Raw genomic sequence first — 239182 nt, 5'->3', positions numbered from 1 at the left:
GTTTACTTTGAACATCTCTACCTCTCTTCTGACCTGCAAATAAATACAGAATCCTCATCAATATCCAAGTAGTTACTCTATCCACCCAGAATTGAAAAGTCCCCCAACTAATACTGCAATCATTATAACTTCCTTCTTGTCTCCCTTCCTTCCTTTCTTATTTTTTGGTGGAAAATATTAAGGAGGCAATAAAGATTTAAGTAATAATATTAATTGATTTATTATTAATGTATATACTAATGATGGCTTTCAGGACATGCTACCCCAAAACATGGCACCTTGGCACTTGAGAAAACAGCAGAAGCAGGAAGGCCACTCTTACTTTCCCTCCTTCTGCCCTGAAGCAGGTCATAAAATCTAGCAAGAATTTTTTTTTAACTTTCCCCTATATGACCCTCATTCAAGAGGTGTCCTCCTTATACCCACCGGAAAGGAATATCCTTATCTTGGAAGACACAGGGACACAGAGAAGAATCTGAGCAAACAGGCCTTGCTAATTTCCTCCGACTTTGTTAACATTAGCTCATACTCCTTTTCTCCAATATACTTCTTTACAACTATCCACATCTTCATCAAAACTAGCATTTAAAAAACACAGCTTTACCCATCTCTTCAGGTCTTAATTTTTTTATAAGGCTCCTATGCTACATACAACTTAAATAGATTTGTATATTGGTCTCTTATTAATCTATCTTTCCTTATAGGAGCTTCAGCCATGAAACTAAGATGGGAAAGAAATATATTTATTTTCCCCTACACAAAAAAATTGTTTAAAGTTGTGGTAGAATTATGGAAAATTGGGATTTATCCTAGGCATGTAAAGTTGGTTTATCACTAGAAAACCAACTAATGTAATTCACCATATACACATAATAAAGGAGAGTAATTATATGGTAATTTTAGTACATGAAAAAATCACTTTACAAAATTCAGCACCTTTTCATGATAAAAACATTAAGCAAACTGGGAATCATAGAAAACTTCATCATTTCTGATAATGAGCATTTATGAAAAGCTTTCAGTTGATATAATTAATGGTGAAAGACTAATGCTTTCCCTACTGATAGTGGGAAAAAGGCAAGGATGCCTGCTTTTGTTACCACTTGTCTTAAACATTGTGCTGCAGGTCCTAGTCATTGGAATATGGCAAGAAAAAGAAAAGAAAGAAAATGAAAAGAAAAATAAAAGAAAATGAAAAGAAAATAGAAAGGAAGAAGAAAAAGAGAAAGAAAGAAAAGAAAGAGAAAGAAAGTGAAAGAAGAAACGAAGAAGAAGAGGAAGAAGAAGGAAGGAAGGAAGGAAAGGGCATACAGATTGGAAAGGAAAAAGTAAAACTATTCACTTTTTGCGTTTCATATAATTATTGATATAGAGAACTCTAATAAAACTACAAAACTACCAGATATTGTATACTTGAACTTTGCTAAGGGTATAGTTCTTAAATATTTTCACCCCACCCCCCCCACACAGAAGGTAACTATGTGAAGTGATAGATATGCTTATTAGCTTGATTATAGTAATCACAATGTTTATGTATATCAAAATGTTATATATCCTAAATATTTATAATTTTTATTTGTTAATTATATCTCAATAAAGCTAGGAAAAAAACTGGAAAAAGTGAAGTTAACAAGGTCACAGAGTACAAGATTAACATAAAAGAATCAACATATTAGCAGTTGGTGAAAAGACATATCAATGGTTGGAAAAAAGAATGCATAAGTAGATCCATCTAGATGATTGATTTTTGAAAAAGATGTCAAGGCTATCCAATGGGGGAAGGAAAGTCTTCCCAATGGTACCAGAAATACTGGAAATGTCTGCATGGGGTGGGGGGAACAAATAAACATTGATCCTTACTTAATACCATACACAATAATTAACCTGAAATGGGCAATATGCCTAGATGTAAAGCTAAAACTACAAAATTTCTAGGAGAAAACCTAGTAGATTTTCTTTGCAATATTAAGGCAGGCAAGATTCTAAAATAGCACACAAAGGACATAAGCCAAAAAAGAAAAATAAATTATAAATCGAATTTTATTAAAATTCATCTCTTCCTTTTTGAAAGACACCACTAGAGAAACAAAAAGTAAGCCATAGAATTAGAGAAAATACTCACAACAAATATAGGGTTTGAATCCTGAATACATAAAGACTCTTAAAACATAAAAATAATAATACAATAAAAATGGGCAAAAATGATTGAACCATTGCTTTACAAGACAAGATATACAAATGCCAAATACACACCTGAAAAATGCTTAATACATTAGCTGTATTAATACATTAATACAGTCAAATGCAAATTAAAACCACTAAGAGATACCACATTAGTGGTGTCTAACACTCTAACCCATTAGAACAACTAAAATTAAAAGGACTTGCCATTACTGAGGATGTGGAAAAACTGGACTTTTCATTTAGTACAAGTGGAAATTCAAAAATAGTACAACCACTTGGAAAACAGGCTGTTTCTTAAAAATTTAAATATGAACTTGCCATCTGATCTAGTCACTCAATTCCTCATTATTTTGCCCAAGGGAAACAAAAGATTCTTTCCACAGAAAGAATTGTATGTGAATTTTCATAGCACTTTATTTGTAAGAGCCTCAAACTAAAAACAAATGTCCATTAACAGATAGATAAACAAAATGTGGTACACTTATATATTGGAATATAACTCAACAATATAAAAGGACCAAATCACAAACAAATATATACAATGGATAAATCTCAAATCCTTATGCTAAGTGAAAGAAGCCAGAGGGAAAAAGAAGATATACTATATGACATCATAATGACAGCAAATTAGTAGAGTTGACCTTGAACAACATGGCATTGAACTGCAAGGGTTCACTTACATGTAAATGTTCTTCCACCTCTGCCACCCCTAAGACAGCAAGACCAACCCTCCTCTTCCTCCTCTTCCTCAGTCTATTCAGTGTGAAGACAAAGATGAAGACTCTTATGATGATCCACTTTCACATAATGAATAGTAAGGATATCTTCTCTTCCTTAGGATTGTCTTAATAACATTTTCTTTTCTCTAGCTTACTTTATTGTAAGAATATAGTATATAATACATATACCAAATATGTGTTAATTGAATGTTTATGTTATCAGTGAGGCTTCTGGTCAACAGCAGACTATTAGTAGTTAAGTTTTAGGGGAATCAGAAGTTATATGCCAATTTTTGACTTCCTGGTTAGGGGATGGTCTGTGTTTGCAACCCCCACATTGTTCCAGGGTCCTGGGGACAGGAGTAGAAGGAGGAAGAGACTACAAAAGGGCACAGGGAAACATTGGAGGCCATAGCAATGTTCAGTGTCTTCAAAATGATGATTTTTTCATGGGAACATTCCATGACAATAGTCATTATTTTATACAGCTTAAATATGTGCAATGTATTGTATATAATATTTGCTTCAATAAAGTAGTAAAAGACATGAGCACTGTTATTCTACAGTCCACCCAATCAGGTTCTCTGGCAGGATTCACTCATTTTTCTTTCAACGAATATTTATTGATCACATCCTATTTGCCAGGCACTGTTCTAGATGCCAGGGCTACAGTAGTGGGCAGTTTGGGGGTGGGGTAGATGGGGAGGGGCAGGGAAGAAAGAAAAAGTCTTTACCTTCATGGGAATATATTCAGTGAGGAGAGACAGATAATACAGTCAGAGGTGTCTGAAGAATTGAAGAAAAGTAAAGCTGAACCCACAAATAGGAAGTTTTAGGGATGACAGTGTGGTTGCAATTTTAAATTGGGTGATAATTTAACAAATGTTAACTATAGATTTGCAATTTAAATAGGAGAGGAAGACTCAATATCATCTAAATCCTTACCTATGCATACATTTTGTCATATTTCCTTTGTATAAATCATTCCTTTTATTTGATTAGTAAGTTATCCTTCCAATTCTTTGAATGCTGAGCAGTAATTAGCCAACAAGTTTTTGGAATCTGTATCTCAATCCCCTCCTGGGTCTAGTTTCCCTAATATACTGAGAAAGCCCATGTTCTCTGCAAAAAGCATCAAAAGAAAAACTGAGCCTAGATGGTTCAGTTAAGTGGTCTTGCTTTGACTTCCCCTCTTGGCTAGAGGAAATGCCCTTGGAAGTAAGGGCAGGAGAAACGTCCCAAGGTTGCTCAGAGTGGGAGTACTCATAATTCAATGTTCTAACCAGCACAACTCCTAATCACTCCTTCTGGTTCACTTTCTCATGAGAGTGAACGAGCTCATGATGTAACTTTCTTGGGGGTATCAATTGAACAGATGAAATCCTCTCTTGTAATCTTGCTGGTTTTAATTTTTATCCTTTTGGTAATGGACAGTCTTTTGTCTTTCTCAGCGAAATGGTCCAAAACTATGGTAATTGCAAAAGTCAGATTACCATCACAAAACATTGAGTACCTATAATATAGCTTTAGTTAAATCTTAATTAGTGTATAGGCTTCCTAAGCTGTAATGCAAGTCACCTAAATGAGTTTCTAAGAGAACAGCCATGCTCACACTATTGTGGCTATTCTTTCCCCACAAGTAGCAATCCATATTAGAAATGAAATTCTCCTTGGCATGGAGAAATGTGAATAATACACCTTATATATGGCTTTAAAAACAGAAATTCTATAATTACAGTGAATGTCCAGCAGCTCTATTTTATTTTATTTTTCCTCAATATGGGGCATGCTATGACTTTTTAAAAATTCTATAAAACCATTAAGAAAAATGAGTTCTCAATTACTTATCTTGAATTATTTAAGATGAACCCAGTGGGCAAAAGATTCTGCCTGTGAGAAACAGCATTATTGCTACTGGGGAATAAAGTTGAGAGAATGGTGCCAAGGATTTATTTGTCTGCAGTGGGAGAGCTGTTTATCTTTAAATTAAGAACTCATCATTATCTTGGCAAAGCCAATCTAAGTAACATATGGAGGGAGATCCACTCTGGGAACAAGTCAGCCTTTGCAAATGAACGTTGTAAAGGAAGCTGTACAGTTGTGGTCTGGAGTTGGCCTCGAACACCATCTTTCACCAGTGTGCCACTAAGGTAGATACCATCACCCGCTCAGCATTTTCTTATGGAGAAGAAATAGGTTATAATACGTGGAAGTGCTTATGTACTAGTGAACACTTCAACATGTTAATTGCTAAGTTTAATAAATGTTTCCTTCAAAATTATTTTAAAAATTCACTCACAAAGCCCAGTCTTTAAATAATTAATGAAAAGTTTGGAGAGGTAAGTAAAAATCACTTTGCTAAGTCCAAATCACTTATTTCCTAGTTGGGAATGGAATCCATTTTTAATGTGATACAAGTTCCATGCTAATATTGGTTTAATGTTCCCCACTCACCATACACTCAACTTCAGCACAGAAATAAAGTTGCTTTGAGTACAGAAAATAATTGATAAAAATGCATTTTTTATTTGAAAAGTGTGCAGAAACAATCACTGAATACAATTCTCAACCATAGTATTCATAGCCAGACACCAAAAAATCACTGGATGCTATGATTTCTGAAGCCACTAGAACTTTGGTACAACAAAATAATGACCTAACAGTGTGCGTCAGGAACCACAGTCTATTAAGGGGCATATAGAATAAAAACTTCATGTTTATAGTTTTAAGTTACATTCATAGCACTAGACAAAACAGATCTATATAGGAGACAGACAAAATAATCAAACGTGCTTAGCCTAAAAATAAAGATAATATTACTTGAAGGTAAACTGTTGGGATACAATGAAGCACTTCAGTGTTATATTAGAACATCGTCTACTTTTAACACACTAACTAAAGCAGGATAATTTATTTTTTTAAAAAATAATTTCAGATACAATCAGTATCTCTTACAAGGCTATGGACACAGAAGCCCTATTTGTACATGGAATATTTTGACCAACTTGTAATATACTACCTAGAATTCATTGGTTTCCTTGAAATAAATACAAGATGACATATTTTGTCAATAATGAGATGTATTAAACATTTTCAATCAAATACAATGACTTCAAGTTGCCTTCCCATTTTCAGTTTTCAATACCTCTACTGTACGAAAATTAGTGTGTTTTCCCTGCTATGATACCTCTTTTTATATCAAGCAGTTTAAATTACAACTGTGGTTTTTTATTAGATTTTAGTTTGTGAATAGTGTCTATTTATGAAATGGAACATAATTTACAAACCACTTTCTTATACATATCTCCTTTGAGCCTGACACGAACTCTGTGAAGCACATATAAACACATACAGGGTTTATAAGCCCTATATGAGGATAAATCACTAAGCTATTTAATGACCTACTAATGATCCCAAGTTGTTCTTTCTGGCCACTTTCCTTTCTACAACACTAGGTGTTTTCGCAAAGAGCATTTGAAAACAAAATCACCTGGAAAAAGAGTAAAGATAAGCATATGTTATTACTTTTCTAGGAACAGAAACCATTTTGATATGCCAACAGACATAAAGACAGAAGCCACTGATTGAATAAGGGATCCATTAAGTTAAGGTCAGACATGCTTGCTCCTACAGAATTTGCTAATAATCCTTGTAGACAAAGTCACCTGAAGGATGTTAGCCATTACTTCCACAACCAGCTGGAAAGGAACCAGGGAATCCACTTAATGAAAAGATGACTTCTTTGTATACTTTTTTCTCAAAAGATGACAAAATAGTTCCACTATTTTGGCACTAAAGTTTTTGCTTGTTTGTTAGTGATATTCTCTCTATACAGGAAATGAGAAAACATCTCAACCATAGGCTGTTGATACAAAGAACTCTGCAGGAAAGCATCTTTGTGATGGTACGCCTTGAAAAACTAATCAAGTGCTTTATGAAAATATCATAAATCTAATTTATGGAAAAATTAGATTTATATGCAATAAACAAAATGTCTCTAAGTGTACCACATTTTTATGCCAACAACGAAAGGTTTTTTGTTCAGATATTTTTACTAGTTTAGTTCTGAGGGCATAAACCTCTACTTGGTAGAAGAAAATGACAAAAAAAAAACTATCTGTTACAAGGTCTTTCTTTATTCGGACTCAAAATCGACCTTTGAAGTATGACCTTCTCCAGGTTCTGCTGTATTTAAGGGCACAACTTAAACAACTTTTAACTCTAATTATCTTTATAGTTCTTGCATGACAATGTCATTGTAGTTGGGTCTCCACCCAGAAATTCTAAGGCAATACATTTATAAAATTCTCTATATATCCAACCAAAATTTGTATCAGTTCTACTTTATGAGACAAGCAGCTTCATGGATTTATAAAGCATTGAAATGACACTCATCCCAGATAATAGCCTATATCCATTTTCATGTGTAAGAGCTCAACACCTTCCCCAGAAATAAGCTGACATCACCTTGGTCAAAGATCCAGAAGAAAATACAGCTCATGGTAAATTCTTAGACAACTTTTGCAAACGTAGGCAGCATCTTGGCATCTTAAAAAATGATAAAGCTTTCTCTAAAATATTCAAATACACTAGACTTCTTTTAATGTCTTAAAGCTTGGTAGTAGAGAGGAAAAAACAACTCTTCTATCACTTTGGCAAATATCAGCCCTTAGATCTTCTTTATAAACAGTTACTATGTATCTTAGGAAACCAGAGACTTGGAATATTATTTCTTTATTGTTGAGTTTTAGATTATAAATCCAAAATCCTTTACGAATGAGGATCTTTCCCTCAAACGTTTGGTGTAACATGCAATGAGGAAAGAATTGTGTATCCTTTTTAAATGAAGAGAGATGCAGAACAATGAACAACCTGTTTCATGAACACAAGGTTATACACTATGATTAACTCACCACTGCACCAGTTGCACAATATTGCTTCTCTTTCTAACTGCTGCACTCACTCCACTGGGGAAGAGACAGACAGGCTTCATCAAATTTGTTGATTCCCAGTGTACTCAATTTGCAGCTTAAAGAACATCATATTGTGGCTATTAAATTATTTTTAATGTACTCATGTCCTTCTCTATGGCAAGCATCTCTTTCTTACAAAGAGGACAAGAAAAGGCTGATTAAAACTCTCGCCTGGTTCATCTACCTGTATAGGTTGGCAAAGAACAATTTATAGTAGAAGGATGACAAAGACACCTATCTGGTTAAAAGTAACAGATAAAATGTTTACTTTAGAAATAGCTGGTTTTGAATATTTTACAGGGTGATAGCTGATAATATGAAAATGATAGCAAATTGGATAAAGTGGTAACTGGCAAGAGTTTTAAAACTCTTACGGAGAGACCCACAGGCTCAACTCTTGGCGTTTAGTATTTTCTCTGCCAATCCTTGACTTCTTATCATTATCAGACCAAGACAAACATTATGTTCTCTGGATTATTTTAGATACATTTTTCAAAGGATCTTTCTTTTTCTACCCTAAAAGGTAAGCTTGTACTTAATCACAGCTAAGAGTCTCAGGTAATGCCAACTTCATAAGAAGTAAGTGAGGAGACTAAGAGAAGGCGGTTAAACTCTCCAGATTCCAATAAAGTCCTTGCATCCCTTGCTGATAATATCAGAAGATCTTTAGCTGAGTTAGTGTCTCTGTGAGGGCTTCCTATGATATAACATTATAGGAAATGAGCTATGTGGTTGGAGACAAATTTGGTCACAGAGGTATCTGAGGCACCAAGTTAGAGCAATGTAAACATCAAACCAGTGTAAATACTCCAGAAATGGTTTCTATATCAGAAAGGAGCTTCATGTACATTTTCAACATTTCTCCTAAATACTTTTACTAAAGCATTGGGAGATACTTAGTAACAACAGGACATATCTTGGCTAAAATTGCATGCTGTTGTGGGGTAAATTAGGGGATTTGGAAATCTTTAAAGTAGTCTGTATACTTTATGGCACCAGAACAATTTGAAATTGTAAAATGAATTACACAGAACTACTAATCCTGAAATAATGAGAGAAGGAATTTCTAATAATGATTACATAGAATCTGGGGTCAGATGTCAAACTTTATGGAGAAATTTTTTTTTAGATCAAGCATTTATTTATAAGTAGAACAATATTTTAAATCAATTTTGTCACTTCTCATTCCTCTTGAAATTATTACCCAATAATTGTTATTTTACAGGAATAGTCTTGCAATTATGGGCATCATCAACCTCTGCTTCATGCTACAGCTATCAAATAATGATCTTAAAACAGACCCTGAAAAAACACTCATTAAATAACTGACAGTGACAGAATCTTGGCATAAGTAAATCAATCATATAACTGAAAATGAATAGAAACAAAAAGACATATCAAAACAGAATACTTTTAGAGTTTTATAAAGGCTTCACATTCCCTATTAAGGAAATGCCGGGGACATTACAATTTGAATCCAAAGAAAAAATTGATATAATGACCCCAAAAGTTCACCAAAATTTGCCACAGCAGTGGCAATATAACTTGTTCCTGCTCACTTTCCTTCCAGAAGAAACATCTTAAATGTTAGCTTACAGTTTTCTATCTTCATGGCACAGGCATTGAGATAATGAAGAGCATCCCAGAGGAAACACCATGGGAGGGAATACCCAGCCACAACCCATCTTCGAACCTGTTGCGATGCTGCAGAAATCAGAGGAGCTGGCCAGTTAATGCTGAGAATTTCATCGGGGCTAACAGCATGAAAGCTTTCAAATTATTAATATTTTGATTCATGGCACATTTATGGGTCTAGTCTATCCTAAGAACATTATAAAGAGACATTTCCTTGGATCTGTCTGTGTTTCTGAAACTGATTCAATACCAGATAGAAGTTCGCAGAGGTAAGCTGAATGATAGACTGGGATTTTTAGGGTCTTCAATGTGTAAAACTTCACAAAAAATATGCACAGAGTATGAAAAAAGTAGGTTTGATTGGAAAAAATTTATACAATGAGGAAACAGCCTGTCAAAAAATCATATGCTCATAATAAAAAAAAAGAAAATATATTGTCTTTGTTATTTGGTAAAATTGACTGAAATAAATAATATTTTGATAGGAATGGCTTGTGTTTATCAGAAACTAAGATTAAAAATTAATGTAATGTTAGTTTAGACACAAGAACGGAATAGGCCAATGAAAAATAATTTTGTTACTATTTTTTAGAAAGAAAAGGAAGCTTTACATTAACAAAAATACTGGCCAGTTTTTTGTTGAGATAAGATAGAGGTACTTCCTCACCCAATCCCCCAAATACAGCTCAACTATAGGTGTCTTGCCTTTGGCAAAATAAAATCATATTGTAATACAGAATGAGGTATTATCAATTTTTATGTGATTAATGACATGAAAATTCAGAGTGACCATAGAATTGATCCATAATTGTTCCAAAGTTATTGATCAACAAAGTAACGCACCTGCATTTCTGCAATTGATTCAAAGTAAGGAATGGGTGAAATTTGGAGGGAAGAAATATGATTTAGTTTCCAGTACTTTTGTAAACTAAAAGGAAACCTGCAATAATTGCCACTTTTTGTTTCATATCACCATCATATTTTATCTAAAAAAAATTCAAGGCTAGTTTTCCTTGACTGCATTTTAAAAGAGATTTAATAAACCGTAACTGTTAATTTCTCCTTGTGACTATTTTATCAATATGTGCTAAGAAAAAATGAAATGTGAAGCTGAACACCAAACCAATTTCTAAAATTTTTTTGAAATGGAAACCTCTGGAGTTCTCTTAATTCCAACTGATAATGTCAGCTCCTAATTGGCTTGAGTAAAATTTGGCTAAGTAACCCTTCCAGACATCTCTAACAGATACATCGAATTTCAGGTGTACAAATGCCAATTTCTCATACTTTCATTTTTTTTCCCAGGGTATTTGTCTTGTACTTTGTCATTTACAGTCCTGTTCTTGTCAAAGTGCTATTTATTAAGAATATAAAGACGGCATTATGACACTATCTCCTGCATTTTAACAGAAGTGTGACATTTACCTATTTGTAACCTTATCAGTAATTTATTCATTCTAGTACAGCTTATTGGTTGTACACAGTATATCATTCTTAATTAGCCAAATAGAATTCTTGTTTATCCATTTTTAGCTAGTACATTTTCCCCAATGCAAATCTAAAAGTATGCATCTGACTCAATATAAGAAGTAAATCCAATATTTTAGAAATTCTTCTTTCTGTGTTCTCCCTTTAGTGCCTACCCTTTTCTTCAATGTGACAGGTAACTTGTTCTGATTTAAAACTCACTGATATTTCTTCTTGTATATTGTCTTATATACTCATTTTCTCTATAAGAAAAAACAAATTGAGTATCCATGATGATGAGATCACATTGGGAAATCTTTGATCATGTTTGAAAGGGCCTCAGGGATAACTAGTCAATTCTTTTGAACACTGTTGACTATTCTGGTTTCTTAAAATAGATTTTCTGGCAGAAAAAGAAAGACATGCCATTGTGCGTGGTTTACTCAACAACAATTGTGTGGTTTGTCATTGTTTTTAAAAGTAATATTTTGGTGGGGTTCTTGATGTTCAGTTTCTATGTAGAGTCTAGCAGATACATTTCTTCTCTGGTGGCTTTTCCCCATCCAAGTTTCCAGAATTTCCACCATTGACAGTATCAGGGATTTGTGTCTTCTCCACACACTGTTCCATTCGCTTCATGATTAAGTCCAAAAGGGTTTCTACAGCTTTCTCCACATTCTGTCCAGTTGCTGCACTTGTTTCAAAATATGGTATGCTAGCATAGAAAGGATGGCAAATATTTTTGAGAGGAAGAAATCAGAACAGATACAGCAAGATGTACAAGTGAATCACACATGCAAAAATGGCTGGCTGAGAGATTGTGAAATGATTATGGTTTTGCTGGCTAAGTTGGAAAGCATCCTTGTTTTTTCCTCAGTGAGTACAAATTGGTGAGCTGCTCTTTAGTATGATTATAACCAGTTTTATGGGCAAGAAAATTGACACAAGAGGTAGTCAGGAAGTTGAAGCCAAGGCATTATCACTGTTTAAAAAAATTAGGAGGGGAAAAATACCCTCTGATCAATAAAACTACTGACCAATGTTACTATTAAAATATTACTTCCCTTCCACTCAATTATCTGGAAATCTGCTTTAAAAAATAGGTATGCATTGAATAAGGATATTTGTGTGAATACAGTCAATGTTTATTTGGATTTAAAAGTTTCAAGAAGACGTGTAAATTGTACAGCTTTCAGGGAGAATTCTTCCATAAAAAATTGGCAGATATGATAAAACTACTTTAAATTTAAAGAATAATGACAGATTCTGCCACGGAAGTCAATTTACAATTACGTGGGGTGTTGTTTCTGTTTTTTTTTTAAGCTGCCATTCAAGCTCAGCTGGGATAAAGACCACATTTTCATACCCTTGTCAGGGATTATTTCTTGGAGTTTTACATCTATTGATTGAGAGGCAGAAGAATACAGGGTTTAAGAGCATGAGCTTTGATCTCAGACTGCCTGGATTGAGTTTAAGCTCTGCCTGTCACTAACTGCGTGGCGTGGCCTTCCATCAGTTACTTAATCTCTCTGTGACTCAGTTCTTATATATAAAATGAGATAACTCTAGTTATGATGGGTTAAAATGAGTTAATGTCTAGGAACTGTTGCTAGCACATTATAGGTATACAGTAAATGTTAGGTGCTCTTATTATTAAGTAATTCATTAATACATCACATATATCTCTCTGAAAGATCTTTTTAATCCACATGCTGTTCTTGGTTAAGGGGATTTCTTCTAATATCAATCTAATGTCTCTGCTCCATTTGTTGAACAGCAGTGTGCAAGTCACATGCCATCTCAGTGTAACTGACTTACCCATATTTGTCAGCCAGTTCCCGAGCTTGCCGTTCATTGACTTCCCTCTGATCTTGTAGGTCTGCCTTGTTGCCAATTAATACTATATCTGGATTTTCACAATAAGCATTTGCTTGCAGTTGGCCTTGAAAAGAAAGCAGATGGAACCAGCAAGTTATTGATAAATAAGTGATGTCAAATGACTGCTCTTATTCCAGATTCCTGATCTAATTGCTTATCTCCAGTTTGGTTGCTTACTAGTTATATTGGCCAAGTTACTTCCTCTTCCCAGTCACAATGTGCTTATCTGTAAAACGGAGATAACACCTTACAAATTTCAGATTATGAAGGGGACTAATAATATATATGAAACACCTGTATCAATACCCAACATTTAGTAAATGTTAGGTGCTTTTATTAAGTAATTTATTAATACGTCATATGTAATCCTTTGGAAGATCTTTTTAATCCATGTGCTGTTCTTGCTTAAGGAGATTTCTTCTAATAATATATATGAAGCACCTCTGTCAATACCAAACATTTAGTAAATGTTAGGTGCTTTTATTATTAAGTAATTCATTAAAACATCACATATATTCCTCTGGAAGATCTTTTCAATCCATGTGCTATTATTGGTTAAGGGGATTTCTTCTAATAATACATAATACACATACATAATAATAAATAAAGGGATTTCTTCTAATAATACAGTATATCTTCTAATAATACATACCAAGTTGCTAGCACATAGTAAGTATTCAGTAAATATGGAATACATCTGGGGAAATGCTCCCTGAGATGGCCATAACTGCTTCACACCATTTGTTCCTCAAATGTAGACGGAGGTAAATAGAACATGATTTTTAAGTGGGTAAATTTGCTTTTTCCTTTAGGAAGTTGTTACCTTTCCTTTCTCTAACCTCCGAAGTGATGATCTATAGTGTGGAACATTTTTTAATCACTACAAATTCATGTAGAAACAATTTTAAGACCAGTAATTTGTTTTTCTCTTTTCTCCAAAAAACACTATGTGTGGGCGGAGTGGGGAGGAGAGAGAGAGAAAGAGGAGGGAGGGAGGGAGGGAGGGAAGGAAGGAAGGGAGGGAGGGAGAGCTGGCGAGGGGAGGGCAGGGCAGGGCAGGGTAGGAAGGGAATGGTAAGAAAAAAAAGGAAAAAAATATAAGAAACCTGTCAAGCTGTGTTTTTGAGGTTACAGAGGCTGCTCTAATGTCTATCATAAGGCATGCTGTGTGCTACCTTGCCAAGACTAGAGGAAGAAGACAAAGAAAGGCTAACCCTGTAACACCAATTACTTGGGTGTTAAAAATTAAAGTGTTATTAGGCATGACAATTAATTATCTTAAATCTCAGCAATATCCTTCTGGAGACATTTAAAAACAAGGGAGACTCTCATCTGCCTTGAAAAAGGATAAACAAACCATTCTCTGAAAGAATTTAATAAGCTTATTATCTCCTTGTCTCCTCGGAATCTAAAGCTACCACCAAAATTTGGGTAATGAAATACAATATCAAATGGAAATAAAGGACAGATCCTAAGATAAACGTTCATTTGGAGAAGCAATTATGAAAGTCAGAATTTGTTTCCCCATTAGTTACAAGGTTATTGAACCCACACTGAGAGTGGTTCTATATAATTATTATATATAATCATGAATTATATACAAAATACATTATCAATTTTGCATAATATGTAGTGGTAAGAAATATATCTATTTTGAGCATCTACTCTGTGCCAGGCACTCACCCAGGTATGGCATATTGCATTGAAATAAAATGGAAAAGTCTGCACTCTCATAAGAGCTTACATTCTAGTGGTAGAAAGCGTCAAAAACACAAGTAAACCAAAAATACATCACATCATGTCAGGTGATGGCTGGGACTGAATGAACTCTAAAGCGTGTTGAGGGGATACAAAGTGATGAGTACTATTTCAGATGGGGTGGTCAGTCAAGAGACAAATAAGGTTTGGGTAAAACTTGAAGTGGGTGTAGAAGTGATATGGTTTGGATCTGTGTCTCACATTGAAATGTAATCCCCAATGTGGGAGATGGGGCCTAGTGGGAGGCAACTGGATCCTGGGGGAGTATCTCTCATGAATGGTCTAGCACCATCCCCTGGTACTGTTCTCATGATAGTGAGTTCTCATGAGGTCTGGTTACTTAGAAGTGTGTGGCACGTCCCCCTTTGCTCACTTTCTGCTCCTGCTATGTCAGATGTGCCTGCTCCCCTGTCACCTTCCCCATGATTGTAAGTTTCCTGAGTCCTCCCCAAAAGCCAAGCAGATGCCAGCAACATGCTTCCCATACAGTCTGCAGAACTGTGAGCCAATTAAACCTCTTTTCTTTATAAATTACCCAGTCTCAGGAATTTCTTTACAGCAATGCAAGAATGAACTAACACAACAAGTAAACCAAAAAATACATAACACATTATCAGGTGATGGCCATGACCTATAAATTGTGTTGAGGGGATACAGAGTGATGAGTACTATTTTAGATGGAGTAGTCAGTCAAGAGATAAATAAAGTTTGGCCAGAACTTGAAGGGAATGAAGAAACTAGCACAGGGCTGTAAATGGGAGAAGAGAAAAAAGATAAAGGGAATGGCACAATTTTCATACTGGGAATAGCATGTGAGGCAGTTTGGCTGAAGGCTAGTGAGCGGGGCCCAAGTAAGAGGGAATTACGGAGGAAGCCCAGACATCATCACAGTGACCTTGTAGGTAAGTGAAGGACTCTGGATTTTATTCCGGGTAAGATGGAAAGTTACAGAAGGACTCTGAGCAGGAAAATAACATGATCTAGTTTTTAAAAAATACAACTCTAGCTACAGATGGCCCAGACAAATCTGGAAATGATAAGAGCAGCCCCATAGGACGACTCAGCTGTCCTGCTACTTGTATATCCTGCTAGGATCAAAATTCTTATTTGTAATAAAAAATACATATGAAATATGCCCTTTATTATGACATCAAGTAAAACATAAAGGAAAATTCCAATACTTCTCTCCTGTGTTTATATATGTCAATATGACTTTAGTAATTGATTAGGCAACATTTCAATTTGTACTATATCAAAGTTTCCACAGGGGCTGGAGATTTGTCTTTACATGGTTTCCTCACATTTGAACCCCTTTTTAAAAGTAAAATTCCCAAGCGAGCTGACTGACTGACACACTGTGCTATGCCTCACCTTATCATCATGCGACTGGTCTGCTCTGGTTTCACACCTAATTAACCCACTAGTGTTTAACACACCTTCAGTGCCAGTGTCCCCTCAGAAAATACTGCCAATTTTCCCTGTGATCTCTCCAGGTCAAATGTAGTCGCTCACTTAGTTTTAAGAAGTCCTTCAAGACTTACTGGAAAAGTGGAATCAATGGCCTTTCAATGACAATAATAAAGGTCTTAAATACAAGTGGTGATAAAGCTACATAGGCTTCCTCTAAAAATATCAATTTTTAGATATTTAGAAAATACAATTCCAAGCTACCTAGGGTGGTCCACATAAAGGCCACCACTTTGAAGGTGACACAGTGGCACAGGCAACACTAAACTCATGACTTTGAAAGTTAATCTGTGGTACCCAATCTGGTTTCATCTTGCAAGACCAACAAGCACTTAGGGTGGCTGGGTCCCAAAGCGGCCAATGCACATTACTCAGTCCCACTTACTCATCCAGTTTCTGACATTTAAGAAGCTCTGTTGACTGGTGAGGTCAAACATTAATAAGAAGCCCATGGCGTCTCTGAAAAATGCAGTGGTGAGACTCCGGAACCTGCCGAGGAAACACAGTGGGTAGTTCTGAAAGTTAGTCCACATATCTTTGACAACAACACAAATAACAGTTTCCCTTTCAGGTATGAATTCTCCATGACTGGCCCTTACGGAATATCTTAGGGAAATGGGAATGTGGGCAGAGAAATTGCTGAAGAACCAAGAGAGAAGATTTGGTTGCAGATTTTTTTTTTTTAAGACCACTTCCTGGCTTTCTGATCTCACAGCACTTAATACACAGTTTGTAACATTCAATCATGGATTTGCTTACACAGCTTCTTGGAATCTTTTTGGCTCGTGGGCATTTTGTGGTCCACATTTAAAATGTAAAGCACTTTAGAGTAGGGACTTTAACCTATACTTTCCATCTTTCTTGTCTGTGCCCAGAAGAAAGCTTGGCACACAGTAGCCTGAAAATGAATGCCTGTGATGATATGAAGGAAACCACAACTTGTTAGCTACAGGAATTGGAATTCTTTCGTAAGGAAGAATATTGATGACAAAACTCTTTTCAAAAAGCACTGTTTGGGGGTAAAACTGAGCTTCAGGTTGGCATCTAGGATTCACGAGGAAAAGGAAGACGATTGGAGGACTGAGTGGGGGTCAGGACAGAAAAGAGACATAGTCATTGGGGAAAGAAGGAAAGAACTCTCATTTCTAATGAGGATTTTAGAGAATTTGCTCTTTCATGTGCAATGCAAAGTTTTTCCCTGCCTGGTCAGCTTTCCATGCCCTCCCCCCCGACCCCAGCCACCACCAACCATCTTCAGTGAAGTTAAAGATGTGCTGAGATTCACTTCAATAAGAGCAATGGGCAAAACCAGAGACCACATATAGGGACCAGAGAAGGTTTTGAATTTGGCAATGGGTTTTTAGAAAGGCACATAACTTTGAACTAGAGATATCGCTTCCTATCCTAAATGTGCTTCTAATTTTTGGTCTCCTATTTTAGCCTTTTTGTAGATCCTTTGTGTTGGTTTCCTCAGAGGTCCCCTCTGACCCCTTGACCCCTCTTACTCTATATACATTGACTGGATAATCTTATCCACTTCCGTGGCTCATTTGTAGCCTGTGTGTTGAGAAGCCCAAAATTAGAGCTCCAGACGTTCCCTGCCTTTCACATTAGATGCCTAATTACTTGTTGGATACTTCCACCTGGTGGAAACTCAGGCATCTCCAACTTCATACATCCAAAACCAAACTGGCCACTCTTCCTAATTTCTTTTTCTGTTTATGACATCACCATCCTTCTGGTTGCCATGATCCCTTCCTCCTTCACCTGGTGTCTACAGTTAACATATATCTTTCGACCTTCTCATTTCTGGCCATCTACTCTGCCACTACTCTACTTCCAAACCCATTCTCTCTCACCTGGACAACTTCAACAGCTTTCTGATTAGGCTTCCCGTGTCCAGTTTTGTTTGGGCCCCTACTCCTATCACCACTCCATTTCTTCCCATAGATTATATCAATGATCTACTAACGACATTTTAATGATTAGACTTCACTCGTAAGGTAATGCACAAACTCCTTACAAAGCTGGCAAGGCTCTGCAGGAAGTGATCTTTGTTCATCTATCCAACTTCATCCCTTTGACTACCCACAGACATGCTGATCTTCTTTTAGTTCTTAGAAAGTTCACTCTGCTCCCCTGGGCTTTCACACATGCTGGTCTTTCTGTGGGTTACTTAGTCTTAGTGCTTCCTTTTCTTCCTACCCCTTCGTTGAGCCTGGATAGCACTCACTCATATATTGTGCATGAGCAAATACATAATGGTATCAGAGGAAATATCACTTCCCGAAGGGGCCTTCCCAACACTGCATGTGGGCTATGGGCTCCTCCTGGTGGGCCTGCCTATGTCTTTGTTTTCCTGTTAGTATCCTAAGGCTCCATTGCAATTGTTTATTCATCCAAATTCTACCCTAGACTGTAAGCTCTAAGGGGAAGGGAGCTGTGTTTCTAACTTGCTATCCATCATATTTTCATGGCTCAGAACCTGGTATTTGCTCACTAAATATTTGTGAAGTTAAACAGTGCAAGTGAAAGAAAGAAAAAGATATACAATTATTAAATATTTTAAATGACTGCAACAGAGAATGATACTTTTCATACCAAAAGATGGGAGAAGAGATATTTTCACTGCTATTTATTTCCAAAGTAGGATTTGTTTGTAGGGCATCATCATGATCTAAAAATGTAGAGCAGAAATACCAAAAAAATTTATTCAATTTTTTCTTGTGGATTTGTTTCTACCATTCCTTGGAAGCCCACAGAGATTATAGTGCTTTGATTGAATAGTTCTCCCTCTTTGGAAACTAGCTGTACCCACAAAATTGTCTCCTACTTGACCATAATTGTGTCATGCCAGGAAAACTGCTCTTTGTTCTCTCCTTAAGTGTCTGTGTCTCATTTGAGAACAAAACTGTGTGTTATTCCCTCTCATTGCCCAGAGCATATGACAAAGTCACTCAAAAACATGCTTGCCATAGTGATCTGTTTGGGGCAAACAATTTCTCCTCCACAGCAGCATGGATAGGACACGCTTGTTCCAGAGCAGTAACAGATATCTTGCTCTATTCTGTCCAGTATCTTTGATATCCCCCATTTCCCCCATGGGGAGACAAGTAATTCATTTCCAGCCTCCCCCACCCATCTCATTCTGTCTATTGAGTCAGCAGGGTGGAGGAACCAGTGAAACCATGTTCCAAAGAGTTACAGAAACCAATGATGAACAGAAATTGAGTTTGCAGGATGGCAGATAAAGAAGGAAATAACTTGCTGAAACACTGAAACTCCCTCTGCTTATGAGATAAGAGAACTGGCTGAAATCGACTGGAACCGATATGGCCGACTGGAATCTGTACAGAATGAGCTTGCTAATGTCACAGCCTGAATTTCTACCACATGTTTCATACTAACTCCCCTTGAATTTCCACACGTGACCCCTGAGATAGAATGCAGAGATAACTGCCCATGTCCAAGGACTTTCCAGCCCTCCCCTTTAGAACCCACCCCTGCCACAACTTTTTCTAATAAAACTACTACTTCAAAAAGCCAGAACAAAAAGACAGATTTGAGCTTGACCCTCCTGTCTCCCTGCAAGTCGATTTGCAATAAAACTTTTCTTTTTCTCAAAATCCAGTGTCATAGTATTGGCTTCTAGCGCATTGAGTGATGAGCCCCTTTTGCTCCAGAACACTAGGATCACAGAAGAAACAGACCGCAAAGCCACATTATCACTCCTCCCCCTCAATGGGAATGAAGTCTGTGCCCTGTATCCTTTAAGGTTCCTTAAGGGCCATGTGTTTTCTCTTCCTTCCCATGATGTGACTTCTATCAATACCCATTATCTTACATGGATTGCACAGCCAGATGTCCTTAGGCACAGGGCTGAGGTGTGAGGCATTGTTTATCTTGTTGCTTAGTTACACCTTATATATACACAGAATGCAAAATTCTCAAGCGATGAATAACCCAAGTGTTCTGAAGGCTGCCCTGAGTATTCCCCATTTCCCCCATACAGCAGCTGCCTTCAGGGGACAGACAGAGAAGGCTGCCATCATGCAAGGCTGACATATCATGTGCGAGGACATATGGGAACCACATTTTCTCATATTACTTCTTCAAAAATGAATTAAAGTGCTCTATAAAACATACATCTTTGTGACAACAAAACTGACATATGAACAGAGATTCTTGTGAGGAATGGCTTCAGAGGAACCAGCAGTGTTGAAGGGTGTGTGTAAATGGAATTCACAGTCAAAAAAGCTAACAGAGAGGGCCCAGCACCTCTCCTGGCGTTTACACTCGCTGAAAGTGAGAACGCTTTGGATGCATTTCAAAGACGGAAGTGTTTACAAGCATAAGCATTCTAAGACATACGATGCAGGATTTGGAGGTATGTGCCTTCTAAATATCCTCTCTGCCAATTTTTTGCCACTTTTAATTTAATCTAATATTGAAAAGCTTCATTAGCTTGGGGTCTTTTGCATTTTGAAATTTTGGATCCTTTTTGTTTTTCCATCTAACAATGGAATAGCACCCCCAGCTCTAAGGAATTAACACTACTGTCTACCGAGTATTAGCTTGGACACTGTACCAGAGACAATGCTGGAAAGCCAGGCAAGATCTCCACACCTGTAAAGATGACAATTTTGTTGGAGTGAGAAGGCCCCAAGTGAATCAGTGAACAACAGTTAAAGATACAAATAGAATGTTCATTTCATGACAAGGTGGCATATAATTATTTAGACCTTAAGGGTGAAATAACTGGTGTCTGCAGTAGTTCAGAGTAAAAGTGGGAGTTTGTTTCAGCTGGGATGTTCAGACAGGCTTCATAGAAGAGAAGAAATATGAGCTGGGCCTGGTACAAGGAGAGGATCAGAAAAAGTGGGAAGGAGTAAAATATTCTAGCTGGAGGGCAATTGTTTAAGATCAAAGTCTGAAAGGACAAAGCCAGTCGCAAGGCATGGGACAAAGAGGCTGTGCTGAAATAACAGAAAGAGACAAGGAAGATCTTAACACCCTTTCTTCAACTCCCTCTTCAAGTAGCACTTATAATGGCGTTAATTTCCCATCTTCATTCAATTAAATTCTGGAGAACCTTTTTTTCCTTCTAAGAAGTGCAAAGACAGTGCATAGCAAGAATCTTCAGAGAGATTTTTGAAAGTCTGATTTTTGAAATTCATACCAACTGCACAGTGCTACTGTGATTAATTAATTACAAATCATTTATTTTTATTTCTGGATACAAATGTCTATTTTGAAACCAGGAGAAGAGTTGAATATTATTTGTTTTTCAAGTTCACATACAGAATTCATTTTAAAGTAAGTTTTTCTAAGCTATGTGTAGCCACAAATAAAGCAATTTACTATTACCGCTCTTGTCCCGCAGTGTCCCAAAGCTGAAGATGCACTTTAAATGCTTTCCCTGAAGATCCATTCGGTCCTTGTGCATTATAAACCTGAAAGATATAACGTTCATTAGTTGAGGTTGCTTTGGATTTTGTCAGCACTCAAATTCTTTGGGTTCACTCAGCATGTTTTTTTCTCAATTACTATAATCAAAGTTCATAGTGCAGAATAAATATTTGCTTTATTTTTTTCCAGAATTATCACATGTACTCTCACTTTTAAATGTCAAGTGCAAGTATGATTTTCAACACAGTTTAGGCATATTGCAAACTTAAATTAGACACCTTCTGTCATTTCCTCATGAGGCAGCAAACATCAGATTTAGGACCCAAGTTCTAGGTTCAAATACAAACTCTTCATTTAACCTCTTTGAGTCTTATTTTCTTATCTCTAAATTGAGACCCATAACCCCTTCCTGATTTACAGAGTTACTTCAAACTGCACACTTCAGTGAAATCACAGATGTTAAAGCATTTTTTTAAAAACAGTAAAGTGCTTTACAAATACCCGAATATCTTTTACTGTGAAACGGACTTTCAAAATGACTTAGCCATGAAATATGCACAGACTTTCTCAATAAGTTGACACAGGACATTTCAAGCCTTTCTTCACTAATCATTTAGTCAAAGGCTCTTTTTAGGTAAGTTTAATTTTTTTAAAAAAATTCTGGCCTTTTTATTGTTTAAGCAAAGCCTAAAAGATGTAATATTTACTCAGTTTCCTTAAGTATAGTTTAGTGAATACGTTTTAAAGGGAAAATTCTGCCAGGACATATACCCAGATACTGGAAAGGAGAGAAGGCAGGAAAACCCTGAATGGGTTGTCAGGGAGTTTGCTAAGCCTACACAACCATGTATTGACTTTCAGATCAGGTCCAGCACATTATAAAAAAACTGTGATTCAACTTCCCAGGCAATGGCTTCCAGTTACCATTTCTTTTGTTTTCTTTCCCAATTCTCAGGGAATGAGTAGATTTGTGACATCAACTGGAAGCCACAGCCATCTTGGCAATCAAGAATACCCAGGGTGGCAGTAAATCTGGCCTAGCTTCTGTGCCTATGCTACACATCTCACATGTCACAATATCCTTATTCCTGTCAATAGCGTCTAGCATAGGAGAAGGAAATGGTTGTGATTCTCACTTAAACTCTCTTATCTTGGAAAACAGCATGATTGGTCTCACATTCTGTTCATAAGAAGCCAGTGATTGATGGCTGAGTCTACACATAAATAAAAATGCAGCAAGGGCTTACAAAGCTCATGTTCCAGATATTTGCCAATCATACTTTTAACTTCTTTCTTAAGAGTGGGGAAATGATCACTTGCTCTTATTGAGGACTTTAACTCAGATCAGAGTTAATGTTTTTAAATTCTAATAATTCAAGTTTTGAAAGATTTCTTAAGAATTTGTAGAAAACACACTATGCAAATCAGTAAAATATTGATTTGGGTTGCCTTGTACACTTTGGGAGACAAGAGAGAGTGCCACTTAATACTTTTCTAGGAAAATGTTATTTATAGTTGAAAAGTAGTAAATAATATTCTAAAATAAATTAAAATGACAGGTTATGAATTTCGTGTGACAAAAGACAGACTCCAATGCAATAAACATAGCTTCTTGATTCTTATTTTATATAGGGGGATGAGTGACAAGGTTAGAAGTACGATTAAAAACTCACCACACGTTTTTCCCGAAAGTCTATTCCTACTGTAGTGATGAATTTGGGATTGAATTTATTATCTGTGTATCTATAAAGAAATGTTGTCTTCCCCACCCCTGAATCCCCGAGGGCCAGGAGTTTGATCAGATAATCATAGTCTCCATCGGTCATAGTGATGGTCTTGGTCGGTCTGTATAGGAGAGGGAAAACAAGTATGTTTTGATTAAAGTTGATTTTCCTTTGCTTTATATCAAAATATGACATAAATTTAATTTTCAGGGCTAAAAAGTTGAATACCTCTATTCTGCCATATTTGAAATTAACTTGATCAAAGCAGCTTTAGGGGTGAAGGCACATCTAATGTTTTACTCAGTACAAATCTTTTTACCTCATATCACCTAATACGGAAAAATATGCAAAATATCAATTGCCACAGTGCATTAGTCTGTTCTCATGCTGCTGTAAAGAACTGCCTGAGACTGGATAGTTTATAAAGGAATGAGGTTTGACTCATAGTTCCACATGGCTGGGGGGGCCTCAAGAAACTTACAATCATTGCAGAAGGAATCTCTTCACAGGGTGGCAAGAGAGAGAATGAGAGCTCAGCAAAGGGGTAAGCCCCTTATAAAACCATCAGATCTTGTGAGAACTCACTATCATGAAAAAACATGAGCAGCATGAGGATAAATGCCCCCAGGATTAAATTACCTCCCACTGGGTCCCTCCCATGAAACATGGGGATTATGGGAACCACAATTCAAGATGACATTTGGGTAGGGACACAGCCAAACCATATAACACAGCAATAGTAGAACTTAAAGTAAAAAGTTATAGACTTGTGTTTTAAAACCAGTGCATTTGGGATTAGGAGGATGGTATTAGGAAGAGGAGAGAGTCACAGGGAACAGAAAACCCAGTCCAAGACGATGCAGATATCCTACAGAGAGACATCACTTATAGACAGATAATGGAATAAAAAAGCAGAGGGATAAGTTTTGCATCTATCCATGCAGGATGAGCCTTCTATATAATCTGTATACAAATTATTCCTTTTTAATTTAAAACATTTAACAACTGACATGACAAGCTTTAATCCTGTACCGGTAACACCGAGAATACCAGGACATGTATTTGAATGACACAATTACCTACTTGGTGAAATCTCCACTCCTGAGTTGAGCAAAATAATTTACTGCTCGGTACAACTTCCTGAATCACGGGCTATATTAATTGAAATGGGTTTGTCATATCTCATGTAAAGGAAGGCCTATGAAGATTTTTCTAGAATGCAAAGGTTTATCTCAGTATTATGTGACAGGGAGGAAGACTTCTCCACCTCTGAAGATCCAGAAAACACTGTATTCTTGAAGCATTCTGGGGTAATCAAAATTAAATTTCAACAACAGCCTATTCTATGGACATGATATGGTTAGGCTTTGTGTCCCCACTCAAATCTCATCTTGAATTGTAATCCCCATAATCCCCACATGTCAAGGGAGAGACCAGGTGGAGGTAATTGAATCATGGGGGTGCTTTCCCCCATGCTGTTCTCATGATAGTCAGTGAGTTCTCATGAGATCTGATGGTTTTATAAGGGGCTCTTCCCCCTTTGCTATCTCTCTCTCTCCGGCTGCCTTGTGAAGAAGGTGCCTAGCTTTCCCTTCACCTTCCACCATGATTGTAAGTTTCCTGAGGACTCCCCAGCCACACTAAACTGTGAGTCAATTAAACCTCTTTCCGTTATAAATTACCTAGTCTTGGATAGTTCTCTATAGCAGTATGAAAATGGACTAATAGAGGACATATCTAAAATCACTAGATAATTCTAATAACGTTTTATGTGTAAAAAAAATTGGTACATGTACATGTACAAAAAATTAAAACAATTTTTTTGTTTTTATATTGTTACTTTAGTCACCAATCAAAACTGAAAACTTTTACGTCTTTGGGTAAATAATAATGAAGAATAGAATGAGGTACTCATCAAATAATCCAGTATCATTATATCATTGGGAATATTTGCATTGCTTTACATTATACTTTATTATGAACGTATGTTTCTTTCATGAATTAATGCTTTTTGAGGTAGGATGTTTTTAAAGCTGCAAATTCATACTTTTGCTCTAAAGCTTTCCTGCCATATAACAACTTTCTTCACTAGTAGAGCTCTCTGGATGGATTTTTGCTGACCATGGATGTTCTCTCAAAAAAAAAAAAATCTAGACAAAGCATAATCATTTCTTAGGAAGAGATCCATAGCACCCATCAAGACCCGTCTTCCTTAATAAAAGGATACACATGTCTCAATTATTGCCATGAAGGATACACATGTCTCAATTATTCCAATACAGACATTGGAAAATGTCTATATTGTGTGACTGCCTAGAATGGACTGGTTTCTCAGATTCTCCAAAAAAAAATTTGTTTTTGGAGAAGACAGGATCTCACTCTGTCATCTAGGCTAAAGTGCAGTGGCGTGATCAGGGCTCACTGCAGCATCGACCTTCCCTGGCTTAGGTGATCCTCCCAACTCAGCCTTCCTGGTAGCTGGGACTACAAACACACACCTCCACACCTGGTTATTTTTGTGTGTATTTTTTGTATAAATGGGGTTTTGCTATGTTGCCCAGGCTGGTTTCAAACTCCTGGGCTCAAGCAATCCACCCATTTCAGCTTCCGAAAGTGCTGGGATTACAGACATGAGCCACCACGCCCAGCCTGGTAAAATATTTTACCAGGACTGTATCACTGAATATGTTGCTGCTCTTATTCTTAGTTGCTGCTCTTAGTCAACACAAATAGATAGCTAGAGAAGTTTTCTGCTGTAGTATGATTTCCCCCCACACTTAAGGTCTGTTATCACCATCACTCTACCTTTTTCCCTCTTCCCCTAAACTTGCTCATGTAAAACTATTTTGGAGGGTGATAATGTTTGTCATTTCACTAGTAGAATTGGATGAAACTGTTAATTTTCAGAAAAAAGAAAGTGCTTAAATTTATTATAAGATATTAGTAACTAAAGCCAAATTCTTCCCTTGGCAAAAGCCTTAATTTTTTGAGCAGAGTTTTTGCAGTGGGGGGTGTGAAATTGAAGACACTGGATTCCGTGGCTCCCAGAAAAAGTGAAAAGAATGGAGTCAATAAGACACATCTACATACTTTAAAATTTTGCTTAAAGCTAACTTTTTTTTTTTTATTTTTTAGCAAATGTGTGTGTATGAATGCGTGACAGTCTCAAGAAACGCTAAGTCATGAGCAAATCTAGTTAAATGTCTTCAATACATAGTGTCAGGCCCAAAGATGAAAATTTTAAAAATGGAAGTTCTAGTCTAGCTTCTGACAAGGTCTGAATTTACTTAAAAGTGAAATAAGGATCTGAGAAAATACAACGTAATTTTGCAAGGTAGAATGATTAATTGATAAATGAGTCAAATCCTGGTTGTGTTTTCAATTCAAACAAAACAGTGTCTTCATGGACTGCAGTGATCCAAGAAGACTGCAGAGGAAGGAAAATTTGCATTTAACCTTATAGCATGGAGGGGAATTAGACATGAGGAGAGGAGATACAGGACCATGGCATGGGAGATTACTTCCCACTTGTAGAATGAGACTATTACCACTTGCCAACTACATGACCTATCATGTTTTCCTGATTGGCAGCCAGACTGTTCTCTGTCTTTTGTACATAAACCTGCCTGGGGCAATACTGGTGCCACCTCCCAGTCAAAGTCTAATCCAGTGTGAACAATCCAGGCTAACACAAATCAATTCCACTGTGGCCCACATTGCCTCTTTTCTATAAGTGAAGGGTGCTGGACACTTCGTGACATTTAACACAAATTCCACCGGAAATGAATGCAAAGCTTGGCACTGTGGAAAAATCTTTATTTTTCCAATAGCCTATTTGACATATTAAGCTAGGTATGAGATAGTTCACTTCTAAGCTCCTTTCAAAAATGAATTTTATTTCTTATTTTTCATATCACTACTCTCCTCTCTCACTCTGTCTATGTCTATCTCTGTCAACACACACACACACACACACACACACACACACATACAGGATTTGGCTCAGCTCCTCTTTTTATTATTATGTGATTTTTTTGAGTCCTAAAATCATATAGCCTCAATATTCTATTGTTGGTTGTTGGCATGGCAAATACAACACCATAAAAAAAAAGCCTTGGCAAATTTTCCTAGAACTGGGCTAAAAAAAATGATGTGGGAAAGATCAAAAGGCTGACAAGTTTAACAGTATTGTTTATTCCTGTACAATGACTGATGGTCTTGCTGGTTCTTGGTTCTGTGGATATAAAAGGGAAGAAAAGGCCAGAAGACTGCAGTGTTTCAGGAAATGCATCTCACTTAGTCCTTATCGTGGTGTCACAAGCTGTACCACAAGAACCAGGAGGACTTTTAGATACAGACAAGCCCTTCATGGGAAGGCAAGGGGCTAAAAAGAGTAGGGAAAAGAACTGAAATGTATCACACCCATGAGGCTCTGTTTAATGAAGAGTCGTAAAGGTAAAAAGGAATTCAAGTAATCAGGTGGTCTAGCCCCTCAGTTTTTGGATGAGAAGTCATATACAGAGAAGGAAAATCCAAGATTATTATTATTATTTGAAATACAAATTGTGTTAGAAACAAAGTAGGAATATTTTTATTTTATATGGAAAGGGAATTTTATCCTGGATATATGCAGAAACAGAATTTCCATAGCTAGAATATCTCAAATGAAGTTGCTCATGGATTCACTCTTCCCCACTCTATCTCTCAGCTCCTGCTATTTTTGTTTAATGTAAGTTCCATTAGCACAGAAACTTGATCTCTTTTGTCTACTGCTGGATCCACAGAGCTCAGCTCAGTGGCTGCCATATAGAAGGAGCTCAATACATATTTGTTGAGTGTATAAATTTATTTAAGCTATCTGCAGCCATGCAAATGTCATGATTAATGAAATTAATCTTATGAGCCATTTGTGAAAGTGGTGTCCATCCGAGTGCAAGGACTTGGATTCTCCCTTCTTATCAATGAGGTAAGTATTTAGATTAAAGACTCACTGTATTGCTTTCCAGGTCTAGCTTCCTGAGTTCATTTTTCTTTTTTCTTTTTTTTTTTTTTAAGGCAGAGTTTCACTCTTGTTGCCCAGGCTGGAGTGCAATGGCGCCATCTCAGCTCACCGCAACCTCCGCCTCCCGAGTTAAAGCCATTCTCCTGTCTCAGCCTCCTGAGTAGCTGGGATTACAGGCATGCACCACCATGCCTGGCTAATTTTGTATTTTTGGTAGAGATGAGGTTTCTCCATTTTGGTCAGGCTTGTCTCGAACTCCCAACCACAGGTGATCCGCCCGCCTCGGCCTCCCAAAGTGCTGGGATTACGGGCATGAGCCACTGTGCCTGGCCCCTGAGCTCATTTTTCTATCTTAAGTTGCACAAGAGTACAAAACCTTCTCAAAATAGAATATATCTTCAGAGGAATAGTTTCAAACAACATGAGAAAAGGCAAAGCACAGAGATACTGCACTTGAAAGTAAAATTTGTGCTAGCAGAGAACACATGAAGCTGTCAGTTGAATAGGTCAGGGCTCAGAGAACTGGGCTCCTCCGTATAAGCATCCATTTGCCATCCAACATACCCTCATCACCACCTCTCACTTGCATGGCATTTTGCATGGCTCTGAGGATATACTCCTTGCTCGCCAGTGGGGAGCTTGGCAAATGCTACAGTTACGTGTTGATGGCTACTCCACATTTGGAATTACCCACACAAACTTTGGTGCTCTTTGCCAGTCTACTGGATAAGTCTCAAGAATGCCTTGACAAGCTATGAACCTGTGACTTTAACGTATTAAATTAACAGAAACCAACTTAATATTTCTTTCTTTTTTTTTTTTTTTTGAGATGGAGTCTTGCTCTGTTGCCCAGGCTGGAGTGCAGTGGCCCAATCAAGGCTCACTGCAGGCTCCGCCTCCCAGGTTCATGCCATTCTCCTGCCTCAGTCTCCCAAGTAGCTGGGACTACAGGTGCCCGCCACCACACCCGGCCAATTTTTTGTATTTTTTAGTAGAGACGGGGTTTCACCGCGTTAGCCAGGATGGTCTCGATCTCCTGACCTCGTGATCCTCCCGCCTCGGCAATTTAGTATTCTTAAGACACTTCGGAAAGCTCAAAATAATAGGCAGATAAGGTATCAGCGATATTTCTTTGCATTCCGTGTACAGAGTTTCAGTAAAATAAAGCTGTCAAGCACAAGATAAGCAGATGTTTAATATTTCCTCATTTATCTTTGTTGGATTGGGTTATGTCAGGCTTTAGTAGGTACATTTTCAGATCTGGAACTCTCACAGCAAGCACTTCACTGTCTGAATGATAGCCTCAGGGTGGTTCCCACTAATTGACTATGAAATATTCGTTCCCGTAACCACATTTATGTCCTGAAGGTTAGAATTAAACTATGGGTGGCTAAAGTACTCTAAGGACCTGCAGACTACCAAGAGAACAGAAGGCACGTTTCTGAGGGAAGGGGAAGTTGCTTTAGTGTATTTTTTTCAGCATTTTGTTCTATTAGGAAGGCAGTTAATTTTTATTTCAACTCTTCTTAAAGACTATTTAGAATTAATTGATGAGTGCCCATATGAAAGGTTTCAGATCAAATTGCAAATATAAATTAACATCAACCAAAAAGGACTTTTTCTCTAAATAACATTTTTCCCTTTGGCTTAGTTTAGTTGCATCTTTTGAAACTATATGAATATTCTTTCACTTTTTATTGTGGAAAATTTCAAACATATACTAAATTTGAGAGAATAGTATAATCAATCACTCAGCTTCTAAATTATCAATATATGGCCATTCTTCTTTCATCTGCCCTATAACTCTCCACCTACCAGATTATTTTGAAGCAAATGTCAGACATCATAATGTTTTTTCATAAATAATTCAATACATATCTGTAGAACAAGATCTCTCAACCTTACCACAGTTGGCATGGTGTATATCCATACAGAAGGTTGTTAAGTTGGCTTTTTAAGAATTAGGTCTGAAATCATGTGTTAATGATGTTTTAACCTATATTTCACTTACAACAAATCAAAGTATGTTTTCATATGTTTAATGGTTTTTCAATTTATTATTTTGAATTTTTTAGATGTACAATCATATCCTTTCTTAATAGAGCTTTGGGTCTTCCTCTCAAATTCTTATGCTTCTATTTGTGTTTTCTTATCCACTTTCACTGGCCAATACCTCTATTATAAAATTAAAGAGTAGCAGTGGGGATTAGACTTCTTTGTTTTTGATTTTAATTGAAAATTTTTTTAGTGTTTTCCCATTAAGCAACATGCTGGCTGCTTTTAACATGAGTAGATATTAAATTTGTCAATTGCACTTTCTTCCTCTATTGAGATGATCTTCTGATTTTTCTCCTTAGCTGGATTTTAATGGATTTCCTTATGTAGAATCATCTTTACATTTCTGAAATAAATTTTACTTGTTCATGATGTATCATTTTTAATGTGCTGTTGGGTTCTGTTTCTTATATTTTATCTAATTTTAAAAATTGGTATTCATAAGTAAAATTTGTCTTGTTTTTGAAACAATCTTTGGTTTTGACCTTTGCATTATATTAACTTCATAGAATGTAAAATGTTTCCATCATTTCTGTGCTCTGAAATAGTTCATGTATTCTTGGGATTATCTGATTTTTAAATGTTAGAAAGAAATTCTATGTAAAACCACGTTGTCCTGGTGATTTTGTCTGGGACTGTTTTCTGAATTATCTTCTGTTTTCTTTGGTAATTGGTCCATTTAATCCTGTTTTTTCTTAGGTCAGTTTTGTAAAGCTGAAATGTTATAGAATATTAACCATTTCATCTAGGAATTCAAATGTACTTATATGGAGTTGTACAAACTATTTTCATATGATTTTTAAAATTCCCTCTGTTTTGATACTTATTTCCTACTTGATATTTCTAATTCTATATATTTGAACCTATTTGTGGAAGGCTTTGGAAAACAAAGCACCAGTGTTATTTCTTCAAGAGTTTATTTTTATTAATAATATAACCTAGGTTATTAATCCTATTTTCTACCAACCATTCACTTTTCTCTTAGAATGTCCTCTTCAGCACTGCTCTATCTTCTAAATTTAATCACACTCACAATTCTGCTGTCCATGAGTTCTTGCACTTCTCCAGTTTTACTCCAGTTTCTATACACCCACTAAAAGACAAGTGCTGTGGAGTCAATTTCTAGTGAACCTTGAAAATCTGGACATGAATTTGCTAAAACCCAAATTTGCTCAAGGAACATTCTTGATGGGAACTCTGACGCTTGTCAATAATGTTTTATAATCAGTGTTGGGAAAGGACTTTTCCATGATCTAAGACATTTTGCCTGAATTGAATGTGTTTTTAAATCACTGTTTACTAGTATTGATACATTCAGATCAATGCTTGTCATGCATTTCCCTGCTACAAATGATTACAACTCAGCAGGACCCAAACCAGCACAAAGCTATTTTGATCCCAGGTGCAGAACAATATTGACAGATACTCCTAATGGATTCCATCTGAGAACAACATGAAAGCAAAGAGCTAGTATTATCCCCAAAGCTCACATATATCCATGGATAGAAAGTGAATCCCTAATTAATATATCCTTTAAAACACTGTTTTGCAGACAAGACCCAAATCTCAGGGTTAGTTAAAACAATTTAGGCTTTTGTCTTCAGATGAGAAAATGATCAGGAGGAACAAAACAGTACTAGACAAATTTGCTGTTTCAGATTCAGAGAAGCCTTTGTGAGGGCTTGTGTTTATGGGCTGTAAGTAATTGAGAAACATTTTTAAATGCTGATAGCCTAAAATACCTCTTAATAAAAACAGAGAGTTTAGTTCGTGACCAGCCTGGCCAACATGGTGAAAGCCCGTCTCTACTAAAAATGCAAAAATTAGCCAGGCGTGGTGGCACACGTCTGTAATCTCAGCTACTTGGGAGTCTGAGGCAGGAGAATCACTTGAACCCGGGAGGCAGAGGAGGTTGCAGTGAGATGAGATCACGCCATTGTACTCCAGCCTGGGCAATAAGACAGAAACTCTGTCTCAAAAAACAAACAAACAAACAACAACAACAACAACGAAACTGAGAGTTTAGAATGTCACATCCTTTTTGGAAACATAAATGATAAATGTGTGCAATGCCAAAGTGTGCCCAAGGTTATGCTGAGGGCTAGGTGTACTAGGCCTTTCTTGCATTGCTATAAAGAAATATCTGAGACTGGGTACTTTATAAAGAAAAAAGGTTTAATTCACTCACGGTTCTGCAGGCTTTACAGGAAGCATGGTGCTGGCATTTGTTTGGCTTCTGGGGAGGCCTCAGGAAGATTACAATCATAGTGGAAGGCAAAAGGGGAGCAGGTACATCATATGGCAAAAGCAGGAGCAAGTGAGATAGCTAAAGTGAGGGGGGAGGTGCCACATACTTTTAAATGACACAGCCAAGGTTCCTGACTGGACCTTAGAAGTAGAACACCACACTTTAGTAGTTCAAGCTGGTGGCCAGAATAAGAATTTAGAGGCATCTCCCCCACTTAGCATCTCTCCCACTTTTATTTTAATAAAATAAGAACTAATATTGTGTGAACACACTCACTATCACAAAGACAGCACCAAGCCATAAGGGAACCAACCCTGTGACCCAAACACCTCCCACCAGACCTCACCTCCAGCATTGGAAAACACATTTCAACATGAGATTTGGATGGGGACAAATCTCCAAACTATATCACTAGGTGTGTGTGCAGTTCCACGGGAAGCCACCAGTTTCTTTGGTAAGTCATTAGCACTACTGAGGTTTGAGGTGGTGAGAGAGGCAGGCAAGTTCTCATTTTTTCTCATGGATTCCTACTGAATCTTGCTTCCCCCACTTCATGTCCATCTTTCTTTGCTGCCCCTGGTTCTGCTAACTTCAGGTTCATAAGACATAAAAGCACCAGGTGGCCGGGCATGGTGGCTCACGCCTGTAATCCCAGCATTTTGGGAGGCTGAGGCAGGCGAATCACGAGGTCAGGAGTTTGAGACTAGCCTGACCAACATGGTGAAACCCCGTCTCTACTAAAAATACAAAAATTAGCTGGGCCTGGTGGCACGCGCCTGTAATCCCAGCTACTCAGGAGGCTGAGGCAGAAGAATCGCTTGAACCCAAGAGGCGGAAGTTGCAGTGAGCCGAGATAGCGTCACTGCACTCCATTCTGGGCAACAGAGCGAGACTCCATCTCAGAAAAAAGAAAAGAAAAGAAAAGAAAAGAAAGCACCAGGCTTACAAAGATATGCCCAGCCAGCTCCTACGATTGCATAAGGTCTAATCTGATTAATAATGCTATTGTTCAGTACCACTCTGCAATGGGAATAGCACAGCCAAGGTTGTTGACTGTACATTAGTAGTAGAACACTACACCTAATTGGCTCAATCTGGTGGTCAGAGATAAGAATTTAGAGGTACCTCTCCCACTTAGCACCTCTCCCACTTTTATTTTAATAAAACACTTATTTTAACCAAAAACTCATTTTTGGTTGTTATTTTGGTTAAAATAAGTTTTTAAACTTAAACCAAAGAAAGTGGGCTCCCCACTTCCTGCTCTTTCCTTTAAAGAGACTGTTCAGGCATTTGCCCAATACTTTGGTGTGACCCACAACCTACTCCTTATATACACTAGTTGCCACGTGCTACTTGCTCTTTTTGTTCTCTGACTCTTCATTCCTGCCTTGTGTGACTTGGGGATGAAGGACTGTTTCACTGACTCATCGCACCCTCCCTGCCCAGGATCCGTACATAAAAACCTTTGAACTTGTTTCCCGTTATGGTGGTGCCTTGAATTGGTGTCTTCCATTTAAAACACGAGGAGCTGCCCCACATCGGGTTTTCTCCAGGACAACGAGGAGAAAAAATGGTTTGGCTCCCAGTGCCAGAATGATGGTCAGTCAGGCATAAACTGGCCACAGGTCAGACAACAGCCACAAGAGTGTCTGTCAGTATAAACATTACCTGTTTGAGGGACCCCTGACCTCTCTTCCCCTCCCCGTCACAGGTAGGACAACTAGGCATCTGGCCGTCTGCCATGTAAAAGAAGGATCCCTGCCGGGCGCAGTGGGTCACGCCAGTAATCCCAGTACTTTGGGAGGCCGAAGCGGGCGGATCACCTGAGGTCAGGAGTTTGAGACCAGCCTGGGCAACATGGTGAAACCCCGTCTCTACTGGAAATACAGAAAAATTAGCCGGGTGTGGTGGCACATGCCTGTAATCCCAGCTACTAGGGAGGGTGAGGCAGGAGAGTCGCTTGAAACCAGGAAGCGGAGGTTGCAGCGAGAAGATATAGCGCCACTGCACTCCAGCCTGGGCTACAGAGCGAGACTCCATCTTGGAGCGCGGGGCGCATGGGGGCAGGGGCGGGAAGGCGGGGAGGAGAAGGATCCCACCAGGATCCCCTGAGAGTCACACTGTAAACATTCAAGTCCAGCTGCCCTTCATTTCCCTTTAGGACAGTGTTGCTAGCAGGTCTGGGATTGGAACCCTAATTTAGCTGGGGGCTCTCAAAACACACTCATAGTGATTCTGGTTTTTTTTGTTTTTGATAAAACTCTCACTGATAAAACTTTCCAGAATGTTGATAATACAGCATGAGGTATCTGTCTTTATTTTTTAAAGTTTAGAAAATTAAAGCATAGCTACTGTTACAGCTAGGATAGGGCCATGGACAGAACTGCTATTTCAAATCTGATATCTTGCATAACTTACTTCCAACTTATAAATTCCAGTTTTGAAAGACAGCCATATAATTACCATATGAAGGCATCCTGCTTATATATCCTGATAACCAGCTAAGAGGGTCTTTCAGTGAACTGGCCTATAGTTGAAGTGTTTATTGCATATTCATTTTCAGTATTTCTGTATCCACTGAAACAAAGTTATGAACATTTAACATTAGCTTATTTAACTCTAAGGTGTAGTTTTGGCATTTCCCTCCAAATTCTTCAAAAGAAGACCTGTGGATGCTAACTTGTCTTAAAATCAAATAGCAAATGGATCAAAGAACTTCTGCTTCATATCCACGTATCAACCTTCAGCTCACATTGATGACAAGGAAGGGGAAAATTTGGCTCCTTGTCCAATTTACAGCCTATTAAGCCAAAAGAAGAATAACTCTTTTATGGTTGGAATAGGGCACCTTCAGAGATCACTCTTAGGTTAAAGGCCTCATGAAATCCATAAAGGGTAACTGGAAACTTCATAGATAGTTCTTTACAACATTATGGTATAGAATTTTATGGTTATTTCCCCAGACAGGTATACCTTGGCAATTCTTATGTACCAACTAACATAGTTTCCACATACATCTAGTAAGTTTTTATCAAACAAAGCAAATTGTGACTATGAAGAGAAAAAGGCCACACACACACAGACACACACACACAAAAGGCCATTGCAGTAAAATTAACAAAAATATAAAAAATTAGGAATATTTGAGGCAACTCAAATGATAGTAGAATAATGATAAAACAGTGCCTGATGTATTTGCATGTATTTAATCATATATTTATTTAATCATATATAATACATATTTAATCAGGTACTGTTCTATCATTATTCTATTATCATCTGAGTCTATTATCATTTAGTCTAAGCACTAAACACTAATAATTAACACATTTAGTCTTTAAAACAATGCCACAACACTACACATTTAATTTAATCCCTCTCAAAAATCTAGTTGCCTTTTCACAAAAATCACGAGCTGATCCTAAAATTCATATGAAAATGAAAGGGACACAGAATAGCCAAAATGATCTTGACTGAAAAATAATAAAGTTGGAGGACTTATACTTTTCAATTTCAAAACTTACTGCAAAGTTACAGTAATCAAGAGAGTGTAGCACTGGCATAAGGATAGACAGATCAATGGAAGACAACTGGGAGTCTAGAAATAAACTCTTACATTTATGGTCAATTGTGACAAGGGTGGCAGGACAAATAAATGGGAAAAAGAATAGTCCTTTCAACAAAAAAGCTTTTATAGAAAAATTAACTTAAATGGATCATAGACATAAATATAAGAGCTAAAACTATGAAACTCTTAGAAGAAAATATAGGAGGAAGTCTTCATAACTCTGGATTAGGTAATGATTTCTTAGACTCAAAAAAAGAAAAAAAACAAATAAAAACTTTTGTGCTTCAATAGACACCATGAAAAAAAGGAAAATACAACCCCTAGGCTGGGTGAAAATACCTGCAAATCATATATCTGATAAGGAACTTATATCCAGACTACATAAAGAACTCTTATAGCTTGATAAAAAGACAAATAACCAAACTTTAAAAATGAGCAAAGGCTTTGAAGAGATATCTTCTCAAAGACTACATATAAATGGTACGTGAAAAGAAGACAAAACAGCATTAGTTATTAGAAAAGTATGGGTCAAAACTGCAATGAGATACCACTTTACACCCAGAAGGATGGGTATAAAGAGATGGACAGTAACAAGTGTTGGTGAGGATGTGGAAAGTTGCAACCCTCCTATATTGCTGGTGGGAATGTAAATGGAGCAGCCACTTTGGAAAACAGTTTGGCAATTCTCCAAAACTTTAAACATAGATTTAATGCATGATCCAATAATTCCACTTCTGGGTCTAGACACAAAAGAAATGAAAACATATATTCACTCAAAGATTTGTACATGAATGCTCATAGCAGCATTACTCATAATAGCCCCAAACTATAAACAAACCAAATGTCCATCCACTGAATGTGTAAACAAAATGCGGCATGTATGTACAATTCAATGTTATTCTCCATAGAAAGGAATGAAGTGCTTATACATACAACAATATGGATAAACCTTGAACACATTATGTTAAAGTAACAAAATCCGATGCAAAAGGCCAAATATTTTATGATTCTATTCATATGAAATACCCAGAATAGATAAATCCATATAGACATAATGCATAGGCGCTTTTGCCAGCAGCTGATGAGAGGAGGATTGGGGAATGACTGCCAATGTATATGGGTTTCTGTGGGGAAGGGTGAACGTGTTCTGGATTTAAATAGTAATGGTGGCACAACTTTGTGCATATTCTAAAAAAACACTGAACTGTACTCTTTAAAAGGGTAGATTTTATGATACATGAATTATATTTCGATAAAGCTGTTATTAAAAACCCCAACAAGATAAGAATATTATATTTTCTCTTACAATAATTATTCAGGCCTACCTCCACAATGCTTGTTTGCATTGCAGTAACTTACTAGTAAGTATCATGCATATTCAAACAATAATACCCTCCTGAAACCAAATGGAAATTGCCTATAGAATACATTTTATCTATAGGCCATAAAATACATTTCTATCAAAAATTAGAAAAGAATATTTGAGACAACTCAAATGATAATAGAAAATGATACAATAGGGCCTGATATAGTTGTATATATTCAATCATATATACCTTTAATAATCTATGTATTTAATCATATATATACTTAATCAGGTACTGTTTTATCATTATTCTATTATCATCTGAGTCTATTATCATTTAGTCTAAGCACTAAATACTAATGATTAACACATTTAATCTTTAAAACAATGCCACAACACTACACATTCAACTTATTCCTCCTCAAAATCTGGTTGCCTTTTTGCAAAAATCACTAGCTGATCTTAAAAACTCATATGGAAATGAAAGGGACACAGAATAGCCAAAACAATCTTGACTAAAAAATAATTCTCAGAAATAATTTCTCACAAATAAAGTAATTTATGATTTATAGAAATGTTTGTTATTTGACAAAGTTCCAACAGCCAATCTTCTGTGCACATGTGCTCACAGATCAGGACTGAGTAATTGAAAATCATTGAGAAACAGCAGTGCAGGTTGGTGATCCAGGCACCGCCAAGCAATCCTGGATCAGAACTGGAGTGTGTATATAATCCAGTGGGTCCCACACTGGGGATCATCAGTATTCCCTGTGAAGTTTACAAATACCAACTGGAGGGACTCTCTGGATAAGCTGAAACAGAGTGTCTTCAGGCAGGTCTTGGACAAGCGGAAGCTTAAGTATTCCAGTAGGAATCAGCAGAAGAGCAGCCAGGTCTGAAAACCATTTTTCTCCATCCTCATCAACTATTCCAGAATCTTGAGACTCTGTAAACCCCTTCAGCACCCAATTCCAGTGCAGAAAACCCATTGGTCAAGAAAGGAGCCCATTTATCTATTAATAATTTGATGCTGTGGCAGTTTAGAGTGATTTCTCCTTACTGATGTCTATCAGCAAAGCTTGGCACATAGCTTGCGGATTTCTCCTTCTGCTGAAAACTGTTATAAATGTCCTTAATATGCTTTCCCCACTACATTCGATTTTGTTCCCTCACACATTCTAAATTTCCCTGAAAATTAGAAGTAGCCCCAAAAATATTATAATTTTACTCACTCAAAACAGATGCACTGAGATGTTATATAAATGTTTGGATTAAATAAACTCACTTCAAGAATTTTTGGAAGATTTATCATTTGATTTCAAAAATTTTTCTGCTTGTCTTCTTAAGTTGGTGCATGACTCAATTTTTCTAAGGCGGTCATGCTTTTTTTTTCTTTAAATGCTTTCCTAGATCCTTTCTGCCAGGACTCCAGCTAGGGAACAAGAAAAATAAATGTAAATTGCTTGAAATTCTGTAAAGCTGTATATTGAAAGAATCTTTCACATATGTCTCTTCTAAGACTGAAAACACTTGTGATGCGATGAAGCAGAACCAATGTCCATTGAGCAGACTAGGAAATACACACAAAGAGGCCAATGCCTTCCCTGAGATCAGTCACCAAGACAGGAAAATGGGTTTTCCTAACTCAGTGGTTCTCAAACTTGGCTGCTTTAAAAACTCCCCAGTGCCCAGGCCATACACCAATTTAAGTATTGTAAATCTGAATTCTGATATGACAAAAGCATGTGTACCTTTTAACACTCTCCCTAATGATTCCAACATGTAGCCAGGGTTAAGAAGCACTGCCCTACCTCTTAGCCCAGAAACTCCTCACTGCCAATGAATGATTCCTAAGTCTCACTCTACAGCTACTAGAAGAGTAGACCACACTCATAAAGACACATCTTTTCCTAAGACAGTGCTTAGTTAGGAAGATGATTCCTTTCCCACCATAGGCGCCTGATTCAATGGGCTAAACAGCACCAGTCACAGCACGATTCATTGCCCTTATCATGAAAATGATATGCCACCCCAGTGAAGCAGATAATCCATCCCTTTTCTCTGTAGAGTTATGTGATATATGAAAGGATATTAAATGTATATATGCAAATTGAAGTTTCTACTCCTAAACAATGTCTCCATAAAGAAAAAGATTTGGTTTTAAATTAAAGATACAGCTTGTTTAATAAAATGATTTACTAAGTTTTCTGACACTGGCCTATTACTTGCAAATTGGGTTCATTTTCTAGCTGGCTGCTGCTTTGAGGAAGTCGTGCCAAAGTTCCACTGCTTTGCTTTATTATCTGAGAAAGGGCAAACTAATCAAAATATCTGCCCACAAGTTCTGCCTCCCTGAGATGTGGGGAAGTTGAATTAGATAGCATCTATGGGTTCATAGGCAAATATCTATGAAAATAAGATGTGTCATTTTATTAAAAATTTCCCACTTAAATATAATTCTAGATAACTCACAGAGCCATGTGATTCCAAGGAAAAGCCAAGATCTCTTTAGAAAAAGAATGTTGGCTATTCATTGTTTTAGCGGATATTTTACAAGAAGCATTTTATGAATTTAATAAATACTGGAAAATGGAGATTATATCTACAGAGTATGGAATTAGTCCAAAGAAGGCGTTTGTTTGTTTCACCAGGCTCTTTCTACCCTACATAGATGCCTATAGAAATAAAAATCTCTGACTTGGAACTTTCCTTCTGTGATGTGCATGATTTGAAGCTGAACAGAAAATAAGGAAGGCAATTACATATGATTCTTAACTCTTATGTGATTGGGGAAAATGTTTCTTCATCCGCTAACTTATTTGGAATGAGTTCTACCTCAGAAAATCTAGGGCTGTAAATCTGACAGAGGAGTTCAGAGGAGAGAGGAAAAACTCATAAAGGGATGTTTGGTGGGGTGGGCAGAAATAATCAGGAGGGCTTCATGGAGGAGATGAGATGAAAGCTGGAGTTTGATAGGGAAAGGAGAGAGGGAGAGCTGGAATGAGGAGAGTGGTGGTTCTGGAGGTAGAATGTGCACGAGTGTCATTGGTTACAGGAGATTCGGCTTAGATGGAAGCAGAAGCTTTAGGGGGCCGTGGCAGATGAGGTGGGATCCAAAGGGTCATTGTTGTCAATGGTATCATGGAAAGAAGCAGGCATTGGAATCCACAGCCCTGAGTTCAGAAGCTCAATTTTAGCCATTTACCAACTACAGGAAAAAGTACTTAACCCTTGATTCTTAGGATGTTTATCTGCAGTCGTGAGTATGTAACATACCTGGCTCCCTGCCTTGAAGAGGAATTCACCATGAATTCCTCTCTACTCTTGACATGCCAAATAATAGGGAGCCACAAAACCCTTCTGACAAGTACCCAATGTAACAAAAACACAAAACAATTAATCAATTATTATAGGCTACTTACTAGCCTAATTGAAGTCACCAACTTCATCAGAACAAAGGTGGTATAGAAATCCCAAGGGAAAGGCATGGCTGAGTTTTTAAAATCTGGTTTTACTTCTACTTCACAAAGCCCTAGATTATTTCACTAGATGATTTCAGCCACTTCATCCCCTACTGGAGCTCTGATTAAAAATACAATATGTCAACAATGACTAATTACACCTTTAATGAGTCTATTGTTTATTTCTTGGCAGTAACCTAATCGATTGACCATGTTTCAAACTCACCTAGTGTTTTCCGATATAAAACATTTATAATTTTGTCTTTGTCAAGTTTCACTCCCCAGCTGTTACTAGTGAGAAAAGTCATCATTAGCACAAAGACATTTACAGCTATGACCACCTTTCCTGCTGTTTGGTACATTTTAAAGTTTAATCAGAACAGAGCAGAAGGCAGATTCTTGGTGCCTCATTCAGAGCCTGCTAAGGTTCTGACAACGGAGAGTGCCATTCCCAATTCTACAATATTCTTTAGCTTTCGAATAGGTGATTTTTTTTTTGGTTAATTGAAATTTTTGGCTGACAAAAGTTATGAAATATTTGAAAGTGGATGGTTTGATGAAATTACACTTATAAAAAGGTTGCTACTTAGAATTTTGCATTATACTTTTGCTCAACTTTTCATTAAGTTGGGACAGGGACCTTCATATGGAAACATATCCTGTTGACTACTCATATTCACAGTGACTGTTCTTCCTGAAAAAGAATCACAAATTCAGCAATAAAATAAAATAAACATCAAGAATTGTAGTTCTTACAAATTAAGATTTGTTATAAGACAGTTGTTATGAAATAGCTTTGCCTGTATTTTCCAGATTTGATCTACAAGGAGTTTGTGGCACTTGGAAAGGACACAGACTGGGGTATGTTACATCTCATCTCTGCAAAGTCACCGCCCTGAAGCCTACCCCTGGCCTGGAAAAAATATGGCAATTTCCATTAAAAAGTGACATGTTAGTTTCTCATATTTTTGAACAAAAAGACACATATAACTTACTACATTAAGTCAAACACTGAAAGGTAAATGTTAACATTTTAGTGGAAAAAGGATCACAAAAAGCTGTCATTCACAAAGAATAGATTTGCTGTATCTGACACTTCCAGTTTATTGACGGTCCAGTCTCAAATTCTTGGGAATCATTCTACTCTTCCAGTGTCAAAGAATGCTCTTCCTAACTCGTTTCTGCTAATTTTTAAAAAGGAAAATCCAAATCCAAATTTTATTTTATAAGTTTCCAATAACCTAAACTGCAAGCAGTGGAGCAGAGAGAAGGGGATTTTTAATAGCTAAACTCAAGAGTTTTCCTGGCTGGGCGCAGTGGCTCACGCCTGTAATCCCAGCACTTTAGGAGGCTGAGGCGGGCGGATCACGAGGTCAGGAGATCGAGACCATCCTGGCTAACACGGTGAAACCCGTCTCTACTAAAAATATATAAAAAAAAGAAAAAATTAGCCGGGCGTAGTGGCAGGCACCTGTAGTCCCAGCTACTCGGGAGGCTGAGCAGGAGAATGGCGTGAACACGGGAGGTGGAGCTTGCAGTGAGCCGAGATCGCACCACTGCACTCCAGCCTGGGAGACAGAGCGAGACTCCGTCTCAAAAAAAAAACAAAAACAAAAAACAGTTTTCCTGCTGGAAGCTGAGCCCATTTTGGTAGGTGTTATTCTTACAACAAAAGGCATAATTATGAAAACTAAATGCTTACATATTAAATTTCAAGCATATAAATTCTAATGCCTAGGATAACAAAATAGAAATGCTTCACATTTGCTCTATGAATACATTAAATTGAATATATCATTGTATGTGACTATGAGAGAGTTTATATTTTAGGAGAATGTTAGCGCTGTCCTTCTCTGATAATATTACTCGGTAGTTAATCAACTAGTTCATATTTACACGATGACGAATACAGGCTAATACAAGGTCCATTAGCTTCCTCCTAATCAAGCAAAGGTTGGGACTATGATGTTGTAAACTTTAAAATCTTCCAACATCATCTGAAAGAGCTGATTTTCCCTGGGATCTAAAATGGAAACTAGTTTTATAAATCTAACTAAAGAGAAGATGCTCTTGTTGAATATCCTTTATCTCATGGTATATAGGTTTATATTTTCTTGAGCAATCTAAATAGGATAAAATAGGAGGAATGAGTATAAGGATGCAAGCTGCAACATTTTTTTCTGAAGCATAACTGCATTTACTGGGCTATATCAGGTTTATGGATTATAGAGGATGAGCAGGGTCATAATGAGAGCATGTGCACATGCGTCTGCTTGCCTGCCCACATGTGCACACATGAATGCACACACATGAACACGTGAGCATACACAATATACACAGTCACATCAAGCGTGCACCCATCATTAAGCTCGTGCATGCACATCTTCTATTTATATGCCAGGCTTCTATTTAACCTGATCATGTCAGAAGATAGGCCTATTTTGAATGTTTATGGAGTAAGCCAGAAATATATAGAATTTACAATACAAATTGTATAAATCATACAAATTTGAAATTTTTTAATATTCATAATTCAAAGTAGGAGAGTGAGATGCTCTTTTTTATTGATAATTTGATGAAAGTTATCCAACATGCAAAAGCTACTCTACCTCTAAAGGGTGTGGTGAATATGATGGAAATGATTCGTAGGTCTCTTTACCTGGAAGTAAGGTGGAATTATTTCCCGGATGGGCAGAAGAGAACAGAGGAGAGAGTTTTTTGTAAAAGGTGTGAGTGGGTAGGTAAGACAGCACATACCATTAGACTTGTTAAATGAACTCTGACAGAGTACCCAGGTGGAGACCTTATGAGGTTGGGCATTAAATGTGGAACAGGATGCTTCAAAAAGAAAGATCAAAAAGTTTCCTGGGAACTGTATATCGTTAATGGTCTCTCTGGTTCCTGACTTTGATAAAAATGAGTACAGCAAACACATTTATGAAACCTTTGCATGTAGATCCCTAAACCCAAGAGAGGGAAGAAAATGAGGGAAGAAAATGGAAATGCATGTACAGTAGTTTAAAAACATTTGAAAAGCAGCAATTATGACATCTTAGGTAAGAAATTAAAGAAAGAGTGTGGGTTTTATCATTGGAATTAGAGTTCACAATATGCTTGTAGCATAGTTTCTTTTACAAAACAAAGATACTAATCTTCCCCCAGATTAACTGATTTACTCATTAACTCACCCAGCAAACATTTATCAGGTGCTAATATGCATTGGGCACAGAGTTTACATGAAGATTACATGAAACGTCCTAAAAGGCTCCACAGCTCTCTCTTCAGCAAGACCACTGTAACAGCTGAAATGGCCACATGCCCTGGTCTGCTCAGCACAGGCCCAGTTGACATTCCCTGTTCTGTTAGTGGCACCCACTTTCACTCTCTGAAAGGCCCTGCTTTGGATAAACTGCATGGTCACTGCAACTAATAAGAGCCTCCTAACTTGTCTCCATGCTCCCAGTTTTGCCCCATCCATTCTCCACATAACAAGCAGAATTATTTTTTAAAAATCTAAGTCAGACCACATTACTGTTCTGCTTAATATTTTCCAGTAGCTTCCTATCAAACTGAAAATAGAACCTAAAGCCATTTGTCTGGCTTACGAAATGTTGCATGATCTGGCTCTGGCTAGTTCTCTACTAATACTCTTTGCCCTCTTTGTTATATTCCTTGAAGGAACCAAGTTTCACCCTGCCCCAGGGCCTTTGCACTGCAGTTCTCTCTACCTGAACTTTTCCTCCTCCCCAACTTTCATAAGCTGACTCCTAATTGTCATTCAGTTCTCAGCTGAAATTTTTCTTCTACAGAGAGATCTTGCAGAACCCTGAATCTAAAGAAGGCTCCCATTCATTTTCTGTGGGTTCCCCATATTTTAATTCTTTTTTATAGCCTTTCTCCCCAGCTGACGTCTGTCTTCTTGTTCATTATCACTTGCTTTTCCCACTAGGGTGCAAGCTCTAGGAAGGCAGAAGCTTTGCACGTCTTGTGTTTACTTTAGGGTCTAGCTCAAAATAAGTGTTCAACAAATGTTGCTGACAACACTAATATATGCCCTGTTGGATCTAATTCAGTGTGGTTGTATAATAAAGATGACTGGTCTTGGAGAACTTCAGGGTGTACATATTAGAAAACTGAATACTGCACTTTATATAAGAAAAATCATCTTTACTCAAAGGTACCTTGTATGTTGAATCTAAAGAGGAACCCAGTCTACAACTCACAAATATAAAGCTATAGAATTAAGGGACCCTGATGAATGAGTATATACTTTTCAATAGTATACTGAACCCTATCAATAGCTGCATTTAAGACAGTAAATTACTGAACACCTACTTTTGCTTCTGTGGTTTTCAGAACCATGCTCAGCAAAAATATGTGTTGGGGATTTTAATGAGGTACTGGAACGGGTCTTATTTAGGTGCTCAAGGGTAAGACTACTGAAGAGGGAACTCCACTCAAGAGAATCATTGGCTCAAATGCTTACTTCTACCTTGTATCCAAGGCTGCTAATGGAGCAACAGAACACCCTGGACACCACCCTTTGATGATATATATTATATAATACAAATAATTTGTACTTTAAATGAAGGCAAGAATCATGTTAAATCAGGGGTCCCCAACCCTCATGCCATGGACCCTTGGCATGGTCCCATTGGTCAGTGGCCTGTTAGGAACTGGGCTGCACAGCAGGAGGTGAGCAGCCAGTGAGGAAGCAAAGCTTCATCTGTATTTACAGGGGCTCCCCATGGCTCAAATTACCGTCTGAGCTCCGCCTCCTGTCAGATCAGCAGCAGCATTAGATTCTCACAGGAGCATGAATTCTATTGTGAACTGCACATGCAAGGGATCTGGGTTGCACGCTTCTTATAAGAATCTAATGCCTGATGATCTGTCACTATCTCCCATCACCCCCAGATGGGACAGTCCAGTTGCAGGAAAACAAGCTCAGGGCTCCCACTGATTCTACATTATAGTGAGTTGTACAATTATTTCATTATATATTACAAGGTAATAATAATAAAAATAAGGTGTACAACAAATGTAATGCATTTGAATCATCCCGAAACCATCCCCCCATCCCAGTCTGTGAAAAAATAGTCATGAAACCCGTCCCTGGTGTCAAAAGTTTGGGGACCACTGTTTTAAATGGATAAATATGGCTAGTGTTTCAGGAAAATTCAAGAGAACATTATCATTAAAGGATATAAATAACTCACATTATATGTAAACTAAAGGATGAAGCTTGTGTGGTACCATTAATTTTATTTGGACTTGATTCTTCAGCAGCTGATGAATTAATCGTTTGTAAGGGACTGGACTCTGAAAGCAGGTCTGCTTGCGGACAAATTTCAGCTATGTTGAGTTCTCAGAACCTGTATTATAGAGATCTAAATGGTGGGTTAGGAAATTTCACACTTAATAATTTTTTTAATCTCTACATGTTTTTAAAATAAAGGTTATGTTTAATCTCATTACTCCCACAACCACCTAAACTAAGCCTTTCATTGATTTGCAGAGTAGCTGGTAAAAAGAGGCACAACATATTTGTTGAATGGTTAACGGAAAAGACACAAAGAAAGAGTTGGAATGGGACATATTTCTACCAATGAAAATCCTAAATGGGAAAGTGGAGAACTAGAAGCTTACTAGAATAAAGTCAATAGGCACATGGAGAGACACTTAAGAATGAAAAAGTGTGTATGTGGATGGGTGGGAGGATCTGAAGTCAAGCCCCTGTCTTCCCTTTCTGACAATTTTGTTCCTGGCTGACTCTAAAGATATTGTAACAATTTCTAAATATCTGTATTTTAACTGGTCTCAGCCCACTTTGTTGAACTCTTGGGATTCTAAAGACGAATGTAAATAATTAACCTGGAAGAAACCTCTCTGCCCCTTACCGGTGGCATTTAATTGAATATACAATAATCTGTACTTTCACTAATCCCTAAAACTAAAGTTATGTGTTGAAACAAGATGCAGTAAATGGTGGGGAGTAAAGGAGGAATATTAAATTGTTCATCTGGAAGTTATAAAGACATATTGGCATTACTGGATTCTAGATGTAAAAGAAGCCACAGGCAAAAAGCTACACAGAAAAATACAAATGATAGAGGGTGGAAGAAAGAGGATAACGTGAGGTGAAAAAACATTAGATGTGAGATAATGAAAGGTCTAGGCTGGAAAAAAAGGAATTTTATAAACTAACAAAAGCTACACATCATTCCGAGCTTATAACAGGTAGTCCACCCAAAAGTGGATGAAGGGAATTACTAACAGTAATACCCATTAAAAAACCCCACTGTATGTAAAGCATGCATGATTGTGATACTTCCAAAAAAGACAGAATCAAGAAACTTCATACCGATTAATAGGATTAGCAAAACACTAAGTAGTTAACCTAGTTTCCATTTCTCTTCTTTCACAGTACTTAGAGAAAACTATACTTACAATTTCCTTGTTGCTGTCACAGCATTATCTTTTGAATTCTGGGCCAAGACCCAAGTCAAAACTACTGGAATCAATCAAATTGTGGTTTCATGGATTTATATATATATATATATATATACATAGCAAGTCCACAACTTGCCATAGACTTCCAGGCATCAAGTTCTCTCTGAAATTCACTGACTTTATAAACTTCTTTCTCATCTACTTATTGCTGAATATTAAGATTTCAAGTTCAATTGCTCTTCTAAAGGTGCTTCTAGATGAATTGAGATTGCCAAAATTAAAAGAATTTAAGATCCCATTGCAGTTCTATGGTCTCTGACTCATAATTGTGCCCTCACTGACACATTGCCAAGTTACTCGGAACACAGCATATCCTCAGTTTTCAAAAAGAACGTCAAGACAGTTCATCCAACCTTTATTGAACATCAGCCATATGCAAGAGACTTTCAAAATTGCTTTAAAGATGGAGACAGAGGAAAACAGCTAAGCCAGGAATAGAATTCAGTCCTACTCTCCTCCCTGAACCTATGCCTCAAATTACTGTAAGATAATATTATCAGGAAATGACCTTGAAACAGATACTCATATTGCGTTCTCCGCTGCAGAAACTAGAATGGTTTTGTGGTCTGTCTCTACATCCTGCATTTCAAAACACACATCCATAAAGGAAGAGAAACAAGATAGTTGGCATATGCAGGAACAAGATATTCACCCTTAGTGTTTTAAGTCAATTCTTTCATTTTAGTGGCACATCAAGACATGGATATGATATACACACAACTTGAGGGGAACGATAAGGTTCATTAGCAAAAGACACTACTTCCTTTCCCCTGAAATCACAACTTATAATTATATCCTTTCAACTATTTCTTTCATTAAGCCCTTCATGCTCAGGTGATCCAAGGCATGTGAACCAACAAACACAAAATCCAGAACTACCTTGTAAAGGCTTTAATACAGATCAAAGAAACTTGAGCCTGAAGAAATTTGACCTGTTTGGTTTCTCTTGATTGGTTCTCTCAAGAAGGCATTTTGGCTGAGATAAGCATCTGCTGAGAAACAGAAACAGCTGTTCTCAACCATTTTCCAAATTAAAAATAGGAGTTTCTGAATAGTGTGAAGAAAGGTGGAATTTCAAAATTATGCCATATTGAGAAGTATCCTTACTAAGAATTTGGGGTTAAACATGTGGTTTGAATCCTAGCTCCTCTCAATATTAGCTATGTGGCTTGAACAATTTCTTTAAGCTGGGCCTCAGATCCCTCCTATATAAGTAGGGATTTGTAGGGTCATCCAGTGTATGTGAAGCACCTGGCGTACCACTTAGCCAGTGGGGAGATCTTGAGTAGGTGGAAATGATCTCTTGGTACTAAGTACTGTCTGCAACTATTTCTTCGCAACCTTTGCATTTCTTTGTAACAAGTGTTGCAACTGCAAAAACTCATTAATAACATTTCTCATTTTGTGCATTAAACCTAAATAATGACTGAAATAAAGAACTCTGTTGTTAGTCAACCTGTATTTATCTGAAACACAGAATGCTCAAGTCCTGTGAAGAAAAGTAGCATAAAATACAAAGCTTGCTCTAAAGGGTTTACAATTTAAGAACTGATTTTTGGGTGATCACCAAAATAATTATTAAGTAAAAAGAGGTGTATAGATTTGTCATTGAACTCATTGAATGGTACACTTAAAATGGGTGCTTTTTTGTTAGATTATTCCTCAATTTAACACAATCACAGAAAAAAATACTGTTGCCCAAGAATGATCCTTGGAGATTCTGATGAAATTGGTCTGGAGTGTGTAGCTTGGGCGTGGGAGTTTTAAAAGAGTTTTAGATGATTCCAATGCAGAAAAAAAAGCAGACAAACAAGATGCAGAATAGGGTGGATAATAATTTACTGATGCCAGGTTTAGCCAATAAAATTCAGGACACCCAGTTTAATTTGAATTTCAGATGAAACACCAATTAATTTTTTAGTGTAAATATGTCCCAAATACTGCTCATTTAACTGATGTCCCGTATTTCATTTGGCAACCCTAAATAGTATGCTAATTCTTGTGCAAAAAAAGGGAGAAGAATTATATTTGCGCCTAAATGCTTTTATATGCATAAGATAGATTTTGCAGGTTTGCTTCTGGGTAGATGAACTATGGCAGGAGACAAGGAGGAAAAATATGTTTCTACTGTATACTTTGGTGCTTTTTGAATTTTGAATCACATAAACATATTACATATTTTTAAAACAAACACTATTATAAAGTTGAAAAATAAGCAATTTCTAACAGGAGCTAAAAATCAATATAGAGAGACAAAATGAATAATACATGTGATGCACTTAGCAAACCAAACCAATAGAAGTTTGCCCAAATATTTGGTGCTATTACAGTCTGGTTTTCTCAGTGTAGATATATATAGAATATTAACAAACACTTGTTGAGTTGCCAGACTATAACTCAAATTAATATTAGCAACCTCCTGTTGCATTGCACTTTCATATATTAGTTAATTGAATCTTCAAAATAATCCTCAGAGGTTTTGCAAATTAAAAGGCTTAAACTCAGACAGGGTAAATAATTTGCCCAAGACCACACAGCTAATGAGTAGCAGGCCTGAGGTTTGAAGGTCTGTCAAAATCCACAGCCCTTTGCTTTTAAATACAACACAACACAACACAACACTCTCTTTAGGAATATGTATTCCTAAAGAGTCAGAAAATTAATGTTTTTAATAATTTTAAAAATATTTAAATTAATATTTTATTAATTTAAAATTAATAAAATAAATATCAGTGCATAAAGGAAAAGCACTGAATAAGTCCCTTCGTCAGTCACCGAGCTATGAAACATGACACACTGGCAAAAAAATACATTCTGAAGCCAGGCATGGTGGCTCACGCCTGCAATCCCAACACTTTGGGAGGCCAGGATAGGGGATCACTTGAGGCAGGAGTTTGAGACCAGCCTGACCAACATGGTGAAACGCCATCTCTACTGAACATACAAAACATAGCTGGGCATGGTGGCATACACCTGTAGTCCCAGCTATTTGGGAGGCTGAGAGAATCACTTGAACCTGGGAGGCAGAGGATGCAGTGAGCCGAGATCATACCATTGCACTCCAGGCTGGGTGACAGAGTGAGACTCTGTCTCAAGAAAAAAACATATGTATGTATGTGTGTATATATATGTATATATATGTGTATATATATGTGTATGTGTATATATATATGTATGTGTGTATATATATATATATATATATCCTGTTTGTTTGCTTTTAAATAAATATACAGGTATACTTCACTTTGTGTAATGCTTGTGTTCCAGGAAAGTTGTTTGTAAATTACATATATGCAAATATAATTATATTTAGAATAAAGTTGGGAGTCTGCTTCTTAGACAAACTCTGTTAAATGTTTTTTTAGACAGGAAGATATTTTTAGAATATGCCAGAGCCCAGTTTGTTTATTTTTGGACAGGATATAACATGAGATGATCTAGGAGTTGGCTAATTGCCCTTCAGATTTGGGGGTCTTAATACAAAACATGGTTTTGTATTAAGTGGTTTATGTGTGAAGAGGAATTTTGCCAAATTTCAAAGGATTTAACTAGTTAGATTAAGTTTCTAACTCGAGCCTACCTTTAGCTAATTTTTCCTTTTAAAGGTATGAGTAAATATTTACCAGAGAACAGCTGAATGCCTCTTAAGTGATAGAACCAGTACTATTTTCATAGCTTATTGGAGACAAGAGTGTCAGAGGTCTATTCAGTTTCCTTTTGTAAATGGTTTCAAAAAGGTTTTTTCTAAAGTCTATTTTGTCATATAATTTCTATATATCCCCTAGTGATTTACCTTCTTTTTGTTTGTTTGTTTTGAGACAGAGTCTGGCTCTGTCGCCCAGGCTGGAGTGCAGTGGAACTATCTCAGCTCACTGCAACCTCCACCTCCTGGGTTCAAGAGATTCTCCTGCCTCAGCCTTCTGAGTAGCTGGAATTACAGAAGCATGCCACCACATCTGGCTAATTTTTGTATTTTTTAGTAGAGACAGTGGTTTCACGAAGTTGGGCAGGCTGGTCTTGAACTCCTCACCTCAAGTGATCCGCGCTCCCTCGGCCTCCCAAAGCGCTGGGATTACAGGCATGAGCCACCGCTCCTGGCCAATTTACCTTCTTTATAGTGCAGGTGCTGGTGCAGAGTGGGAGGAAAGAAGATTTGGAAATGGCAATAGAAAGCTAATCTTTCAAGAGCTGTTAAAGATAATAATTTTTTAAACAGTTGACTAAAAGCTAGCATCCCATTGGAAAGAGATCCACAGGCTCCCTGGATAGTTGGCAGGATCTCCAACCAATGTCGGTGTGGGAGTGGTCACCAGGAGGTGAAACAGCCCTTCACAGATCTCTCTAGCCCGAGTGTACCAAGGCTGGGCCCATGGAGGTTCAGGCAGGCCCTGAATTCCCCATACATTTTCTCCCATTACATCGACATTTCTGAGCTGGCGGCATTACAATGCCAAATCCATGCTTTAAAAAATCAGCTCAGGACTCAACATCTAAAATGAAATCCCAGACGTTCTGCTGGCCAGGCGATGGCTCCATTTGTCCATATCATTGTCTTTCTATTGCAGTGTTTGAGCCATTATCTGAATATTCTATTTCTTATTTATTTCTAATCAAAGTGATACTGTTTTTGAAAGAACAAAATGAAAGAATATGTATAACACGCTAGATCTATGTCATCAAAGATTATGTCTAAAAGCAGCAAGTAATTAAAGAGTTTACATTACTTTTAGCTCCCTGGGAACAGACACCCCTCCTATCCCCTCTCCCTGCCATACCATGAAATCTTTTTATGTTTTTACATATTTGAGTCAGTAGATATTTTCCAGAATGCATTATATTCTGGTAAGGTACTGCCTACAGTTAATCTGCATTAAAATCGTGTTATTTTCAATAAATCAAATTGCATCTCCATTTAATTGTATTTGTTACATTTAATTGAATCAAATTTTTGTTTACTCTTCTAAATATTAAAAACTAAAGGAACTGAATGGTTTATATCTTTTATAAACTATGATAGTTTTAAACTGAAGCTCTCATTTTTCTCCTTGGAGGTCAGCAGCCCATTCTTACCCAAATAGTTCCTTACCTGTAGTCTGGGGAAATAGATGTACATCTATTTATGAATAAATTCCATGATTTTTCCTATTTAATATTTTAATGATATAAAGGACCAAGACCTAACATAAAAATCTCTATAGTGCAAAAATTGCTGATAATGCAGTTATGAGACAGCCATAAACATTTATTTTTATAAATTCACTCTTCCAGAATGTGTATTCCTAAAGGTCTGTTAAATCAAGTTTAGCCTAAAGCTGCCTCATTACATATTTAAGTTCAGCCTAAAGGTTTCTCTGTACATCATGAACTATACAAGTGGAGGTGTAAACCGACCATACCCCACACCTGTGCCAGTCACTGAGTTTGGCCAATCAAATGTAGCCAACTGTTCAAATCGTGTTCAAATAAGGCAAACACAGAGCTTGTAACCAATCCAGTTGTTTCAGTACCTCACTTCCGTTTTCTGAACATCACTTTCCTTTTGCTGTCCATAAATTTTCTTCCACCATGTGGCTGCACTGGAGTGTCTGAATCTGCGTGATTCTGGGCCTAAGGGATTTGTGAATTGTTCATTGCTCAATTAAACTCCTTTAAATTTAATTTGGCTGAAGTTTTTTTTTTCTTTCTTTCTTTTTTTTAACAAGTCCCAAATGTGTTAATAACCATGTTTGGAAAATCAGGACAAATTAAGCTCAAAAATTTGGGCATCAACAGCCAATCCATAAAATATGTGGGGAGGTTTAAATGAGTTGATAAGCTTTTACTCAGTCTTCTGTTTCTTTCTGAACGTTTGTTTACTCACTATTTGAACCTACATTTAGTATGTTTCTCCACATAATATCAGAAAATTTTAACATCAGTAGTAAGATAAATTAACAAATTAAAATGAGCATAGGTATTTAAAAGAGTCAAGGACTTAGAGAAGGGAGTTTCAGATACATCTAACGTCATAATTAACACAACACTTCTAACTAACATCATATTCCTAATTGGGATAGTCTATAATGGGTTGGAGACTATTCTCATTTTTCTGGGCTGCCCTATGTTGACTCTTCAATTTGTAGGCAAATGCAGATGTTTTCTTTTTAGAATGGTTTTAGAGGTACCAACACAGCAGCTCACTGAAACATATCTCCCCTTCCAGTTTACCAGAGGACTGGGTATTTCCATCATTAGGATAATTTCACATGTGCAGTAGAAACGTATTTTATGTCAGAGCCCCAGTAACATACAAAACTTCAGATCCCTGTAGGAATGCGTTCATAGGGCAACAAAAATAGCATCAGTGCCTTGAGCTTCATTATTGTCAATTTAAAAAGCAGTCATGGCCGGGCATGGTGACTCACTCCTGTAATCCCAGCACTTTGGGAGGCTGAGGTGGGCGGATCACTTGAGGTCAGGAGTTCAAGACCAGCCTGGCCAACATGGTGAAACCCTGTCTCTAGTAAAAATACAAAAATTAGCCATGTGTGGTGGCGGGTGCCTATAATCCCAGCTACTCGGGAGGCTGAGGCAGGAGAATCGCTCGAACCCAGGAGGTGGAGGTTGCAGTGAGCCGAGATCACACCACTACACTCCAGCCCAGGTGACAGAGGGAGACTCTGTCTCAAAACAAACAAACAAACAAAACAAAAAACAGTCATGTGAAGTCCATTTCTACTTTATTTATAAAACTACAATGAGAAACATTGCCATTATGTGCTTTGTGGCATAAAGTTACTCTTAGAATTTACTGATAGAAAACAAAAATGTGTCTCTCCCAAAAATCTGAAAGAATCTATAAATTCTTATAGCCTTATAAGAAAAGCTTATGATATTCATTGCCTTCTTTTTTGGCCTCTATTGCCTGGAAGCTCAGAGTTCAGTTTTTTTGCTCAAATATGGTAGGTATCAAAGGTTCTCTGGTTCAACTATTTTACCTCTCTCTACTTCTAGACTTGGCTTGGTTCTTGCTTGTTTTTTATTCTTCCTTTACGTATTTGATTGCATTTTTATCTCTATTCCTAAATGATTGAAAATTATTTCATGGGAGGAGATAAATAGAGTTCATTCTTGTTATTCACAGGAGTTATACATTCTATAAAGTTGCTACAAACACTGAATTAGTGAATACCAAGCCATTGTTATTAGAGGAAATGGGATTAGGCTCCTGCGAGCCTCTAGCCACCAGTATTTTCATCAACTGAGCAAAACAGAACCTTGTTTTCTATGTGCTTTCATTTAAAGATATCTTATATAATATATAGTTGATTTGTTAACACTGAACTCATCGTCAACAGCACTATAACTCATGCCTGAACGAAACTTATCTATGTATCTTCTCCTTAAGGCACATATAGCCTGCTTGCCCTTAGGAACATTAGACAGTCCCTCAGCACTGCCCATGGGGGACATTTTAAACAGAGAAACCACCACTCGAAAGGACAAAAATGTGAAAAACATTAAATAAATCATGAAAAGGACACTTGTTTACAATATGAGAGCTAAAACAAGAATGTACAGCACCAACTTGTTTGACCTCAGCTGAGAATATGCAAGTTGGATGACTCAAACTTTTACCACTCTGTATATGCCTGCAAATGACTACAAAAGCACCATGGTATTGATTCTGGGGTCACAAATAAATGTTATTAAGCAGGCAGATTTGCAAATACATGATTAGTGAATCAAAAGGATTGATGGTATGTTATCTCAAAATTAATATTATATTTTGGCCAATTAACATATTTACAACAATTAGAATAGCAGGTTAACAAACAGAAAGGAGGGTTCTGTGGGAATGGAACTGGTGAAAAGTACACTTGGATAACCTTGTAGCAATATGCAAAAGGCTAGAGCAAAGACAAGACGAACATATTCCAGGGGGCAGCCAGGGGGTCCAACCAGTGACTCAGAGCCCTGGGAACAGACTAGGAAAAACAAGGTGAGGCTAAAAACGAGACGGTATTAACTTATTTCACAATTTTCTTTTTTTTTTTCTGTTGCAATGATCCTTTTATTATATTCATTATTGCTTAGCTAGAGGTATCCGGAGGGACTTATTTTCTTCCTAAATAGATTTTCTTTCTTTTTTTTTTTTTTTTGAGATGGAGTCTCACTTATCGCCCAGGCTGGAGTGCAGTGGCATGATCTTGGCTCACTATGACCTCTGTCTCCTGGGTTCAAGTGATTCCCCTGCCTCAGTCTCCTGAGTGGCTGGGATTACAGGCATTAGCCACCACACCGGGGTAATTTTTGTATTTTTAGTAGACACGGGGTTTCACCATGTTGGCCAGGCTGGTCCCAAACTCCTGACCTCAGGTGATCCTCCCACCTCGGCCTCCGAAAGTGCTGGGATTACAGGCATGAGCCACTGCGACAGGTCCTAAATAGATTTTTACCCTACACTTAGACAAATACATCAGGCCATGTGAGTGGGCATTGTGATGCTAATACGTCTTAGAGAAAAGTAGCCTAATACATAAGAAGCTTTGGCCAAATTGTTAGTAAAAGTCGACACATCAGATTCTAAAGGAAACCTGATGTCATATTTCTAGTGTTGATGATGAAAAACTTTATTAAACCTGAAAGAGCCAACTCCCTCCCTATACCTCCATTTTCACAGCAACACCCACATAAAGACACCCAACCGGCGAAAACTGGTAGAAAGGCAGGCTGGAAAATAAACGTGAAATTTGTAGGACAAAAGAAGCAGATCAGCTCATTTATTTAGGATGCTGCAACATAGTAGATTCTCAGTATCTCAGGGATCTATTTTGTAAGAAGTAGACCTAAATTTGGCCGGGAACAGTGGTTCACACCTATAATCCCAGCACTTTGGGAGGCCAAGGTATGCACATCATTTGAGGTCAGGAGTTTGAGACCAGTCTGGCCAACATGGTGAAACCCCATTTCTACTAAAAATACAAAAATTACCCGGGTGTAGTGGCTAATGCCTGCAATCCCAGCTACTCGGGAGGGTGAGGTAGGAGAATCACTTGAAACCGGGAGGTGGAGTTTGCAGTGAGACGAGATGGTGCCACTGCACTCCAGTGGGCGACAGAGCAAGACTGTATCAAAAAAAAAAAAAAAAAAAAAAGAAAGAAAAGAAAGAAAGAAAGAAGAGATTAAAGTAACTCAAAATGAAAACTACGTTAGTTCATGAAGTGAAAATTCAGTAAATTTTCTGTCTGTACTGGGATTGCCTTCAACTTTAACCCTCACAGATCTTCCATTTAGTGAAAATTTTTAGGATTATTTGCACCACAGACCTCCTTAGAAATTTTAACTCATAATCATTTGTCAGGGTGATTGGCTAATTCACTGTCTCTTCCCACAGTTATATCCCTCAGAAGATATTGATATATTGAAAAACTATATCTATATGTTGTGTTTTATTCATGAACTTGGCTCAGTTCTCGAAGTGGCACCCTTATTATCTCAGACCCCACCCTGATTAATATGACACTCTTCTCCTCCTCCCTGCAGCCATCTCAGGGTTATGGGATGGCTTTTCTTCTAGTTCTGTGGCTCTTATCCTTCCTGTCCTTTGTTTGGACTGTGGTCCTAAACTTGTTTGGATGGGTAACCAACCTACAGATTATAGTGTAGGAGGGACCGTTGCCCAAATATTCATGATTTTTAATGTTAAATGTTTTGATCTTGTTATTTGGCCAAATTTTATAGAATTTGAAGAAACATTTCAGAAAAGACTTTATATTAACATTTTCCATTTTAGAAGAATAGAAATAATCCTCATGTTATTATGATACATTAAAGTGTTAGAATCAAGTAGATTGACTTGAAAGTTAGAATGCATCTGATTTCCAAATAGGCCAGTTTGCTCTGCTTTCTTTTATAACAGGTTGACATCAGACCCTTGGCCCAGCTGATATGCAGCCGGAACACACCAGTGTGGTTTATTTTGATTGATCAGCAGATGTCGTGCTAGTTGTTCAATGTGTTTAATATCACTCTTAGTCCCTGGAGAATCAGGAGAGGAAACAGCAGAGATGAGTGCAGATATATTCCTGACACTCTTAAAAATGACTCTTCAAGTGTAAATTCTCTTTGCAGTGAGTCAGAAAGAAGCATCTTCTTAATATACAATAGGTTGGCACTGCTAAAAACAAATGAGTTTTATTGAAAATCTAAACTTATAGGTATGTTATTACCACAAAGCTTTAACAAATATCAACTCTACAGGGCATTAATTTATTGTAATTTATTGTAGTGCCTTCTTGAACTTCAACAATCAGAGATATTTTTACTAAAAATTCCATGCAAGTTATGTTCCTTGCTGACACAATATCCAGTGACAATGGTACAAATGAATTTGAAAGACAGCGATTTACTTTATAGACGTTTATGTTGCCTGTCCATTAAAAAATAATATTATTGGCCAGGCACGGTGGCTCACACCTGTAATCCCAGCACTTTGGGAGCCTGAGGCGGGCGGATCATGAGGTCAGGACATGGAGACCATCCTGGCTAACACGGTGAAACACCGTCTCTACTAAAAAATACAAAAAAATTAGCTGGGCGTGGTGACGGGCGCCTGTAGTTCCAGCTACTAGGGAGGCTGAGGCAGGAGAATGGCATGAACCCGGGAGGCAGAGCTTGCAGTGAGCCGAGATCCCGCCACTGCACTCCAACCTGGCCAACAGAACGAGACTCCATCTCAAAACTAATAATATTGCATAAATTCAAGAAACTTGCAACAAATACTTTTGTCTGAAACTAGTGGATGGAGGGTGAAATTAGTTGCAGCAGCCCTGAAGACTAAGAATGTTTTTAAATAAGCATTTTGTTCTTGAGAGTAGATAGATAAGACATAACAGCAAGATGTGTCTTAAAATTTATTTTAGTCAATGTTTTGATTTTTGCTTTGACGCATAGGAAAAAGATTTCTACCTATCCTATTAATATATAAGGTTATCTTGTTTATCTTTCTTGATATCATCTTCTAAACTTTGATGGGCTTGAGAATGTCCTGATAAACCTAGTTATGCTTAAAATTACTTGAAAATGTTAAAACAAATTTTCTTTTATACATAAAGCTTTACAGAAATCTTTTCTGAAAAATAGTTCAAAACCGTATGCCCTTGAAGTAAGACTGGAAACTATTTTGGTGCAGTTCATTAAGTCCTCTAGCAGTTCTGTAAGAAAAACCCATAAATTCTCTCTAAGAATATCAATAGTTTTATCTGATCTAGGCTTTCCTTGTGCTAGAATAAGCAAGAAACTGTTTACATATCTTTTCTTACAAACAAGTGGGAAAACCAATTCCACATTCGTTTTCTAAATTTCTCTGACTTGAAATTATCATTTGGAGATAAGCCAAGTACAGACAGAAAACCAGAACTAAATTTCCCTGTGATGAACGAATTAGTTTAGTTTAGAGCTATTCCTCACATAGCCGTCTTCTGCCATTAGACATTTGGCCTAACTTGTTCCTTCACAGTCACACACACATGTTCATGTGGCAAATACTGGACTCCATTTAGCTTAATCAATGAGATGTTTTTAAGGAGTCAAGCTGTTGTCTGTGATCCCTGTGAATTGTCTAAATCCTTAATTGTGAGCCATTTTATTCTATGTACTGAGTCTATTTTTCTAGGCTGGAGGACTGGAAATTGGACTGAATAGTATATTGGTGTCTTATTTCTGAAGGCAATGACTCAGGAGGCAATATAGCATTAATGATTACTCTAAAATTATTAAGGTGCAATCAACCAAAAGATCTTTTGCTATCATATATCTTTGATCTTGGCCATTTAGTTTACAACGGTGGACCTGTTTGCTGAACCTACAGTTATTTATAAGCCCACCTCTTATCCAGGTAGTTGGCTAAATTTGGCTTAGAAAATAATGTCACCATTCTCGATGGAAAAATGCTCAGGCTAGTTGATCAGTTACTAATACTTTAGTCTGCAGAATTACCACAGCACCTGCCAATTCACCAGCTCAATCTACTTACATATACAGTAGTTTCTCAGTGTTCATGGGGGATTGGTTCGAGGACCCTCGGTGGATACTAAAATCCGCAGGTGCTCAAATCCTTGTATAGTATTGGCATATAATGTTCTGCTATATATTTTAAACCATCTGCAGATAACTTATACCTAATGCAATGTAAATGCTATGTAACTAGTTGTTATACTATATTGTTTAGGGAATAATGAGAAGAAAAAAAAGTCTGCACATATTTAGGACAGATGCAATCATTCATTTTTTCCCCAAATACTTTTGATCTGTAGTTGGCTAAATCTATGGATAATGAACCCATGGATGGGGAGGACTATCTGTACTTTTCCTGCCCCTGCCCCCACCTCCCCCACCCCCCCGCCCCTCCCACCCCACCCCCCAAACAAAGACAGAGTCTTCCTCTGTTGCCCAGAGCTGGAGTGCAATGATGTGATCTCAGCTCACTGCAACTTCTGCCTCCTGGGTTCAAGCAATTCTCCTGCCTCAGCCTGCCGAATAGCTGGGATCACAGCGTGCACCACCATGCCCGGCTAATTTTTGTATTTTTGGTAAAGACGGGGTTTCACCATGTTGGCCAGGCTGGTCTCGAACTCCTGACATGATCCGCCTGCCTCAGCCTCCCAAAGTGCTGGGATTACAGGCTTGAGCCACCCACCGTGCCCAGCTGGCTATCTGTACTTTTAGATGTTAAATAGGTGGGAAACTGAGAACTTATTGTCAAAGATACCCAGTCAAGTGTTGTTGACAGTATTGGTGAATGAGCCTCAAATTCTATGAAATTCCCTTCCTGAGGATGGACTTAGAAACTCTACAGGAGGAAGACAAAAGGCCCTTTCTACAAGAGAGGATAGTGACCATATTTTCGGAACTATGGATCAAAACATTTATTTAACTTGTTAAATATTTATTATTTATTTAACCCAGAATCTGCCAGTGTAATGGAATATTTAAAGCAGTAGCTGCTCCAGAAATTCTAGGCCGTAGCACTGCCATCCACATGGGTCACATTAGATTTTACTGATAAAGTTATTTTTGCCCCAAATTCTTCTCGTACAACTCTATTTTTAAGCCTGGAGCCTCTAACATTAGGCATGACTTTGGATTTTTGTTACATGTAAACAAGCAAATATATTTACTGGGAACAGTAATTTATAGCTGTTTTTAGTCATAACTTACTTTAGCAGAAATTAATTTATCAGAAAGACTGGCCAACAAATCATTGATTTCCTAGCTTGGGGGCTGCAAAATGGCACTAAGCACTGTAGAAAAACATCAAAAGAAAGAAAGATGGGCTCTGAAATAAAGTTCTAAGAAAGATTAATTTTACCCATGATTTGTACTACAAGGAAAGAACTTTACCCTAAATTAATATGAAAGATACTCAAGAAGACAATCTTACCTTCATGATAAAATAGACAAGTCATAACATTATTTGCCCAGACAGAATTTTAGGAGCCATAGAGCATGTTTGGCCTTATAAAAAGCTTCATTATTTCCAATTAAGTAGGAGAACCTGAGGATATATTATTTCTTCACAAAGTCTGCAAAAAAGCATCTTTTGTTTCTTCCTTAATAAGGTGTCATGACAAAGCAACTATTATTTATAATGTTACTGACTTATGTATAGACATTATGCTATAGTGTAAATGTACTTCTGGAAACAACACTGGAATAAATTTCATAAAAATATTCACTCCTGTAATTCTAGTATAAATTCATTTCTGATCCATGTGTACAGGGTACTTTTAAAGTCAGAGTAATGAAGTGATATTTGCTGCTAAAAAAGCAAAAAGATATTCACCATTCAGTCTACTTCTTAGACTTTTCTTAATTAGTGTTGGATTTTAGGTATACTCTCAGCATCTGGGGGTGCTAGATAGTACATCAGGACAAAGAAATAGGACCTTAGTAGATAAGAAACCTTTACTTTTCTGCCCTTATATTTATTTGTCCTTGGGACCCTGTGGTTTGGAGAAGACCTAACTGTTGCCTGCATTACCTAGTTCAGTTGTGCCTTGAAACCATTCCTTGGGCTGATTTTGGTAATTGGGTTACCTAAAACTGGAATCAGATTATGGCTACAATAGGAGAATGTTTGTTACTTTAACTCTCTTTCATCTTTTCCATGCTGTGTATATTTATGGCACAAAGGTCTTGTAATCTTAGCAAGTTATATGTAAAAACTTATTCCAAAGAGAAAGCAGTAGTAGGAAAAAATAGAATTTGCAAAACTGTTCCCATTAAAGTCAAAATTACTAAAACTTTTGATTTTCTTACACAATAGCCTAGACTTGAACCCTGTTATATTCAATGAATGTATGCTTTTGCTGATAATAATTTGAAGCTGAAAACGGGGTTGCTTATTGTCAGTCTTTAGTCAAGGGTTTAACATCAATGCACATTTTCACCCTTGATAACCATGTCAAATAGTCATTATTTAAAACGATTCACAAGTGTTCTTCATAAGTTGTAGGAGGACTTCTTTTCCAGCAATATTTGTATCCTTTTTCCATATTTATTATTACTGTCTCATATAAGTCCATATACTCTTTATAAAACAAGAGATTTGTCCCTATAATGTTAGCTTACTTACTAACAAAACACAAGAAAAAACACATTGATATTTCCCAAAATAATGTGAAAGGTTGATCAATTTACAGATGGGGATAACATGGAAGATCAGCAGTTGGATACTAGTTAGTGAATAATATAAGTAGCCAAATGCTTAAGAAAAAAAATTAAAGACCACAAGATTGTATCAGAAATCTTGCCTGGAATATTTGTAGGTATGTGTCTAACTCATAAGAGTCATTTAAATGTTCTCCATCTACGATCTCCACAACAGAAATAACTCAGATATTGCCATATTATAGGGAGCTTTTATGAAAAACATATTTGTTCAGAACTAGATGTCTCAAATGATGGATCCATAACAAAGAAAGTGTTATACACCTGAAATCCAGAAAGAACACAGAGAATATCTCAATCGAACAAGCAGGCATACAATATGTTCTCATACTAATTATTAAATAGTCAGAAATACTTGTGATGGAGAGTGTGAAGCACCCAGATGGTGGTATAAAGAATTTTTATAAATGTAATAGAATATTCCCCAAACTTTTTCAAACAGTGGACTAGAAAAAAAATATTAACATGGAGTTGAAGAAGGGGAAGAGAAAAGGCAGAAGAAGAGACAAGGTAACTTTCCCTAAATTTGGTCAATCATTTGACATGTTTTTCAAGTCAATTTCTTGACAATATTTTACATATTATTGGAATCTACACAAATACTCATTACTAGACAATTATTCTGTAATTTTTTTAGAACATCAAGATACATTTTGTTATGCTTTGGTAAGTAGATCTTGAGGATAAAAGTGTTATCAATTTAGTGACAGCAGAGCTAGAACAAAGCTACTAATTAAAATGAAGAGAATGGGAGTTAATTTGCACTTAAATTAACATTGGCTGTACATCAATTATTAGAGCATGATATTAATGAGCCAGAATCACTTGATTCAGTCACTTTCTGTTGGGTTCCCAATCTCTAGTACTAGAACATATTCCTAATTGAGACGCGACTTGTCATTTTTCACAGGGTGGGTTGGGAGAGAACATAGGTGAAAAGAATTATGCATGAAGGAAACATTACTTAGTGATTGCCCCCACAGAAGCTACAGGCATATTTATTATGTCCTTCAATTGAACAACAATGATTTTAATAATAAATACATATATATACACACACATATATAATTAGATATATAACCTTAAATTTTCCCCAAGTCATTCCAGAACTTAAATGTCTTTATTAGCCAAAGCAGAGTAGTGCTTGCAGAAAATAAAGAAAATAATTATTCCTCTCTTATGGTTACTCCACCTCCTTCTTTCCAGGACCTCCTTGACAGATGGCATTTGGTCTCATAGATTTTGGAGATCACCTGTGTGCCTGCATTTCCCAGTCATTATCACCAGCCTGACCTCTCCTGAGAGGTCTAGATTTCAGGAGTCATTTTCTTGAACGTATGCAATTGAATAACCACAGGTATCTCAAATGCAGTTCTTCTTCCTCTCCCAACCTGCCTTTCCTTTTGTATGTCTGATTTCAATTTTGAGGACCACTATTTATCCATCTATTGCCTTAGTACAGCCAGAAATTTAGACTTTATAATAATTTCTCCTTTCCCCCAATGTCTGGTTAATGCCCACCCTCGCTAATTATTCCTTTAATATTAATATAACTTATCTTCTCCAACTTTACAATTTCAGACCTTTTGTATTTGCCACTCCTCACTGATCTCTCTACAGTTTTAACCTCCTTAAATTTATCTTCCTCTTTATTACCATAATACTGCCTTCAAACCACTAACTGAAAACTTATCAAGTTACATTAAAATTATCTGCTCATGTAACTCTCTATTTTACTAGATTCTAAGGTCTTTAAGAGCAGGAACTATATCTTACTGACAATTACAACTAAAGTACCTAATATGACCTGACAGATAGTAGGCACTTAATGAATGTTTTAAGCAAAAAATCAGATAGACAAAAATTATACCAGAGATTAAATTGGTATTGTCAGGTTTAACATGGTGACCAGGTCTTTCGTTGTAATAACATCATCAGCTTTAACCAACTTAACATTTTTCCTAATGTTTATAATGTCCTACAACAGGCAGAAATTTTGCTCCTTGAAGAATGTCATTAATTCTTGGATTTCTTATTTTCATCTTTCGGATCAAGTGACTACGCACAATGCATGTTTACTGTGGAAAACACCAATTAGAAAGCAGTTTTATGTTTAAATCCTCCGATTTTAATGTCTACACACTTTTAGAAAACATGATTCCTGAAAAATAAGTCAAAAATATTCTACCAGTTATAAAATATTGCAATGCAAACAGAACATCTTTCTTTAAACATATAGTTAATATTTATGAATTTTAATTGTTCCTTTTCTGAGTTAGTTCTCTGTTCTCAAGTTGCCAAGCTTATACCTTCATGTGTCTCAATATTTACGATATTGATTTTAAGAATCAATCTCACTGCTCTGGACTACTTAGACCTTGAAGGCTTTGTTTTACTAAAATCACTAGAATCTAATATCATCTAGAACTGAAGAATGGGAAACTGGTTTCTGGGTCCCTGGCCTCATGCATAAGTCTACCTTAAAAGTCAAAGTGAATTTTGAAAGGGTGAAAACTGTAAGGAATCAGAACCATGGAAAATACACTTGATATGAAGATCTGCTGGGAGGCAGAATAACAATATAATTTGAGGGAAATTCATCTTCGAAGCAACTCAGTTATTATTATTTAATCACTTTCCAAAGAAAACCGCAATGTAGAATTTTATGACTTCCTCAGAGCTTGCATAGGAAACAGACGCCCAGCAAGGTTTCTCCAAGTCTACAGAGGACACAAAGCCTGCAGGTTGGTGTACCTGCACCTAGTGATCAGTATGTTCTGTCTTTATCCATTTTTCATCTCTCCTCACCTTTATCTAAATATAAGCTGCTCTGTAATCACAGATGCATAAATTCTCATCAAGTACGTACATTCCTGAGGGCACCCAAATTAAGCGTGTTCAGAAACAATACTAATGAGTACTTGCTGGGTGCATTTTACTTTTGTCTTCTTGGTTTTCCTAGTAGGTAAGTGAAAAAATAAAATGCAGTAAAGGAGATCTGGGGAGATCGTATAGGCCAATTTCAAAATAAGTAGCATCTGATGATGGCCTAGTGACTTTACACGAGAAAAGCAAACCCAAAGTTGCTCATTTCATCTTATTACTATTACTGCTATGCAGGCTTCATCAACTAGCATCTCGCTTCCAACTGAAGATTAAAGAACAGACTTTTCAAACATGATGGCCTATTTATTTAAGTCTGTTTTATTACGTTTTAACCCTCGGTTATAAATATGAGAATATTTTCGTTACAGCAATTTTTTCCTGTAACATATGTTTTGCAGAGTTGTTTCCTAGGTTCTTCCTAATAGAAGCGTTTACTTCCAAACCTTGAGAGGCAGTATTTGAGAATAGGTATTACAAACCTCAGGAAGATTAAGATCAAAGATTGAGTGAGAAAGGGATAGATATAGGGACTGGGAATTACAGTTTCCATACAGTTAGTTGTGATATCTATCTTTAGTTCGCTTAAAGAATTAATAAATTTGCAAACAGGTTGCATTGCTCCTATATTTTGCAGCATTTGGGAGAAAGTTCCAGAAAATTAGAGGCTTAAGTTACTCCAAGGAGGCACCTGAGTCAATATGTGGCACCTCTTAATATTAGAAAATGTGTCTACTTTTTCAAAGGCAGTAAGACATGACTAGTTTCTCTTTCCCTCTGAAAAATCTAATTTCATTTTGTATTTTTAATATTTATGTATGTACAGGAACACTTATCAACAGTCCATTTTGTTTATGAAAATAATATATTTTGAATAATAGACCATAAGAACTGAATAATTCATTTAATGAACTTCTCAGGCTCTGATTACCTTGCCTAAGTTAGATTGGGCAAATATAATACAAGCTGATTTTGCTTTTACTAATTATTATTGTTCTGGTATATCCCTCAGGTCAGATTTAATACATAATCTCATTTTTTTTTCTGAGCAAGTTAAGGAGAGAAACAAGAAGAAAACAGATTAAGTTGACCCCAAGTTCAATATGATTGAAAATAAATTTATGCGCTAGAACGAAGCCAGAAAGAGGACTAAAATAAAGTCTTATGCTTTTTCCCTAAACGTTTTAAAATGAAATTTTCCCTCTATTATAGAGTGCATATGTTTCTATCTCTTCTCCCATGTTTACATATATGCACACACACACACACACACACACACACACACATATATACACTTATGCACACAGATTTATGTATAACATAAAGATAATCTTAGGTAGATCTAAGGTTATCTATCTATTTATCTATCTCTACCTATCATCTATCTAGAGGGATAGACACATAAATGGAAGGAAGAAAAGGAAAAAAGAAGGAAAGAAGGCAGGAAGTAAACATCAAACAAGAATTATGTGTTGCCCAAGTCTAGAGCTGAACAGTAGGGACGTTAAAATAATCAACCCTTACCTTTTATTTTACACAGGAGAAAATCAAGATCCTTAAGGAGACTGAATGCCCTGTCTATAGTTACACCACTCAACACTAGCAATATTTGACTAATAATAGACTTCCTACTGGTTTCATTTAAATCCCACCAATATATGAAGTCTATATCTCCTTTCTATGAAACTGTTCCCAAAATTATGTGAGTGGGTCTTGGTATCCTTGAATACAGCTGTAGCTACCTAGAAATGTTTCTCCTGCTTTTCTGGATATTAAACATTTGCTTTATATGGCAGATACTACTTAATTTCCTTTGATAGTTCAACCTCCCAGTAGAAGCCATCTCTATATAACAGCTCTGACAAGTAAGTTTTAGGTTGCGGCACTTCCTGATCTTCATTGGTCTTGTCTAGTTTCTGCAATGACTCTTCCCCATTGGTGCCTCCAGACTCACCTTGTGCCTCTCTCTGCCACCTGCTTTCCATTCTCCAAACTCCTTTTCTCAGTTTCTTGAACGCTCCAAGCTCTTTCCCAGGTTAAGAAGTCAGCAAATCCTTTTGCACCGTCTGGTTTGTTCTTTCTCAACCCCTTCACCTGCCTAGCAACCAGGCAACCTTTAGGTCTCAACTGAAATGCCCTTTCCTCACAGAGGTCCTCTTGACCACTTCTGCCATTAGTCTTTCTCATTTAAAGAAGTTATTTGCAGTCACAATACCTTCTCAGCTTTCTTTGATTTTAATTTTCTTTTGGTGTTGTCTAGACCTTCCATTTTGAAGGCTATTTTCTTTCATGTAGAAAGAAGAGGGATTCATGGCCGGGTGCAGTGGTACACACCTGTAATCCCAGCACTTTGGGAGGCCAAGGCAGGCAGATCACCTGAGGTCAGGAGTTCAAGACCAGCCTAGCCAATATGGTGAAACCCCATCTCTACTAAAAATACAAAAATTAGCCTGGTGTGGTGGCACATGCCTGTAATCCCAGCTACTTGGGAGGCTGAGGTGGGAGAATCGCTTGAACCCCGGGGAGGGAGATTGCAACGAGCTGAGATCGTGCCATTGCACTCCAGCCTGGGCAACAGAAACTCCATCTCAAAAAAAAAAAAAAAGAAAGAAAGAAAAAAAGAAAAGAAAGAAGAGGGAGATGACCCTTCTTTATTCACTGCTTTGTTTCAAACAATGTGAAAATAATCTTTTGCTCTCCTGAGCATTTTTTCCCAAGCTTCGGCTCACTGTGCATTATTCTTCTTCAAACTATGCTCACAGCTCAGACAACACCTTCGTTAAGTATTTCTAATTATATGTTTCCTTTATTCATCTGTTCTACAAGTCATTTTAAAAAATTGAATTTAGTAGAGCTTCTATGTACGTAGCCTCATGAGTTTTTCTGGGGGCCTCTTTTCAGTTCTCTTTAGAATTAGGTGAAATGCTATTTTCAGAATTTTTTAAAGTTAGTTTTTCTGAATATCTTATATTGAGAACTCCATCTCTTTCCCGAGCTGCCAATGATTCCACACCGCCACATGCAATCATCACTTCTCTGTCCTCATCTCACTGTTTATCTTGGCCGTGTCTGACACCATTGACCACACCCTTCATCCTATAAAAACATCCTGGCTTAGGTTCATGATGACACTCTCTTCCGGTTTGCCTTTCACTTGAATGGCTTTTTACTGACTCCTCCCCTGCAAGGTCCCAAATGTCCGAATAAGCCAGAGCTGCGTCCTCAAGCCCCAATTTTTTCTCTATAATCTCTCTCTGAGTGATGTCCTCAAGGCTATCACTCTAAATAGTATCCATAGCCACTTGCTTCTCAAATTTCTATATCCAGCTATGATGTCCTCTAGGTGCCCCAGATTCATATATGCAAAAGCCCAAGCTGATAATTCCACTTGGATGTTGAAAAACGCTTCAAAAGGCTGCAAAGAAATTCTTCATTTCCCATTAAAACCGTTTCTTCCCTAGCTTTATCCATCTTAGGAAATGGCCTTCTGTCTACCCAGTATCTTCAGTAGGAATCCTGTTGATCATTTGGTTCTTTCTTTTCTTCACCTCCACCTTTATCCAATTTATTAGCAAGTTCTGTCAGCTCTGCCTTCAAATGTTTCCTGAATCTATCTACTTCTCTTGGTGGCCACTGTTCTGACCCTAATCTTTGCCACTGTTGTAGTTGGTCTACTGGAATAGCCTCCTAACTGGATTCTCTTCTACTCTGGTCACCCTACGACTTAGTATCTTCAAGGAAGCCAGAGTGATCTTTTAAAAACATGACCTGGCCGGGCACGGTGGCTCACGTCTGTAATCCCAGCACTTTGGGAGGCCAAGGTAGGCAGATCATGAGGTCAGCAGATCAAGATCATCCCGACCAACATGGTGAAACCCTGTCTCAACTAAAAATACAAAAATTAGCTGGGCATGGTGGTGCATGCCTGTAGTCCCAGCTACTCAGGAGGCTGAGGCAGGAGAATCACCTGAACCCGGGATGTGGAGGTTGCAGTGAGCCAAGATCGTGCCACTGCACTCCAGCCTGCTGACAGAGCAAGACTCTGTCTCAGTTAAAAAAAAAAAAAAAGAAAAAAAAAATCACCTCCCCTGAGGCTTTTCTTGACCACCGAATCACACAGTCCCCTTAAGGTCGCTCTCATTATATTACCCTTTAACATTTTTTTTTCTTAGTATCACTAAAAGTTCCAGAATTACTAATTTGTTTATTTACTTATCCGACTCTCTCCAAACCCCAGATATAATGTCCATGACAGCAGAGGCCTCGTATATCTCACTAACATCTGTTATCCACAGGGCTTAGAAAAATATTAAAGTTCATAGTATGCTCAGTAAATATTTATTGAAAAATGTTCAACGGGCTATATCTAAATCATAGTGTTTTGTCATTTTACTTGGAATAAAAAACAAAGGCCAACACGTTCATTAGGACCTTCAAAGTCCTCCAAGACCTGTCCCCATTATCTCCCCTCCCCCATTTCTTGCTACCCCCATCTCACTCCCTCTGTGCCAGGTGCATGGGCTTCTTTGCTGTTCGTGAAAGAAGCCAGAATGCTTCAATCTAGAATGCTCTTCCTCCACATATCTACATGGATCATTCCATTACTTGCCTCTGATTGATATTAAAATATCATCTCAGTGAGGCTTTTCCTGGGCATCTGATCTAGAATTTCAGTCCTCCCTGACACCGGCCACTGACACTTTCTGCATGCCTCCTCGGCTTTATACTCTCTGCTGAGCACTTCTTGCTACTGTGTCATAGACTCACCCTGCTTATCTAGGTTGGTCTTTGTCTCCCTGGTAAAAGATAAGCTCTATAAGGTCAGGAATTTTGGTCCACTTCTGTCCACACAGAGCCCAGAACAGTGCATAACACTCTTAACAAATATTTGTTGAACAAATGAACAAGAAACTTAATTATCTCAATATATTGAGCAGTTGTTTAGTTAAAAAGACAAAATTTATTGAAGATTTTTTTGGCCATTTGATAAACAGAGTGTTACTCTCCTTATTGGCAATCTAGACAAGTTTGTCTTATTTAAGGAGTGCCAATGGGAGGTTAATATTTGGAGAACATGAATAATGATTGCAAAGGGTGTGAAAGAAATTGAGTAATACTATCAACTCCATATTTGGGGTTTACAATAGGTATGTTATTATGCGTAGTGATGTTGCTGCTTCCTACTTCTATAGGATATACTTAAGCCCACATATACCTAATAATGAATTAAAAAAAAAATCATTCCCATTTGGCAGCCATCTTTAGAAAGTGACATATTCTTCATGGGAAACACCTGATTTGTCCTGTCTGTTTTTATTGAAATCATTTCCTTGCATCTCAACATTACAATTACTTGCTTAAGAGCTGAACTATTGGTCAACCTGCCTTGATGAATCAACTGAAGAAACTGGATTGTGAGATGAGTTTTATATGAGTAATTGTTCTATATCTCATGCCGTACTGATCTGAGAGCCCAAAAACCTAACCAAAAATTTGCAGGAGTGAGGGTGGGAAAAGAGCAGGTTTCTATTCTGAACTACCTGGACATTTGGATAACTTCCATTTTTCCAGAAAAACAGTGAAATAAATGAACAGCAATTCTGAAACCAACATACAGTTGTAGTGTAAACTGGCATACCAACCGATCTTCTACCAAGAAGATCAATTATATTAGGGTTACCTTCCCTATTGGGTCAAACATGCCTGTTCCAGAAATGACCTATGAGAAAGGGGAACTGTGGTTTGCTTACATTCAACAGATTCCCTTTATCCCTTCTTGGCAACTATGAGAACAGGCTCATCCAGTTTTATCTGCTATGTTTTCTTTTCCTTTCGAAAGCAATGACAGTAACACTGTATGAGAGGCCATAGTCAATTCTGAAACAGAAAAGCTCCATTAATATTAAACTATCTGTCAAGATTACCCCTTTTTGGTCATTGGTAGGAATCACCTCTTGCCTTCAAGGATGGCTGACCCCATCTGGGTAGAGGACTATGCTAGGAAACTATGAAAAATAACTATTTGAGGGGCAATGGCACATGACAGGTATGTCTCTCTCTTCATCACTGCAATATGGACTTTACAGCAGCTTGAAAATTCATTAAACTTAAATATCTGAGTTTATATTAATGCTTAAGTCTATCTTTTCCCTCAACTTTTCAAAATTTATAAACATAAAACCCTGTATATTCTATATATGAATATGTGTGAATATAACTAAATATTGAGAACTGTAGACATTTTTCTTGTAAACAGAACAAAATCAAAATTCAGAGCTGTATTATATTAAACAATAATTTTGTTAATAACCTTGAAATTATATGTTATTACTTTGGGCTTAATTTAATGATGTGCAGTTTAAAACAACTGGAATTACATACCCTTAGCTTTACATCTTGACATAAAAAACTCACAAAACATGATACAGGTGTGAAGGCCCTAACCAAACACAGCTTTTCCCTAGGAATGCAGTCTCTGCTTACAGTTCACCTACTTCAGTAGTTTTCAGAGGCTTAATTAATGTTGCATTGGGTGGGAAAGTCTTGAAAGCTAATTTATTGTGATCAGTTGGGTGAACACACATGCACACATATACCCTAGTTGGTGCGACACTTAGATCAGAATTCGAAAGTAACAGAGCAAAAAATTGGAAAACAGAAAGTACTCTTAAGGTCTCTGTGGCTATTTCATCTAAGGAAGTGCATATAAATGTCTTATTGCTCTCCTGGCTTGCCTCACTAAGTCGCTCCTCCTGGAATGAAACTCTAAGCACATCATCATCCATGCTTTTTCTTATTCATTATTTTGATTGTTTTTTGAGATGCAAATGAAAGGAAATTGGCATTGCTGTGCCTAGGCTTTTTGTTTTTCTTTTTGCTTTTTTTTTGTGGTAACCAGCTGTTTGATAAGCAAACACTCAAAGAGAGCCAGGTCGAGTTGGCCCATGCCATCCGTGCAGCACACAGCACTACTGTCTTCTTTGCAAGGATTTCTGCTGGAAACCGCGATCGAAGGTGCACACGCACTCACACATGCACACACACACACAGAGGCCTCACTTCCCACGGCGCAGGCCGGCGCTGCAGCACCCGGGTGGGTGGGAACGCGTTCCAGCAGCAGCAGCCCGCCTTCCCAACTCACCAGCCTGCGAAGTTTCCTTGCCGGGAGAGCAGGTGTCAGATTTCAGAGAGGTTTCCTTCCCCTTCCCAAGCCCTGGAACTCCCGGGCTCCACCGTCAGCAAGGAGACAGGATCTGCTCCACAGGGCGATGAGCACGGGGACAGCTACTTATCTCCTCCAACCTGTGGCTCCGGATGGGTCCAAGGCCGGGCGGTCCGCAGCCCCTGCACGTCAGGACTGCGAGTGGCAGGGCTGGTGGCACCACCCTCGGAGTCCGCCGCGGCGGCGGGGCTGGGTAAGGTTTGTGTGAGAAGAAGGCGTGTCTGCAAGTCCCAACGCGGATGTGCGGAGCTCACCTCAGGCAAGTCTTGCTGGTGACTCAACTGCTGCAGTGAGAAACACACTCCGCTCGGGGATGAAGTCTCCACACTGTGGGGCTTCTAGCCCTACCAGCGAGCTCATTTTTATTCATTTTTGTTCTGTGTTTTCTTTGATGTCTCTCATTCAAAGAGCCCAGGGCGCTGTGAGGACTGGGGCCCTGACATTGCGTTCTCTCCTCCGAAGGGGTGTCTCATTAACTATGAAGAGTGAAGGCGAGGGATTGCGAGTGGGGAGCAGAGGATGGCCTCGGGAAATAAAAGAGGGCGTTGGAAAGAAATTAATATTTTAAGTTAGGATGTGTTCATATGAATGCATTAATCAGTATGCAACATCCAAATTCACTTCCCAAAGCCCTAATTCACTTCCTAAAGTCACTTCAGAGATCAATAGGTTACCACTAAGTAAGATAATGAGCACACGGAGGCATTGAACAAGTATTTGTTAAGCACCTGCTATGTGCTATGCCGTGTTCTAAACATATTCGATTCGTCCACAAAGCAAAGATCCTGGCTGCCCATCTTGGGATTACATTTTAGACACATTCAGACATCCCTAATTTACAGACTGGTAGTAAAGGTAAGAATACAAGGTTGGGTACATTATAATAACAACCGGTTTACTCCTCTGTGAACAAAATTTAAAAGTTCCAAACCTGTGTCTTGCATTCATGTTAGTAAACAATGAGATGCCAATGACTGCTTGAATTTTAATTACTTAACTTGTTTCTTATTCGATGCCCTAGAGACAATCTGGGAGGCACTGCTGTTATCAGCTCCCAGAGAATTTCTTGTAGAAGGGAGCAAAGGAATAGCCCAAACCAAAACACAAAACAAACAATAGCAAAGTAGTGGAAAAATGGAATATTAGAGAAAACATTTTGGTCTCATAGAAATCTGTCTATTCTATTATGAAACTATTAAAGAAGTTCTATTTTATGTCCTTCAATGTTCTTGAAAGTTGAAAAGAAGAGTAATAATAATGCCTTCATAGTGTTTTTGTGAAGAATTGACTTCATATCAGTAATGTGTGTAGAACGTGCCTGGCACAGTAAGTTCTATGAATGTGTTGGCTATACTTATAATTTTGGTAACAATCTATTCCATTCTCCCCAAGTAAGATCCAGTTCCTAAAAATTATTTTGGATCTACTGCACAAAAGTCTTTGAGGCTCAGACTGTAGATTTTCAAAGTATGTATGCTTGGAATCTATATTTATGATAAATCTACTTTGCATTTAACAGCAATATCTAAGTATATAAGAAGTGTGTGTCCATGGGCCCAGACAGAAATAAAAGAAAGAACATAAGAACCTTGAATCTTTTCCACTGTTAACACATTGACTTAAAATCACCCTCTGTGCTATACAATGATAACCCATATTCTTTATCTAGTTCATGTGTTCACTACTGACATTAGTCCTAATAGCTATTATTTCCTGTATGCAATAGAGTTTCATCTCATTTGGCTTTCACAACATTACTGTGAAATAGGCAAGGCGTCTATTATATTTATTGTCTCCATTTTCAGAATGAGGTAACTGAGGTTGAGAAAGTCGCAGTAAATCTGTCCAAAGTGATGAAGTTCAAAAGGTGGAAGTCAGGTCTATTGATCCTGAATGCCAAGCTCATAGTGGTCACTGTGTTGTGCTACCTCACTGCGACTTCTAGAAAAGGTTCCTGCCATAAGAAAATCTGACACACACATTTATTGATGACTCTCCTTGCCACCTTTCCCTAAATAAGTGTGTCACCTGCTTTATAGGGCCAACTCTTGCAGGGATAGCTCTCCTGGAGTGACTTGCCACATACAGTCCTGTCTCCGAGGTTCCAAGGCTCAGATCCAGTAGTGTTACATAGTGACACTACCAGAGAGTGGTGGAATATTTCCTTCCCTGGGAAGAGGGGTTCCAAGGAAGAGAAAGGGTAGGAAGACATAAGAGAAATGTTGCTTGGCCACTCCATGAAGGCCACTTTGACCAGAGGTAGAGCAGAATAAAAAACAATGGAAAACCAGTGAAAACAAGGTGACAGCATTGTGTGTCATGATAATAATAGTAATAACATCTTCCTGTACCTGGAGTTTACGTAGCATAACTTAACTAGACATAACATCTGTCTAATTCAATCAATATGGCACTGAGGTAAACGTTAATGTACATGGGGTGATGTGTAGTTACAAATGGCAAGATTATCACATGTATTTCATCTCTCCTCAAACTGCTTTATTACAAGAATAAATGAATTTTTTAAAATGTTATTGAATCACAAAGACAAATAAGCAGATAAAATAACACATAAACTTGTAATGAATTTTGGAAGAAGCTAAATCAGATGCAGGCGTGGTAACTGATTTGGAAGAGCAGAGGATTCTATACACTGCATGCCTGCAGGAGAGATTATGGTAAAAAGCAAGCCAATTCTTCCTGCAAAACCTGGGCAGGCTCAGGCCTAGGAGGCAGAAATCTCAGCATAGAAGGAGGCCAGGTGGTGGGGTAAACACAGGGGTTTGGTTATACGTCTGTATATTGGAATGCTTGGACCCAAAGTTCCCTTCCCCACTGTCACACAATCAACCAACCATAAGTTCCTCCATCTGCTCAATCCAGCTTCCAGGAGACTGGAGGTTTATTTTCTGGAGAAAGTAAACTAGAGTAATTTGTGGTTCAACAAGATGAACTGAACACATGCCTTTTTACCCTGCTCCTAGAGATAATGAATAAAAAAGAAATTTATATACAAAACAGGAAAAAAATCTTTTGAAATTGAAAATATACTCAACATTTACAAAAAAACTGACAGATGGGTTAGAAGACTAAGTTGAAAAATCTCTCTATTTAGCTGCAGAAATTTTAAAAAAATAGAAAAAAATTCTAACTAATGGAAATCTCAGAAAGCTCTAGAAAAGAGTTCTTTCTATGCAGAAAAGGATAAAAACACTAATTTGAAAATAATGCAAAAACAATACCAGAAATGAAGATGATGAACTTTGGGGATCAAAAGTTTCACTAAACGTCCAGGAAAACAATCCTTTAAATTAATCAAATAATTAAACTCATTGAAATATATCATTCTGAGATAAAATAAATGCAGGAATAAAGAGAAAAACCTAAAACATCTTCCAGAGACATAAAGCAGATCACATACAAGGAAAAAAAATTGCATTGGATTTCTCAAGAGCAATAATGGATCCAGAAGTTTCTTTGAATGCCTTCACATTTTTTAAATGAAATTATTTTGAACTTAGAATTGTATATCAAGACAAACTGTCAGCCAAGCTTGATTTTAAAAAATTTTCAGATATGCAAGGACTTAAAAAATATACATCCTGTGTGCCATTTTAAAGTAACAAGTAACAGTTCCCCAAACAAGCTTATAAATCAAGAAAGAGGAAGAGATGAAACCCCAAAAATGCAGGCCCAACATAGGAGGCAGTAAAATAAATTCTCCAGAGCAATAAGTGTGAAGCAGGCCTAAAGAGAGGTGAACAGATGGCTTGCAGTAGGAATGTCTCCAAGAAAAAAAAATGGAAAGAAAATGATAGATTGTTTGATACACATGTGCATTTGAAAATACAGTAGATAGTGGGAAGTGCCCACCAGATTCCATGTTCTGCTCTTTTTCCTAAGCACCACACTAGATTTCATTTCTTAGCCCCTTGCAGGTGGGGAGGCATGTCACTGAGGTCTGGTTCATGGATTGTGGGCAGAAGTCATGTACATCACTTCCAGGGTATGCCCATAAAATAACCCCTGAGATCCTCCACACTTCCCCTCTTCCCTTACTAGTGTGCAGATGCGAAGAATCAACGAAGAGCTCTAAGCCCCTAGAAGACATGAAAGCCCCTAGATGAAAAGTCATGAACCTGAATTAGGGTGTGACATGGCTACCTCAGCTGCCACACATTGGACTACCACATGAGCTAGAAGTAAACTTGTATTGTATGATGCCACGAAGATTTTTTAGAGTTGTTACCACAGTTAGATCACTCTGTTACAGTTTTAAAGATCAGTTGGAGGCAACTGTGAATAATATACAATAGGTACAGAGTGTGCTGAACTAATTTTAAAAGGACATTATTAACTCCATGAGAAACAAAAAGTTGCAAGAGAAAAGAAACATTATGATAGAATACCACTTTGTTCAGATCTGGACATAATAAAAATGTTGGGAACGCCGACAAGAGAATTAACCCTAAACTACAATAAAACTACACGTGGAGGATGGCAGAGGGAAAGACTATCTGTGTATATGTGCAGGTAAGACAACTAAACCCTCAACCATCATAACAAAAATCAATAAATAATGTGTAAAGTTGCTAAATAAAGAAATAGCAGGATAAGCAAACCAGTTAGACATATAAAAGCACAGTTAAAAAGCTGCTAAAAGAGTCAAATGTTTGCCTGTGGGGATTAAGACCAGGGCTTAGGAGGCGATCTGCACTGTTCCACAAGAACTGTAGATTTTGATTTTGTTTTAAATTATGGGATGTATTACCTTAATAAAAATAAAATTAATTTTAAATTACCCTTAAAATACACATAAGGAAACAAAAGATTTGTTCTATAGAGAAAACATTATGCTTTATTAAAGTATTTGCATATACTTTAATATAATGATCTATAAGCAGTGGAGAAAGTGAATTGAAATGCAGAATGAAGATAGATTTGAGAGGTTTGCACAATGATTTATTCATTCAACAAACATTTATTAAGCAACTTGTGCCTGGTACACTGCCAGGTATGGGGGATGCAGTGCAGAACATGAAGGAAAAATAAAGGTGGGTTCTAAGAGAAAACCAGCATTTGTAAGCTTTAAGCAACAAATATATTTGGTTTCTTCTCTCTTGTCTTTAGTAGCATGAGTCACTGACCTTCTGGTCATGATAATGCCTTTCATCTTTCACTATCCTCTTAAAAATTTCTCTTGACTTGACCCCCTCACTGATGAGATCCGAGATTTCGTAACCCTTCTCTTGCGATTGCAGGGAAGGCTTCACCAGAAAGTTATGCACGGGTGTGCCTCTACCTCCTGCTGATTTTCTGTTCATGTGAAGAAGTCTGTTTAATCACAAATAAAAATCCACCCTTCTCCAGTTTGAGAAAACCTCACAGTGTGACTAACAAGTCATAAGACTGGACTTCCAGGCCATGCTAGTTTTCTTCACAACGAAGATGTAACTTTGAGAAATATATACATGCTTAAGAGACTTTCTACTGGCAAATTACTTTAAATGTGTAGCACATAAAGACCTATTTTAGATATCTGCTCATTAAACTGGCTATGTTTTCACAATTGTACCTACTGCATCTACTCTGTGGTGAGGTCTTAACCTTCCCAGTTCCAACCTCATGTTGCCTGTTTCTTAGAATGTGTAATGAAGATATACTTGGACCTTATTTGAGATTATTGTGATTTTGTCTAATTTTTTCTTCTTATGTTAGAGGAACATGCTGTGGGAAAGGCCCAAATAATTTCATGAGTGATGTTCACATATAGCCTTGATGAATGTCCTAACTTGCCAAGAAGTCACAGTAGTGTGGGTATGCCATGATCCTGTCTATGAATATTTGACATCTTTATTAAAAAAAAACCTATAAGCAGAATTTTAGAAATAATTACAACATTGTTTAATCTATTTTAAAAACTGGTTAAAGAGAAGAAAAGTTATAAAAATAAGAACTAAGCATATAGGAAAGAATAATTCATTTTCTACAAGTCATATGACAATACACATACATAAATATAGTCATTTATTAGCATGTATAATTATATGTGTGGACATAAGTATAGTCATATGCAAATCCATATAAAATGTTTAATTATATTTGCTTTGCTGGTAGCTTTATGGTGAGGTGCAAAATAAAATGTCATATGGGTTTACCATATAAGTACAAATGAATATATGGCGATTTCTCCATTTTCCCAAAAGCTGTTACCTAAAACCAGTGTTTTTGTTACTTTTGCTGCTTTTTAAACTGCAAACACTTCAAGCTGTGATGTCATATGTTCAGGAATGATTATTAAATCATCTTAAATTCCTTTGCTGGCCTTTTAACCAATTATAAGGTATTTTTTCAGGCATCTAAACTAACATTGATTAATGTAATTTCAGGCAAATACGTCTTTCCTTCTCAAAGTACACTTTTATCAAATTAATTTGATGATTGTTTCCTTATAAGAGAACTGTAAGGACTCCAATGTTAAGATAACTATCTCTTTTTTAAGGTATAATTTGGGAAATTATCTTGCCTTATTTTTTGGCCATATGTGATGATATAAGTTGTAAATAATAACAGCTAGCTGACTGGGCGTGGTAGCCCACTCTTTTAATACCAGCACTTTGGGAGGTCGAGGTGGGTGGATCACCTGAGGTCAGGAGTTTCAGACCAGCCTGGCCGACATGGTGAAACCTCGTCTCTACTAATAACACAAAAATTAGCCAGGCATGGGGGCCATGCCTGTAATCCCAGCTACTCGGGAGACTGAGGCAGAAGAATTGCTTCAACCCAGGAGGCAGAGGTTGCAGTGAGCCGAGATCGTGCCATTGGACTCCAGCCTGGGCGACAAGCGTGAAACTCCATCTCAAAAAAATAAAAAATAAAAAAATAAAAATAACAGCTAGCTAATTAAGGTTTGATCATAGCAAAGAATCACATGCTATATGATTACTTTTTTAAAACTATACTTTTGGGAAATAATGTCAATAAACCTTATAATTTGAAGTCAGGTGGTGTGATGCCTCCAGCTTTGTTCTTTTGGCTTGGGATTGACTTGGCAATGCGGGCTCTTTTTTGGTTCCATATGAATTTAAAATAGTTTTTTCCAATTCTGTGAAGAAAGTCATTGGTAGCTTGATGGGGATGGAAATAAAAGGTATTCAATTCGGAAAAGAGGAAGTCAAATTGTGGGCAGTATGGCCATTTTCACGATATTGATTCTTCCTACCCATGCACATGGAATGTTCTTCCATTTGTTTGTATCCTCTTTTATTTCATTGAGCAGTGGTTTGCAGTTCTTCTTGAAGAGGTCCTTCAGGTCCCTTGTAAGTTGGATTCCTAGGTATTTTATTCTCTTTGAAGCAATTGTGAATGGGAGTTCACTCATGATTTGGCTCTCTGTTTGTCTGTTATTTGTGTATAAGAATGCTTGTTATTTTTGCACATTGATTTTGTATCCTGAGAATTTGCGGAAGTTGCCTATCAGCTTAAGGAGATTTTGGGCTGAGACGATGGGGTTTTCTAGATATACAATCATGTTGTCTGCAAACAGGGACAATTTGACTTCCTCTTTTCCTAATCGAATACCCTTTATTTCCTTCCCCATCAAGCTACCAATGACTTTCTTCACAGCTACAGTAACCAAAACAGCATGGTACTTGTACCAAAACAGAGATATAGACCAATGGAACAGAACAGAGCCCTCAGAAATAATGCCGCATATCTATAACCATCTGATCTTTGACAAACCTGACAAAACCAAGAAATGGGGAAATGATTCCCTATTCAATAAATGGTGCTGGGAAAACTAGCTAGCCATATGTAGAAAGCTGAAACTGGATCCCTTCCTTACACCTTATACAAAAATTAATTCAAGGTGGATTAAAGAATTAAATGTTAGACCTGAAACCATAAAAACCTTAGAAGAAAACCTAGGCAATACCATTCAGGACATAGGCATGGGCAAGGACTTCATGTCTAAAACACCAAAAGCAATGGCAACGAAAGCCAAAATTGACAAATGTGATCTAATTAAACTAAAGAGCTTCTGCACAGCAAAAGAAACTACCATCAGAATGAACAGGCAACCTACAAAATGGGAGAAAATTTTTGCAATCTACTCATCTGACAAAGGGCTAATATCCAGAATCTACAATGAACTCAAACAAATTTACAAGAAAAAAACAATCCCATCAAAAAGTGGGCAAACGATATGAACAGACACTTCTTAAAAGAAGACATTTATGCAGCCAAAAGACGCATGAAAAAATGCTCACCATCACTGGCCATCAGAGAAATGCAAATCAAAACCACAATGAGACACCATCTCACACCAGTTAGAATGGCAATCATTAAAAAGTCAGGAAACAACAGGTGCTGGAGAGGATGTGGAGAAATAGGAACACTTTTACACTGTTGGTGGGACTGTAAACTAGTTCAACCATTGTGGAAGTCAGTGTGGCGATTCCTCAGGGATCTAGAACTAGAAATACCATTTGACCCACCTATCCCATTACTGGGTATATACCCAAAGGATTATAAATCATGCTGTTATAAAGACACATGCACACGTATGTTTATCGCAGCACTATTCACAATAGCAAAGACTTGGAACCAAGCCAAATGTCCAACAATGATAGACTGGCTTAAGAAAATGTGGCACATATACACCGTGGAATACTATGCAGTCAAAAAAATGATGAGTTCATACCCTTTGTAGGGACATGGATGAAGCTGGAAACTATCATTCTCAGCAAACTATTGCAAGGACAAAAAACCAAACACCACATGTTCTCACTCATAGGTGGGAATTGAACAATTAGAACACATGGACACAGGAAGGGGAACATCACACATGGGAGCCTGTTGTGGGGTGGGGGAGGGGGGAGGGATAGCATTAGGAGATATACCTAATGTTAAATGACGAGTTAATGGGTGAAGCACACCAACATGGCACATGTATACATATGTAACTAACCTGCACGTTGTGCACATGTACCCTAAAACTTTAAGTTTTATACTTTAAGTAAAATAAAAATAAAAAATAAATAAAAAATAAATAAACCTTATAATTATGTGCAACATGATCTATTCTTTTTTTTTTTTTTTTTTTTTTTGAGATGGAGTCTTGTTCTGTCGCCCACGCTGGAGTGCAGTGCTGTGATGTTGGCTTACTGCAACCTCCGTCTCTCAGGCTCAAGTGATCCTCCCACCTGAGCCTCCTGAGTAGCTAGGATTACAGGTGCACGCCACTATGCTCAGCTAATTTTTTGTATGATCTAGTCAATTTTTATTATCAATCTGGTAACAGCTTATATGACTATAAGGAATTATTTTTTATTTTTTATTATATTTCTAGTAGTATACTAAAATAAGTAATGTAATAAGTATGTTTATATTTATGTATTGTATTTTATAATTCTATTTAGAATTATAATTATATAATATTGATAGTATATAATATTCATTAATAATTATGTTAATATATAATTATTTATAATAATTTCTATTTTTAAAGTAATGTGAAAATTCTAAATACTACAGCCATACAATTCCTTCTGAAATATGTATTGCTGCCATAAACAATAAGTAGGTTTCTGTTCTATGGATTTTTTTAGCTACAGATTTCATTGCTACTGAAGGTTGAGTGGCTGGAAGAAAATCCCCACATACTTCATATAAAATATGAATATGCTAGAACCATTCAATTTATTTTAAATCAATTATAAACAATATATTTTTATAGTCATATATTTGGTGTGAGTCTTAACAGAAGAGATGAGTTTTATAAGAATTGATTTTAAAAAACCCGATTAGGATAAAGATACAATTAATAAGAACTTCTCATTTTCTTGCATTTCTCTACCTGTAAAATGTGGTGAACACTAGTCACGTTGTTATAGAGCATTCAAACCTCTTTCCTGTTTGTGGGGCTTTCTCAGATGCATGTCTTAGTGGGATCCCACTGTAAAAGTGGGAGGTCAGGCTCTCACGGCAGGAATGGTGGTGTGTAGGACCTGAATGCAATAGCACTGAGTGATTCCAGGGGAGGCATACTAACCACATGGTTGAATGCCTTTGCTTATGGTTCTAGTCCCATGCCAATATGCCCTGGAGTAGGGAAAACAAAATGCCAAATGAGGGAGAAGCAGTCTTACACCAAAAAAAAAAAAAAAAATATGGAACTTCATCATTTGTATAAGCAAAGTGATAAACATGTATGGGAATGAATTCTGAGGGTGCTTGTACCAAGGAGAAAGGAACACAATTTTAGAAAAAGATGAATTGATTAATATAGATGCACAGGATATAATATACTAGTTTGATTAGCTGGGAGGGCTTGTAATTGTTTTCTCAGTTTGATGCAACTCAAACCCAGATTAAGCCCTGTCTTAATTCAAAGACCCACCCTAACTCTTTAGGAAGGGCATTGCAATACCATTACAAATACATTCAGAATGTCTGCTGCCTAAAATTTCCCAAAGGATTGTACGGCTATTTGCCAAGGTAATTGGCATTGGAGAACAGGAACATTTCCAGAATAATAGAAAATTGACTCTAAGCTATCACTAAGATTTGGATAACAAGAAAGCCACTGAAATTCAAGATTCAAGTCAGGATTTGTGGCTTAACCAACTTCGACTTCAATGGGGGCTCAATAGGAGTCTCAAATCCACCTCATATCTATTTTGCCATTTCCTCCCTTCCTACAGATCAAAGGATAATGTGATGGAAGAGTGAATTCAAAGATACTGAAACTATGCAACACAACTCAAGAGAATATATCCAATAGGACAGTCATTTTCTCAAAGAACTGCAGAAATTAGTGTCACCGTTAAGGATTCAAGTCCTTAACGGTGACACTAATTTCTGGTGATTCTTATGAGATCTCCTCTAGGTTTACTACACTGACTGTGTAGAAGGTGGATGGGATGGGTCTTCAAGAATGCCAGTGAATAGCTATAAACTTAATCAGATGATTACTTCAATTGCAACTAATGCAACTAATCAAATAGATACATATTCTAATACTTGGTATACTTGGATAGATGGCTCTAAGAGACTTATTTACTAAATTACTTGCAAGACTCTCCAACTAATCTAGATTTCAGACAAAGCCATTCTGTTTCTTGTATTTTATGCCCAAAAGATTTATGATAAAATATTTATTGGTAGTAGAACAGAGTGATGCATACAGCCTGTGACATTCCCTAGTAGGATAATTATTTTGGAAGCCTATACCTTATAAACTTGAGGGTCTTCCCAAGTTCCAGATAGGGTAAGATCAATAAGAACTCTAAATCTAAAGCCTTGGGTTTTACTCCAAGTTCTGCCAAAGATATGTGATAAATTCATCTTTGATCTTATATGTTCAAAATAGAAGGCTTTAAAATAACTCATTCTGCTGATAAAAGTTTCACACACCTGATGCCACAATAGGTGTCCAAAGAATGAATGTTTGTTGAGTAAATAACTGAATGAATCTGCTAATTACCTTCACATCCTTAGCAAGGAAAGTTTCAAGGAAAGGAACACAGAATCTCTTGCTTTAAATTTCAGTAACTTTGATTTTTTTAAAAAATTGAGATGTAAAACGTTAGAAATAAAGATTTGTGAAAATGATTAAAAGTATTGTATATCAGACTCTTGAAATAAATGTGATTTGCAATAAAATATTCTATAGCAAATACATTTCTTGAGCCATAATGATACAAAACATTTGTATATTTTTCTCTGTGAAAATTAGAAAGGGCAACTCCTTCACATTAGTCATTATATTACGACTTTATGTCACAATTAGTGATAAACATATTAGCAACTCTCTGTCCTGCATTTTAATAAATAAATCACAGAAATGCCTTGGCTATTGCTGGTTTGCCCTTAGCCTCGCCACAACTCATTAATGGACAAAATGGATTTGTGGCAATCAGAAAACACACAGCCCAAACTTCCACTTAATGATCCTAACTCTAAGATCTTTTAACACTTGGAACCACGATTTGGAACCTGTTTTCTCCAACTAACTGGAAGTGTTTTTCACTTTCTCTGAGACTATCACTGTCAAGATAAAAATTATCCTTAAATATTTTGTTTCAAAGTTAAAAAAATAAAATATTTGCTTAAACCACTCATTTTGTTATTAATGTTCAATAAATTAGAAAAATATTTAAACATATAGCTCCAAATATGTCAATCCCTCAGTCGTCTTGGCACGGATATACTTACTGATTTAAAAATACTACAAATACAAGTTTTTGAAAATATTGGAAATTTGTGAAATATCTCGAAGTTGAATTCAACCCCTAACCCCATGACTCTATTACCCCATGTTTGATGTAGAAGCAACTATTATCGTATTTCACCCACTCTTGATTTGGCCTTCGCTTTATACCCTCAATTTGGTCAGTGGGGACCAGAAAGCATTCCCAACCTACTAGTGTTTTTGCTGGCACAATTGATATTTTTTGGCCATGACAAGGAACAACCAACTCTACATTTCACAGTAACTCCAGAAAGGCTTGCTACTCACACTTAAGCATATTAAAATAGAGAATGTTTGTACTGGTGAATTTGTGCCATCACATACACAAACTATATTAAGCCAGCTGAAAAAGATAGGGGTTTCGATATTTAAACCTGATAAATGTTCACATTGAAACAAAAATATTTTGGTACTTAAAGAGAGATTTATTTAGCTGGTAATTTATTAATAATAATACTGGCCAGGCATGGTGGCTCACGCCTATAATCCCAGCACTTTGGGAGGCCGAGGCGGGTGGATCACCTGAGGTCAGGAGTTCGAGACCAGCCTGACCAACATGGAGAAACCCCGTCTATACTAAAATTACAAAATTAGCTGGGCATGGTGGAACATAATGAGGTATAACTTTAAGAATTTTTGTATAGTAAATACCATCATGAATTGCTTTGGGTGGTTTCTTAAAATGGTCCTCAATGTAGAAGAATAACATTAATAGCAAATTATTAAAGAATTATCAAGAAAAGTAGTAAGAGTTTCTATAAGGGAGTGAGGGGTTTACAAAATGATGCTCCTTGAAGATTTGGCTAAATCAATAAATTGATTTTAGAGTAAGGAATTGATAGACTATTCTCAGGTACACAGATTTTGATAAGTCCAGAGGCAGAGGGATTTGAGACTATATCTCCCAGGAGTATTTGGAAAATAGCCATTACGTGTTGGTGGTTAAATGAGAATCATTGTCCTTTAGCCAATGAGGTAAGATGATGTCTTGTCATGAAAGCTGAAAGCTGAGAAGTCTAACATGGCTATGTCTGCACAAAGGGGTCCCTGTTTCTGCTCAAGTTTAAAACAGGGGAGGATCCTCTGCAAGTTGTTCTAAGCCTTCTCTAGTACATAGTTACCATACTCCTGCAATAATACTTCATGGAAGATTAGTCTGACCCTTGGAAAACAATCGAAGTAGTTATAATCCATGCATTTTCAATGAGAAAAATATTGCCCCAGGGAGGCAAAATTTGTTGTTGGGAGGTGACATGATCTTACTCTTTTTATGTATGAAGCACAGATATATCTATGGCACATAAACAGATACACAGTATATCTGTGGTATTAAATTCTCATTTGGGTGGCAATTAGGGAAAAAAATGTCTGAAAAGACTTCTTAGGGTGGGGTTGGGGGTTGAGATGGTGGTTGTGAAATAAAGGATGAGAAAAACTGATAAATACCAAACACAAAATAATAACAGCACATTCCTTTCAGCCCTGACTCACAAACGTGTTCACAGACACTTAAACGTATAAACTTGATGAACATAACCTCATTCAGTATTCTACAATAAAAACTATTTGTAGTATATATACCCAAGTAACTGAATGGGTTAACTCAGTTAAATGTTGAAATATATCTATTCAAAAGATTAATGTGGTTTTAGAATATTAATATTTTGGCATGATTGTTATTCTATTAATCCCATTTTTGTGTTGGGAAGATAAAAATATATGCTTAACAAACCTTGCCTTTTTATCGTCTACAGAAGAGGGATTAGATATAACTAATCTAAGAAATATGTCCTGTCAATTGTTAAAAATATTTTTAAAATAACCAGGAGGGTAATCTGCTCTGGAGTATTGACTTACTCAGATACAGTGGGATCACTATTTGGGATTTAATTTTTTAAAAATGTTTTCCCATGGCAACTGGAGAAACGACACAACAACACATGAAGAAAAGCCATAGATTTCCCTCCTCCATTCGACCCTATTCCCTTGAGCTAAATCAAAAATATTTCCACATTAATGCTCAAATACTAATTTATATAGGGTTTTAAAAATAGAATCGTTTTATTCAATAAATCTAGATTGTAAATCTGCATCTTTCACAGCTTTCCCAGTGCAATGGCAAAGATGAATAGTAACTGCGACAAAGATGAATAGTTGTCATAGCCTACAAGTCTGAAATATTTATTATCTGGCCCTTTACAGAGAGTTTGCTGTCCCTAACAATAGAGGATTTGGTTAAATAAATTACTGTTCATCCACTCAAAACAGACTGAATTTATTGAAATGTTATTGTAAGACAGTGCCTAATTAAATGAAAATAGATGCACAATGCATATGAACTAAGCAATTGAAAACAGCATACATAGTGAAAGTCAATTTTTGTTGAAATGTGCACATATACAAAAAGTACTATGTTAGGTGCTTAGAGTTGAAAGAGCTTGGCTATCAGAGTTTCATAGATCCAAGTTCCATTACTGACCATACCAACTAATTATCCATTGTGTGGAAAAATAAGTTACTTTATCTTCTTTCTCCATTAAAAAAAATAATAACCTGGGGATGTTGAAGTATAGATATCGCTCATCTCCTTCCAAAAATTGATTTGAGGTGAATTGACATATTTATATCTATCTATTCCTGTGTTAGTCTGTTTATGTTGCTGTAAAGGAATACCAGAGACTGGGTAATTTATAAACAGGTTTATTTTGGCTCATAGTTCTGCAGACTGTACAAGAAGCATGGCACCAGCATCTACTTGGCTTCTGGCAAGGCCTTGGGAAGCTTACAATCATGGCAGAAGGCAGAGCAGGAGCCAGTGTATCACATGGTGAGAGGGGGAGCAAGACAGAGGGGAGAGGTGCCATGCTCTTTGAAACAATCAGATCTTGAGTGAACTCATTTCCACTCATTACCATGGGGAGGGCATGAAGCCATTCATGATGGATCCAACCCATGACCCAACACCTCCCACTACATCCCACTGTCAACCTGGGGATCACATTTCAACATGAGATTTGGAGGGGACAAATATCCAAACCATATCAAATCCCTTGTGGAGATTTAATTATTAAATGAGGCACGTAAACTTTCTCATAGCATGTCTAGTACATGGCACAGCAGACTACATTTTTTAATGTTCCTCTTACCTCTGCTTCAAGTAGGCAATAGAAGAAGGTAAGAAACTCCTATCTTACTTATTTTTCAATAAGCAGATGGGATACAGAAAAGAGTAAAGAAAACCCCTTCAGCGCTGGGGTATTCTCCAGCCACAGCAGTAGACAAGAACCACAGAACCTCAGAGAAAAGCCACAACCGAAAGCAGCATGAGAACAAGGTGTTAGCATATTTCTATGCCATGACATTTTGTTTCTTCTCTGAATTATGTCAACTAAGGGGTAAAATTGCAGAGGGTGAGAGAGAATCTATGCTTCTTTATTCACTCTATTTCTCAGGCTGAGACAGAATTATCATTTGCATCAAGAAGATGGGGAAAATATTTCTTGAATTATTAGTTTTATTTGCAACTATTTGGTATAGATATTGTGTACAGATGTACATATACATGTATATGTGTGTTTGTATATATTTTGTTTTCCTCACACTATGATTTAAATTATTCTAGTATTTCATCTTTAAACCATTAGAAATAAAGTATTAAAAATTAATTCCTAAAATGTCCTTGTTAATTAATGTAGAGTCACAGAATCTCAAAATTTGAAAGCAATTGTCTAGGTTAGAATTTCCCAAACTCTCTTCCATGGAACACTACACCTGAAAGGTATTAATAAGAGTGTGAGTGTGTGTGTGTGTGTGTTAAAGGAGTTCCATGGTCAGACTTCTCAGGGAAATTCTGCCTCTGCTACTGTCTCTGCAATGAGTACTAACACATTAAGGTTTCCAAAGTAATGAAACTTCTTTATTTAGCCTATCTCATCCAAAGTAATTTGGCAATAAAATTTCTTTACTCGTAAAACTCCTATTTAACATCTCCTAGGATTATTTCCAGAACATCTGTAAATTTTCTTGTAGTTAAACCCACTCATTCTACAGATGAGGAAATATAATCATGTACGACAAAAAAGAGAACCCAGAAACTCAAATCCTTCATTCATTTCTGTTTGCCAACTATTGATCTCAATATTACCCAGATTCTAAAATTCTGTTTAATACAACAACATGTTTATCTTTTCTCCATCCCAAAACCCCCCAAAATGTCAATGAAACTAATAGAAACGTATTCATTCATAAAGACAATAGCAAGAGAAAGGTACAACAGTTATTTTGACATTAGCAAGTGTGCTTATTACCTTATCAGAGCAAACTTACTCAAAATCCCCTCACTAGGAGTCATAGAGGAGAGTGATGGATTCGCTCAGAACCCATTGAGATGTTCAGCATTTAAAAATACCAGGTACTGTAAAAAAGTATTGGATGGATAGGAAGTTGCAATATGGGCATTGAGTGAATGTCTTATGAAAGAAAAATAAATCTCAAGACCCCCAAATCATTAAGCCGAAGGGAAAAGTCAAGGTGGAAACTGCATCAGGCAAACTTGCTTCCCATTTTATTCCTAAATAAGAAAGCTGCAAAGACAAAAAGCCACAAACCTCCCTCACAATCTGTCCACAAGGAAATTCCTGAAGGCCTCAAGATCTTTACCCTAAAACACAGTTCCATTGAATTTCACCCTGGCAACGTAAATCGATAGCTGATCTTCACAGGTGTAGGACAGAAAGTCATTCCTCTGCTCCCCTGAGACAAATGCATATCTGATTGCTTCCTCTGCCCTACTGTTTATGTAAAAATGCAGATTCACCGAGCCAGACTAAAGCGTAAGTGACTATTCCTCCATCCTCCTCTCATGTAAATTGTGCATTCAGCAAAAGACTGATCGAAGACTCAAAAGACTCAAAATGCAGTAGTTTGTCTCTTATCTACCTATGACCTGGGAGCTCCTGCCCTCTTGAGTTGTCCCACCGTTCCGGACTGAACCAATTTACTTCTTACACATAATGATTAACATCTCACATCCCCCCAAATGTATAAAAGCAAGCTTTACCCCAGCCATCTTTGGCACATGTCATCAGGACCTCCTGAGGCTATGTCACAGGTATGTCCTTAACCTTAGCAAAATAAACTTTCTAAATTGATTGAGACCTATCTCAGATACTATTGAGTTCACAGTCTCTATGTAGTGTGCCTCTTCCCCCATCTAAAAATTTAGGAAACTTATTTCTCAAGAGTGACTCAGATAGGTGATAAAGCATGGGGAGACTAACCAAAAAGTAATAAAACAATCCAGATTCTAATATTATAATATTAGGCTATATTTTTTCATAGGAAATGTATTCGTTTCAGGTAACATTTATCGAGAACCAATAATAATGGACTAGATGCTGAAGATACAAAGATAATTTAACAGCAGAATTCATACAAAAGCCATGATTCCTGGTCTCAAGGAGTCTACAATTGCAGGGGGAGGGTTCACAGAGGTTTTCTTATCTATTTATTTATTTATTTTGAGACAGGTCTTGCTCTGTTGCCCAGGCTGGAGTGCAGTGGCACAATCTCGGCTCACTGCAACCTCTGCCTCCTCCCCAGTTCAAGTGATTCTCATGCTTCAGCCTCCCAAGCAGCTGAGATTACAGGTGCCTGCCACCACACCCAGCTAATTTTTGTATTTTTAGTAGAGATGGGGTTTCACTATGTTTGTCAGGCTGGTCTTGAACTCCTGATCTCAGGTGATCTGTCCACCTCAGCCTCCCAATGTGCTGGGATTACAGGTGTGAGCCTTGGCACCCGGCCTGATTTTTTTTTTTTAATTCATTCATTCAACATTTATTTAGTGAGCACTTACAAACTCTGTGAAGTCCTGAATTTAAATTTCAGAACTATATTAACTCAGACAAGTTCCACAATCTCTCTAAACTTTTGTTTACTCTTTTATGTAAATTAGATGATAATAACAATAACTACTTTATAGGGTTGCATACCTGAAACACACTTTGGTAGAAATTTCTGATAAATATATATTATTAGGAAAGCAAAATATTTCCTAGAATTAATTTTTATTCGAGCAAATTTATTGGAGGCATGCAAATGACAGTCCTCACTGTGAAACCTGAAAATTTAATTTTACCAAGAAAATATACACACAAAAGTAGGCATAAATATCCTTTAAAGGAAAGACACCAGCATCTTTTAATTTAACTCTTTATCCTTCCATCTCTCACTAAGTATGGGTACATTCTAGGCACTTGTTCTTCTTTGTATATGTTGAGGATGTTCACTTGCTCTCATGTGGTATATTTTCAATAATATTTTCAGATCAATTGTTCTCAAAACTTCAATTTATGCAAATGCTGAAAAGCTGAACAGTCAGAATAATAAAATTATGATTATTTAAATTCTTAACAGTAAAACATAACTGTTTACACTTTTAAAAAGTCAGCACAATTCAAAATATCATTAGCTGTACATGAATGCGTATGTTGGCTACAAAGCAATTAAGAAAGGATAGCCCAATTTTCCAAGAAATTAATCTTAATGTAGGATCTGTTTAACAACATCCATACTTAATTTTTGAAAAGCAGCTTACATAGTCTCTGGCATGTAGGTGGATTCTCAATAAACGTGGAATTGTATTAAGTGGGTAATTTATTTATAATCAATTACATTTACTTAACTAAAGCATTTCCTAACAGGTTTGCCTCCAAACACTTGGTTTTGACTTATGCATTAGCTAAAACTTTCCTTCATTAATGAGCTATAATAAGTCTCTTCAAATTTCATTGGCTTGAACCAATGTTTATGCTCTTGCTCACCCATCTGTGGATTGGCTGCAACTTAGGTGACCTAGTCTGTGCTCCAGGTTCCAGGATTCACCTCGCAGGTTGAGTTCAAGTCTGTCCCACATGTCTTTCCTCCTCCTGGGACTAGGTGCTCCCTGAGGCATGTGGTCTGCTCCATAGTTCTCACTCTGGGGCCCAGGTTTATAGGGGTAGCAGCTCTTCAGTGCATACTCTACTGGTGGTAGACTTCAGAAGCAACCAGATCGACAAACTGAACAGACAAAAATCTTAATACCCATGCTTGAAACTGATGCTATTTGTAGTCATGTACCACTGTTCAGAGCAAGTCATGTGTCCTATCTAACAACAATATGTCAAAAAGTATAATTATTCCCTGAGGCAAGGTGGGAGGGTGTCAATGTTTCCTACATAATCACGTAACCTATTACAACTTTCTACTAGAAACTGGAAAAATGCTCAAGAAAATACAATTCAGTGACACAAATTCAATGGGGGAAAATTTCAACCAAAGAATTGATCATGTACTAATTGCACTGTCAACTGTCTTTCCTAAGGAAAAGTTCTTCTGTGGACACTGGGTTACATCTTTTCACTGTGGCCTCATCTTAGCAGCACGGTTTTCCTTTTGTTTTCCCTTTGCAATTTTTCATAATTTCTGCTATGTTAAAGGTTCTTCTCATTTTTTAGCACAGCTAGATATCTATTATTTTCCATATTTTTCTGTTTTTAACAATTCATATTTATTCTGTTCATTTAGTGATATGGGGAGTCTTTAACTGTATGTATCAATTTGGAAACTGGAAGTCTGTAAGGCATGTGTATATATGTATGTGTGTGTACACATGATCATTATTTTACATTTTTTACTACAGACTGGAAAACAAATTGATTTAGATTGGTCAATAAAGAACTGCATGATCAATCGTAAACTAACCTTTTTAGCATACTCACATGGATATCGGCTGTGTTTGAACAAGTTGACACATGTCATCTTTATTTCTGGAGGCTGATAATAAGAGATTTCTAATGTTCCTCAACATCTGGTAGTTCTCTGCTTCTACATAAATGAGCGTTTACATTTCCTTGCCCTCTGAATTCTGGTTTGGCTATATGATTGGTTTTGGCCAAAGAAATATGTGCATAAGTGATGTGTGTCTCTCTCAGGGGAAACATTTATGAGTTGGTGCACAGTGGGCCTCAGTGATCACGAGTGTGGATTGAATTGGAGATGCCATGAGACCACAGCAGCCTAGAATCCTGGGCCAACCTGTGGGGACTGCTGCCCTGGAGGGTCATCTGTACCATGCCTGAGTAAGAGGGAAACTGATCAGATACAGGGAATGTGTGTTACCACAGCACCACTGGGCCTATCTAGAGGATTACAAACAATATGTAGAATCTTAAGCAGTAAACAATGAACAAAACTTAATTTTCAAAATTATATAATATGTAACTAGTTTTGTTTATGAAGGACACCTTCCTTCTATTATTATGGAAACTCCTCTGGCTAGTGTGTTATCAATGTTTAGCACCATAATTAGTGCAAAATTAAGTCCTGCTTCAAAAGATACAAACAGACTGGAGACAACAACAAGATCTAAAAGACCAAGTAATACGGATTCCTACGTTCAGAGATAGATGATATCCCCTGAAGTGACGAAGTAATAAGGCAAATTTTAATGTCTCATGCTGTTTATGGAACTGTTTTTTTCTTCTAGCTCAGACATAGTGGTGTTCACAGTTTGTCCCCTGCCAGCACAGAAGTATCCCATTTTCAGAATTTACCTACACATGTCAAGTGTAGGTCAAGGGCATAGTAAACTTGATCAGTTCCCCAGTGAATGTTCAACAGGAAAACTACCAAAACACCACTAACAAGAAATTACAGATGGTACTTAAATACCACAAAGGTGTCATTCCTTATAAATATTCACTATTAATGAGTTGGGCTTGTTTCCATAGCTGGCAACCAGATGATACGCATATTGATAGAGCTAAGAAATGAGCTGGTTGTGTCCAAGGCTGGAGACTTAGTGATGAGTCAAGGTATCATGTTCAATCCTGTAAAGCTCCAAGTTCCCGAGGAGATTATGTCCTTAAAACAAGAAGGTAAGGACTTGTTTAAAGCTTGTCCAACACTTCTGCCCACTGCTAAAAGCTGAACCCTCAAGGAAAGGTTTATGCTCAAAGTCAGTGCCCATAAAGACATGCAAAGACTTTTTCCCAAAATACTGATGCAGCATGTGATGGTGATACCCCAGAGCAGGAAAAAATACTGAAATTAAAACTAAAGGCTAGTTAATTTTACTAAACCACAAAAAGAGGTTCTGCATTTTAAAATTAGCTTAGGCCGGGCGCGGTGGCTCATGCCTGTAATCCCAGCACTTTGGGAGGCCAACGCCGGCAGATCACAAGGTCAAGAGATCGAGACCATCCTAGCCAACATGGTGAAACCCCGTCTGTATTAGAAATACAAAAATTAGCTGAGTGTGGTGGCGTGCACCTGTAGTCCCAGCTACTCAGGAGTCTGAGGCAGGAGAACCTCTTGAGTTCTCCTGGTTGCAGTGAGCCGAGATTGTGCCACTGGACTCCAGCCTGGACACACAGCGAGACTCCATCTCAAAAAATAAAGAAAATAAAATTAGTTTAATATGTGGTCAACTGTATTTACTCAAACCTACTCATTTTTGCTTTAAGTGACTTAGAATGTTTATGTATGATATTGAGCAAGTTGGTATTGATATAATTCTTCAATTTTTTTGAATGTTTTTCTTGCTAGTTGTTAACATTTTAAATATGGTGTTAATGACTCATGTTTTCCATCCACTTAACCATCTCAGCTTGATAGTAACTAACATAACATCCTGAAAGCCAATCTAACCATCCTGTTTCACACTTGAAAGATGTTATGATACAATATCAAACATAAACATTCTAAGTCACTTATATTTATATAATAATATATAAATAATATATAATTGTGACTTATATATATTATATATATAATTACATATATAATCACATATATAATCATTACTAACATTCTTGGACCCATTTCTTTATCCCTTTATTTATTTATATATATATCATTATATATAAATATATAACATATATTATATATATGTATTCATTTGGCTACTCCATGCTTGTATATACTTGAAATCAAAGTGAAAAGATATAAAAAGAGAGACTGCTCCTCGAACCAGTCTCCTATGCTTCCCATACAGTAACACACCATAGAGCTCCATGTCATACCACACACCAGGCTGCATCTCCCTAAGAAGAGGGCAGTTCTGCATTAAGCAGATGATTCAGATACTAGCCAGTTTCCAGTCCTTGACCAAAGGCTAAGTACACTGCTTATCTGTGCTGGCTGTCAACATATTTCAAAAACTGTGACTCTCCACAGAGCACAGGATGTGGGTATCAGAACAAAAAAGGAAGCACTAGCACAATGTTTTATATCTTTAAAGGAAATCCCATGGGTTGCAAGCAGATCAAATGGACTAAGTATATCATTCATATTTTCACAATGGGTCATGATGAAACAGCTAAATTAGAAGCTATACAATTGAGTGACCTGGTACAAAAATGAGCACATGGTTTCACATGAATTGGGTTTGTCTCAACTTACGAGTAATCAATGTATGATTCTGATGGAGTGGTACTTGCATCTGAGGACTTAAATTATACTTTCCAATGGAATAAAAATTAAATGCTTCTCTGAGGCATTTTTATTACTCTATATAAGATCCAATCTTCTGAAACGTGATCTTCAAAGTAGGAACTTAAGTTTCGTACAATAACTAAAACAAATGCTTGGTGAATGATGCATTAACCTCAAGAAGACATTCAACTCTATTAGTGATTCTTAAGAACCTGTACTGTGCTTTCAAGACATAAATAACACATGATTCCTGAACTCACAAATTACCTATGCTAGAATTTTCACATCAACACTACTGGATCGTAGTCTTTTCAAAGAGGGAAATCTTTAATCACAAAGGACAAAGTTGCTCATGAATTCTCTAAGTATATAGAGAAAATTACCACCATTTGTTGTTGTGAAAATTGTTTTTGTGCTTTGTATATGTACCTAGAATAGTACCCTGACATTTTAAATAGGAAGACATAAATTTCTACAAGCACAGAAAAAGGAAAGTATGAAGTTTTAACATTATACAGTCTTTGAAGGAATAAATAAACCAGAAGGAAAAGAGATCCAGACTCAGAGTAAATCTTTTTGTAGTGTTTTCTAGCATAGCCTTTCCCAGGGATGAATGCCACAGTGACCCCTTAGTCTATGAGAGTTGTTTTTCAGCTACATCCCTGGCACTTGATAAAATTCCCACTTGCTGTCTGTGATGCCAACCAGAGCTGAGTGTAAGGGAAGTGTGCAGAGTGCCTCATGTCCCTGGAAAGGCTTTGCTGAGGCTCTTAACTCGCTGAGGCTCTAGGGAGGATGCTCAGAGTGCCCTTGGATTAAGGAGACCTCCAGAAACCTCCCTGTCAGCTTGGGCACATCATGCAATGGTGGAGAGCAGTCAAAAATTAAAAAAAGAGGAACAGAAAACTAAAAAAAAAAGTAAGGAAGGAAGGCAGGAAGGCAGAAAGAAAGAAAGAAAGAGAGAGAGAAAGAAAGAGAAAGAAAGAAAGAAAGAAAAAAGAAAGAAAGGAAGGAAGGAAGGAAAGAAAGAAAAGAAACCTTTTCAAAGATACATAAAAAGAGTGGCCACAGCAGAAAGAAACTCTCATATACCTCACCCAGAGATCCCATTTCCCATTCAAGTTTGGCCAGTTGTCTGAAAAATATCTTCCAGAGCAAAAGGATTCAACTCCAGCTCTGGATCATGCATTACACTTAGTTTTCATGGCTCTTAATTTTTGTTTAGTATAGAACCACTCTAAAGTCCTCCTTTGACCCTCATGATCTTGACACCGTTGGAGATTACAGGCCAATTGAATTAGTCTGTTTTCACACTGCTGATAAAGATATACCCGAGCGTGGGAAGAAAAAGAGGTTTAATTGGACTTACAGTTCCATGTGGCTGGGGAGGCCTCCAAATCATGGCAGGAGGCAAAAGGCACTTCTAACTTGGTGGCAGCAAGAGAAAATGAAGAAGAAGCAAAAGCAGAAACTCCTCATAAACCCATCAGATCTCACGAAACTTATCACAAGAATAGCATGGGAAAGATTGGTCCCCATGATTCAATTACCTGCCCCTGACCAACATGTGGGAATTCTGGGGGATACAATTCAAGTTGAGATTTGGTGAGGACACAGTCAAACCATACCACCAGTTATTTGGTTGAATGTCCTTCAGTTTGGATGTTTCCTTATCATTAGATTAGCTGCTCTTTCCTAGAAGTCAAACTTTAATGTGCATAGGCATCTCATGGAGAATTTAAATTGTAGATTCTGATACAATAAGACAATAGTTCTGCATTTCTAACAAACTCCAAGGCCATCAATGGGACTGACCACATTTTAATAGGAAGAGCCCCATAAGACACCAATCAAGAAGAGGGAGAAATAATCAGGACTGATTATTCACCTTCCCCCTCATCAGGACTAATCCCACGATCCTTTGTGACAATTTAATAAAGTCACTTCCAGAACTCCAAACTTTCCTAATCATTGATTTCACCACTAGAAATTCCAAACTTCCAGAACTATTGATTCTCCTATTCCTAAATGAACCCCCAAACCTGTCCTATCCAAATTCTCATCAACCCAGTGAGTGGTTCCATCATCCCCCCAGTTACTTAAGTCCAAAGCCAAGAAATCACCTCTGATTCTTCTCTTTTGTTCAACTCATACTGCCAGTCCAGCAGAACCATCTAACTCCAAGACATATCCCAAGTCTGTTCACTTCTATTTGTCTCTACTGTTCACAATGTATTGCATATCCTCATCCATCATCTCTTGCTTGCACTACGCTGTAATTTCCTGATTGGTCTAACTGCTTCCATTCTTGACCCCCTCCACCCAGAAGCCAGGGAGAGCTTTGAAAAATAAGGTAAGTCAGGTTCCACTTCCTGAAACCTCTACTGTCTACTGATCATGTTTAGGGGAAAACACAAATGCAAACTGCTCATTTTGTTCTCAAGGATCTTTGGGATAGTTCTCATGCCCTCTTGCTTGCTGTACTCTGGCCACACTGGCCTTCTTGTGTTTTCTCTGATCTGTCAAGCCTCATGCCCCTTCTGCCTGGCATACACTTCATCCTGAACATCACATAGCTTGCTACTTCCCACTCCCAATTCTGCTCAAAGCCATCTCTTAGGAGGACTTCCTACTGCCTTATCTGAAAGAGCTTGTTTTCCCAGTTTCTGTACTTCTCTATCTGCTATCTTTATTTATTTCATCATAAACATAGTTTCACTATGTGAAACTATGCTATTTATTTTTTTCCTTGCTTAGTTAGCATTCCTTTCCTCTTCTAGACATACATTCATAAGGAAAGAAATATTGTATTTCTTTTTTCACTCATGTATTTCAGCTTCAGTGCCAGTTATAACAAACTCAATAAATATTAACTGAATAAATGAATGAATAAATAAATACTACTTTAAATCAAAATGCTTATGTAAGCAAAGGACTGAATGGGGAGTTGGTAAAACTGCCACTCCTCACATGATTACTCACCATCGACAAAACCTTTCCAAAGCAGCACATGTCCCATTGACAAAGACTTGACATAGCCCATTCTCTTGCTATGTTGAGGAGCTTACCTAAAGTTTCACAGAATGACCCTGGTCCAGTTAGACTTTATAATGCCAATGTCCCCCATTCTAGCCAGGAAATTTTTCCTGACTTCTCCTAGTTTCAAGACAGCAAATTGAGCTTACATGTTTAAACTCTCTTTTGCCTTATATTCCATGGAAATAACTAAGGAATTTAGAAATAAGAAAATATCTCTGGCAGTTTAGGAAAATAGGGAAGTGTAAAATCACACATCAAGAAACCTTGAAAGATTTCAGGAGGGAATAGAGATGATTTGGCCTGAGAGAAAATCTCCCAGTTGCTGACCGTTCAGTCAAAACAGAAAGGAGCAATCTTGGACATAAATTAAGAGATTACTGCAACAAGTCCTAGAAAAACGTTGACTCTTAAATCACCACATACCAGATACAAGAGCAGGCACTGAACCAGTGGGCAAAGTCCAATGGAAAAGCTATGGCAACAGTGACAGTACCCCAAGCACTGGCTAACTTCAATTGTCCAAAGCAAAGGAACAAAGGAAGAAACTCAGCTCATCTCAGGAGTACAACCTCTGTGTCCTCCTTCTCCAAGGATTTCTACTTCTAACAGTATCACAGGGGTGTGTGTTTTCTGTTCTAGCAAATATTGCAAAGATTGCATTTGCAAACAATGTAAAGATTATTTGAACTTGATTTCATTGTACCATGAATAACTTTGATCCCTCGCTTTACTCCTTCACCTCTAACAAAAAGGAAGGTTTTGTAGCTTAGATAATCCCATAGTCAAGTATCTTACTCAACAAGACGGACCAAGGTACCTGATGGTTGATTGCTTCTGGCCTATGTATTCTGCAAGTCCATCAGCTGTTCCATCTCCTTTTCACAGGCCCCAAATTAGAGCTTGTCCTCAATTCTCTGTAGCCCTCTTACACACTAAAAAAAATAGGGCTGACAATTTTAATAGCGGATAGCAAAAAGTGACCTCCATAGTTGCTGACTGAGCCCATATCATCCACAGGTTTAACAAACCTAGATCAAAGGTCCCAAATCTTAAGGCAGTGGTTCTCACAGTGAGGCCACTGTCCTCCTCCTGTGGCAATGGCTGGTTATATTTTTGGTTGTCACAACTGGGTGGTAGAGTGTGTGTTACTAGTATCTACTGGGTAAAAGCCAGAGATGTGCTAATCATCTTGAAATGTACTGGACAACTTCCCAAGCCCCAACAAAGAATCGTCTGGCTCAAAATGTCAACATGCCTGAACCTGATGAACCCTGCTCAATGGTCAACAGGCCTAGATGGGCAATAGTAAGTGTGAACCTGGCCATGAAGCAATAGGGCATCATGGGGAAGCTGGTGACCTGGGATACAGTGATGACAGATTTTCCAGTTTTTTAAGAGAGAGAAAGAGTCTAGGTTTTTAATAGTCATATACATTGTTGTAAATCAGTTTTATAGTTTTTTTAAATAAATGTTGAAGATGAATTTTAGAATGTTGAAAAACTAAATTAAAACACAGGAATAGGCCAGGTGCGGTGGCTCACACCTGTAATCCCAACACTTTGGGAGGCCAAGATGGGTGGATTACTTGAGGTCAGGAGTTTGCAACTAGCCTGGCCAACATGGTAAAACCCCATCTCTACTAAAAGTACAAAAATTAGCCAGGTGTGGTGGCGTGCACCTGTAATCCCAGCTACTAGGGAGTCTGAAGCAGGAGAATTGCTTGAAGCCACGAGACGGGGGTTGCAGTGAGCCTAGATCATGCCACTGCACTCCAGCCTGGGCAACAGAGCAAGACTCTGTTAAAAAAAAAAAAAAAAAAAAAAAAAAAAAAGCAGGAACAAAACAAATTTAAAAATTCAACAACTCCAAAAAATAAAATAAAATAAAATTTAGTGGTCTGGATCTGGCCCATGGATTGATGGTTTGCCATTGCAGATTTTGTACTTTACTTATTATATATGAGCTGATAATAACAGCATAATAAAGTCTGAGCACCCATGAGAGCAGACAGCAGTTAAAATGTGGGCATTATAATAACAGTAATAACCAGAGAAAATGACTACAATGGAAAAAAGTTAGTATAAACAAGAGGCTAATTTACAGCATCATATTCTTGGTGAGATTAGAGTTGGGGCTGGGAAGGTAAGCAGGAACAAAGTCTTAATATCTGTAATCTATAGCAGTATTTCAAATAGGTACTGCAAGGAATACTCCAATTAAAGTGTAGACAAAAATTACAAAAGGTACCTCTCAAAAGAAGAATGGCAAACAGTTGCAAGAGATGAATAGTTGTAATGACAATGAAGTCAATGCAAATTAAAATGAAATGGTCTTCATCAATTATACTAAAAAGGAATTAATGCCCAGTGCTGTGGAGCATTGGTGGGGAGAAGGAAGAGCACCACTAATGCAATCCTGGCAAATGTAAATGTTCTTTGCAATCTAGGCTTTGAATCACATTAAAAATGTACGTGTTCTTTCATGAACAAGTCTACATCTAGGGATTTATCTTAGGGAAATAATTGAACAGGTGGATACAAGTAAATACACAATTCTGTTCATTGTAACATGGTTTATAATAGCAAATAATTAAAAATAATTCCAATGTCCATTTACAATAGTTAAATATAATTTATTAACAACCACACAGTGTGGTGGTTTAGAGCTGCCAAAGGGAATGAACAAATCTATATATGGATGGAAGATAGATTACAATATTTTTATAAACTCAAAATATTATCAATGAATAAAACAGATGGAAGAGCTGAGGGACAGTTAGTTAAGTCTTTGAAAGAGAAGTTCTCACTAGTTCAAGTTCCTGTTGGTTGATGTCCTTACTGATTGTTTCTGTGTGGTGGGATAATGGTTATTCTCCTTAAAAAATCATTTTATTGGCTGGGCACAGTGGCTTACACCTGTAATCCCAGCACTTTGGGAGGCTGAGGCAGGCGGATCACAAGGTCAGGAGATCAAGACCATCCTGGCTAACAGACTATCCTGGCTAACACGGGTGAAACCCCGTCTCTACTAAAAATAGAAAAATTAGCCAGGTGTGGTGGTGGACGCCTGTAATCCCACCTACTCAGGAGGCTGACGCAGGAGAATGGCGTGAACCCTGAAGGCAGAGCTTGCAGTGAGCCGAGATCACGCCACTGCACTCCAGCCTGGGTGGCAGAGCAAGACTCTGTCTAAAAAAAAAAAAAAAAAAAAATCATTTTATTATATATTCTGATATTTTTCTCCTGTATATAGTGCAAGTATACCTTGCTTTTGTAATAAAAGTATTAACCATTGTTTTTTAAAAAACAGAAATTATTATTTTCATGTATAAATCAATCCAAAACATATATATTTAAATTTATAAAATATTCACATATTATACCCTATGGGAATACTTAGTATAGTATCTTATGACCTACAAAATTATTAACCCCAGATGTCACTTGGGCTTTTAAGAATCAAGAAAATTCCAGTTGATTTACTTGTTTCTCCTTAAGTCTGAGAGAAATCACTAGTGAAAGCAAAGTGCCATTAAGTTAGGGGTACATTTTCTGTCATTGATGATAAATGAAGTGGTCCAAACAAAACTAAACAAATCATGTAAACTTACTATATTTTCCCTCATGATCCTAGCATGATCAACAACACAAATTTGGAAGTTAATGAGTCACAATTTTAGTTAAAAAAAAATTAGTCTAATATTACACAAAGTTTAATTTTTATAACTCGTTCTAAGCATAGCCTAAAATAAAAAATTGTTTCCAGGAAGAGATCAATGACAATAGTAATTTTAAGTTAAAATTGCCAGAAAATTTGAATAAAAGACAGTCCTTACATACGTGACCCTCTTGTGATTGTGGCTGAAAAAACATACAATTTGATTTTTGCCTTCATCTTTGTCCTTGAGGATTTTAATGTTTCTATAGTTTCTTAAATGTTAATAATACATTTAGGACATGGACAATTATTCTTTTGAATTTATAAGATGTGGCTATACACTACATTAGTTCTTAATAACATGAATGAAAATAAGTCATAAATAAATAATTGTATTTAGTGTTCAACTAGTACATATTTGATATACAGAATGTGACTGAATGTTAGCAACTTAGAAGTTTCAGAATCTCCAAGTCCTATCATCTTCATATTAAGTAGTGCTTTGAAACGCTGCCACTACTGTCTATGTTTTTCCTATTTTCTTTGAAGGCCTCATACACAGAAGAACTTCCCTAGTGTAGGTTGACTCACCTATGCTGAATGGAATGGCTTTTCTCTGCCTGGACACTTATGTGAAGAGACTCAAATACTCTCCTATGAGAGGGGTAGCCCCAGGATGGAGTGGAGACAGAGAAAGCCTGGGCACCTGACGCCTTGGTTCTCATCTAGCTCCATCAGCACTAGTTCTTTGATCCTGTCACCTTCATGCTTCTGTTTTGTCATCAGCAAAATGGAAGAGTTGTGCAACAGCTGAAGTCTCTTCAAGCCCTCGCCCTCTATGACTCTGTGACCAGATCCAGGAATACCCTTCAATCATGGATTCCTCAGGGTCTCCTGTTGGCTTCTCAGCCTTGGAGGAGGACTGCCTCTATGTTTAGTCCCACTACGGTGGATGGCTGCTTCCCAGGCTTGTGATTTCTCAGGAAACAGGATATGAATTGCTAACCAATGGGAAGAAGGAATGAACTCTCAATATAAAACATTAATAAGAAAGAGAATAGATCAGAGAAAAAGAAAGAGAAGTCAGTTGTTAGATCATAGAATAGATGGCGGTTCTTGCATTAGAACCACCTAAGGAGTTTTGAAAAAAAAAATCAATATTCAACTTCTCCAAATCAATTAAGTCAGAATCTTTAAGGGTAGAGCTGACACTAATACTTAAAGAACAAAAACAATGTCTCCTGTATATTTCTATTGCACAGCCAGTATTGAGAACTACAAGTTGATGGTGAGCATATCATTTGAAGAAGGGAAGAAAATAAGTCCATTCAGAAATACCATTATGCAAATAAACTGTCTTTAAAAATCTACAAACTTGGAAATGTTAACTATTCTCAGTTTACAGAAATGACCCAGACCACTCCCTAGACGAGTCTATTGGGCAGCCAAGGTTAGACCCACTAGACCATAAGTCACTCTGCAATCCTTTAATATTTGCTCATTAGACTCCAGATTTAGGTCATTGGAAAATAAAGACAGATAGTTGTTTATTTAGTCTGTCACCATGAGTGAGAAAGGCTGTTCTGTAGACTAGACTATTCTGAACACAGAAATGGATGTTTTTGCATTTTATTTTATATCTTATCTTTTGACAGAGTCTCACTCTGTGGCCCAAATTGGAGTGCAGTGGTGCAATCTCAGCTCACTGCAACCTCCACCTCCCAGGGTCAAGCAATTCAGCCCCAGAGTAGCTGGGACTACAGGCACGTACCACCACGCCTGGCTAATTTTTTGTATTTTTGGTAGAGATAGGGTATCACCATGTTGCCAGGCTGGTCTTGAACTCCTAACCTCAGGTGAGCCACCCACCTCGGCCTCACAAAGTGCTAGAAGAGTGCCTATAAGCCCCTCTTACAGGCATGGGCCACTGTGTCCGGCCACTTTTGCATTTTAAGAGATGTGATTCCCTAGAAACAATTCCAAATTCTTATATGCCTGTACACACATTTGCACTCAAATGTCTGTTTGCCTTACTGCATATATCATTTATTTGCACCCACTTACACAGGACTAGAAATATATTTTCTTGATGTTGACAGAATAAGAGGCATTAGTCACATTAGACATGATCAGGGTAGATAAAAGTCTGCATCTCTGTTTCTGAAATGGAGAAAAGACAGCAATGACTCCTCTTAAACTCAGATGTTGCAGAAAATTATGTCTTTACATCTTGCTCAGGACCAACTACTGTGTGGCCAAACTGTTATTACAACTATCATGCCACTATTTTGTCTTATTTTCAGGGAAGTGCTGGGTAGAGAAGGGCAGGGTCCCAGTCTAGGGGTCCACACTTGGGCCTGTGTTTGCAGACCTAAGTGAGAACAAGCACTCCTGTTCTTGCACCCAAATGTTGCACATTCCAAGACCACTCTGGCCTTCCATGCCCTCATATCCTGTGTCCATATAAACCAAGACCTTAGCGGGCACACACACAGTGGGTGAAAGTCGAGAGGAGCAGAGGAGTAGAGCAATAGACACCAGCAGACTGGCAAACCAGTGATGGCAGAACGACACAGCAGAGTAAGAGAGAGGGGGAGTCTGCCTCTGGGCATCCTGACTCCAGGGGAAGACCACCTTCCCATTCCATCTCCCCCTCTGGCTCCCCACCCATCTCACTGAAAACCACCTCCATCACTCAATAAAAGCTTGCACTCACCTTTCAAGTGCACATGTGATCCGATTTTTCTGGTACACTGGGCAAGAACTCAGGATACAGACAGCTGTCATACTGGTCCTCTGCCCTTACGATAAGACAGAGGGTCTATCGAGCTGATTAGCACAAGCTGTCTGCAGATGGCAAAGATGGAAGAGCACACTGGAATGCATGCCCACTTGGACTTCAGGAGTCACAGACACCCACCCCTAGATGCAGCCATGGGGCCGGAGCCCAAAAGCACTCCCCATGGCTTCTGTACCTGCCCTTCTGCATGCTTCCTCCAGGGGTTTGAGGAGTGGGGCAGCCAAAGGAGCGAGCCACCCCTGTCACACATCCTGCAAGGGGGATGAGGAAACTCTCCCATTTCACCAGTCTATAGTAATAGAAAGCAGATCAGTGTTTGCCTGGGGACAGAGGGACACAAGGAAACTTTGGGGGTGATGATTATATTCATTTAATTATTGTGATGGCTTCACGGGTGTATACATGTTTCAATACTTATTAAATGGTACACTAAATATGTGCAGCATATGTTGACTAGACCTCAATAAAGTTATTTAAATAAAAATGCTAATGATAAATACAGGTTTTATGCATAACTACCTTCACACCTGATTCCAATGTGATATTTAAGCTTTTACCTCATGCTTTCATCTGTAATACAATGCATACATGCGAAACTGACCCAATAGTCTCAGAGACAGTTTCTAGGATATACATAGAAATTGACCCTTCTAGTTTTAAAGCTTGAAACTTAAGTTTGTTTTATCTGAGTTTCTTCCTCAGGAAAGGATGCCCAGGCCTCTCCAAAAGTATCAAAGGATTGAAACTTACTAGATCATCACTTCCAGCCAAATGAGGTTCCAGGCCCTTCATTCATCATGATTGCTTCCTAACCATTCTCTACTTCCTCTCTTCTCACACATAGTCACATTTCTTCCCTGCTGCATAAACCTCTAATTTTAGTTAGTTAGGGAGATGGAGTTGAGACTGATCTCCCATCCCCTTGGCTGTAGCACCTGATCAAAGCCTTTCTTGGCGATACTTGTCATCTCAGTGATTGGCTTTTTGTGTGGCGAGGACCTAGATCAAACCCTTGGCATTTCGGTAACACATGTACATCCATAATACAATGTTGGCCTTGTTGCTATGGGGTAAATTTAACAGTGAAAGTTGAAACATTCTCATTAAAACTGGGGGCCTAGCACAGCTACTTCCTATTCTAGGGCGGGTGTGGGGGGGCTCAAGCTATACTTCAACTCTCTTGCCTCAGGCATGTGACAGTGGATGGCATTGTGGTAGCATCACAAATTCTGTGAAATTAACCATAAGTGGAAAAGTTTTAAAAAATCACTCTAAAGCTCAATTTCCATCCTGGTATAAAGACGATAAATTTGGAAGCTGGTGACAGGAAACAGACCAGACTGCTATGCTGCAGTTAGGAATGGAAAGTTTCACTTTGGAAAATAATGCTTGTAGTCTCTACATTAAATAGGAGTAGTCAAAAAAGTAACAAATATATAGTAACCAGCCATGTAATTTAGAGGACAACTTCATTTGTGCATCATATGACAGGATTGCTGGTCTTGTTTCTATTTACATTTTTAATTATTTTGTACTAAATAAAAGAAGCAGGGACACAAACACATTGGGGGTTGGGGGGAGCCCAGAAACTAAACTGCTCCTGCACTCTAAAGGGGACCACTTCTGTTCAGCGCTAGCTAATCATCGCCATTGGACATGTTGTCAGGTCTCTCCTTCTTCAAAAAAAGCTGGGAATTAAGATTTTTTTACGTGAACTTCCATTAAAACAACAGGAACAGCCATTCCAAGAATTTTTCCAACATTGTGTGGATCAAATACACACATCAGTATGTGATCTCTGTCAAAACCATTTTAATATCTTCAGACAGAGAATCATCCCACATGTAAGACTGAAATTCATTTCTCAGAAAAATCTGAAGACTTTTGTTTTTACGCTGTAAGAGCTCATGTCAAACTTATGCAAAAGGCACACCTTTAATACAGCCACTGGAGCTCATTTTGATTATTCTCAACTTTTTATTTAATAAAAATGCAATCTTACTGAAACGTCATTGATAATGACACTCAGAAAAATATGCAAATATGTTCACCTAGCACTCAAAGTGTATAGAGAGTTCTAAGAAGGCTAGAGTGTGCAATGAAGACTAATATTATCTAGTGTTTTCTTAGTTCAGGGTGCTATAATAGCTACTTTGTATATATTAATTTACTTAATTCTCATAACCAATTGAAGTACTAGTTTTATAATCTCCATACAGATAGAAAAACTGAAGCATAGAAATTTAAGTATTTTGTCAAACTTCTTACACACCTAGCAAGTGGCAGAGCTAGGATTCAAAGCCAATCAGGTTGGCTCCACAATCTAATTTTAATCCCTCAGCCAGCCTGCCTTTCAAATTAAAGTTAATAAGTATCCAAATGATTGTGCATTTTTATGTGGATCATGACAATTATAGCAGAATTTCATGCCATATGCATTCTTGTGATGCAGTAAATAGAATAAATGTAACTATTTTTAAAAATAGAGATGGGATCTCACTATGTTGCCCAGGATAGATTTGAACTCCTGGGCTCAAGAGATCCTCTCACCTCTGCTTCCCGAATAGTTCGGACTGCAGGCGTGTATCACCACGCCTGGCTTCTAATTACTCTCAAGCTTGATTGGATCATTACAGTGTGCCATCTTCTGAATTTATTACAAATCACCAGCAGTGTTTTCAGCCCAACATGCAACACGAGGAAGACTTTATTTGTTCATCACAAGACTTGATTTGCTTACTTGCTGTTATTTCAAACATAACACAATATCCTAAGAAATGAACATTGGAAGAGACAGATCCTAGGGACTATCTGGTCCAAACGCCCCTTAATTTAGAACTTGGGAAAACCATGTGAAAATGACATCTCTCTGTCTCTGTTGACTGTCAAAGTTGATTCAGTATATGTGGGGATTCTTGTCCTTTATTGCCTATCTATGTTCCTCTCTCATTATGTGGCATATCACATGAAAGAGGATACTCTTTCTGGATAAAGAATTATCAGAGGAGGAAATGAGAAGGTGTGAGATCGAATGGCTTTTCCCTAAGTCGGTTTGCTAGTACTGGAGTTGAAATATTTTTAATCCAACGAATTCTGTTTCTGTTTTGTCTGCTGAGATATTTTTGTTCAAAGGCCCAAGGAGAATTCAAATATCCATTCATTTACCAAGTTTCATTTACATCAGGAACTGAGATAGTCTCAATTTTCACATAATAATATCGTAAGTTAGCCATTATGTTGCTGGCAATAATTTAAAAAAAAAACAAAACTACAGTTGATGCTTGCACTACAGGGGTTTGAACTGCATGGGTCAATTTAAATGCAGATTTTTTTTCAACCAAATGCAGATTAAAAATAATTCATGGGATGCAAAATCCATATATACAGAAGGCTGACTTCTATACTCCAGCTCTGCCAGAGGACTGTGGACTTGAATCCTGGAACCAATTCCCCTACAGTCAAAACTGAGGAACGACTGTATTATGCTATTGACACTGGTGACAATTTTGCAAATCTCTTATACCTGAGTATTTTCTATTTTATGAGTACTACCGGAACTTTAGAATACCTTTTTGTTAGAAATTTGTAAAACACATTTTCTTCCATCAGTAATCCAGTGTAGATCTTCACGAGTTCCTTAACACCAGAGACTGTTAGGTACTGGAGCAGTGAAGAAAAAAATATTTCTTGTTTGGAATATGAAAGAAGATAGTAATAGCAATTATAGTAATAACTAGAGGAAACAAATAATACGATTATTTAGAAAACCAGGGTCTATTCAATTTATTCACTATCTTGCATGCATAAATATATTTCTTCTTGTTCATTAACGTGGGTGTTCATCTAAGTTCTTAAATCTTACTCAGTTTATGCAAATGAATAAAGGGGTTTAGATTGTTATTTATTTGACCATGTAGAGAGACTAAGGCGCGTGGCACACAAAGTTAGCTTATGAGTCAGATTTTTTTTAAGATAGGATCTTGCTCTGTTTCTTAGGCTGGAGCACAGTGGTGCAACCGTGGCTCATGGTGAAAGGCGAAAGGTTCCCTTGTTCCCCTCAAAGGGCATGCGATGGGGGTGTGGCTCGCTTCTTCAGTACCCCGCTGCTCAAACCTCTAGGGGAGCACACAGACAGGCAGGCTATGGGGCTCCGACCTCACGGCAGTGCCTAGGGGTGAATGTTTCCAGCTCCTGAAGACCCAGTGGGCATGTGTTACAGGGTCTCTTAGTTTGCTGTCTACAGGTGGCTTGTGTTAACCAGCTCAATTAGACCCTCTACCTTGTCACCAGGACAGAGGGCTTTCTGTATCCCCAGTTCTTGCCTTGGCGTGCTGGAAAAATCAGATCACACCTGGGCTTGGAGATTGAGTGCAAAGTTTTATTAAAGGAGCTGTTCGACCATGGAGAGCCAGAAGGGAGATGGTTTTCCCCTGGAGTTGGGCAGCTTGGCGGCCCCTACTCTCCTCCGACTGCCCCGCCAAACTCCACCTCGTCCCGCGGGTTGATGGCCTGCTGGCTTGCCAGCATGTGCCAGTGTGCTCTTCAGCCAGCGTGCGCTCTAGATGTCCTCTCTCTGTCTAGCTGCTTGTGTCTTTGTCTGCTGATATGCTCCTCTTGACGTCTGGCCGCCTGTGAGTCGGCCTGCTAGGGTCTCTGGTTTTTATAGGCCCAGGATGGGCAGGCCCAGTGGTCTTGGAAAATGCAATATTTGCGCGCCAGGGCAGGAGTGCCTGTCCTCACCTAGGTCCGTGGAGGTGGAACCCTAGCCAGGGACCACGCCCTCCTCTACCCAGCACCTCCCTTCCCCTCTTCCGTATCATTTAAAGGGATCACACTCTTCCCTTCCCAGGACTCCCTTGACCTTTTGGGCTCAAGTGACCTCCTGCCTCAGCTTTCTCAGTAGCTGGGACTACAGGCGTGTTCCACCACACCCAGCTGATTTAAAAATATTTTTGTAGAGAGGGGGTCTCACTATGTTGCCCTGGCTGGTCTTAAACTGCTGGCCTTAAGCAGTCCTCTAGCCTCAGCCTCCCAAAGTGCTAGGATTACAGGCGTAAGCCACCGCACCCAATCAAGTCTGATACACTTGATCCATACAGAGTTGAGGTTTCTTCTTTTCCTTTCTTTACTCTTTCTTTCTTCTTCTTCTTTCTTTTTTCTTTTTTTTAATGCTCTAGATCACTATTGTGAGACAAGCCTATAAAGTAATGAGAGGGATTAAAATGGAAAACAAATATTGGATGCTAAAATCCAAATGACAAATAATACCTTCTTGGATTAGTCATCTGGGGCCACCTTCTTAATGCAATGTTCCTGTTCAAGATGTTTTCAAAATTCTACTTTTAAAATTGCTGTTAGTGTCTTTGCAATAGTCTTAGCAACAGAAAAATTTTGGTACTTTGAGGATGAAATTTATATTTAGAAAAAGCCAAAAATTATTCTGAATCTACCATGATAAATAGAAGAGTTGAAGAAGTTCAGTGATGTCATTCTCTGCATGGTTCAAAATTAAGCCTTGAAGATAATTCTACAAGTGCTAAAATGTTTTACAAAAGTGCTGACAATATTTAACAAGTCATAATTTTCCAGGGCAAAAAGTTTTTAGAGATAGCACTTAATTGGATTTCTAAATTCTCATATGCTTTCTATAAAAATATACTACACATAGCTATTCTGTAATAATAAATTTTGGAGATAGCATATTGAGAATGTGCACACCTTATACAAAAATAACTCCAAGAAAAAATAAAATGTTTTTGTTTATTGAAAATTGTGCTTATTAAGATATATGCTAATTACCTTGCTTTTTGAAAGTAATCTGTTTACTAAATTTTTCATTTTTTTCTCTAAACTTTAATGTGCAAAACAATCTTATTGTGCTTCTATTCTAGAATCATGCAAGATTAAATCACTGATAACTTTTATGTAGTCAACCTTCAAAATGCATCTAGGTATGGTCATGGCAGTGGCTAGAGAAAATGGTTGGGAGTATTTGAAAAGCAATAATTTTTCAGAAATGCACTCATTCATTTTGAAAAATGTTTTGATGTTTCCTGGATACTGTCTCTAAATACTACTGCTAAGCCTCACTTTTACAACCATCTGGTTTATATCTTTTTTTCTCTTAAATATGCCATACTTCACACGTCGTTTGATATAGTTTATATTTGTAGAGATGAACGTTTAGAGAATATTTTGTAAGATCAACAAATTGTGCGTTTGTTTTAATAAAAACATCTTTAAATACTCTTTTTTTTCCTGACAAGTATCGAATGACCAGGTTTCAATGATTCATTGCTCAACTTCATTAATTTTCCTTCAGTAAGGAATTTACCTCATTTTAATCTGTGACTAACAAGAGCTATGAAACCCAGCATTTTGAATGAATTGATGGATCAATTAAAATAATTACAGAATTTAGTTTTAGAAAAGTATAGCAATTTATCTCAAATTTATCAAAATAATCCACTGCTCAAAGGTAAAAGCAAAACCTTAGTAAATGTAGAATGCACTGGGATAAGTTGTTCACTTGAAAAAGTCCTAGTAACAGATTGCTTTATTGTATTTAATTTCAAAAATGAAATAGGAAGGATGCAGAAGGTAATTGTAACATAACCAGTCCTTGTGACATGTTAGTTATATTACAGAGACTATTTGATCTAAAAACCTATGTAAAAGTTACAAAAAGTCACTCGTCATATTTTTTTTTTCCTAACAGTAGTCATTTGCAACATCTTACCAAGTTCAAATAAAAAAACATTATTTTGTGTTGGAAGACAGAAAAAAGAATGTAGAGGTAAGACATATGAAACCTGTATTTGGATAATAATATATTCAAATGAACATGTATACATATATATTTATGTAGCAAAATGGTATTTGTATGTATTACTTTTCTATTATTTATTAATTATTGGGACATTATCTAAACATCTTTCTAATAATTTGTTTACCTAGTATTTAAAAAGGAATAATTGTTATTTAAATGGTATTCCACATAGCAATTTAGAAAATGTTAATCACTTTGACTAAAAGCATACCATGGTATGCATAATTTTATGATTTTGATGCATAAAAAAACAGCATAAAGCCAATGGTATGAATATAGAAATAAAATGTTTCAATGTTGACATGTCCTTTTCATTCTCATAATATAATTTTAAGGATGCTATGGATATGATCATCAATAAGAACTGAAAATTTTCTTACAGCTCTGCCTGTAATGGCCTACATTTCTTCAACTGCAATGTTGCAACAAAAATTAAATTACTCTGCCAAGTGTCTAAAATTCCCTTTATTGGCAGGATAACCAGGCACAATACCTAGGATAAATATATTAGGAAAAAAATGTCACAGTTACTTAGGACCATGAATTTGTGAATTTCATAGTTTGCAGTTTCAGTGACCTCTTAAACACTGAAAATCACACATATTCTTCATCCAAGTGACCACTCCTGTGCTACCAAGTTCCTTGCAATGCAAGCCTTGAGCAAAGGGGTGAGATACTGACCAAATCCATATGTTTTATTCCCTGACAGACAGTTTTGGGATGGAAGCAGAGGCTCCTACACAAAAATAGCTTCTTCCCAGATGCCACTGTTGGGAGATCTACTCCAGTTACTAACTCTTAAGTATTATTATCCTCTATTCTTTATTTTCTTTTTCTAATATTACTTTAAAGCTGAGGGAGAGAACCAAAGGTAAAATTAGAGCATTTCCAAGGGACATAGTTGTAGACTTGTTGTTCTCAAAAGTCAGCTGAGCCCAGGTGCAGTGGCTCATGCCTGTAATCACAGCACTTTGGGAGGCCAAGGCAGGAGGAGCACTTGAGGTCAGGAGTTTGAGACCAACATGGCCAACATGGTGAAACCCCATCTCCACTAAAAGCACAAAAATTAGCTGGGTGTGGTGTCAGGCACCTGTAATCCCAGCTATTCAGGAGGCTGAAGCAGAGGAATCACTTGAACCCAGGAGGCAGGGTTTGCAGTGAGCTGAGATCGTGCCACTGCATTCCAGCCTGGGTGACAGAGTGAGACTCTCTCAAAACAACCACAACCACAACAACAACAAAACACAAATCAGTGGAATCACCATACTTTAGTACCATGTACAATTAGCAATTACTCATACAAATATTAAAATGCTTGGAGAGTTTAGAAGTCTCTAAACCTGTGCCTCTTTCAATGAAATTTCTCCCATTTGAGTTTGTATAAATTCAGTCTGGGCTAATTCTTTCCACTTTATTTTTTGTCTGGCCTTGCTGAGAAAGTAAAGCAAGGAGGGACACAGGAAGAGATATACCAAAAACATTGATGTACATAACTGGTGCTAGCAACACACTCAAAGTTGATCTTTCCTTGGATGCCACAATAGCAAGTTCTGAGTGACAACCAGGGACCATGTAGATTCAGATATTTCTGCTTCAACATTCCTTGAGTGGAATCTTTTACTGGAACTTTAGGCCAATTAAGTTGACTTGAAAACAATCAATATGAGTAAATTATATGGCACAAGTGATGAACACTTAACTTAGGCATGTACATATGGAGCCAAAGCCATAAATTCTTCATAAACCTCATTGGACCATCTCACTAGCGATTGGCAAGTTAGAGAAGGTTTTGTTTTTTTTTTAATCCAGTCAATGTTTTCTTCTGAAAGCTTGCACTGACTTTTAAAGATTTCTCTGCATTTTATTATATTTTTGAAGTTTGATGCCATTACTGCTATTACTTAGATTTTGTCTTTTAAAAATTCTATCTCTGCTTCTGTGTTTGTGTGTGTGTTTGCATAGGCTGAGAAGTCAAATTTTCTGCCTGCTAAGCAAGATATAAGGCCTTCTCTCTGAACAGGAAACAATATGATCCTTTCCATCTCTTCCTGTGAGAGTTACTTTAGAAGCTCCCATGAGGCAGTAAAGATGTCTCTTGTTTTGGTTTACTCAGAGTTCCTTCCCCTTTTGAAAATAACAACACTATAGTTATACTTGGAGAATGATTCTTTGCTCACTTTTAGACCACGTGGTTCCTGTAGGAAAGAGAACGTTCCCCAGAATCAACAGTGGGCACGTGACCAGAGCGAAAGTCTCAAAAGCAGTGAACTACAACTCCAGATAATTCTGCGTGAGAAGGAAATAAACCTGGACGAGCTGGCAGCTGGTACCTCTACAAGGCAAGAAACTGCCTGTCCATGGAGCCAACCTCGGAGAACTGAGCAAAGATATGGGGACTGAGACCAAATGACAATTCAGATGGTGATATCTATCACTCCGTCTTCAGTACTGGGAGGTTTTTGAGCTTCACTATTCAGAATATCCACTGTGTCTTGAACTGTTAAATTGCCTTGGTCATGATGAATTAAGGAAAGCAAGCAAACAACTCAGTGTCTTATTAATTGATGCATACAGGCAAAACAGAACTTTATTAATGTCTGCTCATGCAGAGTGATGTGCTTAAATAGTCTTATTCAGGAGGCAAACACCTTGCAATAAATTGTAAGGCCATGTTTATCGCTCAATAGCTTATTGAACTGAATTTAATTGTCAACACACCTCTTTCAGTTGCAATTGATAAACTTCAGATAGTCCATTTCCAGATAAATATGTTTCTGAGATTTTTCAAAAATAATTACTTGAACATTTAGGTTTCATAGTGATTTTAAATCTCTCAAAGGTATTATGTTAACATTTTCAATGACTTATAGAATAATTACAGAATAATTTAAAGAACTTATAGAATAATTTAAAGACTATTCTTATGCATTTCCACTGCATATGTTAAAGACACAAAATATGTGTCTAGAGTTAAATGCTATTTAATTAAGTATTGAAAGACATGTATCTTGGGATTTCCATGATATTTCAGATGAGACACTTTTCAGACAGCTGTGTCCTATTTTATTGCTGATTTGTATTAACCAAAGTGGCACATTAGGGTATCATCAGGGAATGAGACAGAAATAAAGCCTGGGTCCCAGCTGTTCTCCGTGAACTTCCATTCTTTTCTCTCTGTGTGAGATGACACAGAGAAAGAAAAGTAAGAACAGGTCTGGAGAGGCAGTAAGTGTTGTCAAAGGCATGTGACTGTTAATGTTACTTTTCTTCAAAAATGTGGAATTGGTTAGAATTATTCAGGAAAGACTCAAGGAAAGAATTTTCATACAAAGTTGAAAGGACATCCTTTCTCAGACATTTCACTAACAGACATTACATTATCTGAGGAAGGAGGAAATATTCTGCAGAAGACAAAAAAAAGATGAAATAGAGGATGAAGAGCAGTATAGAAAATCAAGAAGAAGAGAAAGTAGAAGAGGAGAAGAAGGATGAGACAGATTGGATGCTAAAAGCATGGAAAGAGAATGTGGTTTTGGAAAGTATCAGTCAGACTAACATAGTTTTGCACCCATTTCCAATGCTTAAAACCTTGGACAATATTTCCCTTTTTGGGCCTCTATAGTCACAACTGAAAGATAAGAAGAATCTTTATGTATTGGTTTTGTCTTAGATGGCTGATAAATAAGACATTTGAAGCATCAACCATGGTCGCTGGCCCCTAACTGTTCATAAACATGCATTGCATTTTCTCCTTATCCTTAGGCAGTGTATACATATTACATGTTTGAACAACACATGCCTATATAATACCTTTCATGTTCCTAACACTGTTTTAGGCATTGAGCATAGAACAGGGAACAAAACAAATAAAACCCCAAACTTTCATGGAGCTTATATTCTGTAGGCAGAAGACAGTTATAAACAAAATAAATCAATATACTGTATACAAATTTGTGTGTAAGGTGTTGTTACTGAGGGAAATAAAAGAAGGAGGGGGATAGTCAGTATGGGGGAATCAATTATTTAAAAGGGTGGTTAGGCAAAGCCTCGCTGATAAAGTGGCATTTTGGGAAAAAAAAAAAAAAAAAAAAAGCCTGAGAAAGGTGAGAGCAAAGAACATTCATCCAGGGCCGGGTTCAGTGGCTGATGCCTGTAATCCCAGCACTTTGGGAGGCCGAGACGGGCAGATCATTTGAGGTCAGGAGTTCAAGACCAGCCTGGCCAACATGGTAAAACCCTGTCTCTACCTAAAATACAAAAAAAAATTAGCCAGACATGCTGATGCACACCTGTAATCCCAGCTACTCAAGAGGCTGAGACAAGAGAATCGCTTGAACCTGGGAGGCGAAGGTTGCAGTGAGCCGAGATTTTGCCACTGCCCTCCAGCCTGGGTAACAGAGCTAGACTCTGTCTCACAAAAAACAAGCAAAAAAAAAAAAAAAAAAAAGAACATTCAGCCAGATGGAAGGGCAGGTACAAAGGCCCTGAGGCAGGAATGTGACTGGCTGATAGGTTGGGAGGACATTGTGGCTGGAGGCATACACCAAGGGGAGGGGGCAAAGGGCATATTTAGTGAGGCAGAGGTGGGCAAAGTAATGGTAGGCTTTCTACCCTGAGTGAGAGGAGCATCCATCAGAGGAATTCTATCTGAGGAATGACATGATCTGATATATGTTTTAAGAGTATCACATTGTCTGCTGTTTTTGACCCAGCAATCCCATTACTGGGTATACACCCAAAGGAAAATAAATCACTCTACCAAAAAGACACCTGCATTCATATGTTCACTGCAGCACTATTCACAATAGCAGGACTAGATGCAACCAAGACTTTGTGGAAGAAAGGATTTATAGTGTTAGGCAAGCTCTCTGGACCTTGAATCATGGCTAATACTAATAAAGTGTGGTCAAATTCAGGGGCCTGCCGAGAATGAAAGCTGGCTGAACTAAGCATGAAGGTCAGAGATAGGCTCCATTCTCCTCACCCACTGCCCTCTATTCTCTTCCAGTTGTCAGAGAAAACCGACACTAAGAACCCAAGCAGAAAGGCCAGTGGACAGGTAGTTTGGCCTTCTATACTAATGTTAGAGACAAAGACTGCATTGTGATACTTTCAATCAGGTAGCAGCATGGAGTGGCTGAGTATTTCCGCTTCCTGCTTGGTGAGTAGGAGGGAGCCACAGCTAGCTGGCCAGTTGGGCTGTCACTGGGCCTTAGAGGTCAGAGATAATGCAGGGCAGCTAAGGTGAAACCAGCTTAGCCTCACCCAGTGGGTGGAAGAGACCCACACTGTGCATGCCCAGCATGATCCTAATAATTTGGGTACTTCTCCCAGACCCGCAGGTCATGGTATAACCATGGGTGTGAATATAAGGCTATGTAGAACACTATTAATGAGCTGTTAGCCTATATGCTACTCCCAGTACATAGCTCAGCATTATCCAACCTCCCAGGTGGTTTATCCAGTGGTTTGCAAACCTCAGTGTTCAGCACAATCACCTGGAGAATTTGTTGAAACAGATCACTGAACCTTCTCCATAGTTTCTGATTGGGTAGGTGTTATGGGCTTATGTCCCACCTCCCCCAAATCTGTATGTTGAAATCCTAACTGCCAATATCTCAGAATATGACCATATTTGGAGACAGGACCTTTAAAGAGGTAGTTATATGAGGTCATGTGGGTTGGCTCTAATCCAATACGAATGGTGTCCTTACTGGAAAAGGAGTTTAGGAAACAGACATTTAAGTGCAGAGAGAAAAGGCCACGCGAGGACACAGTGAGGGGGAAGCCATCAAGAGAGGGGAGACACGGTGAGGGCGAAACCATCAGGATGGGGGAGACACGGTGAGGGGGAAGCTGTCAGGACAGGGAAGACACGGTGAGGGGGAAGCCATCAGGAGAGGGGAGACAGGGTGAGGGGGAAGCCGTCAGCACGGGGGAGACACAGTGAAGGGGAGACCATCAGGAGAGGGGAGACACGGTGAGGGCGAAGCCTTCAGGTTGGGGGAGACACTGTCAGGATGCGGAAGACACGGTGAGGGCGAAGCCGTCAGGACAGCGGAGACATAGTGAGGGGGAAGCTGTCTGGAGAGGGGAGACAGGGTGAGGGGGAAGCAGTCAGGAGAGGGGAGACACGGTGAGGGGGAAGCAGTCAGCCAAGGGGAGACAGGGTGAGGGGGAAGCCGTCAGGAGAGGGGAGACAGGGTGATGGGGAAGCTGTCAGGACGGGCGGAGACGCGGTGAGGGAGAAGCTGTCAGGAGAGGGGAGACACGGTGATGGGGAAGCAGTCAGGAGAAGGGAGACACGGTGAGGGGGAAGCCCTCAGGAGAGGGGAGACACGGTGAGGAGGAAGCGGTCAGGAGAGGGGGGACATGGTGAGGGAGAAGCAGTCAGGAGACGGTAGAGAGGGTGAGGGGGAAGCTGTCAGGAGAGGGGACAGCCAAGGGGAGAGGCCTCAGAAGAAACTAACCCTGCTGCCATCTTGCCTTGGATTTCCAGCCTCCAGAACTATGACAAAGTAAATATCTGCTGTTTAAGTCACCCATCTGTAGTATTTCGTTACGGAAGCCCTAGAAAATTAATGCAATAGGTCTTAGGTGGGACCCAATAATGTACATTTCTAACAAATTCCCATTGATGCTGATATCACTGGTCTGAAGAATTGCACTCTGAAGCCCACTGACCTATTTTTTCCAACTGAAGGAATAGCTTTCACATCCTGGACCTTTGTACGTTGCTGTGTAGATTCCTCCCTGGCTGTGCTGCACTTGAGTTTGGTCATGTCCTAGTAACATGAGGCATTAATCTTGGGATTCTGTCTGTGTTGTGTCCCACCGAGCAGTCTTGGGGATTTGTCCAACTCCCTCCGAGTCTCTGGATGTGGGATTCTCAATGGGATAATAGAAATTGTGTTCTGCTATGGAAGTGACTTCGTATTTTTTCCAAAACCTATACTTTTGATCTCAACACTAAGTAGGCTGCAATATAACGTAATATGTGGAAATGGGACCTGGGAATGGCACCATCAATAAGCTCTCTGGTTGATTCTTATATTGCTCAATGGAGAGGACCACAGCTACAAAATTTTGAAGATGAAGAAATAACCGCTATTTAAAACAATCTAGAATGACATAATTGGAGCCAACTAATTCTTGAAGTGTGAAAGGACTTAACTGCGCCGGGTACGGTGGCTCATGCCTGTAATCCTAGCACTTTGGGAGGCCAAGGCAGACAGATCATGAGTTCAAGAGATTGAGACCATGCTGGCCAACATGGTGAAACTCTGTCTTTACTAAAAATACAAAAATTAGCTGGGTGTGGTGGTGCGCACCTGTAGTCCCAGCTACTCGGGAGGCTGAGGCAGAAGAATTGCTTGAACCTGGGGGTGCAGATTGCAGTGAGCTGAGATCACACCACTGTGCTCCAGCCTGGTGACAGAGTGAGACTCTGTCTAAGAAAAAAAAAAAAAAAAAAGGACTTAACTGTATAGAAAGTAAAGAGAAAGAGATTCTAGGTTAGTAGAAGCTAGGCTGAACAAAGCAGAGAGGCAGGAAGTGCAGGATGCCTTTAAAGACCCTGCACAGATCATTTTTATTGGAAGAAGAATGGAGAGGAAGGAAATGAGGGCAGAAAACTGGGTTAAAGCAGAAGATGGCCGTAAACAGAAAATAGTAATAATCATTTATGGCTTCAATTTACTGAGCATTTACTAAATGCTATACTCCAGGAGGACAGAATCATTCATCCCTAGAACCAAGCAAATTGTCTGGCACAAAGCAGAAGCTCAGTACAAATGGGCTCAGCGAAGAGATTCAAAGGCCTGTGTTAGTTGGTTTCATCAAAAGTTGTCTGCAGGTATTGTTATCTCCCTTTACAGGTTCACAGGGCTAATTAATTAACCCAAGTGTCAGAGGCAGATTTGAATGCAGAACTTTGTGACTCAAAGATCAGTTGCCTTCATTCATGCCATGCTCTTCCAGCTAAGAAGTCAGATTCTTATGCTGAAGGACGTGGAGAAACAGTGGAGGATTTGGAGCAAGAGAAATTGGGATTCAGGCAAGGTAGCCATTTTGGAGAAAAGATGATAAATATGGCTTTAAGGGCAAAATGCCCAAATGCTAACCCTGGAGCACCTTAGAGAAAGAAATGGCGATTATATTATTTATGAGGTGTGTCGAGAAAGGAGACATGACTTATTGGTAAGAAGGAAATTGCCAGGTCAACATTAGGCTGAAGATTTTTGAAAGAAAAACTACACATACATGTATAATTATGAAAAGCTGTAAATTGTTCCTTGTAACTTCACTTGTACGTTGAGTTCTCTAGCAAGCTGACTTTTTAAAAGTTTTCATTGCCTGACAATATTGCTTCCTTATATTTTTGCCAGAGACAATTAGTGAAAGTAAGAGCTAAATTAAGAGCAAAGGAAGAAGAGAAATAAAAAAGAAGGGGTGGGGGAGAGAGACGATGCCACTCTATTATGTCCGAAGAAGTACTTTAAAACTAGTTAATTTTAATTAAATTCATGAAGAAACTTGTTTTTTATTACAGCATAAAGGAAATAAGAAAATACACTTTGCAACTTAAATCTATGTTTCAGAAGATAAAATGGAAAATTAAGACAAGTAGTAAACAAAGTTTATAGCTAATGTTAAATACAGTCACCCTAAAGAACTGCAGCTGAGAGTACAGATAATTTACTTCCTGAGTACACAAACTGCATTTGCAGTTCTCTTCTCTGATTACTTAAAACAAAAGGTAAATCATTTCCATGCTGCTCCACACATCTCTCTCAAACCCTTCCAGTTTGTACTCTAAAACTCTCCACTGAATTTAAGTGCAGCTAGAGCTCAGGTGGAGTTTGCATGCACACTGGGCTGCAGAAATACTGCACCCATTTCTAACCCTGTAAGGATCAGTTTTCAAGTCAATGCATTTCTAGTAACATTTTCTCATTCACTACCTGCACCCATCCCTGTACCCAAGAGATCTAAGAGAACTGCAAGTTCTCTGTCCTGCCCAAGTACTTTCTCTTCCTTCTCACTCACTGTTAATTATTTACCATTCTTGATGCCCTTCTTTGCTTAAACAGACCAAAATTCAAATTCTTCAATCCTGTAACATTTCATGCATTTTATTAAAAAGTTATTGTAAATTTGAGGATTTCTCTCACATTTCCCAGAATGTATACAAATAAAGCATGCTTCTAAGCACCATATTTTTATATGTGATCTATGTTATTGTGGTCAGATTTATTTATTATTTTAATTTTTTTTTTGAGACCAAGACTTGTTTTGTCACCCAGGCCCAAGACAGTGGTGCCATCTTGGCTCACTGCAACCTCTGCCTCCCGGGCTCAGGTGATTCTCCTGCCTCAACCTCCCGAGTAGCTGAGACTACCAGTGTGTGCCACCACACCCAGCTAATTTTTGTATTTTTAGTAGAGACGGTGTTTCGCCGTGTTGTCCAGGCTATTCTCAAGTGATTCACCAGCCTCAGCCTCCCAAAGTGCTGGGATTACGGGCATGCCTGACCATGCCAGGCCCGAGATTTATTCATTCATCAAACCTTCACTGTGTGACTGACATGGTGCTGGAGATAGTCTAGGCATTTTGGTCATAAACTTGAATAAGACTCCAAAGGTGTTCACAGTCCAAGAGGCAGACACACAAACCAACAACTGCAGAACATTGTTGACATGGCCCACACAGAAATCTGCACAGGGTATCATGGCAGCACCCACTAGAATCTATCCTCTGTGAGGATAAAGAAGTTGTCTGTTTTATGCACTGCTGGTTTTGCAATCTCCTAAAATGAGTGATGACTACTCTCTTCTGGATTGTCCTTATTATGATTGATTCAACCACAAGAGATGGAGGTTTCAGGAAACCCCCAGCCAGTTGGGCTTTACTGATCCCTGTTGCCTACACAACGCAGGGCTCAGTAATACTCAATATGAATCAGGCTGCTCCTGCTTTCTGCCTGAAGGTCAGAGGCTTGATTTTATTGAGGCCTCAGAAAAGGTTTGGTTTACTTGGTAGTTGGGGTGGAATAGAAAAGTGTGGGGAAGGGATGGAAGGCATCTCTGCCTCTAGCCAGGCTTTGCCTGCCTGAGCAGGAGACCATTTCCAGGATTATGGGCAAACTTCTTTCCTCATCAGAAACACTAACAGGCTACTTTCTATGACATTTTCTTAAAAAACAACAACAACAACAAAAAACACCGCCAAGCAAATTCAATTTAATTTGCAAACAAATAGGATTTATACACAGGAATTTGCAGATTCTACACATTCTGATTTTTGTACAACTCCAGCATCTTTTCCACAAGAGATTTTTGGTGGAGATGCCAGCAAGTCTTATAATTTTCCCATGATTATCTTATGACATCACCACACTTCCTGGTGCCTGGTGCACTGCAAGGCACCTAGACGCCCAGTAGGTGGATGATGTTGAATGACTGTGCCGAGGCTGACCATGAGCTGATATGAGTGACAGGTGCATTGGCAAGAGATTGGGGAATATTAGAAATTGGCTAGGTGACAAAGAGGGGAGTTTCATGAGCATTTCAGGAAGAGGCAGCAGCATGAGCAAGAGCTCTGAGTTGAGGCAGCATAGATGTGGAGGAAATTACAAGTAGTTTCATGGGAGAGGGATGTAGAAGTTGATGAAGAGATAGACAAAGTTAGATTGCAGGAAACGTCATATATCAGATTCAATTCACTGCAGCAGATATTTATTCTGGGGTCAGACTCCATTTGGTACATATACATTAGTGGCATCCTGAAGGCCAGGAGGCAAAACATGACAATTGACAGAAATAGGAAGAGTTTCCGCATGATGAAATGACCAGTTTGTAGCCTGAGGCAGCAGGCTTTTGGAGACAAATCTCTGGACACATTTTCCTTGGCAATATGATGCCAAGAGGACAAAACTTAGGCCAAGAAATCTACCCTGTTTTCTGGAAGAGTAATGGCTGGAATATTGTTAATTTGGCATCAATTCCAGATTTAAGAATAAGGTCTGAAGCGCAGCTGCTCCATTCTATCATTTAGCTAATGGGAGCTTGAGGATTTGCCAGACATTGTTTCTGGGCCTTACACGATTTCAGAGCTGTTTTATGTTGATGCTGTGGTCATGGCCTCTAGGAAGATGCCACGCCAAAGAAGGGGAGACACAGTCCCAAGTTGTGCCTGGATGAGAAGCTGAACACCTGTTCTGAGGTCAGGCTCTCTGAGGAAGCAGTGGGAAGGACAGAGGCCAAGTTCCTCCCAGTATGCAAAAGCAGTGACTGATAGCTCCCAACAGCACACAGGCTTTTTTGCGTTTATTCATTCATCCACTGAGCAGATATTAATTAGGTGCCAAGCATTTTTAAGGTATAGTTCTAGGCTCAGGGCTCAGGGGATGCAGCAGTGAACAAAACAGAAGCAGCCTCTGATCCCGTGAGGGGAGGCTGAGAATATACAAATAAACATCAGCTACTTCAGATACAGGGAAGTTCTGTAAAGAAAACAAAGCAGGATAATGGGATAGAGAATGACCAAGAAAAAAGAAAAGATGCTATTTTACTGGCTTAAAATTGTTGAACAGTGTTTCTTTATTATAGAATAGAAGCAAAAGTGAAAATGAACAGTCTTGACCTCTCTGGATTGTAAAGGGAATTAAAAGGAACGTGTTTATGAAAGACTTAGCTATCTCTCTAAAATGCAATAAGCATCAATCATCAGTTGCTTACATTTTTACTGCCAGTTTTTAATGAGGATGAGGATATTCTAGAGGTTAAGCTCTCTTAACAGTAGTCAGGAGAACTGGCTTCAAAGCCTGTCAAATGCTCTGTGTTTGGATTCTGGTTCTACCCTGAAAACCATGTAACCTGAGTCAGTTACTTTATCTCTATGAGCTTCTGTTTTCTTACCTATAAAATGGAAAAATAATAGTACCTTCTTTAAGTTGTTGGAAGGATTATTGAGATTACACATCAAAAGTGCTTGGTTCAGTGACTGGCACAGAATAGATACTCAATATAAGTTACCTATTAACAGCTAATATTTTTGGAAAATTTTCCCAACATTAAAATCAAGCCTTCTAGGGTTATAATTGTTTCTGAATAGTAATACATGATTTTTTTTCTCTTACCATCACTTGTTGGAGGAGGTAGAGTAGAATGCTGGTTGAGAGTACAAATTGGCAGGGATGCCGTGTGTGTTAGCTATTCAGTTGCATAGTTTCTTGAAGGCGTCTCTGGTTATTATTTGAAGACAATAATAGGAAAAAAATAGAAGTTGTATTTAGTTAAATTAATTAACCTATTCTGGTGGTAGAAAGTAGATTGTCTCAGCCGGGCGCGATGTCTCATGCCTGTAATCCCAGCACTTCGGGAGGCCGAGGCGGGTGGATCATGAGGTCAGGAGTCCAAGACCAGCCTGGCCTTGGTGAAGATAATGAAACCCCATCTCTACTAAAATACAAAAATTAGCCGGGTCTGGTGGCAGGTGCCTGTAATCCCAGCTACTCGGGAGGCTGAGGCAGAGAATTGCTTGAACCTGGAAGGCGGAGGTTGCAGTAAGCCGAGATGATGCCACTGCACTCCAGCCTGGGTGACAGAGTGAGACTCTGTCTCAAAAGAAAAAAAAAAAAAAGAAAGTAGATTGTCTCTTGCTTTATGTCTCTCTGTCCTCTGCTAGAATGTGAATCCTCATGGCAAAGAATCCTTCTTATTCGTGTGTATCTATAACACCTAAGATAGTGCCTCCCAGAGTTATGTGCTTGGAAGATAGGACTACCTGTGACAAAATTCACAGTGAAAGAGTAAAGACTATCATACTGCATCATAGAATGAAACTAAGGTTCATGACCATGGCAATACCTCTGTCCCTTTCCTTTGCAGAAGCTTTGTGGTCTGTTTCCTTTTGGGAAAACCAGGCCAAATTCATCTCTACCCTTGGTGCAGCCACTCTGCCTCTACAGCCCCTTCACCAAGGCAGCACGCCATGGTTGCTGAGCTTCCATTTAGAAGGTACATCAAGAGCATCTTTGAAGAGAATGGGCATCCCTGTATTGAATGATGACCTTAGTAAGAGGAAAATTTTGATCACTCTAACTATTTACTTGACTCTAAAAACATTTATTTCCTTTAGTGCTTTAGAAAATGAAATTTCAAAGCTAATGTCTGCTCAATTTAATTAAATTCAGGACAGAAATATGAGATGGCCTTTGCCAAATGAACCAAAAAAGGATTGGCGAAGATTAAAAAAAAAAGAAGAAGTATAGGCATGGCAATTGATCTATGGCTTTAAAAACATTCTGAAAATACAATGTATTTGAAAGTGCATGTAAACACAGTCATGGAGTAAGAAATGTGTGAAAGGAGCACCGAATTAAATTCTGAAGCAAATTGATATTATTCTTCCAGATGGCAAAGGGAAAGTTGTACAAAGAAAGGAGGAAACAGATGAAACCATGAAGGACAGCATGCAATGCAATATACAAGGTAGGTATAATCACCATACCTAGCCTGATGATTATACCAAGCATATCCCTAATGAAAACTTGTTAAATAAGTGAATGAATAAGAAGCATGGCTTATAGTATTGATTATGCAAGATATTCAATATTAAATATAACATCTTAAGGGTTTTTTAAATAATTAATAAAAGAGACTGAGTTTGGAGTAAGGATTTTAACTGTCTTAAGTCAACGTAACTAGTTCAAGGCAAAATGTCTCTTGTTTTCACACTGGATGTCTATTTGAAATTTGGCTGCATATAACGATTAAAACGAAAGATCTCACATTTTGATTCAAATTGCTGTGTGGAATCGTAGGAACAATCAATATGGATAAGCCTAGAGGCCAATACAGAATTAAGGATGAGCCACCACAACATTCTCTTTTCTCCAGAAGAGGCAGGAGAGCTCTAATTCCCAGTCTTCATTTGCACATGCTGTTATTCACAGATGAATAAAGTGTGCCACTTTGTTAGTCACCCCCTGGGTCCATAGCATGTAAGCACAGAGAGGAAATGGTCCAAGAACCATTGGCATCTAACCCATGATACATTATGTTACTAAATATCTGGCATGGAAATTGGCTAAACCTCATCAGGCAGTTGCCAAATGTCATTTAACAAAGCAGTCCCTATCCAGGACTTCTATGTGACTATACTGATAATATTGTCACTAGAGGTGAAGAGACACATTCCCTAAAGAAACTCATCATTAGAAATAAACATGGCAGCTCACCAAAAAGCAAAAGCAACATGAAGAAATTAAAGAGGAGCTTTTCAGTAAACCAGTGTGTTTGTGTAGGTTGAATGTGTGTGAGTCAATGTGTTTAAATGTGAAACTCTTTATTCCATTAAGTAATAGAGATGATATATTTTTCTCTTAACTGCCTAAAGTAGTGAGTAGGCTTTGCCAACATCATAAATAAAACAAATCCTCATTCTTGCTTGTGGTCTTCAGATCACAGTATCCAAGGCTGCTTGGGTTTTAGTCCTTTCTTCTAATGATTTTGGAAAAACTGAGTGAAGATTTCTCCTCAGCCTGGCTTCTTTATAAGTAGAAATATCCCCTACTACCTTGCCAAGCATGAAGTCAAATGTGAGTTTTCAAAGAGAATGTGAAGGAGTTCTTTTGATGAACTTTTTTCTTACTTTACAAAGTCTTTTTAGAGCAATCTCACACACACACACACACACACACACACGCACACGCACACTAAACTATCAGCTCTATCACCATAATACCATTTTGTACTTCCAACCTTGATTTCTCACCTCAGCTCCAAATTTCCAAATTGCCATCTATTATTAGGCAATTCAAAATGAATGTGTCCAGTGTTGGGCTCGTTGTCGCTCTACCCTTAGAAATGTTTACCTCACTCCGACTTCTCATCATGAATGGCACAGATATGAGTCCAGTCGCAATCTAGCCAAGACTCTGAGACATTAGACTCTTCCGTATCCTTCAACTTCCACACAAGTTCTGTTACAAACTCATGTTATTGCAAATTCACCAAACTGTATACATTAAACATGTGCAGTTTCTTTATATCAATGCTTCAATAAAACTGTTTATGAAAACCAATTAATGTTCATTTTATCTATAAAATGACTCTTTTTTCAGTGCCTTCTTGGCCAAACTGACTGTCACTGCCTTAGCCAGAAGTCAGCATTTTCTGGATAGTGGCAAAAAATACACATTGGTCTCTCTTGCTCACCCCATCTTACTGCAGTCTAATCCATCTTCCATCCTCATGCTGCATGGAGCCTTCAAAATACACATCTGTTCACGTCTAGCCACTCCTGAAGACCCTCCAGTTTAACAAGAAAGGGACAGAACCTAAATGAGAAAAACTAGTGTCTCTGCTCCTAGAATTAACATATAAATATAATGCATTTCTAATTCGAACCCCAAAAAGATTTTTTGAATTGAATCAAATTATGCTAGTGTTTATAATGGAATAAAAAGACCTGCAGAAAATGTTGAAAAACAGAGAGGGATATGCCTTATCTAATACTAGAAAGTACTATATGTCTGCTATTAAACAACATGGTATAGCAATAGGAAAAAAAAAAAGATCAAAGAAACAGAACTGAGACTAGAAATAGATCAAAGGGTAGCGGTCCCCAAAATTTTTGGCACCATGGACTGGTTTTGTGGAAGACAATTTTTCCATGTTGGTTGGGGGGTGGTTTTGGGATGACTCAAGTCCATTACATTTATTGTGCACTTTGTTTCCATTATTATTACATTGCACTAGATAATGAAATAATTATACAACTCACCATAATATAGAATCAGTAGGAGCCCTCAGCTTGTTCTGCAACTAGATGGTCCCATCTGGGGGTGATGGGAGACAGTGACAGATCATCAGGCATTAGATTATCATAAGGAGTACACACTTAGATCCCTCAAATGCATAGTTCACAATAGGGTTCGTGATCCTATGAGAATCTAATGCCGCTGCCAATCAGACAGGAGGTGGAGCTCGGGCGGTAATGCAAGTTACAGGGAGTGGCTGTAAACACAGAAGAAGCTTTGCTCATTCACCTCCACTTACCTCCTGCTATGTGGCCCTGTTCCTAACAGGCCACAGACCAGTAGCAGTCCATGTCCCAGGTGTTGGCAACCCCTGTCTTAGAACATAGAACTTAGTGTATGATGGCTGGGTGTGGTGGCTCACATGTGTAATTCCAGAACTTTGGGAGGCCAAGGTAGGTGGATCACTTAAGGTTGGGAGTTTGAGACCAGTCTCTACTAAAAATACAAAAAATTAGCCAGGCATGGTGGTGCACGCGTGTAATCCCAGTTACTCAGGAGGCTGAGGCAGGAGAATCACTTGAACCCAAGAGGCTGCGATTGCATTGAGCCAAGATTGCACAATCCAGCCTGGGAGACAGCAAGACTTTGTCTCAAGCAAAAAATAAAAAATAAAAAAAGAAGAACTTAGCATATGATAACAGTTGTATTTAAATTCAGTGCAGAAAAATGTGGTTTATTTAGTAAATAGTGTTGGTCCAAGGGACTATTTAACTAGAAAAAAAATGAAATCAGACCGCTGATTTACATTATATAATACAAAAACAAATATCACATGGATTAGAAACTTAATCATGTATATAAAACCTTAAAATATTGCAAGAATATCTAAGCAATCACATGGAAGTCCTTCTTAACCACAACTGGAAACCCTAATAGTGTAAACAAAAAGATATCAGATAAAGTTAGATCTTTTGTATGGGAAAATATGCTGCTAACAAAACCAATAGACCAAATCATAGACTTTGAATAAATATTACTGTTGCAGAGGATAGAAAAGAGCTCTCAAAAATTAACAACAACAACAACAAAAAAACTAGATGGACAAACAATAAAAGAGGCTATTTCTAGAAGATCAAATTGAAATGGTGAAGAAATATACTTTAAAAAAGATGTTCTTATGTAATCATCAGATGGCATTTTACACACAGTGGACTGCCCCAGACAGAGGTGAGACGTGGAGTCAAAGGAAATTATTTTGGAACTTTAAGGATTACCCTATTGGAGTTCTGACTTGCATGGGGCCTGTAGCTCCTTTCTTTTGGCCAGTTTATCCTATTTGGAATGGGTATATTTATCCAAGGGCTGTACCTCCATTGTATCTTGGAAGTAACTAACTTGCTTTGATTATACAGGCTCATAAACAGAAGAGACTTGCCTTGTCTCAGATGAGACTATGGACTGTGGACTTTTGAGTTAATGCTGCAATGAGTTAAGACTTTGGGGGACTTTTGGGAAGGCATGATTGGTTTTGGAATGTGAGAAGGACATGAGATTTGGGAGTGGCCTGGTGGAATGATATGGTTTGGCTCTGTGTCCCCACCCAACCCTCACCTCGAATTGTAATCCCCATAATCCCTACATGTCAAGGGCAGGACCAGGTGGAGTTAATTGGATCATGGGGGCAGTTTCCCCATGCTGTCCTCGTGATAGTGAGTGAGTTCTCATGAGATGTGACTGTTTTATAAGTGTCTGTCATTTCCCCCGTTGTACTCACTTCATCCTGGTACCCTGTGACAAAGGTGCCTGCTTCTCCTTTACCTTCCACCATGATTGTAAGTTTTCTGAGGTCTCCCCAGCAATGCAGAACTGTGAGTCAATTAAACCTCTTTCCTTGATAAATTACCCAGTCTCAGCTATTTATTCATGGCAGTGTGAGAAAAGATAATAAATCCTGAGAAAAACATGAGAGTTAGATTGCTGACATTGATTACCTTGAGAAGGTAGTTTAGTGATGACAATAAAGAGGCAAAGGTGGAATCAAATAAGGAAAGCCTGCATATGACCACTTTGAGTACATATGAAAATTATGTATCTATACATAAAGAGTAGGAAAAAAAGTTGCAAGTTACCAGTGGCTGTTCGGTACCTTCAAACAATGATTTTTTTAAATTAAAATTTGTTTGCCATTCTATACCTTTCACCATGCAGCCATTGCCACATATTGCTGCTTCCAGCCACAAGCCACATATCGCTACATTTTACAAACACCTTTGTGCTTTATCCATAGGAACATTTTTGTGTTCCCGTAACACACCCCATTCTCTAATCCCCTCTTTTTGATTTGCTGTTATATCTGAAAAGATTCCCTCTTTAATTACCTAATAAATTTCCACTCATCCCACAAATTCGAGCCCAAGTTTTACCTCCTCCAGGTATCCATCCACTCCCCCCACATCTTCCTTGTCTCTCCTCTGCATTGGCCCCTACTAGACAGTACTGTAATTATTGCTTTCCCCATCTTTCCTCTCCAAGTCTCTATTAGCCGGAGATTCTTGGAAGAAGGGACTATCTCTTATTTATTACTATATCCCTGATCATTATTTAATTTTCCCACCACCTCCTCCAACACAAGCACTCCCTGAGATGATTCTAGGCAACTTTATGGAACAAACATCCCTTTACAATCTGATTACTTGCTGGAGATAGGCTGACTTCATTGAGTCCACACAATAAGCAGAACTCAGTCATACAATTATTGCAGCATTCCATGTGCCAAGGGTGGCATTTATGCTTATTTTGTGTGAATTGTGGGAAACAGGCAAAATAATCAAGGTCTGACTTCAGCTGGTTGTGGACAGACCACATGGAATGAAATGAGTGTATATTAAATAAGATAAACACTGAAAATAATCAACATCATTGACTTCATACTATTATTCACGGTCATCATCTAAAACACAAAAGGGCAGTGATTTTCTAATTGTGTTTATGAACACCTTGATACAAACAGTTCTTTCCTATATTATTTTCAGTTGTATCTTGTTTTTAAAAAGAGCCACTAATTAATCACCATCTACTGGTGGTATCTCAAAAATACACAGTTGAATAACTATGGCAATTAAATACCCTCATGACCATTACCTCACCTGATAACTATACTATGACCTTTAACCATCTTAGTTAGAAGAGCTGTATAACTCCAGAAAAATCAATACTGCCCACCACACACTGGCATGAGCCACTGGGTAAACAGTTGTATGTGGAGTTATTTGCCTTTCCATGTTATTTACCCAAGCAAAAACCTGTTTTAGGAGTATTAGAGCAAACACTTAGGAGAGCAAATGGAGAAAGTATTTGGGTGTTTCATTCCTGTAAGCAATCTGTTTAAAATGCAAGATAAAAGAAAGGAAAATCTTTGGTTCCCAGCGTGGTAAAATCTGTAATTGACTAAAGTTTCCCCACCTTCTTCCCTATGTGTTTAGAACTCAAATTTGTGATCAATCACAAACTTAGTGAATTGGATGGTCCTCAAAAGTTCCTGGTCAGCTTTGGCCAAATGCCTGCATTCTTGTCATTTGGCACAATTAAAAGAAGAGGCAAAACTGAACCAGTCATAATCTTCCACAAGGCTCCATTAGAAAAGTCACATTACAATGCATTAGTGATGACTTAGCTCCATACCTCACATTAAAAATTCCCTAGGCAGCCATTGTTTCCTCACTTCAGAATGAATAACAGAAATGACATTTCACAACTAACAACCTGAGTTCATTATCTCTGGGGAACCAGCACATAAACTACCAGAGGGGTATGCAACATCAACCAGTCATTTTCAGGAGTTCCTCACCATAGATTTCTAATATTTCATACACTATGCCTATGTCTTTAGGCATATTTCACAGATTGGTATGCAGAGGAGAAGCCCAACTAAAATGTTAAGAATCTGCATTGCAGAAACATAAACATTAGATCTAGGAGGTATTTTAGCACGTATTTAATCTAATCTCTTCATTATATAAATGGGAAAACACACCAAAACAAAAAAACTAAAAAAAAACAAAAAAAACAAAAAGGAGATGTGGAGACATTCAATGATCTGCTCAAATTTTAAGGCAACCGAAGGCAAAGCCAGAAATGAAACCCAGGTCTCCCAAATCCTAACCTTGTGCTCTTTGCATATGCCTACCTGCTTCTACTCAACTGCAAAACAACTTCTTTAGCTTCGATTTACAGGGCCATGACTGTCCTTTCATTAATCGATATTGACTCCATTTACTGTGTTTCCTATTGACTTTGCTTTATATTTGTTTCTATTATTTCCTGCTTTTGATTATTTCTGGAGGGTCTACCATGAAGATGATGAAGTGGTAAGATGGAAGAAAGCCATGTGTTATTCCATGTAACAATTACAAATCTAAGACTGAACTCCAGGAATTCTCAGGCAATTCTGGACGTGTGATTGTTGATCATTCATTCTAAAAATGTGTCTTCGCCAAAAAGTTGGTGTTTTCAAAATAAATTTGGAAATCTATAATTTCTTCTAGAAGAAATTAATGTCCTGCTGTAAACAAACTGGTTTAACTTTAATTAACTCATAATTTCCCAAACATATTTGAATGTGAAAGCCCTTGTGTGTACCTAAGTTTCTGAAACAACTAATCTCCCACAAAACAAACATTAGTAAGTTGCCTTATCACAGTGAGCAATGGGGTGTGGGCCAATATCTCCTCCTTCAACACTTTGTTTTACTAAAAAGAATTTACAAAATGTTTCCTGCAGGCAGCTAATTGTGTGGTTGAAGTGGGTATGGGGAAAGGAAAGGAAGAAGGAGATATAAGAAGTTAAAAATGACTCTAGATTTCTTGAGTTTATAATTGTATTGGGTATAAACAAGACATGCAACAAGTAAGCCAAACCCTAAGGCAGTAAATAATTCAGTGTCCAGTGTCTCCATAAGGTACAAATGAAGGCATTGGGATTTTCAATTTGAGCTTAACTGGAACAAAGCAAATTTTAAATTAGATCCTGAAGGACATATAGAAATCAAAGTGCCTGGCACAAGGTTGACCAATGCATATTTGCTTAACAAATGAAGGACAGTCTGGGTTAGGGAACAGCACGAACAATATCTTGAAGTCAAATGGAATGAAACATGTTATTCATGGGAATATAGAACTTAGGGTGTCTGGGACAGGAGTGAGGGTGAGCACTGGGCTCCAGGGGATGGGAAATTAAGATCAGAGAGGGGCCGGGCACAGTGGCTCACACCTGCAATCCTAGCATTTTGGGAGGCTGAGGTAGAAGGATCATTTGAAGCCAGGAGTAAAATAAAGACTGAATTGGGGGAATTTAAGCAGAATGTAAAAATCGTTATGCTAATGAGAACTCCAGAATCTTCCCAAAGTCATGTGGTTTTCTTTTTGGGTTTTTTTGCTTGTTTGTTTTTTTGTTTTTTTTTTTTGGTTTTGTTTTTCCTTTTCATCCCTAGCATCTTGCAACCTGCCTGGGCATGAAACGGGAATTTAAAAAATGTTGGTTAATTAAAATAACAAATGATTGTGAATAAAAGAAGCACAGTGGATAAGAACTGGAGGATTTCTGCTTGGGAAGTAAAATGACACAAGCAGTCTTTTTCAAAAACATTTCTGATTGGTGATGTTTGGTGGGAGTTCAACTGTGAGATGCCACAGACAGCATGCGGCAGTTAGAAGACAAAGTTTGGAGTTTAGGACAAACACCTTCCCTGGAGTAGATAAATTTGAAATGCATTTTGAAAGAAGAATCAATAAGCCTGAGGAACAATGAAATAAAAGGGACAATGGAAAAACAACATCCAAGTTTAGACCTAAGATAGTTGTAGTGTCAGTCACAGAGAAAGGAAAATTCTAAGAGGGAATAGGATTGGTGGAGGGATTCTGTGTTGGGAAATAATGACAAATATCCAAAGGGAGATGTTCTGTCACCTAATGGTGGCATAGGGAAGGGACAACTACTCAAAGAGCTACTCTCCCATCTTAGCCTATTTCCCAAATGAGATATGGATATGATTATTATCATCCCCATTGTGCAGACGAGAAAAGTGAGTGGCAGAGATATCAGGTATTTGCTTTAAAATACACACACTCAACATGGAGTATGGCTAAGACTTTAATTCCTACAATATTTACAATATTGCATTTCAGGAGATACAGAATTGAATTACAAAGTCTGGTCAGAGATAGAGTGTTGAAATTTACCCATATGGATATGAGAGTTGAAGTAGCAAAACAATACTTATTCCTTGAGAAATTAGCCCAGTTCGATGGGTGTTCATTAGGTGTCTGGTCTGTGCTTGGCTCTGTGACACAATGAGGCAATGCAAAGATGGTAAACACAGGGTCAATGACATCTAGGGAAAGCTAGGAGGAAGAAAGAGGTATCCATAAACAAGCTGCAGTAAATAAAAATCAAGAACTACTGCTTCATAAGTATATACAATGGGCAAGACAGAGAATAGTCTCCTGAAAAGAAATGTGTGCATGAGAAAGAGCAATGTTCAGATGTCAGAGCTAGCAGAGAGATGGCTTGATTAGAGGTGACAAATGCCACAGATAACCAGGGAAAGAGAACTTAGAAAGTTTCCCCTTCTCAATACTTCTTCCCTTAGCAAAACCAAGAGTTGAAAACCAGGCTCCATCATACCTCTCATTCATCCGATTTGCCATTTTCTACTGAGACCAGACACTTGCTGGAGTCCTGAATTGAGTGTGGGACTTTAGTACTTAAAATGGATGTGCCCAGGGGAGGAGAAACAAGTAAGGCACAGGGATTTAAGGATAAAAGCCTGAGTCATAAAGTTTTTCAAATACATTCAAATGGCAGAGACTCTTCCTACCCGTTTCTCTCTCCTTCGAACAGAACTAGAGGAATCCACTTCACATCGTACCATAGGCAGAATATTTCAGCCTGTATTTCCAGGCTTCTCTCCCACTAAACCTGGACACAGTGCACATCTGTTACATCCATGATCTTATTTGCTATCCCTGGAGCATGTACTGATAATCTCCACCTACCAAAATCATGCAACCCATCATAGCTTTGCTGAAATACCACCTCCTCCAAAAAGCAACAACTTGGTCTGAAATGGCCTCTCCCTCCCTGGGCTCTATAGCAATTTATGGTTTTGGAAGGAGCTTGTCCCTCATTGGTCTGTATTGTGACTTCTCAAAAATAAATAAATAAATAAATAAACAAACACATAGACATATATATAAAATGATGAATTTATTAACATACATTAAAATATTTCAAACACTAAAAATACCAGCACAGTATGTGAACCATAATACTCTCACTTTAGATTGCTTTCCCTTACCCTCCCTTACTGCTTTTTGTCTATATTATTTATTTACTCTTTGAAGTTATAAGTTTCCTGAAAGTTTTCCTTGCCTTCAGAAAACTTAAAACTTTAAGCGTTGCTTTAAAAAACCCTAATATTCATCAAAGCCTTGAGCTTAGAGACTCAATAAATATTTGATGAATGAATGAATGCATTAAGTAAAAATAAATTTGAAGGAAAATAAATTTCTTTAATTTACACATTTATTCCTTTATGCCTGGGTACACTCATTGTGACACACACTGAACCCCCCAGGTGTGAGGGATATAGGAGCGAGCAAAAGAGTAAAAATCCCTGCCCACAGAGCCTGCAAACTGGAGGAAGGAGCTGTAATATGCGAATGGAGGAGTAAAATATTTGTCTGAGTGGTAGGTACTGGGAAGAATAATAAAGCAGGGAAGACAGATAAGGAGTGGGGCCCGGTGTGTTGGGGAGGAGGAAGGTATGTGATTTTTTCAATTAGATCACCAGGAAAGACCTCAGAGACAAGTAATCTTTCAGAACGTTAAAGACGTTACTGAGAAAGCCTAGCACACATCTGAAGGAAAGATACTCCCAAGAGAGGAAATAGCAAGTGTCAAGGCTCAAGTCAGGATTGTGCTTTGGATTGCCTAACTTATTGCAAAGTGCACAATGTGGCAGAGTGAACAAGGGCGGGAGTAGAAGGAAATAAAGTTAGACTATGGGGGAGTGTATTCATTTCCCAGGGCTGCCGTAGAAAATTACAACCAACTGGATGGCTTAAAGCTACAGAATTTCCTGGCCAACACGGTGAAACCCCGTCTCTACTAAAAATTCAAAAATTAGCCAGGCATGGTGGCACACTTCTGTAATCCCAGCTACTCAGGAGGCTGAGGCAGGATAATTGCTTGCACTCAGGAGGTGGAGGTTGCAGTGAGCCAAGATGGTGCCACTGCACTCCAGCCTAGGCAACAGAGCAAGACTCCATCTAAAAAACAAAACAAAACAAAACTACAGAATTATCGGAAGTGTGAAATCAAGAGGTCAACAGGGATATTCTTGAGGAGGTTCATAGGGAGAATCTATCTTATGCTGCCAATTTCTGTTGTTCCTTGGCTTGTAGACGCATTACTCCAATCTCTGTCTCTGTCTTCACATCTCCTTCTTTGCTGTGTTTCTGTATCTTCTCTTTTTCTGTCTCTTATAAGGACGCTGCCACTGGATTTGGAGCCCATCCTGATCCATTAGGATCTCATCTCAATTCTTACCCTAATCACATCTGTAAAGACTTAATCCCAAATAAAGTCACATTAGGAGACTCTGGGTGGGCATGGATTTTGGAGGGACACTAGTCAATCTGCTACAGGGAATAAGGGTGAAGCAGCCAGAGCAGTTAAGAGGCCATTCAGATATCAAAAATCCATCAGAGGCATCGTCTGGTAACACACAAGTGCTTCTATTTTAGATTTTTAAATAGAGCCAATGAGATTTATTGACACATTGGATTATTGCCTCTTGAGTTTTTCTTCTTCACTACTTTAGAAATAAGAGAAGCATTGGTTTTTGGAAGAGAAAGGGCTATGTGGCAGCCCAGTGATTGTTATTGCCTACTTGGGTCTGTTGTGAAAAGAGGATAAACTGAGATGAAGGTTTATAACTGTTGTATGTAAGCAGGGAAGTAGGGTAACTTTTCCTGTTTTACTGTTTGGTATTTTCTATTAAAAATACCCATAGCTTAGTATATTTTGTTGCAATTCAAATAGAGCAAAGTTTTGAAGATAAATTGTACTGAAGATAGGAAATGCATTTATGTGGCAGAGATGAATAAATGTGTTGAATTTCTCATGCAAACTTTAGGACTGTAACAACTCTATATTTTGATTCACTCTATCTATTTGAGTGAAAATATTTCTTTTTAGGGAAGGAAACTGATCTCACCTACCTAAAAGGAAAGCAAAGACTTACATCTTAAAGAGTCTAAGGAGTTGAGCTCAGCCTGAAAAACTACAATGGGGCTCAGTATGAACTTCTGAGTGCTCTGGTATCAATTTAAGCTGAAATCTTGATTTACTTCCCAAATTATAACTTCTGAGAGACAGGGCATGCAGGGAGAATGAAGGAAATGAAACACTATAAATTATCCCATTTGTGATATCAGATTCTCAAGCAAATATCTTGATATTCAGTTAAAAAAAAAAAAAAGAATACCTCTCCTTTAACAGTTGCCCCTCCATAGACCTTTCCCATTGATTCAACAATGATCTCTTCCTATATATGATCTAAAGAATATTCTCCCATTTCCTAAGAGTATTATTCAAAGACCTTTCATCTAGCTGTAATGCTTTATCTCCCTTCCATGAGAGAATCCAGGGCTTCAGGTACAGCTACTCCATGTCCCACCAAACATGGCATCCTCATTGTTGCCTCTTGAGCTCTGCCTGAAGAGAATTGCCATCCTGCCCACTTAAAGTTCTTCCCCTTTTCATGATCTTGTTTGAATCTCACCTCTTCTCTGTGTTACGTTACCCTGTAGCATCAATTTGCACATCACACTTTTCTCCTTTCACTAAGATGTTTATAGTCCTGCCATGTCCAAGTTCAAGTCATCATCTGTTGCCTGGACTAAAGCAATGGCCTCCTGCCTCCCTGCTTCCATCCTTGACCCCTAAGGACTATTAGCTCCCAAAATGATATTTTCAAAACTTTAAATTATGTATTTCCTAAATTATGTATATAAAACCCTTCATAGCATTTCACCTCACTCAGAATAAAATTTCAAGTTGTCTATAAGCTACATCCCCACCTCCCTCCCCTACATCCTCTACCTAGATATGTAGTATATTTCACTCAGCATTCCTAGTTATCTTTGTATTCCTATCCCTCTGAATTTACATCTGAAGTGAGATGGTTCCCTTGACCCTTTCACAGGACTTGCTAAGGGGATGGCACATTTACTCAGCCCCCAACTCTCAACACCTCACAGGATGGGGAGATCATAGGTAAGTGGGTGCAGGGGCTGGGATGAGTGCTTCTGGTCACCGGCAGGAGTAGAACTTTGTGTGGCCCCCACAGCAGCTTCTGGGGGGTATCCACAACCTCCAGAGTCCCAGAGGGTGTGTGTTACAGTGTGCTCTTTTAGCTTTGCTGTCTGCATATGGCTTATGTATTTAACAGCTCGGTTTGACAGTCCTCTGTATCCCGAGCTCTTGTTTGGTGTCCACGAAGAATCAGGTTGCAGGAAAAAATTGAAGATGGTAAATGCAGAGGATTTTATTGCCAATGAAAGTGGCTCTCAGTGGTATAAGGAGCTGGAAAGGGGATGGAGTGGGAAGGTGGTCTTCCACTGGCTAAACGGCTGTCCCTGGCTGGACTCTTCTCTGAAGTCCAGCCATCAGGCTGTACCTCTGAAGTCAGGCTGCTCCTCTCCAACATCCAGCTGCTGCTTCTCTTCTCTTCTTCCCTATCACTCTGCTGCCCCTCTGCCAGTAGAGCCTGGGCTTTTTATGGGTACAGGATGGTGGGGAGGGGTGGGCCAAACAGCGCATTTGAATGGGAAAACAGGAATGCACATTCTCACTTTAGGCCACAGTCTTAGGCTTGAGGGTGTGGCCCTCGCCAGGGACTGCCCTCCTCTACCCAGTATTTCCCTGCCTTCTGTCCGTATCACAGAGCTAATTAGTGATTGCTCAGGGACAAGACACCCAGTCTCCTGTTTGTTGGTCTGGCATTTGCTCCCACTTCAGCATACTACAGAGCTCATTAGAATCACCATCGAATGCCTTCATTTGAGGGAGGTTTTCTGAGAGCAAGTTATTCATTCAGAATTCCTGGAAAAACTTGGTATTAAAGTCTGGTAGGGTCTCTTAGCTCTGTCGTTGTTCCTTTTTTTTTTTTTTTTTAATTGTTTTTGGTCGCTTGCAAGCTGGAGAGAGAGACATCATTGTCTACCAACTGCACAACCTTTAAAAGCCATCTCTGATGATCCTTCATACATGAAGTCTTTCCTGATTTCTCCCAAACCTGATATATTTTTCTACCTTTTGTATCCTCTTAACATTTTGTTTAAAACACACTTTGGGTATTTCTCTTATTAAATTTTGTACTGCATTTATTTGGATGCTAGTTTAATCTCTTTAATTGAGACTGTCAGTTCTTCAAAGGAAAAACCTTTCTACGGCCTTTCTTCATATCATCCACAGTTACTAACACAATGCCCTAAACATAATGGCTCAGGTAAGTATTAAGTACATTGAATGGAATGAATGAGAAGTTACTGAATATTTTTTTAAATTACAGTGAAGGCAGTGTCTGCATCAAATGACCAGGGAATTGACAACAATCTTAATTGTCATAACTCTACCTAGATATTGAATTGAAAAACACTTGGTTATTATCTAACAGAGGGCAACACATTGTCTAGAAAATACAGGCTTAAAAAAAACCTAGGTTACAAAGCACAGCATTGATCTTACACCTAATACTCAACAGAGCCGAAAGCGCACCACTGCACTCCAGCCTAGGCAACAAGAGTGAAACTCCATCTCAAAAAAAGAAAAGCAAGTATTGTAGAGGCATGCCAGATAATTTACTAATAAAAATATTTCTAGATTTTGTGATTTTTTTGTATTTGTCAATTTTTAAAAGAATTTGTAATTTCTGGGATTTTTGTCATTTGGAAAGATTGTTTTCATACCTAATTTTGTATTTATAATTAATTATATTATAATTAAATCAAAGAGGCTTTCTCAAATTTTACAAACTTCAAGTCCCATAAAACCTATTATTGTCCTGTACTAGAATGATCTCAACTAGAACTATCTTGTTCAGTGTTTACAAAGAAAAATAAGTAATCTTTTTTGTCCCAATTTTATCAAATTGGTCCTTAGAGATAAATTACATTGTCCCTTTTATAATTTATACAAATTTGTTCATATTCAGTTCTTAGTGAACACATATAACAATTCATTATATATACAAGAGGTTGTAAATAAAATTACATATCAACAGCTTTCTCATGAAAGAGTTGATTTAATTTCACACCATCTTTTTTACTATTATGCAATTGTTGTTTCTCAAATTAAGATGAAATAGTTTATAGTCAAAAGGTATGATAATTGCAAAGTTTAGAAGGAAATAGTCTTCTAATTGATGTCCAACAGACATCCAGCAGAGGTTAGAGCCACTCTGATGTTAGAGCAATAGCTTTTTTCCTGAGCCCTCAAGAGCTCGAATTTTATCTCTACATTTTGATCCTGACTTTCTTTGATACTGGCTTGGGAATCCATGGGCTCCCAGGGTCCCCTATTCTGTCTGACTCTGATGTCCTTTTAAATGGTTGTTACCTGTACACTTTCCTTTTCTGCTTATGCTTGGCATGCTAATATCTGGGTCTGTCTCCTAATTGAGACTTTTGCCTACCCCTGCTCTGAAACCAGGACCACTGGTCTCCATCTCTCATTGACCAGCAACCTTGAGCCTAATGGATCTCTGAACATTTGTGTCCTGGCTCTATCCAGACCTCTAGCGATCATTGCAGGTGTCATACTATCTGAACCCCATACCGCTTGTTTGCCAAATGGAATAGCTTTGGTTGATCTGTTTCCATGAAGATTACCCTATACATTTTTTACTAAGATGAAATATGAAACTTTAGTCAGATATAAAGGAAGAACCTGATGAGTACTATGATGATAGGTACAGAAATTCATCATCTTTTAAGTCAAATGAAGTTTCTCAACTGACCTTAGTAATGTATTCCTGTATCTGTCACCTTCATGCTTCATGCCTTCTTCTACCCATTCATCCATATTCATTTAACATAAATATCTGGTACAGTACTAAGGTAAACCAGACAAATATACATCAAAGTCTGGCTTGTTGCTAGCCCTGCCCAGACTCATAAATACATCCAAGTCCAGAAGACAGCACAGTAGGCTCCTGTTCATCAACACCAGCTCTGTGGTATTCTTCAGAATACTACAGCTGTAGTATTACTATACTCTCCACATTGAATTGGTAGCTCTGAATAACAGTATGGTAAGTTCCTAGGGGCTAAAGAAGGCTGGAGGAAAAAAAACATGCTAGAAAAGCAGTATTTTAGGGGCAGGAAGAATCGAACCTATAGTCAGGGTATCAATGTTGAGCTCTTTAAATAATGTGGGAGACCTAATTAAGTACAATGTGGAATAGAAAGGAAATGCTTCCAGTTTCAACTGAAATGGTGGCAATGATTCCAAGGAAATGTAAATTAGTACTTTCATATTGTCCTTCTATTACCTAAGGAAATATCACTGGTACAGAACAGGCAAACTTTTGGGTAATTCCTTCATCTTTCCTGTTGATTTTTGTACAATGGAAGTCATGTTTCACAGAATGACCTAGCTGAAAAATCAGTTATCACCTCATACTTTTTCAGTAGGTCGATAATACTACTCAGTTACGATTCTTTATTATTCAGTGATAGATGTTTTCACTTTTGTATAGAGACACAAATAAACTGCAGATAGAAAATACTACCTATATCCCTACTGAAACAGCCAATCAAAACAGTTACTATTAATAGGTTGAAGTCTTTGCTGGTTGTTTTTTTATTTCAAACATGGCTGTGACAAAGGACAGATTTTGGTGGCGCTGGTATTTGCTTTCTATGTAATATTCAGCTTCCCCTTGTGCAATAGTTTAATAAGATCATTGCCCACTGATAACAAGATGATTTTCCTACACATTCATTTGGCTGATGGAACTCTGATGGCTGTGCTAAAACAGGGGCATTTGCTATTATTGATTTTTCCTTCCAGGAATTCAAACTAAATGTTAATAAAGATGGAGATCTGGTGTCAGATGAGGCATTTGCACAATAAAATCACTGCAAAGCAGTGATCTGATGCAGACCATACTGTTGGCCTATTTTATCTGACCTCTCCTTAGCTCTGAAAAGGGTGAAATATCAAAGTGCCTGGAAGGGGAAATCACCTACTTGTAATTTATCATGGTCTTTAATTGTGAGGATTACACTGTCATTGTCACATAGGAGAAGAATTCTAGAGACTCTCCCTTAAACCTGATGCCACAGAGAAACTATTTTTTAATACAAAACTCTTTTCAGGTGAAAGTTTTAAGTTATTTATTTATTTATTTAATTTTTTGAGATGGAGTCTTGCTCTGTTGCCCAGGTTGGAGTGCACTGGTGCGATCTCAGCTCACTGCAACCTCTGCCTCCCAGGTCCAAGTGATTCTCCTGCCTCAGCCTCCCAAGTAGCTGAGACTACAGGTGTGCACCACCATGCCCAGCTAATTTTTGTATTTTTAGTAGAGACGGGGTTTCATCGTGTTGGCCAGGCTGGTCTTGAACTCCTGACCTCAGGTGATCCGCCTGCCTGGGCCCCTCAAAGTGCTGGGATTACAGGTGTGAGCCACTGTGCCCAGCCTTAAGTGACATGTTTAAAAATGCAAGTAAGCAAGCATTTCCAAAGTGCCAACAGAGCAATATGCTGTGTACTGAAAATGTGCTATTTTCAAACTTTTTATTTCACAGAAGAGTCAATAAATCATCATCCTAATAGCAATAATGTCAGGGATGCAGGAGCCTAGGAGAGCCAGAGTTGACACTATTTTAAAATCAACTCCACCTCAAAACTAGCAAGGCACATTTATTGCCAGTCACATGGTTATAAGATATTTACAACTCAGGAAACAATTTAAAGATACCTACAAGGATAAACTCCAACAACAGAAAGTCCAGATGTCCCAATACTCATAACAATATATGCTTTCAGGATAATTATAGTTATGCTTTGATGTATTTACACATTAAAATGTCAGGAATAGTTTTCTTTAAATCAACAAAATGATAAATTTTGTCATGCTGTCAGCCCACCTACACATAGTCACAGCTTAGTTTACCTTTACGTAGACAAGATCCGTACATAAGAAAAACTTGAAACAAAGACGGTGCATTCCTCCACTTGCTTTCTGAGGATGCCCCTACTCTGTAATGGAGGAGCTTTCAATAAAGCTCAATTGCTTCTCACTGTACTTTGCAATTTGCCTTGAATTCCTTTCTGCACTAGATCCAAGAACGTTTTCTGCTAACAATAACAACTTATATTCATATAGCTAATTCTATTAGTCCGTTCTCACACCGCTATAAAGATACTACCTGAGACTGGAAATTTTATAAAAGAAAGAGATTTAATTGACTCACAGTTAGCCATGGCTGGGGAGGCCTCAGGAAACTTACAATTATGGTAGAAGGCAAGGGGAAGCAAGGACCTTCTTCACGTGGTGACGAGAGAGAGAACAAGAGAGGAGCTACCACTTATAAAACCACCAGATCTCATGAGAACTCGCTCACTATCACGAGAACAGCATGGGGGAAATTGCCCTTACGATGCAATCACCTCCCACCTGGTCTCTCCCTCAACACCTGGAGATTACAATTCAAGATGAGAGTTAGGTGGGGACACAGAGCCAAACCATATCATTAATGCAATTTATAAAGCATTTTTTAAACAAGGGTACACATTCAAAAAGAACAGTCCTGTTCAACCCTCATTCTGTAAACAGGGCACCATTTTCTTGGTCTAATGTCTCTAAGTGGAGATAGAGAATCCATAAACAGTTGGGTCTGCTGGTATAAATATTTCTTCTAAACCCCAAGTGTGTGAGTGTGTATGGCTCCGGCGGGCTGGAAATTAACTTACTATTTTATAAAATGGCAAAACTACTGGGTGTGATAAGTGACATAAATTATGCATTGAGATAAATTATGTACAAATTACCAAGCAATTAACATACACAGGTATCTTTCTTATTTCTTCTGTTGTTCATTACATTAAATGCACCTGTGAAAGCTTATAGACATGTTTTTGTTTTAGGGAAAAATCTGGGTGAAGAAGAAAACAAATAACAAAATAAATTATAAATCATGTGTAGAACTGCACTGCCACTTGATTTACACAAGGACTGGCTACTTTATTGTGGCTGCCATTAAAAAGAAAAATCACCATTTTTCTGTGGGCTTACAATCTGTTTACCACTGAGATGGGTACATTAGATGTATTATCTGATTTTACCCTCACAGCAAACTTATGTACAGATGAAGAAATAGAAAGTAGAGGAATTAGAATAACTTGCCCAAGGCCAAACAATGATTAACTAGTTAAGCCTGCAGATTCAACAAGGTACTAGAATACAAGGCATGGAAGAAAAATGGTCCATGAATATGCTGCTGGTTTCTCACTCAACCTTACCTCTGAGTTTTGTAGGGGCATTGCCACATTTCAATGACTTCCTAAATTCATTGTGTCCAAATTAAACTCAGAGTTTTTTAAATGATCCCTTTAATCTTGTGACCCCCAAATATATTTAATATCTCACATGCCCAGACTCCTACATTCAAATTTCTAATTACCTGTGATGGCTCTTCCAAGGTGACACAGGCACCTCAAATCAGTGTTAAGCAAATTGATCATTTTCTTCATGCCTATCTCACCCCCAAAATTCTCAGTCACTAGCACTGCCCTCCATCTAGTCACCCAAGCTAGAACTTGGGGTGTCTTTCCTGACTTTCCTCCTCTATATCACTTCCTCTATCAGTCAATCACTAAGTGCTACAGATCTCACCTCCTTTATATCTCTCTGGAGATAGACACAAAAAGTAGGCAGCCAAGTGGATAGCTTGGAAAAAGGGGCAGACTCCCCAAGACAGGCAACTACAAATATGCAGCTGGTGGAACTCTTCCATGGTGGGATGAATGCCCTGTAGAATGGCCACAACAGCACGCATCTCTGCTCTGCTGATAAGGGACTTTCATAGACCTCCTGGCTGCTGGGAGGAACACAGAAACTTCTAGGCTGCCTACTGCTCCAGTCAATTGCCTACCTTCCACAGGTAAGTTTAAATGTTAAAAATAACAAACAAACCCCAAACAGAAAACCTTTCTTGCTGCTTTCTTAGGACTCTGCTGTTTCACTCCTCAATGCCCCCACCATGTGAATACACTCTCCCACACATTCCCTATTTTATTCAATTTATTCGCAGCTACTCTGATTTGATAAAGCAGGTGTTTTCTTACTTTACAGCAATGATTCTCAATCTTGTTTGCACATGAGAATCACCTGGGGGACTTTTAAAATTTACGAACGCTTGGGCCCCACCCCAGAGCAATTAACTCATAATCTTTGGAGCATGGATTGTTTCATCAGTCTTTAATAAAAGCTCCTCAGATTATTCCAGTTGGTAGCCAGATTTGAGAGTCACCACCCATAAGCCTGAATGAACCAAGGCTATGGCTTAATGTGACAGTTAGTGCCCATATATAGAAAATTATAAATTGTCAGCTTACAATTTTAAAATAAATTTGAAAAAAGTGAGCTCACCACCCACTGTGTTCACCACTGCCTCAATTTACATGCAAAGCAAGTACAGAAAAATGCACACCTGTATGTCATGAGGTGCTAAATTGAATGGCTGCAAGTAGTAATAACTTCTGTGATGGGAAGAACTAGCTCCTTATCATAATGCCGCAATTTGGATCTAAGGGCATGAGCCTGTTGGGGCCACTGAGGACTATGAAACCCCAGCTAGTGTAAATTGTGACTTTGTAGCCCAAGAGAAATGATAACCAGAGAAATTTTTATTTCAGGAACTGGCTCAGTATTTTCTATAGTTTCCTGGCTCAGTATTTTCTGTAATGACTGTGTCATCTCCTCAACTGCTTTCCCACAACCTCATACATGCGATGCTCAATTTCTTATGGAGCTTCTTTATTCTATGCTTCATCGATTTCCCTATATCTCTTACATCTTCCTCCAGCACCTGGGTAGATTTACCTGCCTAGTCAGTCATACTTTGTGTATTCTCAGAGAAATACAGTCCATGAATATGCTCTGGTTTTTCACTCAACCTCACTTCTGAGTTTTGTAGGGGCATTGCTACATTCCAACGACTTCCTAAATTCATTGTGTCCAAAATAAAACTCAAAAGAGTTTTTCAATGATCCCTTTAACCTGTGACCCCCAAGTCTATTTAATTTCTCATATGCCGATTCCCACATTCAAATATCTAATTACCTGTGATGGCTCCTCCAAGGTTACACAGGGACCTCAAATCAATGTGTCCAAAAGCAAATTGATCATTTTCTTCATGTCTATTTCACCTCCAAAATTATCCGTCAGTAGCACTGCCTCCATCTAGTCAACCAAGCTAGAACTTGGGGTGTCTTTCTTGACTTTCCCCCTCTACATCACTTCCCCTTGTCAGCCAACCACTAAGTGCTGTAGACCTCACCTCCTTTATATCTCTCTGCTACCATCCTCTTCAGCACTCCTGTCCCTGCCCTCTCATATGAACTACTCCAGTGCCTCAAGCTCCTAGTACTGTCTTTCTTAAACCAATTGGCTATAAAACTGCCAGAGTGTAAAAGGTAAAAAGCTGTCTGACTGCCCTCTTAACTTCAGTGTCTCTCGAGGGCAGGATAAAGTCCTTTCTCTTCAGGTGGCCATGGGCCTCTCTGCAGACTGTCATCTGCCTTCCTCCCCACTTACAACTTTCTACTCTCTGCCTAGAACTCAATTCCCCAGAAGTAACATTTTGTTTGTTGCTCCTCTCCGACATGCCTTGCAACCTGTGCCTGTGGCCTTCTGCTTTTTGCTTGGCTAACTCCCGCCCATCACCTAAGACTCATTTCTGTTATATTCTCTTCCAGAAAATGGCACCTTGTTTCCATTGACTTACGGGTTCTTTGCTTTTTGAAATATTCTGTGCAATTTTCTATCATTAGACTTTTAACATGGTATTATAATTATTCATTCTTCTCTATAACCTGAGTGTCTTGAATTCGGTGAATGTACTCTGCATCCTCAGCACTGAGACAGAGCCTGGCACTCAAAAAATGAATGAATTCCTTCAGTGAACTCAGTATCTGATGCTTCCACAGTACTTACTAACTTCTGTTGGGTTTACTGTGTCCTTCCTCTGTCTCTGCAACTAGATCATTAACTCTGGGAGAGCTGTCAAAGGCTGGGTCTTTGTTTCTTTAGTGTTAGCCAAATTGACTAACGATGAATAGGTGTTGTATCAGTGACAATGAAAAGAAAGGAGGAAAAGAAGGAAGGAAGGAAGGTCCAATTTCTATATAGCTGTTCAGTGCAATTTAAAACTTTAAACATTAAAAATTCAAGTAAAATGTGTAATGTTATCCTTCTGTACTCAAGCAAATAAAAAACAAAGATTCCTAACATTTCAAGAGATAGTTACATCTTCACATTGCTGACTGTAAATAGAATATTTGTTTTCTAATATTCTAGCACTGGATCATTATAAGATTCTGAAAATGATCATTAATTTAATTGATAAAAAATGGAAGGAAGCAGTTCCCTTTACAAATATGAATGGACAGAGACATACTAGAGTGACTAGTGAGGAAAGCTGGAACTTCTGTTGCACATAAATATAGCATGAGTCATTTATCTTTTTAGTTCAAGCACAGAATTGTTGAAATTATGACATTAATTGATGCAAAATCCCAAACATCAATGATGAGCCATTCAATAACAGTAGGTATATTTAAAAACTTGTCTCTATGGATTTCTAAACAGTACTTATTTTTAAAAGTCCAAAACAAAGAGCACAATTACTAAGAGGTATTAATTGACAGTATAAAACACAGCTAACATTATTAGAGCTTGAAGCAAAACAAAAAAACAACCAACCCCCCACCCAAATCTAAAGCCTCTATTTTACACTTATGAATATTAGAAAAATGTTATTCCTTTCTTCCTTCTGTATTAGCTCTCCTTATGTCAAGATAAGTCGCTAATAATTGTAGCTTTCTTTGGACTCTTTTATCCCACTCAGTAGCTTTTAAAAAACATAACATTCTTTTTAGAAATAAAAAAATTGTTTTTCAGTTTTCTTTGTAGGTGGAAGTGAAACACAATCTAGAGAACTCCTCTGCAATCTCTGATAATACAGTTGAGTAGGAGGGTAACTCATTAGGAATTAGCAGATGTTGGCACCTGTCGTAAGGAGTTAGGATCTGTGAGCCAAAACTCCTTTGGCTGAGGATATACCCCAGCAGGTCTTAGAGACTGAGAGTTAGAGCAAGGGATTTGGGCTGGAAGGAAGTTAAGAGGTCTATTTGAGATTGGTTGCCTTTGGTGAAGTCAAGCTGCCATTGGGGCTCAGAAAATGATTCTCCAAAACCTGGCGTTTCAGCATGTGAGTGCTTTGAAAATGGAAAGGCCATAGAAATAAGCCTAAGAACCAAGTTCTCTCTCTGACTTTCCCCTACCTCCCTGTATCTCAGATCCTCTTTCCAGAATCACTGGAAGGGACCCTTTCTGAAATTTTCTTATCTAAGGAAGATTCTTTGCAAAAGAAATGCGATTGTCTTAAGGCCCCCTCCCTAGAAACCCCATCAAATAACCAGGAAGGATCACACCAAGGAAGAAGAAAAGAGATTGGGAGTCATCACCATGCCCAGACAGTCTTTTCACCTATTCTTCTAAGGGCAACTCCCAGAAGTTACCTGGGGAACTTTACCTGCATAATAAGACAACCCGTGTTCTGCCCCTCACCTTCCATAATTTGTCCCATCCATCTTTCACAGAGAATCAGAGAATAGTTTACAAAATGATGTCTGCCTCCTGGATCTGTACACCTTTCTTCTATGAAGAGCATATGTGAACCTCAACCATTTAGTTCCTCTTTGAGTTTCATACTTTGGGTATGGCTTCTGTGTCCACACATGCATTAAAATAAATGCTGTATGCCTTTTTCATCTATTAATCTGTCTTTTGTCAGTTCATTTTCAGTGAACCTATAAAGGACAGATGGGAAGCTTTCCTTTGACCCCATCACCACTGTTTGTGAAAATGCAATGTCTATGCATCTGTGTCAGAATCACCTGAGTTACTCATTAAACATGCAAATTTGTGCCTCAACCCAGGTTGGGTCCATCTATCTGCATTTTACCAGCCTCCCCAGGAGACTCATAGTCCCACTAGAGTCTGAGACCATGTTTTAAGCCTTACACAAAATATCTGTAACTACTGCCTTTTTTCACACTCAAGAGGACCACACTGTTTTAGGGAGTTTTAAATCAATGTAAACTTGAGTGATTCATTTGGAAATGGTTGTATTTTATTAATAAGAAATTATTTGTGACATATATCATAGTGAATCCCAGTGTGTTAAGGCATAGAAGTGAGAACTGCTGTGAGGTTCTGGGAGAATCTATATCATCAAATTCCGACAATAATCATTCTGACTTCTACAGAGCACTCCAAAGTCCCTTTAGTGCTTATATCTTTATCACACCATCCTCACAGGAAATCTGTAAATTCTTAAGAGAACTCAGATGATTTTGTAGATATAATTAAATATTATAATTTTAAATAGAATAGGATCAACCACTGAGAAAGTCTTGTTTTTGTTTAGTTTTTTGTTTTTGAGACAGGGTCTCACTCTATTGCTCAGGCTGGAGTGCAGTGGCACCATCTCATCTCATTGCAACCTTCACTTCCCTGGGCTCAAGTCATCCTCCCACCTTAGCCTCCCAGGTAGTTGGGACAACAGCAACATCACCAAGCATGGCTAATTTTTGTGTTTTTTGTAAAGATGGGGTTTTACTATGTTGTCCAGGCTGGTCTCGAACTCCTGGGTTCAAGTGACCTGCCTTCCTTGGTCTCCCAAAGTACTGGGACTATAGGCAGGAGCCACCATGCCCAGCCGAGAAACATTTAATAAAGTCTTTATGCACAAAATCTTTATGAGAACATAAAATACTCAAGCTGCAAAGTTCTAATTACACAATTTAATAACTAACATTGGCTCTGAAACCCATGCATATTTTGGAAAATCATAATTATTTGGTAGGCAAAGTATGAGAAGCAAAAGAATTTAAATGAACTCATATACATGCAGGTGGGCACATACACACAAACACATGTGCACTGAAATGCCAAGACCTATTATTCAGATTTTGTTTAAAAGTCTTCTCACACTCCTCAGACTGAATTATCCACTGTGGTCATTCATTAAGCATCATCAGCCATCTTTCTCAATTCACAATTCATATCCATGGCAAAATGGCATTGGTATTACCCAGGTTTTTATTTTTGTTTAAATCTATTTAAGACTAAAACAAAATGAATGTATTAAAAGGACTTTGCTAGTTTATCCACGTCATTTGGAAGTAGGCCATAGATATTAACAATCACTATTATATTAACTAGTATTCTTCTATAAGGTAATATGGAGAGTGAGACATTGGGCTGGCAAATTTTCATCAACAGGAGGGGACAGAAAAAGTTACACAAGATAGAGTTCTTCTTTCACAAGCAAAAATGAAGGCAGTTGAGGAGAAACTTGAGGCTATATAGGATTGGAGATTGTGGGGAGGAGGTGCTGCTCTATGGAGAGTAGGCTGGGGTGTAACAAAGCCAAACATAAAAATCCTGTCTTGGTCTTGCCTGGCAAAACTTTACAAAATAATCCAAAGCAGATACACATTTTTTAGATACATGGAGACTGATTTTATTTTATTTACAGGGAAACATTAAATCTCTGTACTGTTTTTCTTCACTATCAGGAAGCATATTCTCATCATAGCCCCTAAGCCAGAATTCTTAGATAAAGGTTGGTTTGTGTTATATAAGTTAGTATGTTACTTGAGGCAAAATCATTATGAAATGCAAGTATACAAAAAGTGAATTGTGGATTGAGTATAATAAGAAATCTTATGCATTAAGTATTTAACACACACCAGCCATTTTGCTAAGTGCTTTACATATACTGATTGTGTTTCCTTCATAATTCTGTGATGAAGGCACTATTATTCTCTCAATTTTTTGGATGACAAAACAAAGGCTAATTAAAGTAAAGAAGGACAGCAGGTAGGTACTAGAGCCAGAATCTGCATCAAAGCTGATTTATTCCAGCCTCTCTATCTTAATAGTAAGCTTGAATGCCTCCAAAGATGAAAAGAGTGTTAACTACATAAAAACAATTAGTTGTAAGATTCTTATATCTACAAGCATCTCTGATCTGTATAAAATAAGGCCAAATTTGTTTTTCAAAAACTCTTGCAATATTTCAGGAAGCTTTTCATGGAATAAAGTATGACCCGTGTAGCAATACTTCAAAACAAGTCTTTAAAGATTATTGACACCACTGAGGGCTCAGTTCTTACCACAAATCCTCCCAATAGCAGTAACATTCTTACCATCCAGAAACCAAAGTCAATCTCCTGATTTTTGTCTCATCTGACTGGCAATTAAGAGTCTTACCTCATACCTGAGATCTAACTTATGGATATTCTTGCCATCTGATGACACTGGCGTAATCTTCAAGTTTTTCTTCAGTTGTGGACTATTTCATTTTTAGAGGGAATCCCTACTAATTTCAGTCTTCTCAAACAAAGACTAAAACTTGTCAGTGGACCTCCTTGTCCACCTGCATCTCCTTGAAGCTTCATCTCACATATCAATATCTTGTGGCATGCTTCACCCATATAGAGTGAGACCGCCTCCCTTCTCAGTTTTCATAGCATCCTGCATATCTGTATCCTGTGATTGGCATCGCTGTATATTAGTTGCTATTTCATCAACCAGACTGCAGTATCCATCCTTGTATCTATTTATCTTGGCCAGCAGGGTAGCTAATAAATATTTATAAATACTTATATTTATTTTATTATATATGATAAATAATAATATATAATATAATAAATATAAATATTTAATAAATATTTATAAATACTTATAAGTATTTATAAATATTTATAAATACTTATATATAAATATTTATAAATACTTATATATAAATATTTAATAAATATTTATAAATACTTATATATAAATATTTAATAAATATTTATAAATACTTATATTTATAAATATTTATGAATACATATCCCAATAAATATTTACTGATTGACAGTGTGAATGCTTCTAATGACTCTTTAAAAAATTTTTTTGCTTTTATTATTATTAATGTTTTTAGAAGCTGATGGTTATTTTTCATCAAGCTTATTTCCATCTTGCTTTAGAGTCTGTGCAAGAACAGCTTAAGACCTCTCAGTGGTTGTTCCTACCCATCTGGTGGCCTGAGCAGTCGAGTTGCAGACCAGGCTTCTGTGGCAGGCCAAGAGCTCCAGTCTTGAGTAGGGAACTGCTGAGTGGGCCCAGGGGTATCTGCAGGCTGAGTAGCAGTGAACTCAAGATATGCAGCAGTCTAGTTACCCTGAAATTCCTCCTGGGAATTTCAGCCACAGCCTGCTTTTCCTATTCAATCTCTTCAGGATCCCTGTAGAAGTAGCGATCAGGCATGACCTCCCATGGGCGTTCACGGGAGATTATGCCATGCTTATGCAGAACTTCCCAGGCTGGCATCCACCATGTCAGGCCCACTGAGGGGCCTCTCTTGTTGTTACATGGGATGGCAATGTCCACACAGCAAAGAGGAGAATCTGTGTGACCCAGAGCAATGGTAGGCAGGTTAGTGTGAGAGGCTGGGATCGGTAACCACCAGCAGACGCAGCTCCTGGAAGGCTGCCTGGATCTGGTGCGGGAAGGTTCCAGGAGCAAAGTGGCCAGCAATAGGAGTGACTCAAGTGGTAGCAGCAAACTTCAGCAAAGCCCACTTGCCAGTGTTCCTGGAGAATATGACACTGAATCAGCAGGGCTTTCAACAGTGATGATGGCATGAGCCACCAGCAGGAGGTTCTCCCAGGTCCTCTTCAGATTTAGGATGCAGATGCCATCACTTTTCCTTTTGCAGATGTACTGTTCCACTTGGAAGTCAATCTTGGTGCCACCCAAGTGAGTTCCTGCTGCAAGAAATTTGAGGACATCCTCCTCTTTCATGTTCAGGACATCACAGGCTCTGGCCATTGTAAAAGTTTCCCTTTAAGTTCTGAGAGGAATTCAGAATAATGTCATATGGACCCTCTCTGGGTAATATGGAAAGGCTACTATTATTTTTAACTGACACATAATTATTGTACATAATTATGGGGTATATTGTGATAGTTCAATACATGTATACAATGTATACGTAATGATCAAATAAGAATAATTATCATATCCATTACCCCAAACATTTGTCATTTGTGTGTATGTGATGAAAAGAATGTTTTCTGAAATATTTTTCTTCCTCAGATAGCCTTGGGCCTGACCCTCTCTATATTCTCCTTCAAAAAGAAACAAGCTGTTGGGTCTAGATTGCTAATGATGAGATATAGTCACCTATTGTCTAAGCCTCAAAATGCTAGAATATCAGTATAGCCCAAATCTTAAAGGAAAATAAAAACAGGTTTTTATCTTCTCTTAGAAGATTTCTTTATCACATTTTGAAATAAAAATAAATAACTAAAACTTTGCCCTAAAATGAGACAGGAAAGGTAGAAGAAATATTAAAGATCCAAATCTGCTAATCATTTTGAATGGGTCCAATATGAGCTACCTAGGAGATATACAAGTAGCCATGGCTCACACACTTTCCAATGAATGAAATCAATCTATCTTCTTAATATAACATTTATTCACTGTTTATTTTAATAAGTTAGTACAATGGTAAAAAGCACAGATTCAGGCAAATTGCTTGGCCCAAATTATCTCGAGGGATGATTGCTGGATATAAATTACATCAGAATCGCTCCTCTAGGCACTGGTTTTCACCACTAACATCTCTTGTCTGGACTGTGATGTGATATCTCTGTAACTGGTCTGTGCTTCTCCCCAGCTCCCTTACGGTCGATTTCCTAAGAGCACTCAAGTGAACCATTAACACGTGATAGAGCATGTCTCTTATTTTTCCCACCTCTTCAAGGGTTTCTCATCTCACTGGGCATAAAGGCCACAGTTCTATCAAGGATCGATGAGCTGATTCGCTCTGTCCACTCTGGCTCTTTGTTGTGTATCTGATCTCACCTCCTATTACTCTCCTCTCTCCCTCTTTATTCTAGCCATATTTACCTTCTTGCTCTTCCTGGAATGTGACAAACACACTGCTATGCAAGGACCAGGCATCTACCAGTCATCATTCCCTCTGCCTTAGGTGCTTTTTCCCGCATTTATTGTCTGAATGGCTCATTCCCTCACTGATCTCAGGACTCTGCCTAAGTTCCACATGGACTGAGTTTTCCTCCCTCATGATTCAATGAAAATCAGCTCCTACTCTCTCGGCCCTTGATCTTCATTAATTATTCACATCTGACATATTATAGCTGCATTTCCATATTTGCCTTGTACTGTCTGGAGCTCCAAGATAACAGGTACTCTATTATCAGCCCCTAGAAGAGGATCTGATTCATAGTAAGAACTCAATCAATATGGGCTGAATGAATAATAGAATACCACCACAAAAAGAGCTTCTAATTCAGTTATGTTAATATAGTGACATAAAATGCTGAAAATTACAGTGACACAAAATGTTGAAAACTACAGTATGTAAAAGCTAAATAGCACAATAGCTGAATGAGATGCTGCAGAGTAGTGTGGAATTAAGGACCAGATACACAATCATTGGCTTAGGCAATGAGAGTGGGTGTCCAAGAATGCTTGAGATTATGTTATACAGGACCAGGAAGAAAAGTGATTTTCTCTGTTTCTATCTAGGCTTGAAAATCTTGTTCCAAATTGGAAGACACACTTCTGAGGATTGCCAGCAACTTCTGCAGGCTTCCAAAAGTAGTACATGGTCTGGTCATCCTGCCAAAAGCTGACCTCACAGGGTGAGTTGACATAGATGCAAAATTTGCAAGGCTTTCCTGCACACTTTAGGAGGCATGAGCCCTATTATCAAGGTCCTGGGATATGGCCAACATCCACAGAGGAAAGCACAGTGTTATGCAACTGGAAGCTTTTGGTCTTCATATGCAAGTGGGCAGCATCCTCCTTGTGGTTAGACTCCAGGGATTTGCTGTTTTCTGTCTCACAGTCTAGAAACATAGAAAATCTGGAAGCCAGACTGCCTTACACCTACCACTCAGCTGTCTTCAGGGAACTTGTTCTCATAATTACTTGCTTTATACTCAGAAAATGCAAATAAACTTGATTATTAGCAGAGGCAAAACACAGAAATGAAGGCCAATCTATTGCAGACATAGCAAATGTATTCTAAGTAAATAAATTACGACTGACTTAAATGACCTTATACTTTTTAATATTTGTATGACTGACCCCAACTTCCTCCTGCCTTCCGTTCTGATAGATTTAAGTAATATCATATACATGTACTTTTAGGTTTTTGAAAAACAAGCTAGGATGCTTATAAACTCAGAAAGATGAAACTGCTGCCAGGCAATTTAATCATCAAATAAACCGCATGTACGATAATGACTTCAACACTGTATTCCACCCACCATTACGACTGCCAGAAAGGTCTCTCCTGTAAGTTTCCTGAAGGACAGTGTTACAAGAGGCTTACAGTTTCCTCCAGGGTGATAATTAAGTCATTTTGCAAACAATTGCCTTAAAGGCTTTCTCCTGGTCATTTGTCCCAATCAGACAAATAAGACTGCTTTAGATTCTCTTTCCCTTTCAAGCTTTGCATATGAAAACATTCACTCCTCTATGAAAAGCTGCATTAACTTTTACGCTGAAATATACTTTTATTTGTAGGACAAGCCTTCAGGCTAAAACAAACCCCTTAAGACTGATTTTGCCAGAAGGTAGAATGTCAGAATCCTCAGAGCTTGTTTTTGCAAGTATTTAACTCTAGACTATGTCTTCAGATATTATAGAGGCCTTGACTTCTTACCTACTGCCAGCTTAGGCAAAAGGAGAACTAAGCCATTGCCAGGAGGTAGGTCACTTTTTACTTAAAGAAAGCTTAGAGGCCAGGTACAGTGGTTCACCCCTGTAATCTCAGCACTTTGGGAGATGGAGGTGGGTGGACTGCTTGAGCCCAGAGTTCAAGACCAGCCTGGGCAGCATGGCGAGACCCTCTCTCTACAAAAAATACAAACAAACAAAAAATTAGCTGGGCATGGTGGTGCATGCCTGTAGTCCCAGCCACTTGGGAGGCTGGGATGGGAGGATGGCTTGAGCCCAAGAGTCAGAGGTTGTAGTGAGCTGAGATTGTACCACTGCACTCCAACCTGTACAACACAGCGAGGCCCTGTCTCAAAAAAAGAAGAAAAAAAGAGCTTAGAGTTCTTGGTTCAGCAGCACAGTACATAAGATTGGAATGATTCTTAGTAGCTTCTCATGGCCACTATATTTCTTAAAAGCCAGATGCACAACAGTGAACTTAGTATACTAACTTTTGTGTGACAAAAGGGAGGAAATAATATATATTCATCTTTGACTGTATTGGCAAATGGAAACACTGAATAGGTGATAAACCTCTTTAGCTTTAAGGAACAGGGCTGTGGGTGACATGGTGGGATGGGCAGAGGAATGTAGGTGAGTGTTCTAATGTTGTCCTTTTGTAGTTTTCAAGTTTTGATTTACTAATTCAAAATTTAAAGGGTCTCATAGGAAGATATGGTCTTAGTAACATTTAACTGTATTTTACCTTATCTTTGAAAATTATTGTGATACCACTTGCCTCTTAGGTTTTGTATGCTAGGGACACTATTTAGTATCCATGACTTCTAGAATAAGTGCTTTTTATGAAAGTAGGTTATTAGATTATCATCATGACCAAAAACCTAGGTAGAGTTTATTGAAAATAAAGACCAAGTTTTAGTCTTGTCATATGTTTTCATCAATTTCTCAGCCTCCTTTCTTCTGTTAATAAAAATGCACTAGCAGTAAAATCTCATTTCATTCTTTATATTATCTATCTATCTATCTATCTATCTATCTATCTATCTATCTATCGTCTGTCTATGTCTATCTATCACTTAGTGAGAGCCTGCTATATACTGGCTTATATATCCCAAGCTATACATTTTACAAATGAAGGAAGCTGTGGCTCAGAACTTTTAAGAGACTTGCCAAAGTTGCTGATCCAGCATGTATACCTAGATCTAACTAATTAGAAAGCTCTCACTGTGCCAACAGGACCACTTTAGCCACTCCTGGGTCATGATTCTACTTGAGAGAAAGTGACATGTTGACTGGAGACATTCCACTGTCAAGCTGTGGAAACTCAGGCAGGTATCCTATAAATAAAACATTGGAAAGAAGGCCCTCATTTCCTTTCTTGTTCTAATATCCAGATGAGTTACGTTAGATTGCTCTCTTTAATAAAAATAGGTTCTGGAAATTTGTGTTGGAAAAAATGGTCTGAATACTAAAATGTTTATTCAACGTAAGGATAGCAAGAATGACTTATCATTTCCTTCATATCCCTGAGGCTCTATAACTCTTTCTATTTAGACATCTAACGGGTTAGGAGGACAATGTCTGAGAATTGTTTCATTATCTGGGGATGAGCTAATAGAAAGTATAAGAAACAATCATTCTTATAGGAAGATCCTTAACATTACTGCCTTATCCAGAATCAATCAAGTAACTGAATTTTAATAATTGTAGCCATGAGATGAATTCTTCCTCCATGAACTTGTTACCAGACCATGAACAAACCATAAAAGACAATAATTGGTAAGTGGGACTATATCAAATTAAGCTGTTATGAAAATAAAGAGGCAAGCTGCAAAATGAGAGAAGAACATATTTGCAATACATATATCTTACAAACAATTTGTATCCAGAATATATAGATAACTCTTACACATCTACATGGGCAAATGATTTGAGTAGACATTTCTCAAAAGAAAATATATGAATGTCTAATAAGCTCACATAAAGAAGCTCAATACCATTAGGACTTCAAAGAAATGCAAATTAATCACAATGAGATACCACTACATACCCACTAGAAGCGTTAAACTTAAAAATATTAAGAATACGAAATGCTGATGGGAATGTGGAGAAACTATTTGTACTGGAGAAAGTAAAATGCAACAATCACTTTGGAATAAAATTTGGCAGCTTCTTACAAAGCTAAATGTACACTTAGCATGTGGCTCAGCCATTCCACTCTTAGGTATTCACCAAGAGAAATAAAAATGTGCCACACAAAGATTTGAAGATCAAAGGTCATAGCAACTTTATTCATAGCAGCAAAAAAAAAAAAAAAGAAAGAAAGAATTTAAGTGTACATCAACAGGAGAATGGATTTTAAAAAGGTCGTATTTCTTTCTTTTTTTTTTTTTTGAGACGGAGTTTCGCTCTTGTTGCCCAGGCTGGAGTGCAATGGCACGATCTCAGCTCACTGTAACCTCCGCCTACCAGGTTCGAGCAATTCTTATGCCTCAGCATCCCAAGTAGATGGGATTACAGGCACCCACCACCAGGCCTGGCTAACTTTTTGTATTTTTAGTAGGGATGGGGTTTCACCATGTTGGCCAGGCTGGTCTGAAACTCCTGACCTCAGGTGATCCACCCGCTTCAGCCTCCCAAAGTGCTGGGATTACAGGCATGAGCCACCACACCTGGCCAAAAGGTAGTATTTCTATATGGTGGAATACTATTGAGTACTAATAAATTAAAATGAAACAACACACAGCAAAACTCAAAAACATGACATGGAGTGAAAGCAGACATACACAAAAGCATACATATTGTATGATGCATTTATATGTAATTCCACAGAAGGCAAATCAACTTGCAGTGACAAATAGCATATTAAAGGCAGCCCAAGGCTAGGGTTGACTGCAAAGGAGCATCAGGGAAATTTGGGGGGTGATAATATTCTCTATCTTGAAGACACCCATAGTTACACAGAGATATACATTTTTCAAGACTCATTGAGTTGTACAATTAAAATAAATGAGGCTTATTTTAGGTAAAGTATATTATAACAAAATTGTTTCACGAAAAACATTCAAGTAAGTTTTGTTCCACAACTAGCAAAAGGTGCAGATTAAATTAAAAAACAGATGAATGTGGTTATGTTCTAAAAAGGGATTTAAGGTACAGGTACGTTATGGAAAAATCTGATTGCAATGTCTGGGATATGATAGGTGTATTAGTCCATTTTCACACTGCTGTAAAGAACTTCCCTGGGACTGGGTAATTTATAAAGAAAGGGGTTTAATTGACTCACAGTTCTGCATGGGTGGGGAAGCCTCAGGAAACTTACAATCATGGTGGAAGGGGAATCAGGCATGTTTTACATGGCAGCAAGTGAGAGAGACAGCAAGAGAGGAAACCGCCACTTAAAAAACCATCAGATCTCACGAGAACTGATTCACTATCACGAGAACAGCATGGGAGAAACCACCCCCATGATCCAGTCACCTCCCACCAGATCCCTCCCTCAATACATGGGGATTACAATTTGAGATGAGATTTGGGTGGGGACACGGAGCCCAACCATATCAATGGGTGATCAACAAATATTCATTTCCTCCTCTTTTCCAGTTATTCTTATGTGGAAAATGTAAGCAATGTATTCAAAGGCAGTCAGCTATAAAATAAATAATGAGAAATATATGCAGAAAGACAAGATTATGACTCAGTGGTTAGTCATCTAAGAACAATCAGAGGAGTCTAGTATAATACGTAGGCTCTTCTCTCTTACAAAGCTGTGATTTCTCTTTACCTTCCGAAGTCTGGCATCTCTCTTTTTTTATTGTACCCATTCAGCAGGTAGCATATATTTTCTACATTGACCATTACATTTTTAAGCACACATTTTTCTTGTTCAACTTTGTCACAAGTTTCTAGAAGGCAAGAAGTATGTCTGACACCTCTTTTTATGGCTGATTTGAACCTAGTTGGTGTTTGATAAAAGTTGAACATATTATAAATGATTATATTGATATTCTTATGTTTGAAAAATCTTGCCTCTTCAATATTATTTAGTCAAATAATTTAGATATGATCACATCCATTTGAAGTGAAAAATTCATTTATTTAAGAGAACAAGTCATTTAAAGATTTCTCCTTTCTCCTATGTTCACATTCATTTTTTTCACTTGTTTATTCTTTCAATAAACATGTATTGAGCATCTCTCTTTGCCAGGAACTGCAGTAAGTGCTGGAAATACAAAGATTATTTTGTGCTCACATTCGAGAAAGATGCCAAACCCAGCAACACGTATTTCTAACAGAGTTGGATAAATATATCCTAAGAGATATGTGGAAAGGAAGAGAGATGATGCCAAGATGTACCAGATAAACTTCAAAATTAAATTTTGATCAATCTACTCATTAGCTAATATAAAACTCTGCAATCAAATTTAATGTTATTTAGGTATCTTAATGTAGATGGCCTATAACTGAAACTATAAATAAAGGTTGAGTTACTTTTGGCAATAAAATTGTGGTTGTTATTCTAGACAAAGGGAGTAGCCTCTTTCTCTTCTTGATGCCTAAAGTCAATAAGCCCATCCAAGACTTAACTCTTAACCCATCCAGGGAAGAAGCCTTGTGTGCATAAGACAACCCAGAGAGTCAACAGTGAATGGGTAAACTATGATATGGTTCGAAACTGACCTTTGTGGAAAGTCCATGACTATGTAAGTAGTTTTTTTTCCACAGAGAGAATCATTTTGAGCAATTGTGAATGAGAAGCATGTCATTTGGAGGTGGTTTACTTATGCAGTCTTCTGTTGCAATTTGATGTATGAAGACAATCTGCACCAATTTGTTCTCTTTCTTTTTGCCACAAAAGGAAATAACATTTAAAAACTGTTCTTTCGAGTCCCTAAGACTTCCCATTCCTCATTATTACATCCCATGGGTGAGTGTACATTTCTCTTTGGCAAAACATAGCTTATTTGTTCAAACTTTGCCATTACATACGACACTCCAGCAGTGTCCCATCCAATGAAAAACTCAAACGCTTATGCTATCTCTTTTGTCAGGGCTTTTCTACATGATATCTCCTTCCTGAAATTCCTCACTCAATTCCCTCCAAAACCCCCCTTAGCCTAGAAAATCCCTACTTATCCTCTGGTCTTATCGAAATATCACTTTCTTGGAGATGACTTTCTTGACTGCATCCTCCACACACACACCCAGAGACTAAAGAAGGCTTCCCTTTGTACTTCTTCATACAATTTATTAATTAGTTATTCATTTTCTATCTTCCTTATCAGTCTGCACCCTCCAGATGGGAAGACCCTGTTTCTATCTTGTTCATGTAATAGGCACCTAATAGCTATTAATAGCCTTTTTTTTTTTTACTAAATGAAGAAATTTACAACAATAATGAAATTCAGAGAAATAAGACTTTCATTTTGCCAATGAGAAAACCATGGTAAAGTAGTTCTTTATTATAAAGTTAACTATCTCCATTTTAATAACATCCAATTAGATAATGTTGTATTTCCTTACTGCACTATTGGGTGCTATTATAAAACTAGGTTCTATTGAATATGAAAGTTACTTTTGCAGCAATATTTTGCAGCAATTCTGTTTCATCATAATCGAACATAGAAAAATAAAATTCTACATGAAGCAAAAGGCAGCACAAATTTTCTTAGATACTGCAGTTGCCTTACCTCACATCTTCCCATTTTGACCCTACTCAGTTTTACCAGACCATTCACAAATATCCCAACTTGCATGGTTTTGTAGAGGTTAACTGAATCAACCCCTATGAAACCAAGTAAACCAAGTAATACATACTATATTTTGGTAATATTATACATTTTTTAAAGTGTGTGTTGTTCTAAAGCCACTTCTTTAAAATGTGACACTACCAAAAAATATTATGTATCATTTGGTTTACTCATAAAATTATCCAGTTTGGCATGGTCCTGATATATGAAAAGTCCTTTCATGCAACAGGCATTTACTACCTAATTTTACTTTTAAATGGTTATAAATTCTATCACAAAAGTGTCAGCTGGGAGTGGTGACTCACACCTCTAATCCCAGCACCTTGGGAGGCCAAGGCGGTTGGATCACCTGAGGTCAAGAGTTCAAGACCAGCCTGGCCAACATGGGAAACCCTTTGTCTACTAAAAATATTAAAAAATAAAAAATTAACTGGGTATGGTGGCAGATGCCTGTAATCCCAGCTACTCAGGAGGCTGCAGCAGCAGAATTGCTTGAACCCAGGAGGCGGAGGTTGCAGTGAGCTGAGATGTACTCCAGCCTGGGCAACAGAGTGAAACTCCATCTCAAAAAAAAAGCGTCAGAAAAATTATCTGAAATAAGGCAAAAATGTGGTCAGCATGTTCCAGTAATATCATATAAGGGCCATGGTCACCCATGCATCGTCTAGATAGGCACAGCTCTGTCCCAGATAAATTTCTGTGATGTACAGTGTGGTAGTCTCAGAAAGTGTAGTTACTGAGCACAAGAAAAGTGGCGAGTGTGACTGAAGAACTGCTTTTTACATTGTATTTCATTTCAATTAATTTAAATTTACATTCAAGTAGCCACGTTTCAATAGCTAGTGGCTTCCTTACTGGACAGCACAGCACAGGTATGCACTTAGTTTGTCTCATTTTTTGTTATTAATGAAAGGTTCTAGTCTTTGTAAAATTACTTGTTAATTGGTAGAGTTTTGTCTGTTAGATATGCAAATAATTTTTGCCTGGCAGAACAAGTAATGCCGAAGATTTATGGTAGATATTGGCCAGTTTTATAATGTGACTCAGTAATTTTGTTTTAACAAATCTTTGTTAAATTGTCTAGATACACATAATTTCTCACATTTTCCCAAACCAATCATAAATCTAGTTTTTATTAATTAATGTGTTATACAAAATTATTCACATATGTACATTTATGTTTGTCTGAGATTCATAATTTCAAAATTATATTTCAGCTTTGGATCCCCTAAAATTCACCCACAGAATTGTTTCTCAGGTTTCATAGAGGGCACTTGAGAAATTTGTTCTTTTATCTTATAAAACGAGAGATGCTAGAAATACTTAGGTTTGTTTGGTGGCTTCATATTTACTAATTTGTTCAATACCATTCCAAGAGATTTGTGGAAAGAATAATAAAATCAAAAGAGATGCCCAGGCTTCCTTAGGCTACTTATATAACTAAAATATTCACATAAATATATCAGAAATTATGTGCTTTTTAAAAAGGCTTTGGAGATTCTTCAGTGCCTTCCATAATCTAATCTTACCTTCAGAGAAAACATTGATCAAGTCATTATGAGAACCTATGGGAGGATTTTACTGTCCTTTGTCCTTATATTATTGGTTATTGTAATAAATTAACCACAGCCAATCAGTCTCATCATCAAATAGATCTCTGCTTCTTGGTGCTTGCCTGAAGTCTCTGCTCTAAGTTATAGGCTAGAATTGGTGTCTGGCACAAAAGACAGTTCCAGAGTCTCATAGAAGAGACAGTATCAAGTACTCTGCAAAGAACAGGCTCTTAGGGATAGGTTTCCAAATTCTCATGGCTTAGACAACTCTCCGACTCTACAGTGGAGTGAGTCATCATCTCCTAGGCTCCTTTCAGTCCACTAGCAGACGTATTACACGCAGGCAGACCGCTGACCTCAGATCCAGGGCAAGAAGAAAAATTAATCACCAGGACTAAATGAGCTCATGAGGAAAATTTAATTGTGATTATTTGTCTGGAATATGGCTGACATTGTTTTAATTTTCTACTTTTAGTAAGTATATAGGGAACCACTATCTTTCTTCTTAAGCTATCTTTAACCCTTTCCTTAGTAGATTATGCTTTTGTAAACTTAAATGTTCTAAATGATACCTAAGTGTCACTGACTCACTCAAAATTTGGAACCAAATATTTTTAGACTCTTCTTACTTTCCAAGGTAATAAGTTATTTGCATAGGATTGATAAGAATTTCTGCCTATTTTTACCAGAACTTAACCGCCTAAATCACTGTAGCAACCAAATCTACACTTGGAGTGTCATATTTGAGAGGGATTCATATTTAATCAAGTATGGCAGCAACTCACCATTAAGGAACATATGTGAGTTGATGCAGGACCTGCTTCTAGAGTCCTAGGACAGGGAATAGGAAAGAAGTAAACTTCTGGAAGGCCAAGGAGCTTAGCAAATTTGGGGGGGGGGGTGCTCTAGAACAGAAGATTTCACCTAAATTTATAGGTACTACAGGAAAAATCTAGTGGACGGAATGTTTTGGGGTTGGTTTCCTAGCCTTAGAAAAGAAGAACAAGAGAGATCAAGAGTCTAACCCAAGTTCCTTCTGAAAATTTCTAGACAGAAGTGAATTTTGTGGCCTCAGTAGTTGCTCAATATTGTAGAGTTCTACACTGGCAGAGCAAACTTAATAAGAACTGTATGATTAATTAATGTTATAGATGCACCCCTGGAAATAATCAGATAAAACCTGGACTCTAAGAAGACTTCATTTACAGCTGGGTATGGTGGCTCATGCCTGTAATCCCAGTGCTTTGAGAGGCAGAGGCAGCAGGATCACTTGAGCTGAGGAGTTTGAGACCAGCCTATGCAACATAGCAAGACCTCATCTCTAAAAAAGATTTTTAAAAATTAGCCAGACATGGTGGTGTGCACCTATAGTCCCAGCTACTTGGGAAGCTGAGGCAGAAGGATTGCTTGAGCCCAGGAGTTTGAGGTTACAGTGAGCTATGATCATGCCACCACACTCCAGCCTGGGTAACAGAGCAAAACCCCATCTCTAAAAAAATTAAAAATAAAAAGACTTCATTTACAAAACAGGTGATGAGTTGAATTTGACATATAGACCTAGTTGGTTGATCTAATCTAAAGCATGAAAATAAGGTAAAAGATGAGCAGAAAGTTGTTTCAATAACATATGGGGGAAAAGGCCACTTAGGATTGTCTAAGGGAAGGGATTTAGTTTGTATCAAGGTTACTATTGATTAAAAGTCCCAGATTTGGTGAAGTTGCTTGTTAACCTATAGAGGTTGGTCCTGTAGAAATATAAATAACTTTTGTCTGGTGGAACAGAAAACCTCAATACCTTTTATTTTTAACTCAGCAATCTTATCCTAATATTTGTTTTTAAAATTGATGATTAATATCTAATTTCTTAAATGCTCTCTGAACTAGTCAGTATATCTTACTGATATTCTTTATTAACTAATAAGCTAAAGAAATTCTTTTACACATGTTGATTATATATTTCCTGAGAGTTATTATTTTTTCTTTTAAAATTATATTTTAACAAAACTATATTATGGTACAATAATACCTGGTTAAGAATCATAAGCCATGGCTTCTGTTTCCAGTAATGATGTGTTGTGACACCGGACTCTGCACCTGACCACTTAGAATCTCAGGCTTGTTATTTCTAAACTGGGGATGTTGGCCAAGATTTCAAATGTCTCTTTCAAACATCACTTTATATATTCCAAAACTGTAAAGTTTGAATATATTAACAGAGGCAGAATATTATTGAAAGAAATAAACTTGAACATTCTGAAAAGAACTCAGACCTGGAATACACCAAATCTTTTCATTGTGATATCAACTATCATGATCCATTCTAAATGAAAAAGTACCATTTAAATAACTTCGCCAGGAGCAATTGCTCTTTTATTGAGCCATTTGTTCTTTAGATAGATAACTTTTGATATGCACATAGAATGAGACAAGATGTATATCTTTCCTAGAGTTTTCTTCTTGCCAAGACATAAAAAATGGTCATTCTTTATCAGAGAGCTTACACAATACTCAGTATGTCTTCCCACCTTTTTTACACTGACAGCAAAGTTGCTAAAGATCTGAAATAAAATTTTGATCTAGTTTGAATTTAGACAAATGGGAAATTTTAAACAACTAAAACTTATCACGGACAGAAATTGAAGCAGTCTGTTAAAGGTCATACAAATTTCTATGTCCTAAGATTCTGTTAAAATAGCCTATAAAATAATTTTTTAACATTGTGAGTAAAAGATGTTAATTGTATGACATTGATCTTTGTCATTTGTTAAGACTTGCTTTGTGTTGGAACCTAGTACATTTTTGTAAATGTTTAGGCCTAAAAAGAATGTGTATGTATACTTAAAAAAGAATAACTTTCTTTTTTTGTTGTTGTTATTTTTTGAGATGGAATTTCACTCTTGTTGCCTCTCGGGTTCAAGCAATTCTCCTGCCTCAGCCTTCTGAGTAGCTGGGATTACAGGCATGCGCCACCACACCCGGCTAATTTTGTATTTTTAGTAGACATAGGGTTTCTTCACATTGGTCAGGCTGGTCTCCAACTCCCAACCTCAGGTGATCCGCCCGCCTCAGCCTCCCAAAGTGCTGGGATTACAGGCATGAGCCACCACACCTGGCGGATTGGGTGAAGATTTCATATGCATCCATTGGATTGAGATTTAAATTGTGTTGTTCAAACTTCCTATATCATTATGAATTTTTGCCCAGTTTCTGAAAGAACTTTGGTCAAATCTCTCACTATGATTGTGGATTTGCCCATTTTTTTGTTGCTCTATATATTCTGTTAATACATTTTAGGCTACATCTTTAGGTACTTACAGGTTCAGCATATATTGAACTAATGAATTACAACTTTTACAATTATTTCACAGTCCCTTGAAATCCTAAATTTTTTCTGCTTTAAAATTTATTTCCCTACTATGATTATTGCTATTCCAGCCTTCATTTCATATCTGCTTGTTAGACATTTGTGTATTATACCTATCCCTTATTTAGTGATATGAATTTATTCCTAAAATCCTTATTGCCAAATTAAATAATTTCAAATGAAAAAATACATATGACTATTACTTCAGTAGCAAAAATGACAATGTGTTTTATCCCAATCCAAGATTCTCAAAAGCTCTCACAGATAGAAAAACAGTAACAATGTAAACAAAGTCATGTAGTGTGTTAGTACGTTCTTGCATTACTATAAAGGAATATCTGAGACTGGGTAATTTATAAAGAAAAGTGGTTTATTTTGACTCATGGTTGTGTAGGATGTAGAGGAAGCCTGGTGCTGGCATCTGCTTCTGGTGAGGCCTCAGGAAGCTTTTACTCATGGCAGAAGGTGAAGTGGAGCCAGCACATTACATGGAAAGAGAGGGAGCGAGAGAGTGAGGAGGAGGAGTCAGGCTCCATCAACACTAGCTCCCATGTGAACTCATAACCACGGGAGGGCATCAAGCCATTCATGAGGCATCAACCCCCGTGACCCAAACACCTCCACCGGGCCCCACCTCCAACACTGGAGGTCACATTTCAACATGAGATTTGGAGGGGACACACATCCAAACCATATCATATAGGTAATTAAAAAATAAAAAAGAAGTAAATGCAGCACGCTAATAACTATAGCATGATGACAGTTTATTGTACTTGTCAAGTGAGGAGGATTTGATGACGGGAGGGCATTGGCGGAGAACCGTGCATTTGTCGGAAGGCGCAGTCCATGTCAGCACCTGTTTTACAACTTTTCGGAACTTATGGTTAATTTTTCATTCCAAATACACTTGAACATAGTTATAAGTCCAGATAACGTCTTCAGGGCAAAATAAAAACTAAACACAAGAGCACTTCCTAAATCTATGGAAACAGTGATGTACATGACAGACTAAAACGTCATAAAAGATACAACCTCTTCACTCTGTTTGGGTTTACCCAAACACAATGTACAATTAGAATTATGAATATATAAATTTGTTTTTTGAGATATTTTCTGACCAGAAAATTTTATATTAAGTAAACTGGTGAGCATGACTTTACCTAAAAAAAACCCCAAATTATCACTTCTTATTGCATCTTTCCTTAGCAAATTATACCAAATGGAGAAAAAGAGTCTTCAGTAAATTAGAACTCTTCGAGAGTCATTTAAGGCAAACGGCATTAACTGAACAATCACTAATGTGAGGCTGGTCTTAACTTTCAACATTTTTTTTTGTCCTTTTGTGTTAAGGGTATCTCTTATAAGAAGCACATAAGTGGATTATTTTTTTAAATCTAAAGTTGATTAGATTAATTCACTTATAGTATCATGTTCTCTGATGGTGGATTTATTTTGTGCTTTCCATTTACTAAGTTTTTGTTGTTGTTTTGCTTGTTTTTACTATTATATTTGCCTGCTTTCTATGGGTTAATCAGGCTTTAAAAATTCCCTCTTATTCCTTTTCAAAAACTTTATAACACACTTGTCTTAACAAAGTCTGAAGCTAATGAACAGAATTAACCTTTTCTCAAGCAATACAAGATACTTTAGAATGCTATAAATCAAACGATTGCCTCCATTTTCCATCCACCTTGCTTTTAAACTCATTCAAATTTTATCTTGTCATTGGTGTTCCACAACCTAACTCTAATATATTGAGGATGTAGGCTCCTTTCTAGATATCCTTCTTGGGGTTAAGTGTGCTTAGTATCTTCCTTCCGGCCTTTTTCAGGAAAGCTCTTGGTCATTAACCCTTAGAATATCACTCCTCTCCTTTTCTCCCTAGTCTCTTATCTCGAAATTCTTACTAGGTAAATATTTAAACTTAATCATTCTAGGCCCCTCGTATTTATGCCTCCCTTTTAATTTTCCCTAATCTTGTTAGAGTGATATTTTGTATTCCAAATAGCACTAATAAATAGAAACTTTACATATAAATAAGTCCCCGTAGACTGTCTCCTTGATGTTACAGTTTTCACAGGTAACTACGTCAGCCTGTGACAAAGTCCATCAGGCAATGTTATGCTTTTTGTTTTTAATAGTTTTATATGTTATAACGAATATAAGAGGTGAAAAATAGCCCATGTTGTTTACTCAGATATTTAAGATTTCGACTAATTTTTAAACAAAAATTCCTGAATTTGTAGGCAGGTTTCCTTTGGTGGTGTTTTTTTGTTTGTTTGTTTTTGTTTTTGTTTTTGTTTTTTTGAGACAGAGTCTTACTCTGTCTTCCAGGCTGGAGTACAGTGGTGTGATCTTGGTTCACAGCAACCTCTGTCCCCCTGGTTAAAGCAATTCTCCTGCCTAAGACTCTCAAGTAGCTGGGATTACAGGTGTGCACCACCAGGCCTGGCTAACTTCTTGTATTTTTGATAGAGACAGGATTTTGCCATGTTGGCCAGGCTGGTCTCAAACCCCTGACCTCAAGTGCTCAGTCTGCCTCTGCCTCCCAAAGTGCTGGGATTACAGGCATGAGCCACCACAGCCAGCTGGTTTCCCCTTTTAACCATTTCCCTTCCACTCAAAGAACTTCCTTTACTATTTCCTTTAAGTAGACCTACTAGTGATGAATTTGTTTAGTTTTCACTTGATAATTTTCTCAGTTTGCTCTATTTCTGAGAGATTTCATTTTGCTAGGTAGAGGATTCTGGACTGACAGTTACCATGGGCTCCACCCCTCAGGGTCTGAGATTGTCTTTCTAGCTGAGGGGGGCAAGAGTAAAAGATAACAAAAACTTCACCCCACTGAGGCTGCCATCCCCAATGCCACCCCCATGAGAGGGAGGGGAGGGCTGCTAGTTCTTTGCTGACACTTGGATGGAGATGGCCAAGAGTCTAAAGGCTTTTCTGTAGCCTCCCCACCCCTACCCTACTCCCATCTTCTGGCCAGAGGAAGTGAATTTTTCTGGAGCTTTTTTGGTGTGTTCCTATTCAAAGCTCTGCAGCTTAGACTGATCTGGAGCCTGTTGGTATATACAAAATATAAATTAAAACCCCAGGAAATGCACTGCTCAGTCTCCCCTCTATTTCTGGCTTTTGTGTAAGTCCCCTTATTCTTATCCACTTTTCAGAGCCCTTGCAGAGACCTTCAAACCTGCCGTATTTTATGCAGAGTTTTTAGTTGTAGTCAGGGAGCTGTAGCGTGGAGTGTGATTATCTCATCCGGCTAGCTGTTAAGGTGATTTTAATATTCCACATATGAAACAATAAAACACTATATAAAATAATGGAGCACCAGCATTTTAAACGGTGGCATAATAATGTATATTTTCTCACTGATGCTGAAACGAAACATATAACTATAAACAGTTTTATCCAAAGGTGTGCTGTTGCTAAATGCTGTGGATTTTTCCTGACTATATTAAAAGGAAAAAATAATTTATAGCAATGCATGTGATTATATCTAAAAGGCAAATCTAAATTTGTTTAAAACAATATACAAATATCTTTATTTAGTATTAAGAACTCACCCACAAATATTTGGTTTTTTGTCTAACAAATCCTTTACACAAAACTTGTTTTAATGCATACACTTTTGCTACCTGCCTCTGAGGCACCCCACTACCAGAACTGAAGCTCTTGAAAAGTAAGAGAATGGACCTTAATTGCCTGCCCTTATTCATCCACTAAGGAAATCCCAAATCATATTTATGAAGTTGAATTTGAAATCAAAGTTAGCTTTCCAAAATTTTCTGTGTCTTAGACTTACATTTTGCTTTTCATTTTATATATACACCTGACTCTCTACTGTTCTGTGTCAATTTGTATTTAACACATTCAGATTTAAAATATATATATATAAATTCTGGGCTGGGCACAGTGGTTCACACCTGTAATCCCAGCACTTTGGAAGGCCGAGGCAGGCGGATCACGTGAGGTCAGGAGTTCGAGACCAGCCTGGCCAACATGATGAAATTCTGTCTCTACTAAAAATACAAAAATTAGTCAGGCATGGCGGCACATGCCTGTAATCCCAGCTATAGGCTGAGGTAGAATGCTTAAACCCGGGAGGCGGAGGTTGCAGTGAGCTGAGATTGTGCCATTGCACTCCAGCCTGGACAACAGGAGCAAAACTCTGTCTCAAAACAAACAAACAAAAATAGAAACTCTTTCTTTAAAAAAATAAAATCTTATTTTGATATGACAATGAAGACAACAGGTCAACATGGATTTTTAGTTATTATTTATTCTGCTGTATCCTTGCCAACATGCAAAACCCATTAGCAGTCTAGAGATTGTTTATGAAATAGATATATTTCAAAACTGGCATAATGGTTGAAAAGGTAGAGTTGCCCTTACAGAATAAATGAAATTACTGTAAAATTAATGACACAATTTGAAGGTAGAAGTGTTTATACAAAGAAAATCATATAAATCATAATATGTTTTACAAGGACCTAAAACAATGTTTCCTCAAGTATTATTACTGTAGAATTAAACCTATGTGCCCTTCAAAATATGGGTAAAATGGCCTTTTTGTGTGTTTACTTTTAATCATGTGTGAAATTAGAAATCCACTTCCTAACAGGGCTTTTTTTGTGAAACAATTTGAAATCAACTCTGCTGAATGTTAGCAAACAGGAAGAACAGTGATGGAGTCTGTGTGATAGATGTTATAACTCAGGCTAGTTTAAAAGGCAGGCTGTGGGGAAAATCTTACTGCTAAACATCATGAATTTTTGGAAACCTGAAAACAAGCAAAAATGATGTCATACTTCAGTGTGAGATGTATTCAAAATTCTCTTCGGCCAACCACTTTTTCTTAATGTTGTGGTCATCAGTTTAATGGCAGTATCACCTAGATAACTTAAACTGGAATACTAAATATACTTTGCAACCCTCAGATTTATGATACTTGAGTTTTTATTTAAAATACAATAGGCTATTGAGTAACTTGGGGGAAAGAGTAGGTCTAGAGTCTTTCTTACTTGAATTATTATTCAACTTAACATTAAAAAGTAGATTTCTAGTATATTGGACCTTGCTTATAAAAATACAGTCTGTTTCATGTAAAGTGAAATGTTTTAAATTAGTTCCACTCTAACTTTCAGGACATCTGCAGGTCTCATAGATGAGCTGTCATGAAGTATCAATATATTGAAGCTATCTTCTTTCACTTTATTACGCAGCTGGTTCACCAATGATTTCCATAACAAGTTAGATTCCAAAGAGTTCTTTACATTTTCTATAAGCTAGTGTTTATGAACACATTGCATAGACTATGACATGATTTTGCTGTGTCCCCACCCAAATCTCATCTTGAATTGTAATTCCCATAATCCCCACATGTCGTGACAGAGACCAGGTGGAGATAATTTAATCATGGGGGTGGTTTCCCTCATCCTATTCTCGTGATAGTGAGTTAGTTCTCACGATATCTGATAGTTTTATAAGGGGCTTTCCCCTTCACTAGGCTCATTCTTTCTCCTGCCACCGTGTGAAGAGGTGCCCTCTGCCATGACTGCAAGTTTCCTGAGGCCTCCCCTGCCATGCCGAACTGTGAGGCAATTAAACCTCTTTCCTTTATAAATTACCCAGTCTTGGGCGGTTCTTTATAGCATATGAGAATGCACTAATACAGGCAACAAACATTACCTTTTAAAGAACTTACACAACTCCTATAACGTAATCCAGTATTAAGTTTTTACATGGAATTTCAATGAGGTAAGTAAGGTACATTGAAGTCACGTAGTTCAGTCACTGTTTGGAAACTTGAATCCTTAGTAAACTCACCCTGAAATGGTTCTCACTCAAAGGTTAATCACTGCCAGAGACAGAAGGAAGAAAAAAAAGAACTAACGTTTACAGGATACCTATTGTTTTCAGTGCTTTACATATATTATCTCATTTAATCTTTCTGGTAACCTTGAAAGGCACTCTTTCCATTTTTCTTTTAAAGTATAGATCACAGAGATAAGTCATAAGTGGCACCCTTTAGAGGTGCCCTCAGATCTATCTGATTCCTCAAACCATATTCTTCCCTCTGCACCACATTGCCATGAAACACACCTCTCTGCCACAGGAGTCACCATCCCTAATGAGGTCCACTGAGCTCTCACTGAGATTCCACTATTGGTCTAGAAAAGTTCTCTTACTGCGCCCTAAAGTACAAGTCTCATTCCTCTTTCATGTAATAGCATTCAAATTGTTAACAACAGATCATAAGTAAGAATCAAGTTTACTCTTAACCATTCTGTTCACCAAACAAAATACCCTCTGTTCATCCTTTGAAAAAGTTTGAAACTTCTCCATCCTCTTAAAAACCTCCTTGATATGGTTTTTAATGAATCTAGAGCCCTCCTAATGTGAGAAGCCCAGAACTGGAAACAGAATCACTGAGTAATACAGTAGTACAGTAGGTTTTTGTTTGTTTGTTTGTTTTTGTTTTTGATACCTCTCTTACCCAGGCTAGAATGCAGCAGTGTGATCTCGGCTCACTGCAACCTTCGTCTCCCAGGTTCAAGCAATTCTCCCACCTCAGGAGCACACCACCACACCTGGTTAGTTTTTGTATTTTTATTAGGGACGGGGTTTCACCATGTTGGCCAGGCTGGTCTCGAACTCCTGATCTCAAGTTATCCCCCTGCCTAAGCCTCCCAAAGTGCTGGGATTACAGGCATGAGCCACAGCACCCAGCCAGTAATACGGTATTATTGGGCTGTCACCTCCCATGTTCTAGATACCTTGTTCCCTTTAGTGTAGCCTAAGCATGCATTAACTTTTCTAGTAGCCACATCACATTAACTTTTCTAGTAGCCACATCGCATTGTCCACTCACATTGAGTTTACTGAGAATTCAAACTACTAAGTAATTTTCTATATATGCTGTTGCTAAGTCATGTCTTTCTTGATCTGGTTGAATTTTTGGATGCTTCTAAAATTTTTAAAATTTTTCCTGCTTCATTAGTATTTTGTGAGACTCAGCCAGTTTTACCTTTATTTTGACATCCAACTTTTGATGTAAATAAAAATTCCCCACATTTACACACGATACTCCTCACCACTAAAATCACATTTGAAAAACCAAATATGAATTTATAAAAGTATGTTCCCTAAAGAGCACACATTTTGGCCACTATGCCATGGTTCTGGCACCATCCAACAGTTGGATTATAGTCTCGTCTTTGCAAATAAATATTTACATGAAAAAATATATTTATATTTCATGACCTGTTGCCCTTATTGCTTTATGACATTTACTGGTAGATTAATTCGTAGTGACACTGGAAGGAATCATAGTTGTCATAATTAAAACAAAGTTGTAAATAATTTGGTGTTTTAAATAAGTACTCAATTGACTGAATTAAAATGTGGGAGAGAAAGAATTATGCAAGCTGCTAGATGCATACCTTGAAGATTGTCTTTAAATGTTGATGTGTTACTAGGGATTTTATCTATCTGTTTATCTATCTACCTACGTATCATCTATCTATCTATCTATCTATCTATCTATCTATCTATCTATATCTATCTAATTCTCTAGCTATCTATTGTTTCTCTCAGAATTATACAATCTTAATAAAATTTTTTATTATTTACAGTCAATATTACTACTTATATTCAGGATTATACTATATGTGGGATTAGTAGACCTCCTGAACTCACTTATTCCTTCCAGATTTCTAATGTTGTATTTGCAATAAACATAAGTTCCAGAATTGTTCCAAGCATAATAGTTGAATAATAGATAAATTTTTGAAGAAAATGACAAAATAACTACCTGATACTGTTGATTATCATAAAACCCAATCCCAATACATAGCAATAAAGAATAGGCCTCAAGTAGATCAAGTTACATCTCCAATAACACGCCGGTGGGGCACCTCAGAGCTGCAGGTAGATTTTAAACAGTAGCAGCACAAGGTCTCATAAACTTGAGTTTTACTCCTGGCCTAACTCTCTCCCACTGCTTATTTTATCCCCAGCAAGAGCCTTTGCTCTTTCCTGGTTCTGAACAAGGACACATTTTAGCCTGAACATGTCAATTTGTCTGTGGCTGCCACTCAGGGGAATTCCATTTTCTTTTACAAGATTGGAAAGTTGTCTCAATCAAGTCCAAACCCATCACAGACATTTTCCCCCAACCATGCCTCTTTTCTATGCCAGACTTTTCCATTTAAAAAAAAATTTAGTTTAGTTTTCTGTTTTGACTTTTGTTTGATAAAGTAGCTTCAAATACAGCTAGCTGATAGACTCCAGGAGGAAGGTTTTCCTTTGAAATAACTGGGGAAAAATATTGTTGAATCATTTTGAACTTATGCATAACTGTAGTGTCAAGAACAATAGAAGGAAAATACTTAAAATCACACCATAGCAATTTTCTACTTAAAAAATGTATAGCAGTTGCTTGGGGGAATACATGTGCATGTTTGTGTGCAGGTATGTATTTCATGGCTGCACGCCTATGAGATGACAAAACCCCAAGCATCTTTAGATGTGAATTCTCCAAGTATCAATGAACTACCTTCTTTATCCATAAATTTATCAAAGAAATACTGATCTTTATCAATTGCCTCTTCTACTTGAGCCTGAAAGCTGTGCTGTGCACTATGAAATGCCATGTGCATCGCACTCAACTTCTCAAGAAGTGGGATGTGATGGGCTGAGCCCAGTAAGCACAGTCCTTCCAGAGGCTATGTCTAACCTCTGTGGATGTAGTCATCTCACTCCAGCATTGCCTGAGAGGAGCAGCACCATAATCAACACCCATCAACCAGTGTGTTGGTGGTTTCTGGGGAAATAAGCAAAATTAATAACATCTGCATCTAACAAAGATCCTAGCTGAGGCTTGCTCTTTAGAAGATTCGGAAACAATTCTTTCTTTTTCTGTTGTCTGTGGAAGTGCCAGTCTTTTCTCCCTCAACTCTGTGACAGAATTCACCCAAAAAATTTAAAGAAAGCGGTACAGGAGTGGTAAAACAATCAAATACTTGTTTGTTGGATGAAGTATTTGAAGGAGTTAGTTCATAAAGTCGTAGCACTTCGTAAGTCATCATGGAAATTAAATTCTTCCATAGTGTCATAGAAAGTCAACATATATCATCTCATTTTTCCTCTTGTCAAAATTCTATAACGTTTTATGAAACGGGCTCCAAGGGTAAATTTCTCAAGATTTCAAAGTTTCAGAATGACACAGAATGGATTTAAACTGCAGCAGGTTTACTTCTAAATCCACACACTTGCTGTTGTAGCACCGTGCCTCTCATTATCTGGCTAACTTTTTCACCTGGATCCCTGATGATACATCACTTTTTCAGGAAGTCTTCCAAACAACCCTAACTGAAAATGCCACAAAGCCATTCCTTATCACAGTATCCTCTTTTAATTTTCCAGTTAGCACTTATCAGATATATTCTGGTTTATTTAATTGACAATAAATTATAGTAATAATAACAACATAATTTTAGTAACAATGCATTTGGTTAATAATATTTAATTGCTTGCTTTTTGCCTCTATTCCTTCACAAAATGATGGAAACTGTGCAAGGGGGGACATAACTTGTTTACTGCTCCAACTCCCATACTTGCAATACAGCAAGAGATCATTAATACATATTAATGAAAAATAATTCAAAGACATTCATTGCTGTGTCCAAAAAATGTTACACTGATTCCAGCCTGCAAACTCCAACATTCACTATTATGTGAAAGAGCAAATCTTATTTGCAATTTAAACATCTGTGAAATCATGATTAATATTTATCAACAAGTTTCCTTAGCGTTAACTTCCTCCCTATCAACTAATATATTTAAGGGAAAAGGAGTGAAAGTATATTAATCGTCTCCCATGTTCACATCAGTTATAGTTGTGTCAACCAGGAGGGACAAGTTAAAGCAATGTTTTGGATAAACTTGCATATCAACAAATGCATGAACACATTGCGTATGTGTCTTTTACACTCAAAAACTGAATCTCATATATTTAAAAGCTTTCTGCTATATCTATAAACTTATTTCTTTATAAGTAATATCCAGTTCTGGAAACAACAAAACCTTTGCTCTGGAGAAACACTTCTTCCAAAACTATATGATGGATAATAACTTTCCCTTTGGCCAAACTCCAACAAAATACATAATTTGTGCCTCCCAGTTCACACAACTATAACTGACGTGGAGATGACACATCACTTACATACTCTCATTTTCTTTCCTTTAAGTCTTTTATTTAAGGGGAAATCATAATGGGAAAATCTCAAGTTACATGTAATTCCTATTTATTGTGGCATGTGTATGTGGCCAACAGATTCTTAAAAACTCATATTAGAATTGGAATTATCTTTCATGACAAATAAAAAAGGACCATTTGTTACTCTTCCACATTTCTTTTTCTCATCCATTCAGTAAACACTGTCTCCCACAGGTCTACCATTGGTCCCTGGATGACTTATTGCATTTTTCTGTGGTTTCTACTAGGAGATATATTTTCTTACTTATACAGATGCTCAGAAAAAAAAATTTGAAAAAGCAAACTGCAATACTAGAATAATTTTGCTGATACTTCTTCCTTTATGTTAGCTTCTTCTGGATGGCTTAGTACTGTAAATGCTATATTTTTTCTATGTAGAAATAATGTAAAATCTGTCTTTTAGAAATGTCTAAGTATTCTATTCATGAAAGAATTTCTGTTAGGGAATATTGTCTGTCTTTTGGATGGAAAAGTACTGCTGTTGGTGAAATCGGTGGAATGAATTTACTATTTATTGGAACTCTTTGCTAAAAATATGCATGTTAAAATCCATCTGTTAGAAATGTCAACCTTAACACTACCAAGTAAATCTGTATAATATTGATATCTACCTGAATCTCTTGGGCTGCAAGACTTTTCAAGGCCTTGGGATATACTCAGGCATCAAACTCATTGACAAAGTAGTGATTGTCTAACGACAATCACTACTTTCACATTCTAACAAATTCATTTTAGCCTTTACATTTTATTTCTTAGCTTAAGTCCCATTTGTTTGCTAGTAATTCTGAACTTCTGCTAAGCACTGTGCCAACTGTCTTCATTTGATTAGGTCAAGCCAGTGGACTTAATTTTAGGACTTAAATTCAGGAAGAAAGTTCAAAATTCATGTCCTGAAAAGTGTGTCTGTCAAATTCTGAATAAAAACATACATCTTGGGACTTTTTCCCCTATCATCATTGAATTCAATGAATCTTTATACTTAACATAAAATGAAGTTATTTAAAATTATCAACAAGACATGTGTAATGATGAGTCTGACATGAAACTGAAGTTTAAGACTGCAAATCATTATATGATGGGTAGGAATTTTCAAAACTAAGTTTTAATTTGAAGAATTGAGTCATCTTTACAGACTTGGAATATAGGAAGCATTTTAAAAAGAGAAAGGAGAAAACTTTAATAACACAAAGTTTATGAAGATATGTAATATACCCAAACTTGAAAATAAATTGTAGGTGCACCAATGCAAAAATAGGTTTAAAAAATTACTTTTGCCCAGAAACTAATGAAAGTTTACTACCACCCCCAATCTAATTTCCCTAACTTCCTTCAGAAGCAAATCACTATTTAGAAAAAATGACTTTCTCTGCCTAAGAAATGTTATATAGCAATATAAATATGTTTTTGATATATTTATTTTCATTTGCTACAGATACTGCAAATTAATAATTACAATCATTAGTAATTTTAGTTACATTTAAAAAGTATAGGTAGCATACCTATATAGTAAATATTATATCAGAATATTCAAAATATTTAAAAAACAGTAAAGTAAAACTTAGTCTCTTTCTCCCTCATATCCTCTGCCCCTCTTTTGTTTACCAAATAAAGAGTGTTAAGGGAACTATAGATACATTTTCAAAACTTTGATACCTAAACATTTTGAAATCACATTTAGGATATTTCAATATATCAAATACAAGAAACTTAAACATATACTTTTTTGAACCATTAGAAGTATTTTAAAAATTATTTAACAAATGTTTTTCATTAAAGTCACGCTTTTAATGTTGATGCCTTGCATTGTGTCTTAGTTAAATATTTTCTTTCCTGAAATAAATTTTGTTGGTACTGTTCATCTTACAATGAATTTTATCTTACATGTTTATCTTACCATGAATTGACCACTAGCAGAACTCAATATTTTGTTCATTTATGAATACACTTGCCTATTACATTTTGGCATAATGTATACAAATTTAAACTAATTACTGTGGTCAAAACCATATCTAACAGTTTGGGAAGGCTTTAAAGTTTTAAAAGAGCCTTGAATGCATAAAATTGGCACCAAGGCTCTTAAAAAGCACCTTCAATTGATTTGTAAAATACTCAAAAAGAATTTTCCATCTCCCCCATAAAATCATAATCATTTGGGTTTTCTAATAGTAAACTACTCTCTTATCAGGCAAAATCAAAATTATTTTTGAACAGGAAAAAAGAATCTTAGATTAGCATTGTTTTTTAATGTTTCTGTGTGCCATCTACTAGCTGTGGTATTGAGTCAGGAAAAAGTATATGGTATATGGTTAAGAAAAAGCAAACTAGATTTCTCTTCAGTGGCTTTACACTGTGGGGCACCAAATGACTTAATAGCTTTCTGGCAGTCTGCATCTATGATAGGAGTATTTGCAGAAATAAAGAAAGCATAAAAAGACTCCTACACTGCACTATGGCAATGATTAGAAAGGACAGTCTTTGAGCTTTGAAAACAGAAAGCAGAATCCACGCACGCAGTCTGCAGCCCTGAGCAAAATCTCTTTCCCATCCAAACTCAGTTGCAAACCCAGCTTCTCTTGCAAACCCACAGGCTGGAAGAGGAAACCACAGCCACTCCAAAGTAGAGTTTCAGGCCCATCATTAGCGGTTTCTGTCACCATCTAGTTGCATTTCCTTTATGAATGAAATATGCAGATGGCATCTCACATTGGCTCTTTCAACGAAGAAGAGGAAGGTCAAGAGACACGACTAATACAGCCAACACATTAGAGATCTGTGACCAACGTACTCACACCTCCAAACGCCTCCAGATTGCAGCCTCTGGAAATATCTAGCCCATTTCTTTATGGCACTGTTGCTTCGATCAGCTGTGGAAATTAACATAAAATAATATAGTAACCCAATAGGTGCTGGACAGCATTTCAGAGCATCATATTAAGGGAACACTAAAGGCACGTGACAGTATTTAAAGCCTGAGTGATAAATAGCAAGTAAATACCTTCTAATCGAACAGAAGGGGGAAGGATGCTGAGCCGATACTGATGCTGCCTGCTCTCTTCCTGTGTAACAGCAAAGGCGGCTCAGTCCCTCTGACAGGCTGTGAAGCGTGGCTGCCTATCGGCTCCTGGGCGGTCCTAGTGCCTGCGCCAGGTTAGCACACAAGGTAGCTCCAAAGAGCCTCCCTGTTTCTGGTGATTCTTCTAATGATTATCACCAAAGATTTTCAGGGATGTCAGTCAGATAAACATCAGGGCAGTGGGGTTTGGGTTTGGGAAAAATGATCAGTAAATAGAGTTTGCTACTGTCAATCAGACACTGCTGTTGAAACCAAAAAGGATTATAGATAATCTTGTCTGTTAAATAAATGATGCTCATGAAAATGTTGAAGCCAGAGGGCTGTTAAAAAGAAAACTAATTTGATAATATCCTATATCTACTAAAATCCATTTGTTTTGTTTTCTTTTTTCCATGTTTAATGTGTAAGGAAAAAAATTAAGAAGTAGGAGGTCTTCAAAAGTCTGATATATTTACATAACTATTTGCAAAAAGTGTTTGCTAAAAGCCTAAAAAGTCCATTAGTAGCTTATGCTGTTCAAACATTTAAAATGAAATAAATGCAAAAACAAACAAAATGGCGACCTCCAGAAACTTATTCTATAAAAGAGACAAAACGTTCAAGTGTCACTTCATGTTAACGCCACTCTTCATCTTTCTCTATTCATTTCCCCCACCTTTTCCCCATCATGACATTTATATTTTTTAATTTAGTTATTGTTGAACTCCCCTGCAATGTAGTATCTGTGAAGGAATCTGTTCTACTGACTTTTTTTTTTTTTTTTTTTGAGACAGGGTCTCCCTCTTGTCACTCAGGCTGGTGTGCAGTGGTGCCATCTCGGCTCACTGCAATCTCCTTCTCCCAGGTCAAGCAATTCTCCAACCTCAGCCTCCAGAGTAGCTGGGACCAATGGTGTGCCAGCATGCTTGGCTAATTATTTGTATTTTGGGTAGAGATGGGGTTTCACCATATTGCTAGGCTGGTCTCGAACTCCTGAGCTAAAGCAATCCACCTGCCTTGGCCTCCAAAGTGCTGGGGTTACAGGCATGAGCCACTATGCCCAGCCTCTATTGACTTTGATAAAGTAACCCCTGGAAGATTACCCAGCATGCAACAGGCCCTCAGTAAATATTTGTGAAAAGATAAATGAGGCAGTAAGCTGAGAAATTACACTATAGAATACGGGTACAGAAGTTAATCTTGTAAGTGATTAAATTCAATTTAGCATACTTCTCTGCACAACTACTTTTAATAAGGGACTGTGCTAAGTATATGTTTGCCTCTAAGGAGCTTATAATTTTTTATTTTTTATTTTTTTGAGTCAGAGTCTCGCTCTATTGCCGAGGATGGGTTGCAGTGGTGCAATCTCAACTTACTGCAGCCTCCTGCCTCTCAGGCTCAAGCAATTCTTGTGTGCACACCATGCCCAGCTAATATTTGTACTTTTAGTAGAGACAGAGTTTCACCATGTTGGTCAGGCTGGTATTGAACTCCTGAGCTGAAGTGATCTGCCCACCTTGGCCTCCCAAAGTGCTGGGATTACAGGTGTGAGCCACTGTGCCCAGCCAGGAGCTTATAATTTAAATATAGAGAAAAATATTAGTGTATGTGTATAATCAAATAATTACATGTACATAAAATACTTGCCATAAAAGAATGGACAATGTAAGTCAGAATATGCTATATTTGCTAAGGGCTTCTATGTCTGGATGTTATGAGTATGGAGTGGAACTGGGCAATTGGGTTTGAGAATTCAACCCAACTGATTTCTTTTTTTCCCCAGAGTACATAGAGTTCAGGTGGCAGTGGGCAGGTTGGTACAGAAGGGACTAGAATCTGGAAAGTTAACTCTAGTAAGATTGGTTAGCAGAGTAAATACCAGTACTAAGACAGGTGAAGACAGGCAGTACAGGTACAGGTATGTGGGCACTGTAGGCCCTGGATCAAAGCCTCACATTGGCAAGTAGTCATCAGGAGAGTGTTCCTCTCCACCAAGAGATGGTTGCCTTCCAGAGCAGGGAGGGCAGCTCATACCTTGTGGTCCAGGCATTCAGACCACAGGATGAAGTGCAGTAGCAGTAACAAGGTATATCAGCCCATAACAAGGCAATGTGCCATTGAGGCTGAGGCTCAGGGCTTCTGAGGGAAGGAGAGAAAAAATCAAGGTAAGACTCTTGCTATGGAGAACTCAAGGCTAGTGTTTCTCATGGAAAAAGTACAGATCCAAAAGGCATGGGGTGAGACTGAACCCAAGCACAAGGGACAGTGATGTTTTTATATGATCTAAGGATCCAGAAATCAATCTGCTTGTCATGTGCAGGTCAAACAGCTATGACTGTGGTTGGACAACTTCAAGACTAGGAAGCCATGTTGATGACTAGAGTCAGGTGAAACCAGAGTGATTAGTGATCAGTGAAAGAATGCCTTGTTGAGGCCTGAGGATTGTGGTTTGCTTATCCACTGCACTTCTTTCCACTTCTTCCTAATTCAGCATGTTTTCTGAAATGAGACTTTTTTATTTTTAAAGAAGTTGATCAGCACCAAAAGACACTAATGTACCCTCAATTAGATCCTTGTTATTATAAAGTGGTGAATGGGCTGGACTGCAGAAGGGGAGTGGCTAGTGTGTGAGGGAGGCAATGCCCCACCATTAAGCATTTCTCTGTAGCTACTGATTTTTATAATATTGGAGAGCTCCCTGAGAAACAAAGCACTATGTCCATGATTGGGCCTCAGACATACACTGACATGTCATCTGTGCAATGACTCCAGGTGGAGAGAAGAAAAGTGAGGCTGCTGAGAGACATGTCACCATAAATCAGAAGGATCTCAGCTTGAGGAAACAGACCTCACCACAGGACCTGCGGATAGAGGGGAGTGGTGGGTCTCTGTAGATCTTTGAGACTGAGATGGACATGATTGTAATAGAAAAAGACTCCATACAAACTGAAAACCCTAAGATACTGCAATGGACTGAATATTTGTGTACCCCCAGAATTCATATGTTGGGATTCTAACCCTTAATGTGATGGTTTCAGAATGTGGGGGTCATTGAGAGATTAGGTCATGAGGGTAGAGCCCTAATGGGTGGGATTCGTGTTCTTATCAAAGAGACTCGCAAGAGTTCTCTCACCCACTTTCTGCCATGTGAGGATCGAGAGGGAAGATGGCAGCCTACAACTCAGAAGAGAACCTTCAGCAGAACCTGACTGTGCTGGCACTCTGATCTTGGACTTCCAGCCTCCAGAACTGTGAAAAGAAAATTTATGTTGTTTATAAACCACCCAGTCTACACGTTGTTATAGAAGCCTGAATTGACTAAGATAGATAGCTCATAAACTCTGTAGTATTTTGGCCCTGAGAAAACTTGAAATGTGTGGGTGCTGTTATCCTCTTCCCTTTCAGTCTGCTTGGCTCACACAGGTGTGTGAGATTCAGTGCCTGGAAGAATCACTGGGGACCCCCATCAGGTCAGGAACTGCTGGTTCTGCAGGGACAGCTGTGTCACAGTGCCCAGGTTTGTAAAGGGGGGTGCTGGTATCACAGATCTTGGGCTCAACTTGCCAAAAGCCAATGATGACTATAAGAACAGTGTGACTTGGACCAGTCTGTGGCTTTTCAAGATGACTGTGCAGTGAAGGACATTGTAAGGAGCTGGAATTCATGGATGAGCCGGTGAAGGGGGGCTCAGATCCTGTGGGACTGGTTATCAATTATATGTGACCTTATGTGTACTCACATGCTAGTGAATTGTGGCAGTCAGGTGCCATATGCAAATGTATCTGTTATAGAATAGAGTGGGATAATCACTGACTTTGGGACTACAGACCTGGATTTAAATCTGACACTTTGTGCTTCCATATAGTTTAATAAATAGTACTTCATAGGCTTCTTGTGATGACCCCATGTCAACTACATTTAAAGGCCTAGCACAGAATAGCCCCCCATTACAAAAAGAAAATCTGCCGGGCACGGCGGCTCACGCCCATAATCTCAGCACTCTGGGAGGCCGAAGTGGCTGGATCACCTGAGGTCAGGAGTTCAAGACCAGCCTGGCCAATATGGTGAAACCCCATCTCTACTAAAAATTCAAAATTGGCCGGGCGTGGTGGCACATGCCTGTAATCCCAGTTACTCGGGAGGCCAAGGAAGGAGAATCACTTGAACCCGGAAGACAGAGGTTGCAGTGAGCTAAGATCACGCCATAGCACTCCAGCCTGGGCAACAAGAGGAAAACTCCATCTCAAAAAAAAAAAAAGTGTTTATTTTTAAAAAAGGAAACTACTATATTTAGTAGCATAAAGCCAAAGGCTGCCACTCTGGAGATGTGCAGCATTGATAACAGCAATGACTTTCAAGCTTCTTTCACTTTGAAACTTTACAAAGTGAATCTCAGTTTCTTCATAAGTATAATCCAGTAATAATACCTCTGCAAAGAGTTTGTTTAGGATTAGATAGGATCATACATGCAGAGTGCTTAGCATGAATATTCTATACGTGGATCAAGGAATGGTTAAATAAATTGTGGTGGTTATTAAAATAAAACAGAACCTCTACCTCTTCAAGGTGATACAGGAGGAGGGTAGAGAAATGCTGGGTAGAGAAAGGCAGGTCCCTGGCTAGGGCCCTAGCCCCACAGACCTAGGTGAGGACAGGCACTTCTGCCTTTGTGCCCAAATGTTGCATTTTCCAAGACCACCCTGGCCCACCACACCCCCGTCTTGGGCCTATAAAAAGCTGAGACCCTAGCAAGGCAGAGACGAAAGCTGCTGGAGGGCGAGAGGAACACATCAGTGGAAGAAGACAAGCTGCTGGACATCAAGAGGACACGGAGGGAGCATGCCGGCAGAAGAGCACACCAACAAACGCTGGCACACTGGCAGGCCATCCACCTGCAGGAGAGGCGGAGTTTGGCATGTGCCTGAGCGGCCCAACTCCAGGGGAAAACCGTCTCCCTTCTGGCTCATCCAGCAGTGAAGAGCTATTTCCACTCAATAAAACTTGGCACTCATTCTCCAAGCCCACCTGTGATCCGATTCTTCCAGTACACCAAGGCAAGAACCCAGGATACAGAATGCCCTCTGTCCTTGTGACAAGGTGTAGAGTCTAATTGAGCTGGTTAACATAAGCTGCCTATAGACAGCAAACCAAGAGAGCACCCTGTAACACAAACCCACTGGGGCTTCAGGAGCTATAAGCATTCACGCCTAGACACTGCAGTGAGGTTGGAGCCCCACAGCCTGCCTGTCTGTGGGCTCCCCTAGAGTTTTGAGCAGCAGGCACTGAAGAAGCGAGCCACACCCCCATCACACACCCTGCTAGGGGAACAAGGGAACGCTTCCCGTTTCAGAGGCATATAAAATATGAATCATGTGCTTTCTGGATTCATGTAGTAAGAGAAATTTTCTGTCTCAAAACAAGTGTGTCACACTTTTCATGACCTGGGGTGATCAAATGCTTAGAATAATAACACCAAGTAACACGACTCATCTAAGAAAAAGATATGAGATGAAACTACACTACATTATATTACATTGCAAATGCATTTCTTACCAGCCCCACCGTTCTTTTAAATATTTGAATTCCACAATATATTCAACATCTTGTGTGACTATGTTATTTGTATCGACACTGAGAATAATTCATATTTGTAGATAGAGTAAAGCTCTTTTAAAGAAGCTTCAATAAATCATCATTGCCATCACTTCTGCCTCACCCCCAGTCCCAATGCCCCTCATTTTAACCGACTTACTCCAATCTACTCAACAAAACATGCTGACTGATGTCCACACATGTAGAAGGCTAGTGTTTACTCCCAAGCATGTCCATGTTCTTCCATTCTATTTGAGTTACATGTAAACCAAGATTCATTAGCGTATAGTACCAAACCTGTTAGTGTTGGATGTATTTTTAGTGTAACTACATAATTGAATTGAAAGGTGTTTATACTGATAAGATATGAGTGCAAAAGAGAGTTACTATTTCTAAGAAAAATAAATGTAATGCTTTGTAACAACTAGATAAAGATGAGTTGCTAAAATAAATTGTTGCCAAATCAGGTATGGGCCCAAAATATTCTAGAGGATTGAAAGTAAATTTTGTGACATGGTGGCTCATGCCTGTAATCCCAGCACTTTGGGAGGTTCAGACAGGTGGATCACTTGAGGTCACGAGTTCGAGACCAGCCTGGCCAATATGGCAAAAATTAGCTAAATGTGGTGGTGCACACCTGTAATACCAGCTACTTGGAAGGCTGAGGCACAAGAACTACTTGAACCTGGGAGGTGGAAGTTGCAGTGAGCCAAGATTGCATCACTGCACTCCAGCGAGAGTGAAACTGTGTCTGAAAACAAACAAACAAAAATAATATAGAATTATGTATTCAGATGGCTTTGCAAGGGTTTTGTGTTCTTGCTCCACTTAAAAGAACTAAAACTAGAAATTATAGACACTCGATACTCATACACACTCAAAGGAAAGAACTTGTATTCATAGTAAAAGAGTGACAAATAAGTTAACATTGTCTATTTTAAGTTGAGGTAAAAGATTTAAAGTGCATGTCTTATGCTTTCTAATGTAACTAGCATTTTTTAAAAATGACCAAGGTGGCATCCTCATCACATCAGACTTCCCTTGTAATACATCATATGCTTTGTTTGGATATAACTTCGGTAGCCTTCCTGTCCTGAACCAAATTAAACATTTATAATGGCACAAGGAAAGGACTTAACATGGACTTTGCCTCACTATATGTAATATAAATTAAAGCAGTGTCATCTAATATAAATGCTTTTAAACACATAGCGTAGAGCACCTTTGCCAATAGGCTAAGTAGAGTCCAGGAAATGTACATAGACAGGAGAGCTCTACACAAAAATTCCTAATCAGACTGAAGGAGTCATACCCAGTTTGTCTGTATATTTAATGGCATGCAAGGTATGCTCTACCAAGGAAAGGTCACCTTGAGAATATCTTGAAAACACATTCTCTAAAGTCTATGAAAATGAAGACCAAAAAATGGCCACAAATAATCTCATCAGTTGCCATCAGTGACTTTTTCATTATTTACATAACAAAGCCCCATTTTGAGGAACTTCATCATCATCATCATCATCATCATCATCATCATCATCATAATATAGCTTTTAGTTGTCATAAAAACATGATGGAAAATGAATATGGTTATGTTAGCGGTGGTGAATCCATATAGGTCTGCATCAGCCCCAATTCTTGCCTCCTCAGAAGAAAGAATTCAACCGAGGGGTCATAAGGCAGAGTGACAGACCAAGGCAAGTTTTAGAGCAGGAGTGAAAGTTTATTAAAACGTTTTAGGGCAGGGATGAAAGGAAGTTAAGTACACTTGGAAGAGGGCCAAGCAAGTGGCTTGGGAGATCAAGTGCACAGTTTGATCTTTGACTTGGGGTTTTATATGTTGGCATACTTCTGGGGTCTTGTTTCCTTTCTCCCCTGATTCTTGCCTTGGGGTGGGCTGTCTGCATGCACAGTGGCCTGCTAGCACTTGGGAGGGGCCCTGTGCACAGTGTGTTTACTGGAGTTGTATGCATACTCACTTGAGGCGTTCTTCCCTTACCAGCTGAATGTTCCTACGAGGAACAGTTCAACTCCGTCACTTTACCTCTTAATGTGCATGCTTGAGCCCACTCGCCCAACTCCTGAGATCTTATCAGGAACCTATTGATCATCAGTTTCAGGTTTTTCTACTGGGAGACTGCCTATCCCTCACACTAGCAGTGACCAATTATTATTTTAGAGAAGCAGTGTAATAACTGCTTGGCCATCACCTGATGGTTGCCTGATATTCCTAGGGAGGCAGAGGCTCTCCTGCCCCGCTCATGCCTGACTAGCTACCTACTGTAACAGTTGTGGTATATCAATAATTAGTTAATCTACTTTCCAAAACACTTTCATCTTCACTGAATTCTTTGTTAAAAGTGTTGAAGTTATTTGGTATTCTTCAGAATTTTCATGATTGCAGAATAATTGCTAAAAGATGTGTAGTGAATATGCCTTATTGCTTCTTTACAGCTAAGCCTTCTCTTGCCTTCACAAGAAGTTGTAGCAGAAAGTTTCTGGGAAGACCCCAGTTCATATTTCTACCATTTAGTGTACCTGGCATTCACACTATTAGAAGGGCTAAACTGGAGGTCATTATTGAAAGAATTCTCGGTCGGGTGCGGGTGGCTCACTCCTGTAATCCCAGCACTTTGGGAGGCTGAGGCAGGCAGATCACTTGAAGTTAGCAGTTCAAGACCAGCCTGGCCAACATAGTGAAACCCCATCTCTACTAAAAGTACAAAAAAAAAAAAATTAGCCAGGCATGGTGGCACATGGCCGTAATCCCAGCTACTCAGGAGGCTGAGGCACAAGAATCGCTTGAACCTGGGAGGCAGAAGTTGCAGTGAGCTGAGATCCCACAACTGCACTCCAGCCTGTACGACAGAGAGAGACTTTGTCTCAAAAAAAATGAATTGTCAAATTTTACTTTGAGCTGCTGTGAGTTTCAATAGCGGAAGCCTTTTTATTCCAACTGTGTTCAATCACTGTCCCAGTTTTCTGAAAACTAGGAATGTGCTTTTGTGGTTTAAAGAGTTAATTCACAGAAGAGCTTGCACATCTAGTGAAAGAAGATGCCCTCAGTCTGCTCATCATACCCCATGGGGTGTTCCAATATTGCTGGTATCACTAAAATGAGATCATATGGGAAGATTTCATGAGAAGACACACTCATTTATTTAACACATATTTATTAAGTGCCTACTATGTTTCAACTAGTGTGTTAGGCACTGAGAATATGAGGATGAACAAAGCTATGGACAGTCTACTTTCATGGAGCCCACAGTCTGCTGTGGGAAACAGACATCAATCAAACAATATCACTGTGAAATTTCAATTACAACCTGAGGTGAAGTCTTGAAAGTAAAGGGAAATGACTCTTGAAAGCAATTGACAATAGAACCAAATCTGTCAGAGTATGATGAAGGCTTTCCTTAGCAAGTAACATCTGAGCTGACATTTAAAAGATGGGAGAGAGTTAATTAGGTGAAAAAAGGAAGGCAAAAGAGGAAGACTTCTAAACCAATAGCTTGCAAACCTTCTTGTAACCACAAATATATACCAAATATTTTAAATTATCGTACCCATGCAAACATAAACATATATAAAATTTAAACAAAACTTTCTAACAATGACACTAACCCTTACTCCCTGCAATCCACACTAATTTTTTCTATTCCTTTCAATTTCATTTTTTAAATTTAGTTATGATTTATTAATCTGCAGTTAAACTGTAATAATGGTATTCAACTTCCTCTTTACTATCAGGAACAAAAACCTTAAAACACACACTATCTCATGCAAGTACACTCTCTCTCTGAAATAGCAGTGTTCTCACAGGTGACCAAAGAAGTCTCCATGGATATCCCATGGATATCATATTTGTTGAATATGAAACAAATAAGAAACACAAAACTAATTACATAAGCCCATGCCAGGATAATAAGGAGCAGCCTGTAGGCAAGTGACAGGAATGGGTGCCTGGAAAGGGCAGGGTTACCCCAGGATGGTTGCTCAAAGCATTTCTTCTCTCTGCAAACTGGTCTTTAGGTCATCTGCAATATGCATGAAGGTATCCTGGGGATAGGTGTTGGTTTGAAGTCCTTCTTTTGACAGGAAAAAATTCTCTCTGGAGGAATTCTTTCCAATTCCCAACTTAGAAACTCAGTACTCCCAATAACTAAAATCAAGTATTAATACACAATTAAATATCACCAAATGCAAACCACAGGTTGGGAGAAAATTTTTGCAATCTATCCATCTGACAAAGGTCTAGTACCCAGAATCTACAAGGAACTTGAACAAATTTATAAGAAAAAACAAACAAACCCAATAAAAAGTGGGCAAAGGACATGAACAGACACTTCTCAAAAGAAGACATTCATGCAGCCAACAAACAAAAAAAGCTCAACATCACTAATCATTAGAGAAATGCAAATCAAAACCATAATGAGATACCATCTCCTGCCATTCAGAATGGCATTATCAAAAAGTGTAGAAACAACGGATGCTGGCGAGGTTGTGGAGAAATAGGAATGCTTTTACACTGCTGGTGGGAAGGTAAATTAGTTCAACCATTGTGGAAGACAGTGTGAGGATTCCTCAAAGATCTAGAACCAGAAATGCCATTTGACCCAGCAATCCCATTACTGGGTATATACCCAAAGGAATATAAATCATTCTATTATAAAGATACATACACACGTATATTCATTGCAGCACTATTCACAATAGCAAAGACATGGAATAAACCAAAATGCCAATCAATGATAGACTGGATAAAGAAAATGTGGTACATACACACCATGGAATACTATGCAGCTATAAAAAGGAATGAGATAATGTCCTTTGCATGTACATGGGTAGAGCTGGAAGCCATTATCCTCAGCAAACTAATTCAGGAACAGAAAACCAAACCCTGCATGTTCTCACTTATAAGTGGGAGCTGAGCAATGAGGACACATGGACACAGGGAGGGGAACAACACACACTGGGGCATCTTGTGGGGTGGGTGAGGGGAGGGAGAGCATTAGGAAAAATAGCTAATGCATGCTGGGCTTAATACCTAGGTGATGTGTTGATAGGTGTAGCAAACCACCATGGCACACATTTACCTATGCAACAAACCTGCACATCCTGCACATGTACCCCAGAACTTAAAACAAAAATAAAAATAAATATCACCAAATGTACAAAAAAGCCACAATAAGAGAGAATCACTCAAATGTTCAAAATACCATATTTAAATGATCAAGTACTGAGATTTGAAACAACTAGGTACAGAATACAGAAGAGCTGTGTATTTCATGCTTAAAAAATAAGGAATATGATGATAAACTGACCAATGAAGCAAAAATAATCCAGGAATAATCATGCATTTGAGGAAAAATGGTGTTTCATAGAATAAAAAGATACTTGTTGAAATAATATCTACATCCATCAACCTAATAACATAGTAGATTTAGCTGAAGAGAGACTACATGAGTTGAAATATATATCATTAGAAATTATCCAGAATGCAATATAGAGAGATAAGGACGTAGAAAATGAGAGACATTAAGAGATATAGAGGATAGAATAAGAAACTCAAAAATACATCTAGTGAAAAGCCCAAAATTAAAGATTAAAGAAGTGGAGAAGCGACATTTAATTTGATAATGGATCTAAATTTTCAAAGCTTAAAAAGAATCTGTATGGATCTAGAAAACACAACATACACTAAGCAGGATATATGGCAATAACAATAACAACAAAAATTCACAGCTAGAATCATCATAGTGAAACTACTTAACATCAAAGACAGAAGCTCTTAAAAGTGGTGGGAACATACAGATCACCTATGAAGAAATTAAAATTAGATCAGATTCCTCTACAGCATCTGTGGAAGTCAAATGACAGTAGGATCAATGTAGAATTGAATATCCAGAAAAAAAAATCCTTTAAGAATAAGGGTGAGGCAAAGACTTTTACAGATTTAAAAATGTGGGTGTATAAACACCCACATGTGATAACACAAAGAGAACCATGTAAGATAATTTCTAAAGGATCATAAATAGGTAAATAATTCAAGGAGAATATCAGAGATGCAATAAAGAATGATACGCAAATTAAATTATAATTATGCTGTATATTCATGGGGGGAAAAGCAGACAATGAAGTCTAATTTGTGGAGCTAAGAAAGAAGAATTAAATCGCATGCAAATAGAAAGGGAGTTTTGCAAATTAAATTATTCCAAGATATTTTATTGTTTGGAAGGATAAGAGATGTTTAGGTTTATTCAAATTTTTAAAGAGAATATGCATGATAAAACTTTGAGGGTAAACACTGAAAGAGTAAAATCTACACTGAATGCATTCAATCAAATGACAGGAATAAATAAAATTAGATGAACATAAATGCAATAAACTTCAACAATTCCTTAAAATGCATCAGCTTAGAAAAAGTCATACAATTACAAAGCAAAAGTAACACAAAAGAAACAAGTACAAATAGATCAATATCCATAGTAATAAACATCCTAAACTCACCATTTTAAGGACAAAGATTATCAGATTTGATTTTTTTAAAAAAAGGATACAGCTCTATATCGTCAACAAGAGATATTGCTTAAAGCATAAGAACACAGGTATTTTGAATGAACAAAAACAAAATAAAGTAAAATATAAACCAGTCAAATACTAACCAAAATAAAGCTGATATGGCTTGTTAGTATCAGATTAAAGAGACAGTAAGATAGAAACATTATAGGAATATAGAAGATGACTATATGCTGATGAAAAGTTTAGTGTATCATTATGTCTTAGGATGACATGTATAATCTCAAGATCTATTGATCAAGAAGAGAAAGTTCTATGTCATGAATAGAATAGTTGGAAAATTTGTAGAGCAAAAATGAATAGGAACACAAAGAGTTCTCACTTATCAATAGGCCAATAAAATGGTTATAAAAATCGAAAAGACCCAACATAAAAAAATATTGATTTAGTAGATATGAAGAAAAACAAAGAATGTATCTTCTTCTCATATAAACATGTTACATTTCTCAATATAGATCGGCCTGGCACAGTGTCTCACACCTGTAATTCCAGCACTTTGGGAGGCCAAGGAGGAAGGATCACTTGAGCCCAGGAGTTTGAGACCAGCCTGGACAACATGGCAAGACCCCATCTCTATAAAAAATACAAAAATTAGTTGGGCATGGGGGGGCGTGCCTGTAGTCCCAACTACTAAGGAGGGTGAGGTGAGAGGATTGCTTGAGTGTGGGTGGTCGGGGCTGCAGTGAACTGTGTTCATGTCACTGCACTCCAGCCTGCATGACAAAGTGAGACCCTGACTCAAAAAAAAAAATTGATCATGTGCTTGGTCATAATTCAAATTGCAAAAACTCGTATTTTTTTGTAGAGACGGGGTTTCACCATGTTGCCAAGTTTGGTCTTGAACTCCTGAGCTTAAGGGATCCTCCTGCCTTGGCCTCCCAACATGTTGGGATTACAGGCATGAGCCACCATGCCCAACCACAAAAATTTCTGAAGAATCAGTATCACAGAGGCCATGTTCTTTGGCCAGAGTGCAATTTCATATATATATATATATATATATATATATATATATATATATATATGAAATTTCATATCAAAATGATAAATACACCTTTCCTGTACAGTTCATAAATACAACCACACTTCTCAAAAATTAATAGGTCAAAACCTAAATCACAACATAAGTTTTAAAATAATTGGAAATCAGAAAACACTACATATGGAATTCCATGAAAGTACACTTAGAGATAGATAAATTCCAGGTCTTAAATTCTTGTATTAGCAAATAATAAGGCAGAAAATCAAGCTAGGAGATAGTAAATATTAGAGAAGAAATCAATGAAATAAGAAAGAAATCTGTAGTAAAAAGAAAGAAATAGTACTGAGAATCAACAAAGACAAAAGTTATTTTTTTATGTAATGTAAGAGAGAAAAGGCACAAAAAACATTTAAAAACACTTTAGAAAAAAGCTTTTCAGTTTCTTAAAAATTTAAACATACATCTCTCATATGCTCCAGCTGTTCATTCCACTTCTAGGTATTTGTCCAAGAAAGGTAAAAACTATACAAAGACTTATATGTGAATTTTCTTAGCAACTTCAGTTTCACTTTAACTTTTATTAGTTTCACTTTAAACTAACTAACTTCAGTTTAGTTTCCATTATCATAACTTTCATCATGATTATTGAAAATGGAACACAACATTAATCTCCATCAAGAGATTTTTATATAATAAGCAAACTAGATAATGGATAACAATGGATAAACAAGTTGTGGCATATCTGTACAGTAAAATGCCACTCAGCAGTAAAAAGGTATTAATGATTGATAGATGGCAACAATGTAAATGAATCTCAAAATAATTATGCTGAATTTTTAAAACCATATTTTTAAAAGGGCACAGATTGTATGATTTCATTTCTATGAACTACCAGTGGATGGAAATTAATCTATAGTGGCAGAAATTAGATCCGTTGTTGCATGATGACAGGGTAGAAGAAAGGATGGATTACAAAGGGGCAAGAAGAGACTTTGGGAAACAATGGCTGATAGATGTGCTCATTGTTTCGAGAGTGGTGATGCTTTCACAGAGTGTACTTGTGTCGGTGTTAAGTGGAGTCCTCAAGAAGCAAATATCATGACAGAAGCAGACAGATACCATGACAGGACCAGATCATGAGAGATCTACTGGGGTAATATACTGCAAGGGAGTTGGAGGAAACATCCAGGGAAGGCTGGGAGAGCCCGCAGACAGGTGGCAGAACTGACCCAAGTGTAGGGGAGAGAAACGTGAAGAAAGCAGGATGGAAGACAGGAAGGTCATGGACTCGAGTGGAGCTCTAAGAAAGGTTGGCAAGGCTGATGGAGAGTGCTGCCTCTTGCAGGAATGGGCCTATCTCAGTTCCCTACTGCACTTGGTCCCTGGGTGGAAGAAGCAGCCTTGGGGAACTGTGGCCCTGGCACAAACACAGCAATGGATTCAGAGCCCAGCGTTGGTGTCCTCATTCGCTCACTTTCCTAGCAGTAGAAGATGTGAGAAGCACATCCCCATGGTTGCCACCCCCAGCAAATTAGACGCTTTAAATATGTGTGGTTTACTGTATGCCAGTTAGGCCTGATTAAAATTTAAAAAACAATAAAGACAGATAATGGCAGATAAAAGTAACAGGAGAACACTATGGACAACTTCATGCCAATAGATCTGGAAACTTGAAAATGGACAAATGCCTAGAAAAATATAATTTACCAAAACAGATTCAAAAGAAACAGGAAGTCTGATTCATCCTAATGTTATGAAAGAAATTAAAACAAATATCCTATAATCCAGTAATTCTGCTCATGGAGTAATACCCAAGAGACATACACAAGAATGCTCATGAGAACAATATTTGAGTAATAAAAACTCAAACATTCCAATACCCATGAAAAAGAGACTAAATAAACCATCAACACTCTTTTTACACAAAGAATAATATACAACAGTAAAAATGTAGAATAATATACAACAGTAAAAATGTAGAACCTTAAACTATACACAACCAAATTTTGGAAACATGATGTTAACTAATAAAGTAAATCCCAGAAGAATAAATACGATACAATGCTTATAGAAAAATTTTTTAAATTAGCAGAATTAAACAACAAGTTAAACATACACGCAAATGGGATAAAAGTATGTATTCAAAAAAAGCAGGGGATTATTAGGCTAGTGATTACTTCCCAGGTGGGATAGTAAAGCACGACAAGCAATCTATTTATTACTAATGATCTAATTCTTGGGTTTACGGGCATTCCTTATATTATTATACTTTAACTCTTACGTGTATCTTGTATTAATCCTTTGTAGGTAACAAATAATTTTTACCTTCTCTAAAAAGAAATGAGAGAGCAAAGCCCTATTCCACTCAGAGGAAAGAGCATGTGCAAAGGCTTTAAAAGCAGCAAGTTCGTGGAATAACATGGAACAATGAGAAACAGAAAGAAAGCTCTGAAAGTTTTTAGGATGGTAGTAGGGAGGAGGAGTTCGGCATGTGAACACCTCTGAAATACCAATGCCAGTGCTATCATAGACATTATCTTCTCACCTTGTTAGGAAGATGGTCCTTGTAAACTTGATCTTGGGCCGGGTTTGGTGGCTTATGCCTGTAATCCCAGCACTTTGGGAGGCTGAGGCAGGCAGAAGACAAGTTCAAGAGTTCGAGACCAGCCTGGCCAACATGGTGAAACCCCATCTCTACTAAGAACACAAAAATTAGCCGGGCGTCGTGGTGTGTGCCTGTAATCCCAGCTACTCAGGAGGCTGAGGCAGGAGAATCGCTTGAACCCGGTAGGCAGAGGTTGCAGTGAGCTGAGATCGTGCCACTGCACTCCAGCCTGGGTGACAGAGCAAGACTTCATCTAGAGAAAAACAACAACAACAACAAGAAAAAACTTGATCTTGATAATTAGCAAGTGTTGATTAGCCTTGCCAAGACTGCAAATTCCCCAACAGACACAGCTCATGGAGAAGGCTTTAAAGTTATGCACCATTAATTCAGAATTCATGTATCAATGGAATTTTCCAACGATGAAGACCTGCTGGGTTTTCAGTTTGGAACCATCATTTAAGGTACCATTTCAGTTGTAATCTCATTTTACTTTTCTTACTACAAAATTTTATATAAAAATAGCATTTTTTCCTGATTACAAAAAAGGAGTAAATAGTTATTGTAGGAAATGTGATAATATAAATAGGCATTAAAGAGAAATAAAATTCACCGTGATGCCAATATTCAAAGATACACTTTTTTAAAAGACTGGTATACACACATACACACATGCCATGTTTTATTTCACTAATTTGGAAAGCCTATCATTTCTCACATGGTTAATTGTAATTATTTAAATTGTCATATTGTCTTCAACTCACTACATATTCTTCAAAGGGGTTGACAAACCATGGCCTTTAGGTCAAATGTAGCCTGCCACCTGCTTTTGTAAACCAAGTTTTATTAGAACACAGCCATGTTTATTTGTTTACATATAAACCAAAGTTTTAGCAACAGAGTTGAGTAGTTGTGATGGAGATTGTACCATAAAGCTATTTGGCCTTTGCAGAAAAAGTGCTAAACTTTGCTAAAAGACATACTTTAGTGCCTATCTATTAATAGTATTGTTTTATGAATGTATTATAAATTAACAATTCCTCAGTATTATATATTTTAATCTTTGCCACCATCCTTACAATGAAATTGCTGCATCAAAGTATACATGTCCTGTGTAAAGAGTTTAAGCATGTGGGCTGGCCACATTTTCTTCCAGAAGGTTGTACCCATTGATATCACCACCACTATTCACAGCCAAACTTCTGGAAAGAATATATCCAAATCCTCTGCATGGACACTTTCAACATCTCCTTGTGACCCTTTGCTCTGTCATTGCTGCTTAGTCACAGTGAGAATGCCTCGTTTGCTTGATCTCTCCTGGCCTTTGACACTACTGATCCTTTTTTCTGGCTCTCTTTTTTCTTGGGTTCCAAAGCCCTCCAGTTTTCTGCTTTTCCTCTGCTCCTTCTTTTTCTCCTTAGGTGTTCTTCTTCTTGTATCTTACTGGTGGAAATTTCCCCAAGAATAGGCCTTGGCTCTCTTTTCTCTCACTACTCCCATCTGATCTTTTCTCACACCAGCTTCTTAGCATTCTACCGTCAGTCTCCTCCTCACTCTGGCATATTTTACCTCTAGACTATACCACTGAAGTAGCCTCCTTACTGGTCTACTTCTTACCGTCACATCTTCCTCAACTTTTTTCTTTACATACTTGTGCCAGATTAAGTTTTCTTTTTAAAAAGTTCTAATTACCTTAATGTCCTGTGTATTAGTCTGTTCGCATACTGCTAATAAAGACATACCTGACATACCTGAGACTGGTTAATTTATAGAGGAAAGAGGCTTAATTGACACAGTTCCACGTGGCTGGGGAGGCCTCACAATCATGGCAGAAGGTGATGGTGGAGCAAAGTCAAGATTGTTGGAAGTATAAGGAAAGTATCTTACACGGCGGCAGGCAAGAGAGTTTGTGCAGGGAACTCCCATTTACAGAACCATCAGATCTTGTGAGACTTATTCACTACCATGAGAACAGTATGGGGGAAACAGTATGATTCAATTATCTCCACATGGCCCTGCCTTTGACATGTGGGGATTATCACAATTCAAGGTGAGATTTGGGTGGGGACCCAGCCAAATCATATCCTCCTGCTCATAAATCTTCAATGAATTTAGATTGCTTACAGAATAAAGTTAAAATTCCTTTAATTAGTTTTTAATACTCTTTAAATCAGCCTCAATTTGCCTTTCTGACCTTAATTTCCTTTACTAGTCTGAATTTTTAAGCCCTTATACATTTGTGGTGCATTCTATGTGCATAAGATATCTTTATATCATTTACCCTAATACCTACTGCGCAGTCATTCAAATCACACCAATTCTTCAAGGCCTATGTTGAAAGTCATTCATTTACTTTTCTTCATCCCATCAGTGAGAAAATGTTATCTCCCTCCTAACAACTCTCCATAGGAGTTCTATTTTATCTGTACCTGTCATATGTAATATTTTCTTACACAGTGATTCCTGAAAGTATTTTATCTTGCTGTTTATTTTTACACTACATCACTATGTGCTTTGAGCCTTGTTTTCCTTGAATCTTCATTGTGCTGTGGCTTCCACAAGATGGAGATATTACTATCGAATGAGTAACTCAGTGAATGAACTGAGTATTACCCTAATAGAGGATAGAGAGTATTAAGGTAGTTCAATACCTTGTGATGTATGCAACATTGAAATAAAAACCAGGGAATGGTAGATTCAGGTCTTCAATAGTATCGCATAACCCATTACATCAATGCTGCTACAGCTTACTCATGGAAAAAGAGGTAATTATTAGCACAACATACTTACCTCATAATACATCAAGACACAGTAGTAGAACTGCAAGTCAACCAGGGACAAATCTGTTTCTTTCTAATTATACTTCACAAGGGCAGTTCCTGCTTGTCCATTTCATTGAATAGATGATCTATGGTGTGGGGCTGACCTGGCCAATTGAGAAGCAGTGTGGACTTCTCTATTTTAATTCATTACATTAGACCCTAACTAGATCACGGGTTTTGCCATATATTTATAGTGGTAAAGATTTGTCTATTTGCAAAGTTCCAGACGACAGAGGGACAAGAAAGTATACTGTTCATACTTAATATTATCTATGGACTATAACTGAATTCGATGGTAAAGAAGCCTTTGTTACTGGAGGAAGTAAAAACTTCCCCACCATGGTATATTAGTATGTTTGTGCATTTTTTACAGAACATTGGCTTTACTTTGATTCTTTTGTAAAATGTGGAGAAAAAACAGTTTGTGCAACCCATTTTTTTCTACGGTCATTCATTGTCCAGTTGTGTAATCTTGTGTAAGTTATTTCACTTCTCGGGGCTTCTTTTTCCCTACTGGTAAAGTGAAGGGGCTCAATTAGGTGATATCTGAGACCCTTTCCATCTCTGAGCATCGGAATTCTATGTCACCGTATGTAGAGAATGAAGGGCAGCATCTCAGATAGACATTCTAAACCTATCACCAAAAAGCCTACATTATGCCCTGTGGCTGCCACTGGAAGTTTTTTAGTTGGAAGATCTTTTTGGACACCTCCCTCCTTACCCAAAACTTAACCCTCATTATTCAGTGGCATATACAGACTATGTGTGCTGGGAAGACCCCAAATCAACATCCTGGGGATTCAATTTTCTTAGAAGCCATTGAGCTATCAAGGAATTTCCTTTTTTTTAAATTATTATTATACTTTAAGTTTTAGGGTACATGTGCACAACGTGCAGGTTTGTTACATATGTATACATGTGCCATGTTGGTGTGCTGCACCCATTAACTCATCATTTAGCATTAGGTATATCTCCTAATGCTATCCCTCCCCCCTCCCCCTACCCCACAACAGTCCCCAGTGTGTTATGTTCCTCTTCCTGTGTCCATGTGTTCTCATTGTTCAATAAGGAATTTCTTAATATGAAAAATAGGCTATTCCCTATTTAGAACTCCCTTAGAGTTCAGTGGTCTGGCAGCAAAGTAGACAGCATGTCCTGGTCAGCATGAATTAATGAATTCATGAAGCCCACCTTTTTTCAATGACTCTGTCAGCATCAGTCATGTGTTTTCCATGAATTTTTACATAATCTTCCTTTCTACATTTATTTTTACAATATTGCAATTTCAGTGACTTTTCTGAGAGCCATGATTAAATCATCTTTGTTATAGTAGTCATCAGACCAGGACAGCCCTTTTTGCAAGTACCTGTTCTCCCCAGATTGCTTTAGTTTATTTTCCTTATACTTCCAACAATCTTGACGGTGTGTGCTACCAGAGTCAGCTTCCTATCATACTTCTTTGCACAAAAATTTTAGTGGCTAAATTATAGTAATGGTATATCAGTGCTGAAAAGGATCATAGAAATAATTTAGGTAAATCCCTTCATTTTACAGTCAAGAAAACTGAGGACTGTGAGATTTAGTAGCTTAAGGTTAATGTATTAACCTAGGTTTCCTAGAAAATATTATAGAACCTGAGGCAAGGCTTAAATACTAATGCTTTATTGGGAAGGAAAACCCTTTATTGGGAAGGAAAATGCTTTATTGGGACGTAAGAATTTTTAAAATGGTAAATGAGGGAGGCAAAGATGGAAAGCAAATGCACAATGATGCATCATCAAGCTGACCACCGATTCTCAGAAAGCTCAAAGGGACCAAGACGTCCACTCAGCAATATATGTGCTCAGTGTAGTAAGAGAGTTCCAGACATCTGTACCATGCCTCAAAATAGTATGTCAGAGCAAGGAAGGAGGATTTACTGCTGGATCCAATCTGTTTCTCTTTCTATCACTCCTTGAGGTTTACCATGAAGGTTCACTCTCTCCTACATCTCCAGGTTGTGTCACCTGGCCACTTCGGCATCTTCTGGGGAAGACGAATCCCATGCACTGTGATGTGTTGCCTAGAAGTATTGGTAGGAGCCAGTGGCTCTAGATGTGGCACTGGAAGCCACAGGGAACAGAAACACTACAGCCCAAATGGAGTAGGTTTATATTTTAACTGCCAAAGCAGAACAAGTAGCTGAGTATCTGGGAGACAGGGAAGCCCAAGAACAAACTGAAGAGGGCTCCGATATTGCCAAAGAGCTTCATAGTAGCAATGTCCACTATCCTGACACTAAATTTAACACTCAGAAGAACAAGCAAATTTTTCAGCATCTTTCAATATTCTCTATATTCCAAATTTGCCTTATTTAGTTAGCTTATTGCAGCTACACTGCTTTATGTGAATTAACATCACCTGCCTGAAAACAACTCAACGATAAGGATTGAGAACTAAGAACACTTGTGTCAACATAACGACTATTTGTTCTGGAAAAATGCTTGTCCAATTTTTTTAAAGTCTCTGTTTACACTCGAAAATTAAACCAATTTTTTTAAAGTCTCTGTTTACATTAGAAAATTCTTGCAAACCCATCTGTCTAGGAAAAGTTTGCTCATCTGGGCAAACAGCTTGCTATATAACACAACAATTTATCAACATTCTATTCAAGACCCCCTCAATGGACCCATCAAGCCTAAAATGCTCTGTCACAAACTTTACCCAATTTCTGTCTTCCACCTTGAAAGATCTACTTTAAATCCTGGTACACAGATCACTGTCTTTTGAGACAAACATTTTATTGACTCTGTTGCCCCCAAAACCTATCAAGAGATAAGAACTTATATGTTTTGTAGCAATTCAGGTATAAATGCCCAATTAATTCACAGAAACAGAGAAATCATTGCCTGAACCTCAAAATAAGGTCAGAAAAGACCCTAGTTTAAAGGAATAGGATCAACCACCCATTCAATTCTAAAAATGCAAAATGCCACAAGAAAAGAAAACATAGCTAATTAGAATTTTATGACTATCACCCAATTTTGTTGTGCATATTCTCCTATTTTATTGCATAAACTCATATTTTACATAAATTTTCTCACTATTTATAAAATAGTGTGAAAATTTTCCCCAAAAGTAGACTGAAGTGAAAGTCAGCCAATACAATAAAAGCTTCAGACTCTGAATTATTTCATTATATCTGCAGGTTGATTTCTCACAGACGTTTAGCCATGGATGATTTGATCACGGTGGAACTAGTAGAAGCACTCTCTCTACTGGTCTTCAGCCATACCTCCTACAGAATTTTTCAAACTACAATGTTAGGAAACAACTTTTCTCTTGCAACTCTTCCTTGTCCACTGAAAGTCACATGTGTTAGTATGACACCAAAAATATAATTTTAAAATTGCTACCTAAGGTGGGGCCCTTAAAAAACAATTTTATTTGGGAGGCCAAGGCGGGTGGATCATGAGGTCAGGAGTTCAAGATCAGCCTGGCCAAGATAGTGAAACCACGTCTCTACTAAAAATACAAAAAATTACTCAAGCATAGTGGTGGGCACATTGTAATCTCAGCTACTCGGGAGGCTGAGGCAGAGAACTGCTTGAACCCAGGGGGTGGAGGTTGCAGTGAGCCAAGATCACGCCACTGCACTCCAGCCTTGGTGACAGAGTGAGACTCTGTCTCAAAAAAAATAAATAAATGAAAATAAAAATAAAAAACTATAATTTTAAAATTGCTACCTAAGGTGGGAGTTGTGGTGGGTGAGCTCAGGAGAAGGTGTGCACCAGGAAACAGCTCTGTTTCTTTGTTGAATCTTTCCTTTTCAGGTCCCCTTCCCTGTTATTCTGTTATTAAAACTATTTCTTCATTATTTATATTTGTAAAATCATGTAGCTTGGTAATATGCTAAATATTAAACAAATGGCTCTGAGACAAATGCAGCATTGATTCAGACATGGGAGAAAATGGCAAGGAGTCTAAGAAGGATGTGTAGGACGAGTGGGTAGAGGTGGAACTTGGCTTGAATAATAGTTACAGTCAGGTCAGGGTGCGAAGGCCCTGAAGTCAGTCACATGGAATAGCTAAGTAAAGACAGGAGTGTGGGTTTGATCTCGGTCAGTTAGAGAAGCTAAATAAATAGATCCATAAACCCTCAGTAACCAATGAGATTAAAATGTTATGTAAGATGGATATTCCTAATAGCAACAAAAATACATGAAATCCCTATGTACAAACTCAACTAGAAATGAGCATGAAGAAATGAGAAGAATTACATGAAGAAATTCATGAAGAAAAGTATTGATCTTTATTAAAGGACATAAAAGAAGACCCAATTAAAACAGACAGTGAGAGAGAAATAGAGAGAGACTAACTTCCTGTATTGAAATAATTTAACATTATAGGGATAAGTTTCACTAAATTCATCTATAAACATAAGGCCAATGAATATGACATTAGCAAAAGTATTTTTATGAGAATTAAAAGCTGGTTTGGAAAAGAATAATTAGCTTTCCCTTGCTAATTCTCTATTAAATATCAAACCACACCATAAAACTAGAATAACTTGTAAAAGTGTGGCATTGATGCATAATCTACAAATTTCACAGTGGAACAATTCAGCATGAAAAGAAAGATATATATGAAAACATAATATGAAAACATTATTTATGACAAAGGTAGAATTTAAAATCAGTAGAAAAATGACAGACTATTTAAGGAATAGTATGGGTACAATTGGCTATCCATTTAGGGAAAAGATATCAGATATCTATGTCATACCAGGCACAAAAATAAATCCAAATAGATTAAGTAAATAAAAACATAGAAATGAATACAAAGAAACTATAATGGATTATCTTTATAATCTAAAGAGTTTTTCTAAGCAATACACTAAACATAGAAACTGTAAGATTGATAAATAAAAATTTTAAATACATACAAATTTAAATGAAAACTATAAATCAGAGCAAAGATTGACCTCCATAATTAATACAGAACAATATCAAATTAAAGAAAGTAAAAACAGGTCACCTAATAGAAAAATGGTCAAATTACATGAACAGCAAATTTTCAAAAGAGGAGGTAATAAGATAAATTAAAAGATGCTCAACCTCATTATAAATCTGGGCCATTCTAACTGAAATGAACTAAAATCATGATTTGTGTATCACACTGTCCAAAATTCAAAAGATTAATTACATTTTTAAGTAACAAGAGAGTGAGATTAATTATGTTTTTAAGTAACAGGAGAGTGGGGATACTCACTCTCATACTTTATTTGTGGCACCCTAGTGACACTCCAGAAGGTTTCTCCTGTTTCCTTCCAAAGAGAAACACTCTCCACCCCTCCCCACTATGGGAGGTAATCATTATCCTGACACGTACAACTAATATTATTTTTGCTTATGTTGTTATTTTATATAAAAGGAATCATATACTGTAATTTTTTTGTACCTGGCTCCTTTGCTCAATATTATGATTTTGAGTCACTATTATTGCAGTTTCAGATTTTTCAGTCTCATTGCTTTCTACTAGATGTGCATACCAGAATGTATTGTCCACTCTATTGTTGACGGTCATTTGGGTAGAGCTGCACTGATCACTCTTCTACGTCTTTTGGTGAGTGAACATAGGTATACATTTCTGCTAGGGAAACACCCAGAAGTGGACCTACTGGCTATAAGCTTTTCATGTATTCTTCTTGAGAAAGATGTTGCCAAGCATTTTTCAAAAATGGTTTTTATCAATTTCCACTTCTACTTGTGGTGGATGGAGTTCAGTTTACTCTACATTCTTGCTGACACTCTGTATTATCTGCCTTTTTCCTTTGCCCGTTTTGGTGGTTACTTGATGGCATCCTGTGGTTTAACTTGCATTTTAAAAAAATAACTAATAAAGTTGAACACCTTTTTACAGATTTAAAGGACATTTAAATATCCTCTTTTATGGAGTATCTGTTCAAGTCTTTTGTCCATGTTTCTATCAGGGTTTTTTGTTTTTATTTATATTTTTTCAAATATATATATATACACATATATATTATATATTATATATACCTATATATTATAATCAATATATAAACATATCAACATATATATATATATATAAAATCTGCTTTCATTTTTTGGGTTGCTTTTCCTAACTTTTTAAAGATATTGTTTGGAGAATTTTTTTTATTTTAATGTAATTCATTTATCTTTTTTTCTTTCATGCTTAATGCTTTTGGTGCCCTGATTAAGAAACCTGTCTACTCCAAGGTGACAAAGATGTTCTATGATGTTTTGTCTTATCTAATCTTTGAAAAGCAATACAAATATAAAAGATTAGTAAAATGTCAGATGTAGTAAAATGGTGAAAACACCAGAAAATGAGAACATTAACCATCTATAAAATTTCATCAGGAAAGTCAGTGCTTTCTTACGACATGATATTACCAGGAGGAGATTTCTCACTCCCAGCTAACATTATAAAGCTTAATTCCACTTCAACATTTATAAATGAAATGCATCATCGCTTGACTATAAGACTGATAACTACAGTGAATAGGCATACACAGAAGGCATAGGTGAATGCATTGGAAAAATAAAAGCTTAGAGTATCTTCAGATTAGCATTCATTATCCTGACAACTAAAGAGAGAGACATGCTCATCACTGTACAGAATACAAAAACAGGACTTAAAAGATACAATCTGCCTTCAGTGTTAAATTGAAAATGGTTATTGGATTTAGCCAGCACAAACTGGAAAGCTCACTCTCTATCTTACTTTAAATGCTCTTTATTTTCTCTCTTTAAAAAATAAATTTCCTTTTCCTCATTTTCTTGCATTAGCAAAAGGAATATGCTAAAGATGAACTTTACTGAATGAAATCAAGGTTATTTTTTTCTTGTTCTCTTCGTTCTTTTCTTCCTAATGCTCCGTGATATTTTTGTTTAGAGTTTCACAGATTTATAGAGCTCAAAGAGGTTGTAAAATTTTACCCTATCCATCCTTCAAAAACATCTAAGCCATATGAAAACCAACCCAGTCTGTATGACAATTTGCCAAGCCTTCAGCTATAGGGAACATAATCATCTGGTTCTGTTTTTATTTTGACTAAATAAAATGTGAAGACTATAAACAGTACTTAAAAATCACTGAAGTAAACTAGGAAAATTGATTCATTCTATGTCAGTTTTTTTAATAATTCTTTTTACTACTCAATGTATTAAATTATGACTGTAAAGTGTTAAAAGATTAAATATGTTTAGTGTCTTAATGAAGAAAGTGGGTTACATTATTCTCCTAAGGGTTTGGAAAGAAATTATATTGAGTTGCTTGATTTCCTACGTATAATATTTCTTGTATTTATCTTCCTTTTTTTTAAAAAAAAAAAACCACTTTTCCACTTATTTGCTATTGAAATAGCTCCTAACTATTCTTTCCTTTAGTCTCCTAAACCTCCAATCTACCCTATGTATTTTCAACTTCCTCTTAATGTACCCATTTTTTGTGTTGTTTCCTTTTGCTCGTTAACCATCAGTGGCTCCCCATTATTGGGGAGCTAAAACTTTAAATGTCACAATCTGGCATCTAAGGTCTTTTAAAAAATGGTGTGAACCTACTTTCCTAACCAATGCTTATAACATTCCTTTACACAAAACCTAATGACTACTGGTCTTCAAACATCACAAACATAAATATTCCCACTTTGCACCTGTATTCAAATAATTTCCTCTCAGTCTTAAATGCTCTTTTTTTAAGAGGAGACTTGTCCCCTTTTCTCTAAGTGAAATAATAGATCTGGTGGAATTTCACCTGAGGGAGATCATGGTCCTGGTTGATAAGCTCCAACGATGGAATAGAAGGCCACCTGGGGTTGCTGGAAAGGCAGTCTGAACCTATAGGGATTTAGTTGTAGACAAATAGGCAAATTCTTGCTCTTTCTCTGAACCCTGTTTATGAGAATGTATGCTGGTTCTGAAGCCCAAGATAATATAAATGCATGAAGTTTCTCGCCTTTAGATAAAGGCCAGAAAACAGTGAGGGAAATATCCAGATAAAGGCCAGAAAACAGTGAGGGAAATATTTAAATACGCTTTCACCATTATTATTAAAAGAGATTATTGTCTTCTGTTGTCTATAATTTATTTCTCATTGTGATGAAAAGAACTATGGTAATTCCTGGCCAGAGTATGGAAGGAAGGATCCCTAATTTGGGCAGAAACTAAAACTCCAGTAAATTAATATATAAATGTTGAGTAAATGAATAAGACATTCCATCACCCTCACCATGATTAAATATTGGAAATGATTTAATATATGCAAAGATGTTCGACCCAATGTATAATTTAAAAACAAGCAAGGAAACAAAGGTATGGAGTCAATCAATGTCAGTTTTAACCTAGTTTCTTCGTTTGTGTTTGTCCTAAATTCAGTGCTTTTCATTTGCTACAGCACAAATATGCAAAAATGGGAGGTATTTGTTTATATTTAAAATCAGTATTTTATTTTTCTTGTAAAAAATGTTTCTCTTAGCAGGTCTATATTTTAAGCAAATCTAAAATGACTTTCAAAGGCATTCTCTGTGTGATTCTTTATAAAACTTGAAACTACTTTCTATTGGACTAAGAGGTTTGAAAGCTAACAGTTTCTGAAATTACATGATTAGAAGTCATTGAAATGAGTTTCTGAAGCAATTTGAGATAATTTTTAGAAATCAGAGAGAGAATTAGAGGCAGGATTTTTTTGTATTTCCTATATTTCTTCTTGTTTCTTTCATTTTGATATTGAGTCACCAGGCTTGCTCACATCCTGAATTAATTTCTTTTCATCTCTCTTCTATGTTGAAGCTATCTGTATAATTGTTAGTACGTCATTACTTCATCTACATTTTGTAGACAACTGAACTGAGGATGAATGACTCGGTTTGGTACCAAGTTGTTAGCCTGGGTATACTTTGAGCTCTCAGCTGGAAAAGCACTAACCGTTGTAAGATGTAATTACAATTTACAGCCCCTGATTCTGCAGCACGTTGCTGGGCTACTAAGTCATCCTCCTTGTACTATAATCTATACTTTCCCTTCTGGGCTATTTCTCTTCTCACAAAAGCTATCATCTGGATACACCTCATTGTAACTCTTGTCTTCTCTATGTACGAAATGAATAATTCTGATCACAACTTTACTTCCTAAGAAAGCGAAAATAATCCATGAATAAGAGTGCCTATTCATTTTTATAACCCTTCATTTTTAAAATGACATGTCTGTTGTATCTTTAATATTTGTGCGATGCTGCAAAATGTTCCCCAAAAAATGGTGCAGAGACAGGTTTGGGCTCTTGCTTGTGAGTAAAGCTTTAAACTAAATGATTATCAATGCTTTTGGAATACATCCATAACGCATTGACCATCTGTCTTCTAGATTGCATTTTTCAGTAACCGACTCATGAAAAGCAATTCTTCTCAAATTCAGCAATATGTGTAAATAACATTTAATAATATTTTTATTTCTGAAAATGTTAAATACTAAAATATCTTATGGTCTTTTTGTTTCCCCTTATATGATGACTGATGAATTTCAAAAATAATTTTATGTAATAATTTTGTGTTGAATAGGAAACAGACTGTCTCTGTCGTTTAGAAGACTAAAATCTAAATGCAAAAATAAGATTTAAAGAAATTACATAAAACTGCACGTCACTGTCACTATAACAGTAAGTACATAATAGTATGATTCAGATCCTCAATGGTGTGAGGAAATCAAGATTAGGAACAGGTTCCATAAAGTTCAGCTAATCCAGTAGGACTTCAGAGAGCAGAGAAATATAAAATTTTATTTGAATAAAATGTAAGATGAGTAATGTCAGAAGGTGATGACAGTGGTGGGAAGAAGGTTTTTACATAGTAGAACAACAGAGAAATAAATGAAGAATGAACAGAGATGGTAAAGAAGTGCGCTATGTAATTTTAAAGTTGTATACTGGGATGATAAGTGAGATGACAACAATTGATGGAGAACTTTAATTACCAGGCAGATTAAAAATTTAAATTAATCAAATAAGAAGGTAAAGTTTAACATAAATTAATAGGAAAAATATAGGAGCTATTACATGATAAAAGTGAACATAATTTTTGCATGGGCATTTTTTTTTTTTTTTTTTTGAGACGGAGTTTCGCTCTGTTGCCCAGGCTGGAATGCAGTGGTGCGAACTAGGCTCACTGCAAGCTCCACCTCCCGGGTTCACGCTATTCTCCTGCCTCAGCCTCTCGAGTAGCTGGGACTACAGGCGCCCGCCACCATGCCCGGCTAATTTTTTTGTATTTTTAGTAGAGATGGGGTTTCACTGTGTTAGCCAGGATGGTCTCAATCTCCTGACCTCGTGATCCGCCCGCCTCGGCCTCCCAAAGTGCTGGGATTACAGGTGTGAGCCACCATGCCCCAGCCTGCATGGGCATTTTGAGTGGTATATAGAACTGAGTAATAGAAGATGTTTTCTAATCATCTTAATGAGCTGGAGATGTGGAGTGTTTCAATGATAGGATGAGCATAAAGAACAGATTCTGGCATTTTATAAAGTAGTAATAAAAATAAACTTAGAATATACTACCAAAGAATTTAAGAAATGAGAATGAATTCTGTCCTAAACTTTAATTAAATTTACTATACTATGTCTGTATTCTTTATTTTTTTTTTTCAGACAGAGTGTCACTCTATCACCCCGGCTGGAGTGCAGTGGCTCACTGCAACTTCTCCCAGGTTCAAGCGATTCTCGTGCCTCAACTTTCCAAGTAGCTGGGATTACAGGTGAGCACCACCACACTAGTTTTTGTATTTTTAGAAGAGACATGGTTTCACCATTTTGGCCAGGCTGGTCTTGAACTCCTGATCGTAAGTGATCTGCCCTCCTCAGCCTCCCAAAGTCCTGAGATTACAGGCGTGAGCCACCATCCCTGGCCAGAATTCTTTAGTTTGTACAATAATATTATTTGGGTGAAAGTTTTCTGAAGTTGTTTGCATCTAGCTGTACAATGATAAATAAAGAGGAATGCAAAACTTGGAAGAAGTTTGATTGATAGCCATAAATTATTGACCACCATTTGGTTTAATATTGTGGCTAGATAGTTGCTACTCACCACAAAGCTTATCTGCTGCCCTACATTCTACAATTCCCATGTAATTAGTTTACAGTCACATGACTATTTCTGGCCAATGAACTGTGAACAATAATATGTAATGTGTATCACTTCTAGGTCAAGACAGTTAAGTGTACGTGTTCTCCTTTCATTCTTCCTTTCTCCTTGCTGCAGTGACTTTGGGAGCTGTATGCTGAAATAGGGACATTGAAAGATGAGGAAATTATGGATCTCCAAGTCACTAGATGGAAGAGAGCACGTCAAAAACTTTATAAGGAAGAAGTAAGCTCTTCTTGTGCTAAGCCAAGAGTTGGCAAACTATGACCCATGAGCCAAATATGGCATACTTTGTATGGTTTGCATGCTAAGAATGGTTTTTAAATTTTTACACAGTTGGGGAAAGACAAGCCAAAGAAGAATAATATATTGTGATATGTGAAGTTATGTGAAATTCACCCTCAATGACCACAAATAAACTTTTTTTTTTTTTTTGAGACAGTGTCACCCAGGCTGGAGTGCTGTGGTATGATCTTAGCTTACTGCAACCTCCACCTCCTGAGTTCAAGTGATTCTCCTGCCTCAGCCTCCCAAATAGCTGGGATTATAGGCACGCACCACCACGCTCAGCTATTTTTTGTATTTTTAGTAAAGACAGGGTTTCACCATGTTGGCCAGGCTGGTCTCGAACTCCTGACCTCAAATGATCCACCCACCTCGGCCTCCCAAAGTGCTGGGATTACAGGCATGAGCTGCCACACCTGGCCCCACAAATAAACTTTTTATTGAAACACAGATGCTCTCATTTGCTTATGCATTGGCTGCTTTTGTGCTGCAACAAAACTTGAGTATTTGCGACAAAGACTATCTGGACCACAAACCCTAAAATGTTTTCTATCTGGCTCTTCATAGAAACCTTTTGAAGTCAATGCCCCCCATCTCCTAGACACACACAGGATGGGTCCCTAGCATCATGTTTCTACTAGTTGATTTCCCCCCCTCCCTAAGGATAGCTGGTTAGACAAGAGTTGAAAACTGACCCAGAATGAACAAATAAAATTATCTATTTACGGATATTGGAGTAAAACTTGGAATTAAGGAGATTATAAAGATATGCCAGGTGTTTATAATAGAGACAAAGATTATTTGGGAGCTAAGTTCAGTTGTTGTTCAACATGGGTTCAGAGGAGCAGAGATGAGAGCCACAGAATTACAAGAAGGAAAGTGTGAGAGAAGGATTCTTGGTCCCTTTATAGCTCTTCCATTCTTAGTTACAGGTATGGCATATTTCCTTTTCTCACATAAAATATCCCTTTATATTTATTTTTAATACTCTTTAATTAATTGGCTGATTTACCTACTTGAGCTGGTGTATATGCATTTCTTATGCTTGGAGTGGAAAAAAGCATTCACAGATACTGATCTCAAAAACGTGTAATTAAAATTTCCAGAAAGCTTTCATAGATAGATATAAAGATAGATAGATAGATAGATAGATAGATAGATAGATAGATAGATAGATAGATAGACAGACAGACAGAGTCTCACTCTGTCACCCAGGCTGGAGTGCAATGGCATGAACTCAGCTCACTGCAATCTCCGCCTCCTCGGTTCAAGCAATTCTCCTGTCTCTGCCTCCCAAGTAGCTGGGATTACAGTTGCGCACCACTACTCCTGGCTAATTTTTTCTATCTTTAGTAGAGACAGGGTTTCACCATGTTGACCAGGCTGGTCTTGAACTCCCGACCTCGTGATCTGCCCGCCTTGGCCTCCCAAAGTGCTGGGATTACAGGCGTGAGCCACCGCACCTGGCCCTTTCATCAATATTTAATAGAGGAAAGCTCTAGTGGAAAAGAGGCAATCTGTCAAAGAGACAGTAACAATATCCTAGAGATACTCTAGAGCCTTTTGCAAAGTTTCTAATACATTCTGCAATGTTCAAGGCAATGTTTATAAGTAAGTTTTATATGTATTTCCTTGTATAGTTTGACATATTAACTAGAGAGATTTCTTACGTGTAATAAAAGAGGCATTTGAGCCTCAAATCCATTACTTACTTGCTGTATGACTTTATAGAGTAACTTAGGCAGGTAAATTGCTAGGCTCACTTTTATCCTTAATTAATGAGAGCAATGGTCCATAAGTCTAACAGCAGAATTTCTTAACTTGAAATTCATGGATGAAATTCAGCAAGTCCTCAAATCTCCTGAATATTGTAAACAATATTTTCTATGTGTACATCTTTTCATTTTTTTCTGTAGAGGGCACATAGCTTTCATCAGATTGTCAAAGGTATCCATGACCCAAAACACGGTTAAAAATACACTAATGCGAATAATAATTATAAAGATTAATGAAAAAACGTATGAAAAGTTATTAGCACAGTACACAGAACACTCCATGCATGTTTGTTCATTTTCCTTTCTCTCTCTCTCTTTTTTGTTCTTTGAAATGGATCTCGCTCTGTGGCCCAGGCTGGAGTGCAGGGGCGCGATCTCAGCTCACTGCAGCTACCGCCTCCCGGGTTCACGCCATTCTCCTGCCTCAGCCTCCCGAGTAGCTGGAACTACAGGCGCACGCCACCATGCCCGGCTAATTTTTTGTATTTTAGTAGAGATGGGGTTTCACCGTGTTGCCCAGGCTGGTCTCAAACTCCTGAGCTCAGGCAATCCGCCCGCCTTGGCCTCCCAAAGTGCTAGGATTACAGGCGTGAGTGAGCCACCGCGCCCGGCCCCCTTTCCCTTTTATCACTTATTCAAACTTCGCACCTGTTGGAGCCTTATTCTCCCAATTATGTTACAATCCTCTCGAGGGGAGGGCAGGGCATACCTTATATTTCTTTGTACAGCTCCCATTGCAATAAAGTACAGTAGAATACTATTAAGTATTTATTGAATAGATTCCAAATGCAGTGATCCCAGGCCTGTGTATGTGTGTGTATTACTTGATATTGAAAATATCAAATGGTTATTTTCCTTCTTTTTATTTTATTTTTTTCTTTTGGCTTTTTAGACGTGGAATAAAATGTTGGGAAATGTGAAGAGAGATGTTTCAGCAAGTAGATCTCTTTTGGTTTGTATCCATAGTTGCATTCTCCTTTAAAACCTCAGGGATCTTCCTGTCGAGTAATTTTTCTCAGAAATGCTGCTGCTGCCCTGTTCTGTGGAAATTCCTTTGCCACTTCAGGACCGCTGACCTGCTGCCTTCCTTGCTTAGACCTTTCCTGCTACCGCAGCCCTCTTTGGTTGCTATGCAACCAGTCCCGGGAGGCGGTTTTACTGTGCATGTGCTTTCCCTCAGATGGATGATTTGTTTTACTGTTTTTTATTTGTTTTTACCACAATTTGAATCTCATTTTTTCCCAACATTCTCAACTGTAATCCTGAATCTTGAGTTTTGACAAACTATTATAGTATACAAGGCCTTAGATTTTTACGCTTGATTTCTATCTGATTTCTTCTTTAGGAAGTCTTTTTTTTTTTTTTTTTGATGTCTCCCAGGATTTTTTTTTTAATTATTAAATGTTGGCATGAGTCTCATGGACAACCAGTTAAGACTTCTCAATCTTACATTTTTTCACTAGGCAATGTTCATTTTTGACCTGATTATTTAATTGTAGATTGCATTATAAGCACTAAAACAATTACATTTAAGAATCACACATAACTTACTGACTTTTCCTCTAGATTTTACACCATATTCTGGAATTTTTCCACACTTAAGGTCAAAAGCTCAATGATAAAATTGCACTCATTAGTAACTCTTCTTCCTTCAAACATAAAACTAGCTACAAGTTGTGTGTGGTCGTTTGAGAAACTGCACTAAACAATTAAATATGTTAAAAGCTAAAATTATTTGTATTCCCCCCCAATGAATTACCATTAAAACCTAATTAAATGTAATACTTTAATTTATTTAAATATGTAGGTTCCTTCCTAAACACGTGAAAATAAACCCCGTATTATTTAACAAAAATCTGAAAAAATGTAAGAAAGAAAAATTTAAATATCCAACATTGTGATTTGGACTATTCTATGCTAGCACTAAATCAAACAACAAAAAATAGATCACTTCTAACCTACCAAACTGCCAGTTTTTAAAAGGGTAATAACTAGCATTCATAAAACATGATGAAATGGTTGTTTTGTACTTCTTGAAGCTTGATAAACCAGTATAACCTTTCTGGGAGTAACTGTTGTGTATCAAGAGTCTGAAATCATAGTTTCATTTTACTTCCCAACTTTTTGGCCCAGAAAATTGACTTCCAGATGTCCATCCTAAGAAAATAACTGAAATTCTGGCAAATAATTAAGCTTAAGAATGATCGTTATACGGTTGTGATAATGAAGTCTGTAATGACAAATTACATCATCCTAGCAAGCTTCCGTCCCTTCACGTTCCCCTTCCACCACCCCACAGGGGTGCACATGATCTAAGCCTGGCTTTTTGGAGTTTCTCTCGCAGATTATTTGAGTTTTGAAAACATGCACAACACACAGGGATGAATGATGAGTGAAGCCAATCTTCTGACAGCAATGTGCCAGAGAGAAATTCTAGAGAGCTCTTTCTACTGTGATTCCTACCACTGCCCTGGTTCCTGTCTTTCCCAAGACTTCAGCACGTAGTTCTTAGTTTTTACAATTTTTCTAGTGATCCAGTCTTCTTATTTATTTTGGTGTTAATTTAATAGAATCAATTTCTTTGTCTAAAAAAGATCTTAATTGATACAGAAATTAGGACCATAATGTGCATTATAAGCATACTCCCTTAGAGAATTCTGGAATGTTTGGGATGAGTTACAGAATCACAATGGGGTCAAAGACAGAGAAACTTTGGCTATATCCTAGGAAAGAAAAACAGCATCCTTAGGTGAGCAGTGGAGAAACTGTCAACCATGTTACCTACCATCCATCTCTTGAGACCATGTACCACACCAAGAGGGAGTTCTGGGAAGGTCAACCAATTTCAAAGTCACTATGAATATCAAGACCAGAGGGCGGAAACAAAACAAAACAAGACATTCTAATCTCAAAATTATTACTTTAAGATAGCACACAATAAAACTCAAGATCATCGTGTGCCCAGGTGCCAGAATTTCTCTCATCTTAGCTAAGAACATCGAAAAACAGATTTAGATTTCACTTTAGAGATTGGTCTCTAATTCAAAGGCTCTGAGTTATAGCTTCACTTGAAAGGAAAACTTTGCCAGATCTCCCATGTGAGGATTAGAGAATTATGCAGAAAGGTTGAGATCTCAGTTAGGGGTTTCTAAAAACTGGGACATGCCAGTAATACTCTGTCTCTGTTACTGTAGATTTATAGTAAGTTTGAAATGGAGAAGTATGACTCTTTGACTACAAATAACAAAAGTTATTATAAAACACAAGTTAAAATTAAATAAACCCTGGAAGAGATACATAAAGAGTTATGCTACTATAGGGAGATTAATCATCAGCCCTGAAAGAGAACTTAGAAATGGGGGAGAGCATGAAAGTTGAATGTGAAATGATGAATAAAAATGTTAATATATGGAGAAGGAGAGGGGAGAGGATAGATATATATATGATTTTAATAAAACTTAGACAATAAAATTTATATTTCAAATTGATCAGTGGAACACAACAGAGGACCAAGAATTAGACCTAGTCAACTATGCTCAGGTTATTGTTCACAAAGGTACAAAATCAATTCAAAGATGCTAAAGCGATTTAATATCCATAGGCAAAAAACGGACCTTGACCTAACTCTCATATTTTATACAAAATTAAATCAAAATGAATCATAGAATTAAATATAAAATGTAAAATTATAAAATCTTTAGAAAAATATAGAATCTTTGGGATATAAGGCTAGGCAGAGTTTTTAGACATGATGCCAAAAAGTATGATCTATAAAAGGGAAAATGGATACATTTTCTTCAAAAAAAAAATTTTTTTTTTTTTAAGATGGAGTTTCACTCTTGTCGCCCAGGCTGGAGTGCAATGATGCTATTTTGGCTCACTACAACCTCCCCCTCCCGGGTTCAAGCAATTCTCCTGCCTCAGCCTCCCGAGTAGCTGGGATTACAGGTGCCCACCACCATGCCCAGCTAATTTTTGTATTTTTTTTAGTAGAGATGGGGTTTCACCATGGGGCCAGGCTGGTCCCAGACTCCTGACCTCAGGTTGATCCGCCTGCCTCAGCCTCCCGAAGTGCTGGGATTACAGACGTGAGCCACGCACCTGGCCCAAAATTTTTAAAATTTGCTCTATGAAAGCTCATATGAAGAGTATGACAAGATAAGTTTTAGCTGTAAGAAAATAATTGCAAACCACATACCCAACAAAGGCCTAGTATCTAGAATATACGAGAAACTCTCAAAACTCATAGTAAAACTCCCAAATAATAATTGCAATTAGAAAATGGACAAAAGACACAGACATTTCATTGAAGAGGTAAATAAGTGTATGGCAAATAATTATATGAAAAGATGTTCAACAGCATTAACTATTGGGGAAATTTAATTAAAACTACAACAGGGAATTAGTACACACCTATCAGAATAGCTAAAATGAAAAACAGTGACAACATCAAATGCTGGCATGGATGCAGAGAAACAGGATCACTCAGATATTGTAGGTAGGAACTTAAAATCATACAACACTCTTGAAAACAGTTTAGAAAATTGTTAAAAAAAAAACTACATATGCCCTGTGACCCAGCAATTACAATCCTGAGCATTAACCCCAAAGTAACGAAAACTTGAGTTTATACATAAACTTGTCTATGAATCTTTGTAGCAACTTTCTTTGTGAAAGCAAAACCTGTCCACATGTCCTTCTAAAGGTAAGTTGTTAAACATGCTGTGGTATATACATATGCCAGAATGCTACTTAGCAATGAAAAGAACAAACCACGGATATACATAACAACTTGAGTGAATCTCCAGGGAATTATGTTGACCCAAAAATGCCAATCTCCAAAGATTACATGCTGTATAATTCCATTCATATAACATCTGAGAAATGAAGACATTGTAGAAATGGAGGATCGATGGATGATTGCCAAGGTTTGATGGGAGTGAGGGGAGCTATGAGGCAGGTGGAGGGAGGTGGATGTGATTAAAACTGAACAGTTACAAAAGCACAGGAGGGTCCTGTTTAGTATCTCTCCTGTACGTGATGGATACACAAAACTGCACATTTGATAAATTTACATGGAACTAAACACATACACATGTGCCTACATACTAAGTATACACAGATGAGTACAAGTAAGATTGGAAAAATCTGAAAAAATTGGGGGGTTGTATTAGTATCGCTATTTTGCTTATGTTGGTATAGTTTTGCAAAATTATAGTATTGGGAGAAACTGGGTAAAGGGTACAAGGAATCTTTATTATTTCTTACAACTGCATGTGAATCTATAATCATCTCAATAAAAATATCAATTTAAAATTGATTTAAAAATTCACACCTATAGAATAGACATATTAGGGGTTTATTATTCCCTTGACTAAATGAAGAAAAAGATTTTAACCTCACAAGATAATTGTCACAGATATTTTTTAACTAAATTTACATATGTATTGTTTCTATGATAAATTCACAAGGAGGAAAAAGTCTATATTATGCAGAAATATACCCTTTGTTTAAAGTGAGTCATGTATTTCTAAAATTTTCTTTTATTATTAGAGAGCAGGCAAGCCCTGACAGAAAGGGATGATGGCTTTGGTCATCCCTGCCTTGTGATAGGCAAATCCTGCTCTCTAATGATTTTGCTTCAAATATTTTCTTTACAAAATGAACTCAGGGTGATTGCTTTAGTGTTAGCAAAATCCGGAAAATCTTAATCCTGACATGCTAAAGAGGGTTGGGGAGAGTCTTTAGTAGCATGTGATTTTCCCAAGGACAGTTACCCAGCATCTCAATGCTCCAAGCTCCATCTCAGGGGCCCACCACTGGGGTGAGCAGGAAAATGTTTAAAAGGTAAAACAGGTAGAAGCATGAGTTCTCAGTGGTCCCCAGAATTCCGAGTCGTCTGTACTGTTGGACATTCTTTACTGCTGTCCTGTTCCCTTCCATAGAACCACTTCCTCTGCTATTCAGGGGTTGGAACTGTTTCATAGGAAATGAAGTATTTTTTCTCAGCATAAACTTCTTTCACCTGGATACACACTTCTGAAGTTACTAATGTGAACATTTTACAAATTTTTTTGAAAGTTTCATATTTGCTCATCTTTGTAAGTAAAACACACTTTTTAAAAAGATAGACATGCAGATGTTAGGTTTATTTTCAGAAAGTATAAAAAACTTATTGTTGAAGAGTTTTGATATATTTCTAGGGCACTTGGTCTCTCCCCCTACTTGCCCCAAATAAAAGGTACAAATGTTCATATCATTGCATTTCCAAACCCACAGACATCTGTGGCTAATCGTGCAAGAACATGATCAACTGAAGCACCACAGAGACATCTACTGGTTGGTTTCTTTTCTTGTGGTCTGGATTTTTAGAGATTATTTTCCGTGTCATAAGGAATCCTAGCTCAACAGCACTATTCAGCATTGCATATAAGTACTATGTAATTCAACGCTGCAGACAGCTATATTGTCCAAAACCTGGGACGATTAATTGGAAGTCTGGAGGGACTGATGTACTCACAGTCCAATCTTCCCATCACAGGCATTCTACTGTTTTTTATAGCATTTCTGACAGTCAATGGCAAAGAGCCAACTCTGTTAAATCCAGCAAGTGAGGCGGAGGGTAGGCACCAACAGGGAGAGTCACAAATACAGCCCACTTAGAAAAATATGTAGATGCCATTCCAATCTTTTCATGGATTATTTTCTATCACTTGGGAAGCAGGCAATAATTATGAAAAGGGTTAGAAATACTTGTTTGAGACATTTTCTTAGAATCACATCTGAAGCTGAGAACTTAAGGCTTACTTTTCAGAGGAAAGATCAGGTAGTAAGTCTCCAAGGCTATTGGGCTCTGCTCTAGAAGAAGGTGACCCCTTGGACAGAAAGGGATGGTGGCTTTGGTCATCCCTGCCTTGTGATAGGTTAATATTCTGCAAGCCTATTTTTACTTTTCTAGAACTGCGCATCTGTTGTTCTGTATTTTTATATTTCATGGACATCTTTGGAGGCCTAGTGGTTTTAGGTTTCACTCCATAAAATACTTTAACCCCAAATACAATTGTGGAGAACAATAGCCCTAGCTGAGCTGTGCAATACTTGATTGAATTTTGAATCAATTATAGAATGAATTTGGAACATATGAGGTGATTCATGGATTTGTTTGTCTGTTTTTTTTTGAGACAGAGTCTTGCTCTGTTGTCCAGGCTGGAGTGCAGTGGCACTATCTCGGCTTACTGCAAGCTCCACCTCCCGGGTTCACGCCATTCTCCTGCCTCAGCCTCCTGAGTAGCTGGGACTACAGGCGCCCGTCACCACGCCTGGCTAATTTTTTTATATTTTTAGTAGAGACGGGGTTTCACCATGTTAGCCAGGATGGTCTCGATCTCCTGACCTCGTGATCTGCCCGCCTCGGCCTCGCAAACTGCTGGGGTTACAGGCATGAGCCACCGCACCTGGCCGATTCATGGATCTTAAGTCATCACAGGCCTAGCTATTTGACACAAGAGTCATGATTTATTCCTATGGCCTTTCCCACACAAAGAGAAAGCATACGTTTATGCTGGAACCAAAGAGAAGAAACATTATCTGTCTAGCAGATTTCATACAAAATACATCTCCATTACCATGTAACTGAAGAGTAACAGTACATTGATATTGATTTGCAGAACAGAAATGAAGAGGCACACAAAAGAAAAGGCACATTTCCTTTGGTTTACTTAAATTAATTTTAGAATTGATCAAATTGCCCTAAGTATTAGCCATGAAAAAGGATTCCTATTGTTTTTGATGATTATAAAAGCACATACACATTGTAAAAATTCAGACCCCTCATTATCCTGCCATTTTCCAGGGAAGACCACTGCAAAGGGTTGCTATATGTTTTTCATTATTTACATGTATATATAAACACACATATACACAGATAAACATAAATGTAAAAACCTACCATAGTACTCATTTGTCACCTGGTTGCTGCTTGCTGCTTTTTTTTCTAAGCTAAGTATGTTTAGGAAATATTTGCTTGCAATACAGATAATATTTACTTCATCCCTTCTAAATGCAGTCTATATTTACCCAGATTTGGATCTCCCCTCATTTCCCTTTTGAGAGGACAGGGTTCTTTGACACAAAGCGTTAAGCAGAGGGTATGATCTTTCTACTGAGGGTCTTTCTCCATTTCTCGCAGCTCTGCTATGAGCCTCTATCTCTTTTATCATCTATCATCTCCTATACAGTTTTCCTCTAAATCCAGAAAGTAGATGGACAGTCTTCTCTTCTCACAATGCCACAATTAATTCTTCCTCTTGCCTCTGGAGTCATTCAACAAGTAGGACATAGAGTGCCTCACATATCTCAAGACCTCTGCTACACATTTAACAGACGTGAGTCAGCAAAACAGACATGAGCCCTGTCCTCATAAAACTTATAGTTAATGTTGTATATATTTCTATTTCTTTTTTTTTTTTTTTAACCGAGTTTCGCTCTGTCACCCAGGCTGGAGTGCAGTGGCGCAATCTTGGCTCACTGTGACCTCCGCCTCCCAGGTTCAAGCAATTCTCCTGTCTCAGCCTCCCGAGTAGCTGGGGTTACAGGTACGTGCCACCATGCCTGGCTAATTTTTGTATTTTTAGTACAGTCGAGGTTTCACCATGTCGGCCAGGCTGGTCTCGAACTCCTGACCTCATGATCTGCCCGCCTCAGCCTCCCAGAGTGCTGGGATTACAGATGTGAGCCACCACACCAGGCCTATATTTTTTCATTAAAAGAATGTATGAGACCAGGTACGGTGGCTCATGCCTGTAATCCCAGCACTTTGGGATACCAAGGTGGGTGGATCACTTGAGGTCAGGAGTTTGAGACCAGCATGGCCAACATAGTGAAACTCTGTCTCTACTAAAAATACAAAAAATTAGTTGGGCATGTGGTGCATGCCAGTAGTCCCAGTTACTTGGGAGGGTGAGGCAGGAGAATCACTTGAACCTGGAAGGTGCAGGTTGCAGGTTTCAGTGAGCCAAGATGGCCCACTGCACTCCAGCCTGGGAGACAGAGCAAGACTTTGTCTCAAAAAAAAAAAAAAAAAAAAAAAAAAAAGCTTTCTGTACATTGCTTAGAGGGTGAGGCTGTTGACTGTGGATTTTACCATTAGATGATCAGAAAGAAAACCCCTAGTGTCTATAACTATGGATATTTTCTTTTGGGCAACTCAGAAAGTTAAACTCTCCTATCCTGGTGTAAGATATAAGGTATGGATGCAGCTTCCCCCCTCCCCAGATTGCTGTTAAATAGAGATGCTGTTTATTAAGTATAGTTCACATTTTGCTTATTGGTATAAGATCCCATCTTTATTACTGAACTCTTATATTGAGGGGAGGGAATCTCTTTCTAGATTGTATATGCTTTTGCATGGGTCTCTGTCTGCCAGTACCACACTGTTTTAATTATTAGTTCTTGATAGTATGTTTTATTACCTGGTTTATTACTCTTGATTGCTCTACTTTTTCAGAATGTATAAAAAACATTTGGACATTTGACACTTAGAGGAAATAAGGCCCTTTCCCAGAGTAACTCAGATAATAAGTGGCAGAACTGTCATTGGAACCTCTCTCATAATCACCACCTTTCATTGATTGAAATGCCTTTGTTAAAATATCTACTTATCTCCTTTGGAAAAAATTCAGAGGAAGAGATATTTCTTCCTCTTTCAAATGCCTCAAAACTCAAATTTCTTTTGGGAACCCCTGGGAACCTGAGTCATGTGTCCACTGAGGCTCATGGCCAACTCTCTAGGAATAGCTGGAAGGTAGAGAAACATAGCGGGAAAGAGAGCTCATGTCTCCACATCCAATGAGCAAAGCTAGTAGCAGAGTTTGCTGATACCTTACTTTTTAGTGTATATTTCAGGAAGTGTTCTTACAGGCATGTTCCTTTTCTTAGTGGGGTCACAAATACCAAATAGTTATGTCTTCTTAAAAAGTCATTAATTTTCAGAAAATTTGTCTAAACCTAGTAATAAAAATATATCACTTTTAGTTCAATTTCTATATATTTAACTATGAGGTCAAGTATCTTACCCTCTGTTTTTATTCATTACATAGACTTCTTCTGTGACAAGCACATTAATGTCCTTTGTTACTCTTTCTTAGTGTGTGTCTATAAAAATCTTATTAATTTGTAAGTACTCATTATATGTAAGCAATATTTAAAATTTTTTTCTATGTGTTGAAAATATTTTTTTCCCGGTTTGTTGTTGACTTTGGTTTATTGTGTCTTTTCCATGTGAAAATGGAAAGACTTTCATGGATTAACATTTACTAATATTTATCTTTATAAGTCTTAGTTTTGGTATGAGAGATACAGTATGCGTGTATAAATAGGAATTCAATTTTGTCTCTAATTTTTAATGAAGTAGCATAACATAATATGCTAGGTGTATTTTTTTTAATTTAGATCTCTCTCAAAATATTTGTTATACACCATATCAGTTAAAGTACTTAGAAACTGCTCATCATATTTCACTTTAGTTCTTTCCTTGAATTTATACCTAGGTGAATTCTGGCAGAGATAAATTTGGGGCAGAGCCCAGGATCTAAAGAATGTGAAAAAAGTTCCCTGTGTTCAAAGGGAAAATCAGCAAAAGGTAAAAGCAAACAAAAAAATGAAGTGTAGGAATAGAGGATTTAAAATGTTATCCTCTCTTGCGTTCTCAGATGGCCTTGTTTGTGCGAAGCACAAAAGCAGCCCCTGTGTGTGACTAATGAATCTTCCAAGGCATTCTGGGGACTGTGTTGTCAGCCATTTTAATGGCCTATTAAGCACAGGATTGAATAGATTAAGCATGCAGCCGTCCAAATTAGACCTTGAGTAATCTGACTGACCATGTTAGACCTTGCGTGACACAGCATCCCTTAGGCTGATGTTAAGGACTCAGACAAGGTGAGAAAAGTCTGTGCTCTAGAAACACAGTCCTTCCCAGGACAAAATAAGCCAACAAATATGGAAGGCAAAGTTTAGTTGGATGGAGAGTGTCATAGAACAAGTACTTCACTCAAAGCTCAATTCTGCTTGTTAATAACAATGTGACCTTGGACTTGGACAAGTTATTTTTTTTCTTTTCTTTTTTTTTTTTGAGACAGAGTTTCACTCTTTCACCCAGGCTGGAGTGCAATGGCACACACAATCTCGGTTCACTGCAACCTCTGCCTCCCGGGTTCAAGCGATTCATAAATTACCCAGACTCAGGTAGTTCCTTTCAGCAATGAGAGAATGGACTAATACAGGCTCCTTCATGAGCTTCTCTTCCTGTCTCCTTTTCATGTTTCATAATCTCAAGGCCTCGCCATTCTCTTATCCATTCAAAATTTCTTTTGAGTGCTTACTTTGTGTAAGACACTATGCCATGGGCTACTAGACTAGTACACTGTTGAATAAAACATGCGTTTTGCTCTAAAAAAAAAAAAAGCTTATAGGTTAATTAGAGAGATTATAATAAAAGTTAATATTTATTGGGCAATTATTCTGTGCTAGATGCTTAATTCTCATTAATTCCCACAGCTACTCTGAGGGCTACATTCTCTCTTTATCCCCATTTTACAGGTGAGACAAAGTCAGGCAACATGTCCAAAGTCACATAACCTGCAAGTGTCTCAGCAAAGATTCAAACCCAAATATCTATGAATTCAGAGCCCAAGTTTTTAAATCAGACTTAAACACTATGCTATATTAAAAAGTAATTATACTGTGGTATAATATAACTAGAATGTGGTGAATGACATATGAAGTACGAACAGATTTGCATGGACATTTAGAGGAAGGAGTGGCCACTTTTGGCTGCAAGAATCAGAGAGGGCTTGGTGTAGGAGAGATTGGAGATGTATCTTTAAAAGCAATATTAGTCTATGCTCTGCCAAGATTATTATTATTTTCAGCAGAAATGCTTTCAAGTGAGACTGGGAACCCATCCAATGACAAACCAACATGAGTAAAACACAGCCTTAGAAGTAAAGAGCCCACTGCTGTGAAATCAATGCTCTTGACTTAGACCTCCAAATGCCAAGCCTAGGAAGTGGAAATTTTCCACAAAGAAGCAAACACTATTTCACCCTTGGCTAACCATGGGCCAATCTGTAAGCGCTTCCAACATTTTAGCTGGGAGGATGAAACTCTGTGTATGCTGGTGTGATAGCCCAGCAACTGTGTGAACAAAGACAAGGATTGCTCTTGGTGCCATCCAAAATAATCTCTTTGAAGCCAGGATTCCCTACAGGTCAGTGGTCCCCAACCTTTTTGGCACCAGGGACCAGTTTCATAGAAGACAAGTTTTCCACTGATGGGAGGGTGGTAGGATGGTTTCGGGATGATTCAAGCCCATTACATTTATCATTAGATTCTCATAAGGAGGGTGCAACCTATATCACTCACATGCACAGTTCACAATAGGGTTCACACTCCTATGAGACTCTAATGCCACTACTGATCTGACAGGAGGCAGAGCTGAGCTTTGGTCACTTAACCGTGGCTCACCTCCTGCTGTGCGGCCCAGTTCCTAGCAGGCCATGAACTGTCAGGGGTTGAGAAGTCCTGCTATAGAGCATAGAATTATATTATCTATTTCAGGGAAAGGAGAAAAAGATTTCTGCAGCCTGTGATAGGCTAATATTTTGTGAACTATGTATCAGAAGATATTTTTTATTAGTACCGCTAGAAACAAAACACAGTGCTGCTATTTTTTTTTTTTTGATGAATAAATTTCAAAGTCTATACAACTGCTAATGGGTATGAAAGGGAACTCATTCCAATCCCACTCCTGTGCCTCCCTGAGCTGTGGTTTTTAGTATCAGCCAAGGTCCACGTCAGGGAGTCATTGCCTTTGAATATCACTGGTTACATTTTGTAGATGTTTTCAGCTAGAATCGCTAAAGACTGACTCTTAATGGGGTAGAAGGTGAAAAATAGGTAAAACTCTTCTCTAATTGCCTGTGCTTCCATTCCTGAGACCCTTAATCATGCTGATTGGAAGCAGGCATTTGTGGCTGACAGTCTCTCTCTTGGCCTGACCCCTGACACACACATGCCTTGCTCAGCCCGCGTCATCTTCTTTTGTTTGTTCAACCTGTTTTGTTGCCTTGCACGCCCATGCTACTATGACCCTTAGCCTCAGGAGCACAGATTTCTTGCTCTGCTTCTTCAGTCCTCTCAGTCTAAACAGGTGGGAAAGTCCTGAATAGAGGGCCTTGCTGCTCATCTATCAGATGTCGAAATCAAAGTTGACCTCGGTGCAAATAATATTTTCAACTTAAATGTTTAACTTCTCTATTTTGACATATAGTACCCATCTGATGGGTATCATTTTGCAAATACAGACTCAGATAAGAAAGAAATGTCTTATTATTTAATTTGCATAAAATGAAATAAAATCTTATCATAAGTCCTTTTACCACTTGGCTCTTGGGAAATTGAATCATATCACTGCTGGCTTCCCTGTCTTTCACCCTCTGTTTCTGCTGTCAGAGTCTGAAGGAAATTAGTGAGAAAGCTATCATTTATGATTTAAATAATCTAATTGAGCATGAGAATACGTACTGCAATATGCAAAAAACATTGCAAGACTATCTTCTTAGCTATGTTGAGAACAGGGCACGTTAATCATATTCACATGATGAATACTACCATGTGAATTGGTAGTTAACATAATTCATGATTAGGAACGGGTTAATATAATTCATGAAAAGAAAGAGAACAGTTCTTGGTACATGATTGTCATCATCATCATCATGCAACTACTGTTTGAACACATCTAGTGAAAGAGAGATCCATATCTCACAAGACAAGTCATCTCAACATTGCATAGCTCTCATCATTACCAAGTTCTTGTCAATTAAGAGAAAGGCTTCAGATTTTAATATGTGTGAACTCTAGTTTTTTGCATCCCGCTATATTTTCAACTCTGCTCATGCGCTAGCACCATTGCCAAAGATGTTTTTTATCTATTTATCACTCCGGAGCACCTGCTATTCAATAAATGATGTTGACCAATAAGCACACACATATATTCTACGTTGAGCTAGAAAAAGTGATTACTTAAAAAGAAATTTTATTTAATAATGGGAAAATATAACCTGATATTCTGTTTCTGAAACTAAAGAAGAACAAAATTTTATGGAATTACCATCATGATTGTTATGCTAAAATATGCTAGGTTATTTCCCTGAAATATTTATTTGTAGTAAATCATATGCTATCTAAACTAAGTAATTTGGTAAGAAATTACATTCTTTATTAACACTTGTACACTTAATGGCACTATCAACTCACTTCTTCTGCATAGAATAATTTAAAATTTTGAATTAATGAGAAATATGTGTTGTGGAGTTTTCAATTAGGTTTGAAAACTTCAATTTTTTTCAATAAAAAAGAGTGTAAGCGGTTTGGACAACCTTAATGTATTTCTTAGCTAATTGAAAAACAAGTTATTTAATGCAATAGTAAACAATTCTAACATTTGATAGCTCTATTACATCCTAATTTATAAAATCTGAAATTAAAATTGCATACAGTGATTTTATAAATAATAAAATGCAACAAGCCTTTCTGTTAAATAAGATTTTTTTGTTGTTCACAAGAAACTGCCCACTAGATGGCACTAAACAACTGCCAAAATTTTTCTGACAATGACTATACCAGGTCAAGAAAATAATCCAAGAATCCTAATGATTAATGAGACAGTTGTTCCAGACAGGCACATCTAGTCTCAAATTCGCTAAATTACACATAAGGTGATATTGAAAGCTATCTACTCTATATTCTCTATATGCAGGGCAAATAGATAGATCTTAACACAAATGGGAAAATGTAAATGGTTCTTATGATTAAATTGCACTAATCTGAATTCCACTAAAATTCCACTATCTGACCAAGGCCTGGATTTTCTCAGTATTTATGAAGAAATAGACTTTACTAAACAGCAATAACAAAAAAACTGAAAAAGAATTCCAGGAGCAATAATTTTTATATAATTTGAACTGATAATTATAACTATTCTTGACCAAGGGCTGGTAGGGGGAGATGAATATAAAAACATTTCACTTCTTTAGGGTTTTCTGGCATTTAGAGCTACCTTTGTAGAAGGTATTGAACTTGTAAATTAAATCATAAAACTGGAAGTATTATAACATAGTTACACAAAGCCAAAATGTTAGACAAAAGCTCCAGGTTTCAGATAATGGTCAAGACATTTGTATGTGTTAGCCTATGGAAATATTCCACTAACTTATCTGGAAATATTCCACTAACTTATTTGGAGGTTGATGATATTCAGCTACAAAATGCATAGTCAAACACCAGATGGCTTTGCAAGCAGTGCATTTGCTACCTTGCATCCATTTTGTGTATAAAGATAGGGTAACCTTAATGGTAACCACCTTGACATCACTTCATTTGTGCCCCTAGTTGTGCATGCAGGACCTTGGCTCCCTGAAATAGGCACCCCTTCTAAAGGGTTCAGAAAGATCCCCATAGCCTCTTATTCAGTTACCAGCGTGCTCTCTGCCTTTTTGTTTCTCGTCTAAGCTAGCCCCATCTCTGCTGGATACCTAGGGGCCTCCTGGGCACTTCTGCCACTGCTGCCACGATGTGTACTGGGCACTGCAGTTCACCATCACAAGTGAGCCACTGAGGCCATGGAAACACAAAGGCCACGTGGTTTTGTGGGAGATGGTTTGCACTGGGTGCTGGGCTAACTCCTGGGGACACCATGGTGAAACAGAAAAGCATGAACTTTTGAGGAGTGGCAGCCAAGATGGCTGAATAGGAACAGCTCTGGTCTACAGCTCCCAGCGTGAGCGATGCAGAAGATGGGTGATTTCTGCATTTCCATCTGAGGTACCGAGTTCATCTCACTAGGGAGTGCCAGACAGTGGGCACAGGACAGTGGGTGCAGCGCGCCGTGCATGAGCCGAAGCAGGGTGATGCATTGCCTCACTCGGGAAGCGCAAGGGGTCAGGGAGTTCCCTTCCCTAGTCAAAGAAAGGGGTGACAGACAGCACCTGGAAAATCGGGTCACTCCCACCCTAACACTGCGCTTTTCCAACGGGCTTAAAAAACGGCGCACCATGAGATTATATCCTGCACCTGGCTCAGAGGGTCCTACACCCACGGAGTCTCACTGATTTCTAGCACAGCAGTCTGAGATCAAACTGCAAAGTGGCAGCGAGGCTGGGGGAGGGGCGCCCACCATTGCCCAGGCTCACTTAGGGAAACAAAGCAGCCGGGAAGCTCGAACTGGGTGGAGCCCACCACAGCTCAAGGAGGCATGCCTGCCTCTGTAGGCTCCACCTCTGGGGGCAGGGCACAGACAAACAAAAAGACAGCAGTAACCTCTGCAGACTTAAATGTCCCTGTCTGACAGCTTTGAAGAGAGCAGTGGTTCTCCCAGCACGCAGCTGGAGATCTGAGAACGGGCAGACTGCCTCCTCAAGTGGATCCCTGACCCCTGACCCCCGAGCAGCCTGATTGGGAGGCACCCCCGAGTAGGGGCAGACTGACACCTCACACGGCCGGGTACTCCTCTGAGACAAAACTTCCAGAGGAACGATCAGACAGCAGCGTTCGGGGTTCACGAAAATCCGCTGTTCTGCAGCCACCGCTGCTGATACCCAGGCAAACAGGGTCTGGAGTGGACATCTAGCAAACTCCAACAGACCTGTAGCTGAGGGTCCTGTCTGTTAGAAGGAAAACTAACAAACAGGAAGGACATCCACACTAAAAACCCATCTGTACATCACCATCATCAAAGACCAAAGGTAGATAAAACCACAAAGATGGGGAAAAAACAGAGCAGAAAAACTGGAAACTCTAAAAAGCAGAGTGCCTCTCCTCCTCCAAAGGAACGCAGCTCCTCACCAGCAACGGAACAAAGCTGGATGGAGAATGACTTTGACGAGCTGAGAGAAGAAGGCTTCAGACGATCAAACTACTCCGAGCTACAGGAGGAAATGCAAACCAAAGGCAAAGAAGTTAAAAACTTTGAAAAACATTTAGACGAATGTATAACTAGAATAACCAATACAGAGAAGTGCTTAAAAGAGCTGATGGAGCTGAAAGCCAAGGCTCGAGAACTATGTGAAGAATGCAGAAGCCTCAGGAGCTGATGCGATCAATTGGAAGAAAGGGTATCAGTGATGGAAGATGAAATGAATGAAATGAAGCGAGAAGTGAACCTTAGAGAAAAAAGAATAAAAAGAAAATGAAGAAAGCCTCCAAGAAATATGGGACTATGTGAAAAGACCAAATCTACGTCTGATTGGTGTACCTGAAAGTGACGGGGAGAATGGAATCAAGTTGGAAAACACTCTGCAGGATATTATCCAGGAGAACTTCCCCAATCTAGCAAGGCAGGCCAACATTCAGATTCAGGAAATACAGAGAACGCCACAAAGATACTCCTCAAGAAGAGCAACTCCAAGAATCATAATTGTCAGATTCACCAAAGTTGAAATGAAGGGAAAAATGTTAAGGGCACCCAGAGAGAAAGGTCAGGTTACCCACAAAGGGAAGCCCATCAGACTAACAGCTGATCTCTTGGCAGAAACTCTACAAGCCAGAAGAGAGTGGGGGCCAATATTCAACATTCTTAAAGAAAAGAATTTTCAACCCAGAATTTCATATCCAGCCAAACTAGGCTTCATAAGTGAAGGAGAAATAAAATACTTTACAGACAAGCAAATGCTGAGAGATTTTGTCACCACCAGGCCTGCCCTAAAAGAGCTCCTGAAGGAGGCACTAAACATGGAAAGGAACAACCGGTACCAGCCACTGCAAAATCATGCCAAATTGTAAAGACCATTGAGGCTAGGAAGAAACTTCATCAACTAACGATCAAAATAACCAGCTAACATCATAATGACAGGATCAAATTCACACATAACAATATTAACTTTAAATGTGAATGGACTAAATGCTCCAATTAAAAGACACAGACTGGCAAATTAGATAAAGAGTCAAGACCCATCAGTGTGCTGTATTCAGGAAACCCATCTCACATGCAGAGACACACATAGGCTCAAAATAAAAGGATGGAGGAAGATCTACCAAGCAAATGGAAAACAAAAAAAGGCAGGGGTTGCAATCCTAGTCTCCGATAAAACAGACTTTAAACCAGCAAAGATCAAAAGAGACAAAGAAGGCCATTACATAATGGTAAGGGAATCAATTCAACAAGAAGAGCTAACTATCCTAAATATATATGCACCCAATACAGGAGCACCCAGATTCACAAAGCAAGTCCTGAGTGACCTACAAAGAGACTTAGACTCCCACACAATAATAATGGGAGACTTCAACACCCCACTGTCAACATTAGACAGATCGATGAGACAGAAAGTTAACAAGGATACCCAGGAATTGAACTCAGCTCTGCACCAAGCGGACCTAATAGACATCTACAAAACTCTCCACCCCAAATCAACAGAATATACATTTTTTTCAGCACCACACCACACCTATTCCAAAATTGACCACATAGTTGGAAGTAAAGCTCTCCTTGGCAAATGTAAAAGAACAGAAATTATAACAAACTGTCTCTCAGACCACACTGCAATCAAACTAGAACTCACTCAAAGCTGCTCAACTACATGGAAACTGAACAACCTGCTCCTGAATGAGTACTGGGTACATAACGAAATGAAGGCAGAAATAAAGATGTTCTTTGAAACCAACGAGAACAAAGACACTACATACCAGAATCTCTGGGACACATTCAAAGCAGTGTGTAGAGGGAAATTTATAGCACTAAATGCCCACAAGAGAAAGCAGGAAAGATCCAAAATTCACACCCTAACATCACAATTAAAAGCACTAGAGAAGCAAGAGCAAACACATTCAAAAGCTAGCAGAAGGCAAGAAATAACTAAAATCAGAGAAGAACTGAAGGAAATAGAGACACAAAAAACCCTTCAAAAAATTAATGAATCCAGGAGCTGGTTTTTTGAAAAGATCAACAAAATTGATAGACCACTAGCAAGATTAATAAAGAAGAAAGGAGAGACGAATCAAATAGATGCAATAAAAAATGATAAAGGGGATATCACCACCGATCCCATAGAAATACAAACTACCATCAGAGAATACTACAAACAACTCTACGCAAATAAACTTGAAAATCTAGAAGAAATGGATAAATTCCTTGACACATACACCCTCCCAAGACTAAACCAGGAAGAAGTTGAATCTCTGAATAGACCAATAACAGGCTCTGAAATTGTGGCAATAATCAATAGATTACCAACCAAAAAGAGTCCAGGACCAGATGGATTCACAGCCGAATTCTACCAGAGGTACAAGGAGGAACTGGTACCATTCCTTCTGAAACTATTCCAATCAACAGAAAAAGAGGGAATCCTCCCTAACTCATTTTATGAGGCCAGCATCATCCTGATACCAAAGCCGGGCAGAGACACAACCAAAAAAGAGAATTTTAGACCAAAATCCTTGATGAACATTAATGCAAAAATCCTCAATAAAATACTGGCAAACCGAATCCAGCAGCACATCAAAAAGCTTATCCACCATGATCAAGTGGGCTTCATCCCTGGGATGCAAGGCTGTTTCAACATACGCAAATCAATAAATGTAATCCAGCATATAAACAGAACCAAAGACAAAAACCACATGTTTATCTCAATAGATGCAGAAAAGGCCTTTGACAAAATTCAACAACCCTTCATGCTAAAAACTCTCAATAAATTAGGTATTGATGGGACGTATCTCAAAATAATAAGAGCTATCTATGACAAACCCACAGCCAATATCATACTGAATGGGCAAAAACTGGAAGCATTCCCTTTGAAAACGGGCACAAGACAGGGATGCCCTCTCTCACCACTCCTATTCAACATAGTGTTGGAAGTTCTGGCCAGGGCAATCAGACAGGAGAAGGAAATAAAGAGTATTCAATTAGGAAAAGAGGAAGTCAAATTGTCCCTGTTTGCAGATGACATGATTGTATATCTAGAAAACCCCATCATCTCAGCCCAAAATCTCCTTAAGCTGATAAGCAACTTCAGCAAAGTCTCAGGATACAAAATCAATGTGCAAAAATCACAAGCATTCTTGTACACCAATAACAGACAAACAGCCAAATCATGAGTGAACTCCCATTCACAATTGCTTCAAAGAGAATAAAATACCTAGGAATCCAACTTACAAGGGACGTGAAGGACCTCTTCAAGGAGAACTACAAACTACTGCTCAAGGAAATAAAAGAGGATACAAACAAATGGAAGAACATTCCATGCTCATGGGTAGGAAGAATCAATATCGTGAAAATGGCCATACTGCCCAAAGTAATTTATAGATTCAATGCCATCCCCATCAAGCTAGCAATGACTTTCTTCACAGAATTGGAAAAAACTACTTTAAAGTTCATATGGAACCAAAAAAGAGCCCGCATCGCGAAGTCAATCCTAAGCCAAAAGAACAAAGCTGGAGGCATCATGCTACCTGACTCCAAACTATACTACAAGGCTACAGCAACCAAAACAGCATGTTACTGGTACAAAAACAGAGATATAGATCAATGGAACAGAACAGAGCCCTCAGAAATAATACCACACATCTACAACCATCTGATCTTTGACAAACCTGAGAAAAACAAGCAATGGGGAAAGGATTCCCTATTTAATAAGTGGTGCTGGGAAAACTGGCTAGCCATATGTAGAAAGCTGAAACTGGATCCCTTCTTTACACCTTATGCAAAAATTAATTCAAGATGGATTAAAGACTTAAACGTTAGACCTAAAACCATAAAAACCCTAGAAGAAAACCTAGGCATTACCATTCAGGACATAGGCATGGGCAAGGACTTCATGTCTAAAACACCAAAAGCAATGGCAACAAAAGCCAAAATTGACAAATTGGATCGAGTTAAACTAAAGAGCTTCTGCACAGCAAAAGAAACTACCATCAGAGTGAACAGGCAACCTACAAAATGGGAGAAAATTTTTGCAAACTACTCATCTGACAAAGGGCTAATATCCAGAATCTACAATGAACTCAAACAAATTAACAAGAAAAAAACAAACAACCCCACCAAAAAGTGGGCAAAGGACAGGAACAGACACTTCTCAAAAGAAATTTATGCAGCCAAAAAACACATGAAAAAATGCTCACCATCACTGGCCATCAGAGAAATGCATATCAAAACCACAATGAGATACCATCTCACACCATTTAGAATGGCAATTATTAAAAACTCAGGAAACAACAGGTGCTGGAGAGGATGTGGAGAAATAGGAACAATTTTACACTGTTGGTGGGACTGTAAACTAGTTCAACCATTGTGGAAGTCAGTGTGGCGATTCCTCAGGGATCTAGAACTAGAAATACCATTTGACCCATTACTGGGTATATACCCAAAGGACTATAAATCATGCTGCTATAAAGACACATGCACCCATATGTTTATTGCGGCACTATTCACAATAGCAAAGACTTGGAACCAACCCAGATGTCCAACAATGATAGACTGGATTAAGAAAATGTGGCACATATATACCATGGAATACTATGCAGCCATAAAAAATGATGAGTTCATGTCCTTTGTAGGGACATGGATGAAATTGGAAATTATCATTCTCAGTAAACTATCGCAAGGACAAAAAACCAAAGACCGCATGTTCTCACTCATAGGTGGGAATTGAACAATGAGAACACATGGACACAGGAGGGGAACATCACACTCTGGGGCCTGTTGTGGGGCGGGAGGAGGGGGAGGGATAGCATTAGACGATATACCTAATGCTAAATGACGAGTTAATGGGTGCAGCACACCAGCATGGCACATGTATACATATGTAACTAACCTGCACATTGTGCACATGTACCCTAAAACTTAAAGTATAATAATAATAAAATAAAAATTAAAAAAAAAGAAAAGCATGAACTTTACATCATGGAATTTGCTGGTAGTCATTTCTTTTTCTCTACTCTCTATCTCCTTTACTGATTGTAAATAGAATTCCTAAGAATGTGCTAACTTCATTAAATTCTCGTACTTGAATTATAAACAGAAAAAGCAATTAGGTGGTAAATGGTATGTTTTAATTTAGATTTAACTTGTGATTATTTATATGAGCTTTTATCGTATTTCTATTACTTAGTATATAAAAGTATTATATTTATTCATGGTAGAAAATTTGGGGGGAAATACTGAAATATACAAAGAAAAACTAACAATCATAATCTTGTCTCGCAGCAATAATTGCTGTTAATATTTGGGTGAACATCCTCTAATAATTTTATGTGTATATTTGCATGCATTATCATTTGCTCATGTGTGCACATTTCCAGTTCAGATTAGTCTGAACTTGCCAGATGTCCAGTCATTAAATAGTTTTATTTATTTACTTTTCCATTTACAATCATTTCAACAACACTCTCAAATCTCCTTCTTCAGTTCTTAACATGTAGAAAGGTTGTACCATGTAGTACCATGTAGTGGTTTATATCATGAACCCAAGAGCTAGCTAGCCTGCCACTTTAAGTTGTGTGACCTCTGGAAAATTGATTACATCTCTCTGTGCCTCAATTCTCTCTGTCTGATAGAGTCATTATGAGTTAGATGAATTAATACTTGTAAAGCAATTAGAATAGGGCCTGCTACAAAACAAGGCTGATTTCCTTAAAGTTACAGGAATTTTTCCTTCTAGTTAAGCTCTAATCTCATCCTTTCCTTTCTCTCCAGCTTCTGCTTGAAATTGGAGGGGAGGGAGCTATCATTTGCTCTTCCATTTCTTTCTTGGTGCTAGCTGTGACATAAGAAGTCCTACCATCCAATGAGAACTTGGCATTGGTGTGGAGAAATCCTTGCAAATAAACTTGTGGGAATAATACACTCCTAACACTCTAGAAACCTGGGTTGAGATAACCATTAATGATGACTGTATTAGCTCATTCTCACACTGCTATAAGGACATACCTGAGACTGGGTAATTTATAAAGGGAAGAGGTTGAATTGACTAGCAGTTCAGCAGGGCTGGAGAGGCCTCATGAAACATACAATCACGGCAGAAGGGGAAGCAAACATGTCCTTCTTCACATGGTGGCAGGAGAGAGAAGAATGAGAGCCAAGCGACAGAAAAAGCCTCTGATAAAACCATCAGATCTCATGAGAACTTACTCACTATCATGAGAATAGCATGGGGGAAACTGCCCCCATGATTCAATTACCTCCCACTAGGTCCCTCCCACGACAATTGGGGATTATGGGAACTACAATTCAAGATGAGATTTGGGTGAGGACACAGCCAAACCATATTATAACTTTGACATCTGATCTGTATCAGTCTATTTTTCCCATACTGTCTGCATTTTATCCCAGGGCCCATCAGATTAAATTTCATATAGCTGGAATTCAATAAACACTCTTGAATAAGTAAATGAATGATTGCATATAAAATTAAGGCAATATTACGATACTGTTTTTTAAGCTCCTTTCTTCACTTTTCCATGTCATTAAGTATTTTTCTACAATACCATTTTTGGCAAGGATATTTTCTATATACTATAGGTTAATTTATTTAATTAATCTCCTTTTGATGAGCATTTTAGTAGTTTCTTATTTTTTCAATATAGGTAGCACTAGCTTGAATATTCTTATACAAAAATCATTTTTCATCTCACAGATTATTTCTTTGAGATAAAATTCCTAAAAGTGTAATTGGTGGGTCATGAAACACTTGTATTTTAAAGTTATTGAGATATCCAATATGGCATTTTAAAGTAAATATGTTTTATCTTCAGAGTAGGTAGCCTTCACCTGTCTTCAGCCTGGCTTATATTATAATTTTCAGGGGCATTTAATAAACTGAGTTTCAACTTGATACTCAAGGACAGAATTATACTGCTTTTTAAATTAAACAGCTTTAGAAACATGGAACTGACAAGCCTGCTTGCTGAGAAATAAGACTAATAGCCAAGTGACTTAAGAAAATAATCTTCTAAGGATGTAGAACCATAGAAAAGGGATCTTTTGAATTATTGTTTTTAAAAAAGGCAAAAGTTAAAAGTATTAATAAAAACCCATATGTTCAGCTCCAATCAATTAGAAGAACTTATGAATAGTAATTACAGTAAGTGGCCAAGCAGCTGAATTTGCTTTTACACGTCAGTGGGTATTTTGTACTTTTATAGCATCAACTACCTTAGATCTTTTATCTTTTACCCTCGAATGTAAGTATTGTTCACAACTCTTCCTGACGATGTAACACTCTGTTGAACAAACTCAGGGATAAAATCACAAAATGCTACCAAGAACTCCATAGTTGAATTTTGACTAGGGTTCTTGTGTATCTTGGTCATTTGAAGGATGCTAGTTATGGGACAATAAAATAGTATCACTTGGTTTCATCAAGAATTGTTCTTACCCTATGCTATAAAAACCTGAACATTAATTGCTGGTATCAGACCCATGGGGGGTCTCTGCAATGGAGATCATATTTAAGATACCATCAGCTAGTGTCCCACCACGAGGACATTTGGAGTAGAAGCTCTAGCTTCTGTGTATGATGGACATGCAACATATGAGGAAAGAAAAAAAAAACTTTCTCATTTTTAAGCCACTAATTTTATAGTGCCGTTTGTACTGCAGCAACGCCTAGCTTGCCCCAACTAATACACCAAGGAACAGTGTGATGTTCCCTGAAGCCACAGCTGCGCCTCATGGGAGAGTCAATATTTGAGCACTTGGCAAAGAGCAGATATTAATTAATGCTAACCAGACAAGAATAACCACAAACTATGCCATTTCATAACCAGTTAAATATTTGTCACCACCACTGCCCATTATCCATCTTTCCTCTTGTTCCTGGAAAATCCAGAACAAGATGAAGGAGGGAGCATGACATAAAAGAACAGACTAGAGCTTCCTTTCCCTTTCAGCTTCCTGGAGCTATGGAACAAGTTTGAGCTGGACAAAGATATGATCAGGAGTTTTAACTGGATTATTCTCTTTTAGAAAGTGATCAGCCTGAGGGATGTTTAAGAAATAGGAAAGAGACGTTCCAACAGAGCATTGTTGTAGGCAGTAAGTTTTATTCCTAATATACATGTTCAATTCAGCAATGAATCACATTAGCAAAAACCAGCATCATCAAAGGATATTCTGGAGCTCAAAGCATATAGGAAGGACATTTTAATCTTATTCATTGTTGTTAATGAGGAAATGATCTTGAAGCAGTATATATTATGACTTGTCTATGTCGCATTCATATTATAAGAGGCACAGATAACATAACCATAGTATTTGTGCTTTGTCTTTAAATAATAATTGGTGAAACAGTAGATAAAAAACTTTCTCAAATACTTTTCCAAAAACAGTAATAATTTTGGAATAATTTTTGTATTATTCCTGTGGCTTCATGATAACAAAAACACCAACTTCTCCTTTGCCAGAAGGAAATAAAAATTATATATGAATATTCTGTTATCAATTTATATAATATATTAATATACTATATATTAATCATATTTAAAACAGCTTGATTGCAATATGATTCACATACCATACAATTGACTCATTTAAAGTGTGCACTTCAATGGCTTTTTAAAACATTTTAAATTTTATTTTAAAATTTTAATCTGTTTATGTATGTATGTATTTATTTATTTATTTAGAGTCCAAGTCATGAGACCAGCTAATTTTTGTATTTTTGGTAGAGAGGAGGTTTCACAATGTTGTCAAGGCTGGTCTCGAACTCCTGGGATCAAGCAATCCACCCGCCTTGGCCTCCCAAAGTGCTGGCACTACAGGCTTCAATGGCTTTTAGTATATTCATGGAGCTGTGCAACCATCACCATGACCAATTTTAGTATCATCCTACAAAAAAGTCCTGACTCATTGGTAGTACTATTCATTTTCTTCAACCTTCTCAGCTCTAAACAATAACTAATCTACTTTCTGTCCCTGGAGAATTGTCTATTCTGGACCTTTAACATAATTATAAATAGAATCATAAAGTCTGATTCTGCTGTAAGTTGCTTCTTTCACTTAGCATACTGTTTTCAAGGTTCATGTACGATCAAGCACATAAAATGAGTACTTCTCATTCCTTTTCATTGTAAAATAACATTATGCTGAATAATATTCCATTGTATGGATTTTTAAAATCACATTTATCCATTTGTCAGTTAATGGACACTTGAGTTGTTTACATTTTTGGCTAATAAGAGAAATGCTGCTTTGAATGATCATACAGGTTTTTGTGGGGACATATGTTTTTACTTCTCTTGAGACTATCCCTAGGAGTGGAATGGCTGGGTGATATGTTAGCTGTATGTTAGATCTTTTTAAGAACTGCCAGACCGTTTTCCAGAGCATCTGCACCATTACATTCCCACCAGCAATGTATGAGGTTTCCAATTTCAATAGTGTTTTAATGATGAAAACAAATGAAGATGCTGCAGGTGTATTGATTAACTCCTCTAAATGATGTGCGTTTTTTCTAGTTGCAATGAAGGAAGATATTGGAATTCTCTCAGTTTATCAAGAAAAAGATTGCACTCTCCCAAAGTGCCTGAATTGCTAGCAGGGAGCAGTTTAGATCCTGAAACAATCCAGCTCAGAGTCAGGAAAAACATGAATGCTTTCACCTGTTTTCATTTTTAACTTAATTTTAACTTCTATTCAGCAGCTTTGGTTAAATAAGGACATATGAACTATTTTTATGTGGAGAACAGTTATCATCTGGGTTTTCATAATGGTGATGCTATCAAACTATTCATTGGAAGATGTGACTTTCCTTTGAAATTAAAACTAGAAAAATATGTTAAGTCTTTTCTCTTTCTGTTGACTGGGCTGGAGTACAGCAGTGCAATCATAGCTCACTGCAGCCTTGAAGTCCTGGGCCCAAGAAATTCTCCTACCTCAGTCCTCTGAGCAGCTGGGACTACAAGTATGCATCACCATGCCTGGTTAATTTAAAAAAAAAATTTGTAGAAGAGTGTCTTGCTTTGTTTCCCAGGCTGGTCTTGAACTCCTGGCTTCAAGCGGTCCTCCCATTTTGGCCTCCCAAAGTGCTGAGATGATAGGTTTGATTATTCAGCATCTGGCCAAAATCTGAATCTTAATGCATAAAATTCATAAAGTATTTCTACCCATATGATCTAATTCCTAGTGGGTCCTCATGCCACTTTGAAAAACAGCTTAATCAAGTGTCAGTAATGATTTCACATCCGTTAAAAAAAGTGGAAATCAAATATACCATCCTATGTGCCAAGACATTAGAAACCAATATAAAAGGAGAAATCTGTGTATTATAGAATGGATATGAGAATTATAAGTTCATTTATCAAAAAAGATTACCTGTTCATGATTCCTAATGAGAGATCCCATTTGGTGAACATTTGGCTAATAACTCAGCAGCTGCGGAACATTATTACTAAATCTACTTATTTCCAAAGATGTGTAATCTATGTGCTATAAACAAAAATGCAGGCCAAACAAAGAAATGGGTCTCTATGTTTCTAACTATTTCAAATTAATGACAGAATGTACAAAAACAATATTCACCTATGAGCCCCCTGTATTCCCAGTGTAATGCTAAGTCCAGATCGTCAGTGACAAGGCATCTTGGAGTATAAAAGCAATTAGGCAGATAATTAAAGGAAAAGCAATCATTTGTCCCCTCCTCCCTTTTTACCTCTTTATTTCTTCAATTATCAGAAAATTAACATGATTTTTTTCTTTAGAAAGTGAACTGTATGAGTAATTGCTTTAATTTTCTGCTTGATTTTTCCAGAAAGTCCCATCAAATGAGAAGTCAACTAAGAGGATTTGTTTACTACCCAAAATGGTTAATTTAGGGATTAATGAAGCATCCGTACTTCCACGTGTAGAAAACTGTATTAAAAACTTCTATCTGCTTGGGAATCATCTGGGACTTAACATATAACTCTTTTAACAACTATGTGCTTGTTTATTGATTGTTTCCTGGGCCAAAAAGTAAAAACTGTTAACAGTTTTGTATCAGTTGGGAAAATTTGAAGGTGGATTGTACACTAGATGCTATTATGGCAGTGTTTTTAATACCCTTGAGTTGAATAATGATATTGTGATGATGTCTTTGGAGATGCATGCTGAAATATTAAGGGGTCAAATGTTAAGTTAGCTACAATTTACTTCCAAATCATTCAGTCAAAAGATAAAAATAAAAAGACTGACAATAAAGAAAATATGGCAAAATAATGACAGTGAGGAATTT

At 37.7% G+C, this 239182-nt stretch overlaps 1 protein-coding gene and 1 long non-coding RNA gene across 8 annotated transcripts; one reads left to right on the top strand and one right to left on the bottom strand.

The window, feature by feature from the left end:
- Positions 1–5406: 5406 nt before the first annotated feature.
- On the bottom strand, positions 5407–179180 carry RAB27B (RAB27B, member RAS oncogene family). Of its 6 annotated transcripts, none has more exons than XM_063795727.1 (8): positions 179078–179180; positions 178872–178946; positions 72104–72468; positions 23164–23335; positions 21449–21534; positions 16467–16570; positions 12797–12920; positions 5407–11693 (listed from the first exon to the last, which is right to left on the bottom strand). In XM_063795727.1, the coding sequence occupies exons 4-8, from the start codon at positions 23314–23316 to the stop codon at positions 11504–11506; spliced, it is 657 nt and encodes a 218-aa protein (XP_063651797.1). In that variant the 5' UTR covers positions 23317–23335; positions 72104–72468; positions 178872–178946; positions 179078–179180; the 3' UTR covers positions 5407–11503. The 6 variants fall into 6 exon arrangements, with proteins under 6 accessions (XP_063651797.1, XP_016789232.1, XP_054527833.1 ...); XM_016933743.4 differs by lacking the exons at positions 72104–72468; positions 178872–178946; positions 179078–179180 and adding exons at positions 38626–38825; positions 46074–46229; positions 47305–48710 and having other exon boundaries at positions 5407–9580; XM_054671858.2 differs by lacking the exons at positions 72104–72468; positions 178872–178946; positions 179078–179180 and adding exons at positions 38626–38825; positions 46074–46229; positions 47305–47632.
- Positions 179181–186288: 7108 nt separating this feature from the next.
- Positions 186289–212357, top strand: LOC129137846 (uncharacterized). 2 transcript variants are annotated; one of them, XR_008540688.2, is made up of 6 exons: positions 186309–186423; positions 194595–195356; positions 207295–207392; positions 208377–208483; positions 208987–209094; positions 211822–212357. It is a non-coding gene; the product is annotated as an uncharacterized LOC129137846 (long non-coding RNA). The 2 variants fall into 2 exon arrangements; XR_008540687.2 differs by lacking the exon at positions 211822–212357 and having other exon boundaries at positions 186289–186423; positions 208987–209303.
- The last annotated feature ends 26825 nt before the right edge of the window (positions 212358–239182 follow it).

Source organism: Pan troglodytes, chromosome 17 (assembly GCF_028858775.2).
Source record: "Pan troglodytes isolate AG18354 chromosome 17, NHGRI_mPanTro3-v2.0_pri, whole genome shotgun sequence".
NCBI classification, from domain to species: domain Eukaryota; kingdom Metazoa; phylum Chordata; class Mammalia; order Primates; family Hominidae; genus Pan; species Pan troglodytes.
Note: the sequence above shows the minus strand (reverse complement) of the source record. Positions and strands in the feature narration are given on the sequence as shown.

Coding starts and splice junctions, on each gene's coding strand:
- RAB27B (XM_054671858.2), bottom strand. CDS start 38,705: ATGATAAATCTTCCAAAAATTCTTGAAGTGAGTTTATTTAATCCAAAC. Junction 23,336..38,625: donor TCTCAGTGCATCTGTTTTGA/GTGAGTAAAATT, acceptor TCTCCTATACAG/ACCGACCAAGACCATCACTA. Junction 12,921..16,466: donor AAATGTCAGAAACTGGATGA/GTAAGTGGGACT, acceptor TTTCTTTTCAAG/GCCAACTGCAAGCAAATGCT.